This window comes from Chanos chanos, chromosome 2 (assembly GCF_902362185.1).
Source record: "Chanos chanos chromosome 2, fChaCha1.1, whole genome shotgun sequence".
In the NCBI taxonomy this organism is placed as follows: Eukaryota; Metazoa; Chordata; class Actinopteri; order Gonorynchiformes; family Chanidae; genus Chanos; species Chanos chanos.
Genome location: NC_044496.1, coordinates 39,029,342 through 39,231,394, shown reverse-complemented (window position 1 = coordinate 39,231,394; position 202,053 = coordinate 39,029,342). Strand labels below are relative to the sequence as shown.

General features: G+C 41.4%; 6 protein-coding genes across 9 annotated transcripts; 2 read left to right on the top strand and 4 right to left on the bottom strand.

Annotated features, from left to right (window-relative positions):
- Positions 1-1,683: 1,683 nt before the first annotated feature.
- hydin (HYDIN axonemal central pair apparatus protein) lies at positions 1,684-62,986 on the top strand. Its single transcript, XM_030765327.1, has 82 exons — positions 1,684-1,809; positions 2,628-2,753; positions 4,132-4,251; positions 6,283-6,417; positions 7,563-7,762; positions 8,001-8,125; positions 15,344-15,545; positions 16,383-16,563; positions 17,973-18,072; positions 18,563-18,681; positions 19,471-19,694; positions 20,264-20,331; positions 20,499-20,734; positions 22,071-22,171; positions 22,249-22,384; positions 22,505-22,669; positions 23,071-23,223; positions 26,758-26,996; positions 27,414-27,675; positions 28,619-28,762; positions 30,439-30,582; positions 30,710-31,023; positions 33,862-33,997; positions 34,269-34,478; positions 34,606-34,746; positions 35,116-35,290; positions 36,213-36,343; positions 36,473-36,609; positions 36,690-36,826; positions 36,996-37,123; positions 37,247-37,441; positions 38,235-38,384; positions 38,952-39,191; positions 39,566-39,790; positions 40,033-40,186; positions 40,589-40,762; positions 40,975-41,206; positions 41,383-41,437; positions 42,107-42,290; positions 43,158-43,289; positions 43,424-43,578; positions 44,345-44,518; positions 44,625-45,062; positions 45,269-45,469; positions 45,796-46,004; positions 46,227-46,409; positions 46,515-46,634; positions 46,722-46,881; positions 47,170-47,342; positions 47,647-47,845; positions 48,025-48,124; positions 48,248-48,347; positions 48,484-48,652; positions 48,882-49,123; positions 49,258-49,357; positions 49,486-49,690; positions 50,256-50,491; positions 50,646-50,797; positions 50,903-51,098; positions 51,257-51,365; positions 52,917-53,150; positions 53,416-53,768; positions 54,340-54,500; positions 54,631-54,725; positions 54,887-55,100; positions 55,349-55,546; positions 55,640-55,766; positions 55,864-56,029; positions 56,345-56,492; positions 56,691-56,898; positions 57,178-57,399; positions 57,563-57,732; positions 57,926-58,124; positions 58,349-58,507; positions 58,607-58,887; positions 59,062-59,281; positions 59,570-59,782; positions 60,094-60,257; positions 60,436-60,577; positions 61,538-61,768; positions 61,980-62,204; positions 62,477-62,986. The coding sequence occupies exons 1-82, from the start codon at positions 1,684-1,686 to the stop codon at positions 62,984-62,986; spliced, it is 14,817 nt and encodes a 4,938-aa protein (XP_030621187.1).
- A 2,513-nt stretch (positions 62,987-65,499) lies between these two features.
- On the top strand, positions 65,500-128,981 carry necab2 (N-terminal EF-hand calcium binding protein 2). Its single transcript, XM_030766699.1, has 13 exons — positions 65,500-65,817; positions 72,803-72,827; positions 89,554-89,662; positions 93,138-93,163; positions 93,941-94,038; positions 109,346-109,482; positions 109,634-109,758; positions 114,574-114,653; positions 118,524-118,580; positions 124,980-125,092; positions 127,662-127,739; positions 128,485-128,576; positions 128,953-128,981. The coding sequence occupies exons 1-13, from the start codon at positions 65,500-65,502 to the stop codon at positions 128,979-128,981; spliced, it is 1,287 nt and encodes a 428-aa protein (XP_030622559.1).
- Positions 128,982-132,083: 3,102 nt separating this feature from the next.
- slc38a8a (solute carrier family 38 member 8a) lies at positions 132,084-137,691 on the bottom strand. The gene is made up of 10 exons (XM_030766787.1): positions 137,503-137,691; positions 136,898-137,096; positions 136,521-136,677; positions 135,978-136,082; positions 135,438-135,495; positions 134,176-134,290; positions 133,778-133,925; positions 133,169-133,368; positions 132,607-132,658; positions 132,084-132,239 (listed from the first exon to the last, which is right to left on the bottom strand). Exons 1-10 carry the CDS (start codon positions 137,689-137,691, stop codon positions 132,137-132,139), a joined length of 1,326 nt encoding a protein of 441 aa, XP_030622647.1. The 3' UTR covers positions 132,084-132,136.
- Positions 137,692-140,445: 2,754 nt separating this feature from the next.
- On the bottom strand, positions 140,446-163,003 carry mbtps1 (membrane-bound transcription factor peptidase, site 1). 3 transcript variants are annotated; one of them, XM_030794352.1, is made up of 23 exons: positions 162,602-163,003; positions 158,309-158,890; positions 153,013-153,270; positions 150,775-150,990; positions 150,418-150,528; positions 150,114-150,223; positions 149,558-149,674; positions 149,376-149,443; positions 149,101-149,203; positions 148,672-148,823; positions 146,685-146,846; positions 146,241-146,385; positions 145,706-145,894; positions 145,062-145,234; positions 144,509-144,624; positions 144,168-144,324; positions 143,551-143,675; positions 143,134-143,211; positions 142,831-142,971; positions 142,546-142,677; positions 141,895-142,021; positions 141,644-141,774; positions 140,446-141,276 (listed from the first exon to the last, which is right to left on the bottom strand). In XM_030794352.1, the coding sequence occupies exons 2-23, from the start codon at positions 158,571-158,573 to the stop codon at positions 141,062-141,064; spliced, it is 3,291 nt and encodes a 1,096-aa protein (XP_030650212.1). In that variant the 5' UTR covers positions 158,574-158,890; positions 162,602-163,003; the 3' UTR covers positions 140,446-141,061. The 3 variants fall into 3 exon arrangements, with proteins under 3 accessions (XP_030650212.1, XP_030650213.1, XP_030650210.1); XM_030794353.1 differs by lacking the exon at positions 162,602-163,003 and adding an exon at positions 162,514-162,537; XM_030794350.1 differs by lacking the exon at positions 162,602-163,003 and adding an exon at positions 161,607-161,749.
- A 1,260-nt stretch (positions 163,004-164,263) lies between these two features.
- On the bottom strand, positions 164,264-172,092 carry pskh1 (protein serine kinase H1). 2 transcript variants are annotated; one of them, XM_030764825.1, is made up of 3 exons: positions 171,799-172,092; positions 169,780-170,926; positions 164,264-164,718 (listed from the first exon to the last, which is right to left on the bottom strand). In XM_030764825.1, the coding sequence occupies exons 2-3, from the start codon at positions 170,728-170,730 to the stop codon at positions 164,401-164,403; spliced, it is 1,269 nt and encodes a 422-aa protein (XP_030620685.1). In that variant the 5' UTR covers positions 170,731-170,926; positions 171,799-172,092; the 3' UTR covers positions 164,264-164,400. The 2 variants fall into 2 exon arrangements, with proteins under 2 accessions (XP_030620685.1, XP_030620684.1); XM_030764824.1 differs by lacking the exon at positions 171,799-172,092 and having other exon boundaries at positions 169,780-170,997.
- A 10,325-nt stretch (positions 172,093-182,417) lies between these two features.
- nrn1la (neuritin 1-like a) lies at positions 182,418-186,967 on the bottom strand. The gene is made up of 3 exons (XM_030765326.1): positions 186,964-186,967; positions 186,577-186,727; positions 182,418-182,712 (listed from the first exon to the last, which is right to left on the bottom strand). Exons 1-3 carry the CDS (start codon positions 186,965-186,967, stop codon positions 182,418-182,420), a joined length of 450 nt encoding a protein of 149 aa, XP_030621186.1.
- Positions 186,968-202,053: the final 15,086 nt, after the last annotated feature.

Genomic DNA, 202,053 nt, shown 5'->3' with positions numbered 1-202,053 from the left:
AATTAGCAGGCTTTGGCCGTTGCTCAACTCTGTCCTGAGAAGCTAAAATGGTTATCTATGGACAGCTAAGGGGTTGGTGGGAATATCAAGGCCACAGACATTTAACAAAGATAAAGTGGTTGTGTGGGAGAAAACGCTTTGCTGGCGGGAAGGTTAGATCAGTCATCAGTGATAAGATGAATTACTGGATGATGATGTCCACTGACTTAAACCATTTTGAGCTGTGTGTCCAAAATTAAAGTGAGAGCCAGTCCTGTTTCACATAGCCCAGTCATTATTTGCAACGACCTTTAAAATAATTCAGTGGTATTACTTGGGCTGCTGTAACTCACCCAATTTATCACAATTAATTTAATTCATATAAATGTTACTAATCAATCAATGATGATATATAATACGTTTAATACACTTTCTACATAGTGGGTATTGAATATTGAATGTTTAACAGTCAGCGTGTATTTCTAGATTTTTTTTTTCTTCAGTAAATTACAAGAGAATGCAATGTATAGCTATTAACAAAACGATTACTGACTGAATACTAGCATTTTTTTAAAACTAAAACTGGACTGGATAAAAATCCACTGTTTCTTTCACACACATTTAGTGCAAGTGTTCTCAGACTGGAAGGCTTTCATCCACGTTTCTGCATAACTAATTTATTGGACGTTGACCCTAAAACCCCAACAATGACTGTGATATCAGGCATTACCAAAATAAAAAGTCATATTATGCCACAACTGGACCCACAAAGTTTGTGTGTGCGTGAAGTGTTCTTCCAACGTGGATTAAACATCGTTTCAGTTAAAGTGCTTTCTTGATTCATCGTTATAGTTTCGACAAGCGGGTATGCAGAATCAATGTTCATTAATAATATACAGTCAGTGGCGATTCTCTCTCGACGCCGATTAAAAAAATAGCAAAACTGCACTGTAAAAGTTACTGTGTATGTTGTCATTGAACAGCTCTCAGGTATAGTTCTCCTCCTGTTTGTTCTTCGAACACCAGTTAAACTTTTAGCCAACCACAGAGCGCGATTTAAAATAAGAAACCAATCGCGGGATCCTTTACTCAGGGGCCGCTGGGATGGTTGTCATGACAACCACACAACGGCGAGCGTGAAGAGCTCTGAGTAATACTGTTGCCTGGTGGTTCTCACTGTGAGTTGCCAGCAACAAACATTAACTAATTTTAAACGACAACTTAACGTTCTTGCTTAACTGTAACTGTAACCTTCGCTACGACCACGAAACGGTAAGCATTTGTGAGCCTTAATGTTGGCTGGCTTTAATTGTAAACAACAAGCGAAAACATTACATTTTAAGTGCTTGCTGATATACTGGCTAAAACTAATCGTTCATTTGTTTGAGAAGCTAAGCTACACTTGTTTGATGTTCATTGTCATTAAAGGCTTTAGAATTTTACGACCAGTGAACTTAACGTTCAGTGATTAAGCCAGTTGGACAGCTGAAGCCAGTAAGCATTTTTTCCTCCCTGAAGAAAATCTTCGTAAATTTTTCAGCTTCACACCCAAAAGCACTTTGCGTTTTTAGATTAGAGATGGTTTCTTGATTTCTTTACTCATGAGTCACCATGTGGGTTTTACCACATAGAAACTTATACTTAATAGTTTTTCCAGCTACAGACCAGATGAAGACTTGAAGACAGGAGTGTCAGAGTTTCAGGATGCCAACGTATAAGACACAGGTTTTCCCTTCGGCCCCTCAAGGCCTGAGCCAGAGGATGTCAAAGGAGTTCAAAAGCAAAGAGGTTGCACCAAAACTGGTGAGAAATGAAATCAGTGCCATGAGAGTAAGTAACCTTATCAGAGTGTTTGTTAATTTCCATGGCATCTCTCCCTCTCCCTCTCCCTCTGCCTCTCTCTCTCTCTCTCTCTCTCTCCCTCTCTCTCTCTCTCTCTCTCTCCCTCTCTCTCTCACCATCTTCTTTTTTGTCTGTTCTATCCTTTTTTCCCCTCTTTTCAGCTCTTACAATTATCTTATGGTAAGCTTAAATATTCACTCACTCACTCACTCACTCAGAATAATGCATAGGTTTACAATATTTCTGTTGTCTTTGAATTATGAAGGGGGAATGTTTTGAATACACACATAACTGGCAGTCATTAAATATTCATAATGTTTCCCACTTCATTATTCATTTATATTTTGACTTAATTTTTCCTGGTTCTGGCCTTGAGATACAGTAAGTTTGATAGGCCTATTTCTTATTTGATCAATTGATGTCATTTTAACAGAAATTCATTGGCTGTAGATGGTATTACGGCAGCTTAGCCTTTGTTTTTTGGATTACATACTGCACTTTTATTGCTGTGATCTTCTGATTAATAATTTGGTGCATGAATGTGGCCATGTCTTTGTGTCTCTTTATGTATGGCTATATTATAAAATACATATTGAAATAACCTGATGTAATATATGGCTTTAGAATGTCAACTGATGTGGTACTGGGCATATACATGTAGGAAAATATAAAAATTTTACGGTGTGCAGTAAAATGTATGATTCTGTGAATATGTGGTCCTGTGGACTTGGTATGTTGTCCTGCCAAAGACTTTGCTCAGAAATGGTTATAACAGTGATGTCTAAATGTGCCCTGTTTCATGGCAGATAACTCCGTCTGTGTTTGAACAAGAGATGGTCTTGTCTACAGAGCAGCGTCTAGCTAAAACTTTTGAGATGCACCCACCTCGTATTTTGGAACTTTTAGACATGAGTATGAACACACACCACAAGGTAAGAAAAGGAGAGAACAAATATTTATCATTTACAACCAATACATTTTATTTCTAAACTCTTAGAAACTTTTCCATTCATTTATTTGATACTATTGAAGATTTTGTTTTTCATAGTACTTTTACAACATATCCATTAAACACCTTCCACCCTCTTGGGTAAGGTGTCACTGACCGAAAGAAAATGCTTGGAAACAGGAAAACAGTTTTGTAGAGGCCAGGACACTTTGGTGTCAGTGTTAACAGTCACTTGTACACATCAAATCTGCTGAATAGTTCAGTGAGATACGAACAGACAACACCAACTATGATTTCTTTTTTTTTTTTTTTCCTGGTGGACATTTTGGAACTTGAGTCATTTTCATTGATTTGATTGAACTAATCTTGCAAGTCAGATATTCAACAGACAATTCATAGTTTTCACTGGATTTGGTCTTTAAATGAGTTTGGATATATGCCTGGAAATCTAACAATGTAGTATAACAATGTAACAACGGAAATATTACATTCTGGAGATATAACAATGCAATTTTCATCAGAGGTTTTTTTTGGGGGGGGGGGGGGGGGGGGGGGGGGGGGGGCAGTCCTACACTTTACTCTTAAAGGTTACTTTCATCTTTATTGCAATTTGAAATGCATGTGTATCATAAAAACCCACTGTGAAAAGACTGGTGCGAATCTCCTCCCTGTTCCTTCAGTCACACTATTCTGTACTGGAAATGAGCTAAGTATGATTGCATTAATTATATGATGAGACTACCTCATCTTGAATACTGAGGGTGCTGCATGCACTCTTCTCATCGTACACCTCCTGGGTGTTTTTGCATCTGTGACTCTTCCTTCTCTGGCTGACTCTCCCCCTCCCCACTCGTTTACTCCGTACATATTTCTAAAAATGTTCTGTCGTTCACCCTTTCCTGTTTTTCCCGGGGGTCGTTTCTTGCTGTCTCAGTCCCTTTAAGAGTTTTTGCTTGAGAAGTGAGCTGCTGTCAGCCTTTCATTGTGGTTTCTGTTTGGCTGATGCAGTCGTATGCACCAGTAGAGTGACCACCTGGCACACCTGGATACCACTCAACAGAGCTAATTAAATCACATCTAAACAAGTGTAGGGAGAAGCTGTCTCATACACAAAATCATTAATCTGCTGCATTTATTTCTTAGTCTGTGTGTCAGTCAGTGACTCGTTTATGATGGCGATTGCTTTTCGTAAAACAAGCCAAAAAAAAAGAAAAATGTAAAAGAACAGCTAGGGAGACCAGAATTCTATGAAGTTTTGAATTGTTACGTTTTAATTGGTAAATTATGGAACTGTTCTCGTAATTTCACCCATGAATCTGACATGAAAGTGTTCTTATGCTCTTTGTTCTGACTGTCTCCAGTTCTCATCAGTGGATATGGATCAAGCCTTGTTCCAGCCATACCCATGTGAGATAGTGTTCCAGAATTACAGTCCGTCAAACACATATAATGTGCCACTGGCACTGCGTAACAATGACAAGGTAATACCAGAGTGCAGAGTTCAACACATGTCAGTACATCTTTGAGTATTTAAGTATATATTAAGTATATATGTACATGTATACATAGTATATGACATTTATTGGGTATATGTAGTATATGTCAGCATTAATGGCTTTTTTTTTTGTTTTGTAACTCAATTATAGGTGTGGTGTTACTATGATAACTGTTAGACAGAGGGACACAAACTTGAAATGCAAACTTAAAAAAAAGCTGAAAACTTAAAACCTAAAAAATACACCTATCCTTGGTCTTTAAGTACCTGTACCAAAGCAGTAAATGATGGAATTCTTCAGCAAACACTTTCCTAAAACATGTCTATGATATAATTAATGAGAAGGACGTTGTTTAATCATACCTGAATACATCATTTAAGTGATCTGGACGCCAATATTTTCTGAGAACATTTTTGAACTGAAGCCAAATTAGGGAGTCAGAAGCAGGTCAAACAGATGTGTTAAACAAGTCAATACAGATCATTCTGACTCATTTCTCATCTCCATTAGGAAAATGTCAACACCCTGCACCCTGCATCTTACGTAACAAACCATTCATGTGTTTAGATATGACTTAAACTATTTTAAATTGCTGTTAAATGCTCATCATTTCAAACAGCGAAGGTGCATCTTATCTTGACTTGTTCCAAATTCGTTACAGTTTTATGTTCACATGATTTTTTCTTGTTTTCATTGTTATGAAAGCATAGGATTTCCGCTTTTGTTCCATTAGTATTGCAAGCCAGGTCCTATGTGTAACTAATGATGTATTTTAGACCGGTTCTTGTATTATCATGTACTGCTAAGAACTTACTGGACTGGAAACATATATATATATATATATATATATATATATATATATATATACACACACACACACACACACACACATATATATATATATATATATATATATATACATATAAAATGTGACTGCAGCAAAAATGTGAGCCTAAAAGAAAAGCTTAAGTTAAACTATATATTCGTGATGTGTAATTTATTTAAGTTGCTAACCTTTATGTTGTTTTTCTGTCTGTCTCTAATGGTTTGTTTTGCAGTTGTTTGTATAACATTTCACTGTATTTTTTAAAGATGGATTTCTTATGTTAGGCATGCAGAAAATTGCTAGAAATTGCTAGCGATATTTAACAACAGACAGAGAGACAATTCTCTTCCCTAAGAGGTGCTTAATTTTTGAAATATATGTTGTTGTTTTTTTCTTTCTGAAAGATTTTCCATGATATTAGGCCTACTCATGTAAGACCTAAAAGTGACGTCTGTGCCAACAGAAAAACAATGTTATTTCAGCTTAAAGGAGTAAATGAGGCAAAAGCCCTTATGCCTGAAACAATGAAAATGGGGTGACGCATATAAAGAGTTTGTTATGAAAGGCAGAGAGATGAGGGGGCAAAACCAGTGTGTCTTTAATAACACTGCAGAGAAGATCACCATCACAAAATCAGAGTTCATAATGTATTCAGTGTTTCATCATGCCATTAACAATATATTTGCATCTGTGGTGTAAACAAGTCTAAATAATTCTCAAATTACCCTGTAGAGGAAGATTAAAGCTGTTTCCCAACAGTAAGCCCAATTTCAAAGTGCACTTAGTCACTAGAAATATGTCATATTGCTTTATATGTAATTCAGTCTGTTGTGTGACGAGAGAGAGAGAGAGAGAGAGAGAGAGGTATGTAAATCAGTCATGGCTGTTAGGTAGTTTGTTTTTCAGGGGAAGATCTGAAACTCTATCAAATACATATTGCTTTTGTGTTTTTTAAAATGCTCTGTTGAAGATTTGTGGACATGTGGAATTTCAATGCAGAAATGTTATCACTGTGCATACAACTCAGATGAAAACTGAACAATGTACATCATCCATTTTTCAGTATTTCAGACAACAAAAGACTTACAGATATTAGAGGGTAACTATATACATGCAACTATAATTGCAAGTAAGTGTCCTTATTGCTCTTTGCTCCAGGTTATTGTGGTCTTTTCTGGTAATGTTTGCAGGTTCCTCGCATGGTGAAGGTGGTAGTGGAAGAGTCCATGTACTTTCAAGTGGTCAATCCTGCCGCTGGGTGCAACAAAGTGGCCCCGGGCATGGTAGCCACGTTCACTGTGCTTTTTACACCACAGGAAAATAAGGTACAATGTATTCTTTTTTACATATACATAAGTACAAGGAATTCAACTAATAGTTAAGTACGCTGCTCTGACACAGGTAAACGTTATGCTCCATTCAGACATAAGCCGTACTGTCGTACTGTCTTCTGACACAAGCGAACACTACACACTGTTCTGGCCCAGACCAACACTGTGTGCTATTCTGACACAGGCAAACACTATGCCCTGCTCTAACACTGTTGTCTGTTCTGACACAGGCGAACAATGTGCCCTGCTCTGGCACAGGCTAACACCGTGTTCTGCTCTGAGACAGGCTAACACTGTGCCCTGTTATGACACAGGCTAACATGGTGCTTGGTTCAGACAAAGGCTAACACTATGCCCTGCTATGGCATAGGCTAACAGCGTGCTGTGCTTTGACACAAGCTTTGACACACTGTGCTCTGTTCTGACACTAGCTAACACTGTTCTCTGTTCTGGCACAGGTTAACACTATGTACTGTTCTAAAACACGTAAACCTTGTGCTATCTGGGCAAAATTTTGAAATACTCCCTGTTTGTTTCCTTTCCTGTTCACCAGTAGGAGAGACATTAAAACATTAATGCCAAAATCTTGCTGTACTTGTCAGTGCATCTTTGAACATTTTATTGGGGTACATGTGATAGAGCAGTTCCACTGACACCCACTCTGTCTCCATTAACTATGATGCTGTGTGTTATATGAGTTGCTAATCTTCATCTGCCAGGGCATTAGTGCTGATTAATACTGAGTGCAGTGTCGCTCCAGAATGAGTTATCAGAATGGCCAGAAAGTCATCAGCAATGAGCAGTAAAGGCGCTGAAGGAGAGCTCAGTCTGAGGCTTTGCCTCAACTGAAACAAGCTTTTATGCGATTAACAAGATGTTTTTGAAGAATGCAAATGTTTCAGTTATCGCTCACAGCACAGAATTTTCAACTGTGTCTTATCAGTATGTGCAAAATTTTTTAAAGACATAAATTCAGAAGGAAATAATTTCTTTTTAACATTATTGTCCTTGTGGCAGTCTGGTGATTTGCTTCATCTCAATCCTCCTCTTTTACCAACAGCTAAAACAACTTATTTTCTTGCAGTAAAGAGCTCTCTGCCCTTTATTAAATTTCATATTTCTGTTCACTTTCATCGCAGGACTATATGCATAGGCTCATATGTGTGACCGAAAGAGAGAAGTTTGAAGTGCCAATCCGCGCAATTGGGCCCAGAGCCATCCTGGACTTCCCCGACCAAGTGTACTTCCCCTTGTGTCCTGTCAAGTGCATGAATGAGAAGATCCTGTTAGTTCGCAACGTTGGCACCTGTGAGGCCAAATTTCAGCTCCGCACCTGCAGGTTAGGCCTGTCATTTCACATTCCACAGGCAGGAATCAGACTGAATGCGTCTTCAAATGGACGAGTTGGGCAAATTAATCAGTATGACTGATCTGCCGTTTTCTCATGTCATTATTTATGGGTTGTACTTTCTGCAGATATATGTTCATATGTCTGAACTTTCAAAGATTTATATCTCTTTTTATATATCGCTTTATCCGTCTTCCTTTACTGGGTTTCTTCTGTCTTCTTACGCCAGTCCCTTCTCGGTGGATCCTTCTCTGGGTACTCTTGGTCTTGGAGAGACCATGCAGATTACTGTGAACTTCCTACCCAAGACCTCAGGGGACCACTATCAAGACCTGGTGCTCCACTACCACACAGGTCTGTGTACACCCTCCCACTGAAGCCAGTCCTCCACATAGACTAGACTCTGAAAGAGCTGGGGCATTTGGTTAACTACAATGTGAGACCCCTGGAACAATGGTTTGTTGTATTCAGGTTCATGTCTCATGCCTCCTTCTATCACACAGAATTTTAAACCTTATATGTCACTACTAAAACTTTTAAGCATTATTAAGTGTGAGCATCAGCCTGTGACCTTGTAATACAGAGGGTGTTTCTGACAGAACCAAGGTTTTCCTCTGTTGGCAAATGATCAGACTCTGTTATCACTGGCATAATTAGGTTCAGTGTTCCTCTCGACCTAGCATTGTGTCTCCTTGGAGACCTAAGCAAATTCAGAACTGCCCAACACAACAGCACCTATCCTGCTTTCACTGACCATTGCAAAAAAAAGTTCTATTAACAAATTGGAATTAATCAAAAACAAGTCTGCAACTTTTTAAGAGATATTGGAACCCCTATTACTTACATATTTCAAACTGGAAGAAACTGGTGCCGGATCACCCATAGTAGCCCACCTACAGCCTCCCACCCTGCACACACACACACACACACACACACACACACACACACACACACACACACAAACAAACACACAATTTACAGTTTGGTATTTAGCAGATGCTTTTAGCCAAAGCGACTTACAATAAGTGCATCAGTCAGATCCTATTACCTCATGAACAGAGATCACAATAAGGCTGTACATTAATTACCCTTCGTATTACACTCCTGGAATTCTGTGACAGTGAATGATAAACACAAACACAAGACAAGGTTAGTATTTTTTTTTTAAATATATATATATATATATGTAAAGAAAGGGAGGTTAGGGAGTAGGGGACAGGTGGGGTCTGAAGGGGTGGGTTTTCCTGCGGAAGATGGCAAGAGATTCCGCAGTCCGAACTGAGTGAGGGAGGTCATTCCACCACCGCGGAGCAATGGCGGAGAAGAGGCGTGGTCGGGAAGAACGGCTGCTGGGTTCCCGAAGTGAGGGGACCGTCAGTTGACTAGAGGTGGTAGAGCGGAGGGTTCTGGCAGGGATATAAGGACACACACACACACACGCGCACACACACACACACACACCTTTTCTGCCTGAGTGTTGTTTTGTTTTGCAACACATTTGTTTTGTGTTGTATGTGATTGTTTCTGCTTAAAAAATGACTGCACCAAAACAACTACTGTGCTAATAACAGTATGCTACTGTAGACTAAATGCAGTTTGTTGATGATAAATGGTAAAAACAAAACAAACAGCAAAAAAGACACTGTTGTCACTTATATCATTAATATTATAGCTAGATGGTTAGAACTATTTCACAAATAGATAAAATAACCACCTGCATGTAATGATAAATCTGCTGCTTGAAACAACAGTATTTCTCTCCAACATGATCCTTCCACTAATATGGTAAAACAGCAGTAATAATCCCTGTTATTATGCCTTCCTGCTCCAGAATCTTTAATCTCCGCTCTTTCTCTAGGGTTGCAGCAGCAGGGAACAGTTCCATTAGCATATCCTATTAAGAGATTTATGAGTCTAACGTGTGGGGGTGCCTATGTTATCTAGTGCTTGTAGATGAACACTTTTCCCCAGTTTGAATTGACTTTATCTGGCCCTCAAGGTGTTTTCCTTCTCTTTTGATTTGTTTTCATGATAAGGCTTGATACAGGCTAAATTTTAATTGTACACAGTATTGGAAACCAGAATCCAGAAAGGGCACTTTTACCACAACATGTTTGTTTCTAATTTCACCTTTTCAGCTCTTTGAGTCAGCGTATGTAAAATGAGATTTCATAAATGCCAATTCACTGAAATCTTGTTGTGATTTACTGGTGAACTTCAGAATTGATGAGTGTTTAAAGGACTACTGCTTCACTGATGGGAAGCGTTGCTGTTGATGGTTTCTTTGATGATAGGAGCCATTTTCAGAATAATGCGGAGCCTCATCCTGGGGAGAGACAGAAACTCTCACTTAACCCCAGGGCATGTATGTGTGTTTGTGCGTATAAGCGCATGCACATGTCCATGTCCATGTCCATGCATGTCTGCATGTGCGCATGCATATGTGCGTGATTGTGTGTTTGTGTTTGTGTGTGTGTGTGTGTGTTTGTATGTTGCGTGTGAGTGGGTATCGTTACACGTACAGGAGAATGTGGCTGAGCTGTGCAGGTTTTCCTCCTCTGAGTTGGCTGCTGTCTTGGTGCATAAACACACAGGTCTAGTGAGGGGCAGCAGCAGCAGCATTAACATTTCATAATGTGCTCCACTCAAAAAAGACCACTTTAGGCCCATCAGGGGAGTATCATTTTTAATTTAGCACCTTTCCTTGTCTCCCCCTCATTTATGTTTCAGATTAAGCTGCTCTTGAGGCTGTCCTCATGGGTTTGGAACAGGAGCCTGTCAGAATGCAGCTCCCAACAGTTACAGCTTGCTGTCTTACAGCTCAGAACTAAACTGTGTATCTCTGAACAGTGACTGTCCCTTTACTCACATGTGGAAACTCTTCAGTAGTTACACAGTCTAATTTAACCTCCCTTTTATCTTGTCTTTTTAAAGTGTGTAAAGAAGATTTGTGGTGCCCCTCCATTCTCTTCTTTTCCTGAAGCTGCTTTTGCTGAGTTTAAATACTAATAATCATCTGACTAATATCTAACTTGATGTGCAAAGGATGAGCTGTGCAGTCTGCCTTGTGTCTCTGGATTCTCTTTTTCTGGTTTTCTCTGTAGCTCTTCTGGCTGTTTTGGTTACTGTCTGCTGCCTGATCAGAGCTGCAGTGTAGGCTTATTGATTGTGAAATATGCATGAGGCTCTGAAAAGTCCCACATGTAGCATCATTGGGGGGATTCCAGCAATGGGACGCGGAATGTATCGTCTCCTTTTACAATGAAAGCTCTTTTTCTCAGGGCTTCTCCAGGGATGCTGGGGTTTTTTCCAGAGGCTTCCCACCCTCCCTGACAACATCTAATGCACTCCTAAATGCAGGCTAAAAATAGAACTCCATACTCGGGTCTTTGTATGACAAACAGATTTTTTTGTATGTAGAATAACATTCATATTTCCGTTCCTGTAAATCCTGTTATGAATTGCTATGCATCACTTTAATGTTGAGATAGCCAATTTTCACCCCCCCTCCCCCCCTCTGTTAAAGCAGATTTCAGCAAAAACCATGTCGTTATTATGACTTGAAATGAGAGACAGAACAGAAAGTGATTGCCATGGTCTTGTAAAATGAAAAGGCTGAGCCAGGGATATGTAACAAAAATTCAGTGACACATTTTGTAATCAAAATACTTTGATGTGGTTTCATACATTAAGCCCAAAAAAATACACACGCTTTCTAACTCAGTTCATAGGTCATTTGCTACACTCAACTGAATATCTTGGTGTTTTCTCAATTCATGCTCTGCAGACATAATGGATTTTATGCAAAATGCATCATGAAAAGAAATAAGATAATTACTGAGCCATATTAAATAATTCACAAAAAAAACTGAGGCCATTCAGAAAATATGCTGTGCTGTTTTCCAGAATCTCTTTGGTGAATTGTTTACTCGGCTGTGACACATTTGTACCTAATGCATTCTAATTTATGATAATGGTTAAATGAGATGATCATTGTTTCTCTTTCTTATTTCCACTTCTTTTATGTATGTTTAAACAATGCATTTCACTGCTTAATTTGTGCAAGTCTACCCCCAGGATCATTTACACCTTCTGTTTTTCTGTTTTGATGGATAATTGCTGAAACGTAGATTTGTCAGATTTGACTCATGTGTTTTAGGGTGGTGCTAATATCACTGAGACTCCCTGTGTTTTAGGGTGATACTAATCTCACTGAGACTCCCTGTGTTTTAGGGTGGTGATAATCTCTCTGAGACTCCCTGTGTTTTCGGGTGGTAATAATCTCTCTGAGACTCCCTGTGTTTTAGGGTTGTGCTAATCTCACTGAGACTCCCTGTGTTTTAGGGTGATGCTAATCTCACTGAGACTCCCTGTGTTTTCGGGTGGTAATAATCTCTCTGAGACTCCCTGTGTTTTAGGGTTGTGCTAATCTCACTGAGACTCCCTGTGTTTTAGGGTGATGCTAATCTCACTGAGACTCCCTGTGTTTTAGGGTGGTGGTAATCTCACTGAGACTCCCTGTGTTTTAGGGTGGTGGTAATCTCACTGAGACTCTGTGTTTGGGTTTTCAGTGTTTGCTTGTCACTCTTTCATAATATTGCTAATATTCTCAGATGAGTTGCTCTAATGTTGCATATGTATTATCTGACAGCCAATGGCATGTCACACAACCATTCCACTTCCCTAGACAAAAAAAGAATTTGCTTAGAGAACTATTCACACACAGGCAAAAAATGCTTATTCGCTTCCATCATCTTGCCATTATATCCCCACAGGCAATGTATGATTTGTTCTCACTGATGGCATATCACTTACATGGTTCTTATTTGTTTAACTGGAGATGAATTACATGTTTGTTCTGTGACAGACTGGCAAACTGAGTTTGTGCAGCCTTCAGAAAGTACAGCTTACATGAGCTGATAAAGACATCACACAGAGACATGGACACACACACACACCACATACTAGTGCAGAATGAGGCACTCTCCTCCCTCTTTCTGATCCTCTTTCCATAGCAGCTCCCGCAGTCTCTCAGCCTCCTGCCAGATGCAGCATGACCCATCAAAGATACAATTCAGTGCTTTCTCCCCTCCTCCTCCCCCTTCTCCTTCCAAAAATTCACAGAGACAAGGGTTAGGACGTGCCCGGCTCATTGCTGAAACTGATGGCAGTACAGAATTAATCAGCTGAGAGAGAGAGAGAGAGAGAGAGGGGAGGGGGGAGAAGGGGGAGAGAGAGAGGGAGGGAGGAAGGATGAAAGAGTGAGTGGCATGAGCATCAGGGGACAAGAACAAGAACTGTGTGTGTGCTGCCTGTCGTCCCCCTTTTGTCAGCTCCGTAATATCAGCGATAATAATAGTTAAGCCTCATTTTCATATTTCTGCATTCTCTCTCTCTCTCTCTCCCTCTCCCCCCCCCCTCTCTCTTTCTCTCTTCTAATTTTTCCATGGCACCTCTGTCATATCATTCCATGCAGCAGTGAAAATAAGTATTAATTCTTCTGCCTGAGGCACATCAGATGTGCTGGCTTTAAATGTGCCCTCTATGTTAAAATGTGCAGTAACCAGTAACAGTGCCTCTGAATGCTTGGAGACATCATTATGTAACAGCTGCAGAAAGCAGATTCTTCAGGCCCTTGGTCATCTCTTATTCACTTTCTACTATAAAACTACAAAGAAAGAAAAAGAGGGAGACAGAGAAGCACTAGGAAAGCATTTTTTTGGATAAAAGGCACAAAGCCAATTTGCAAGTGTTGTTTCCAAGTGTAAAATTTCCTTTCATTTCCCTGTTGTTCTGCATTCATTAATTTTACTGTTTCTAGCAACTTGGTGCTGTTTCATAGCTTTCATAGCTGTATTTATTCTGGTGAGTGTTGACTGGGCATAAGTTATATGATTATATGAATTCTCTTAAAGTTAAATTAACACTGGCAATTTTGCAGCATGAACTTTCTTTCTTTCTTTCTTTCTTTCTTTCTTTCTTTCTTTCTCTCTCTGTTGTTTGTATGTGAGTGTTTCCTGGGGTAAACTTACATTCTGCCTACTCATTCCTTTTGAGGAAAAGTGTCATATCACATTTCTCTGTTCCTATGTAAATTGTTGACTTACTAGTCATAACTCAAGTTACATTTTTTAGGTTGCTTATTTGCATTTTCATCATTAGCTCTTAAGCTTTCTTAGATTAACAGCTCCCGAGATCAGAGCAAAGCTGGCATTGCTTAATTGGATGCAGATTATTAGAGGTGTGATAAACAGCAGCAGGGGGACTGAGGCACACCTGACAACAGACTCATCCCCGTGGGTCTAACAGTCATCATCATCACTGGTCCATTTTCTCTAAGTAATCCCCCAGTGACCTGGCTGTTTGTGTCCTAGAGGCAGGGTCTCAGAGGTATAGAGGTAATGATGATGTGAGGAAGCATACCTCCTAATAGTCCATGCACTGTTTGATCTCTTGGTAACAATAAGTTAAAAACAGTCAGCCAGTAACTAGGTCATATGGTACGTGGCTTGTGTAAAGTGTCTATCTATGTATCTATCTATGTATCTATCTATCTATGTATCTATCTGTCTATCTGTTTGTCTATTTATCTGTCTCTGTGTATGTAGTTTTCCGCACTGGGCAGAATGCTGTAGTTACTGGGAAGGTCTTGGTGGATTTGTTTACTTAAAGTAGGTGTTTCCTCAGTGGAATGTCGTCTCTCAGAGCTGCTTCTCCCAACTGACTGTGGCCACTCCCAAAACTGCTTTTGTTTGTCAATCAGAACAAGGGCTTCTATTGATGGGTTGGGTTCATCTTGCTCTGAGGAATATGAAAAATGGAACATGCTATGCATACATTATCACCTGCTTCAAAGCTTATGAGAAAAAGCAGTTTGAAATGTTGTTGTGCATGATCAATCTGTCTGCTGATTGTTTTCCATCATGACAAAGGGCTGACAGATCCATCTCATACTGCTCTAAACTAGGAAGTCTCGCATTTTATTTGAATATCTTTTCGTATTGTGTTCTTTTTCATGGTGCTTTCATCAGGGTGAGGTCAGGTTTAGATTACAGGCAAAGAAGAGATGTTCCTGTTTTGGGTATAGCCAAACTAGAAAGACAAACAAAAACGCCTTTGTCCTTTGCATAGTGCAAAGCCGGTTTGTACTCATGTTTTGAATTTCTTTCTTTTTAACTTTCCTTTTGTTTTTTTGTTTTTTTTTTCACCTCTGGCAATGTTTTGGGTGGAATCATGTGACCTTGGTCTCAGAAGAACTCATTTGTTACTATAGTCTGTGGTCCAGTAGCACCTCTCTGATTACCAAAAAGTAACTGCACATGAATAATGGCTTCTGCAAAGCTATCTCTCATCATTTGCTCCTAAATATAAATCATATAATCTGTTGGTGCTCAATTTCTAACATTACTTGACTTTGACACATAAAATATTTTGTGAAAACCAGTCTTGTTTGGTGAGTGTTGTTGCTGAGTATTAAAAATGTTTACATTTTTACATTTGTTGCACGGTTACATTTGAAGTATGAAAGGCATTCTGATTGAGTGAGGGAACTGATACTGTGCACTTTTTCAGGTGAAGATATTTACATCAGTTTGTATGGTGCGGCCGCAGACGTGGATGTGAAACTGGACCAGTACTCGGTTACCATGGAGAAAACCTATATCTCCCTGGCCAGCCAGCACACAGTGTCCATTCTGAACAAGAGTGACGCCATCGTGCATTACCACTGGAAGAGTTTTGCCACTGAGGAAGAGGAGCAGCAGCACAAACTCAGGTGTGACCCACACTGCCTGAGCTGGCCTGGCTGATCAACTGTTTTTTAATTTCCTGAGTTATAACTACATCACATCCACTTACCCATGTAGAAGAAATTGTATACTTTTAAGTGTGCTGGAGAGAAATGACTGTGTCATACTTAAAGTGTACTTAAGTTTAAATATGAATGCCTCTATGCTCGATCTGTAGACACATTATATTACGGTGCAGTGAGATTTATATCTGGATGAAAACCTCTCATTCATAGACACTCTATTTATCAAGGGTTAGGCTGAATCTTTCTGTCAGCTCTCAGGCTAAAGCTTTTGTACATCCAATTCCTGATGGATGCTCTGATTATCTCTCTGTCCTCAAACCCATCAATTACAGCTCATTTCACCTCCCTACAGAGTCGAAGCTTATGCCAAGGGTTAGAACCAAACTTGAGAAGACAGCGTCTTACTATCAAGTACCAAAATCTTGGAACTCCCTTAGGGATACTGTCAAATTACTATGAATTATTTTAAATGATTTGAAACAGAAGAGAACACGTTTATTGGAGATAATTGAACTGTTTCTGCTTAATTATATTGATTCTGACTCACCCCAATGATTGATTCACATGAACAGAAATGATTTTAATGTTTCTCTTTGGCTCTCTGATTGTATTGTGATACACTAGGGTACAGTGTATATATTGTTGGTACTATCTATGTTGTTTTTTCAGAGCATCCTTTCTTGGTCATGTTTCCTTTGCAAACAAGTACTACAAACCTCAGTGGGACCTTCTGGTAAAGCTAAAGAAATGATAAGAAATATATTAAAGTTGTATTGAAGTGGTGTAATCTCTTCATAGACTGAAAGGAGTTCGAGAAGAACAGGGAGATGACATGGACGAGTTTCTGAATGCTTGTAAGGTGGATCCCACTGAGCGGGAGCATTTCATGCACCTGTACCGCACCTTCCAGGCCCCGCACAGAGAACAGAGAGAGGAACGCCCAGCTTTCTGTGACCAGCACATCCTCATGGATCCTCTGGTGTGTGTCTCACACACAGGAACAGCCTTATCATATCACATGCACTGGTATTAGAGCTGCTCGGAAAAGTTTGCAGTTGATTGCTGAGATGTTGTTGTTTTTTTTTTTGTTTTGTTTTTTACCTGAAGTGTAGTATTATGCAAGAAGCAATTAATTCCAAAATTCAGGATGTCCATGCACTACATAACCATATGCCTTCGCATATGGTCTAAGTAAGGCCCAGACATTGCATTGTATCTTAGCGACTTGCGTGACATAAGAGAGTCTGTGTCTAATTAGCGGATAGAATTCACTATTTGGGGCAGTGCTGCATGTACTTTACTTTGCTAGTTGAGAACTGTTTTGGTGGAAAAAATTTTGTTTGATCACAGATAATAGAGACGGAAACTGTGTTACACCTTATTAATGTACAATTTGTTTATCAGAAATAATTTGTATTCATCTTTGGTAGTGCTCTGCAGCAGCTGGGTGCTGTCTCATTCACAGGTTCTCTCTCACTCATAGGCTGACAGTGACAGATTTATCCATACAGTTTATTCAGCCTTGGAGGAAGTCAGGCTCAGCACTTTGATGAGACATATGCCCCCCTTCTCCATAAAACACAGGCAGAGAGTGTATAAATATCTGTCTACTCGTCTGTGTCATGGAGTTTTTCAAAGACACACACACACAAATACGCATGCACGCACACCCCCACAAACACAAATTACCATGGGTCTTCCCTTTTCATGCATTTCATGCTCTCTTGTGTACATGTGTGTGTGTTTGTCTGAAGCAAAATGAGAGATTGTGTGGCACATCCAGACACACTGCCTGACACATGCTGTGCTGAGTCACAGATTTGTATTAGACTCCAACCTGATTTCACCTCCTGCTCTGACCGATGGGTAGAGTAGTCCCTCTGGAAATAGTGCCTCTCTCTCTCTCTAATCCATCATCCCAGCCCTCTGAGACTCTCCTCTTTATGCCTTAGCTGGATGTAAGGCACACCTGTCCCCTCAGGGACCAGTGCCCTCACATTACCGCTGGGGCTTGGCTGTCCTGCCATGTCTTTAGAGGGCTTGCTAAGGTAGAAACAAATCAACAAAGGCAGACAAAAATGATGAAAACATTTGCTGTAATATGCTTGAAACCTTGAACAGTCTGCACTCTGTGAGAGGTCTGCTGTCGGTCTGTTAAGCTTCAGGCAAATGTCTTCCAGCGGCCCTCAGAAACCGTTTGTGTCCCGACTGCATGGCAACCTCTGTCAAGGGTATTTAACCTGGCTGACAAACCAGTGGGCACCAGAAACACATTCTCAGAGCTACAGAAAATAGTTGAGACTTTGCAGAACAACAGTTCTTTTTTCAGAATCACTTGGAAATTCGCTGGAAAGTTTGGTGTTTACTGTGATATTGTTGTGCTCACAGGAAGGAGAAATTTGGCCCAACTGCTCTGCTGAGGTAAACATCATTTTCAAACCGCAGGAAGCCAGAACCTACCAGCAGATTATTTACTGCGATGTCACAGGTATGCCGTCTTGTCAGGGATGGCACGTCTCCGGCACTGGGTGCTGTTTGTCATGTTGTTCTGAAGTATAACTGGTTTTGGATTTGAGGTTTAACTAGCAGCGTGGGAGGGGCATTTCTGGAATTTCAAGTCCAAGCTCATAACCATCAATTTATAAATAGCCACTTAGACAGACATTCACTGCTTAGCTAGTTTTCTCTTTAGTTGTTTTTTTTTTTTTTCAGCACAGAAGGCTAATTTTATTTTTTGTTTGGACTCCCAGATTTATTTGCATTGAGCTCTTATGTAGATTTGCAGTGGTGGTCAAATTTTCATTTATTTACATGTCGGACAAAGATTAGTCTCAAACGCAGGTGTTGACCTAAATACAGTTGATAATGGTGTCAATGACAATTCCCTTGAAGGTCTGCAATTTCCTACACACCTGTTCACCAGAGCTCCTGCATCCTTTTGTCCTGTGCTTTCATTTGAATATGTGATTCTCCTCCAGGCCGTGAGACTCGTTTGCCTCTGCATGTCCAAGGTGAAGGCCTGGGCCCGAAACCGCAGTTTAACTTTGACGTATTGGACGTGGGTAACATCTTCATTGGCTCGAAGCACAGCTATGAGGTACACGCAGAGACATTTCATCACAGAGATGGCATTCATCTTCAATAGCAAGGACGGTGGTGTGCAAAATTGAAATAACTTGATCTGATTTATATAGAGTAAGGAATGATTAAGAGTGAGACTGTCCATCGGTTCTCCCACACTCCCAACAACAGGCACACTTTAGTCTAAGACCTGGGCAAGCCACTCATCATTACCAAGGCTCCATGGCAGTGCTGTAAAAGGAAATAGGCGTAATATAAGAACACTTCAAGTGATTAAATCACCATTATGCGATAGCAGACATTGGCTCTTATCAAATTTAATGCATTTATTGCTGATGAAAATCTGCAGATTACTGTTGCATGGATACTAGATTACTCCATAATTGAATAATTAAAGCTTGTTGTGTTCTTGTTTCAAGTGTCAACAAAGACTGGTATTTGGCATAGTTTAAATACCCATCAGGTTGAATTATGTAAAGGCTGGCCCGTCCAATTTAGTCCTTTTGTTGTGGGACTGGTTGCGATTCCAGTACTATAACAGTCAAGTCGAGAGTTTCTGACTTTTAATCTCATTTGTCCTTGGATGTCTGCCTTAATGAAATCCTGTGAGGGTAAAAAAGAAGGTCATGGAATGATACAAGCCAGTGTGGTGTCATGTACCAGAGCAATTAATCCGCTTTTCTGCCATCATATTACACACCAGGGACAGGCTTTAGCTACGTGTATAGACACTCGTTGATAATTAGTTATATCATATTTCCCCCTGTTTGTATGCTGTGTCATATGTGTGTTCACCACCATCCAGGTACTAGTGACCAATAAGGGCCTCATAGATGCCTGTTACCGACTTGTAGAGCCCAGTACAGCAATGGGTCTCTGCTTCTCCTTCAACCCCAGAGAGGGCAGGGTACCACCGGGGGCCTGCCACGCCCTGGAGGTGGGCTTTACTTCAAACATACTGGGGGTCTTCTCTGAGGAATTTCATTTCATTGTGGTGGGAAGTCCCCAGCCGGCCATCCTCACATTCAAGTAACTCTCACTCTCTTTCTCTTTCTCTCTCTCTTTCTCTCTCTCTCTCTCAACATGAAATCACTTATTTCAGAATTTTTGTAACCTTCAACCACACTACTCACTGATATATCCAAAATATCACCTTTTTGGGGGGGAAGTGTCATCTTTTCACCATTGTCTTAAGGTTTTTCTTTGTTCCCTTGTAAGTCTTAAGTTTTCTTAGTTTAAATCTGAATAAATGACTTCTTAAGGACAGTATATATAGTCAACTGAAAGAGCAATGCAGTATACTGATGAAATTTCCGTTGTACACTTGCCATTCTTGGCATTGGCCACTTCCTCCTGATTAAGATAGATCACCAATGAAAGTGCTGAACACAGAGACTGTAGAATTACCACACTGCATTATCATCAAAGAAATTGACTGGTTGTGCGTTCTTTTTTTTCCTCCCCTCAATTCTTCCTTCCTTTCGCCATTCCTTGTTTTTTTTTTTTTTAATTCCTTTTAATGCATCACATCCAGTGACTTTCACACCTGACAGTAAGTGTGGTAGTGACGTCTCTCTGTTTTTTTATCTCTTTCACAGAGGCTGTGTGGTGGGACCCACGTTCCACTTCAGTGTCCCAGAGCTCAACTTTGGGGAAGTGTCCTTCGGTAAACGAACTTGCAGTTTTGCACCTCATTGATCAGAATCAATGAGTCCAGTTATCTACAGCCTGATGTGTTGGTGCTTACTATTCAGTTTTAGCCCTGATACTGTATTTGTATTGAGTTGATATCAGCAAGATTTGCTTCCCTTTTTTTTTTCCCCACGACCTCAGGGTTCCCTCAGTCCCTGACCTGTTTGCTTCACAACACCTCCCTGGTACCAATGACCTTTCAGCTGCGTGTGCCTGGAGATGGTAGCTGGCAGCCCAGTGTGACCAGTGAAACTCAAATGAAAGATTTCAGTAGAACAGATTGGAGACTAGACAACACGTTAACACTTAGACCCATAGAATTCACCATCACTCCCAGGTCCGGTACCATACGAGCCATGAGCCGAGTCAGCGTTCAGGTACGAACTGTCCTCTTCACATTGCCCAGTCAAAAATCGACGTGTGTCTAAATTAACCTGCATATTCAGAGGCTGGTATTCATCCCCACACATAATTAAACAACCTCTCCAGACTGCCTTTTACCCTCATCACAGCCCTGTGTTCTCTCAAAAGAGGCAACTCTCTATCTGAGAGAGGTTTTTTTTCTTTTGAGGAACTTTTTTGTAGTCTAAAAGGGAAGGTCTTTGATTGAATGCACCTACACACCAGAATGCTTTCATCTCAGACCAGACCTTATAAACTCTAATCAGCTTAAAACTGGGTAAGACATTTAAAACATGTCTGCTGTCTTCCCTGCAATAGAAAAAGGAAAAAAAAGAAAGCCAAAAAGCTGAGGGAAGGTGACTATCTGACATTGGCTTTGTCGAGCTGTGATTATCTTGCCAGGTTTCCTTGGCTGCTCCTGGGTACTTGATGTACCTGTCATGCGCTGGTCTTTTTCCATCACAGGAAGCTGTCAACTCCAGAGAGTGCTAATCTGTCCAGCTGTCTGCAGACCTCTCTTTGTGGGGTTGTCTTCTGTTGGTTGTGCTGACTGCTTTTCTCACCTGTGCTCAGACAGATCGGTAGTTTTGTCCAGCTCTAATGAGGCCTCACACAGGAGCAGAGTGTGGATGAGGAGGTCAGGAATAAAGGGGGGAGGGGACTATCCCAAAATGCACAATACAGCTGGCAAGCTCTGGGTTATGAGCCAAGAAAGACGCAACACCTGGGCAACATTAGACAAGCATGCTGGTGCTCAGCCAAACTTCATCGTGACAGGTGTCTGGGGTCCTCTTCAGACAGAGTTTATCACAGGCTAGTCCAAATCAGAGGACAAGTTTCTCTGTGGACACATTTCTTTGGGATCAAGTCAGATCAAGTCAGCACGCCTTTTATAAACATTATACTGAGTTTTTTTTTTACCAATATTAAGACAAATGTGGCCAATCAATATTCTCTCAAATATCAAATGCCTTATCTAATCCCAAAACACACCACTTTTTTTTTTTTCTTAGTTTGCTATGACACCTTACAACTAAAGGGTGAGGTAAATTTGTGCAATGGCTTATAGAGGAAAATTGTGCTGTTTCTCTCCTAAAGGAGCAACAGAAATGTATTTTGTAAAAGTTTTTAATGTCTCTGTTTGAAAATTGTTAAATATACACAGTGTATTGAGCTATGCAAAGTGACCTTAAAGAGATTTGGTATTCACTTTAATGAAGTAACCTTTAAAGGTCTCTCAATCTCTCTGTCTCTTTGTCTCTCTCTCTCTCTCTCTCTCTCTCTCTCTCTCTCTCTGTCTCCTTAACATAGGTGACCTTATGCTCTAACACCAGGCAGGATTATAACCTGGCTCTCATTGTGGATGTAAAGGGAGTGGGAGAGGAAGTGTTGGCCCTCCCTATCAAGGCCAGGTAAGCAGTGTGGTATACAATTGCAAGCATATCAATGACTGTAAGTTCATCCAGTTACCCATCAACATGTCTCCTAGGTGTGTTGTACCTGAGGTGGTTTTAGAGAGCTCAGAACTGCAGCTCCAGCAGTGCTTTCTGGATTACAGCTACGAGCAGTCCGTCAAGCTGATTAACAACAGTGACCTTCCTGCCTGCTATGGTCTACTTCCCCAGGTTAAAAAGCCAACTCTCTTCGGTCCAATGTGATCTTTAGAACGCATTTCACAACACATCTACCCACAATGCAGTGTAAATTTGTAGTTGGCCAAAAGCCATCTGTATGTGTCTTTACAGGACGATGAAGTCCAGCCTTCGTTGGTATACTACAGTCCTCATCCACGTGGAGTTATCCAGCCACACAGCTCAGAGCAGATCCCTTTGGTAGTGCGGGCAAAGGCAGTGGGAAAACAGCAGCTCACGGCTCACGTTGCGATTTTAGGACAACAAGATCCTCCACTGGTGAGTGCGAGCATATTCTCACACACGCGTTTTTCTGACTGTGCATTAACGCGGTGTGTCACAACTCAGATCCTGGTGATGAATAAGACAACACATTTTCTCTCAATCACAGCACTATGACACCTTTTTTTTCTGGACCGTTGGCTTCTTGAGCTGCATCTGCTGATGTTGGGCATCGGCCAACATGTGCAATTTACTGGCTTTCCAGAACCAGAGTTGAGAAACCCTGTGTTAATGTACGTTTTTACTATAAACTACAGAATATCTTTGCCTCATCTTGACCCCTCTCTCTGCCTCTCTTTCCTTGTCAGCAGGTGTCTGACAGTATAAAACAGTCAGTTACAGTGATGTTACTCTGTCTTTTACCTCTGGCTTAACAAAAAGCTATACTGTTCCCACAGGAGCTCCTCCTGTCCTGCACCACGGAGGGCCCACTTGTCGACTGCACCCCCGCCAAGGTAGACTTTGGCAGAATCCCTGTGCTGACGGATGTTTCAAGGACGCTGCGGTTGTCAAACCGCTCCCCGATCCCGGGCCGTTTTCTGGCACAAATGGTGGGTCCTGTCCCCAAGGCTTAAGGTCAAAAATGCGATAAAGAGACTTTGGAACGCTTTCTCTCTCCCTGAAAATGACCTCACTCTTCATTTTTCTTCCTGTCTTCTGTTGTCTGTTCCTTTTACCTGATCTTACCTTACATACTACATTCCTCTTTTCATTAATATCTAACTTAATTGAGTGTGTAATGATTGAGTTGGTTGGCTGAATGCTTTGTTGACTTTGTAGATAATTGCCTCCCAGTACAATTATGTTACTTGGAGCAGCACATTGGAAGTCATTGTCCTGGCACTGGTTCTCTTTGACAGTGGCCCATGGTGGTGTGCTGTCTTATTAGACCTCAGCATCCTGATGGGACCAGGGCTGCTATCAATGCCCTGCTTCCACCGCTTCCACATTTCTTTTAATGAATATAATTTTCAAAACAGCGTTATTTTTCCGTTTAGTATGGGGATTTGTTTGTATTTCCCTTTCTGTTTCTGGCACTTGGGGGATGTTTCTGTGAACATTCATACATCTTTATTTACTTGCCACATTTTTACCCAATTCCCATTTTAATGTGACCTTTTCTTTTATAGAGGTGACATCCCTTGCTTTCTTTCCAGAGAGGAAATAATCTTGTATAATGCACACGCGCGCACACACACACACACACACACACACACACGCACACACACACACACACACACACACACAGAAACACACACACACAAGGACACTGCGAAGGCAAAATTAAACTATTGCTCATGGTAACACACAAACCGTGTAACTGAGTCTCACTCTAACCGTGCTTTATTTAGGCTCTCAGCTCTGAAGACCCTTTACTGAGACTTGACAAACAGATCCTTTTCTCCTCTCGTTCACACACGGGCACATTGAGCATGTCCTTGCTGATGTGATGACACTCATCCTTAAACTGCAGATCTTAAGAAACGCTCTGACCCTCTCTTCTCCTCTAACGCTTACCACTGATGTGTTGATACTGCAAAGAGTTTTTACAAAGCATTTTCAAGCATCAATCGATTGTGATTCTTCTAGAATTACTTTACAGGCGCTCGATAGCATGGCTGGGAGCCAGCCATGAGGGTGGTGGTTGTGCCAGAAGAACGCACAAGATTTTCTTAAACAGCTGCTCTATATATTTTTGCATTCATTTTTCAGTTCTTCTTTCTTTCTGACTCATTTTTAAGATGGACAAAAACTGGGTTAGATTCACAGACGGTCTCCTCAGTGTGAACGTTGGCATTTGATTTGGTTCCATTTCAAACCTCACTGTGCTTATGAAGTTCAAAGCAATCAATGGCGGTAAACCTCTCTAATGCAGGTGTGATCTGATTATTGGAATTTCAGCTCGCCTCGTTCTTCACTCACATTCTCTTCTCAAGGGGAAACCGTTCAACCCCGACTTGGCTCCCTATCGACCAGCTCAGCTTTGTCTCTCTGTCTCACTCTCTCTCTCTCTCTCCCCCTCTAACAAAGACGACACTCATATTCTCATGCCACCTCTCCATTTTCCCTCTCATAGTGCGCTCTACATATCGAGGTGAGATGTGCTTGCATTTGTTTCCTTCCGTTGTCAAGAGCTGTTTGGGCTCCTGGTTGTATCCTGGTTGATTGTGTTGTAGTACAGGCCCTTCTTCTGCTCTGACTCTAATGAGCTGACAACAGCCTTAACAAACTTTGGAGTGAGTCTGTCTGTTCATCCACCTCTGACCCAATATGCACACACCTTCTTTGTGTATATGCTCTTACTACACCCTATAGGTTGCCACAAAATGCCCTGACATGTGAGACACTTCTGATTATAAGTAGTGTCAGTGTGGGCAAACATTGTAAGGGTAGCCTTCTGGATACAGTAGTTTTTGTATGAGCATCAGCTATGCTACAACACTGTCTTTTTAGCATCTTTACAGTGCGCAAGCATTATTACCTATTGTGTCAAAAACAAGCATGTAAATGAATAGTCATATGACCTGCTGTGACCTCTGTTGGTGACAGTGGAGTGAATTCCCATCAGCTGCAGTGCTAAATCGGGAATCGTGAGCCATCTCTGTTGGTTTGACATTAATACTGCAAGCAGCAGGATCCTGTCCTCCTACCAGCTGAGTATCCCGCCAGATAAAATCTTCACCAAACACAGCAAGTCTCACTCCTACTGTAATTACACCAGGTGCATATTTGACATCAGTTTGAAAAATTTCAAATTAAAGAAAGGTAGCAACTGTCTGATGTATCCTAGTGAGTGTTTCCATAGCGATGTGTACACGTGAGTGGATAGAAGTGAGTAAAGCTTGCCTTAGACGTTGGGTCAGACATTCCCTGTGGAACAGTAATGCGTGTAGATATGATAAATATGCTGAAAGTACTACTCGGTGAGCTAGATGAGTCGTGGTTTTTAAGGATAAATAAAACACTATTAATCAGAGGAGCCACTGAAAACACCCACTTTCTTCATTCAATCTGCAAATCCCAATTAGAACTTTATGTGCAGGACATCAATCAGTACGGCACATTATGGAAATTGATTTTAGTCCTCTTTCAGCTCGTAGTTAAGACTGGCTGCGAAAGGCAGGAGTGCAAATGAAGAGGAGAGAGATGAGAGAAGACCGTCTTCTGGTGTCCACAGGGAAGATGAGGAGACGGAGAGTTGTTTTCTAGGTTGGAAATTCTCATTAAGTGAGAATGATTTTGCCCCCCCCTCAAAAAAAAGCCCAAAAAACCAAACCAAACCAGAAACGACGGATTAGGAACACTCTTTACCTCTAATCTAAATGGTGGTGAGAAAATGTGAGATCATGCGAGAGAAGACTCGGTTATGGGGTTATCCTTAGTGTCTGTACCTCAGTCTAAGCCAGTATTAACCTCAGCGTTCAGGCTTCCTGGATCTGATAAAACCCTGCTCACACTTTTATTGCCTCCATTAGCAGGTTTGCACACTTGGTGAAACTGAGAGACAGTTACTGTGCTCTCACAATGCGAAGCCCCACCCCCTTCCACAGCCTCCTGCCTTCTCCCACAGAGAACAACCCCAAGATAAAGGGAATCCTGCTGGAAAGAGAACAGAGAGACAGCACACACACACACGCACGCACACACACACGTGCATGCTGTCTCTGCTGCATGACCACTCATTAAAAAAGGATGCTCATTATAGTACAAGGCTCAGATAATTTAACGCTTGGTGAAGGAAGCCAAGTGATGGTTGTATACAGGGTCCCCTCATTTCTCTATTTTACTACTGAGCTGATGGGGATCATTACAAAAAATCCAAATCCATTTCTGCCTCTAACTGCCCTTGTGACCTTACTGCTGGAAAAATGAACAACAACAATATTTTACTGTTGAAAAGTGTCTATATAGTTATTGTTTGTGATTTTTTTATTGCTTAAAACCACTTACATTTAGGAAAACTTCAGGATTGTCCTGCCTTTCATTTTAGTTTTGTAAACGGTCAAGAGTAGTTTGTTGTTCTTTTCACTTTGGTGTGACTGCGTGGTCCATATTGTGTTGTAAAATGGGGTGTTTGGCTGCAGACCAAGGCCAGGCCCCGTTGGCGTGTGGAGCCCAGCGAGGGTATTATTCCTGCAGAAGGAGAGCTGGAGCTCAACTTGGTGGCCCATCTGGATGACACCCTGCCCTTCCAGGACGAACTGCAGTTGGTTGTTGAATTTGGTCAGACCTACACCATCCCTGTCTCTGCCACGGGCAAAGGCACCACCATTGTCAGTAACCGCCCTTTTGCTCCCAGTTTGGACCTGGGCACTCACTTCAGGTAGAACAGTATAAGGATGTGGATATGCTGTACCTTGTGTGTATGAAATTTATGCTCTCTTTTCATTTTTCAATCAATAATTTATTCAGAAAATCATTTAATTAATTGTCTCTTACAGTAAGTTGTCCTGTCATTTACTTGAGCAAACTTGTGGGTTTTTATTTCCTGATGTAAACTACCCAGAGTGACCAAGTATATTTCAGAGTGGATTCACACATATACAGTTACAGTTACTTTTGAATACAGCCCTGTTTTCAAGTGATTTCATATGTTTTGAGTGTTAACGTATATTAACACTGAAAAAGAGTTTATATATATATATATATATATATTTTATATATATATGTATATATATATATAATCCATACTTCTTGGTTCAGATCTTAATTTAACACTGTGCATGTGTTTCTTCACTAGCTCTGGCCCATGTCGCTATCACTTCAAACTGACCAACCGTGGGCGTCGCTACCACCAGCTCTACTGGAGCACAGAGGGCTTCTCCAGTTTCCGCCACAGAGCCCACTTACCTAACGACACCTCCAAGGACAAAAAAAAACGTGGCCACTTGGCACCCCCAGCTCTGGAGCCCCCAGTCTTTCACCTGTCCCCCATGCGTCTGGACCTCGCCCCAGGACACACAGCTGCCATGATACTGGAAGGCTCTTCAGACTGTGAAAGAGTAAGGTTTCACTGCAAGAGGGAGATACCATATGTGAGGACAAGAGTCATCATTCTCCAATCTTATATTCATTCATTCTGGCTCAGGTTTCTGCTAGTTAAGATAAAAAGCCTTAGTTCACGTTTAAGATAGTACAAAATAGCCACAATAAGACATTGTTTCATTTTCACAGTCTATTTTTTGATGGGTGTGTGCGTGCATTTGTTTGTGTGGGTGTGTATGTGTGTGTGTCCTGCATAGATGTGCTTACGGTTTTCGTTATAGCATGTCTCTCTACGGTCTTTGAGTCTTGTCATTCAAATTCACTCCCAACAAAAGTGCATGAGTTTGACCATTATCAATGGCCTGACAAACCAGATCTGCTTTATGTGACATGACGAATGACTGTACAGAGACGCGGACCAGCGTGTGCAAAACAGTCAGTGCATTTTCAGATGTGTGTGTGTGTGTCCCATCACAATGCAAGTGGCTCAAGGTTGAATGCAACAGAGATAAAGGCGTTCAAAGCCATCCTTAATCTTCCTTTAGTCAAGCTGTGTATTGACTTCCTCTCTTGGGTATTACTGAGAAGCACGCCTCTCTGAGTCCTTATTGATTTAATGGTGAGCAGAAAAAGAGAGAAGGTGAGAAAGTAAGATAAGCCCACCCTTCTGCAGCCCCTTTTCTTGCCTTGAATCTCAGCGCTACCATGACAGGACGATATTTCACCGAACCTCAAAGTTCAGACGTCGCACAACATGACTGTATTTCAGTGCAGTTTTGACATGTCAGGACAGAGCCGTTTTCTACAGAGATCCTTCATAAGATAGCCAATGGTATCATGAAACACTGAACACCGTGAGTGTTTCAAGGAGCTTATTTGGTATCTGTGTGTGCGTGTGTGTGTGCGTGTACGTGTGTGTGAGTTTGTAGTGATGGGCGTGTGTTTATGTGTGTTGCACAGGTCGTACAGGAGAAGCTGGTATGCCATGCCATTGTTGGACAGCAGAGTGGTAAGGAGTGCATTATGACTGTAGACGTCACCTGCCGGTTTGTCTCCCCAGTGGTGGATATCTCCCCCCGGCAGCTCAGCTTCTACATCAAGAAGGTGTGTGACTGATCCCTCCCCGCTGGAAAACTCTCCTCCTCTTTGCTCCTCACGGCTTACATAACAGAAAGAGAGCATTAAACTATTTCACAGTGTGACTGTTTCTTAACGTCATTAGACTAGGGCTCGTTGTGAAGACTAAGACAAGTTGTATTGCATAATACCTTGTATACTGGTTTCCCAGTCAGTTACCTCTTCATTGAGAGCAGTGCTCTGCATCTCATTACATGGTGTTTAGAGTTTCATTCATTAAATGTTCTCCGTTTTACTTTTTTGGTGCTTTTGACCTCTTTTGCGAACAAACGCAGCATGTTTTATGTTTTATATTTATTCTATTTATATATATATATATATATATATATATATATATATATATGTGCAGTATACACACACACACATATAGATGCATAGACAGATAGAATATAGAGTCTACAAAACAGCCAGCTGGCTCTTGTTTCTGAGTGTCTACAAAAACCTTAAAAATTGGAATCAGTGGTTCAGCATGTCAGTCTAACACACTGAGACCACACTGCAGCTCCCTGACCTGAGGATTTGGAAAACAGTCTAAGGACCCTAAAATTTGGCCAGAAAATTATCTGGTTACTCTGCATATTAATCTGCTATTTAAGTTTCATTATTCCTCAAAATTAGTATGCTAGATGTGCTTTTCACATTTACAGTGAAAATACATTATATACCGTAGCAGAATCTTCTGGAATCATTGCTCAACAGCACAGGAATGCTAACACATTTCCAGTCCTCCTCTGTTTCAACAGAATGAAGGGAGAAGCACATTCATTACAGAGGGAAAACCATCATTTTAATGAAACTGATTTTCTGTCTGCTCTATTTCACTTTTACTATCGTGTGCACGCACACACACACACACACACACACACACACAAACACACTCTCCCCCTACACCTTTCTCCTTCTTTACATCTTTATTCTCACTCCATTCTAGGACTACAGTCATCCATATTTCCAGACATCTCTCATATCCTCTGACAGCTGCTTTCAGGGCCCCCTTGCTAGCCGGCTCTCCTGAACTAAAAATGCTAATTTATTTCTGTGGCATTCTTTTATCTGATTCTCTCCCACTTGTCTGTGCATTGACAGCACTTCCTCTGGATTTACTGGCAGTCCTGCATACTGCGGCATGCAGGGATAGAGCAATTAAAGGGAGGAGTGGGGGGATGAAGGAAAGATGGGAGAGCAGAAAGAGGCAGACAGTTCAGTGATGTAATCAGGGATAAGAGAGACGGTAGTGGGGAAGATTGTATTATAGGAAAGAATGTTGACTTGCTTGCTTAAGTAGGCAAGGTCTGCTTCACTTACACTACATACATCACATTTAAATACACATGTCCAAATAAACTCTACTTCCCTTCTCTAGTCTGTCTTAATGTTCTTTACCATACATTCACAAGGAACTGTCAAAACAAGCATGAAATAAGATAGTGAAATTACAAATTATGACTTGACGAATGTTTCAGAATTTTGTCAAGCTGGAATTAGGCAAAAGCAAATCAGTTCGATTGAACTTCATAGATTTCCCATGTATATTTAGTTTTGAGTCATGTAATGTGGCTGTTTTGTTTTTTTTGTTTTTACCTTTTTGGCTTGTTTCTTGCTGGAGTATATTTGAGAATAATGTACACACCTTTGCCTTCTAGGCACCAGATGACGTTTTGGTTCCCAAGTATCAGAAGCTGGCGGTGAGGAACATTTCCTCTTTGGCGCTCTCCTTGGATTTGACTCTGAATGAGCCCTTTGGACTGTGTGACTGTTCGGATGATAACTCATTCACAACGTCAAAGGTACACTGTCTCACTTCACACACACAATGAACTAAATGAGGCATGTATTTCTGCAAGTGAACATAAACCTTTGAGATTTGCTCATCATTACTCTGTATATACGATTAATTGCCTGTTTAAATTGCAGCGTTTGTCGCTGGGTTTGGAGGAACAGAGAGAATTGTGGGTGCGTTTTGACCCCTCTTGCCACCAGGACAGCGTGAGCCGCGTGGCCGAGGAGGTGCTGGAAGTTCGTTACCAGGGCCACCCAAGGAGTGACGTGGTACCTCTAAGAGGGGAGGTCCACTTCCCTAACCTGCATTTCTCCAGCACCACTTTGGACTTTGGCTGTGTGCTCAACCTCACCGAGGCCAAGCAGCAGGTTACCATAACCAACTGCAGCCCACTGTGTGTGACTTACCGCTGGGCCTTCATACTGGACCAGCAAGACTTCCCAGTCAGGTAGGTTCAAGTCAAGTCACCGCTCTCCAATCACACAACAACACAGAATGTTAGAACTAGTCTTTTCCTACAGAAAGAAAATGACCAAACAGAAGGTGTAGGGGAAAAACCAAAAATTAGTGTTTTGATTGTCATTCGAGTCAGTAGTCCTGCACTTTCAGTGGTCAGAGGTTATTGTTCAGCTGTGTTTTGTATGTTTTGGATTAAGTTGACTGTAACTAAAATTTGAATGCTGGCAGCTCCAGAGTTGGGACAGACGGCATGGAAGCAGCTGCCAGTGTGGTGCCTAATTAATGCTACGTTTAGACAAGCTGTTTCTTTTTCCTTCACTCAAACAAGGCTACGCTACAGAATACTCAGAAAGCAGCTCCTCTGTCTCCAGAGGGAATTACACAAGCCTCTGACTTTCTTTCTTTTTTCTTTTTCTTTTCAATCAAACAAATGTGACATTGAAGATTGTTCATTAACTGAAAATGTTTGTGGTATAGCACTCTTCTTTAATCCTTTGCACGTGGGGGTTTCAATAATTTGAGCTGTTATGCACCAGCACCAAAAAAGGTAAAACATGAAAACACCCCATCTGAAGTAATGGCATAACAATCTGTCTTAAGTTGAATAAACTGTCAAGCAAAATGGCGGAAAGCACCTACTTGAATGCATTGCGGCAGCGATAATCACCTTTTTAAATGAATGCAGAATTTAGCCAGAGAATACATTTTATCCATGACAGCTATGTTCTCTAATTCAAACACTAATCTGGAAAAAACTTCTGTCAGGGGCTCTTTCTTTGTTGCTGAGCTGGTGAATAAAGTTTTGTATTGACTTAAATCTCAGAGTAGGTTTTGTTCGGCCGTGTGATTACATTTGAGACTACAGTCACACACACACACACACAGATACAACACACAGCACGTATGTCTGTACACAAAGCACATGCAAAACAGGAAACCCAGTGCTAAATCTCATCTGTCAATACCTACCCAGTTCTAGGCAGGGTAGGTTTAGTTTTTATAGTTTTTAATTGTTTTTAGCTGCTGCCATGAGCGTGGCCTTAGATAAATCAATAGTGCTGTTTGTGTGTGTGTGTGTGTGTGTGTTGGGGGGGGTGGCTAAAGTGCAGGCCAGTGAAGATTAATCACTCACCCTCATGCTCCTCACTACTCCTGCCCCATCATCCAATAAGACCACGACCTATCCTATCAATACAGGGGAGCTTTCAGCCTGCGTAGGGCTGCCTGCTAATTAAATCCCTATCAGTAATTAAACCCACAGTCAACTGCCTATGATTGCCCTGCTTTCTTCATCTGCATGGTAGTGGGTGAATATCTTGCTGACTGACACTTTAATCTGAAGTATTTGGTCACTTGTGAACAATCATGGCCTGATTAGGGTTTTACATATATATATATATATATATATATATATATATATATATATATATATTTTCATGTAGGCCATACATGTATGTTTTTTTAGAGAGATGCACTCAGTACAGGGAGGAGGCAGAGACACAGACACAAGGAAAGAGCTGTCAACACCAGGTTGCATTTGATCAAGTCTAAACCTGCTTAAAGGCCTATATGCATAACCAAGGGTCTCCAGTCTCCTTCAGTCCTCCTCAGAAGTGAATGCGGACACATGTGTAAAGTCAGTGAATCACACTGACATATCCCACCTTAGAGTATCACTTTATCTGCTCACTCGTTCCCCAAAGTAATAACAGCAGATGATAAGACAGCTCCTCACAGAATCATCACATACGTGGAATATGTGTATACAGAGGAAATGCTCTCTACAGTAGGCACATTAGCAAGAAATTGGACAAGGATGATACAGATAGTCCTTTAATAGATCTGTGTGTGTATGCATTCACCGTGGGGGGAGCTATCTCCCATGAGACTCTCGGCCTGAATGAGTGTCTTTGAAAGAGACTGCACCAGAATTCCTGGACAGCATTAGACAACATAATGAATACTCTTTTCTGTTCAGTGCTGTCAGTCTTGCTTAAATGAATTGTTTTACTCTGTTTCTGCTTTTTTTTCTTTTTTTTTTTAAGCGCTTTGGAGATGCTATGGGATTAGCGTGATAAAAATGACAGCTCACACATTTGAGCTACGTTTGCACATAAACACAGTTGCAGCAGCAGGAGCTTGAACCCTGAAAAACATGCATTTTTCGCTCTCTGATAAGTGGGGTGATTCCCCTGTCAGTGATCCTTAAGAGAGCATTCATTATCCAAGTTATAGAATCTCCCCGTGGCTCGTGTATCAAGGGAGTATCATTGACTTTCCCATACAGCTTTCAATTCTCCACACAACATTGCCCCCTGCTGTCCATCCTCAGTATAGCACACCTCTGTAGAAAGTTTAAGAAATTCATTTGAAAGGAATATGTATACGTATGGCAGTCTGTGTTGTCTATGCTGTCCTTAACATTTTTGAGGGGGGTGGAACTTATGTGATATTGCTGTAAATGATCAGTTTGTTCATTTTTGCACTCCTGTTTTGGAGGAGAGAGAGATGTTATGCAGATAACCTTGTATCTACATTTGCATATCTGTTCAGTCTTTTTCTTGTTGAGTGGCTATCTTTCATTGTCCTCTCAGTACAAGAGCACCATTCTCTGAGCGCTTTTTTGATGGATTACCCTTGTTCTCAATTATTAAAACTGTTCTCTAATTAATAACTGTCTGCACAGAGCCAGTTTAATTTCTGCTGACCCTAGAGCCATGCTGGAGATGAGGGAGACATTTAAGGGCTTAATCTGATTTGTGTGATTTATTTAGGACTCATTAAAAAAAAGGCTCATGATTTTTGTTTGTTTTGTTGGCGCTGGCAGCAAAAAGGAAAACCTAAAACTTTGGTTAAAGGAGGAGCACATGGATGAGAAGAACTCAGACTCAGAAAATGAGAACAGGGAGAGAGGAGAGAGAGCAACGAGCCACACGACCAACAAGCATCTCACCGTGCAGGAGGTACGCACCTCCAAGCGCTCGGATTCAGAGGCCTAAAGAGTTCTATCGTTGGTTTTTAGCTACTCTTACTCTTTGTTTTTGATTCAGTTCTCAAGGGTACCAATCAAGATTTTCTATGTTATTCGATGGACTTTAGTTTGTCCTTGAGCTTTTTCCTCGTTTTACTTGTTTTCTTGTCTTGTTTTCCCTCTTGGCAGCATACTCTCCAACTCACAGACAAACACTCCTCCTTTTTTCATCACTCTCTCTTTGTTTTTCTCTTCAACTGCAGGTGTTTGATATTTTGCCAACCTATGGGGTGCTGCAGCCCGACGAGAGCCAGCTGGTGTCGTTCACGTTTTTTGGTCATGTGGGCATCAGCAGCCAGGTGCTTGCACTGTGTGAGGTGGAGGGGGGGCCCGCATATGAGGTCTTACTCAGGGGAGAGGCCTCACAAGTCACCTATACCCTGGACACCACGGACATCAACTTTGGGATGCAGGTGAAAACACATCCATCACCCTCATCTCATTAGCAGAATGACTGAACAGTACTAAATGTTTATTGGAGGCTCTTTAGCCTCTAAATCTGTGAATCCTCTCTCTTTCTCTCTTTCTTGATTCCTCCAGTTGTTTGACTCTGTGGCAGAAGCAGAGATCACTTTGAGAAACACAGGGAAAGTGGGCTTTGATTTCACTGCTCTGCTTGGGGAGCAGAAAATTGACTCTGAGAGCCTTTCACCCGGTCAGCCTCTAGTCATCCCAAAGATGGTGAGTTTACCTACGAGACAGTTCTCTTGGCTTTTTAACTATGTCAGATGGCTTTTAAGAAAAAATGAGGCATCCACTGCAGCATTCTGCATTAATAGCAAGTCGTTCTCAGTGGGGGCCTTTCAAATCGTACAGCTAGGTTTTATCGAATTATGAAGGCCTTTTTTCTTAAGTTACTGGCTGCTCTCCAAAAATGCCAGAACGCCTAGACTTGAAAGACTACAGAAATCCTAAACTCCAGAAACATTCTTTAAAATGTGTTAGTTTGCTCATCCATTTTTTCCAGATTTAAAATATAACGAGACTTTATTGTGATTGATGTTTGTTGGTGAGTTTAACTCTTGTTTGTCAATTGTTTCCATGTGAAAGGGGCACATTGAGGCAAATTCAGAGATGAAACTTTCAGTCTACTATATACCTGGGGTCCCAGAGGTCTTTCAGACGACCTTTAAACTGCAAGTAGCTTACTTTGAGCCGGAGAACATTACCGTTAGAGGAAAAGGTGTTTTTCAACGGATATGCCTGGACTTGCCCCGAAACCTAGGTAAGAGCTCCCCCAGTCTAATACTGCTGATCCAGGACCTGTCTATAAACTATTGTAAATGGATAGTGTAATGAAATATGACAGATCCTCAACCAGCTAAACAGAACTGCATTTTTAAGGCAGATGGCCTGATCCAAGGACAATCCATAGCACTGGGTTATGTTTCCGACAGTCAGCCAGCAGGCATCGTCGAGAATGTTCAAAATGGCTGGAACAGTATGTGAACGGTCTTGTGCTTGGCTTTTGTGCTGTGTAATTAAATGCATCTAATTCAGGTCCAGTCTGTGGTCAGTCTGCTGTTAATCAGCACAAGAGCCAGCCCAGAGAGGGACATCATGGTAGTATTAATTAAAGACATCTGGCCCTGAACTAGACTAGAGTTCAATGGGTCAAGTCCATCTGATCTAAGACCAGCCTTAAGATCTCTGTATCTATGTAACATCAATCTCAGGGACCTACCCATAAGTGCAGTTTAACAGTAAGTGGAAGGCATAATCCTGCAGTGGGTGAACAAATCCACCTTTGTTTAGGAGAGAAAACAGTGTCTCTCTCTGATTAGCTATTGATTCGAGGTTCTGATAGGCTCTCCTTACAATCAGTGATAAAGATTGGAGAGCCTTTGTAACAGGAGTTATATTTTTACTTTACAAAGTCAATACTTAGATCTGTAAAAGCATTGGCCTGGTGAACCATGCTCTCAGAAGTCTATTCAAAGCCTCAAGTTTTGTGTCTCACTCTCGATCAGCTTACTAAGCCACAGAAATAGGGATGCCCACACGTATTCTGAGAGAGAGGGTATAAAAGCAGCCCAACTGTTGTTGAATCCACCGTTCTTTCTCTCTCTCTCTCTCTCTCTTTCTCTCTCTCTCTCTCTCTCTCTCTCTCTCTCTCTCTCTCTCTCTCTCTCTCTGTTACTGTGTAGATGACAGTAAGTATGGCTCATTGCTAAAGGAGGCAAGGGACTTAGTGGAACGTGAGAGGCAGACAGAGGATGCACTGAGCAGGCCCACTACTGGAGAGGAGGTGCAGCCCGATGAGGATTACATCCCCACTGTGAGTTTCTCTCACATTCCCCCTGTTACCTACACCTGTCATTTTCATCAAGGATAAACGACATGTATTGAGAGGACAGACTGACTTGGAGCGTGCACAGAACAGTCAGGTCACTGTGTGTTTCTGCAGTATGACGCCCTGCTTCAGATGGAAGTCGAGAGGCTGTTGGTGAAAAAAAATGCCATGGCAACTCTAGATCCCAGTAATCATCTAGATTACAGAGAAACATCAGGATCCACGATCAAGTGGCGCAAGGAGCTTAACAGGTAAGATATGTCCCTACAACAGTTACTGAGGGGCTAATGTAAAAATGGCATTATACGGGCTCATATCTTCCCTTCCCAAGGTTTCAGTTACCTGAGTACATACTGGACTTTGGATTTGTGATCCATGGCAGTGCACCCACACACATTGTCAGAGTGACCAACACTGGGCCCATGCCTGTGTCCTTCCGAGCTGACTGCCGCCCACTCGCTGGCACAGGTCTGGTTCATAAAACAACCCCCCCCAGGGGTTAAAACCTCTATAGGTTCAGTTGTTTACAACTCGTTCCGTTATTTATTTTCCATAATTGTTCAATGCTGTATTAAGTATTTGTGCTGTTAACTGAATTTGTTCTTGAAGTGTTAGCCTGAGGTTCTGCCTTCCATAGGGTTCAGCACTGAGCTGGACAGAGTGAAGAATCTGCCTCATTGTGAAACAGAGACATTTGAGGTCCGATTTGATCCACGTGGTGCCAATCTGGATCTAGGAGAGATCAGCGCTGTTCTCCCAATACAAGTAAAAATTTCCATTTTACAACATTTTGATTTTCTGTCTGACATCTAACATAGATACCGTACAGTGTACATGAGAGGGTAATCCCAACTGCTTCAGAAGGTGCCTTTTGTGTTTGATTGACAGGTGGTAAGGGGTCCTGCTGTGAAGGTCCTCCTTCGTGCCGTGGTCACCATGCCTTCTCTCACAGTGTCCACAGACACGCTGCAGTTTGACAGCGTTCAGTGTGGCATGTGTCAGGTGACCACGGTCCAGCTGTACAACCACAACACGGTCCCCTGTGAATGGACCATTAAGGAGATGGAACAGCCACAGCCTAAGGTACAGGCATCCATTAGCACAAATTCACTTCTCTTTGCAATCAGCCATTGCTCAGTGGTAAAACTGGGCAATTTAGAAACTGTTGGCCAAAACCTAGTGGGGGGTTGGTCGGGGGGGGGGGGGGGGGGGGGGGGGGGGTTAGCGCCGTATAGTCAACGGCACTTATTGATAGTTTCAATGACTGTGTTAATTTTACATAAGCTTTCATATAGTCATTTGCAAACAGCAAACCATACTGATGTTTGTTTTGTCAGCCAAGCTGTTTTCTTTTGTGCAAATTTGTTTGTAAGTTACTGTGGGCAAGAAATCTGGCAGATAGCACTTATATCAGAGTACAGTACCACGGTGGTCTGAGCTTCTGCTCCCAGGACAACGGCAAAAGAACACTGCCCGAGAGAAAGTCATTATGACAAAGAGCATTAGCTTAATTACATTTTAGTGCTATTGGTACAAATGTTCAGCAGGTGCATTCTCATTCTTTTGTGATGAATTATAGATAGATGCGGGATATTGAAGGTATTAGCCACAGGGCTGTGGTTAATTTCTCTTCATCGTTGTATTACTGCTGGATAATTTTAGATGTACTGAGCCATGAGGGACGTTAACATATCTTAATGAACTACCTTTGGACCAGACAGTAGCTCTGTTGGATTTGTAATCACACTCTTATGAACAATTATGTAAATACTTACTGGTGATTGTGGAATACACAGCTTTACGCGTTTTGTGTTCTGTCACAGCACAATTTTTAGCCTTTGGCTTTACCGTGTGTTCATGTGACTCCTGCCTTTAGATTGACAAGCATGTCCCCCTTCACCTGAGACGAAAAGCGCGGATGAAACTGCGTCCTCCTCCCGTTGTTTTTGAGGCGCAGCCAGCCGAAGGGGTTCTGTTTCCGGGTGACAGAGTCAACGTTCAGGTCAAATTCAGCCCAACAGAGAGGGTAAGAGCCAAAAGAGGCATGTCATGTCAAACTGCTGTTTTATGCAACTGCACAAGAATAATTTGTATTTAGAAATAAGATATATACATTCACTTTTTTGCTTTTCTTTTTCTGGTTTTAAGCATCTTGCTGGTTTTGAAAAAATGTGGTTAAAAGCCAGATCAAGAGACAGCACTGAAGTTCTTGTATATTAGACAATTTGATACACACACACACACACACACACACACGGACCCTTAAACATCAGCATCAGGTCTGCTGTGCAGTTGTCCAGATGCCAAATGATTCATCTGAGAGTTGAGCAACCAGAGTTAATTAATCATTATTTACCCACTTTACAGGATGAAAAACAAATATATGCACGTCTTAAATGAGCTATGTTGTAAATATAAATAAAAAGTCAACAAATTATGACTGGAAGAAAGAGGAATATGCCTGGTAACCCAAGTCATGCATATTCCAAAAGCACGACATGATAGAAGTTGTAACACAGGTTATATTGTCTGCATGTGACCTTTTGTAGGTCTGTGGGTATGATCAGCCCTGTTCTGTTTTTCTGTCCTGCAGAAGTCATACAGTCAGAGACTGGTGGTAACTGTAGCCCGGAGCACAGAGAGAATCCTGTTGCTAGCCCAGGGACAAGGTGAAGAGCCCCAGCTGGAATTCTCCTCCTTTCTGCTGGAGCTGGGACCTACCCTACCCCAGAGTGCTGGAGAGGACGCTGAGGTGCTCGTCCACAATCCCTGCCCATTCCCCGTTGAATTCTACTCCCTGGAGTTTGACACACAGTACCTTGAAGAGGAGAAAGTGAGCACACGCTTTACTCTATTCCCTCCATTCCCACTGGCTCGGTCCCTCATTCCCAGCACTACTGCTTAGATCTGTGTAACTGTTACCCTTGTGCTTGTTTGAAGGCAGCATTATTGAAATACAATAGACTGCATTTTTGTGTATATTTATAGTGTGTCATCAGAATATCAGAATGTAATAAACGTCAGAGAAGCATGTATCAAAACCATTTATCTTAAACCATATATTTTATATTTTAACTTACTTTTAACAGCAGGTGTCTCTGCAGGTCATTTTCTACCACTTCCAAAAACATGCTGCCTTATGCAGTCATACTGAGTGTAAATAAAAATCAAGCCCAATCCTGGATGTACTCCTAAATCTTCCTTTAGATTTTGAGGATGATAAAAGGCTATGATGAGCAGAACATTCTGCTGTTGCCCCCTCGTGCCCCGGGCGAGACTCTTCCTCCTGAACTCCTGGAATACTATGAAGAACATTGTTCCCCTGAGAAAGAACAAGGTAGGACTTCGCCCCATCACCCACCTGATTCTTATTCAGGTCACTACTTCTTTCATGACATGCAACCAGAAACAAATGACATATGGCCAGAAATTGCAGTTTTGTGTGTGTGTATGTGTGTGTGTGTGTTAGAATGCATCATATAAGATGTTCATGGATATAGCCCACTGATCTTTTTTTTGCAGTATTGGTCTAAAAAGGAAGCATTTAATTCTCACATGCACTCACAAGCACCGTTGTGTATCTCTGAACACTGAAAATCATCGAGCAGTGAGCTGAGTGACAGATAAGTTCTAATTTAATTCTTTGTTCAACAGATCCAGCTCAAGAGGCAGAGGAAAGCAGGGTGAGCAGTGGGGTGGGAGACCTAGAGATGGACCCAGTGTCCAGAGCTAATGCTCGATACATGGGTATAGACTTGTCTCCAGAGGGCCAGGCTGCCCGAAACCGCAGAGGCATCGCCATCATAATTCATGGTGCTCCCTTTTCAGGTATTCCCCCGTTTACGATCTGATATGATCGAACTGGGAGGGCTGACTATTCTATCATTACTCATGAATCTGTCGTCATTATGTCGTATGTTGACTATCTTCAAACGCTAATTTTAAACACTGTCATGCAATATAAAGTATCGTTATACACTCATTCATTGTAAATGCGTCAGCTTGAACATCTATGTTAATTTGCTTAACAGTATCATGAGTAAACTCGTTTTCTGTGTGCCCAAAGATTGTGATGCTTATTTGAAGACGAAATGCCTTTTCCTGATATACAGTATATAATACACACCGCACAAATGTTTGGTGTAATACAGTACGCACGCACACGCTGAGTCTGAGCGTTATTTTCCTGAGCTCTGATAGCTCAGTGAAATGCTGCGTGTCTGCGTGCAGGTAAGACGCCGACGGCCGTGGCCCTGGCTAAGCTCTACTCTGTGGCCTGCTTGAGCATCGACGCAGTGGTGTCTGAGGCTGTGTCGAGCGGGGAGAGCGCGGCCTGTCTGCAGGCCAGGGAGCTGTGTGCCAAGGCTGCCGCGGAACATGCTCAAAGGAAAGAGGAGGAGACTGGTGAGTCCTACATATCACCTCCACAGGAGAGCTCATTGCTCATAAGAACCACAGAATGATGGCTGATTAAAATAATCAGTACAGTGACCTCAGAGTCTTCCCAGACGCATTTTATAGTTTGTTATTTTTTCACAATACTTCTCTCAACTTTTTACATAAGCAGCGCTTGGTCTTATGTTGTGTTTGTGTGTATCTGTGTGTGTGCTTTGTAGCCCTGGCTGTAGCAGATGCAGTGGGTCCAGGTGCACTCAGTGTTGAAGCTCTAGCCAAACACACAACTGACAGCAGCCAAATGAAAGAGTCTAAAGCTGTACCCTCCTCTGCCTCTACCCGCAACAAGACCAACATCACAGGAAGCAGGAGGAGGGATAGTACACAGCCACCAATGGTAATCCCACCTCACTATCTACTCTCCTCTTGTCTGTTACTTTCACAGGAGATCCTGTCTTGCATCACCTGTAATGTTTTCCTCTAACCTATTAATGCTAAAACAGGTGGGTGTGGTATGGTGGTGGTAATGTGTGTGTGTGTGTGTGTGTGTGTGTGGGGTGGGCGCAGGCTATTCCATCTCTCAGGCGGCTGAGTGTGAGCGAGAGTCTTTTAGCTGAACTGGATCAGAGGAGCTGCTTGCTGCCCGATGAGCTGCTGGTGGAAATCCTATCAGAGAGGCTGCAGGTGAGGGCTACCATCTCACTCATACTAGCCCGCTTTGGAACAGGCTTTCCACCTCTAACCTCTTTCAAAGAGAGGAAACGCTGGGTTACTGTCAGCTCTGACACAAAGTAAGAGTCCATGTGATTTTGTTATGGCTTTCTTAGTGCTATAACCACACCTTCTCTGACTGTTGCTTTGTGTCATTCCACATATGGCTTTTCTCCCCCCTGTTAAAAGATAGATCTGTCACAGTAGCAGCTTCAAAGGGTACTAACATCAAAATGGAAGTGCAGTCAATCAAAGAGCTTTATTTTGACAGACAGATGAGAAGTAACCAAGTCATTATAGTATCATTGTAGTCAAGGCTTTGTTCACCAGTGGTGGTATGCAATAAAGGAACTGGATGACTCAGATTCAGAAAGAGAATCAAGCATTTGAACATGATGCATCTCTAGTGATAAATGAATGATGCAAATCAGTTTTCTCTTTGTGAAAGGGACTTAAGTGCTCCTGCATGGCAGCAAATAGAACACTTAAGCTGGGAATGATCTCTGCTGATTTTTGGATTATTGCTTCCTCCTCTCAGTGATTGGCCATTCTTTAGGACACAAATGTCCTTTTGATTCTTGTTCGTCTGTGCAAATTATGAATGTCCTTGAATGTCCTAATTGTGTTCTTAACTTCTTGTAGCTTAGCGACTGTTACCATGGTGTTGTGATTGACGGGTTAGAGACGGTGTATTGCCAGTCCATTAGTAGCACACTACAGATTATCCTCAAAGCCTTCAACAACCGGCGTCACATCTATATGGTCAACCGCTCAGACAACTATGATGATTTCAAGGCAAGGGAGAAAGCAGAAAGAGTGGCAGAAGGTGAGAACAGAAAGATATGGTACACAGAAGAGAGAGAGAAAACTGTTCACACTACCAGAGTGAATTTAATAGCAGCACATTTACTGGTTAGACAAGTGTACAATTATTATATACACACACATAATCATCACATTTGTTACCGTATACACTATGTACACTTCTGTATGAACACAAACACTTCATCAACATTAGATATATACCCAGAAATACCACATTCTCATAAACACTACATGCATGTCTATAAACTTTTGATAAATACCACATGCGCATTCATTATCAGTGCACACACATATAGAAACACTATGTACGCACACTATGTACACATCTATAAACACTGTATGCACATCTGTGCATACTCTTTAAAAGCTACATGTATGTCCATTATCACTGTATACATAAACACTACATCCACATCTATAAATACTCCATAAATGCTATGTGCATAGCCATTATCACTCTATACATATATAAACAGTATATACACACACTGTATGTATTACTGTATGCACATCTATGAATACTCTGTAAAGACTGCATGCATGTGTCTGTGCTCTGTACACACATTCATAACTGATTATGGAAACCTTTGCAAATTCCCATAACTCATGATAATAACAGATAGAAAGAGAGGTTATGCAGCTCAGTGCACCATTGACAAAAGCATTAATCAAGCTTTATGAAGTTTTGAATCAGTGCTGTGTAATAACAATGAAACTGATATTACTTTTCCTTGTCGTGTGATTATGAGGAAAAAACAAAAATTCAACAAACTGTGACACACTTAGTTCATAATGGGAAATAGGAATCAGTGGCATGCATAATTGAGCGAGTGAATAATTAGGCACTATTGATCTGTTTGTCCCTCAGAAACTAAGCGAAGACAAGAGGAAGAGAAATTGAAACTGTTCCCTCTAGAGATGGATGAGGAAGAATATGATAACCTGCCAGAGGATGAGAAAGATCGAATAGACCTCAAATATCTGGAAGAACTGAGAGAACGTAAACGCAGGTGCACAACCTACCTATTCTATACAGTTTGACCTTGTGAGAGCATCAGTGCACAGTTCATTTGTTGTTTCACTGGCCAGAATTTAATGTATCTCAGTTTCTGCTACCATGTTCTAGGGAACGAGAGAGAAAGGAAAGGGAGAAAGAGGAGAAGACACAACAGGAGGAATATGAAAAACTGAGAGAAGAAGAAGAAATGAGGAAAAGGAGCAAGAAAGGGAAGAAGGAGACATCCAAAAAGGATCTATCCGATAAGGGAAGCCAGCAGGGTCACAAAGAGGTCAGTGCTGTGGTCTGCAATATTGTTCAGGTTTTTTTTGTTTTTACCGAAGCAGAGAACTTAAAAGTGGTTAGAATAGGTTTTTAACTCAAAGTGCCTAATACTAAAGCTATGAGTTGAAAGCAATTTACTCAAGGTAAGTTGTATCACTCTTATGTTACATTAAGTCAAAATACATTACAACATATATTAAAAATGCTACTACAGACCTGGAGACTGATCAATTAATACCTTGCTGTAATGAAAGCAATACCTCTATATGATATGTTGTCTGGTGGGTAAATGATTATGACTAGAATATGTAAACGGGGTCAGTCTTAGTGATGGACTCCGCAGCATCACTTATTCATGTGTGCCAGCCCTGCCCCTCACTACACACACACACACACACACATGCACACACGCGTGCACACACACGCACGCACACACACTCACAAGCCTTTGAGCTTTGACACCCATACCTCCATACTACAGCTCCACACTGCCCTTACTGCATGAGGTATGTTAGGGGATATGTGAAGTCTAAACTAAACATGTGACCCAATCTCTAACACAAACTCTTATACTTTTTATTATATGTATAATATTTTAATATACTTTTTAATACTTTTTTTAAGTGTTACACTTTTATACTTACACTACTCCTTTTTATGATAGTGTGTATAAGGATCTGAGTTAATCCGGATGAGTTTCTGTTTACTGTTCCTGTGACAATTGCTCTGTTTGTGTGCACCGCCTCTTGTCTGACTCTAAACTGGACTGGCAGCTTAAAGAGGGCAGAAGCATGCCTTGTGGCACTGAGTCCAAAGAGGTTACAGACTCACCCACAGACGGCACGAGGGAGCCCGAGGATGGGCTCAAAAGGAAGAGAAGTAAGAGAGGCAAGCCAGAGGGGCTTGACGGTGCTCTGGTACTACCTGATGAGGAAGACAGAGAAATGGTTGGTTGGTTAGCCATTACTGGATGAGTTTATAATAGGAATACACACATATTCAATACAGTCACTAATCTGTTTTGTTTTCTTGTGTGTATTGAATTTGTTGCAGTCAAACGAAGAGGACAGACAACTGCTGTCCCGCTTCCGGCTGTACGAGCAGAGTCAGCCACAAGTCTTACATGTGCTGCAGTTCTGGGATCGTACGCAGGGCATGCTGCTCCAGGCAATCCCCTTAGAGGAACAGAGCCAAGATGTAGAGGATGCTGCAGAGCGCCAGACACCCTCTGCTAAGAACAGTAAGAAAGATCGAGAGAAAAAGAAAGCAGGGAAAGAGCGCGTGGAGAAGGACAGGTTAAAGGCGGACTTGTCTGAAGTAAAGTTGGCCTCTCCAGCGCCCAGTCAAATTCCTCTGTCTGCTGAGGGTACAGAGGAGTCAGAGAAAGAAGGGCCAGAGATCATCCCCCTCGTCAGCCTCCCTGTCAGAGGAAAGAGCCCCTTGAGTGGAGCAGAGATCCTCAACAACACACAGCTGCCTTCGCTCGAAGAGGTCGTGGTCTTTTGTTTTTTCAGTCAAAGCATTTTACCAGTCTCTCTCTGGAAACTGAATTAGACTCATACAACACAGCAGTAGTCTATAGCAGTCATTGTAGTGTATGGTACTACCTTATGATGTCAATAGAGTTTGTAATGAGTTGTTTTTAATTTGTTTTCTTTTTTCTTTCAACTCCTGTCTTCTTTATGTTCATCTGCCAGGTTTTGGATGGTTTAGGGTTGGGCCCTAAAGGCTCTCCTATCCCACCCCCTACAGTGTTCTCTGTGGTTCCATACCCTAAGGAGAGACCTTTGCCGGGTTCACAGCTCACCACTAACTGCTTCACCTTTGTAGTGCCTTCTCCTGCAGAGGACTCAACTGCAGAGAAGATAGAGGCAGACGTGGATGCACCACCTTTAAAGGTACCAAACATACGGTAAAGTGTAAACACTCTAAGCGACGTCATTCATGAATCATTACTGCATACAAGAATTTAACATGTTGTTGCCTTTACCAATGGGTTTAATTCACTAATCAAGACTAATTAAGAGATTAGAAGAAAACAAGAATTGTGTTGAAACGTCTACAAAAGTTTTCCATTCTCTGTTTTCAAGCTATATTCTTCATCTTCTGCTAAAAGCACTCTATTTGATTACATTGACCTACAATAAAATGAACTTTTAGTATCTTGTAAATGAGGATGAAGGATATATGTCTGCGTACATGTTTTTTTTTTTTATTATTTTAGGAGGAGGTGGTATCTCCAGCCAAAGGAAGAGGAAGGAAAGCCGAGACAGGTCGGGAGAGCCAGAAAGACAGGAGACGCACGCCGGCAAAGAAAGGACCCAGGAGTCCCTCTGAGTCCCTCTCCCCGTCTCTCACAAACACCGGCACCGTCTTATCTGACACAGACATGAGCACTCACACCGGGGACAATCAGCAAGAGCGGAACCAGAGGTGTGAGGGCGCATGTGCGCGCACACACACACATACACACACACACACACACACACACACACACACACTTTTAACAGAACGTCCCTCTTCACCTCTCACCCCACTCACAAATGTCGTAACAAATACAGTAACTCAGCATCTACCCACAGCTAGCTTTCTGGTTCTACTCAGCTCACAGGTGCTCGCTGGCTAATAACCAGTTGTCTTATCACTGTCATAAAGGCTGACGACTTTCCGCTGGATTGTTCCACCAAATGGAGAGGTTCCTCTTAAAATATGGTTCCAGTCCTCTGCACCTGGCAAATTCAGCCAGACATTCAACTTTGAGGTGATGGGTACCAAGAGGCGCTACCAGCTTTTGTGTAGAGGGATTTGTGCTTATCCATCCATCAACAAAGACCACAAGTAAGAGACACTGTTCCACTCTAGATCTTCTGTGGAGGAACAAAGTTGATAAGGTTATGGATCTGGTGCGTAAAAAAGCTTGTCTCTGTGCTTTGTGCATGTTAGGACTGTGTTTGCTCACTGTAAGAGGGTGTCAAAGCCTGAGAAAGACATCCAGAGGGCTTACATCATCTCCTCTGGGCTGTACGACTTTGGCCCCATTCTGTGTGGGAAGACTAGAGAGAGGTACAGCTGTCTTACCTCACACTTCCTAAACAGGCATTACTCATTTAGAACCTCTGAACAAATCTGTTTGTATCATCCTTACTGCAGGTACAAAGAAAGGAAGTATCCAGAAAACGCAGAGAGGATAGTCATGCACAACAACTCCCCATTAGATACAGAAATCAATTTCTGCTTTCAGCATGATACCAAGGCTGCCACCTTCCTTCTGGATCCTCCCAGTATGACCCTCAAACCTGATGAGAAAAAAGTAGGCAATTACCTCATTTTATATTTGTACTGTTGCGATAATCTCTTATCTATCTATTAAAATATTTTGACCCATATTTTTAAATGTCTCTAAGTGTTTCTCTCATTCATTACAGTTCATTGCCCATGACATAAATAGAAAAATGATCAAAAATTGAACATTTTTGAGTCTGAGTCTGTAATAGAATAGTAGTATAAAGTTTTGATTTTTTTCCTGTTTGACCGATTTATTGGTATATTATTAAAAATGAGCACTTGTGTAGATATTTCTCTGATATTTCTTTGACAGGATCTGACAGTGTGGGCATACCCCACTACCTTAGGGCAGATAGAGGATAGTGTGGTGTGCTGCATTAAAGAAAACCCAGAGCCCGTCATCTTCCGCTTCGCCTGCAGGGGCGTCCGGCCAGAGCTAGAGGTCAAGCAGAAACAACTGCACTTTGACAAAATCCTGCTGCTTAGGTGTGTGCTCTCAGACTGCCTTTGGCAGATCAGCTGAAATAAACACAGACTCACTCAACTACAAGAAATGTGCTGATCAACCCTAAAGGTTTAGGCTTTTGGCTGTTTTTGCCTCAAAAGGGGGGGTAGGGGAGGGTGTAATATCTTCCTTTGTCCTCTTTTTATACTACAGGCATTGTGTCTATTGTGACATTAGTACAAAAGCAGGTCACTGTACATGTTGTATTGTCATGGTGATTTTTTGTCAATCATTGTATCTCTATCCTCTGTACACTCTGATGTATTTCTCCGTCTCTGTGCTCAGACGGGACACTAAGAACCTGTGCCTGAGTAATAAGACCCCCCTCCCTGTAGCATGGAGACTGATCGGCCTTGAAGCCTTGGGTGATGAGTTTATTTGGTCCCAGCAACAAGGCATCGTCCTCCCCAACTCTGAGTTCACTCTGCAGGTTCACTTCACAGCTCTGAAGCCTATCAGTGTGAAGAGGACCATACGCATAGAGGTAAACACAGTGGGTCCCCATCGCTCACTGATGCAGTTTTCAGAGAGGACAATGTCTTGAAAAGACAAAGAAAAGACAATGTCTTGAATTTTGTATGCCTGAGATTTGCATGAATTGAAATCCCTGTAACAGATTTGTAGACGTGTTGTGTAGACTATGTGTCCTGTGCTGTTTGGCAGGTTTCAGATCCAGAGAATATCCTTGGTGCTATACACTATGAGAATATCCAGGTTATTGCAGAAGCTTACGATGTTGCTCTGAACATTACATTACCCAGAGGTAATGTTGAATTTACCATTTAATATAAATATTGATTATAGTGAATTATACTTGTTATAAATGGATTATTTAAAGAACTCGTTAGTTATCTAATAAGCCATGCTCCTTTTGTTTTTGCTGCAGGTGAAAATGGTAGGCTTGATTTTGGAAAGTTCAGAGTGTCAAAAGAAGTGAAGTTGTCCATCACCATGAAAAATAAAACCAAACATGAAGTAGCCTACAAGTGAGTTTGATGATGATTGCACAGTCTCTGTCTCTCTTCCTCTCTTTCCCATCTCTCTCTCTCTCTCTCTCTCTCTCCCTTTCTGTTTCTTCATGTACTGTCCTCCTCTCAGTTTGCTGATTGTTTCCACTCGTAGGTTTCTATTGGAGCCCACCGACCCCGGTATGCCCGATCTGAACTCAGTCTTCACCATCACGCCTGAGAAGGGTACCCTCCAGCCTGCTGATCGACCCACTGAAATCCACATTATCTTCAGTCATGATAAAGAAGTGTGCATTAGAGACAAGCAAATTCTGCGCTGCATGGTCAGCAAACACCACCCTGATTCACAATCTTTCAGCAGCACTGTGTTTCACATGCGTACGGTGTTTTATGACAGAACAAAAATGTCATTACTTCTTTTATAAGAGATCAATAAAGTTGTAGAGAAATTTCAAATGCTCTGGCATAATATAATTGCTAACAGATCAATATGCTGCATTATAGTATAAACAAATCAAAATCAGAGCCAAAACTGTTTGTTGTGTGTCACAGGTGATTGACCCAAACCATTCAAAAGACGGTGAGATCATCGCTGTCATACCCATCAGAGTGTCGGTCGAGTCCATCTTCTCCAAATACAGCATCTCTCCTCTCAGTGACATCGACTTTGGCCCGCTGGTCTACGGCTGTCGAAGGACACAAACCATTACCATCGAGAACAAGGGTGACTTTGAGTTCCGCTTCTCCATCTTTAGGACGTGCAAAGAGCCCCTGATTCCACCTAAAAGCAGAGGGTGTGTATGTCATTTCTCAGGTTCCTTTAGAGCGAGTGATTCAACACTGATCCTAATCAGTGTTCAACATTTTTTCTTTTTTCAATCAAAAAATATCTCTGTCACTCTTGATGAGAGTCTCTTTATTTTCACAGCGGTGTGGGGAAGAGAGCATCACGTGAGTGCCATTCGGGGAAGCCCCCTGTCAGTCTCAAAGCTCGACAGTCTGAGTCCATGCTGAACATGGGCACACAAGTGAGTACAGCACCTTTGTAACCAGTCCTCTAACTTCAAAGTCACAAAAAGGAGAGCAGCTCTGACAAAGACTCAGTTTATAATCCAGTTTATAATCCAGTGAAAATAACCCACCCTGTTCTTGTCAGACCCGTGTCAGCATGGGGGTTTTCACCTTATCCCCCTGCTCTGGTGTCCTGGGACCCAGAAGCAGTCAGGTTGTTACTGTCGAGTGTTTGGCGAACCAGGCAGGGAGGTGGCTGGAGTGCCTGACAGTGGACGTCACTGACCGAGACCCCTCAGATCATCCTGATGGCATCCCTTACCGACTGATCGCTGACGTCTGTGTGCCAGGTTTGTGTGAGAATTGTGTGGAGAGTTTTTGCTCAATTATTGTAACTATTTGTGTAACTTTTGACTCCCATATACATTTACAACTCGATCGCCTATTTGGACAACAAAAAAATGAGATCTTTCTCCTTGGAGCATTGTTCGCACTATATGAGTGGCCACATAAAGATCTGACCAACTGTCTTGTTTTCCCTGATCAGCTTAGATAAGATTGACCTGCTCTGTAGCTAATTCAACATAAATAGTCATTGCGCTCACATTATATTCCAATGTTCATTTTCTTGGCTGAATTACCACGTTCAACAGCTTAATCAATAGCAGTTTTTCTTCTGAAGAGACAAACATTGATTTGCTACCTGTGTACCATTCAACCAAATACAACACAAATTACTCAGAGACCAACAGTGGCATTATGTGATACAACTCGTATAGATTTAAGAGGCACTTTACCATTCACGTCTAAAAATTACCCAGAAAGATTTGAGTCCAATCTGCTTGCCTTATTCTGATTTGATTCTAACTCTATCTGACTCATTCTGTTGTTTACCATTTTTTATATCCTGTCCAGGTATTGCGTGTGAGGACATTGCTTCTATCTTTGAGGAGCATAGGCTGTGTAAGAACAGCAATATGCTGCACTGTGAGCAGTATCGTAATGCCATGGGAATTTACGTCCAGGATGAAAACAAGTTTGTGTTCAATAACGTGCTGGTGGGCGAGCAGGCTAAAGCCAGATTTCGTCTCACAAACCCTGTCAAAGTGCCCTGCAAACTGAGCCTCCATGTCAAATCTGCTCTCACTAAGGTACGTGACTCATTTCATCATTTGTGATTCACACTGAGATTGTTGTTTCAGTTCTGTACGTGGTTTACACCAGTGCAGCGTTTAATTGGATGTTGGCGCTTTGAGTGCTTTGTATTAGTTTGCTCTCACGCCTGTGTCCTGTTGGTATTTCCAGACGGCAGGACGTACCTCAGATGTGTTTGAGCTGACCCCCACCAAGATGTGCATCCCCAGTCACTCCCATGCCTTTGCCACAGTCACCTTTTCTCCTCAGGCCATGCAGACCTACCGTGCTATGTTTGAGGCTTCAGTCGAAGGAGCTGCCAGGTTACCTCATATTCAGTGACAGTGTCTATACAAGTGTCTGTGTGTGTGTGTGTATATGTGTGTTTGAGAGAGAGACATTTACATTTTTTTTCTTTTACTGTTTAGCCTAGTTCCTTCAGGTAAAGTCAAGGCACTGATGTTTGAACTGTTGGGTGAAGGAAATCTGCCCACTGTGACTGTACTCAGGCCAGCTCTGAGGAACGGCAGAGGACAGCCGGTCCTACAGTTCAAACGCCTGCTGGTTGGTAGAGGACAATGCCTTCCTCTGGTGATGAAAAACACTGGCAGTGTCCCTGCACAGGTGAGAATCACTCCCGCTCTTTGTTGAGAGACTGAATGTGGAGTGCCATGAGAGTTTGTTTGGAGTTGTGGAGACATGGAGCACAGATTTCATGTTTGAGATGCATATTCACAGTACTGGCACGTTCATTGTTTGTTTTTGTTTTCAATGACGTGCAGATGGTCATTAGTCTCACTGATAAGATGAGTACATTTAGACTGAGAGCAGCCCCAGGAACCATCTGTAGAAATCTTTCGTCTTCACACACACAGACGGACCCCGGAACAGGTGAGATGTCTTTTAAGATTTTTATTTAAGCTTGGGTGTCACATTGAGTCTCATTTCCATGTCTTTTTCAAGTGAGCAGCCAAATATAACCCATAAAGAAACAGTAAAAAGACAAACACAATAGTAACCCTATCATGTCTTTTAAAAAATTGTGTACTCATGCTCAGAAACGTTCATTAACCTTTTTTAATGAGTAAGAGAAAAGTTCCGAGTTTGAAATGCGTCTATAAACTTTTCCATGAGGAATGGAGTATTATATCTGAAAGCAACCTCGTCATAGCCCAGTTCAGCTTTAGGTATGTGAGATAAAATGAGAGCCTTCGAACAGACAGTGAGGACTGCACTTACTGTTTGATGCATCAGCTCCAACATCTCAGAAACAGCCATCCTTTCAAAGATTTTCACACACAGCAGTGTCCAGGCTTTCCTGAAACAGAAACAGACTGAGAACAAACAGTCAGAAAGAGGTCTGTGGGTGAAAACAGCCTGATGATGAGGGAGGACAAAGGAGAATTGCAACAGTTGTCCAAGCTAACTGCACGGTTCAACAGTGGCATGCAGAATAACAGTCAAGATGCACAACTTTTCTGTTCTTGGAAATGTCAGCAGACAACCACACTGGTTTTCACTCCATCCACGCCATCCACATGCTGCAATAAGCATGCAATCACTCACAGTGCGCAACTGAAGACTGGAGAAAGCTGATCACCTGACCTGATGAATCCCAGTTCACACTGTGTCATGCTGATGGCAGACTCAGGATTTGGTCTGAGCCCATGGGCCCATTCTGCATGATGTCACTAGTACAGGGTGATGGCAGTGTTGTAACAGTGTGAAGAATGTATCCTTGGTCATTGATGCCAACTGAACGATGTTTAAACGCTGTAGCAAATCGGTCACCATCAGCGGATACACCTGGTCGCCCAAAAATGTCCAGTGTATTCCCCGTCACATGGGTAATTCCTGTAGATTTATGCACTATGTCACATACATTGTCTCAGAATGGATCTGGGAGCATGACAGCATGATTTATGCAGTCCCCAGACCTCAACCCAATCGAGCATCTTTGGAATTAGATGGAACATGGTGTTTACAGCATGAATTCCCAACTGAGCATCTTTAGGATGAGATGAATGTGTTTTCAGGATTAATGTACTTCAAATTAATCTGCAAGAATGTTTCTGACACCACTGTTCTGGTGGGAAAAGCAGGGGAGGACTGTCAGATCCTGTATTAGATGGGTGTACCTGATGAAGAGGCCACTAAGTATAGACTTCTAGATGTATATTAGTCCTGGAGCCCTTGGCAATATTCCCAGAGTCAATATCTACAAAAACTCCTGTTCACATCATTTGATCTTGAATTTATCATAACTGTAGTTTGTCACAGGCAGGAAATAGAAGGAGGCAAGTAAAACATGCAGACATGGATTTGGCATAGGTCTGGCACTGGTCCTCCCAGTAATGCCCTCCTTCACAATTTCTGTCTCTACAGAGATTCATAGTTTTGACCTTTTCGCTTTTCGTTTGTTTGTTTTGTTTTTGCTTTTAGACAAGCCACTGGCTGATAGATTCATACTGGTGCTCAAGGTACAAGAGCAGGCTGAGTTTGAGGTCGAGTTCCGTCCAGAGTTGGCTCAGAGTTTTGAAGCCTCTATACAACTGGTCGTCCAGAATAACCAATTTGACCAGAGGGAAGTGCAGCTGTTGGGAGAGGGTTACCGTGACATTGTTACCTTTGACAGCATCAGCAGTAAGACCCACCAGGATGAGGACTGTGCAGATGGTAAGCAGGCTCCATCATTTCCTTATGTTTGTCTGAGGCATTTATACTCCAACATCAGATTCACTGTAAACCAGATACTCTCATTCTTGCATTTTCTCTCTCAACTGTTGTCAGCGTATAAAGAAGCAAACCTTTAATGTCTTTCTTAACATCTCACTTTTAAAAAGCATTTCATACATATTAAAGGGATTTTGATAAAACATTTTACTGTCATTAGGATCTGAGAGGAACTACTTAACTTACAGTGTAACTATTTCTCACGCAGACCTCCTGCACTTTGGAGATTGCCATGTGGGCAGGTCTTACCACGAGACATTTACCATGACCAATCAGAGCAACACCGCGGTATTGCGTTTCGAGTGGCCTACAGATGGACCGGTGTTGCATTTCTCACCACGGGTGGGACACCTTCATGCTGGCTGCACCAAAGACGTGACCGTGACCTTCTGTTCAGAGGAGCCCACAGTACTGAGTGCCCGGGCCATGAAGTGTAAACTGTGCCGTATCATCCTCCAGCAGCCTGTCGATCAGGTGCCAGACTGGGATGACCGCCTTAGAACCATCCACTGGGTGAATACCAGCCAGCAGGCTTCCCCACAGCGGCCAGCCAAGAAGAAGGTGAGAAATAAACAAAACATACATACAGACACAGTGACAGGGCTCCAAGGAGAAATTATGACAAAATGTGTCTGTGAAACATCACCAGGTCTCTGTTAATGTTATAGTGCAATCAATGACAGTTTTTTCTTTTGCAAGTGACAACAAGTTTAGAAATGAGAAACATGAGCCAATTAAATGATACAAGACTCAAGTGACTGTGGAGCGAATAGTTTATAAGCAGTACTGAATCATCTAATAATGACATTCAAATAAATCAGAAACAAAAGGGAGCCTAGCAAAAAACAAACACAAATGCATATATGTACTTTCTCAAACAATGTTACAATTATAATGAGAACAAGATGAAGAACAAGAAAAGGAAGTTGCACATGACAATGACTGTCAAATTGGTTTAGATCACAGATTATTAAGACAGAAAAATTACAACATTATTTTTTTTACATTTAACTTTGAAATACAGAAAGAGTGGAAGGCCAGCTTTTAGAGGCAAGTTTTACATGCTGCCTTAAATCCTCTAACACATTGGGACATCGGTGTAAATCTCTGTCCCCTTCTGTGCTTTTCACAGGAGATAAAGACCGACCCAGAGCCAGCCCACTCTGTGGTGGAGAACTCCTACAGAGAAATGGAGCTGATGATCAGCGCCATGTGCGATTATGCCAAGTTCACATGTAACACTGAGCCAATTCGTTTTAAAGACACCATGCTATACCAAACCAGAGTTTTCCAGTGAGTGTTTTGGGGATTCTGTACATCTTATTTGTTTTTTATTAATATCTCTAAGACCTCTCTTCAGGTTGTTCAAGAGAGGTTGTTCAAGCGTTTCGAGACATGTGTCATCCTTCTTTATTCTCTCCAGGTTCCAGATGGTGAATGAGGGTCGCATAAAGCTGGAGTTCTCTTGGCAGGTTTCGATGGAGACGTTTGGGGAGAGCATCTGCTCTGATCACGCGGGTGAATCTCATCAGATGTTTTGTGACATAATGTAAAGCGCACAACATATTAGTGTAACACCCAGACACAGGTGTTTACCCTTAGTCTGAAAATCCACAGCTTGATTAACTGTTGATTTGTGATCACTTTTTTTAAAAGTAAAACTGGTCCTGTTTTCACAGTCAAGACCCCTGGCTCTCGGCAAGGCAGCAGGGCCTCTCTGCGAACAGCTAGCTGTCTGGAGAGTTTGTCTAGACTGATGTTTGGTGATGCGGATCTGCCTCCTTTCTCAGTGGAGCCCAGCATGGGGTTCATCAGCCCAGGAGCAGAGCAGACCTTCCATGTCAGGTTCTCCCCTCGAAAGGTGGCTGAATGTGAAGCCAGGCTGCTCTGCAGGTCAGAAACACACACACACACACATTCCCAGATCATGCTCTAAAGTTTCACATTTACCTCAGAGTTCATAAAGAGCATGACACAGACAACAGAATGCAGTCACACGCACCATGATCAACCAGTTGTCCTGTCGTGGCAAAGGTCTACTGAAACTAACGCCATTTTATCCTCATCAAACATCATTTCCTTTGTGTATCTTCTTTGAAATCAGCCCCTCATTTAAAATCTCTTTGGTTTTTTTTCAATAGCATCCCTAACCTCAAAGATGGGCAGGGGCCTGTGGTGTCAGCGAGTGGCCGCAGCCTGCTACCTTACTGTCACTTTCACCTGGAGGACTCTGACTACATCACTGCAAAAAGAAATAGGCGCCTTCAAGGGGCCTCTCTGGACCCTAACACTAGGGTGATAGAGTTCACCTCTGTGGGCACTGGTGTGTCTGCCTACAGGTAAGCACTGTTTCAGTGCATGTGACCATACAATCTGACTACATTTCTGCTCTGGTCACCCATCAAGACATCTATCCTTTTGTTCTGTCACAGAGAGTTAAGTATCATGAACCCTACCAACAAACCCTATTCATTCACCTGGAGATGTGACGATCCGAGTATCTCACCCTTCACCTGTCTTACGCCAAAAAACTCCATTGAACCTGGGAAGAAAGTGGAGGTTTGCATGTTGTATTTTGGTGCTCATGACATACTGCCTTCGCTTTGTTACCAGACCCCCATACAATCTGTTTTTTTTCTCTGGGTTTTTGCTCTAGGTCTCATTTGAGTTTCAAGCTCAGGACTTTGACCTTGTAGAGTCCTTCTGGACCTTTCTAATTCCAGAGCGGAACCTGTCTCTGCCCTTCCTGCTGGTGGGCACAGTCAATGATCCAGAGGTCTATATAGATCGGGCCCATCTGAACCTTGGCAGCTTACTTGTGGGTAAGATGTGCCTCTTGTGTGTTAAAAGAGAGGTAGCCATCATCTACATTATGGTAACAATGATAGATACTTTTTAAGATGACTTTATCATGATGGGAACAAAGTGGGTATCACAGATTAGCAAAACAAATTTTTTTAGCAAGACTCCTAACATTGTACCATTTTAGAGTGCAGTGGGACCCCATCTGTGAGTAATTAGTGTGGATGGTTAAGAGGTTTCATCATTTTATATTATATGGGTTTATCACTGTGGTCTGGGTAAAACTGTTCCAGAGGTGTGTGTGTGTGTGTGTGTATGTCTGTCTATTTGTCCAGGGCAAGAAGTACACCAGACTGTGTATATAGTGAACGCAGAGGAGAAACCCTTCCAATTTACTGTCCAGGAATCCTCCTGCCACTCTGAGGCCTTCCAAAACAGCTTATTGCTGGAGCCCTTGCAGGGTTCTGTGCCACCCAAAGACAAGTGAGCTTTTCCCTCTATAACTGCACAAGACCAGCGGTATCTTCACACACAGCCAAGCGGTGCTGCTTGCCTTACTGAAGGCTAGCACAAGAATCCAATGTTAAAATGAAATAAATGTTTAGGTGATACAAAAGCAAGGACAAAAGGTGCAATGGCTGAATACATTCTCTCCTCCTGGCTTGTTTGTCCATTTGCCAGATACCCCATAGTGGTGTCCTTCAAACCCTGTCAGGAGGGCATGGTGACCTTTAATGTGGTGGTGAAAGTCAAGGGCAAGGTGGAGTCTCTCTGCTTGAATGTGAAAGCAGAGGGGTATCGTATGAATGCATATGTACTGTGTGAAAGCCCTGAAGGTGCTGTTACAGAGCTGGTACAGAGTAAAGTTCATCAGGTAGACTTCAAAATGGTGAGTACAACATGTATGCCAAGACAGTTTTCCAGTTGTCATTGAAATCTGTGTAACACAAAATAAAAGTCAACTTGAATAAACTTTAAAAAAACTGTATTCCAGTTAATTGAAAGAAGCTTGTAAGAAACATTTTCTTTTGAGAGATTTCTCACGTTGCAGAAATCCAATTTCCTGAGTTCTGTAAGGCTTTCATGTTTTCTTTCTCCTTTGAACATGTTATTAATATTCTAAGTTCCAGTTTTAGAGGCCTTTGATGTTTAGGTCTCTTTTTAACAGGTGGAGTTGGGGGATAATTCAACCTGTGTTTTCCTGGTGTCCAACTCTGGCAAGTTAAATCTTGAAGTGGAGTACGAGTTATGGGCACCCGCTTCACTGCGGCGCCACCTGCAGGTTGAGCCTCACGCAGACGTAGTGGCCGAGGGCCGACAGAGCCGTTGTACAGTCAGCTTCATTCCCCAGCAAAAATGTGTGCTGAAAGACACAGGTCTTAAGATCAAGGTGGGCATTCTTGAATCGGCTACATCTCCCCACTACTGCTCTGTGGACAGAAGCACAGCCTCTCAGTTTGTCTGCGGCTCTTTTACACAAACCTTATTGCCTTTCTTTCTTTTGTTCTTTTGACCTTTTTTTTCGTGTTGCTCTTTCTCTCACACTTTCTCAGGTCAAAAATGGACCTACTTTCAGTTGCTCCCTTCTGGGCTTTGCAGCATCCCCCGAGCTGAACTTCTCCTTCATTAAACATGACTTTGGAATAAATTTCATTTATAGTGACGGGATGATTCCAGCCTCATGTACACTGGTCATCAGCAACAAAGGAGAAAGGGGAATCAGGTAGATATGTACAGAGTACAGAGAAAGAAGTCTGCTTGAGTTGTAATCATCACCACTGTCCCACAAATGAACAAAGAGGGGTTTATTTTCTTGCTTGTACCAGATATTACAATGGAAGTTCTGTTGGTTTCAGAATGATAATTTGATATTTGCTCATTGTAAGTGATTGTTATTTAATATGCAATCCCTACAGTCTAGGTTGCCTGTACTCCAGTACACCCTTTCTGGAGGTGGATTTTATCCCGGAGGTCCTAGCTCCTGGTGCATCTAAGGAAGTGCTCTTCACTTTCTACCCCCAGAAGGCTGTGCAGTACCATGAGATAGTGGTCTTTGAGATGAACAACTGTGCTAAGCAGGCAGTGGAGATCCTTGGCTTAGGGGCTGACATGAAGGTAGATGGAATTGGAGAATCTCCCTTAATCTTCATATTTTTTTTATCCTTTGATGAGCTCGATAGCAGTACCCATCTGGTCCCTTTGTAAGAATCTGTCACATTTTTATATATTTCCCTCCTATTCTATGTGTGTGTTTGTGCGTGTGTGTGTGTGTGTGCGCGTGTGCGCGTGCATGTGTATTTGTTCTTTCCTTCCTTTCTTCCTTCTTTCCTTTCTTTCAGATTGGTGTAGAGGACACCAAACATAAGGTGGTGAATCTAGGAGTCCTTCGGGTGGGCCGAAAAAGTAGAAGAGTAATCCCAGTGGTCAACAACAGTCACTCACCGCTGACCTTCTCCCTGCGCCTCAGCCCCTCGGTGGACAAACTGCTGGACTCTCGGGTAAATCAGTCTCGCTCTCTCTCACTCACACGCACACACATGTGCGTAATCTTATATAACTCAGTGTGTGAGAGATTTTGACATGTGTTTGCATGTTAGGTGTTGTCAGTGAAACCAGAGTCGGAGGTTACACTAAAAGCACAAGGAGGACGCTGTACAGTGGACATCCTATTCTCTCCGAAACAACGAATGACTCCTTTCAGTGAGGAGCTGCTCCTAGAATGCTTAGGTACAGTGCGCCCCCTGCTGATCTTTAAGGGTTGCTGTCAGGCAGTGGAGGTCCAGCTTGACCAAGACTACCTGCCTTTTGGAGCTGTTGTCCAGCGTGGCCATGCAACCAGACGGGTCATCATGCAGAACACTGGAGACATAGGCGCAAAGTAAGATTAATATATCCACCACCCTGTATTGTAATTTAGGACCACATAAGGCAGCCACCTGAACATTTTTAATGCTTCACTATGCCAGTCATCATCAGGATGGTCCAGATGATTAGGATTTTGTCTTCTGATAGCATTGCTCGCTCTCCTTAATAATGACTCTGTTTATGATAGGTTTGAATGGGACGTCAAACGCTTTGCCCCAGACTTCAGTATCAAACCAGCCAAAGGATACATCTCCCCTGGGGCAGAGGTGCCATTCGAGGTGACCTTTACCCCTGTGGAGCTGGGTCAGGACCTCTGTTACAATGGCCTGCGCTGTAATATAGAGGGGAGTGAACCTGTTACCCTCACTCTAGCAGGCTCGTGTGTCACACCTCCCATCGTAAAGGAGGTAGGAGACACAGATTTCTCACGTTTATCAGTTTATTTCACATTTATGTATATAATAAACTTATGTAATTTACATTTATGGAATATAATGTAAAGATCTGACTGACTTAATAAGTGCAGTGCTTAAATGTATCATAATTCAAAGCTTAACAACAACAACAACAAAGATAATTATTTTCATTAGTGTTAAAGTCTGCATAAAATGAGAGTGGACTCTCTCTCTCACTGTCTCAAACTCTCATTCTCTCTCTGTCTCTCACACACACTTCTCTCCTCTTTTGTTGTGCAGGTGGTAAATTTTGTGTGTCAAGTACGTAATCAGCAAACCCAGTCTCTCATCGTGTTCAACCATACAAACCAGCGATGTGTCCTTAAGCCTGTGATAGAAGGAGAGCACTGGAGAGGGCCACACACCTGCATTCTGGAGGCAAACCAAGAGAGCAAGGCCTATGAAATCACCTACAAGCCCCTGGTTATGACACCCGAGGGAATCAAGCATGTGGTCAGTACTGCTCCTATCCCCTTCCTTATCAATAATCCTGGATTCAGCTTTTCAATCTCTGACACTCACAGGAACAAATGTGTTTTATGATCTGACCATGAACCCAGCTATCACAAGCCACCCACTGACCCCAGATACTGACATCAAACATTTCATTCTAAATGCTGTACAATTGAAGCTTGACCTTTGTGGAAGTTGTAGAAATTGGCTATCGAATGATGTGGTACCTCTCTCTCTCTCTCCCCCTCTCTCTCTCTCTCTCTCTCTCTCTCTCTCTCTCTCCTTCTCCCTCTCTCCGTCTCGCTGTACAGGGCTCAGTGTTCTTCTCATTCCCTGATGGAACAGGCGTGCTTTACACTCTGAATGGCACCGCTGAGCCGCCCAAGGCTGTCAGCACTATCACACATGAGATCCCCTGTAAGACCCTACACACACAGCTGCTGCCTGTTCACAACTGGCTGTCCAAGTCTCAAAGGTAAAGACTATCCACCATCACTCTCAGCACTTTACAGTCTTCAACATCAGTTACGTAGGATTTCATAATCATTTTTGTGCTTGATGGTTAATGTAGAAAGCAGTTGGTTTCCTTAAGTTTTCAAACCATAAAATGGTACGAAACAGCTCTGTCCTTTATATTTCCTCATTTGTTACAGGTTTCGTGCCATTATTAAGCTAGAGCGTCCAGACAACACAGTCACGCTAAAGGGGCTGGACTATGTGGATGTACCAGCGTTGGCTAAGAGGGACTACCAGATCTCTTTCTTTGCTTACAAAGAGGGCCAGTACAATGCCAAAGTCAGTGTCCTGCAGGCACCTGTACCTAAAGGCCAATTATACTTCTGCGTTGAATCTGCGCCGTAGGTACGGCGTAGGCTCTGCGTAGCTGGTAACCTACGCTGTAGTCTACACCATAGCCTGATGCGCACCCCCCCAGAAATGTAACTATACGTCCTGGCGACGTGCATCGAAGCAGACCACAACAACTGTGACTGGTCCACTTGGTAGCATCACCCTCCTTGTGTTTCAGTCGGTTCAATGGTCACACACACCATCTCCTCCGATGTCTTCTCTCTTTTCTGCGTTGCAGTAATTTCAGTTGAACATTTATTAGCTCCAACTCCAACATGATCCCCTCAGTTTCAGTCTCCATTGAAAATTTTCGGCAAAATGGTGAACTAAGCACTTGTTATTTTGAGAGCTCCATTTGTCTGTCCCCCAACGTTTAGAAACTAGTCCTTCTTTTAAACGCAAAACTTGTACAGATACTGACATGCAAAGACTGAATTCTGACTTTTTATTTAACATTATTCTAGCCATCATTTGTTATGCACCAAGAAAATCAACACAGTGACATAGAGATCCCACCGCAAACTAGCGTTTTGGCGATGTAATTACAGAGCGACGCACCAACGCAGAAGTATAAATGCTCACAACGGCGTAGGCTGCGCATAGAGCCTACACAGAAGTATAAATCAGCCTTAATAGTGTTCATTCTACTACTGTCATCCCAGAGGATACACTCTAATGAAAGCTGTGATTATGTTCTTTAACAGATTTTAAAACATTTTTACAACTATTGTGACTCCTATTATGTCAATAGGAATAGAAAAATAGAAAAGTTGTTTCACGAGTATCTATGCATCAGGTGTCTTCGTCATCCTGAGCTGTGTGTTTAGCTATTATGATTGGATGGTAAAATTGGTTTGCTAAAGCATATGTTGAAAGTTGCCTTTTGTTGGCTCTCTTCTTTCTTAGGCGACATTCCTGAACGAAGTGACAGGTGAATACTTGTTCTACTACCTAAACTTCAAAGCAACATCACCAGAAGTGATCAGCACCATTACGATGGAGACGACCGTGCGGCAGACTGCCTCCGCCTCAGTGAAAGTGGAGAACCCTCTTCCCAACATCCTAGTCTTCAATGTAGACTGTCGCTGTGCTGACATCAGTGTTCCTCCTCAGCTTTCTGTGAATGGACAATCAAAGGTATCACGGTTCTGCTACGCCGCCCACTGGCTACGTTAGGACCAAAAATACCAAAGCTTCATTTTCATACAACATAACATGATTTAATTAAAAATGTAATACAATCTTATATTTTGCTTTTCATTATTTGTTTGATCACTATTTCAGTTTCAGCGTAATGGGTGCTATTACAGGTTGATGAAACTTTGGCTCTAAATTTGCTGTTTCTAAGGGCACTCTTAAATTTGACTACCAACCCCTGATTGTTGGAGAATCGACTGCACGTCTCCTGCTGCATAACAGTGAGTTGGGCAGTTTCCACTATAAGCTGCTGTTGAAGGCCTTGCCCGCTCCACCAGAGAAACCAGTTTACTTTTCGGCCCCACTGGGCAGCAGCCAACACCTCTCTGTCAACTTCACCAATTACTCCCGAGTCGAGGTTGAGTATACCTGCAAGGTAATGACCGTTCATTCTCTTACCAATCGAAACTGAGCAATGATCATTCTCAGAACCTGAATTCATTCTGTTCTATTATTGTCTACTTTATTTTATTCTGGTATGGTCCATATGATCCTGCTGTGTGATTTGCTCTATCCAGTACACTGTACAGTGATTAAGATTTGCACAGACCAGAGGAGTCATGCAACATTGCTCTATAATCAAATACAGAAGACATGTGGTGTCCATTATAAAATTCTGTGAGCAGTAACGGCATCTTTCTGCCTTAGACGGACAATGCAGATTTCACTGTAGATAAGAGTGTGACCGTGGCAGCCGGGTCTCACGAGGGCACAGAGGTGAGTGTGAACGTGGGCTTTGAACCCTCACAGCTTGGAGAGATTCGGGGCACCCTCACTCTCTACTCAAGTTTGGGAGGAGAATACACCTTCCCTCTGTGTGGTACCTGCACCCCTCCCAAAGCACAGGGCCCCTTTTCCATCCGCTCTGGCACCAGCATCTCCATCCCCTTTAGGAACATCTTCCAGCAGGCCACCTCATTCTCCCTCCAAGTAAGCAACCCAGCTTTTACTGTGCACGGTGTGGAGCTCATGCGGCCAAAGAAGACCCATAAAATTGTGGTAGCATTTGAGGGGTTACCTGCAGGATCTACAGGCACCTCCATTGGGACTCTTACTATCTCCAGCCCTCGAATAGAGGGCCACGGGCAGGTTGTCTCTTGGGTGTACTATCTGAAGGGTTACAGCCCAGAATTGATCCAGAGGGAAAAGACCTCATAAAGAAATGTTCCCAGAACAGGAAATTAACTTATCCTATTGCACTTTAATGCACAAAGTTCAGCTTTAGAACTAATGTTTGGCTTTAGAAATGTCAGATGGGAAGTAAAATGAATGTTCTTGGTCTTCTTTTAATGTCAGAAATGGCAATTAAAATTGATAAAACTTTTTATGCTGATGTATCTTTCATAAATAAATAAGATTTCATAAATAAAACATACCCTAATTTTAGTTTCATATTTCTTTCTGATACAACAGTTTAACTTGTTTTGGAAGTGTAATTTTTAGAGGGAGCAACGCATGAAGTTATGGACTGCACCCACATGACTGTTTTTCTTTTCAGCGTTTATGAATAAATGTGGCATTCGTGGCGTTTAAATGTTTTAACGTCTTAAGTATTAGCAGCTATGCACATGTCTTGGAGGTTGACGGTTCAAATTGTAAAGCCTAAAATGTTCTCAGATCCACTAGGAGGTGCCCTTGCTGCTCCTGTATCACCGCCTAATCTGCCCGGACATACTTAGACGCTTTCTCGGAAAAGCAAATACAGTGTGAAGTTACATTTATGCATGCGTTATGCAGTTCAGCGTTTCTGCTTGTGCGCTCCTCACCAAAGATGGTTACCTCCTCGAGAACCATATTAACTATGTGGCACAGCACATAGAAAAGAAAGGCCACCTTTCCTCTTCCTTTACGCATTTTTCATATTTAAACATACATTGTTTCACCTGCTTTGCAGAAATTTGGGATTTGAGTTGTGGGAATGTCTTAATGAGAGAGTGGGGTAGAAGAGTTTATGCAGGACACACGGCTCCCAAGTCCTGGTCCTCATAACACAGATTTTCAAATTGCTTTGAGATTGTTTACAGAGTGGTGATTCAACATTTTTACAAGCGTACTTCAAACCACAACCGTAAAGTGCACGCTTGAAACCACTGAGTTAATGCTGAGCAGCTAATTGTTCTTATTGGTCAGGGCAATTACAAATACCTCTCTCTCCCTTCAACATCATATCTTCATTATCTTCACGAGTAGACCCTCACTGGTCATGTGTTGGAAGAGAAAGCACTCAAAGAGACAAACGATCCAAGTGGTCAATTTTATACAGTCGAAATATAACGGAGACAAAAAGCCTAGAGCTATGGCACGTGCTCCAACAGCTCAACTGGACGTGAGAGACAGCCCACTCATCTGTGAGGAACGTCAGGAGGGGGACCACAGTTTGCCTGATGCCTTTTGCCTTACGAGGTTGGTCGGACTGCTGTAGCTGAGGTAACCGGAGCAACGCGCTCGCTCACTTGGACTCAGTACCTATTTAGCCCTATGTTGATGTGCTTACTGGGCAGGGGGCATCAGGTTCATACACTAGCTATTCATACGTAACCAGCAGGCACTGACGTGAAATTATGGCTTGTTGCAGCCTAATGACTCCAAGACAGTCTTAAGAGGTGGAACTGAAAGACACAGAGGTCGCTAAGAGTTGCCCCCACATAAAGTGTGGTGCATTTCCATTTCTCTCTCAGAAGCTTAACGCCCAGCGCACTTTAACTCTACAGAACGGCAGGTGGTTCTGCTCTTGGTCCAATTAAATAAATGGTCCTTCAGTTGTTGCGATTTAATCACCACCACTGAAAGGGCAGGAGTGGGGAGTCTTTCTCCCAGCCTTTCAACTCGCAAAGGTCATAGCAGACTTACAGAGGTACTGAGGTAATGAGGAGCTTTACTGAACTGTGAAAGCGCACCTAGTGAAACAGCTAGGATGGTGTTTTTAGGCCGATAAAGATGCCCACAGGGTCTCTGATTCTCAACATCAAGTCTTTTCATCCAAGAGATGCTCTGCGTTCATGTTCAGCAAGCCGCTGGAAAGCTTAATGAACCCGCTGCAGTATAGAGTGAAATCTCCTAATAATTCCAACATGACACATTGCTCACGACTGACGTTTAGTCCGTGTCACAATCTTAGGCACGAAAATTATTTTTACTCTTTTACACTGAACAATTAATTTACGATTTCACTATCCTGAAAGCTGTAGTTTTACTGATCTTTCAGTTTGTACATCCGGAGTTTAAAAAATGTCAGTAAAATTATGCCACTGTCCATCTTGAATTATTCATCTCTGAAAACAGCAGTGGGAAGGACAAAACGTTCAAGTAATTCCGTCGTCCTGTGAAAAATAAAACATTATTTCAAACGACATTATTTCATTATTTCAAACGACAAACATTATTTCACTTATCATAAGTGCCCTCAAACTTTGCATATGTCTGATTGCTTAGCATCGGTAGTAATATCAGAGGCTGTCTTCATCTTAATAAAAAAAGTGCTGCTTCTGTTTCAACGCTGTCTTACTGGTCGTCTTATTCTTCAAGAACTTTACAGGGAGTAAGGGCATTTGTGCGCTGCGCGCGCCTGTGTGTGTGTGTGTGTGTGTGTGTAAAGGGTGGATAAGGTGACGTAGGAGCGGAGGGAGGGATTGCCCCCATAGCGCGCAGCATGAACGCTCCGCGGCAAAAGGATGTGTGAGCAAGCAGCGCGCTACTGCAGGGACGGCGTCCACAAACTGCTCCACAAAGAACAACCCAAACTCCGGGCACAAGACAGTAAAGACCAGCCCAAAGTCGGGGCTCAGGACAGCGAGACAGCGACGGCTGCACAGTCCGGAAACAGCGGTACCCAGCCCGGTGGAATAGACGGGCTTGTCCGCTGGATAGTCACCAAGATGAGCGACAACAAAAGCATCTCTACCCGGGAATATGTGAAGGAGGAGGCGGCGGTTGCCCAGGAGCAGTTCTTCGCACCGGAGCCACGTAAAGGCATCTCTGTGATACTTGATGTATGTATGTTTTGTTATTGGGGATAATGAGTTTATGATCTGAATTGTTTGTAGTCTAAAGCCAACCACACTGTCGAATTCAAAAAGTTTACGTCGGCCTTTTAGTCGATTTCTCCACACTGATCGCTTGTGATTAATTATACATAATAGACCTGATCACCAGTGTTTTACAGTGTGGACGACAGTATAATTAGCTTTGGAAGTTAGGATTCCTTCCCACTGAAGTCTCCTGTTTCATATCGCGAACTCCAAACTGGATTAATAACAGCGAAGTCTGAGATGTATATCACCGTAAACTTTGCCATTTTAAACAACAGAAACTTGGCCGTTGTTGTTTTTGTATTATTATTATCATTATTATCATTATTATTATTATTATTATTATTATTATTATTATTAAATCACATTGAAGTAGTTTCTGATCGCTGGTGACCACTGCAGCATTCAAACACGTTTGCACTTTTATAACGGGTAAAAAAGCTGAAAGATGAAGGATTGAACAATATTTCAAACAACACATAATTATACTATCTGCACACATGAAACATGCGCGTTTCAGTTCCAATAGGAAAAGATAGTATTGTGACGTTAATACCTTTCCTTCCCCAGATTTTCCCCTCGTGCATCCATTATTTTACAAGACTAGGTCATTGACAAGCATACACTCTAACTCAATAATTTATGAAGCTTTTCCACTGCGCCCAGCAATTAAGCTTTGTGGTTGGCTGCTGAAGCAAGGTCTCAGCAGTATTGATTTAGTAGGTCAAAGTGTTGCCTCAGAATTTTTCTATCGGTGCTTGATAATTATGTGAAGCCGATGTTCTTTTCTCGAGAGATCTGCGTATTGCTTTTAGGGGCAAAAGTTAAATCGGTAAAATGAGAAAAAAAGTAGGCAAGATCATCTACAGACTCAAATAGATCACCAGTTAGTCCACCCAGACACTGAAGTAGGTAGTGAATTAAAAAAGGAAAACCTCGACAGATCCTTAATAATTTCATTTTAGTAGCTTAAATACGGAATTTAGGACATTAACAGCATCGGACTGGAAGAGTGGGACTAGAGAGTCTGGAGAAAGAGAGAGAGAATACGACGATTACTTTTCGAAAAACCCAAAGAAAACATACAGCCGGAAGCGGCGATTTTCGGGATCCAAGCAGACTGGGTCAGTTCAGCAATTTTCCGTTGTGGCGCCACAAACTGATTGAAATGTACACATATTTACGAGCCTCATCAGAACCATGCACACTAGAATCAGTATGGAAAATCGCAACTAAAATTTACATAAGGAAAAAGCATTCGAGTTATAAGCATTTTACCTTCATTACAGTAACAGACTTAGATAACATTCTGCAGACTGCTTTACAGTCTCCAGGTATAGGTACCAAGTTTGCTCGCAGTCTGAAATAATCCAAATGAGTGCTGTTATTTGATTACCTGATGGTAGACATGGTTTTAAAGATATTGCTTCATCTTTGCAGCACCAGTCAGGAACTTGACTGTGGCATGAGGTATAACATCAGGGGCCTTTTCTTTCTTGTCCCGCCATTGGACAGTGTATTAATAGAGGACAGCCTATAGACATGAATCACATGTGTGATCCAAGTTTTGGTGGGGATCTGATGAAATGTTTCATCTTTCATCCTTTCAACTAATTTGTTTAGAATTCCAACACCAATAGCCTTTTAATGTCTGTTGGAAACATCAGTTTTTAAGTTTGGGACTCCACAGATCCTTTCAAGTCCATTTTATCTATTGTTGTGTCATGGGCTTTAGTCTATTCATGACACTGGGGTGGGGGTAAGGGGTGGGGGGGTCTGCAGACATGTGCAGTTAATGGCTGAGCGCAATAAATTCAGCTCCACTTTATTTTAAGTTATCAAACAAATATTATCCAGCCTAAAGAGGAATGGGACCAAAAACAATCTGTATTCAGCATATTAATGTCTCATAACAATGCCAAAGGGCTAATTTACTCACAATGTTTACGTTGTCATCACACTGTCCTATACATACATCTGTGCTCCTCAGTTCCATAAAGAGCAATGGTTATCTTGAGGCAGCATGAAAATGAGAGACAGAGAGACAGACAGACAGAGAGACAGACAGACAGACAGACAGACAAAGTGGAGACTAGCTCAGGAGCGGAGGTGCTCGTCAGGAGATTGATTTCTGTCTTCATCCTGTGGGTGGATTCTATTGCCCGTTTTGTTCCCCTCCACCAAATGAGACATTCCTCTCTGAGCCTGGCCCACTGGTACTGGAATGAGACATCCTTCTCTGTCCCTGGTCCACTGGTACTGGAATGAGACATCCTTCTCTGTCCCTGGTCCACTGGTATTGGAATGAGACATCCTTCTCTGTCCCTGGTCCACTGGTATTGCGATGAGACATCCTTCTCTGTCCCTGGTCCACTGGTATTGCGATGAGACATCCTTCTCTGTCCCTGGTCCACTGGTGTTGCGACGAAACATCCTTCTCTGTCCCTGGTACACTGGTGTTGCAATGAGACATTCTTTTCTGAGCCTGGTCCCGTGGTAGTGGCAGATCCACTGACCTGCAGAAGAGATCAAAGGCAGCCCTGCCCATACTTCAAATCTGTCCATACTTTAAAGAGGATGTGAAAAGACACATTTTATGGCTATGAGCGCTTGTTTCAATTGATTACCCAAATTTCCATTATTATTCGGATTATCCATTATCCAAAGCCATGAGAGAACAATGATCATTAAGAATAAATTCACATGAGTCAGCTATTGAAGATTTTTGTTAACTTCCAAACCATTTGAAATTAGTTCATCACAAGCATGTTTAAATGATAGATATGCTGGTCCATATCCATTGTAAAAAATTTCTCTAGTGACCACAGATGGACAGATCTGGGGTAGTCACTCATATGAGAGAGAGACACTACCTGAAAATCCAGCATTTTAGGCTTTTGAGTGGATTGGCAGTTTCTGTACTTGAAAAAATGAGTAAGTATATACTACATAACAGCAATACCAGTACTTTTATGGTAACTGCAGTGAACCATAACGTCATAATTGGTTGAGCAAAAAGTAAGCCATCATGGCTGTAGTTGTTACAATAGCCACCTGTGGGCAGCAGAGGTGGTTCTAACTTGTTCAACATCAAATTGTACGATTGGAAGGACAGATGAGATCAGAGAGGCTTGGATTAATTCCTTCTCTGTATTCTCTCAGTATAGAGTATAACTCAAATTGGATATTCATGCATATTTTATCTGTCATTGTAATATTTACCAATGATGATAATGTAAGCCAGCTAGCTAGCTAACCCAGTGAAGCATTTAACTATGCTTGTATTCCATTAAAAACTGCTTGCAAAAATTTTGCATGATTTTTATATAACAATTAGACTATGTTTCATCTGTTGCATCTCGTTGACAGTTGTAATGATAGCTGAAGAGTTAGGTATGTTGCATTATTGCTCATTTTACTTTAGTACAATTTTAAAGTTGGACATTATCAGTGAAAAAATGACAAGGACATTATGGGTTTATTTTCTTTAAACTGCTTCATACTTTCTGAATAAATTAAATTTATTTATTCCCCATTGCACTATGAATAAGCTACCAGTCTTCCTTTTATCCTCCTTGATAATGTTCCTTGCTGTTTTTTACTGATAAAACTCTTTTAAAATTAAATTACCCAACTCTTTAAAGGTTGTCTCCATGTCATGTACTCTACTTGTGATTCACAGCCAAGCTGATGTCACAGAATCGTGCTGAAAGCAAAGTTTGTCAATCTCACAACAATAGAAAGATTTTAAAACAGAAAAACTGTACAAAGGGTTGTTTATTTATTTATTTATTTTTGACCACAGATGTTTATTTTATGTTTCACTCTAATCTACTTAAACTGGTGCATTGTTTCTTGTCTCCTACACAGCAACAGATAAATCTAATACATTGTCACACTTAGCTGAGAATTTTCAGAATCCCTATTATGTGTAACAGTGGGGCTACTCTGTAAACACTAGTTTCCCAAGATGAATCAGATTGTTTTAAAAAACATGACTGGCTATTGCAGGTCCATCATCTCAGAACCATAACATGAATGGAATGCACAGAGATGACCAAAAACAAAGCAGTTAGCAAGTTAACTAACCTACCTAATGTGCTCTTGATGTAGCAATGATAGTGCAATTGATCTGACTTGCTGTTTTGCCAGAGTTTAGTCAACTAAGTCTTAGTCCAAAGAAACCACAAAATAACAGTCTATAGCCTTCAATAAGAGTATAGTGTTTAAAAGAAGAGCCTTTCAGGTGCTTTTGAAAACCAACTCAAAGGTCTTCTGTCCTGGGCTGGCCGTATGTCAAGTCACACCATAATTTTTTCAAACCAAACAGCATACATAACAATAAGATAAAAATTAACTGCAACTCTTCTTTCTGTCTTTAGTTAAATGGCATTTATAAAGTTGTTAAAGTATATTTACAGCGACTTTCAGTGCATATACACTAACTGCTGACTGACCTGATGGAGCCTACATCATCAATGTGTACAGTTCTATTTCTGTAACAGGAATGAATCATTTGCAGAATGCTGCTTTGGCATACCTACATTAATGATCCGTCGTTTAGGATTATTTCGGCCCAATGTGTATTCAAGCCAACAGCCGTGTTTGAGTTATGACAGCTCGCCTGGTGCTCATCAGGTTGGATCAGCTGCTGGCTTTACATGACATTTACTGAGCAATTTAACAGCCTGTATATTGGCTTGGCATATAAAAAAAAATAAATAAAGATGTTTGCTGTCAGAGTGGAGGCTTAGTCTGCTGTGATGGCTATAGAGAACAGATCAAACTGAGGATTTTTAAGATTATGGTTGTCATATGTCTACATCAGACCAGTACGTAGAAAGCAGAAACTGTCATACATGTATTGTATTTCACCGTATCCAGAGTTAAGTCCTCTCTTATTTTTTTCTTCCTTTTCATCCTTTTCTCTCCTGCCAGTCTATCTCAGTATTTTTTTTTCTCTGGATTTTTGTCATCCTTTATCTTTTTCTCCACCCTCTGCCTCTTTTCATCTTCCTCTATCCCTCCTCTAATCACACTCATTCTCTTCCTCACGCTGTCTTTGCCTCTTTCTTCTTTCGCCTTGTTCTGTCTCTTTCTCACTCTGTATTCTCGTCCACTGTAGCATGCTTTGAGTCACTGTCGATTAGGCTGTGTCTGTAAGTGTTTGGCTCTGAATTGCAGGGTTGAGTGGAGAGTTCCTGTATTAGCAGAACTCTCTGCGGTATTACAGCGCAGTGTTATCTTTATAGCCTTTCCTTCTCGAAGAAAGAACAAATGCAGGTTCATTCATGTAGGAGTTTAATTTTGAAGACTAGACCTTTTTGTTTTCTCCCTCTCTCTCTCTCTCTCTCTCTCTCTCTCTTTCTTTTATCTCTCTCTCTTTCTTTTATCTCTCTTTCTTTTATTCTTTCTTTCTGTATAACTCCAAGATGACATCTCCGCCAGTAACGTAACAGATATGAACTGTTTTTATTATTTGTCTGAAGTAGCACAGATACTGATTTTAGAACAGACTTTGTAATACTCAAACAATTAGAACATAATACCTGACCTCAAGTGTTGAAAATAAATAGGGGAGCGGGTGGGGGCTTAACTGCTGTAGTTGTCAGTGCTTTTCATTGTCAGTGACACTCTTTGATATTATGCTCATAGTCCTTGTAGTTCAGATTAGCTCTTTGTGATTCTGGGTCTTTGCTCCCCTCTTTTTTGTCAAAGAAATCTCTCCCATGAAGCGTAAGTAAATTGGGTCACCTTTATCATCTGACTTAACTGAATCAGGCCTGACAAATGGCAGATCAGAAAAGCCCCCCCATCCCCCACACTCAAGACCAATTTGTGGACCAATTTGATGCCCACACACACACACACACACACACACACACACACACACACATACACATACACACACACACACACACACACACACCCCTTCAGCTTGGGCCTTTTATTATAATGCACTGGGTCAGCTCTTCTAAATGCATGTGGCATCTCTTCTCGTGATGGGAATGAGATGCTGTAGTGTAGACCCCATCAGGCACGTTTTGGGCGTTGGGCTCTTTGGCCCATATTTTAGTTGAGAAATGGTCTCCTGGCTCAGTTTTCCTTTGAAAGCACCTGTCCTTTTTTTGTTCAATATGTGTAAATTTTATTGTGGTAAACCTCAGGGTTTTCTTTTTCTGAAACGACACATAACAGGAGTGTAGGGAATTCTTTAACACACACAAAATGCTCCTCCACCTTCTAGTGTTATCATGTGCTTCCTAAATTCACTAGGTACATTTCTTCTTTTCAGTCTTTGCATTCTCTTGTTCATCTCTTCCTGTTCCTTTTACCCATGCACGTGGATTTGATAGCAAGGTGAAGATGCGGAGGACTAAGCTAAGCAAACACTTCTTCCTTGGAAATCGTTTGAAAAAGATAGTAGTTTTCAGGTGGTTTGTAAGACAGGACGCTGCACTGATGAGAAATCATTCAACACACAACACAAGTATTCAGGGAGTATTCAGTTCACGTTCACTGTCTCTCTACTGGTGGCAAGGAAAAACATGGCCAGTCGGCACAGAATCATGACAGGAGTAGCTATCATATGTTACTGTTTTAGTACAAGGCTTTTGTTCTGTACTTTATCTCTGTGTCTTCCTCTATGAGTCTGTACAGTGTGAGTGAAGAGCCCCTCTAAATATCTCATAACCTCAAATCTAGAAAACAAAACAAACAAAAAAACTCATGTCAGCCTCAGTTAATTCATTTAACTCAGAAATTAAATACATGCTCATTGGAATGCAACAGGATGACTGTCTGTGTTTTACCTTTTTGTATTTTATTGGACGGTCCTTACGTTTTACTACCTAATTAACTGGTGTTACTTTGAAAAAGTTACTATATTATACATTGATACATATGTAATGACCAATTATATATATCTCTTTTGTTTCCATCTCAGATCTTCCGGAGAGCAGATAAGGATGGTGAGTGTGAAATGTCTACATTGCCTGTTTTATTCTTTTCCTTTTGACTTTATTGCGTTTTAAAAGTGATGTTGAGTGAGACGGAGTGTGTATGTGTGTGTATGTGTGTTGGGGGATGCGTATTTGCTATGCAAGCATGAGGCTTATTTGTTTAATTGTGTTTTTTTACATGAGTGTTTGTTCCCGTTTTTGTGCAGCTCTGTGCCAGGTTTCTAGAATTTTGTGAAAGAGTGTTTGTGGTTGTCCTGGAGACTTGAATAAGAATTATACTTATGTTAATTATATTGCATAAGAAACTGGAAATGTATTTGCTAATTGATTTTAGCTACGTCTAATTATGCAAATAACATCCTCTTTTCTTCATGCATATTCCCTGTGCCCTTTTCTACCGGTCATTAAGTAGAGCCAGTGCATAATGGAAGGTGCAAAAACCAAAATAATTTTTCATTCTTGACAAAAAGAAATCATTTCATTGTTAACAATTGTAGTGCAAAAATCTATTGTTGCAGTTTGATTGTTGTATGAACCCGTCACCCACGGTTTGCTCCCTAGCTGATTTGCGTCACCATTTTTCGCCTCAAACAACAGGGGAATTTTTAGTGTTTGTGCAGCAATCATTAGAGTACGATTAAAATCTTCTTTTTGTCTTTCTCTCTCTCAGAAACATCAGAGAGCTTCCTAGCAGTGAAAATGAACGTGTCTGCAACAATTAAGAGAGCATTTTCGATACTAACGGCTGAAAATAAAATACTTTCCCATACATTACCTTCTTAAAGGCAGCGGTCGGTATTTTGATGCGTGGAACTAGCCCAGTTTGTGTTATTTTTAAAGCCCTCTCTTGGGAGGAGCTTTATGGATGTTTTTAATGAGGGACGGAGTGAGCGACTCGGAGAGCTCGGCTGCTGGAGAGAGATGGGCGCCTGGTCTTGCTGCCTTGCTTCGCTTTCCAATCACTCCTTTGCTATGAGTGCCAGGCTCAGCAATTTTATTGGTCTCCAACCACGAGCAATAAACCCACCCAATCTTATTCATCAAAACATCCTCCGGACTGCGGTCAGTCAAAAATTTAGCTACTGGTTTAGTTGACTGTTACGCAGAGCCAACAGAATCTTTTAATAGTTAAATTGAAAAACTGTAAATTGTATCAGTGCTCAAACGCAAATACAGACTAACCACGTTCCCTTGTAACGCTGATATTTTACAGAAATCTACAGGGTTCAATGGACAGAGACCGCATTAAGTAGTGGCTGCAGGAATCATTAGCGTGTGTGTTTTGTATCGGAGAAAGACATGCTCGTTTGACCTGCGAGCTTTTATCCGGGCTCGCTCAGACGGACAGTGTGTGTGTCACACTCTGATTACGGGGGTTAAAACCCATACATCTACCAAGAGCCTGTTTGACGCAAAGGGCACAATAGCCGTGCCCCCTAACAACACATCGCCGCTCCACACAGCGTGTCCTTTTAAATATTTAACTCCTTTAAAAGGAGCTCTTGCGTGAGAGAGAGAGGTAACTGTAATTATGGACAAGTGGGTGGTAATGGAAGTTTAATTGGCTTCTTTCTATCCACTTTGAATTCAGCACATGGCCCCCACTACAATGTTCCTCTGAGCGAAAAACTCCATACATAGAGGAGGAATGACTCTCACCATGAATTAAAACGTATGGCTACGTGTGTGTGTGTGTGTGTTATACAGTAGTGCACTGTTATCGTACGCAGATTTGAGTGGAACATATAATCCCATGGTTTTCAGAGCACAGGGGTGCTCAAGTTTAAGCCCTTTCCTCTTTATGCATCTTTTAGTATTCATGAAACTCTCTGGCTCCGAATGAGACTGCACTCATGGCACACTCACTGACAACAATAGCTCACTCACTGACAGCGCACTCACACTCACTGACAGAGCAAAGCATTCACATTAACACAACTTCTTTCACTGCAGTGTCTTTGCAGCATGGGAAATTGTAAGAAATTGTAATTATTCCGTGAGTCCGTAGTATTGAGGTTGAGTATAGACAGAAATATCTGTCCAACACTGAATTGGTCTTTGTTTTAAGAACAGTGGCTTGCATGCTGGAGTGAATGAGGCAATGCTGGGGGTCTCAAGCAAAATGAGCATGTTTTTTTCCCCTTGTATTTAAATGACATTATAATACATGAAAATCAAGATATTTAATGTTGAGACTGACAACTTATCAAGCATATCATATAATATTAGTTGGTCGTAGTCTTAAGTATTGCAAACATTGTTTTTGTGGTGAGAGGCCTGTAACTAAGAGTGAACTAGAGGACCCTCACCACAAAAACAATGATCCTTGCCATAAAAATCTTCGGGAACTTGTACTGTAGAGAACGAAGCATTTGAAATCAATGTTATTTGACAATTTTAACGCATCTTGCAGGCTTTGGGCTGATCGTTCATTTATCCTATAGTGTAAACATAGAGATAAATGCAACACTTTTCAGTAGCGATACGGATCCTGGAGAGCTAGTGCTGGACACTTAATTGGTGTGTTCAGCAGACATATGATACTGGACTTCTTTAAGCGTTCTCTGGCCAGAGAGACTACAGCATTTAGCCATCATGTCCACAATGTCAGCATGAGAGCGATTCATTACTGTACATGGTGAAGGAGGCGTGTAGTCTATCTTTTAGACAGAGAGAGAGAGAGAGAGAGAGAGAGAGAGCAGCTATATTCATAGCTTTCTGTGCCTTGATCTTTTTTTTTTTTTTTTTGTAAATACACCAGCACTTGTTTCTTTGATTCAGGGGATTGGTGTCCATTTGATGAGTGAAACTAGGCGTTCAGGTGCTAAACTGGATCCTGTGGGCACAAATTGAGAAACACCAGAGAGTACTCAATTGAAATAGCTTTTCTCCTCTTTTCCTCTTGATTTTATCAGCACCAAATCCATCTCCATTTCCCTATGGGTGCATGAGAGTGCGTAGAATGAATGTTGAAGAAGTGTTGAGTTTTTTTTTTTTTCCAAATCACTAACATTCCTCATGAGAATGAAGCTCAGAACAGTGACATTTGCTTTCCAAGTGCAAATGAGTCGCTCAGCAACATGACAAATCCAGTTATTCTGACCTGGTCAATGTTCTCAGCCCTTAAAGCGTTGATGTTAGGGTCTGTAACATCTGTTTATCACCCCTGCACCCTGAAACACAAAAGAGAGAGAGAAAAAAAAGCTTCTTTTCTCATCCACTGTATTTAGAAGTGTCTTTCTCTCCTGTCACTATGCTGAGATAATAGGAGTTGAGGGGGTCCCTTCTGGTCATCAAAACGTTTGTTTGTTTTGTTGCTGACTGTTAATTCTCTGAGAGACAAGCTTACACAGAGAGTCTGACATGGAGTCTGAGCTGCCAACTGGCTTCCTCTACTTGCTGCGAGTGTGGTTGGGCAGTGTGACGTGGGTGCACAGATGTTTGTGTCCGCTGTTTCCACGTGCCCTACCTTCTCTTTCCTATACCCCGTCTCTGTGACTGGCCACCCCCGGGGTTTGTTACTGACGCATGAACACACACTGTGTGGTGGTCTGCTCTGCTCAGTCCATGTCTCAGTGTGTAAATTCAGGTACCTATGTGGTTGGCATTTTTTCATATTCTGCTGAAAGCAGAGATGTCACCCTATACCAACGCTTTCCATTTGGGGGGGGGGGGGGGGGGGGCTTTCAGAGCCCTACAGCCCTCCTGAGAGAGAGATAGAGACAGAGAGAGAGAGAGAGAGAGAGAGAGACTGAAAGTTAAAAGCCTGGCAGGAGCGCACTCACGCACACACACACACACATAGAAAAAGTAAATGCTGTGTATAAATGTTACATACTATGTTTCCTACATATAGAAGCATTCATCTTTTTCTGTCAGTTCAGTGTTGTTCTATCACATAGAAACACACACACACACACACACACACACACACACACACACATTTATCTTATCATGGTAAACAGCTGTCAGGCATTACTCTGTAAAGCACATTAACTACCTGTCTGTGTGCTGACATATTCCCTGGTTCTTTTTTTTAAGCATAATTATTGTTTTTGGTGCTCTGTAGATTTCTGCCTCATTAGGTTTGAGATAATTATTGTCACTCACACAGACTGGGAGACAACAGGCATTTAGTGCTGTTTGTTTACTCAGGATGTGTCTGTTCTAACATGTAGTTTCGTTTAAAGAAAAGAGGGGGGGGGGGATTTCATTTCTCCAAAACAGAATATAGAGATCCTCAATGCAACATTCTGCTCCCTCATTTATCTCTATTGTGCTTCTGTCTCAGATATGTGAAGCTTTCTTTATTGAAGCCATAGATTAAAACTTCTGGACAAAGATAGCAAGTTTAGACAGAGAGCAAAAACAAATCATAACTTTTTTAAAAATAAATATTTATTGACTTTGTTGTGCTACGGTTTAAAATGGTTCTTATTAGCTTGTAAAACGTTCAGTCTCAGAGACACCCTGATAAGCCAGAACCTAAGTCGGGGGCTTTACAGAGTGACAGGAGAACTAAAGGTGCTGGATGAATTACCTGATATATGTAAAGAGATTTTCCTTTCCCAGTGGCTTCTCAGAGATTTTCCTTTCCCAGTCGTTTCCAGACCTGGTCTCTCTGTCTGTCTGTCTGTTTGTCTGTCTGTTTCAGCCTGCCGCAATTATTAACTTCACGTGCATAATTCATTATGAGTTCTGCTTGCTGAAACCTGGTCAGAGGCATCGACAGCACTGCAGATCCATTCTTCACATTAAAGACGGTTGGCAGGTCCTATAGAGAAAATCTTTTTTCTTTATCCTAGCTATGTGTTTTTTAGCTGCAAACAATGCTTGACCCCCCCCCCCCCCCCCCCCCCCCCCAAAAAAAACAAACACTCTTAGCACTTTGAAGTTAAAAGTGAACTGACGAAAAAGGAACATGTTCTGGTGTCTGCACTCACTGTGCTAGTTCATCTGTAGACCAGACTCAGACCAAGGGTAACAGAGAGTAGTTGGAAAAAGCCTCATTAAAGCTGAGAAATTTAGAAAAATACAACGTTAGAATCCTCTTATTAGTGTTATTGTTTGGGAGGTTTTTTGTGCCAAAAGATTCACACATGAACATGGAGTTCATTACTCAAAAAAAGTTTTTTTAGTTATACTTCAAATACAGATGGTACTGAAGTGAATTTTTAGACTGCTCATTTAAAATGAAATGATATTTTCAATATTAAGAGTGGAACTGAGGAGAATATTCACCTTAAAATATTTTGTCTATGCAACCAGGTACTGGTCACTACTGACGTTGTATACTGAACATGTGACTTGGTGACATTGTCCTCCCACACTTATCATACTCTCTTTATCTAGAAATGTTTTTGTGGGAATATATGTCAAAACTGTACAGTCTGTGTGTATTTTGGAGAAAGCTATGGGCGTTTGGCATTAAACATGAAGAATTGTACGTCATGGCAGAATTAATGCAGACACCAAAGCACAACAGCAAGTGAAACATCAAAAGTCAGCAGGGAATCTTTTAAAAAGTGTTTGAAAATGCTTTTGGCACCCGCAGGTCTGTTCAAGTCGTGCTGCTTGGTCCCAGGAGTCCTTGCCTAATTAAAACACACTTTGGGTCTCCAGCAAAGAGATTTGAGCTTGTTCCCATTTTACTTACTATTGTGTCCTCTCTCCCTCTCTCTCTCTCTCTCTCTCTCTTACTCTCTCTCTCTCTCTCTCCCCACTGTCTTTAGTACTAAAACCAAATTAATTAGGTCTGGGTTATTAAAAAAACACATTAAAATACATAAAAATAAACTGGATTCATTTTTGCCACTCGTGAGGAAGATGAAACAGAAATGTGTGATATTTGTTGTTTTTGATTTTTTTTTTTTAATTTGAGGTATCAAAAGAGGGCAGGCACATATGTTTGGTTTGGTGATAAGCTCTGTGTTAAATAGAGGAGGTGCCTGCTGTGAGGAGGCATGTGGAGCATTTCTGACTCCCTTGATTCACCCCACAGTGTCCTTCCATCTCAAAGCTCAACGCTGCCAAGCCGCTGGGCTCCAGCACACCGCACAACCAGACAAGGCCTTCAATCAATTCTGAGATGGACAGGAGGCCCTGGGGGCATTCTGTAGCTACAGGAGAGGAAGATTCCTGACTTTGTGTATGATGAGTTGATTTGCTTGTGTTACCAAGGACCTGTGGGAAAGCGCCTCTAAGACACAGACACCCACACTCTCTCAGTCTGAAAATCAGCAGGAAGCCTGGATGACTGCCCAGTGCTAAGAGATGACTGAATCGAGATGGATGAGAAGATCGGCCAGTCACGAGGTCTGAGAGTGTCGGGTCACAATGTCAATTGGCTTTGTGGTGACTGTCACGGAGTGCATGTGAACCATAGCAGTTTCTCAGCTACAAAACATGAAAATTACAGGTTGTGTGTTAGTTTTACAGCAGCATGTCCACATGCAGCTAAGCCTCCCCTAAGTGTAGCCTACAGGAACCGCCCACCCCTTCAAAGTCAACAATGTTTCCCTAAGAAAACTTAACCCAAAGATCCATAACGCTGTCTGCAAATAGGGTAAATGATTGATTGATGATGCTGGTGGTAGGACTGAGATTCGGATAAGGGAACGAGGGAGAGACAGAGAAGCAAGGGGGAGGCAAGGGGAGAAGGGAGAAGCAGGAGTTAGACCTTTTCATTAAATGCCTTGGTCTTATAGATTTTTGGATCAAAGCCTGCACGTTAAGAGGCCCTTTGAACATTTTTTTTTCCAGCTCTTTTTTTAAAGGTGCAGAAAATGTGCTCCTTCAGTTGAGAGCTTTGCCACCTAATCCTGTGAACTCACAGTGCTCAGAGATTTCCACAGAGTAATACATCACTGGTTCAGAACCCTCCACTGCAGCCCTGCAGTCTAGATTAGATACCGCTGCGTTATATAGCATTGCCATGTGCTTTGTGATTGTTGAATTCACTTTAAAAGGTCTTACATTCGTCTTGGCTTGAGGACGAGGAATATTTACTATATGCATGTGGTGTGGCACGGCTGGGAATAAGACAAGATGGACAGGGAGTCAGTGCTGGACTTTGAAGAAGTGGCTTGACTCGCCTGTTGTTCAGGACTCCTTTACCTTGCGTAGTTTTGAAATCTTTGGAGCACAGTTGCTGCGGTTTGAGAGCAGTGTGTCAGCATGTGCTATATGGTGTGTGGCAACTGTAATTGCCAGCTGCTGCTTTTCAGTAGCGACGCTGGCGCCAACGCTGTGGGTAGTCTCGCTAAGGGGACGTGAACAAGCTGACGACAGCCCACGAGGCGTCGACAGATTTTTACTTTTTTTTTTTTTTAACCAATACACCGTCTCACAACAGGATATGGATACACTCAGAGACAATGGCATCTCCTCCTCCCAGCAGAGAATTTTCATCGGTGTTCGTCTCAGCAGTTAACGACAGAAACCATGTAAATCTTCCATATTGCCGTTATCAACCTACTGAAATGGACCCGACAGTTTTTATCGGGAGGAAAAAAAAACGATGGCGTTATATTAGTGGTGTTGCCTGGGTGACATCCAAAAGCTGTGGAAGCTTCCCGTGTGGAGGTTAATCTGTATACTTTAGCGAAATGATACTGAGAATGTGATCTCGCACTCGCTCCAGAGAAGGTTTTATCACGTTAGAAATGCTCTCGATCGCCGCGTAAAATACAGTAGCTGTATCGTTTCCTAATCCTTATCTTTATCCCCAGAGAGCTGTCTGTCTTACGTTTTAAAAGAGATCTTATTTTGTGCATTAGAGCCTCTCTCAAATGTTTTGCTCTGAGCAGATTCAGTTGCAGGTTCAGCTGGGCACTGATCTCTGGGCACTAATGTGAGGCTGTCATTCATGCCTGAGCCTTGAGCAGTCCAGCTCCCCTCTCTGCAGAGCTGGAATAATATGACGAATGAAGGGCCTTTTTAACTTTTTCTCTCTTCTCTTCTCTTCTCTTCTCTTCTCTTCTCTTCTCTTCTCTTCTCTTCTCTTCTCTTCTCTTCTCTTCTCTTCTCTTCTCCCAAACTTTACTCTGGTCAAGTAAATTGTCACCTCTCTTTGTGCATCTCCCTTCTTGTTCTTCTTCTTCTTCTTCTTCTTCTAGGTCTTCTTCTTCTTCTCCTCCTCCTTACCCTCCTCTCTCTTTTTCCTCTGCAGTGTGTTTGGGGATGGGGGGAGAGGGGGGTTGAAATTCTGCAGGCTGGCATTGCAGTATACAGATCGGGTGGCAGCACGCTGGCAGTGCCACAGTACTTGGCACGGTGTGAAGTTTATTGCTCATAGGCCTGTGGGGATCTGTAGGCGGGGTCCACCCCCTGCCCCACAGCAAGGATCACCATTCTCAGTTACACTCTATGATTCAGTGATGTGAGACAGGTCTGCTACCAGCACGGAGCTTAAGATATATTTTTCGTTAAATACCCTGAGCTATATACACCCTGAGACTTATACAGCTGGAAGCCCACATAAAAGCACAGCAAAGCTTTTACCATATGTACATGACAAATGCCTGTGCCCATGTGTCTGTATGTTCTGTCATATTGGATTCATATCCCAAAAACCTGTCATCTGGTGACACTCACCTCAGTAGAAAAGGGAAAATAAGAGAGTGAATCATTGATGTGACCTTTGAGCTAAAAGCTTCCCTCTCTTCACACACGCGCGCGCGCGCACGCACACACACACACACACACACACACACACACACACACACACACACACACACACACACACACACACACACAGCCTCCTTGACCTTCATCTTAATGAAGCAAACAACTCAATACAGTGGAAACATGGTGCCATGTCTGGATTCAAGGGTGACATTACAGTCCCAGCCAGTCAGAAAACAGGAGTGGGGAGACTGGGGTAAAGGAGAACAAAGATGTGAAGGTGGAAATAAGAGAGCCAAGGTAGAAAGTCTGGAATGCTGCATTGAATTGCTATTGAATTCTTGCCCTGTGTAAATCCAAAGGTTTATGCCAGACAGCCTTGGATGTTTCGTATAAAACCCAGGCTATTTAGCTCCTACCAAGACTAAAAAACACTTTTTGAAAGTAGTGCTAGACAGATTTTAACATTGTGTTACACACTGTGCAACACATGTAAATTCCCTTATGGGAAACAAGGGTATTGCAGTGTCTGGAAAAAAAAACAACAGCAAAAACCCCAAACAAACAAAAAAACAAAATGAATAAACAAAAAACAATTGAGTATGGTGATCAGACTCACGGTGACCAATCAGTTGCCTTTTGCTGGAACTTCTTTTGTACATGTCAACAACCAAAAGAAATCAAAATTGAATTGATGTAGTTTTTCTCTGATCATGCTGTATGATTGATCATTGCTACACATGTAAAACAGTAATGTGGTAAAAATTTGTTTATGTAGCAGTCTAGCCACTATAAGGAGAATAAAAGATTGGAAGGAAGTGTTGACCTATGGCTGTATATGTGTGTGTGTGTGTATTCATATATATATATATATATATATATATATATATATATATATATATATATATATATATATATATATATATATGTATATATATGCATATGTTGTTTTTTGGTGCCTATATTGATTAAGTTAATAGCTGGAGGTGGTTGGCATGAGGAATGTATTGTGTGAAAAGACAATGATGACAGCTTTCCTTGGATCCTCAGGCTAATGTGAGCACACCGATAAATGTCAGCAGCGTGTTCTCTGCTCTCGCTAATGAAAGATGCTCGTGTTTTTGTCATCAACACTGATTGCACGGCCGTGTTACTGTAAACTGCCTCTCGCTCTCTCTGGGGTCCCTGTCCAAATAACATTTAACTGTTGTTACATGTGTATTGTGTGTGTGTGTAATGTGTGTGTGTGTGTGTGTGTGCGCGTGCGCGTATGCTTGAATTTATTGGCTTGTTTACAGAACTGTCACCAGACAGACGTTATTTGTCCCCTGGTGCTTTATCATTTCCCCTCCTCAATGTGCGGCCATCTATTGATGGGCTTTTGTTGTTCTTCAGGGCAGAAGCTATTGGTGTTTGATTAATCCAGTCAGGGAAGTCAAGTCCTTATACATGCTTATCTCTAGCAAATGAGCCTTGGATTTAAAAACCACGTAGCACAAGTAATGCACAAGGACAGGTACTGCAGACTGATATTGCAGATGCTAGTGCTCTAGCAGCAACTTTCAATGAGCGCACAGTCAATAATTGGACTCCAGCAAGTAGCCCTCCTCCTAGTACTGTGTCTCACGCATGCTAAATAGACTGTGACAGCTGATATATTCCACCCAAAAAAACACTGTCCCCCAACCGTCTCCTCAAAGAGATCTCTCCTGAAGAGCTGTAGCCTTAATCTAACACACCTGGTTTCAAAAAAAGTCTTTATTAGCTGAATCAGGTGTGGACAGGCATGGCTGGAAAAAAACATTCTGTCATTAGCGAACTGGTTACCACTGAGATACCACTGAAGAGCACTGAGGATGTTTTAAGTGTGTTTGTGCGTGTTGAATATCTGTCCCATATTTGAAATGTACTGCCTTTTCTGTTAAATATCTTTCCTTTAGGATCACTTGACTTGTACAACTTTAAAAATTTAAATATTTAATGATGAAAGATTATATGGGAGTAGAGTAGTATGAAATCTTAGAAAATATCTCAGTGGAAATGAATGAAAACCAATGAAAAATGATGTCCAATGTCATGCGGTTTTGCCATATTGCTCCCACATCTGGCTTTGTGTCACTGAAGTAATGATCAATTGTGAATTGCTCATACCTGTCCCTAACTGTTCTACCTGTTGTTCCTACTGAATATTTTTTTTATGAAAATCAATGACATTATCTTCTCTTGAGTTAACCTTCAATTGCCCCCCTAATCATGGTTTTGTGTTTTTCAGTTTTTAAGCATGTGTTTATGCTGACAAGATAAAACATGAGGAAGGAAACTCTTCATTGTCTGTCACTAACAATACCTGGTACCTTAAGCTCCTTATGTAATATACAACACTTGTCATCAACACTCCTCCAGGTACCCAGTTACCCCTGGATACAGCGCACTAGGCTTCTTATCTCCCATAGGGGCACTGACTGTCTCCGTTTCCATGGTGCCGTGATAATCTTCATAAGATCGTGAAGGCTCCAGGCGGCCCGATGGCTTTAATCAAATGAAAATTCAATCTTGGGTCAGATTCATCCCTACATTTCTGTCATTTCTCATAGGTCTCCTGAGGTTTGGTTCTCCCTGAATTTTTTTCCCCTCTCTCTCTTTCTCTTGCTTTCTGGAAGCTTTCTGGAAACTTCCATGAATTACAGTTTACTGTCTTGTCACCTCGGCTGTGGGAATTACGGTCATTTGTATCCTGGAATAAAAGGGAGAGATTAAATGAACCCTTTTACCTTTGGCAGTCCTTCTCCTTGCTTTTAACAGTAGTTGTCCCAATACTCATGGGGCAAAACAACCCTCCCCTCACTGCCCACAGATTTTCACCTTCAATTCCACACACCATTAGAGGAAAGAATTAATTGGGAATTTTTAATCCTGTCTGAAAATGAAAGGAAATTGCTGTGCAGGGCGGTGAACTGAGTACAGAGAGTCAAAGTTTGTAGCTACAAAACTGCTACAGCCTACGGTCTGAGTTTTCACTAGAAATCCATTCTTTTTTTTTAAGTTTGAAAATGTGCAATGTGTTTTTTCATGCTTTGTAGATGCTTTATATTTAGCATCACATTCCCCATTTTTACAGTATGTGTATATTCAATGAAGGAAATGAACACTTTGTTGAGGAATTTATTTCAAATAACAGAGTTTATAATATGCATATGACCATTGGCCTTTGTTCTGTTTGTCTGATATGAGTGTAGAGAAATTCTGGCAGCTAGTTCTGGGAAGGCTATGGATGTAGTCGCTGGCAGAACAAAGAGTGAAAATGGCATTTGGTGGCTCAGAAAATTCTGTTTAAATACGTAAGATCTGTTGTAACAAGTCAATTTCATCGATTCCATCTACAATTCCATGAAAACGTAATCTTATGAGTCAGTTCCCCTCTCTTCTCTTCTCTTCTCTTCTCTTCTCTTCTCTTTTCTCTTCTCTTCTCTTCTCTTCTCTTCTCTTCTCTTCTCTTCTCTTCTCTTCTCTTCTCTTCTCTTCTCATTTTTGTCCATTATTTCCATATCAACCTCTCTTCCTCTCTCCTCTCTTCTTCCTTTGTTCTTTTTTATGTATTTCTGAACACTCTTTGTATCTCAAAGGCCACACATGTTCAGTGTATCAAATTACAAAATGATTACCAGTCGTTATAATGGAGGCCCTGGACATTACACATCACAGCCTGCCAACTGCATATATTTATCAGTGCCTGTTTTGCAGACGTTCATTTCACTGAATCTTCACTACTAAAGACTGGTATACAATAACTATCACATAGCAGCAATTCATCTCAGTTTACACTCAGAAAACTGCAAGTGTGCATTAGCAATGGGATACTGAGACTCTATTGATCACAGGGCAGGCTAAACCTGCATTAGTCGTCTGGCAGGCTCATTTTCCTTTACGCCAAGATGGTATTGCTTTGAATAGTTTTCAGTAGTGCTTAAAACATCCTTTCAGTTCTTTCTTTCTCTCTCTCTCTCTCTCTTCCTCTCTCTGTCTTGCTCTCTAAAGGAGAGAAAATGATGACCAGCTCTGTCCTGTCGTACTGAAAACTCTCTAACTGCGCAGTAGAGTACAGCAATAAAGCCTGATTAGACTCAAATTACCCTTTCTCAGATGGCCTTGATTTTCTCCCTCATGCCAGAGAAAAGTTCAGTTTTCTTTTCTATCTTTCTCTTTTCTATGACTTTCTTTCACAACTAGAAAACCAATGGGGAGCAATTATTCTTCAGCAATAGTAGACTAACTAAAAGTCACTTAAGTATATGTGGTTTCCATTACATGGCTAGACTTATGGATGTCACTAACCCGGCCTTATGCTTGAGCAACCTGTACAGAGAGTTTGAAATTTGACTCTAATTTAATCAGGTTTGTTTTAGAGATGCACTGACTGGTAGTCACAATCAGTGACAGTGATTGTGCTGATGATGAGGAAGATGACGACGACGATGATGATGATGATGATGATGATGAAAACAATGATGTATCATTATGGTTAATCTTGGCTACACTCTGGGGGCTAGTGTGCACTTCTTTTCTCTCCCTCACAGAGCTGGCATTATTACAGCATGTTGTTATACACAGTATATCTTCATGTTAATTCATGATGTCGGGGGAATGGAGACACATTTAGTATGATCATGTATGACACATAATTAAAGGCTTATGAATGAAGGAATGTTTATTTGCACAGATGATGGATGGTAATGTGTGTATGTCTGAGGGACATTATTCAATGTGTGTTTGTGTCTCTGTGAATATGTGTGTGTGCTCATGTGAGACAGCGTGCGCATTCATTAATGCTGAGCCACAGGCCAGAAGCTCAGAGGTGTGTGGGTGTATGTGTGTGTGTGTGCGCCGTGCGACAGAACATGCTCCTTCATTACTGTTGAAGCCACAGGTCAAAAGCTGGGAGGTGTGTGTGTGTGTGTGCGTGTGTATGTGCAGGAGCATGTTGTCTGTGTGTAACACTTTGGGGGTGTAATGGAATTACAGTTGAATCAAAGGAATCACAAAGAACACAAATTGATGAACTCTTCTCCTCCTCTTTTCGGGACATGTTGGGTCATTTGTAATGAGTCGGGAGGAGGAGAAATCGATGTGGATAGCTCAAAAAGATGGAGAGCGAGAAAGAGAAACGGAGATCGTGTGAAATAGAGAGAAAGACAGGAGGGGCGTGGGGGTAAGGAAAGACACCATAGAAGACGAGAGCACAGAGCTGGAGATTGAGACATCCCAAAAGCGGCCGGCTCCTAGTTCTTTTGGTTACCATGGCAACCAAACACCCAAGACGACCCCCCGAACACACAGGAAAAAATCCTAATAATGTGAAGCCAGGCAGAGGAGGTGAAGAGAGAAGACTGTCTGTGTTATTAGTGCGTAGAGAAACAGAGAGATGTGAGAGAGCCGCTCGAAGTGAAAAGTGCTAATTGCATCCCTTTCTAACACAGCAGCTAGGTTTGTGTCAACGCTTCGTCCCTACGCTCCCTTGCCCACACGCATGCACACGTACACACACACACACATACAGAGTAGCTCTTTGTCATCTCTTGTGTTGTGGCAATATGTCAGAGAAGCCCCCCGATCAGAGCTGATCCAAAGTACCGCAAAGACTACACTCTGGAATAACATCAGCAAATATCTGCCATTAGTGGGTAACTGAATGCATTCTATGCTTATTTTGAATACCCAATTATCTGTAATTTCACATGTATCCCCCTCACATAGGACTCATGTGGTTACACCTCCATCACATGCAGGGCCGATCACTCATTTCTCCTAACATTTCTAACTGAACTAACAGTTCTTCGTGACATAGAGCTTCATACATTATCAGATACGTGGCATAGGGACTGTGGTCAATGTTAATGCAATGGCACCATGCATTTGCTGTAGATTAGAAGGCAGGACATTGATGCTGCAGATAGTTCGTTCCATCTCCTCTCGAAGATCCTGTAAGGACTGCTACAGCCCCAAATGAAAGTGGACACTCACTGCCCCTGTTCCTCGAACCATTCTGAGAGGATGCATGTCCTGTGAAGTAGTACATGAACATGATGAATGGGGTAAAATTACAGCCATGGAAGGATGCGGTCGGTCAGTAACGATGTCCAGTTATGCTGTGGTATTCATGCGCTGCAGAGTTGATGTTGAGGAACCTGATGTTTGTCAGGGAAACAGTCCTCACACTCTTATACCTCTGCCTGTCCCACGGGCAGAATGGATCCATGCACTTATGCCGCTTACACCAAATCCTGCCGCTGCCATCAGCATGATGCAACAGGAGCCTGGATTTGTCAGACTAGACGCTGTCTTTCCACGCTGTAATAGCCCGTTATTTGTGGTCACGTGCCCATTGGAGTTACTTGTTGTTTTCAGCTGACAATAGCCTATTTGTGCCAAGCGCTGACAGCTTGTGCGTTTTCAGATGACGCTCTGCACACCAGCGTTATGCTGCCACATTGTTTGCCTGTTTACGGTTCACCTGTTTCACAGCTTTCACAGTTCGTCCCATTCTGCGATGACCTCTGTCAGAAGCAAGCTCTTTTTAGCCAGCTCTGTTTCCCAGAAACAAGAGCGGGCACGCCTGGCACTGATCGTCATGCCATGATCAAAGTTGCTTGGGTCACTTGTTTGTGTTCAGTTGATGTGTGTGTTCCAGCTTTATATAGAAAGCCACGGTCATGTGACATGTTATCTGTAGCAGCGTTCCATTAGAATATTCCTAATGAACTGGCCACTCTATAGAACATTACTGAGACTTCTCACATTGCACATGCTAATACAAATCAAGTTCTTCTTTACCAGGGCCGTGACAGATGTTAGGATATTTTCGTCAGTGGAACACATCCAAAAGAAAAGGTCAATATTCATCCTTTTCTTTATTCCCAGAGAAAAAACACAATAAAGATTGCAAACTTGTCCTGTTTGTCTTGCTTTCTGCCTAGCTGAATAGATGAAGTGACTGCAGAAAGCGAGGTGGGATTTGTGTGTGAGGAGTTTAAATTTAGGGAGCAGGAGGAGGTGAGGTCGGAGCCAGCAGCTCTCTTATGTTCTGTGTCTGCAGCCTCTCCATGGAGAGCAGCAGAGTAAAGTAGGTCACATTTACTGAATCACTGGCTCTCCCCGTGTTCCCCATTCCTGCATGAAAACTGGGTGAGACATGGGCGACCAGTGCGTGTGTGTGTGTGAGAGGGAGAGAGGGAGAGAAACCGTTTACCTAGTCAGAATACTCTCCTGCTATCTGAATCCTTTGGTGTCTGCAGTGTTTGTCAGTTAATGTGATCGAGTAAGGAGAGGGTGAAGGAAAGAGATGCTTTAAATGTGGATGGGTGAGAAAAGGAGAAAAAAAGTGGAGGGGGGAGGTGGTAAGAAAGGGAAGTTGGGAAAGAGAGATAGAAGGATAATCTGCTGCCTTGGCCAAGAATGACAGCATCAAAGTTGTCATTATGTTTTGGAGTTGGATTTGTCCCATCAGATTCTGTGAGTGCCAGTGACTAAGATGTTCTCCTCCAAAAAAGCCATTCAATTAGTCCCCTAAGCTCAAGTCCAGTGTAAGGAGTTTCAAGGACAAGCCTAGAGTGATGAATATTTCATTGCTCTGTCAGGCAGCACTAGCGCAAGGCTAGCAGGTCTCTAACTTTCTGGTCTCCTTTCCAATCCTGCTGGCTGGGTTTTGTACACGTGTGTGTGTGTGTGTGTGTGTGTGTACGTGAGTGTGTATGTGTATGTCTGATATGTTTACTGCAGATAATTGCCTCACACATTGCTTGTTAGAACTGCTCATCTCTCTCTCTCTCTCTCTCTCTCTCTCTCTCTTCCCCTTTTCCCCTCTGTCATTTTTGACACACGTGATTGCCTGTCCTCGTAGAAGAAGATGTTCCCCCAGTGAATATTGTCTTGAGTCTGACTCTTTAAACATTGACATTTGTGTTATTGATGACAGTGATAACGCTGTTGTAATGACAGCTCTACATCACTGTGATCCTCAGCGCATGATTGTTATGAAAGTTAATAATGATTACATAGCTCTTCTTCGTGAGCGTATGATATGAATCGAGATTTTTGCTCTGTTTCTTCCTTACAGACGACGGGAAACTCTCTCTGGATGAATTTCAGGCGTTCTTCTCTGACGGTACTCTGAATGAAGAAGAGCTGGAGAAACTGTTTCACACCATTGACTCTGATAACACCAGGTAAGCCATGACCACAGAGCAGGAAACATGACGGAAACACCGAACAGGCGACAAAGGCTGTCAGTGTCACATTAAAAAGGATGATTTGTCACTGGTGAAAAAGAGTGTGGTTAGGAGGAATAGATAAGAAGAGATTAAACAAAGCATAGGAGAATTACAGAGAAGACAGCAGGGAGGAAGAATGACAGAGAGAGAGAAAACAACAGGAGGGCTGTGTTTGCTGACAGTTTAAGTCTCTTTCTTATATCAGTGTAAGACACCACAGCCCAGCAGTGTACTGAGCAAGTGGATGACAGGGAAAAGAGAGAGGGAGAGAGAGGGAGGCTTACTTATTTACTTTTAATATGATGTTGACTTACCTCAGCTTCTTCCTTTCGCTCTCTCTCTCTCTCTAACAACAACAAAAGTGTGTGCGTATGTGAGCGTGTTTGTGTGTATCTGTGACAGAGAAACAGAGAGCGAGAGAGAGAGAAAGAGAAAAGAAGAGAAAGAGAGAAGGAGATAGGGCAAATGCATGCATTTGCATGCGTGTGCGAGTTGTGTGAGCTCTATTCTAAGCTGTGCTTGCACAGAGAGATGTAGGTTACCACGTCTCAGCCTGAGCGTGTGTCAGCGGGTCTCCAGAGGTAATGCAGCTCCTCTGTGTGTGCATTGTCTTTAATCACATTTCAGAATGAATTATGGAAATCAGGGAAGAGAGGGGGAGAAGAAAAAGAAGAAGAGAAGAGAAGAGTGCTGCTGCAGTCCCTCTTCTCCACGTCCACTGCATCCCCTTTTAAATAATGAACCACCAGAGAGGAGAGGAGAGGAGAGGAGAGAAACAGGAGAGAGGAGAAAGAGAGGAAACAGAAAGACAGAAGGAGGTTGTAACTGCAGTGAGAGAGGAGAAGAACAGAGAGAGGTCCGTGCTTGATGGGAGGAAGAACAGTGCTTACAGAGAAGACAGAGAAAAGCTAGATTGAAAAGAGAGCAGGAGGGAAAGTGAGGTGAATGCTGGCCAAAGGATAGGGGCTAGAGAGAGAGAGAAAGAGAGAGAGAGAGAGAAAGAGGATTTAGAGAAAGGATCACGTATGGAGACACAATGTCTTTTTAAATCCCTCGTTTTGTATTTCTCTGCACTGTATCTGTCTCTCTGAAGAAACGTCCAGTTGTTACACTGTATTTTGCTATGCACATTTCTGTTGGCAGTTACTAAGTTTGGATATTTCTTTCCCTCCTTTTCCTTACATGTCGTTTCTTTACCTTTTCTCTCTTCCTGGTGTGCCTGTCCTCTAGCCCCTCACCATGTTCTTACCAGTTCTGACTCTAATATGCATCCTAGGGTATGCACTGGATCTCCCACTCCTCTGTCCTGTGCATCCCACAGCAAATGAGCAAAGTGTCAGGTCAACTCAACTCAGAGTGTTAAATTAAACATTGTTTTAGTATTCATATGGGTCACACACACACTGGAATAAATATCATTCTGAGACCACTCAAGAGTTGTGTCCTCTGGCAAGAGATAGTGACATTGTAAGTGTTAATGGAATTAAAAAATAACTCTGAAGTGGTGAAACTTCAAGACATTTTATGTGGATGTCTGAAATTTAAACCCTTGTAAAAAATTTTGTGTTGAAGTTTATCTGTTTTGGCTCTTGGAAGTGTTGTTTAGGGAGTGTTTTTTATTAGGCTGGAACAGAACCTTTAGAGGTCAGTCTACAGAAGGGAGAGAGAGAGGGGGGGGGGGGGGGGGGTCGTGTGGTTTGTTAGTTTGGGATCAGTTTGAGTTGATTCTTAAATGTCATTTATTTTTTGATGATTTTTTTTTTGCTGTGCTGAAGAGGAGGCTTCACTCCCCTTTGGTGATGCAACCTCTATTTTGAAGTTGAGAGCAAAAGAAGAGAGAATGGAGAGATAAAAAAGCAAGGTGAAAAAGAGAGAGAGTGGGAGAGCAGAAAGGAGAGAGAGAGAAGGGGGCTATGATCAAAGAGCTCCAGGGAGGAGGGGCTGGCGACAGGACAGGTGATCTTGCTCTCTCCGAAACCTCTCGTTACCTGGGGTCTCTTCTTTCATGTTCTCTCTCTTTCCTTCCCTCCCTCTCTTCACACTGTTGTTCACACCAGCCTCGTTATACAAGACGTTTTGTTGCATTTAATAATGGAATGAAAGGACAGCAAATTATCGTGCCCCAAATAGCCTGGCCCGTGCCCACAAAAATAATTTTTCTTTGATAAAATGCCGACGGATTTCAATTCTGCTTATAACTGAAACCTATTCAAACCTGAAAGACCAAAAAGCTATAACCTGAGATAGACATCGCATTTATATTTGGTTTTGTGTCTAGGATTTGCATGCAAGTCACTGTCTAGTATCTATTACAGCCTGGGACTCTTCCCTGTAAGACAATTAATTTGCATGCTAAATTCTTTCATTTAGAGCTGAAGATGCTGATCTATAAAAGCTGAGCTGATTTATTAACTGCCCACTCTATTGCATGCAGGGATAATTCTGTCCTCTTTCTGCCTCTTTCTCATCAATCTGCATCTTACCAGTGGGACATTTAGTCAAAAATTCTCAGAGCTGCAGAAAGCATGTGCTGGGCTTTATTTCCAAAGTGTTATCCGCAATCCAAATCACAAACGGTACAGCACTAACAGTCCGGGGCCCTGTTTCAGAGAGCGGGTTTAGTGAAAACTCAGAGTTAGTTAACTCAGAGTATGCAGTAAACCTCTTAACAGAAGAGCCCTATGGCTTTGTTTTGCTAATAGAATGAAGCCATGGGGCTCTGAGTTTTCACTAAACCCACTTTCTGGAATACCCCCCAATACAGGGATGTCAGAAAACAGGAGGCAAAACAGGAAGTCAAAAACAAAGAAACAGAGAAACAAGGAAAAATGCACAGAGCCAAGAATATGAGCAGTGATAACATGACTTAGATTCAAAGGCACAAACAGAAGTGAGAGCTATACGTGCTAGTGTGTAAATGAGTCAATGAAGAGGGAACAGGTGTGCTTGATGATTAGGCAGTGAGCTGCATAGCAGATGAGGAGCCAAACAGAGCTGTGATTGGCCAGAGGAGGGTGTGGTAGAGATGGAGGTGTGTTTTAGTTTAAGTCAGTTTAAGTCATTTTATCCTGTTTTCGTTCCCAAAACACACGCTGAAGTCACTGCTACTCGCTGGCACAATCCAATCAAATGTGAATGACCAAATATCAAATATGATCAGACACGAATAGCCAAATGTTCATGAATATTTATGAATGGCCAAATATTTCTGAATATTTATGATTTGTCAATTATTTATGAATATTTATGAATGGCCAAATATTTATGAATGTGTGCAGAGGACTTTAGTGAGGAGCGTTGTGTTTAGTGCTGCCCCCTCTCCGTCGTGTGAATGTTTACATGTTTGGCTTTTTCTGTATCTTATCCCTTTTTTCCTTTACTCCTCCTTCTCTATCCCTCCATATGCTGCCCTCCTCCTGTGATGTCATAGTAATGTTGACACCAAGGAACTCTGTGGTGAGTATCAAAAGATAGCAGAGGGTACGAGTGTGTGTGTGTGTGTGTGTGTGAGAGAGAGAGAGAGAGAGAGAGAGGAGAGAGAGAATACGACTACACACATAGCCTTGTGTGTATGTGTGTGAGGGTGGATCTGAGAGAGAGAGAGAGAGAGAGAGAGAGAGAGAGAGAGAGTAGAGAGAGCTTAGTAAAAGAGTGTGCGGCCAACCTTTGGTGTGTGTGTGTGTGTGTGTGTGAGAGAGATGAATTACCTAATAGTACACCAGTACTGTTGTAATAATATAGCTGATGAAGCCATTCTGCTGGCTCTGTCATCTACTAGATTTCACTCTGTTTATGAGTGCACCAGTGTTTGACAGACCATGACACAGTCAAGCACAGGCTGATGTGTAATCAATACGCTGTTTAATTCAGTTCATCGCCAAATGAAAAACCAGCCATGTAAAGCATCTCCTCCATTGTGCTTGCTTAGGTTGATTGCTGGTACAAAGAGTAAACAAAACAACGGAACACCTTGCTCTCCCGGAGACAAGGCATAAAGACAGAGGACAGAATTAGTTTGTGTGTGTGTGTATGTTTGACATTTGTGTGTACATTTGACTGTGTCTATGTATATCTTTGACCATGCACCTGAGTCTGTGTGTATCTTTGACCATGTGTATATATGTTTGACTGGATGCAAGGCTGTGTCTAAACATATATATTGTGTGTGTGTGTGTGTGTGTGTTTGCCCCTTAGGTATGTTTTTAACAAGGTCCTCTCTGCTCTGTTTTCCAGACTACTTTGCCAAGCACATGGGTGATTATGAGGGAGTGCTGGCCTCACTGGAGACTCTGAACCTGTCTATTCTGAAAGCAATGGACTTCACCAAGCGGGTGAGTGTGTGTCAGGGAACATACGATGTGTGTGTCAGGATCAGTTTTCTTCACACAGAACTTCTTCACACAAGGCACCCAGGCCATACAAACGAATACATGTTTACGAACTGACAGATAAAGAGCTTTATATGCGATGGATAGTTTTATGTGTGTGTGTGTGTGTGTGTGTGTGTGTGTGTGTGTGTGTGTGTGTGTGTGTGTGTGTGTGTGCATGCACATGTGTGAGTGTATAAGTTTTGTTATATCAGGTAAAACTAGTTAAATGATTGTGGTTTTTAAATTTATACGTCCTCTCTTTCTTGGCTAGTTCAATTTAAATTCAGCTCTTATATGAACATTTGAATCTCTGTTATACTGTGATAAACCTCAATATTAGATGTCTCACAGTACTGAAACATTATCCATTTGAGAGTGTACTAAGCACACTAGACTATAATGGAGTACAGGAGTGAAATGCAAGTCTGGAGTGTGTGTGTGTGTTTCTGTGTTTTGTGTGTGTGTGTGTGTTTGTGGTGTCTGTGTGTGTGTGTGTGTGTGTGTGTGTGTGCATCTGTGTGTGTGTGTGTCTGTGTGTCTTTGGTGTGTGTGTGTGTGTGTGTGGGTGCATGGAAGCGGTACCACTGCAGTTGCTCTCGCTTGGCTAAATATAGCTCCTTGTCTCAAAAGCTTTACTTGCATATTCTGTTTGTGTTTTGTTCCTCATTAGTGTGAGTATGGTTTTCACTCTGACGGCACTGCTCCTCTCTCCGCCAGAGCCACTGTGATTTTTTCCCCCCTTCACTCTTTACTGGAGTGTGATGTGTAAATCTTTTTCTATTTCCCCTCTCCCTTCTCGCTTTCTTTCTCTCTTTCTCTCTCTCTTCCCTCTGTCCCCCCGCCCATTCTTCTGTTTCTTTTCTCTCTCTCTTGTTCTGTCTCACTCTCAATCTCCCATTCACCCTTTCTCTCTTGTAATGTTCGTGTAATGTTCTTCCTGTTTATCCCTCTGTGTGTGTGCGTGTGTGTGTGTGTGTGTGTAATAGTTGATGTAAGGGGCTGGGTGCTTTAGTTGCAGGTTAGAGTTCTAGAGACCTAGGATGAGCAAAGGTTGAATAATATCCAGGCGAATGCAAGCTGAGTTTACCCTTTAAATATTTATGGCCCATTTAGGGTGCAGGTCTTTTACCGTATGTGTGTGTGTGGGTGTGTGTGTGAGTGTGTGCATGCGTGTGTGTGTGTGTGTCTGTGCGTGTGTGTGTGTGTGCGTGCGTGTGTGTAGTTTATTGCGCTGCAGTGGCTTCAGGGACCTTCGGAGAGGAAAAAGACACAGGAATACTGATGAAAAACCACTTCTGCTAAAATGCATTTGATCCAGTGCAAACAAGCAATGACTGTGGAAAGCAATCTTTTCCCTCCCTTGTTTGTGGTCTCCTGATTTCCCTCACCCTCTCTCTCTCTCTCTCACTCTCGCTCTCTCTTTCCCTCTCTGATTTTCTGTCTGTATCGTCACCATTCCTCCTTTCTTGTCTCTCTTACTGTCTTCCTCTCTCTTTTACCTCTTTATCTTCTCATTCTGTCAATCACTCTTCCTTCTCCCCCTGTAGCAGTTATTCTTGTTCACTGCTCAACTCTCCCAAAGACGCCGGTGTTCCACGCCTGGTCCACTCTGATGGGTGCTCCCTACAAATTCTTACAGAATGCAAAACTTACAGAATGCAAGCTAATCATGTGTGTGTGTGTGTGTGTGTGTGTGTGTGTGAGAGAGAGAGAGAGAGAGAGAGAGAAAGAAAGCGTTAGACAGATAGATCACAATACCACTCCAAAACACTCTCTCTGCAGCGTATTATTCCAACAGCATTTCCAGCGTTTGATTCAGTCTAGAGCTGTTGTCTCCCATTCACACACTGCCTCTGCTCTACTGAGAGGAGCTTACGGCAGGGTTGCACTACAGCACAAACATCAGATCACAGTCACTCTCCTCACTGCAAATGTACATATTACACATAAATATGCACAGAGTGCAAACTTGATATTATACAGAGACATTTCACCTGTATACATACATATATACATACAATGCGTAACATCTGTAGGACAGTCAATTAAACCTGAATTCAAAGGCAGTGGCATCTGCATGGAAACATCACGATTGATTCTTAAGTCCATCACTCCCTCTGACTCCTTCTCTAAACACCATCGTTTTCTCCATGGCATGTTTGTCTCTTGTAGATGCAATTGATAGATTCTCAACCCACCTCTTACCTAACTGTGACTTCCTTTGTGACTTTTACAAGCTTGTCTGTCCATATGTACAATGTATAAACATTGTTTCATCAACATTTGTGCTCCTAATTATAGCTGACCACTCTCAGAGTTTGGTCTACCCCCTCACCATTGGCTGGGAAGAAAGGCCATGACATTGACGTCAGTCTTGTGTTGCTTCATTGAACAAACATGACTGAAAAGGTGTTTATGCCAGTGATTTAGTGGTTTACTTGCTAAAAGGTATCAATAGTCTCTCTGTTCTTTTTTTTTTTTTCCACAATCTATCGCCGACCGTTTCCCTGGGGAGGGGCACAGGAAGGCTGCAAAGTAATTATTAATGTAAATGTGATATTTTCATATGACTCATGAAATATTCATCTGCAGTCAGTCGAGTGTCAATTAGCATTTCGTTTGTGTCCCTTTTTGCCGCCATTTAATAGTGAGTTAGGGCCATATATCTTGATGCGCTAGCCTTGATTAATTTACAGAGAAAATAACTAATTATGAATTTATACATGCGTGGAAGAGCTTGCATGATGTTGATTGCTGAAAAATTTCATATGCAAAGTTGTTTTGCCATCGCTCCCTTGAGGATTCGTGCCTTTTGTCCTCTTTGCTTATTGTATCCAGATCTTCTGCCTTGATAACATGCCTCTGTCATCAGGAATGTATGTGAGTGTTGGTCAAGGTCTCCTCGGCATTCTCAAGTCTATGTGTGGAATTCCCAAAGCTTCATCTCCTCATTATCTCACTCGGCCGCTGTCTCTGACAACTTGCTGAACAAATGAGCTTAGAAAGAGAGAGAGCATCCCGTCAGAGTGGCAGAGAGCTCTCGCTCTCTCTCAGTCAGACCTCCACCTGTCTAAGAAGGAAGATAAGAGTCACAGAGAGACAGGAGAAAGGAGGAGGGAGAGGGAGAGAGAGAGAGAGAGAGAGAGAGAGAAAAATAAGAACACCAGTTCATACTGTCACACCCAGCCCCTATCACTCTTATCACATCATCAAGGTTCGATGCACTTTTTCATTTTTCTGGGTTTTTTTTTCCTGTGGTCCCATGACACTGTGGTGATGCTCTACTCTGAGGTGGAGAGTAGACGGCCTTCTGAGAGGATGTGCTTTCCTCCTGATGAGAAGGGATGTGTTTCTTGCATATGTTGGGTAAAGATGCCTGATATTAGCTAGTTTGACACGTTGGGGAGGCTTCCTGTTTTGGGGTTTCACTCTGTTTTCCACTATGGGAAGGTGTTTGTTCTGGAAGCTTCAGTGTTTCTCACAGCCTACAACAACGTTTGAAAAACATCTATTAGCTGATATTTGCTGATGATGCAAGGCTGTAGAGAAGCAAACCTCTTTTTTCTGAACCTCACTTAATCAGCCAGGCCAGACTGCCCACATTGCTCGCTAAGTAAGCAAACTGACAAATTCTGTGTGTACACACATGGACGTTTTGGATGGGCACATGTTAATGCCCAAATACAAGACCCAACATAAAGTGTCATTATGTTAATAGTGAAGTCTGAAAATGTTTCCAGAACATGTTTTAATTGGCCCTTTAGCGGATGGAGTCGCTAATGGAGGATCCCATGGGAGGGTTGGGGGAGAGAGAAAGGAGAGAGAAGAAAGAATTCATTAAACACAGCTCAACTTCCCTCTGTCCATCCTGAACACACACACACACGCGCGCGCACATGCACACTCACACACATCCCAATTTAATGAGCTCTTCTCATTATGTTCCTCTTCTTAGCTTAGCAGCCTGAACTAGACACAACACACACACACACACACACACACATACACACTCTGTGTTTTTTCTAACACTTCAAACAGAGAACATTCACCATTTATTACACCCTTTTTATTGGATTTTTTTTCCACGGGTGAAAAAGCTTTTTTTTATTATTATTATTATTTTTATTTTATTCAAAAGTTTCTTGACTGTTTCAGATAGCCATAAAAATCATTTACTCTCATCCCCTCTTCCCTTTTTCCTCCTCTCTCTTACTCCATCCATCATGTTCTGCTACTGGAAATAGTCATATGTTTTATTTTAACTTTTGTCTGAATCACATTATGTATTGCAAAAAGCTGAAAAAACTACCATAAACCACACAGACTCACCCAAAGTTGTGAAGAAACTCTAGAGGCTTTTGGAACATTAACTGAAAATACAACAAGAACCTACCTTCTGTAACTTACTTTTAATGCATGCCAACAAGGGGTCACTGTGGTCAATATTTTTAACAATCTATTGAACTGTTGCCTCATTGCACTCCTTCAATCATTGAGATCGTTGATTAGGCTGTGTCATTGTTACTAATCAAGCATGGACAATTTCCACACAGGTGTGTGTGCACAGTGCACCGCATTCAGTTTGGTCTGATTATGTGGTGCCACGGGCAGTGTTGATGTATGGACCGTGTTAATGTTGGACTGTGTTAGCGTTTTTTCATCATGTGATGATTAGTGAGAAAATGAATCACACTTCAGCTTGTCTTTTATTGCATAATTTAGCCAGGTTTCTCCACAGATCACATGTCTGGGGGAAATATTGGGTATTCGTCACATAATAAAATAGTAATATCTTTAAGGGCATGTGCCATTTTATTCTGATGTGTTCATGAGTTAGTCATAATTAAATGATCTCAGATACCTCAAAAAAAAAAAGAAATAAAATAATAATTTCAGAAATGTCATAAAAAAAGAAGCTGAAATAGACTCAAGATGAAAAGCTGATGTGGGTGCTGCTATTGTTTCGAATGGATATACAGAAACTCATTATTAGGGAGAGAGTAAAAGCTGGAATCTTTTGAACAGGTTGACTGCACGACACACCACACTCTGAAGTTGTCTCTTTGATGCTGGGGGGTGGTGGGGGTGGAGGGGAGGTGTTATATTCCTGATATGGCCAGTAACTAACTCATATCCAGGGATATGGAAGGATTTCAGAGACCATTGCTGGACAAGTTAGGATTTCTTTCAAAGTCATGTTGCCTATTGCTCCTTCTCTATATGTGACGATTGACAGGATTAGATTGACTGAAGTAGGGGCGGGGGGTGGTACAGGGTAGGGACTCTGAGGCCCTAAAGCAGTGATACCTGTCAGCCATGATCCGCTGTAATCCACTGTGTGCTGTCAGCCGGCGAAAAAAGATGAGGTTCCCCAGGAGACCTGACAGCTGTGTGACGCGTGGTTAGTGCCAAAGCCTAAGCTGTGGTGTTGGCCATTATGATATCATTTGCCTGTTGTGGAAATGTTTGTGAAGAGAGTTCAAACCAACCCCTAGGATATACCATGTTATTGTACCAATTAAGAAGAAATAAAGTCATTTACGAACTGGTATGGCCTGTCATAAATGACTGCAGGCATGAGCACACTGGTGCCAATATAGTGTTGTTTGGACAGAGCTGAAGTGTTGTTTGTTCAAATGCTAGTCCTGGGGCGAAGGAGAGAATTTAATCCACCAAACTCTCTCCGTCTCCTGTGTTCAGTCTAGTTACAGCTGTATTCCCCACCAAGCAGCTGCGTGGACTCCTTAATAGGAATCAAGCAGTTTTTTTTTAAGATACTTTTTTTTCAGCACTCCTTTACTAGAGACCTTTCCCCAATTTTGTGTTTACTCAAGAAAGGACTTGTATTTGTCCTTCATGATATTAGAGTAATATTATACATGAACCACACACTGAACTGCCACCACTTTCCATTTACGCTGCCTCTGGAGGAGGCTGGTCACCGCGGATACTTAGTTTCCCTGGTAACCATGTGCTACTGCAGCAGCAGACTAGAGTTATTTTGGGAGAGAGAGCATATGGACCAAATTCAGTATACAATAATTGTTTGTCCTTAGTATTAGATTGAATTGCTTGTCAGGGGATATTTGCATCAGAGCCACTGAACTCTGTACATTGGAGTTCTACTCAATGAGAGGATAATGAACTTCACAATGAAAAAAGGAGAGAGAGAGGGAAACAGAAAGAGAGACTGAAATGGAGGGCAGTGTGTGTCTCTCTGTAGAAGGCTATCTTGAAGATGGATCTGTTATTATAAACAGACTCTCATCCAGATTTCTCCGGAACCTACTGAGGCTCTTCTCATTCACAGAGCGGCAGTAGCAGTGATCTAATTGGGCCTCATTTGAATTTCTTGGCTGATAATAGGGTTAGTAGGGAGGGTTATATCGCAGCATGTCTGTTGATGGAATAGTATTGCCATTTCAAAATGTAAGAGGGAATGAATGTAATTCTGAACATTTCCGACCTATTTGTTTCTGTTTGTGTGTTTGTATTTATGTGTGTGCGTGTGTGTGTGTGTGTGTGTGTGTGTGTGCGTGTGCTTGTGTGAGTTTGTCTATTGTGAAAAATAATCCATTTGGGAAATAACTCATTCGTTGTATGTGTCTATTTTGTTGGAAGACATCAGTGGTTTGTTCATTGTGCTGTACCTTAGATGTCCTTGTTTCTTATTGTCTCTATGTATGATAATGGAACACTAGAGCTGCCAAGCACAGAGGCAGTTATAAAGCAGCCTGTTAGTGGAGTCAAATCCTCAGTGTAGGGGATTACATCAAAAACACCCCATAAACACATAAACAATAACCTGATGCATTACCATCCATTCTCTGCCCCCCCCATCTCTCTCTCTCTCTCTCTCTCTCTGATCTTATGAATATGTATGAGAACAGGCAAATCTGGAATTCTGAGGATGCACGTTGCCATAGCGTTGGACAGGAAATGCGAATCTTTAGTGCTAACAAACTTGGCAAAGAATCTCAAACGTCCATATGCTATAAAGTTACTTTAGAAATGTTGTGCTGTAGGTTATCATAACAACATACTTACAGTATGTTGTCATGTATTCAGTGCCATTTTTAAACGTTATTTGGATTAGAAATCTGTTGGTTTTTTTTTAATTATTTGCATCTTCAGTTTTTCTATCTGCCGCAAGATTAAGCAGCTAAAACAAGGAATTCTTTTTTTTTTTTTAATTTTTTTGATGCATCATATTTATGAGCATATGACAGCACAAATGCTTTCTATATGCATCAATGAAAGGGACAGTGTCTGTCTTGCAGACAGGAAAATCAAACTTAAACCTCATAATTTGGTATGTACAGTGGCTTATTCAACAAGGACTCTGAGGCCTTTGGTCATCTCTTTTATTCATTTAATATTATCTGAATCAGTTGTTTCCTTCCTGACTTAGAGTAATACTATTTATCTGAAACTACACTCAGCACTTCTGAATCAAGTGCACTGTATCTTAATTGGTTGTTGTAATTCTGAATCAGCTATTCAAATGCCAATACTGAATACACAAGCAAAAGACCTGGCTGTCCATGAAGTCTAAATTGATGATACCTTGATTCATCTACAGAGGATGTTAACGCATCCTAAGTTTCAGAGGCGTTTGATGATTGATAGGTCTGGAATCTGGAGGGGAAGGATGTATGGCCATCAGGTACTGAGTCACGGACATATACTTTAAAAACCAACACCCTAATAGTGGAAAAAAGGAAGAAAAGTGAAATTGAGTTATTTACTGAGAGTTTACTCCTCAGGTTCTCAGAATGTTATCTGAGAAGTGCAAAAGGTTTGAATGTATGTCTAGTGTTGCCATAGCACCCATATACAGTATTTGATTGGTAAAACCCTACACTTATCATCTCTCTCACAGTTACAACAGAAGCTAGTCAAACTGATGTCTGCCATCCTGCGAAGGCTTGGCTCACCGTTGGGAGCAAATATGAAGCTTATTAGTTCCTGTAATTTATAATTCATGGAGATGAGGTGCTTCTATAAAGTGGCCAAACATTCTCCTCTATCTCTCTCTCTGTATTCTGTTAACACTGCGGTCCAGAGCTCACACCACTGCTGTAGTCAAGACTGCTTAGTTTGAGTCTGAGTCCACTGCGAGACCACAGGGGGGTCAGGTCCAAGACAAGACACTGCGAGACCAGAGAGGGTTGGGTCTGAGAAAAGACCAAGTCTGGGTGGGGGAGAGTTGGGGGAAGTCCAAGAAAAAAGCAAGACCTAAGCCAAGACTAATAAACCAAGACTCATATGATGATCCATGCTGCATTGAGTGGGTTTTCCCACCGCTTAAAAAAAAAACAAGCTACATGAGCTCTTTCACAAAAAATTCTTGAAATGTTATTATTATGCTAAATGGATTATGTGAATAATCACCACCACCACCCATGTGAGAAAAGCATCTAAGTGCCAATTTCCATGTGGAACCATGAAAACAATGCAGCAAGCGTATATTGTTTCGCCGTGCTGTCATGATTGCGGGTGCTTGGGTGCTAGCTAGCATCATTTATGTAACATTAGATTACATTGCAGTTGACAGACTGTCTTTCTCCAGTCAATAAAAATAAAAGTCTCAGCTTGCATACATGTTGACTTTTTCAGGAATTGAGGTTTAGGTTATTTCATGTAAGCACAACTTCATAACCATACCAAACCAAAACTACTGCAATCACTGCAAAACTACTGCAGTTTGATGAGTGAGACCATCTTAACCCACATGGCATTTGGGAAATTGCACAGGGCAAAACATCGCTCAGATCTCAGACACTGTTCCTGTCTGAAACGGTGACAAGACGGAATTCAGTTGTGCCATATGTCCATGACAAGACCAAGACCATAAAAATGTGGTCTTGAGACCAAGACCAGTTTTGAATACTACAGCTGGTAATAACTGGTAATGTTATTGTACGGTACTGTTATTACTCTACTGCAGTATAATTTACTCTCTCTTTCATCCTCTTTCTCTCTCCATCTCTCGCTCTCATTCGCATTACAGTATGCATCTACCCACTGCATTCTTTATGCAATGCAGCACAAAGATACCCTCACCTTCCTGTAATTACTGCATTTAACTTAGAAACAGATGACTTAATTGGCCTCTTTAAGTAATTACCACATGTCTCACTTGGCTCTCTCTCAGTGAAAGTGAAAGGACACTGTAAAATTCTCTATGTACAAATATGCATGTAGAGCATTTCACAGTGTCCTCTGAATTCTGTGAAATTCTATGCAGAAAGATGAGGGATATCCATTTTTTGAAGTTCTTTGTTAGAGCATTGTTTTGTGTTTCATCACATTTACATCACTCCAAAAGTGGTTACAAGCTTAAGTTTTCTCCAAATTGTTTTGTCTTGGTCTCACTCACTCTGTCCCATTCACTTTTGGTCTTTCCTCCATATCTGGGACATGAAGTTACTTATTCTCCAGTGGTTGTTTGGCCATAGGCATTGCTTTAGAATTCCTGTCTTCTCTTCATTGTTGTCCAGAGATTCATCTCTAAGCCGCCTGTCAAGCAGACAGACTCTGGCTGGGCTTCAGGGCAGGGCTGGCTGCGTGGAGCACCGCAGTAATCTGCGAATCGAGCCAGTCATGGGTAATAGAGGGGTAAAAATGCTGCCACAGCGCTTGTCTTCACTCATTCATTAAACCACTGAGGCTCCAACTCTAAATCTATCCTCTTTCTTTTCCTTTTTTTTCTTTTTTTTTTATGAATGGCTCGAGCCCAGAGTTGGAGCGGGCCTATCTCGGCTGTGTTTTATACCTCAGTGCACTGGGCAGAAGGCCATGTAGTGGGTTTGCATTTGACTGCTTGACATTCAGATGGTGATTCATTAAGCACTCCTATGCCTAAAACTCACAGCCTGTGTGAAGGAGGTTGTCAAAGGCTCATAACCCACCCCACATCTTCCAGAAGCGTCTTTTTTTTTGGGGGGGGGGGGGGGGGGGGGGGTTGCGTCTGGCTACAAAACTGCAATGGAAGTTTCTCTCTTTTTCTGCGTGTGTTTGTTTCTGACATGGCCTTGTGTCTTTCCTTTTGAAGACACAGGTGGTCAGTTGACAACAAGTTTAATGAGAGACATTAACGTCATTTCATCCTGTCATTTGTGACACTAAATGAAAAGAGTGGGAAACTACAGTGTTTTTTTTTCTGTTGGTTTTGAATGTGTAGGAGATGCTTCCATCACCATCATCATCAGCGTCATCATCATCATCATCATCCTCATCATCATCATCATCCCCAGAGGGGGTGAATTCCGGAAAATTTCTGCATTGCTTGATCCGTCAATTCCAGGGACCGCTGTCTCAATCAAGGGCCATTTGCAAATCGGTCCCACACACAAAAAAAGCAGATTTGTCATCCTGTATTCTCTATCACCGTCTAAACAAATGCCTTTCACTGTTATAAAAATCCGTGGCCTTTGTGATGCTAATTTCCCCACATCATCCTGCCTGGAAATTGCCTGGAAAATGTGGTCAGAGGTGATTATAATTAGAGCCTTGTTCTTGTTTGGTGGCAGTGGCGTTTACTCAGCAGTGCTGTTGTTTCCAGGCACCGCCCACTGTCCATGTGGTGCAGATACAGATTCTGAGCCCTGGTTATATTTATCAGTGACAAACTAACATTGACTGTCATGTTCATGCTGGTCTTCTCTCCCTGTCTCTACTGATTCCAAAGCACCCTTTGCACCTATTAATCCATTTGCAATTATAGGAACTTCGTATTAAAATTAAAAGGGACTCATTTATTGGGTATGGGAATGAGACCAAGCTTTATGTTTTTGCCTTATTTTTTCAAAGATACATAGTGTACTACTTGGCTGTCAAAAGTCTGATTTAGCTTCTTTAAAGCAATGCAGTCAAGCATGAGCATACACTTTAACCAATTATTTACAAGACTTATGTTTTTTTAAAAGTGATTTTTGCAACATAAACAAGATTTAGTCTTGAGTTTTAGTTTTCAGTATGACTTTTTTGCCTTTATTCATATAAGCCTCTCTCAGCTGCAATGTGACAAGGTTAATTCTTTGCTGAAACTGAGTCAGTGGACAATGTGTGAAACTGAGGCGAGAGTAGGGGGTGAGCATGTCCCAAAGGTTTGTCGCTGGGAGCTAAAAAACTCAATGAGGCTTGAGCTAACTCCACACTCAAGGTTAGACTGACCTACAATACAAATTTAAGAAAAAGAAAAAAAAAAGAAAAGAAAAAGCACACTCCCACTGCGCAAAAAAAGCACAAAACATTCACTTCTCTGTTCTGTGTGCCTCTCCTCACACGCACTCACACTCTCTCACACACACGCACACCCACACACACGTCCAGACACACAGGTTAAGGAAGACACAACTCAATCATCTCTCTCTCACAAAAGGAAGCCCCTCTTCCATTCCCTTCCTTTTTCTCCCTGGCTGTGGATTTAATCCGGGTCTTGTGAAGCCTTGGTAGCAGGGATCCCGGGCTGTGAATGGATGTACCCCTGACTGAATAACAGCATTATGCTCTGTTTTCAGCCCAGGATAATGCGATTGTGATTGAATCTTTCCCCTCAGTTTCTCGGAACCTTTGTCTAACTGGCTCGGGTGACAGATTCAGACTGGGCTGTATTGCACAATACCTTCCAGTGTAGCCCCTGCATGGTTTAGACTTGTCTACCTCCACATACTTTTGTACCTTTCTCTCTGAAATAATTAATCCTTATGGCCATGTACTTGCGAGGAGAGAAATTGCTGAAATGGAATGTTAATATGAGCTATAATAGCAGCTGATGCGACCTAGGATAATATATGTTTTAAAATCTGTAGCTAAAGCTATACTTCAAGGGAATTCTGAAGATTGTGTCACTTAACGTCAGTGAAAGCACCTATTTAGGTAATTAATCAAGCACCCTCCTGTGTTCAGTTCTAAACAAATGTACTTCAGTTGCCAGTTAATCTTTTCTAATATGAGGTGGATGTTGGGAATATTCACCTGGAAAAGTGACCATCCAGGTACAGTTGTTAAACATTCATTTTTCTAAAATCATTAATTTAGGTGTAGGCTTTGTAATGTGTACCACCATTGTGGCCAAATGTAGGCATCTAATATATCATATATCAAATATCGTACCATATGCAGTATCAGTTTTCATGTGGCAGTAACTTACATTGAAGGTTATTCATATTGCTTTGTAGAACATAACAAAATCAAAGGTATAAGCTTATTTTGAAATACATTTGCCAACTTAACTTGTGTGCTTCATCTATTTTGAGACACTAAACATTTCTAGTTCTAGACACCACAGTGCTGCTCAGACTTGAACTAATTAATTGTATCCTAGCAACAGGAGTCAATATGTTACTTAGCAACACCATTTGGTAATATGCAAAAAATGTATTTGAGGAAGCTGGGACAAAACTCATATTCCAATAGTAAAAAATGTTATCATAATGTATTAATCACTTTGAAAATTGCTGTTTGAACATGGGTCCTCCAACAAGCCTGAACCCTCCCCCCTTTGTTTTGGTTTTTTTTGGTTTCTGAAATCGCTTTTGAATTATTAAATATCTGATTACTGTAAGAGCCTCAGTCACATGTATGTGCTGTGAAGCCAGTCTGAAACGGCAGCCAGAAATGATTTCTCTGGATCACTGCAATGAATGCACCATTTTGATATCTGATTAGTATTTTATTCTTTGAAATGACTTACTGAATTTTATACACTCTGGAGGTAGAAGAGAATAAATGAATATGAATACTCTCTTGTTTAGTGGCAATTTCCTTTGGTTTGAGATGCTAAAATGCAGCCGGGTTACTCTAAGGCCGGAGCATTCCTGTATCGACACAGTAGAGAATCCCCAGTAATAAGATAAGACTCTTGTCATCTAAACCATTAGAGCCTAATTGTCTCTCCTGATCAGCAATTGTCAGGACTGTACCACAAATAGCTTTTGCTGATAACTATCAGCCTGTCTGTGCACAAAAAAAACAACGCACGCTCTCGTCCCAGGCATAACCTGGGCACACCTGTTTCTTGGCAGGGTTTGTTATCGTTCAGCGACACACTCTCTCGGTAACAATCCCCTGACTCATTCTCTTTGTAATCCTCGGACTGCTACTCACATGAGCCTGCCTGTGTTTCTAGAGGACTTTGTTAACTCTCCATCACTTTGGGATTTGGACTTGTGTCCTTGCATATAGGATATGTCACTGGTATATCTTGTATATCCAGTAATGACAGTGGCCCAGCATTGAGTCCTCTATTAAGTCCCCCACCCCTCAACATTGTTTCTGTATATTATACATGTCTAATGATCCTCCCTTTTGGCAGCTGGTTAGAGAACCTCTTTTTTTAATATCATGCTAATTAGTTTTTAATTGTCTGCACACAGTTGCACTGCAATTCTAACTGCCAAATGCCATCTGTGCATTCCACTTGTATGCACAGTAGTTTAATGCTGTGACTTGGTTTAGCTGATGGTATTGGCACCTGCTAGTATATTTTACCTATTTTCTGCTCCTCATGTTGTGGTAAAGAACCTCCTGCTTTTTTTCGCATTTTGACTTGTCTCCTTTTCATTCTCCTTAAGCTGTAGAAAAGAACCTCTTGCTGTAGGGAAAATGTTGCTATAAGTATTGTTTTATTGCTGTTTCGATGCTTGCTGATGTGCACTGAGGCTCTGAGTGGCTCTAAAACACATTGCATTTGTGCTGAGCCAGAGCCGGAGTTGGAATGAATCCTAGCAGGTCCCCCAGTCGCTTCTTTACCGAGCCAACCAGGCACACCAAACCCCGGTGTGACAGAGGAGTAAAATGATAGAGGGATGACCCTTTACTCCTCTGCTCCTGTCCTGGCCTCTCTATCTGTCTCTCTCTATCTCACTTTTTTGCTGACAGAGAGGCAGATTGGTGCCCACTTCATGGTGTTCTGCTCTCTGTGGGTTTAGCAGGAATACCCATAATATGGAAGAATAAATTTTAAGATTTTTCAGAATTCAATCCAATTAAACCTTTCTTATCTGTCAGTGCTGCATTATGTAATTGACAGAAATGTAATAGTTTTTTCCTTAGTCTCATGGTCCTTAACGTGAGGTGAGCTGTCTCTGAGTTTTATAGAGTAGTTTATGTTCTGCGTGTTGATGTCTACTCTAGAAAATGCCTGACTGACTGTCTGTGTGTAATGAGAGAGAGACAGGTGGGCTCAGAGAATGGTCAGTTTTCACATCAGTCCCATAATATATGCCACACAGATCTTTACAGTGAGCACTCCTGAAAATACTATGGTTAGCCTCTCAGTCATGACTGGCTCTGTATTTTATCTGTTTAAAACATCAGGCTGTTTTTCTTAAGTCTTCACTGATGCCAGAACACTAACACTTCAGTTCCCCTTTTATTAAAAAAAACTCACTGGAGTTGACTGAAGCCTTGTTCATAAAACAGTTTTTTTTTTTTTTCATTTGAAGACAGCAGCTGGAAATGATGTGGACAGCAGAGTAGCTGCTGTCATAAATGGTCTCATTAATCACACAGTCAAAGCATACAGATAATGTCTGTGTGTGGTGATTTTATTAACCATTTAAAAATATAATAGCAAGAAGAAGTTGGTCATTTCTAGTCTTCACTTCCTTGAAGGTGTTATCGTTTCAGTCTCATTTAAAAACCTTTCTTTAACACATGATGTTCACACTGGGCAATGGCATTTCAAGGTTATATCTAGATGGAGACGCAGCAGAAAAGGTTATTAGATCAGTTTTCATGGGATTTGAAAGACCAGTGTGTGACATGACGTTTTGGTCTAAGAGAACTTTGGTTTTTGACCCTACCACTCTTCAAAATGGCTTGTTTACCTTAGAGGCCTTGTGTATAAGTGTATGTGTGTCTATAAGTGTGTGTGTGTGTCTATAAGTGTGTTCCTCAGCATATTTATCTTACTCTGTTATTTTCCTGTAATGTCTGTATACCATAGCAAGAGTTTTTTTTTTCATTTAACCTTGAACACTTCTGAGCACTAGGAAAACCTGACATTTGCATTAACTTAACTCAGCTGGAGTGAAGCTAACACTGGAATAGAAAGGCCTGGATAAGACCTCATCAGATATTCATGAGTAAGATTTTTAAAAATGTGCTGACATGGTTTTTATCACATCCTCACCTCTTCTTTCTCTCTTCCTCTCCTGCTCTTTCTCTCCCCCTTTCCTTCCCTACCTCATTATTGTCTCTCACTCTCACTCTCTCTCTCTCTCTCTCTCTCTCTCTCTGTCCATCTTTCTCTTTACAGGTATATGAGAGGGGAACCAATATTGAACAGTTTGTGACGCGTTTCCTTTTGAAGGAATCAGCCAATCAGATCCAGTCTCTTCTTAACTCTGTGGAAAGTGCAGTCGACGCCATAGATGAGCAGCATAACCAAACGGGGTGCACTGCAATTTGAGTTTGTTTTTTTTTGTTTGTTTTTTAATTTAACTGTGTAACTGTTTGATAAATAACTAACATCACTTCCTACTGCATAATCAACATGATGACATCTCTTTTTTTTTAAAAAAAGAAACTTTCTTTTTTGAACTAGATCCTACCAGAGTAAGACCAGTCCACGTGTGGCGGAGAAGTGCTATGAGAGTCCAGTACCGGATTATCCACCCAACAACAGAGTCAGTGCCAAAGACGCCGTGAAGAACATCAGTGCAGGGGCAGGTGAGGTTACGGACATGCTCCACTCACATCTGTTCTTATCTTTCACTCCTTTTTTCCCCCCCCTCACCATTCTGCACAGACTGCACAGAGTCTGGGTTCTCTCACAGATCTGATGAACAGCTTTTATGCATCAAACAGAATTTTTCTGTCAGGCAAGTTATAAGGAGTAACAGTGGAGGTTCCAAAGATTTTCATGATGTTTATGACCGGGACTCTGAATGCCCTTCCCATCGGGGCCGAGGTCTTACTCATATATATGTGTCAGCAGACCTCAGTTCAGCCCCAGGACAACTGCTCAATCTGACTCTTGTTTTTTTTTTTTATTTTAATACAATACAGTTCATTCTCTCCTTTTAACCTCAGTCAATCAAAGCCCAGGAAAACTGAACATTTGCATAATTACCCAAACATTCCATAAGAAGAGAGCCTCTGAGGAACAGGTGGTATTATTTTGACAGTGGCTCTACTTAGACCGTGGGCTGGACAAATCTACTCTTATGGAACCGCAGTGTATGCAGTTTCAAGTTTCAAGTTTATTTAGAGCCCAATATCACTGTTTGCAGTCTCAAAGGGCTTTACATGCCACAACAATCAAAATCAAAACAGGACGGCACCCCCTGACTTGATCCTCATGCCGGGCAAGAAAAAACTCCCCAATAACCCAAAAGGGAAATGGGAAAATGGGAGAAATCTTGAGAAGGACCACAGAGAGAGGAGACCCCCTCTTGGCCAGACAGGTGTGCAATAGGTGCCGACCACGCGGGCAATTACAATTTCAAGTTGCAGTCTTTTGCTCCAGACTCTAGCCTGGCACGCCTGATTCAGCAGTGCTGCCTGTCATTGGGACCTTGATTAGGTAAATCAGGGCTGTATGAGTGTGGGTTGTTGTGCACAGCAGGCGTTCTGTCTGATAAGCAGACTTGAAACTATAATAATCAACCAATTACAGAGAAAAATGTAAATATTAAGTCAATTTCTTTATTGTAGCCCAGCTGCAAGAGTGTAGTCTGAGAAAACTTAGATTAGCCGTGGTTCTGTGTCTGTGCTGAAATGGCCCAGAGACAATTTAACTACAACAGTACAGCAAGTTCCTAGATCTATAATTCAGTGAAAGTCTTGTGACAGCATAAACACCATATACATACACTAACATACTCTGCATCTTGTAAAGCTCATTATTTTCTGTAGTAATTCAATACAAACATGGTCCAGCAGGTGTCCTGTGATCAATAAACACGCTTTTCCTCCTTCCTGTCTGGTTTAGACCCTGTATAAGGGATTATGTAATAAATATTTAAAAAATTAACTGTTTTGTTCATGCAAAGTTGCCACACACTGGGACTTTGGTCTATGTCTTATGTGTTAAAATGTGTTGAAACACAAAATTATTTCCAGTGAGTTGGGAAAAAAACCTCCCCCTAGCTTCCTTTAGACCATTGCTGAATTTCAATCAGAGCACAGTACCACAGAACATATGGAGCTTTTGGCTATGGCTTCACAAATTAATTCAAATGTTTTTTTATGGAGAATATGTGTGACAGAGATAGAGTAGCAACAAACGTCTTTGAAGTTCTGCTGTACACGCGCCCCCCCCCCCCAACCTTCTTCTCCCAGCCTCCTTCTCCAGTTCTCTCTGATTCCCCTCCCCCTCTCTCTATCCCTCTCTCCCTCTGTCTCTCCCTCTCTCTCTCTCTCTCTCCCTCTGTCTCTCTCTCCCCGTCTCTCGCTTTAACAGAACAGCCAGGCAGTTGATATGAGTACCTGACACGTATATAGGAGACTCTTATTGGCTGTTAGTGTCAGTTCCCATATAACAGTCTAATAAATGTTGCTGGGTGATTTATTGGTTCATTTGTTGACACTGTATAATCATGGACTAATGCCGTGCCTCCCAATGTATGGTATTAATCTACCACTCAACCATTCTCAACATTATCACCCCCAGAGCAAATGGTGCAGAGTTACAGCTATAGAAACAGCCTATTGCCATGTAAGCAAAACAGCACTAGAAATGCGCTGATTGATGATCCTCAATCAGCACAATCTTTATTGGTCGTAGTTCACTGAGATCTCAATCATTTTGTCGTTGCAGAGTCGCCTTGTTCGATAAAGCCATGTCTGTGGAGTGATATTGCAGAAGTGTATTGAAAGGGTCTGTTTTAAGGTTGCAGCTTACAGCCTGATACAGGTCCTTAATCTTCCCCCAGAGACACATAAAGATGACTTTCTACATGATAAAAGCAGCTATTTGGGCTTTCAGCTTTTCCAGACAGAGCCTTGATTGGAGAAAGCTTTGTTCAGGCTGTCCTTTATGAGCTGCAGGAAGAAATATATTGATCAATGCCTTACTGAAAAGAACTCTCCCCTCCTGTCACGCTCTGCTCTCTCCCCACTCCCTGCCCCAACTGCCCCCTTCCCTTGCACACATACAATCACACACTTTTGCTTCTGTTTGTATCTCTCTCTCAGACACACACACACACACACACACACACACACACTTACACGTTTGTCCTCTTTCTCCCTGTTTTTCCATGATTCTTTCTTCTTCTGTGCTTTCTTCTCTCCTTCTACCTTATACACATGCACTCCCTTCTCTCTCTCTCTCTCTCTCTCTCTCTCGCTCTCTCTCTCTCACACACACTCACATACACATTACCACACACATCTCACTCACACATATACACACTCCAGTTCCATTTCTTAGTATCTGTTTCCTTGAGTCGCCTGTCTTGGACATGGCAGACTGCATATTTCCTTTGTGTTTTCTGTCTCCGCTCCTTATTGATCAGAAAACATTTTTCCAGACAAGAAGCTAAATTTAAACGTTCTCTCAGTTCTCTCAGTTCTCTCAGACACACTGAGAAGCTCCTTTACAGTGCGCTTGAAGAAAAGAGGTATATCTCTCGGAAAGAAAGTGTGAGAGTCTGTGGTGTTGAGCTAACAATGGTAGTTAGCGTTAGAGTAGGGTGAAGAACGTTGAAGAGGAAGAGACTGAATTCTTCTGCAAGCTGTTACTCCTCTCTCATTGGACAGTGTGCATAATTATCAGCTACAGAGAGCTGCAGGCACAATCTCCATGTGCTCTGGAGTAAGAAACTGATCAATATTGGATTAGACTCAAAAGAGACAAACAAATTCGCCAATATTAAATTAACTGGGGATTAGGGGAACATTTAAAGTGATTATATAACTCACACTCACCAGAGTACATGCATTATCGGAGAGTAAACATAACACTGTGAGAGTTCTGTGAATGTGAATGAATACTGAAATGAACGCTTTGGATATTTTAGACTGGAAAATCAGCACCTACAAGCTTGATGTGTAAAAAACACTCTGCATGCAGTACTTGGCCTGGTCTAGCTGTAGAGGCAGGTCACTGATGTAGGTTGCTCCAGTTCTGAGTAAAGGGAGGGCGGGGGGGGTGCGGCAGGAAGACAGGTGAGCGTAATGATTGGCTGCTAAAGGGGAAGGCAGTGTTGGGAATGGTAGTTGACTCCAGTGACGTGTTCGAGTACAGAGTTATTGGTCCAAGACTCAGCTGATGACTCTTTTAGCTCTGTTAATCATATCTTTTGCAGATGTGCTTATTGCTGTGCAGCCTAAATGTTTCCGTGACAATTTCACATGCGTCAGCACAAGGCACAGGACTTCAAAAATAAGATTTTTTTTTTTTTTTAAAAAAATGGAATTTCTCTTCAGTTTAGATGATGTGAGCTGCAGTCATTATATCATAGAAAACTGTTTGTGTCAGAAACTGATATGTGGAAATTTTTGAAGTTTCAGCTTATGCAAATAATATAAATAGTTCAGTTTACTCTGGCTCACTGGTTTCACTGTAAACTTTTTCCAGTCTGATGTTAAAATTCTACACATTTACTAATTAGGTATCTCTTCTCAAAAGTGTGTGTGTGTGCAGCTTCTCACAGAAAAATTGTTTCGTCCATGCGCCCTACACCGTGCCTGTGTGTGTGTGTGTTTGTGCGTTAGAGAATAAGTTATGAGTTGCCCAGAGCCATGTGTCTGACAGTACACTGTAACATGCCCCTCCTCTCTCCCCACCACCACCCGGTATGTCATTACCATGACTGCCTTAGACTAACAGGACCAGGAGTGTGTGAAAGCCATGGAGACAGTTAAGGCTAAGCTGAGCACAGAGCCCACCCTACAAAGGCAAAAAAAAAAGATCCCTGTGTCTGTTCCCAACATCGCTATGGTTACGGCTGATGTCTTCCAAAGTGCCCTCTCCCTTCCCGTTTAACTTGGCTCATAAACACAGGAGAAGTGTCACTGCCTAATTGGCTTGACGCGTCAAATGGTGATGATTTTAAAGATAGAAAAATCTTTTTCTTCTCCCATTAATTGGATATGTCATTGTGAGAGAGAGAGAGAGAGAGAGAGAGAGAGAGAGAGAGAGAGAAAAGATGTGTGGAAATAGTATTATTCCCCTTCATTTAAAAAAAAAAATCTGCGAAGGACTTTCTGTTGTACTTTCATGTGCACTCTAGTATGTGCTGTTTTTGAAGCTGAACAATTAGTGACAATGGATGAAGCTCCAGCTCGTTCTACAGAGGCTGCAGAATTTCTGTACTCGGTTCTGGAGTTTGCATATTTGATATCCACAGATTTATTGCCGTGGCATACCAGCCACCTCAAGCACAGACAGAGATATTAGCATTTTCTGTGGTGAATTCATTCACACTCTTTTAGATATCTCTAAATGTTTGCCTATTGCGTAGTCAGGCTAATACACAGAAAGAGTGATGAAAAATGCTAATGTCCATCCTTCCCTCTCTGTCTCTTTTTGCACAGGCGCTGTGGAGGGAAGGAAAGAGGGCCTCGAAGCGCAGATCAACCGACTGGCCGAACTGATTGGACGCCTGGAAAACAAGGTAGGAGTTCTTCTTTTCATGTATTACAGCCACAGTCCCTCACTACATTTCTTGAAACGTGAATGAAGTTTGTTGTTGAACAACAAAAAATTGAGAAACACACCTCCTCATTCTGGACTCTGTTCGGCCATGTTCCCATCCCACAGAAGTGCGTATAACACAGTTTTCATCCGCCCGTGGTATCAGCCTTAATGGAGCACACGTAAATAGACTCTTATTGAGATCAGTCTGTTCACGTCTGTCCCAGACTCATCAGCATATAGAGCAATTTCAGTCCGCCTTTCTCATCCCCATAGTACTTGTGGAAAACAAGCCCTTTGCATTGGCCCTGCTCTTAGACACACTCCCAGGAAATCATGTTGGACCACATTCATAGACCTGGGATGAGAATCTGATTGTGTTGTTCAGAGTCAGGGGCCAAATCCAGTAATCTTATTTTTGTTTCCATTTATTTACTGCCAAAGTCTAGTGTGGAGAGAGATAGAGGAGGAAAGGGGAGAGAGATAGACAGAGAGAGAGAGAGAGAGAGAGAGAGAGAGAGAGAGAAGAGGGGAAGCAGGGTAAAGAGTAACAGAGGAAGCAATAACAGAAGACTGACATCCAAACTACTGCAATTTATAAGTTTATTGCTGTCTTCCTTTCTCTCTCCTCTCTCTCCCTGCTTCTACCTCCTTTCGCTCTCAGCTTCTCTCTGCCTCACTTCCTCTTCCCTGCTCACCGTTCATCTTTCTCTCTCTCTTTTCTTCTCTCTTTTCTCCGTTCATTTCCTATGTCTCATAGACTGTGAGAATGGTAGATTTAATGGAGTCCCCAGCTGATTGTGCTGTTTCTGGCAGGCAGGTTTCTTATTGGAGGAGCTAAAAATAGCTGAGGCAGGTTGATTCCACGCTCAGTGAAGCACTCTGTGAGTACAGGGAAGGTTCCGTCACTTCCCAAAGAGGATGAAAGAATGAATTGAGTGTATCTGTGGCTCTCCAAGCACACCCCAAGGCCCAGAGTGCGTCTCTTTGTGTGCTGATCCAGAGATGGATTACGAGAGATCAACCCTCTGTCCTGTCTTTACGCACCAGGTGCATATTTTAAAGTGAGAGTAATGAAAAGGAAAAAGAAAGTGCTTTTTCATAATTAGAAGACTGCATCCCGGATGAATTTAAAAGAACAATTACATCTGTATCTCAGGGGGGTTTCTTCCTAAAGTTACTTGGAATTCTCCATTTAGACTACGAAAGGCTTACTTTAAATAGTTTAAATAAATACAGATAGTGTATTTGTACTTAGAATTAGCTTAGGTAATAAATTCCACTTGTCTCATGTTTCATGTCCCTCAATGCAGGAGACTGTTTTTTTTTTTTACCAGAATCAACTCATTTAAAAAGGTGATTCAAACCTTTCCTAGTGGTCATTATGCGGTTGTCACTCTTGTTCTCAAGTTTAACGATGTAATGTATTATTATGTTAGGGTAAAAAAAAGAAATAATAAAAATGCCACAGTCTTGTTGCCACATGTGATGAAGGCGAACTCATTATAATTGCTATACACTTTTATAAAAGCAATGACAAGTCCTCTGTGAAAGACAGCTTGTAATTACACACTCAGTGGTAAGACTGCTCAAATCATCAAAAAAGAAACCAGAGTGTTCAAACTATTTCTCAGTGGAACTATCCGACAAGCACTCCTCTTTTGGAGTTCTTGAATTTTTTTTTCCTTTTTTTCTTTTTTTTAGGAATCTGTTGTAGTTGACATGCTCAGTGGTTATACTCAGAGCTTCTTTAATTTCATCATCAGAGTGTGTTTTCATGATTCCATGAGCGACTACACAAACTTCTTTCATCTCATCTTTTACTTTTCAGTCGTTTTCTCTGTGATGTCCTACCTCTTTTTTCCCCCTCCACATTGTGTCTCTTTACTTTTAGGGGAAATGTTCCGTCTTATGTGAGTACATCTGTTCCGAACACTGACTGTGACTGTCTCCCTCTCTCTCTCTCCCTCTCTCTCTCCCTCTCTCTCTCTCTCTTTCTGTCTCTCTCTCCCTCCCTCTCTCTCTCTCTCTCCCCCTCCCTCTCTCTCTCTCTCTCTCTCTCTCTCTCTCTCTCCCTCTCTCTCTCTCTCTCTCCCCTTCACAAACATTGGAGCAGGGGCAGTCTGACCCAGGGTCACCTGGGCCCTGCTCGCAGCATGACAGAAGAGAACAGTCCTCATCAGAGCTCTCTTGTTGTTTGCATAATGTGCCCCCCACCCCCATCCCCATTATGCTCTTCATGAGAGGATGGAGAAGGCATCATTTCCTTTCCCTCCTGTTGTGTCATTATAAAGGCCCCCAGCTCTATGGTGACCCCCCCCCCCCCAAAAAAAAAAACCCAGCAGAGAGGTTCCTGCCATCATGACTCCACTCACTGTATGACAGTTAATCCACCATCCAGAGCCCATGATAAGAGAGAGACATCTGCGAGTGTACCATCATTACCAATCATTATGTACTTTGCTATTCATTTGAAGGAAGGATGCAGCCACCAGTTGTCTTCCCCCATCAACCACACAAAGACATCATGCAGTCATCATGTCCTGCCTCATTTGTCAGTTGTGGTAGCAGGTCAGGTCACACAGGTCTATTCTAAATCTATTCTAAAACATTCAAACCATGTGCACAAACTCAAGGACACGTGTAATGTCTCTGCCCTTTGGTCCTGTCTACTGTCCCTGTGCTGTGGCAGAACGTCTTTTCAGAACATATTGAGTTTCCTTGAGAAGATCTTGTGATGCTTCATGACAGAATATCGCTCACACTTTCACTCTGTCCTTTTTTCCTTTTTTCTTTTTTTTAAACATTTGTTTGCGGCATAAAACTTAGATGAGAAAAACTCTTGGCCTCCACTGGGAAGAGAGATGAAATGTTACCTGCAGGCGTTTTCTCTGTGCCAAATGAGATAGAGGCTTTGGAGTGACATCAGACAATACAGATGTGGCTCTCTTGGCAGAATGTCACTTCATCTGGTGAAACATAAGCCACTTCTGTGCTCAGATCAAGTCTCTGTCTCTCTTTCACCCTGTGGGGATCTTTTGTGCCCCATGTGAATCTGCATAACACATTTACCAAAGCCTTTTTTTTTTGTCACTGAGTGGTGAAATGAACCTTTGAGTGGTAATGAAGCTGTGATGAGGAGGGACTAATAGAGATGAACTCACCTCAGGTTTGGGGAAGAAAATGTATGCTTTGTGAACACTTGTAAAGTGGGTATATCTGGCACTAATGGCAAATACACTTGTTTCAGATTTGATCTCAGAGCAGTTATTTATTTTGATTTTCTTTGATAAGAAAGAGATCTGTTTTTGTTCTACTTACATTTTTGGTATGACTACTGGTAGTGGAGTCTTTCAGACTTGTCTAATGATTTGTCACTTCAGCATAGGCTCAAACACAAATGCATAAACACTGAAATATATACCAGATCTTCACATACTTTATTCTTGCTGAGCTTATTTTTTCTGAAATTTTCCTCTCCATTTCATTTTCTTCATTCCCATTGTGCTGACAGTCCTTCATATGTCACCGTTGAGACTTGAATCAGAAGCTTTACATTCTTTTTTCTGATAAACCCCTTTAGCACTATTGCATATGAATAGTGCACACTGCATTTGAAGATGCACCAATAGTTCTCTCAAGATTGTGGGTTTGTAACCCTCTTGAGAGACAGTTAGCTTTGTTTTCTTATCTCATATCTAATGTATGTGGGCACTGACTGGTGAGAACTACACCAGCAATCTGTGAGGGAGGGCGTGGCCTCTCGACCGTGATTGGCAAACACCAGTGTGGTGTTGCCAAGAGACAGTGGATTGACGAGTGGCTCTTCTGTTTTGGTTTCTTGTTACAGACAGTATGGTTTGACCTGCATCAGCGGCTAACAGACACTGATGGGACGACCAGTGCCGTAAGTACCGTAGCATCTCTGGTGCACAAAAAGCATGCTCGCCAATAAATAAGTAAACAAACAAACAAATAATCAAATAAGTAAAGACATCCAAATGAACTGTTCATCCTTCAGGGTACCTTTGTACCTAACTCAGAAAAGGAGTTGGACCCTTAAAAAGGTGGCCGTTGTGTTTTGGGTACAATCACAAGGAATATTTGGGAAATTTCAGAGGCTTTGGACTGTAATTTGGAAGTACACCTTCAAATTATTCTCTTGTTGCTGGTGATGGTCCCACATTTTTCCAAGATGCCACCAGAACTGCCACTTGTCGGAAACACTTCCGACATCGGCAAGGGATCGCCCCCATGATCTCCCAGCATGCACAGGGAATCACATGCTCAGCTTCTTAATCACTTGATTAGCTCACTCATAATTAGCTGGGCTTGGCATGTGCTGCTTTGCCTAAATGATACACAGCAGTGCATGGATGGATAAATGCATGATCTTTTTTTGTCTTCTGCACTTTTTCTCTGAGCTACTTGTGTCTCTGACATTTCCAGAGGCTACTGATATGTTGAAGTACACTGCCTGGCCAAAAAAAAAAGTCGTGTACTCTACTATTTTGCTGGACCGTCTTTAGCTTTGATTACGGTGTTCATTTGCCGTAGTATTGTTTCGACAAACTTATGCAGTGTCACAACATTTATTTCCACCCAGAGTTGCATTAATTTTTGGCTGAGACTTTGTTGACGACAGGAGAGTTGAACCACTCTGTAGTCTTCTCCAACACATCCCAAAGACTTTCAACGGGGTTAAGGTCAGGACTCTGTGGTGGCCAATTCATGTGTGAACACGATTCCTCGTGCTCCCTGAACCACTCTTTCACAGTTTGAGCCCGATGAATCTTGGCATTGTCGTCCTGGAATACACCCATGCCATCAGGGAAGAAAAAAACCATTGATGGGATGACCTGGTCATTCAATACATTCTAGTACTCACCCGACTTCATTTTATTGCCACATAACGTTGCTGAGCCTAGACCTGACCAACTGAAGCAGCCCCAGATCATAACACTGCCTCCAGAGGCTCCAAATCGACTTTTTTGTTGGCCAGGCAGTGTACCTGCCTTATGACACGTTGTGAAAATTGACATCAACACCTTAAGGCAACATGAAAACATAGATGGTTCATAATGTAGCTGTGCGCTATTACATAATTTTGTCATCTTGGAATTCTGGTGCTATGTTCAGTGCTCTAAAGCAATGAACACAGAGTCATTTAATTCTCAGTCACACATGATCGTGGTGTGGGTTCAGTAAGCTACTGGGAACCTGCCCAACCGTTTTTTCCAGTAAGGAGACAATCTGATTATTTGCTCTCCTTTCAACTCTGTATCCATGGGCATGACAAGTTGCATGTTTTATTTAAGACTAGACAGATAATTGATAAATTGATATGACATTTCCCTTACTTGAGCATATATATACATTATGTCTATCTATCTATCTATCTATCTATCTATCTATCTATCTATCTATCTATCTATCTATCTATCTATCTATCTATCTATCTATCTATCTATCTATCTATCTATATCTGTATCTGTATCTATATCTACAGACACATACAAATATATATATATATAGTTATATGTCTATATGTTATATGTCTACATAGCCTCTGCTGTGAGTCGACTAGGTGTGTGAACGTGGAGAGGACTGTGGAGACGGATTTGTGTCCGAGTCTGTGAGATGGATTTTTAACATTTGCAGCAGGGACACTGAGACTTGGATTTGATGGACCTCATGTCTTTATCAAAACATCACTATCACTGCTTTTCCCTGATTTCCCTCTCCACATTCTCTCTCTCTCTGTCTCTCTCTCTGTCTCTCTCTCTCTTTGTCTCACTGTCTGTCCTCCTCCACCTCTGAGAGGCTGAGGTCACTTGCTCCACGGCTGAGTGTCACGCATCCGGCCCACAGATTTACGCCGGGCTTATTGATGCTTGAGGGATCAGAGCAAATTGAATCATTGCCTTTCTCCCATTAATCCTCGTCAGCTTTTAAAGTTGTCATTTGCTCCCTACAAACAGGATTAGAATTGGCTTCACCTGACAGCACTGAACGATATGATAGACACTTGCTTTGGTGTGTGTTCACTTATGCCCACACCGAGCAATAAGGCTCTATTGGAAAGGCCAGAAGATAATGCTGAAGTGAGAGTGACCAGTCAAACACACTGCAGGATTCAATGAGAAACACTGTACACACAGAGACCAAGCTGTTTGTCTGACCCTGCACTGAGGGAAATAGCAAAGGGGAGGGTGTTTTAAAGCAGTGGTTTTTCATATCATAGTTAATAACAAATTAGATGATTTTTTTTCATACACACAGAGATGAATATTAATTGTCTTGTAATACTTTAACAGCCTCATAACGCTCGCTGTGGTGGAAAAAGTGTCTTGTTCACCAGCATTAAAGCCCACTCATAACGTTAGGCAGTTTGCTTTCAGACTGATCGATCACTCTGGGGTCAAAATGTGTTTGATTTTTTTTTGCCCTGATAATTATGGTAATGTTGCCGCTTAGCTCAGAATCACGTCGTAGAAATTACTCCTCTTCTTCTCCAAAGGAACATTAGGATATTTTTGCATGTTGATTGAAGGATGTTGCTATCTGTTGATATGAATATTGAGACACATGCCATGTTTGGTTTGTGTTTGTTCTCAATGCAGGCATATGGAGGACAGATGGGGTATTGACAGTCTGTGTTGGAGAGAGGTTGGGCAAAGAGATTTTCTCGCTCAGCTTTTTCTTCATCTTGTTTCAAGTTTAACAGAGTTTAACAGTAAACTCACTAAACACAGCTTCAGTGTGAGACCCTGCCAACTCTTGAAAATATTTTTTGAGAAGACTTTGGAGATAATATCACCAAAAATATGTGGCTTTCTTTGGCAGTGTGATCACATTTTTCAATTACTTGGTCAACATTTTGACAAATCCATATTTGGAAGAGGAATAAATATGTATGTGCTGTATGTGAATGCCTGATCCTGTCCCAGCACTCTTTAGCCTTTCTTTGTAATCTTTTCCTGACCACCGGCCTTGACTTGTTACCATTAGAAAGTCTCTATAAGGCATTCATATGACATTTGTTTGATATTGTTCCAGCATATTTAGTCCTGACAGAATTTCAATAGCTTTAGTTGAAAAGGGCACAGGACAGAGGAGCCTTGTATTAGGACAGAGCTGAACTGTTCAAATACAACTACATTTTCAAACAGGTCTGGTCATTAATAATTAAACATTACCCATACTGCATTTTGTAAATTAGAGAGATAGATGTGAGTATAAAATGCTTTGCTGGTCACTGACGATTGGTCCCACTGCTCTAGAATGCTTATTAAACGTAAGGAAAGTGTTACAATGTAATGGCTCACTAAACAAGCAATCGGTTGGACTGTTGGATTGCAGAATTCTAATTGGACAGCAGGTCAATGCTGACCCCTGAAACGATGTGATAACAGGACAGTTACCTCTTATCTCTTCCTCATTCTCCTTCCAGAAAGCTCTACTCAGGCTTTCCAGTCAAGTTAGGGGGAGACTTGCAAAGGAATGCTTCATCAGTCTTGCGTTACACAGCTGTTGTGCATATCTGTTGCCTCAGCACATTTTTAAAGACTTTTTTTTTAAGAAAGAGAGTATTCCATGTTCTGTCAATTTAAATTTTCCTTCTTGGACCACACACAGTATTTCTCCAGATTGGCAAACTGCAATATAAATCAGAAGCTCTGTCGATAAAGCCACAAAGCGAGCAATAGAAGGAGAGAGAGAGAGTCAGTGTCAGTCTTTAGAGGGACATGTGTAAATGTGAATGTGGAAGCTGCTCTTGTTCATTTGGCAGGCATTAACATGTGGATGGTTGCAGAAAGAGAACAGTCCCTTTTGGAGATGAGCCTATTCTTGGCCCAGGACAGAGCGCTCTAATCCCATTGACGATAAGCTGCATATGTAAATAAATGCAAATGAGTATGAAGGAATACTGTACAATTTAGTTAGTGTGTTGGGGAGATATTTAGGGCAAGAGGACAGAGGGAGACTGAAATGAAAGGCAGAAATGAGGTGGTACTCCCCTGTTTCCATGGAGATGACAATTTTCATTACACCACTTTGAAGCTTCTCCCTGTTTGACACTATTGAGGCTATACACTTTCTTTGTACTCTTCTGTTGGCATGTACACACACTCATTTATTAATATGAGGTTACGCAGTGCCACAATCATGTTTAAGGTTATGCAGTGCCACAATCATTTGTTTGAATGTGTGTGTGTGTGAAGTGTGTGTGTGTGTGCGTGTGTGGTGTTGGATTGTGCTGTCTTTTGTGTTTCCGTAAAGCTCAGCAAGAGATCAAGACTAATGAACCCCAAAGAGTTTCAAGCAGAGTTGAATTGTCCTACCTATATATAATGCATCAGAGCAGGACATTCACACCAACACACACACACATACATGCAGAAATGTGTAACCCCATATTTACACACGTACACATGCTACCAGTGCTTCGCGAAATTCACAAATTCTCTGCACATGAGAGGTTGTGAAACTAGGTCTATGAATACCAAGTACAGAGTGGTTGAGTCGATATGAAATTGTTAACTGAAAGTAATATGTGCTTGAAGAACCTTGTGACATAATGAGATTTTTCCTCTGTGTTTCTGGTGACTTTTGGGGCAGCGCTTTATCGCCTGAAGCCCTCACACTGTGAATTAAACCCAGAGCAATTCTAACATACTCAAAAGACAAATGACAGACCCAAATTTGGCTTGTTAGGAACCGAATCAGTGTTGAATAAAATGACTGGCTCAGAAGCCCTGTGTGCCTCTGTTATTATTCAGTTATTCCACCAGTTGAACCAGAGGCGGTGTGTAATGATTCTGATTAAGTATTGGGGTGGGATGGGTAATGCGGTGTTTCTGATTGTGTTAAAGGGTGCATTGGTCAATGGATTCCTCTTGATAAAGTGTGGAGTTTATTATCAGGGCAACAGCACAATTATTGCCCTGGCCTTGGGGGAGGAGTGAAGCTGTTTTGTAATGGTGCTGTCAGACAAAAGTTCCTAATAGTTTCAATTAATTTTTATGGCTCCCACCTGCTAGTGAAAGGAGAGGAAGGAGCAGTATAAATACGCGTGTACCAGTTCAAAATATGCGTGTACCAGTTCAGTACAACCAATGAGCATTTTAAGTAGATTGGCAATACTAAGCAGCTGGTCATGTAGAAACATGGAGGGGTTAATCTTACGTATATAGGAGATGTGCTCGTGAGTTATTATTTCAGGACACATTAAGACGTACCCCACCCTCCTCAGGAAAATGACATTCACGTTGTAATCAGCTCTGATATTTCACTGCTCTATAAGCACCCTGAAACAATCGAGCTATGCCCCATGTAACCATAGGTTAACTTGGAGAAGATCTTTAGTCTTAATAACTCAACCTATAATTTCCAGTGATGTATTTTTAGGGCATATAGATTATTTGATCAAACAAAACCATCTCGCTGCAGATCCACACAATGGGCACTGGATGACAGCATGTACCAGTTTAGAAAAGGAGTAGGAGTTCTGTGTGATAGTCCATATGACAAAGATATAATTAAATGAAATGCATATAACTCATGAAGATTGTTCTGTAAAATGGATGAGGTTTCAGATGAATAGGCTGGAAGAGGCTTCTGTTTTTTCTGTTGAATAGGGCACTTTCATTACCTTTTCACTTCTTTGGCAGTAATCAAGTTTCTTTTGTGCACTGTATGTTTGTCAGAAGCAAGAGGCTGGATTTTAGTCACGCAAGAGACAATACAACCCCTCATTCTGAATAAAACAGGCGTAACTACAATTTGGGTTATCGTCCTCAAATACGCTGCGAGAGGCACTTCAGTTTAAAGTGAAACTCAATGAATAACTTTAAGATTGGGTGTTGCAAATGGCTTCTTAAATTCAAAAAGATTGTGTGGTATTGATTTTCTCATCTAATGTGCATACCCCTCACTTGTTTTTGGCTGCAGTTACAGAGTTCTATGAGGTAACACATCAGTGAGAAGGCACGCTAAGGCGCTACTTCCTCTCAGTGTAAAATAAAGAAAACTCTTGTGTTATGTTGAACACTGGACATGAAGTGTGAAAGACACACTGATTAATGCATTCTGTGGATGTACTCGCCCTCCAAAAAAGTGTAGACTGAATCCATCCCCCTTCAAACAACAACAGTTCACATCCCTACTTAATGTTAGTAACCTCCACAGATCCACATGGCTTGACTCAATTCAGAGAACAAAGCATCCAATCTAATCTAATCAACTCTATTTCTCTCTGTTTCTCTCTTTCTTTCTCTGTCTCTGTTTCTGTATCTCTCTACAGTCACTCTACCTGATTCGCCAGGAGATGACTGTATCCCAGAAGCATCTTGGAGAGTTCTGTGAAGCCCTAAAACAGTACCTGAAAAATGTCTCTGCCCAGAGAGACTGCTTCCAGTGAGTGTCTGTGTGTGTGCTTGTCTGTGTGTGTGTGTGTGTGTGTGTGTGTGTGTGCACGTGCGCGCATGTGTGTCCAGTGAATCTGTTTACATTGAGCTTATCCTTCTTAAGTCTTTCTGATGCTGTCTTTAGTTACCTTCTGTTTATCTGCATCCATCAGGGAATCGATCAGACTCCTTTCAATGGCTACATGCATCCATCTCTCTCACTTTCCTAGCCCCTATACTGTGCCATTGATCAATCTGTGTGTTTAATATTACTCTATAGGCTTATCTGCGACTGGCTGCACAAATGCTTAAAAACATGTCTTTGATTGGGTGGTGTGATATGCTTTCCTTTTCCTTCTCAAAGAGCTATGAACTGCGGTCTTTTTTTTATCTCTGGTGAATAAAGATGGCAGGTAGGTATGCTTAAGCTCATGAATAATACATAAAAATAGGACGAATAGCACAAATAAGAGATATTATGGTAATCTTGGTGAGTTAGGAAGGAGAGTGTTAGCATAATACAAGACATGACATTCACTCCCTGCTGAATAAACGTGTTAGACACATCCTCTTGTTGTCCACTTGAGCAGCAGTATTGATAGATGAATGCTTCTGATAAAGTATGTATGATAAAAAACCTCCACAATGACATGTGTTGCAGATGCTAAAATGATGTGGAATGAAAGCAGCAGAAAAGGGATAGAAACAGATATCTGTCTGTCTGTCTATCTATCTATCTATCTATCTATCTATCTATCTATCTATCTATCTATCTATCTATCTATCTATCTATCTGTCTGTCTATCTGTCTATTTATTTAATTGTGTAACCCGTGAATTTTAGGAACACACAGGACACAATACTTTCTTCGGGGTTCTTTATTTTGGTTCAGATGTGGCAATGGCAAAACCTTTGAGCTTTGGTTTGGGTTTTACTTCAGAAAACGAAGGCCATTATCTATCAGGGTAACTGAGTAAAATAAAAAACTTCAACAACCAAAATAGGGCGGCACGGTGGCCTGGTGGGTAGCACTGTCGCCTCACAGCAGGAGGGTCTCGGGTTCGATTTGCATGTGCTCCCCGTGTCTGCCCTGTCCAGGGTGTTTCCCTGCCTTTCACCCTATGAGCGCTGAGATAGGCTCCAGCACTCCTCACGACCCTGATTAGGATAAGCGGCATTAGATAATGAGTGAGTGAGTGAACCAAAATACAGCAGTGGGCTTTATACGTACAGATAAAAGAAAATCATGGTAAGTGTGCTAATTTCTAAAGCCCACAGAAATTTCCCCGAAACTTACATCATTCCCCACACACATCCATCTAACATCAATACTACATTTATACACATTTACACACTCAAACAGCTGCTGTTATAAAGATTCGTGACACTTACATATCGAACCTGGGAAACTCTAGCTTTCCGTTCACACTCGATGAACCCCCGAACTGCACACGGCTTCGCAACTAATACAATCCACAAAAAACAACTTCTACTAGGCATGCCTGTATCTAAATACGCTACACTGCCCCTAGTGACCAAAACACACAACAAAAACTTTGCCCCTTGGAATACAATAACAGAAATCTAAATATTCTGTGGTAATTATTATACAGAATTACCACTCGGCCACATTTATTTAAAGAATAAACTCTCAGGGTTTATGCTCTCAAAGTGCCTTTGGAGTTCGGCACAGCATTTTTTTAATGCTGCAGAGAACTGATTAATTATTAATTAGTCAGACTTTGAGGTCTTGGAGTCGTCCCATTGCTGCTGAATTGGGACGTCCATCCTCTCAGTCTTTCTCATTGTTTTTCTGTCTTCAGGCCTTTCCCCAATCAATCTTCCTCTGCTTCTTTCTTTCTTTCTTTCTTTGCACAATACTGGGACATCTTCAAAAAAGACCTCTGTAGTTTTTCATTGCATTAAACAAATTGATAATCAAATAGTGCAGTTAAATGACAGGTATGATGTGTTTGGAATAGCATGGTGGATAGACACTGTCTTTTGAGAGGGGGACAGATTTTGCCTGATAAAGGTCATTTAGAGGGTCTTACTATTGATTGACCAATAAAACACAGCAGGTCAATGATGAAGCTATAACTGCCCCTGCAGGGTTTACTAGCCATAATGAAACCACTGAGAAGGTCAGTGGACAATGTAAGAACCATCGCCACTCATTAGTTCAACACTAGTAATAAGGCTTAAACACATTCTGTGAATTATTTACTTTGACTTACTATAACACTACTTTACTGCTTAAATACTCCCTGTGTTTACAGAATTTCAGTTGCCTGAGGAGCTACTGCCATCCAGTGGAACATGACAATGGTTTTAGTTCTGAGTCTCGCACATTTGTCACCGCTGATGTGACTGCGAAAGTACAGCTCTCTCACACAAGGCTGCACAGAACAACTCCAGTTAGAATAGTGAATCTGTCATTTTCAAGAGAACAAGTTGTATGTTTAAACTTTGACTCAAAAGTCACTCTGTGTTAAAGAGAGAGAGGAAAGCAGTTATTGCAGAGCTGTCTTTTTTCATTCTTTTTTTTTCTTTTTTGCTCTGTTCATCCCCCTCTCCAGTGTTACTGCAGTGCGACTGCCGGATGGGCTGTCCTTCGTTGTGTATGAATTTTGGGACGGGGAGGAAGAGTGGAAAAGGTAACTGCCACATTACTGTGGGCTTTAGCAAGTAAAACACTGTTGTGACTGCCAAAACAGGACATGTTTGTCCAGTGTTGTTGTTGTTGTCCCTTTTTTCATTGTTCCACTGTCTTATGTGATCTGAACAAATGGATATCTACAGGATATCTGTTTTTGTATAAATATGCACCAGCCCCAAATCCCAAACCCTTCCCTTCCGTTAGACTGATGCTTACTGGAATTCTGTGGAATTTCCTTGTCATATTAAGAGCTGTATGTATTGATGGTGCAGGGGATGTGGAGAGGCAGTAATGACTCCCTTTCTTGCTGCGAGTGGTTTATTAATATTTTAGTCGGATGTGGTTTTAGTAGAATCAGTTGGTGGGAGGCTTTGAAGTCAGTATAGTATGAATGTGGGGGTTTTAATGTATTGGAGTTAATATCTTTTAAAATATGTGCACTCCCAAACATGATTTTTAAAGTAATTCTTTGTGTTTTGAAGAAACCCTAGGCAAAGGGTCACAGCATTTTTCATTAAGGCAGTTATTTCAAGTTGTCATGTCAAAACAGTGGTACTGTATATACACTTTCATAGTCTACTCATATGTCATCTAAATTACCCTCGTAATTGTAGATGTAGTAAAAGCACTTTTGTAATACCTAAATTTATATTTAATTTTAGATGTAGTAAAAGCATTTTTGTAATACCTAAATTTATATTTTGTCGCTGTCCTCACTCTGCCTAACCCTACTTTTCTGGCAGGCATCTCCAGACCAGTGCCTGCAAGGCCTTCCAACATGTGAAGGTGGACACCCTGAGCCAGCCTGAAGCCGTGTCCACTGTGGCTGTCCCAGGTCTGTCTCTGTTAGACTGCTCCCCTGCTGTCTGGGGATGCTGCAAAAGCGTTGGGATGATATTTGATGATTTGTGGGCTTGTTCAGTGTGGTATATTTTGAGTAGAAAATGGCATACAAATAGAACCGTACAAAAAGCATCTGAATTTATTGTGTAAGTGCATCCAAACAATCAATCTGAGTGTTCTTCCACTGACTTGAGCTTTTCATGTTGAGCAGTGTTTGTTCCTGTGCTGAGAAGAAATGCTTAACACAACGCTTCATATTTTAGATGAAGAAGCTAGTCCTGTCAGTGTTGATAACTGTCATTCTGGGCCTATATGCCGACGGAGTAATCTGCTTTTTGCTCTCTCTCACATTCTCTCTCTCTCCGTAGCCGCCTGGTGCAGCCTGAGCAGAGACTGACGGGAATTAAGCCTTGCTGCGGGTGGAAAGGCCCCGCCTTACGCCTAAATACCCACAATCCTCCTCCAACTCCTCTGCCACTCCCACTTTTCTATCCCTCAACCACCCCCCCCCGCCCTCCCTCTCTCTCTCTCTCTCTTTTTCCCCTCTCTCAACGTTTCCCCACACCTTCTTCCTGCTCTTTCTCCCTCTATTTTGTAATTACTTGTTTACACAGTGTCTGTTTGATATCGAGGCAAAATGCAAGGTATTAATTACAGAGAACGTCGAATGTTGCACTGGTTCCTTCCACTGTTTGGGTCACTCGGCAACGCAAAAACAGATTTGCATAGAGCATTTTATCTGCCTGTGACGCTTATTCAGTTGCCAACTTTTTAAAACAAACACCGCACAGCTCCCATTTACCGCACAAATTTCAAGTTACATAAAATAGCCTATTTTACTGAGAGACTGGATTCATATTTAATAAATACTGATAAAGTAGAGCAAATACAAATACAGTACTAACAATCTGTGTAACAGCTGGTGAAACCTCATGGTGAAAAGCCATTGCAATAGCATCAATGCATAACCTCTCTCCACAATTTAGGACACACTACAGCGTGCTTGCAAATGTGGAGTACCATCTTCACTACAGTTTTGCCAGGAAAACTGAACAATGCATCATTTTTCTCTCAAATTACAAGTACTGAGAAATATAACAGGGAGTCATTGTCAGACGTCAACCAAAAAAAACATACAGGACCTCTCAATGCCCATATTTGGGCCTGTGTGGTCCACTCCCATGTCATCAATTTGAGGGCTCACTTCTTCATATCTTTATCATATTTTCCAAACCTTAAAACAGTTCTGTAGATTATGGTTTGATGAATTCTACTGGCTGTGATGTTTCAGTTTGAAGATACTAACTTGTATTAACGTTGTTAATACTGGAAACAATACAGGCCAGAGGAGGCTAACAAAAAGGTGTGAGATTTTAAGTCAGATCTCGGGCTTGTGTCCCTCAAAGAAAGTAACCTTGATGGAAGCTAATGTTTAAACGTCACACCCTGGTCTACACATGTTTTAGGGAAAGAACACACTGATTACAAGATGAAGAATGTAAACCAAATCCATCAGAGACCTGAGCAAAAAGCACAATATAGATGAAGAATGATTATCTATAAAATAAACAGGTATTATATATTATTTGAGTGTAATACAAAGACTAGAGAGTATCTCAAAAAAGTAACTATATGAAAAATGCATTATCTTAAATATTTTATGATAAAACAAATACATAAATAATTTATTGAAAAGGTATATTATGAATTACAGACAGTTTGCTTTTACTGTGGGTAAAATGTATTGAGAACTTGAAATATCTAGTTTATTAAGCATCAAACTATCATAACTTACCAGTTTTTCTTCATCCACATCCTGTATTCAGACTTAAGGAAACAGCAGCCAAGTCATTCAGATGCTTAGGCAATTCAAAGTTAATTTACTCAACAAAATGAGTTTCCATTACAAAAGGTCAGTTGTAGACTAAGGGTCACTAATAATGTTATACTGAAACTGAAAATGCCTTGCGTTTGTAGTTTTAGACTATTGAGTATTTGTGAATGGAAAAAACGTAGAGGAAAGTTCTTGTTGGCCCCTTGTATGTGCAAGTCGATTCATAGCAAGCAAAAGGTCTCTCAAAAAATGTTCGTGACATTTCCTGGATGTTTGCTTAACTGGCTTTTTAAGGAGGTTTTTCATTTTGTTTCCTACCCCACCCCACCCAACCACCCACCTAACCATCCCTCACTTGAGTGCATGTTTCAATGAATGTCCAGTAACTTATTTGCTGTAGTATTTAGCTATGCTACTTTCAATGGATTTTGTGCATTTCCTGTTTTTTTCTTTTTTCAATCCTCCAAATAAATGATCAGATGATTCTTCAGTACATAACCAGAGTAGCTACAGTAAGAGCGTTCCCTTTTTTTTTGGCATTAATTCTTATTAACTATGTATGTTTCAGTCAAACAGCTTTCTCTCTTGAAGTCAGTATAGAGACTTATTGTTGCAGGGATGCAAGTACAATATTCGTCTTAACTTTGTTTAAATGATTAAGTAGAGATTATGTTGAGTGATGCAAATCAATAAAATTAAAGGACAAAAAATTTTAAAAAGTGGACTTGTCATTTTCCTTTCACATTTAGTCTGTTCGGTTATGAATGATTTGACAACCATGCAGTTTCAGCGGAAAAAAAGTAAGTGTTTTTGAAGTGTTTTTTGAATACATTTTCAGAGGTCAGGCAATATACAAAAAAGGGTTCAAAAAAACATGCATAAGAACATGCGCACAGGTCAGCACACATGTACACAGGAGACACCTTTAAGCATACAAACGTAAGCAAACGCTGCATTCTTTACACTTTAACACAACCATTTCACTTTCATAATACTGAGTAACACTGCTTCCTTTCTCAGTGCTGATTATCATTCATTTTTCATTTGTGATTATGGGCTATTGAAATTTGACGTAAACACATCATAAGAGTGCTGTCTTTTTCTTTTCTCTGACTTTTAAGTATGACTGTATCGCTGGCAGCAGTGACGCACAACCTCAGCCAAAGCATCTTTTCATCTCTAAGCACTGTCCTTCAATGCCATGTTTGTAAGCGAAAAGACACAAGCGCAGGAAGATGTGCAAGGATCTTTTTTTAGCACACTATTAGTAGTACTGAAGTAGAGATGAAATAAGTGTAAGGGAAGATCTAAGTGGAGGGGGAAATACAAAAAGGATGAAAAATAAATCAGTCATTTTTTTTCTCCTTTTAAGCTTTTCAACACACGTTACTAGAATGTGGGCATTACAAACCAATTACAACTGAATTTTTCTTTACACAGAAAAACATAAAGGTGATCTAAACACACTGAGCATGTCTTAAAACTTTAAGAATCCTTCACATCAATCTCATCAAGACAATTCTGTTTATATGAGTAAGTGTGAAAAAAAAAACCAAGGGCTCACACCCCCTGACAGAAGTGGCATCCCATTAAATTGTCTAAACGACTGTGAGGGTGATGATAAACTCAAGCTTAAAGGTCTGGGGTGGGGAAGGCACTGCAGATGAAGCCATATGTTTTAGGAAGAGCTGCGGAATGTTCCAGAAGAGAAGTGAAAACTAGAGCTTATGTAAGAGCTGCATAATGGCAATCGAGGTGCTCTGGCCAAAGATGAACACTCCACAAAGAAGTGTGACCATACCCCATGCTGACAGGAGCACTCTGAGGAGAGGGGGAGGGGAGGAGAAGGGGGGAGGGAGAAAGAAAGAAAGAACATGTAATGTTTTACTGAAAAGAAAAATAAATAATGGCATGATTTCAAACAGCTAAATCCACAAGGGAGTGCACATAGCAAAGACAATGTTTTTCTACTCTGCCGATTAAAACCTTTTTTTCTATTTAAAATACCAATCTACCCTCTCTGGAAGAGAAAGATTATGATTTAACTAAACACAAACTGAGACAAACTCTCAGACCATTCTCACTGCAGGAATCTTAACCGACAACTGAAAGAACAACGGTTTGGTAAACAAGAAGCATCGTGTCTCAACACCATCATGCCTGAACAGCAAAAACACTGACTCCTTACCTGAGCTTGGGAGACACAGGCTCTGACTGCATGGCAAAAATTAAGCAGAGTCCTGTCAAACAAACAAACATAGCAGAAAGTGACTAATGCAACAAGACAATAAGACTATAGACCTTTTATGATTAAATATAGTGCAATTGTAGTGCTTCTACAATTAAGGACTGAAAGCCTGACTGGATTTTTCTAGCTGGTTCAAAATAAATACTGTCATTTTACACAGGTATTTTCATACAGTTTAGTACCAGTAAACACAAACATTAAGTCTGATTAAACAAACGCACCAAAGACAGTTGGAAATGGGCAATCTCTGATTACTAGTCCAGGGCCTATCTGAGAAAAGGGGGTTACGCCTGTGTCATTTGTCACCCAGAAGCGTTATATCTGACATTGGCACATCATGATAAATGACAGGTCTGGTGGAACTGGGACGCACTGGTTTGTTTCCATTGTGAAACTGCAGAACAATGAATAATTCACTACTGACTGATGTGGCACACCTAGGGAGGAGAGGGGAGCAAACTGCCATTTTCAACACAGCATCCTAATGACAGAGAGCTCCAACCTGGGAAAATGAATATGAAGAATGCACTGATTCCCCCGATGACACTGATGACTTTGCTGATGTCTGGTACAAACACGGCGATGAGGAGTGTGATGGAGATCCAGGCTGTCGTCAGAGCAACGCGAGTGCGGCTCTCAAAGGAGTCGGTCACCACGGTGCGTTTGTAGCACAGCTGTAGCAGAGGGTCCTGAATCACTGACCTGGAGAAGACACTCAGGTTCAGACTCAGTGCAGCATTAATATCATCCAATCAAACACAGCTGCACAATTCCACTGTGGTCCCATTCCAGCCCAAAGCAATGACAACCACTCGCTGCCACATCTACTTTAATGAAACCCATTTTGCAGGTGTACGTAACTGTATTGTCACAAAAAATGCACCTACTGCTCTCTGATCATATGTTTCCATCGCGGTTCCATTCTGACGGGCAATGCCATCTAGGTGAACTTACATTACATTAGAAGACTAGTCCATCCTATTGCTCTTAAAAGTCAGATGTGTAGACATCTGCAGCATGGTTTCACCAAACAGAACTGATAAGGAGAGGTGCAAAAGGGCAAAACTTTCACTGAACCGAATCAAAGAATTTGAGGCGAGAGTATTTGTACCTTCCAAGCAGGAGGATGATGGGATATATGGTGATGATGGAGATTCCGAAGAGCAGCCTGGCGATGATCATAAGCACGTCGTCTCCGTTATATGACATCAGAATGTCAGCAGCAACATGTCTCCCGAAGGTGAGGTAGCCATAAATGCCTGAGACAACGAGGAGGGGAAAGATCTGCTTCACTGGCTAAACATTCATCAAAATCCTGGGGTTTCTCCCAAGAAAAAAAAGTGTATGTCAAGAAGTTTGCCTGAACATTGTGTCTAAATTCATCATGACCCCCAGAACTGTGACACAATATGACATTGTTGTTCTCCAAGAGCAACTGGAAATGATACAAAGCCCTGAACGCATAGGGTTTGAGAAGAACTTAGTGTAGTGTATGTGTGATGACCTCACCAGTGAGAGAATAAATGACCAGACAGAAGAACATGGAAACCACGGAGATGAACACCCAATGGGACAGTCTCTTATTCTCCATGCTGCTGTAGATGGCTATGCAAGCCTCATGACACTGTGACACAGGAGATGGATCAGATTCTGCACACACTCATTAGGGCAATAACATTTTACACTGATCTTGCTCAAGGCAAAACACATTTAGCTGCAGAGCATGGTCAGACTAGGAGGAGAACAAGTACAAAAGTGTTTCACTTGCATTTCCTTCACACTGCTTATTAATTAAGCACTGAAGAAGGGCCCCTGGGCAGCTTTGTAAATGTCACAGATTGGTTCATTTGGAACAAGAGAGCTGAAATAATGTTCTGATATGGTTAAAGCATCAGAGTATAAACTCAATCCATGCATGAGTGTGTACAACATGCAGTGCGCTTAAGACCAGGACAAGGACACACATACAAGACACAGATTTCAGGCTACCTCCAAAACACAGAGACAGTTTCCTATTCACAGCAACAATATAACTCACAATCTGTGATGCTAAAACAGATCTGAAGCATTATGATCAAAGAGTATACACATAACGCATACTTTAGCATCTAACAAATAAAAACAAAGAAATGTGTTCTATGCTCTCCCTAACCTACAGCCTAAATCAGCTGCCAATACAACTACATAAAAAAGTAAATAAATAAATAGATCACTCACTAATATAAATATCAACCAATGGCATTTCTCTGAGGAGAAAAAAGGCGGAAACAAACTATAGCTCCAGCTTATTATCCCATCCCCCTAGCCCCCTAACACCTAACTGTTTTAATATTTCCGTCTCTCTCTCTCTCTCTCTCCGTTCCTGCTCTGCAATCAGTAAGCCCAAGGCCATAGGAACCCAGGGATCCTGTGCTTTCGTTTGCCTCTCCACTACCCTTTTTATTACATTTCTCAGAATCCCCCCTATGTTGCCTTGGTTACTCAAAGGATAACATATGAAAAAAAAAAACCCATCTCTTAAATATATCATTTTTTCCAACCTTCCCATCTCACCTGACCAAATATTAAAGGATAGAGGAGAAAAAAAATAGCAAGCTTACTCCAACTTGAAAGAATATGGCCTCAAGGCCTGTCTATGAAAGATGACATTCTGTGAGAGAAATTCAATGTGTGACTTTTCTGCAGTGAAATGCCGCTCTGTTTAGACACCGCCATTGAAAACCTTCCACCTGGAAGCACTGAAAACCAACAGTGATACTGCCTTGACTCACCTGAAAGCCAAAGCAGATGGTTGGAATGACACTGAACATGGAAGCCCATGAACTTATTCTGGAAAGAGAATAAAGAATTGACAACAGAGGAATAAAAAAGCAGTAAAAGAGGAGGTTATGTAGAGGTTTCTGGAAGAGGGGAGGGGGGAAAAAAGCTTATTTCACGACTCGATGCCCTGATCTTTACAGGGCAATTACATCCTTTCAGAGCTTAGCTGCCACTCTCAGGTTAATACAGACGCCGTACCGACACTAGCTCCTGACAGTAAAAGAGCAGCTGACAAGATTGAAAGGAGAGATATCAAAAGTACTCTGAAGTGAAGAGCAGCTTGGACCCTGTTTTCAAAACACTGCTGGATCCCTGTGCACTACAGGTTCTGTGTCCCCCTTTAGAAATAAGCACCGCTCAAGTTTAATAAAACATTTTAAAAGATGTATGAAAGATCAGGCGAGTAAGCAAAATCTTCAGTCATTTTAAAGCGAGCACACAAACACATACAAATTGGATCAGGAGTGAAAAAAAAAGATTTGCATACTTACCCACTGCTATATAATGGTGCTATCTGGACTGCCTGGACCTCTCTAGTGTGGTATTTTACAATGATAGCTACAGTCAAGTATGTTGCAGCCAAAGTACCAAGAACACTACAAAAGACAAAAAAAAAAGAAAGAAAAAAGAATGAATGATATTAAATCCAAGACACTAAAACAAAGCCAGCAGATGTCAAAGATCAAAACAAGAATGTTGTAGATAAACATTGATTATTTTATTTATTATCCAAAAGAAAGACGTTAATGTGGAGAAATTAACGTTAAAATGGATCACATTCATACTCAGTCTCTCCCAATGGGAATATTGTGCCTACAGCGACCTTTACTTTGTTATTTCACAGAATAAGTGCCTGCACTGTTGGTCTCCATGGAGAGGGGTGTTTGCTGTATGAAAAACACAGTAATCATCCCACTCCGCGTCTTTTTCACCTTCATCTGTACCTACATCCCTCATCATAATACCACAAAATCCCTCTCTCTCTTGACCTTCCCAGTCCCTCCCTTTAATATGAACTGGATGGAGAAACTCACCTTGTGTATTTCTGTATGCCAATCTCTTTGGGGATAGATAGAGGAAGGATGAGGAAGAGGCAGAGGATGAAGAGGGTGAAACGCTGGTCTATGTACCAGTGGTGAGGCATCTCTGCCTCCGGTGATCCCGTGATTAATTCATATAATGAAACACTTACTGGAGAAAAAAAAAAAGAGAGGAGACAAGCTTAAGCCAACTCAAACAGGGTCATTCAGCTGGTGTATGTTCCCTCTGAAAAGTCAAAGTCTTTTGAGAAATGTTACTGCTGGTTCATTTCTTGTATGGTGGGTGACAGAAGACTATTAAAATAATAGGTTAACTACCTGTGTGTGTTAAAAGTTGAACAGACGGCGAACGTAACTAAACTACTACTCACGTTTTTGCAGTTGATCTGCCACTATTACCAAGAAAGCTATTGATATCATGAAGAGATTGAAGACGTAGCAGATCTCGCATAGCTTCCCAAAGGCTGGTCCACACATGTCTCGCACCACTGCCTGGTACGTACTTTGACCACTGATGGAAGAGGAGTAGCCAAGGATGACCAGTCCACTAATGAGGAAGACTAGTGATACCTGCTCAGGAAAATGAAGATCAGTCATGACAGGTACGCTACTCATTTATGAACAGAGGGTAAAATATCGCTACCTCCGACTTACTCGACAGGAAACTGTGAAGGAATATGATGATGTGCCGAGCTTCATTTTGTCTACAAAGTACCACAACACACTAAACGGAGAATGTTCTCCAAAAAAAAAAAAAAAACAACAACAAAAAAAAAACCACGAGGTTAAGATACATGAGCTACTGAGAAACTGGAAATTCCACAATAATAAATTTCCCGTCCTAATTTCACGGTCGTTGAAGATAACATGACATGAATGAGGAACACAGCTACATCCACTGAGAAAAGTCTTCAATTAAGTTCCCAGTCTTAAACCTTGTCCATCGTGGAACGTTAACTTGTAGAGTTCTACTAACCAGCTCCACGGCCACAGCAGTATGGATTCCTCCAGCCCTCTCGAAAGCCCAAGGAAAGTTCAGAAGTCCGGCACCCAGCGCAGATTTCAACATGATGACAATTGCACCGAAGGAGCCTAGCCTTGGGCCGTCCGTGTTTGCCGTGGGCTTGGCCAGTAAGCTGATGCTTTCTCTCGCCAACTCTTCCATGCCTCATCGGACTTGTTTCAAAAGTCTAACCACTGAACTTCCCGTGCCAGGCGTCGCTCCTATGACAAGCACTTTCAAACTCGGGGGTGAATTGGTGATAGGAGGAGGAGGGGGAGAGAGAGGTGTAATTGGAGGTGTTTCCCAACTTTGCAACCCAATCGCATCATCTCTCTGCTTTTTTTTTTGACAGCTGGGACTTTTGTCGCCTATGATTTAAGGAAACCTGTCAGCAATCCTTTGCAGACTAAAGTAATCTGAACTGTGACGTTAGGTCAGTTAACAAGGTTACGGGTCTGCTCGGTAAAGACCTGTGCATGTGCGTCAATTTCATTGCAACAGAAGAAATTTGAAAACGAGGATCACTTTCGCACATCTCATAAACTGTAATGGCAAGGAGCGCAACATCAAGTAATTAAGTTCCCGTGAGAGACATCGAATACTGGAGGGGGAAACAAAAACAAAAACAACTTGTGGCTATGACTATCACAAATAAATAACTTGTTTAACTTCTGAAAACAGAATTCCGTTTAAACAAAATGAGGTCATAAAAAGACATGAACTTCCTGGCTCCAAAGACCATGGGCAGGATGGATGGAGAGTGAGACCAGCATGCGACCCTTTGACGCTCGAGGGTGTGAAATCATGTGTGTCTCCTCTGCATAGAACCATCAGAAAGGTCATGTGTGGTGTTAGTCTTTTTTTCTGCCTCTCTGGAGCAGGCAGCCAGCAGCCAGAGGGTGGGGCATGGGGTCCAGGCTGAGCGGTGCCGGAGTCTGGCAGTGTGGACTTGCTGTCGTTTCTGAGGATGTGATGGTAGGATTGTTTCGCCAGTTCCCTTTTCCAGGACTTACTCATTGGCAGAGGAATTTTTTTGAGAAGTGCTGGGAACCATCCAGGAAAAGGGGCATGTGACCTCATTTAGGACAAGATTTTTAAAATCCATTTAACCACAGATAACTGGTCACAGGGTCAGTTCCCATGTTCCTCGGGTAATTAGCGTCCTTTGTGGACCTTCATCCGAAAGAGACCGGGGACATTTTCACCCCCATTAAAGGTGGATCAGGCAGAGGTTTAGAGGGACCGCCTGGTCCCCATCACTTTTAATGGAATTAGTTTACTTCACACTGCCCTGGCCTGGCAGCATGGGCGGCTTCCAGACTGAGGCGGGGGTAAATCAGATTGGATTGAGAATGATTACGGCATGAGGAAAAGCAGGCTGAGGAGTCGAACTGTCGTAGTCTAAGTCCATTCAAAAATTCATCTGAGCTGTTCAAAAGAGGTTACATGTAGAAGGGCCCAGAGAGAAGCCAGATTCTACAGACACTGAGCCAACATCAGAAGATATTTAACAGTTGACTTGGTAAAAAGGGCTACAGCTCTGTGACAAAGTCAGAATACTTAAATTTCCATTGCATCCGTGGATATTTAACTCAGTTTATATCCTGGAACGGCACTTATTCAGTTGTTTGCAGGTCGATAAAATTAGTTTGGTCATTCAGCACAGAAAGAGTGCTTTTTCTTCATGGCTTTAGTGAGCACTTTGTCTCACTTTAACTAATCCATTATTGATATCTTAAAGCAAAATAGAATCATAGATTTCAATAACCTAAAATTATTTCCAGCCAGTTCAATGCTTTCTCAAAATAGCTTGAATGAATTAAATGAAAAGTGGCCAATTTAAGCCATGTTGAGATTGCTAGTGTTTCAGTGACATTTAGGCTATTCGTATTGTAACTGAATCTGACAGCTCCATCAATCAGCAGTTTTAAATTGCAAAAGATATAACTGCTGACCAAGATTCAGGCAATGTAATTAGATGAAGTTTAGCTCTTATGTCTGAGCTCAGAATGGCTAATCACAAGGCCTTATAAAACCCAGAACCTGTGAGCAGTCAAATATATATATACACAGTATATACAATACATCAGTCATTCTCAACTCTAGTCCCAGGGGCCCACTGTCCTGCATGTCTTTGTTTTAACTCAGGACCGACACACCTGATTCCACTGATCGATTCATCATCAAGCCCTTGATTAGCTCAGTTAACTTTGATAATGAAAAAGTAAAATAAATACATGCAGGACAGTGGGCCCCCAGGACTGGAGTTGAGGATCACTGCTATATATAGTATGTATATATACACTACACACACACACACACGTATAAATGCATGCTGGGTATAGCTCGGCTACATTATGACCTGCATCTCATTTCCACATACTAACTCTCTTGGTAAGCCAGGGAAGTCCTAAGGAGTTGTTATATTTCATATCAGACCAATGTGTCATACAACCCTACGAGGGCCCACTGCTATGCTTTCAGCCTGACTGTTCCTTTGTGCTAACCCATTTGCTGGAATGTTTCAATGGCAAGGTAACTGCAATCAGGAAACAAAAATAGAGACAAAGAAATCTCAGTTGTTTTGTGAATGATACTACAGTGGCTTAAAGCTCTATAAAGATTTGAGGTTTGGAGTGGGACTGGCTGTGAAACTATGATGTGTGACAGAAATGTGAAATAAAAAAGCCATCAGTCTTGCTACTGGAGCTGATGACAGAGAGACAGAAGTGCAACCTGACTCTTACTGCAGTTTTGGCTTGGCCTGCCATGATGACAGGTGTAAACATCAAGACATTTGGGGATATTCATAATCGAATGGAGAGTGGTTGTCAATGATGGATAAACAACCAATGTATTCTAAGCCTATAATCTCTCCATAACATTTGTGAGTAAAGAAAAGGACAAAAGCCAGTATTGCCGCTTAATAACAGATGAGCTATATTTAAAATATTGATGATGCAACTGCACCAGCAAAGGTGAAGTAAAATGGATATTATTTACAAAATGTTAACACAGCCCATTTTATAAAAACAGAAAACAGGACAAAATGACAGTGAATCACCAAAAAAATTGTCTTGCAATATAAAAATGGAGAGATATGAGAGACTGAGAGAAAGGAAATGTCCCAAATTGTAGTTCAGCAGAAATCAGAGCATTTCTGTCATTTTCCATTTTGTTTGACCTCCATTAAACTACACAAGTCAAACCAGACAATCATCAAATACACATTATCATCAATAAATTAAAAAAAAGAAAGACAGGAGGAATGCAACCAAACTCCTCCTTTTGGTCGCTGAAATGAAAGACTCTTTAGAAGAGAGCAAGGGGGGGGGGGGGGCACTTGTCCTTTAGGCTTGGCCTTCGTCTGGTTTAGTGGGTGGCAGTTTTGACTGGTTTCATCGCGGGGGGTGGGGTGAGGGGGGGCAGTTTGTCAGACACAACCCCTCCCGATGGTCAGCAAATGACCACCCTGTCCACACACATGTACATGATTCTGGTGTGTTGAGTCTTTGGTGTGCAGTGTGGCTGCTCACACTGTGGGGTTTTTTCCCGTGTGGAGAACCTGCTGTTGTTGCTGCTGTTGGAGGTAGAGAGGACGTTTGACCCGAGGTTTCCTGCGTTTGGGCTTGCTCTTCGCCTTAGTAAGCTGTACCACAAAAAAGGACAACACTACCATGGCCCCCAGGAAAGCAAACATCGGGATGGTCTGCCCCACCTCCTGATTATAGCGGCCTGGCATGATACCTAAGAGCACAGAGAGGAAGAGTCATGAGTCACTGGCACAGTTTCTAAGCTCCAGAAAAATCACTCCTCAACACTGACACAGATTAAAGAAGACTAAAGAATCTACTCACGCTTCACTTAAATCTGCATCAGACTTCACTTGCTTTACACTGCCCCCCCCCCCCAATAAAAAAAAAACATTTCTTTGACACCAAACAAGAAAAAGGGAAAAAAAGGCAGTATAGAGTAAACGGGGTAGATGGAATCCCACTGTGGCTGTGCTGGTGGAGTGCACTCAGACACTGAGCTATAAATCATTGTGACTGGTGCAGTAACTGTGATTAAGCACAGTTCACAGTGGTGCAGGTTAAGCCTCTCCTCTACTCACCTCCAGGGATGTCCCAGGCTCCGCTCTCCCCGGGGGACAGGGGTCGAACCTGGGGCCGATATGGCCTGACGTTGGGCAGCACAACCTTGTCCATGTCCACTGATAGAAGCTTCTGGTGCTTCCAAAGGTTACTACATGAGAACAGCACAGGGAACAAATGAGAAAGAGCAATTTGGAAAAAGAAAAACATTTTATTCTATGCCATAGAAGACTCGGTGTCAGCTACGGTTTGTAAGAGGTAATCTACAGACCTGGGAGCAGTCTCATTCAGAGGTTGTGGTTTAGCCCAGGACAGATGAGGACAAGCAGGGAGGGGTCGGGGTTTGGGGTCACCCAGGTGAGCCTCCAGTACTTTAGAGTAGCGGTAGAGGTGATTGCCTGGAAAGAAAATCAAAACCTTTAGGTGATTAACCTCTCAGGTCACGCTGAATGCACATCCAGGAAAATCAATGATCCAACAGTGTGTCCTTAACGGACACGTTTGTGTTTGATCTTTTTCTGTTGCGCTGCAAAGCGACTACTGCTAGGGCTGTCACATATTCAGTAAAATGAGGACTTATGGGATCATTTCAAGACAGAGTATCATTCTGTGGTATATAAAATCTTTCCAGAATGTTCAGTGATGAGTAAAATATAGTGGTCTACAAACAGAAGGATTTCATACTTTACAGGATGATTAATCAGCACCTAAAGCGCTACGCTTAAGACGGTGTGCTGTGAATAAAGCTGTTTTTCTTTTTACATATTAATTTCTGTTCATATCAAAACAGAGATGATAGGACAGGTTGATCTACTGTTGAGACTGCAGACTTTCTATGCATATTTCCCTCATTTTAGAGTGAGGCCATAAACAAAAGCTGATGTCTTTGATTTAATTTATAAAGCAAAGGTGGTAATATTACCCTCCAGTCTCTCTGGCAGAGGCCTGTCCGTGCCTGTCGGGGGAGCCACTCTGTTTTTAGAGTGGGTAAGACTTGGAGGCGTCATGCCGTACGACGTGTACTGCAGCAAAGCATCGAGCAGCCAGAAACAGTCTGTGGTGGAGAAGTCAAGTTATCAGGTAAGTTCAAACCTTTAGTCCATTCTCAATTTCCATTTTCCCTACATGAAAAACCAGACCAGTCACTATGAACACATTATCCTATTTTATGTTCTTTATTCACATAATGACCCATGGTATATTATACCTTTCTGCCTATGACTGTCATCTATGCAGTTGGAGTCTCCATAGAGGGCAATGCGACCTCCACCCTCTGAAGGTGTTTGATACAATCCTAGCACAGGGATGTTGTCAACAACCGCGGTCTCTTGCTTCAAGACCTCCAGCCCTAAAGATTTGACAATAAGCGAGGCAACGAGGTGCGAGTGAGAAATCAAGTCGGGGGGAAAGAAAGCGAGAGTGAGAAACACATTAAGCAAATGATCTGTCTCCATGGAAACAGCAGTCGGGCAGGGGGGAGGGGAGAGAGGGGTTTGTGAGAGCTATGTACCTTGATCCTTTAGGGTCTGAGCGATAACAATCCCGTCCTCAGGAAAGCGAGCGATGCTGCAGCCCGAGGCGTAGTACACTGTGGGTGAGGGGAGAGGACGGGGGGAGGGGGGAGGAGGAGAGCAGAGGATGAATGACGGTATGTATCAGCCATCCTATCAGATTTTCTTCAAACTTGACAGGTGAACCAAACCAGCACACCGAGTTCCATGAGCTCTTGGCATGACATTTTCTTTGAACTTTTCTAGTGTTACTGGCTCCTTTCCACACTTTTTTTCTACTGTAAATACCCAAAGAACGTGCAATAACAAAAAGCTTGTTTCAAACTTTAATATTTAAAAAAAAAAAACCATAACATTCAGAAAGGTATGTCATTACATATCCTGTGTCCTGCATGTGTGTATTAGCACACACTTACTGTCATGATCTGCCATGGTGAAATCTCCTTCATACAGGCCATCACTGAAGGCCATTCCCCACACAGAAATAAGCTCGTTCAGGGCTGGCACATTAGCGCCCCCTGTGTCTGGCATCCACCACTGCCTACAAACATCAATACATACACACATATTCACATGCACGCACGCACAAACACACACACACACCCCTCAAGTTAAAAGCCAAACTTCCAAACCTCAACAACATTCATAAAACATTCATAAAACTGGTTTGATCCAGGCGTATTTCTGCTGACAAAGTGAAAAACACTGATAGATTTAAGAAACAACTGTTGGATTACCATCAAAATGGGTCACTTGTTCCCTGCAGTGACTAAATGGGTGAACAAATTCATTTAGAACTATAGGAAGTTCATTCATGAGTTGATTTATGCCTTTTCATCGCTAATTTTGTGCTTGACGAAAACAAGTTTGATTAAATGTATTTAAACGGATAATCAGCTCTCGGGTGATTTATGAATACCCTAAATCCCCCTAAAGTGACTGTAGAACTGTGTAATAAAGAGTTCTAATAAAACCTTGATTAATGACACTGCCAGGTGACTGAGGGAGCGGCCAGGGAATAATGAAACACTACCTGGTGTTCTCATCGTAGAACTTGACCTTCCTCATTACTGAAGTGTTGTACCAGTCACTGAAGATGATGAGTGACAGGCCGTTGTCAATGTCTCGCCTCAGTTTGGTGATCTCCTCCGGAAAATACTCTTCCTCACTGTCTACCATTAACAATGTCCCTACAAAACACACACACACACACACACACAGACACAGACAGGTTGAGACAGGTCCACAGAAAAAGCTTATCCAGCATTTACAGACAAGAGGAATCCCTTAAAACACCCATGATGAGAGTTTTAAAACATATGTAGACATGCCCCGGCTAAATTAACAGGGAGGGACACACTGACTGAGACTTACCATACTGACTAGCATCAAAGCAGGTGATGGGTGCACCCAGAACCTCCACAAAGTATCCCATACTCCTGAGATGCTGGTACATGTCTCTGAAGTTAGTGTGGATATGATCCCCGTTCCTTTTTCCACACAAACAGAATGACATTATGCGATATTTGTATCACATTCACTACCAGACAAAGATTCAGCAAAGGCCGCTAGTCAAGAGACTTCTTATGAAATAGCACCCTCTGCTGGTGTCTCATGTCAATGCATCCAAATTCAGTCACCGAGATACAAATCACTCTTGTGCAGCCAAAGTTGAAAGAGTTAAAAGAGCCTAATAGCTAATTTGGGAGGGGCATTAATCCTGTTTTTAATTTAGCCTTCAGAATCAATTCTTCAGAAAATTAATTCTGATAAAAACCAAAGTGCAATATCATCATCTAAAGAGAAAAATTCTGGTTTTGATTTTCCAAAATACAATATCATTGTCTTAAGATAAAAAACTGAGTTAATGTTTATTTAGCTGATAGTAATTTAGGGGTGCACAGGACCAAATCTTGAGAGGACTCACCAGTCGAGCGGGTCATTTTTCATGCGCAGATTGTCTCGGGGGAAGTAGCCAGGTGGGTAACGCAGGTTATGGTACTGGTCCCATAACACTCTCTTACTGCGGGGGGGTGTGGGAATGATCTTCACCTTTATGGGCAGTTTAACAGTGGACGTCATCTCTCCGCCCACGGCCGACTGTACACACACAAACGGCTTATATGAACACAAGTGCACATACATTACACTGCTCAGGGCCAAAGGCCCAAACAGAAACCAAATATTCATACAGGGCAAGGCAGTCTGTGTACATACATTTGTCTGAAAACCTACACCTATGCTGTGATTTCCAAACATAAGTGACCTTTGACGTTCCACTATAATGGACACCCCCCCCCCCCCCCCCCCACTGGAGCACTGGAATTTGCTCCAGTCCTAATCTTGTCTGGTTTTAGTCTAACACATAAGACTCTCCATTTCTATTCCAAACAAACAAACAGGCCTTCAAACTCTGCACACCCTGCAGCTTCTCAGACCGGGTAAGACTGACTGTCCCCCAGGTCAGTGGAAAGAACCAAGTACAGCCGCCCTCAGAAAACAGATGTGAAACTGAAGCTTGGTTTTGGGGGGGGGGGGGGGGGTCAGAGATAAATCTCTAGTTCTACTCACGTCATTTTCAGCTGGTGAGGCCACAGTGACCATGATGTGGCCCTGGGCAATACCTTCCCAAGACGCTGCTTTCTTGGCCACGGAGATGGACACAGCCAGGTAGCCTGCCCAGGGCCAGAGGACAGGGGAGTAGGAAACGGCCACATCTATGTGGTCTCCATTCTGGGGTAAGTAGGGCTGCCAGATGGGCTGGGGAGGTGAATAGATGATTTAGTCAACAAACAACGCATGTCTAAAATCAGGAAAGAAACAGGAGGTACCAAAACAGAACTGACGGCAGAAATGTTAAAATCGACATTTAACTTCTCACACGTTTCAACCTGTGACATGAGAAACAGTCCAAAACAGACGCCGTCCTTATTTTTCCCCACAGTTCGCAGCCACAAAAACAACGATGGCAGCAGTCTTAAAAATCAGCTACCACGGCCAGTGGAATCCATCAATCACCATCAAACTGATGAACTTGACCTTTGGTTTTGTTATAATTATACCTGGATAGATTCCCTGGGCACACTTCACATATGCTGCTGCTCACCTTGTCGACGATTCTGCCCGTCACGCCCATGCCGTTGAGGATGGTGACATTGACGATGGTTGGCATGCCTCCGTAGTAGATGGGCTGGGAGCAGTAGGGCCACATGTACGGGCACTCAGTCAGGTCTATGTAGCTGGGACTCAGGCTGAAGCAGGGAGACAAGCCATGCGAGACAGTGAGAAACTCAGGCACTGATGCTCAGACACAGGCAAATGATCTTTTCGTATGTGAATTCACAGGGCAAGGTTAATGAATGAGTGAGAGGAGAAGCATTATTAAAATGCTAATTGAAAACACATCCAAGATGCTAAAAGAATTCAAATGTACAAGTTAGCAAAGACAAACCACACACTGAGACTGAAGTTAGTGTGTGTGTGCGTGTGTGTGTGAGATGTGAGCTGTGCAGGAACTGTTTTTAGTGAGTGTGTGTTAGGTAAGACACACCTGGCTTGGGGCCGGTAGCTGTTGAGAATTTGGTAAGCTCGGAGCAGATCTAGTTTACCATGACCCTGTTCAAACATGTTGACACCAGGCAACCTTCGGGCAGATGCTATCAAAGCTTGCTTCATACTGGCAGGATTTACCAGCTCTCTATTCAACACAGTACTGAGAGAGAAAGAGAGAGAGAGAGAGAGAGAGAGAGAGAGAGAGAGAGAGAGAGAGAGAGAGAAATTAAGATAGCAAAAATAACTGTGAGGAAAGGGATAGATCATTTAATGGCAGAAAAATGGATTATCAGGAACATCCATCATTGACAGTCAATGCAGACGTAAAACAAAAGTGCATTAAATTTCCCTAAAGAACAAGAAGCTTGAGGTGGCTTCAGTCCAGTCAACTTCCTCTTTTAAAGAGACTGAGGTGAATGGGGTCAAGTACCAGAGAGGAAATAAAACATGTGAGTAAGTGAAAGATAGAGAGAACGGACACACAGAGAGGCAGCAAAAAAAAAAAAAAAAAAAAAAGATAGGTGAAGGGCCATCTGATTAAAGCAGTGTATCATTCTAAAAGGTGCAGCCTGCACAGAGAAGTGCAGAGGGAGAGACAGCCAAAGAGAATGTGTCAGTCTGTTCCCAGAGGGAGAAGGGATTGATTCTCTTAATTCACTCCTCCCTTGTCCTTTTGACTTGTGCAGCAGTCGCGAGTCAGCAGAGAAAATCTATCAATGCTCCATTTATCTCTCCAGAGCCTCCAGGAACCAACCTGGGGCCATCAAGCCACTTACACAGAGACAACGTGTCTGCCTCTTCTCTCTTTCATCCTCTGGCACTCCACTTTTTCAACTTGGCCAGCGCCCCCTGGCCCCAGCCATACTGCCCAGTGATAAAGATCAGTGATAAAGTCCCTCCCTCTCCAAATGGCCTTTTTACAGGTTCCTTCTCTTTGATTGATACACTACTGCTCTCAAGGCATTTCGTCTGAACCTATGCCTTTGTGAAATACCACGGTTACCTCAGGTGCATTTATTTGTTTATTTAATAACAAGCAGATAAGAGATGCGAGTTTTCAAATGATCTCCGGTCAAGCTCTCTGCTTTCTTAGGCCACAAGTCTTTGCTGATCGGCTCCACGACCCTCTGACACCTTTTGTGCTTCTGTGACTTAAAACCACTTTGTGGGTTAAATGCACTACACTGATGCAAAGAAACGCTGAATGGTGAAGTGGAGCAGAGACTGCACACTGCAGACCTGACATTTGATAAGAGTTGTTAAACTGGCAGAGGATAAAAATGCAGAAACAAGAACGAGCAGCTTATCTTTTCACAAGAGACCACAAAAACACAGACGTTAAACAAATGACGCTAGCGTGATGAACTCCAGACTCTGCATGCAGAACAAGACAAATACAAAAGAAAAATTCACCAAAACTGCTCGTTGAGAAAGACTGTTATCCATTTTAGGACAGTTGAATAAACACTTTGGAAATGAGGTGAAGGGGAAAAAGGTGTAGTACTTTGGACTATGAAAAAACTGCATATTTCCCTATAGGAGTGCGACATCTCTTTAAATCTAGCAGGTGTGTGTGTTGACTCCATTCAGGTTAAAACATGACCATGTTTCTCAGAGAAAGACTCTGTACCTGTCCTGTGGGCACTTATCCTCAGACTGTGGGTGTAATGGAGCTGCTATGTTTAGTTTTTGCACTGAAGCACTGATAAAACACAGTGGTGGTGGGGGGAGGGGAACAAACCCAGTCTGAACAGCACTTTTCTCAAAAGGCACGCATCCGTTCACGTCCTATCAACTTAACGCCCACATGTCTGAGAGCAAAGAAGGCCTGTATATCTGACTCCGCATGGCTATCGCATTGTGGCCCATTTGTACATATTATAATTCAACACTGCATAAAATGCTTGAAAATAAATGTGAATGTACGAAATACACCAAAAAGTACACAGAATAAGTTTCAGTGTGTGTGCGTGTGTGTGTCTCACCTGGCTAGCAGTGTGACGGCCCCAGCCACCACAGGGGAAGCGACACTGGTGCCTGAGAGTGAGCGACATCCCTCCTTCATCCCAGAGCCACGGACACCCGAGCCATAGGTAACAATGTCTGGTTTAACCCTGCCATAGCCACCGGGCAACTCCTGTCAGAGAGAGATGAGGAAATCACGAGACAGAAAGGGAGTGCGCGAGTGAGCCAACACAAGGGAGACTTCCTAAAGGTTTCTAAAAAGAACGGTAATCTTTTGTTGTTATCTCAGCGTGACATTGTGATGGATAAGCTAAGTTCAGATCTTGGGGCTGGATGTCTGATGTCTGGTGCAAAATAGGTCAGATAACTGTGAGATACGTTTGAACCTAAAACAGCTAAGACATGTCGGAGAAAGCGTGCAGCTCTTGTCGTCCTCAGGCGAGACGTACCCATGTGGTCATGCCTCGGGAGGAGAAACGAGCAATGTTGTCCTCAAAATCGATTCCTCCAACTCCAATCACGTCCATTTGATCGGCTGGGTTATTCAAAGTACTGTGATACACAATGCAAGGCACATAAATATTAACTGTGTCACTTCTTCTTCACAAACACACACGCACACACACACACACACACACACACACACACACACACACACACACACACACACCTTTAAGTCTGTTTATCATTAAAATGACCATTGTGCTGGTGTGGTTTAACTCACCCGTACAGAGGTCCATCATTTCCAATGGCAGAGACCATGATCACTCTGTTGGCAGTGAGCTCCCATACCTGCACACAAAAACACATTCACACTGATGGGCAGATGAAAAACATATGGGCTGAAAATAAAAGGCATCCTTGAGCAAGAAAATGAGAAAGAATTCATGCAGTGTTTCCACTCACCTTGTCTACAAACGGGTGGTCCATAAAGTCTGGCCCACCAATACTGAGGTTTAACACATCAATCTTCTTCAGGATGGCATAGTTAAAGGCATCCAGGAACCAAGAGGTATAGGACACCTGTTAAGAACATTTAAAAGGTCACCTCTCTGTATGTGTGTGTGTGTTATGCAAAGCTACACTGCATAGCGCTCTTTTTTCTGCCAATAACAGATGGGATATTTTGAATTAGCCAAAACTCCCATAAATATTTTTTTATATTTCAATCCGACCACTCTCCAATGGTTTGAATCTGACCGCTCTCCAGCACCGGAGGGCTTAAATCCTGCAGTTTGTCGCCCTCTGCGCATAATGATTGATTTTTACATAGGAAACAGGTTTGATTCAACCAATCACAGACCAAGGTGTTTGACTGATAGGAAAGCTAGCAGGTCTCTGGACCTCCTGGACTGGACTGGACTGGGGCAGCTGCAGTAAGCGCTGGACAAGCTGAACTGCCTTTGGTCTCCAGTGGGAGGACCCTAAAACACAGACTAAAGGTGAAGTGTGAGGAAAGTACCTGGTTGTTGGTGAACACTCTGAATATATGCAGCTCGGAGTCAGGAGCAAAACCCTGACACTCCCTCATGCTAGCAATGACTCCAGCAACAAATGTGCCATGTCCCAACCCTGTGGAGAAAGGACGATCCACTGTAATAGCAACAACTGGTCTCGGTTCAAAAACGCATTTTTTTAATAGAAACTCTTATGGAGAACAACGTGTGAAAGGAGTTATTTGGTGAAAAATGTAAGTATAAGTTCCTGATAGTCCACAGTTTATGGCAAATGCAGATACGCTTTGGACGAAGAGAGAAAAGTCTTACCGTCATCCAGTGTTTTCTCATTGGTCCAGTTTGTCCTCTCCTTCACGTTCTTAAAGTGTGGATGTTTCTCACTGAGTCCTGTGTCAAATACTGCAACTTTCACCCCAGAACCTGCGACACATCACACACACAGTTACAGCAGTCCTTAACAACACTGAACTACAAACAACGTTTAATCTCTCATTTTTGAGACAACAAACAAAAACCCAAACAAAAAAAAAATCCAGACTCTTCTCTCATATGTAATCAAAGAAAAAAAGTACAAAAAAAAAATACATACAGACATTTGCATGTCACACATTTTTGCCAAAAACCCTCCACGCACAGACACACACTCTGAGACAATGGTCAGCGTACCAGTATGACCCATCTGCCAGAGAACGTCGGCCTGCAGTATCTGGGCCACGTGTCTGGGGATGGCTCTGAGGAGCCTGCGGCTGGAGTGGCGTCCCGTGGCGTGCCAGAAGCCCGAGCCCAGAGACAGACTGGTCCTCCGCAGCGGCCGAGAGGACTGCCAGGACTGCCACTTCTGCGTCCACCGCGTGTCGTTACAGTCTGTCCCCGACTCACCCGCTGACACGGAGAAAACCAGAGAGAGGAGATGAAAGGGAGAAAGTGATAGACATACAAACCCCCCCCCCCCCCCACAAATCAATGGATGAAACTTTGAACTGAACAGAGCAAATTAAACAAAAAATAAACATGCAAATACAGTCGCATCAGTCACAGTGAGTGTGAAAAACTTTTTGTACACTTGAGCTTTTTAGTTTGAGCCACAGTTTCTGCCAGACTCCTCTTCTTTTAGTCAGTATAAACAAACTTAGAGAAGACGTAAACAAGAATCTCATTAAAATGCCCACAGAAATTTTATTAATAATTTTAATAACACTCTGGAGGATGCAAGTAACAAATCAAAACGCCCCCTTCATTGCAATCAGAATTGTTTAAAATTCCATTGAGAAATGAAAGAATGATTATCAATGGCTTATGTGAAAAAATTTGATTATCGTATCACAAAGAATTTTCCTCCTTCTCATATACTGGAGCTTACTGCAATCACTGCCCATGTGGTTTATGAATGGATCAAAAACAATAACAGTCAGCTCATAAATTTTAATTCCATTATCATGTTCATTCCCTGATTAGTTGGTTCTGGCAAAGCCTTTCTGAAAGCATCAAGAAATGAACAGATTAATAGCGTTCCAACTCTAATAAGGGATCCATGCAGCTACACCAAGTGCAGCACAGCCCTTGTGCAGTCTCTAATAGAACTAAGGGAGAGGAAGAGGCAGAGGGGGAGAAAAACAGTGGATGTTTAAAAAAAAAACACTACTTCTCACCCCTGAGTGTCCCTGCCGAACCAGGCACCCTCCACTGCACTGAGGGGCTATGCCACATTGCGAAGGCCGCTCTACTGAGCCTTCCCCTCCAAGACCGTAATTACATTACATGTGACTCGCCCACGCTGGCTCTCTCTATGAGCCGTCTCTATCGCAGCTCAGCGATAATTACGCTCGTGTTTGTGCTGACCCACCACCCTAACTGCCCCTGACCTGAGGGATGTCTTTCTGTACTCGCCTCTATTATCAGGGAGGAATGATATCACTGCGGGCGATTAAATGCTTCATTTCCTTTCGAGAGCTTCAAGTAAGCCCAGAGAGAGCAGTGTACATTTCTGGACGGAGTTTGTTTTGTATGGCCTCGCTGGGGTGGGCCTGGGAGAGCCGTCAGCTGGGGGCTGGCTCTACTTTGTGGTAAGCTGTAGAGATGTTGTGTGTGCGTGTGTGTATGTTGGGGGGATGCTGAGGCAGCATTCAAGAGCGGTAATTATGCAAAGGACTTTTAATGCATTGGTTGTAGATTTACAGGGTGGTGTAGTATTTGAGGGGGGGGGGGTATAGAAGAGGTTGGAAAACACAGCACTCTTTCATCCAAAACTTCCTGAAGGGTGGAGGGGGCATCTTTCAGGCGGCAAGCCACTAAACACACAGCTCCTTTCTATCCCAATCCCATGCTGATCTCTCCCATGTGGCTACCGAAAACTGGTATCAGGGGTTAGAATCTATCCCCTCCCACCAGATCTTTCCAAACACTGCATTTAACTTGCTTCATTTTCAAATGATGGGTGGCTTCTGCCTGGCAGAGGAGAATAGGCTTGTCTTTATCACTAGCCGTATACAACTTGTTCTGTGTGTGCTGGAACATTCACTGGTGCGGCTTCCGCAGAGGAAGGGTGTCTTAGCTCTATTCAAAACAAACCAATAAATGGCTCCGGGACTACACTAGGGTGGTGAACCACTGTTGTATATTTTCCTGTGTGTTTCAGTACGGCAGCTGATACGGGACTACAGAACGACCCGCTGGTGCTCTATGTCACTCGTGCTGATAAGAGGCTAAAGCCCAAAAGAGGTGGTGGCAGTAATAATTATGAATGATTGAATACTCTGTGAACTATAGGGGTAAATATGTGCACTGAGTGGAGATGCAGAGAAAGGCAAGTGAGAGAGAGACAGTATGCATGTGGCATGTGTGTGAGAGAGTGTGAGACATTGTGAGAGAGACAAACAGTGTCTGGAGAGACGGTTCTGAACTCACAATCGATGAGTTTGAGGCTGCGGAAAACCTTGCGCTGCGGCGTGACTCTCTTGATGTACGGATGGTCCTGTAACGTGAGCAGACTGCTGTGGGCGTCCTGCCGGATCTGAACCACCTCAAAGTCACTGGGGTAGTCGCTGGCTGGGTTCTCCCGGGGCACGATCCGCCAGTTCAGCGCCTCCGAGCTCCGCAGGGCACTGCTGATAAAATGGCTGCGAGCCTTGGCCGTGAAGTAGCCATTAAATGCCACTATGTACTCTGAAGGGTTAGGAGATGGTAAGTAAAGACAGAAGGAAAGGGAGGGAGAGAGAGAGAAAGATAAAATGTAAGGGTAGAGTGAAAGGACCACAGATTCAGAGGAATTGTGAGGAGGAGAGGAGAAGGAGAGAAGGCAAAAAAAGGATAGGGGGGACAGAGAAAGAAAGCAAGACAGACAGAAAGACACGGTGACAATAATTAAACACAGCACTGAGCATTCTGTTTAGTTCACATTTCCATTTGAATTTAAGTAAGAAAACCAAAGTCATCAGAGTTGGGACCAATCCGATCCAATATCAGTATTGGGTGCCGATACAGACATAATTCACTCATCGGATATCGGACTCACGCTACCAATCCACATACCGATCCAGATTCCATAGTCTGACATTTTTATGAATTATAAATATGTAATAATCCCATTTGAAGCCCATAGCCAAAATGTTATAGCACTAATTAATTAATTAATCAATTAATTAATTAATTAGTAATTAAACAGTCCTACAAAGATATCCAGTAGTCCCCATATTTTTTTTGTCTCCCAGAATTCTGTGTGTGAGACGCACAGGTGGGCGCTAGACCATTAGTCAGCAACCGAGTGAGCTAGTAACGTTACAGTTATAGTTGGCTATCAACTCAATATGTCCTTAGTGGAGATACTTTAGTGTCGAAACACAGAAAAGCAAGACAGCACCTTATAATGTATGTAAAGCCAACAATCCAAGAGGTGGAAGTTGTGCCGCCGCGTATTACACCACCAAGTTAATTAAGCATCTGCAAAAGTATCATGTGAAAGAACACCGGGAGTTCATGCTAGCCAGCAACCAAAAAGAAAACTCCAGGCAGCAGACACTCACTGGGTCACTCCAGAGGCACGGTAAGCTTCCAGCAGAGAACACGAAGGCTATAAGGATTACAGAGAAGTTGCTCAATTTCATCATATTCGATCGCTATCTGTCGTGGAAAATGTCGGATTTTGCCGCTGTTCTTGCACTTTTATTTCAAATATTCACTTTGAAAATCTTATGAAGGAGTTGTCAGTTTGCTACAATGGAGTATTAGGGCCACATTGAGGCAAAAGAAATTCTGAGATTTCGAGAATATGGTCATGATATTTCGAGAATAAAGACATAATTTTGCGAGAATAAAGGCGCAATTTTAGGCCACATGTTATTTTAGAGGGGAAATGTCAGAAGAGCAAAATAAGAATAAGAAACTTAGATCATCCTGTGAAGTTAAACTTTAGTATAGGTTTCACAAATAACGAAATACTTAATCTTCTGGCACATCAGCACCATATTATCGTAAGAATCAGGACTTTGAAAAGATTGTGCAAGAAACTGTCTGTTGCCACTGACTGTCCTCTCGTCCGTTTTGTTGGTTGCTGGTAGTATATTTTCCTAAAAATGATGTTTTTTCCCTGAAATGTTATGATATTATTCTCGGAGTATTAGGCTATGATTTGTTCTCGTAATATTACGAATTTATTCTCATAATATTACAACATTATTCTTGACATCTCAGAATTTTTTTCCCCTCAATGTGGTCCTAATACTCCATCACAATTTGCCATTGCACTCTTTGAAATTCTTTTGTTACTTTTGAACTCATGTATAGAAATCTACTTACTAGTAGTTGATAATGCATTGCCGTGCACTTGATTTGTCCAAGTTTTTCAAAATGTTAAAGGAGTTGCCATAGTAATTTGCACTCCTACACCTGTTTGTATGTGAAACCTACAAAAACTACAGTTCTAATAAATTGCTTTGGAATACATTTAAATGTAACACATTTTCGCATATTTTAGTAAACCACACAGCCTCATGTAACCTTACACATAATCCCTACAACAATAATAATGATAATAATAATACTCAAGAAAAAAGAGGTCTGGTATTCGCAAACATCCAAATCCAGGTATCGGAATCGGATCGGAACTGAAAAAAGCGGATCTGTGCATCTCTAAAAGTCTTAATCATCAAACACCACTCAAAACACATGCAGAGCATTTGAAATCTCACTCTATTCATATAAAACAGTTTAATATAAAACAGGTTAAACAGCCTAGGTTATTATCATTACTGCTGCTTTTAATGTCAGCCAGCTGCAACTGTCATTAAAAACACTATTACATTTTTCACTTTGACTGATGCTCTTTACCAAATGGGTAAAAGAGGCAGACCAGATAAAACCTGTATAACACCTTTTGTTAATGTACCAGTCAATGAAAGCAAAACCTGTACATCATATCGTCTGATACAGATAGCAGACATGAAGAAGAATGTCGTTCAAGGCAACCATGCATCATAACCATCAACTACACTTAGTGAGTGAGAGAGAGAGAGAGATGGAGAGACAGACAGACAGGAGATGTCAAGAAGTCATCCTCTAAAATCCTTTTTCTTGTTACAGCAAACATGTTAAAAGCTGTGACATGTATTCCAACACAGAAGTTGACAAGAGAGAGCTGGTAAAAGCTTGGGTGGCGTTTGAAAACGCCCAAATCCTTTCACTGGCTGTGTTTATGTAATTCATTACACCACGTTTTTGAAAAGAGGCATTGTTAGAAACGCCCTGGAGAGAGATGTGCCTCTTGGTCTGTGTATGAGAGCGCCTTGAAACCAGAACTTTTTTCTCCGCTACATCTCTTAGTAATTGAGTACAGTAGGAGCTGATCAAATTCACAGGAAAACAGTAAAAAAGACTGCGTGACACAGATTGGTGAGATGTGGGCTAGTACAATGTTGCCTTTGAAGCCATTTTCTCAGACCCTCTACCGACGGCAAATACCACAGTGTGAAACCTAACTCCGTTCACATCCGCTTCATTTAGAGGTTTAGACCTGGATGCATCCGGATTAGCTCCAAATGGTCCATATGACTGAATTTATACGCATTAGTAGCACTCTTATTCAGAAAAATATGCTTCTTATTGTAAGGTGCTTAATACTCAAGATCCAAAATCGGGAGCACAAGGAAAACTGCACATCTTCCAATGAAATAGTGCCATGCAGTAACTGAAACTCCTAAACTCCTCACCATAATCCACATTTCCATAGGTCACAAGTTAAAGGCCTCCCTACAGTTGTAAAACCTTTAACAAAAAAAAAAGTTCAAAATGAAACAGTGACCTTCTACCCCAACATCTTATACATTTTTCAGTGAAGAGGAAGCATGGGTCTGTGGCACAGAGAGTACATTCACAAGCCAGTAATCAGGTCACTATAAATATCACGTCATGTTCGGGCATAGTGCATACGGGCCTGTCCAAGACACCAAACCTTGGAGCTGCCCAAGACAACTGTGGACTTCTCACAGGCCGAAAGAATGCAAACGTTCTTCACTAGAGACCAAAGAACAAATATGCCATTGGGGGAGCTCCAAATCTGTAGCCAATCAAGAAGCAGCTTTCTGGGTATTAATGTAGGTCGCACAGTCAAAGTTCTGCCCCAGCTTCTCAAGGTGCATCTGTCCTCACTCACACAGGAAAACTAACCAGTTGCTCTTATCCAACAAAAACATCATAAAACAACATAACAGCTTCTAAACTTATGCCATGATACGTTATCATCATAACCCACACTATAAACACTACACTATAATCTCTGTGAGAACGTTATGGTTTGCATGATTCGGCTCAGCGCTCCACTAGTGGTTCCACTCTCCACCAGCATGGGCCTCCAGGGGAACAGCTCCATCAGGTAAGACCATCTAATTTGGCAGAAACCCATAAATGCCAAATAAATTGCTTACAGGTAGGAGACAGGCATCTTTTTTAGTGAGTGAGTCTAATGAAGTGTAGAACAGCTTAAATGAATGAACAGGAGTAAATGCCCCCTTAAATGACCATCCTGACAAAATGCAGGACTGTTCAAAGTATGAAAAGATTAATGTTATTCTCTCTGGTATACTCCTAACTGACAATCTTGGTGTTCAGCAAAGTTGCCTGGCAAGCTGAGAAATCATTTTTTCTTGAAAAATCCATGCCCCTAGAAAAGTCATGCATTAAATTACATTAGGGCTGCCGTGATTAGTCGACATCAATATTTTAAACCGACGCATGTTTTTTTTTTTTTAATGGATTTACCTTTTTGATTTCTAAAATGCTTCAATTCACTGTAACAAATGTTTTTCTTCAATATCACTATGCATGTGCCGCATGCATAACGTCAACAATTTTTGGGTCCCGTCACTGGTCGGCTCCAGTCAACACTACAGTTTTAAAAAATCATGGCGGCTACAGCAGAGTCGAACTCGGCTGCAAAAGAGGTTCAGTGTAAAAGTTTCCAAAGACCCAAAGCTTCGAATGCAATGAAATACTTCAAATTATCACAAAAACACAAAGGTGGTTTGTACACTGTGCAAAGTTTTGATGGCATACCACAACAGAACTAGCACTATGCACGAGCACCTGAAGAGAAAACACACAGGCGCTACTGTGGATGATGGACCGCCAGAAAAGGCAAAACCACCACAATGACATACAGTTTGTTGTTGTCAAAATAAAATGAATTTAAATGAAATGGTCAATTTGAGTTTTTGGAGGAAAACTGATCATTTAGATTAATCGTCTAATTGGTAAGATAGCTGACATATTAACTGATTAAAAAAATTGTGGCAGCCCTAAATTACACTGAACAGTACAGCAATATCTAAAGCATTCAGTGTGAACTAAGACCACAATGTGGACTGAGGACCAACTGCTGATTCACTGGTCAAAACCATCTTACCGATGAGAGTATGAAGCATGTGGACACAGGTCTGGACAGGGCCAAACCACCTCCCCTTCCCCAAAGCTCTTCCAAGTGAAGACAGAGGCCAGTTTTACAACTGTACTATAAAAGCCTTTTTGCCAGAGGTCTCAATACAACCCATACTATTCTACACACTGACAGACAGCGCCTAAATTTAGCCTTTTGGAAGAATTTATGTTTTTGTGCCTGCAGGAGTTTTGTTTTGGGTGGGTTTTTTGTTTTGTTTTTTGTGTTTTTGAGAGAGAGACAGTGGTAGTACCGATGGAGTCTTGGGAAGTCCCTTACCGTGTTCTACTACTTCAGAGGAAAAGTCCAGTTTCAGAGTGAGCCGAGAACAGTTTGAGCTCACAGGTTCCTCTGCTGTTGACAGAGAGGAAGGGGAGGGGGAGGAGGAGGAGGAAGCCCCACCCTCTCTCTCTGTGCCAACCAATGGAAACCTGCCAATGAGCAGGATAACGACCATCGAAAGCCAGACAGCTGATAGAGTCATGGTCCCTGCAGTCCTTTTTGATATGCAATCCATCCAAGAAGGTCTGAGTCCACTATTCATGAGGCCCTCAGCAGGCTATAATGTCCATTAACTCATCATGTATGGGGAAAAAAAAGCTGAACATAAGCATAAACTCTACAAAACATCGAATTATTGGGGGGTTTTCATGTCCAGAACCACGAGAAGCCGAAATAAGACATGGCTTGAGTTTTCATTTCTTTCTGCGCTTCTTCTCCATTTTGAGGTCTTGTTTGAAGCTATGACTCCTGCAGCCAGATGAGGATGAGGGGGGCCATTTTCCCATACAGATAAAACTCCACTCAGGATGACAGGGAAGTATTCAGCTACAAGATGCCGAAGCAGTTAGGCTCCTCGACCTGTAAAATTAACATGAAATGAGAGGTCCACTCAGTTATACCCAAGTAGTCTTTGACACACTTATGATAAAACAAATGATGGGCAGTTTTCAACTGAGCAGTCAGAATGGATAAACCATAAACCCTGTCCTTTTGTACCCATTAATAAAAGAACTATAAAAAGATAATGCAACAGAGAAACCACAAACTTATCAAGTGAAATGACTTCTGATGATCCCTTTTTTAAAGAAATATTTTGCACAAATTTAAGTCTTTGACATATCTGGCTAAGAGTTAATTATACATTGTACCACGCCCAAATGTAAAACAACGAATTAAATCTTTGATAAATTATGCAACAGAAGGCATTTAACTTATTAAATATGGAGGAATTTAGTGTTTCATCATCAACAGTAAGCAATAACAAGACATGAGTATCTCTTAAAGCCAATCTGAGACTCAATGGTACTTAACGCTGAAAAAATCAGTTAGTTATTTTTAAGTCAAAGGCTGCAGAACTGAAGAAACAACTCCACTGGTACCTACAAATGAAAGATCACCCAACCTTAACATCTTAACATCATGTGCTGTAGCTGAAAAAGTGAGTGGTTGAAACCACCTGTTTGAACGGCACAGATGTTGAGTTCTGAAAAGACTGTATTTAAGATGTGCATACTGAAAAGCCAGTCTACACTGACAGCACAAACTGTCTCATCTTTTACTGGCCATCAAGCTTCACGTCTGTCACATCGTCGCAGGAAACCTCTCAATAAACATCAAAATATCACCTCCAGGTGAACATTTCATCCACTAACAGACCAGAGTTGCCTGGTTTCTTGAAGCTGTAAAAAGACATTTGAAACAAATACTACCCACAGGACATGATCAAGACTATTACAGGATCTCAGGCCCCACACCCAGAGAGTTTGGGGGGGGAGGGGGGGGGGGGTAATTTCCCACTGGCCTGAGGCTTTGAGAGCCCCCTTGTAAAAAAAACATGAGGTGGTTAACTCAGAGAGCAACCCAGTGGCAGTTATGTAAGACTGTCTAACATCCTGGAGTAAAAGTCCAGCCCCCAAATGTGCAAACCAGATGGGCCTTAACGAAGGATCAAATCTAGGCTAAATTTCTGCACCCAGCTGCACGCAGGGTGTAACTGCAGTAAAAGACCATAAATACTGCAAATATCCGCTTGTGTCAACACGATGACAACATGACGGTAACATGATAAGCGTGATACCAAACCAAAAAGACATGGTATATCTTGCCAAAATGCCCACGACTGTGTTAGAACTATTCTTCAAATAACCATCAACTGCCTGATGTGTACGTCGCTAGCAAACAGTGCTTTGTTAATTCCTCCAAGTTTCATTTTAATAACCTTTTCGAACATTTCGAACGAAAGTTTAGTACTAAGCAAATACTTCCACAAGACTACAAAGATAAGTCTCAAATTTTGCTGTATGAAATTAGAATTTAGCGAATAGACTAAGAGGATTTTCTAGGAAACACTAATGCCGATGTGTTTTAAAGCAACAACAGTAATTCTACTGCGAACTTATCTTTCACTCCCAACTGAAAATTGTGTAACTATTTAGCGTATAATCAAGCGCTTGCGAAAGTGAGAGGGTTTAACGGAGTGTGGTTAAACTGGGATGCAGCAATTCTGGTCGACCGTTTGGCCATGTGTTGGCAATAGTCACCAACAATCAAACTTTAACGTTCAATTACCTTGTGTCAGTCACATAACACGACAGATATTTGTTTTTTGTTCTCCAACTACTGTAACCACAGACGAACTAGCGGGCAAAAATCAAATCTTTCAGTCTAAAAACAAGAGCTTGCATCACATTTTGACTCCTTTATCAAAATCCCAGCCCATCGTCTGAGCCTACGTTTACTCTGTCAACAACGAAAATATTTCCCAAATGTGTGATTGACAGCTCGATCTGCGGCTGTCAGAGGAAGTAATGTATTCGATTCGTCCAATTAGCACACCAATACATGTGGTTAACTCTAAAATATGAAAGTCAAATGCCATTAGATGCTTACGCTAGCCAGTAACTGTCCGTAATGGTTTGCATGGACAGCCCATGGTACTGTACATTAACTAACCCAGCAAGCTGGAGATAAGATGTACAAAACAAATGGTGGTATTCACACTGAAGAAACTGTGACTATGGAGCTTAAATAATTTTCATATTACTGCAAATCACTCGCCACTTATATTAGCCACCAATTAAGATCACTAGAAGCCAGTTTACCAAGTGACCCTTGTCACTAGTTGTGCTGAAATTCGGAGCCACAGCGCTCATTTCCTGGAATGGGTAACAAAGAATAGAGCAAAACTACAATCTAACCATACGTAAAATACATTACATAGTACTACAAACAGATTATTCATAAAGACAACACATACCATGCCCGATATCACTTGCTTGCAAACAATAATGCTAACCTCGGCAAACAGGACAAATGTAGACAACACTCTTGAAAGGGATCTTGCCTAAATAGTAAATTGTCCAGCATAATAAGTAACTTCAACTGGGACTATCTGGTTTCTCCGACTTTACGGTCCATGTTAACCAAGACCTGCTACGCTAAAAGCTTGCGTTTGGTAAAATAGTGAGGTTAGCTTAGCCGTCTCAGCATATGATGCTAACATTATCCTGTTACGCTAGCTTAGCTAGGTTAAACAAGTCTTCACACGCGTATAGATAAATGGAGCCATACTCACTTGCTTAGACTATTATCACCATCAGTTGTGAAGAGATGTCACGCAACATATCCATATTCATCCCTGTAATGTGGTATTAAATCTATAGCGAGTTACGATAACACCAGTCAACTGCAATCGCTGTGCGGAGCACACCAGCACGACTAGCCATAAGGTTCTGTTAGTAATTGTAACATGAGAGGCTAGATTGTCCCGCCTACCTAAGTCAAACAAATACTCTTTAGCCAATCATCAATGTATACGCGGAGAAGTTTTGTTACTGAGGTAGCGCTACACGAATGGGTGATGCATTAACCCACCGGAGAGCCGAATAACAATAGTGTTATCCAATGAAACGAATTTTGGATGTACCATTTCTTTATATAAACAGCTGTGATACAACATGCGTAGATATCCGAAAGTGTGGCTCGTGTCTTTCGATGCTTATCACGAACGCCATGAAATACATTCTGTCGTAAATACATAAATTCTGTTCCTGTTATTTACTAACCTGAACAGCCATTATTTGGGAGCAAGGCAAAGAAATGATCAGAAAATTTGATTTTAGATCCTTTAATTGAAACATTTTATATACACACATAGAAATTGAACAGATTCAAAGTTAATGATTCGAATCTGCATCTTCATCCTTCAGCTGACACAGTAACATAAAAAACATGTCATAAACACATAAATATATTTCCCCTCAAGAGACAGTGTTGTTTAATCAATTGGAAGACATTTTTGCACAATCTGGAAAACAGCTTTTGTCCACAAGGTTTGGTGATACGTTTACTGATCTATATTTAAAAAAACAAACAAACAAACAACCAAAAAAAAACATCTTCTATACGTTAGAGAGAAGGCTTCAGTCTCTTCATAGACTGAACAGAAGTCACATATTGAACTATAAGGAACATGCAATTACCTTAAAATTTGAAACCATGTATTCGGTGTGTGTGTGTGTGTGTGTACATATATATCCAAAATTACTGACTAATGGGTAAGGATTTCACCTGCATGTCGATCATCCGATAATGCGATGCTAATCCTATCCACCTAGTTCACGCCATCGCTCAGACAGATCCAGTAAATCAAAGTTCTGAGATTTCAAAGGAAACCTTTGCATTGGGAGGAAAGGCACATGGTAGTGCATGACGTTTACAGAGAGACTGTATTTATTTTGAGGCAGACTGAGATTAACCGTTCATCATTTCCAAGTATTTCCTGGTTAAATACACCTACGCTAAAACAAACAGCAAAGGACACCACGCAAAATAACACAATCCAAAAGCGTGATCAGTTTGTCAAAGGGAGGTCAAAGTAACCGTGGAGAGAAACAGAAATAGCTCATGTACTGTATGAAGACAGGTTACCAGAAGATGTATAACTCATAAAGGGAAAAACAACCATAAATCGATGACCCCACCCCCACTCCCCCATCCCACACACACACACACACACACACACACACAAATTTTGCATTTAATCAGTCCAAGGAAGAAACAAACCATCCTCAACTGAAGTGCTACGCATGAGTCAAATCATAAACATCTGTCCCATCCATTTACAACAAATTAAAGAAAAGACTTACTAGCCAAGGATTCTAAGACACTGAACTATCATTAAGATATGCAGTAATTCTGTTAAACAATACAAGAATAAGTTTCAGACCTTCAAGAGGTTGTACTTAATGTACAAGGACCATATCCAGAAAATAAAAACAGGAAATGAAGTTCAAAAAAGTGAATTAATCTCTATAAGGGACCAAGGCAATTACTGAAAATTATGACAATCCTATTTGTACAACAAATAAAACAGGATATAACAAAAAGTTAAACTGTGTGCTGTGTTGGGTTGCCAATCTAAAGAAAATGTATTTGGTTCATTAACAATCTCACAACATTGTAGAAAACAATTACTACCAATTCCTCCTTCACTTTGCTACATTCCTCAGAACAATTATTACCTTCACTTTTATCACTATTTAGTTAGAATACAAAATTTGACACATTTACTGAGTGGAGCTGGAATGGCTCCTAAATGTTTTCTTTCAGTCGGCTGTTGACCGACCACATAAGAAACCACAGCATTAACATACACTTTAAAAAAAATCTCAAGAGATCCATAGTTCCCATGTAGCCATTCCAGCTCACAGTATAGCCAAATACCAAGAGTCTGATAATTTCATCCGAGTGGTTTCCTTCAAAGCTTAGAGATAAAGCCTGGCAAAGCCTAACGTCTCACTTGGCAATTGTACAAAAAAATAATATATATATATATTTGGCAAAATGTACTGGAATTACACAATATATGTAGTTGCCAAAACACAATTAAAAGTCCCTTTCCCACCCACTGTACTGGTATCACAATAGCTAATTCACAGCAAATAACAAGAAGGAGCACAGAACAGCCTACACATATTTAGTAGTCCTTCCAGTAACTTCATTACCAAAATTCTGTTCAACAGATACAATCAGATTAAAGGTTTAATGAGAATTCATAAATTCAGAAACAAAATAATAATGACAAAAAACAACAATAAATAAATAAGGAAAAACAAAAACACATACACGAGAGAGAGAGGGAGAGAGAGAGAGAGAGAAGAAGTAGAGAAGGAGTGAAAAGATCTGAATGAGATTTTTTCTTTTCTTTTTTTTTTTTTGTTGTTGGCTCTGTAGTGCTGGGGTAGAGTGTTTGTGTGTGTTGTTAATCACTCTTTCTCCTGTTCCAGGTGAATCCATTTCCTCTCTGCCAGGTAAGCCACACAGTGTCTCTGTGAGTCTGGTCTGCGTCTGCGGCCTGCCACGCCCACTCAGCCGTTATACTGCTGCTGGTAGCGACGGTTTAGCTCTCTCAGTTCTTTCTCGCGGGCGCGGCGTGCCTTGCTGGACTTGGTGGAGCGGCTGGACCGGGTAGACTGGGCAGACTTTGTGCTGTGGCAGCGCGATGACGCCCTCTTCAGGAGGTTCTGAGAAATGGAACGCTGTAGGTTCTTCATGGAGGAAGAGGCAGCCATGCTAACGATCCAAGGGTGTTTCAGCGCCTGACCAGCTGTCAGGCGCTCGCTTGGGTCCACAGTGAGGATGCGGTCGATGAAGTCCTTCGCCAGGTTGGACACACTAGGCCAGGGCTGGAACAAAGAACAAGGAGACAAAGGATTTAAACTCAACTCTAAACATATGACAATTTTCATATTTCTGCACTTTTACCAAATGAGGATGGATGAAGGAAAATAAACTACATAAGAGAAATTCATGATTGCACAGTAAGATGCCAAAAGTGGTCAACATTTCTTTAAACTCCTGAATATGCTGGGCTTAAATCCAGGACTAAAGTTCACTTATTGTTTGGGGAGGAGATTTTATCAAATCCTGTGTGTACAGTTTGTTTACACTAGAGGGCAGTAGAGGAGAATGTAACAAAGTGAAAGTGTGCCTTTTCATTGTCTTGCTCTGAACTAATAAAACAGAGCCAAATACACAGGTTCACTTATATTTAAGCTTTTTTTGTTTGGTTTGATTATCTTTGTTATTTCTGTGGCTGATGCCTTTGCTGCAGGCCAAAGGGAGAGCTGGCAAGGTGGTTAATTTTTACCCAGTTGGTCATATGTCAGAACTGGCTCTAGTACCACACTTAAGTGAAACACCAAGCTTCAGATTTATCAGATCTCAGTCTTATGCAAGTTGTTTTGTGTTTGTTTGTTTGTTTCTCATTTTGTTTTTTATAAGTAGATACCATTATGTTTTTCAGATCCACCCTTTCATCAAAATGCCTCAGTCATCTCATCAAGGACTAGAGGATTTCTTGACAAGACTGTGCAACCAAATGGATATAATGTTGCTATGGTTCCGATACAGTTGATTCAACAAAAGCTATCAAGACTGTTCTCTGTTTAGGTAATGCTGTGTAACTAAACTGTGATTCCGAGTAGAAATATTGCCCTGACTCACACACTCTCTGCCAGGAACCCTTCAGTCTTACATCACACACTCACGCAGGGGGTCAGTGTGGGATAAAAAGTGACGACAGGAGAGCGTTGGTCACAGTCCAGTCAAAACACACATAACCACACACACACACACACACACACACACACACACGCACACACACACACACACACACACACACACGCTTTTCATTATGAACACTAAAGACAACCAAAGAGAACAAAACAGCTTGATATGAATTGATGTGAAACGTTCTGTAATAAGAAACCATGAGAGACTGAAACAGTCTACAGCCAAGAGAGAAGGCAGCCAGTGAGACAGACAGTCAATGAAGCCAGCTTATCACGAGCTGTTGTGTTCAGGTTTCACTGATGGCTACTTTACGGGAGGATTTCAGTGGAGGAATGCAGTTTTGAACAGACTGGATGCATGCCCAACATCCCACATGTTGTTCTGCTACAGTATAAATCCTTTACGTCAGAGACTCCTCAAACCCTCTGCCTTCAGAGCAGACAGACAGGGGTCTCAGCAAACTACAATGGCCTTACAGTAAGAGAATCCATTGTCCAATTATTAGGAAAGTATAAAAGCAAATCAAATGACATATAAGTAAAGCGTAAATTACAGCTAATGAGCTAAGCTCTTAATAAAGTTAACACAAATACACATTTGCAAGCTGCTGCTACTTTAAATTACAAGTCTCTCTCCGTGGAGCATTTGAAGGATCCACAAGGACCGCAGTTGGGCAATGTTAGGAAATTCAGCCATAAATCTTTCCCTAATATACAGTGCAAGAAATTCAGAAATACATTCTAGGGAATAGTGTTTAGTTAAAACAATAATCAAAATAATTATATGAAAAAAAAATATAATTGACTTGTATCATCACCTCGCAGCCACAGACCCAAATTCAGCAAGAGTGAGTCACACAAATGAAGCCACAAAATTGCATGCAAAATGCACTAGAGCTTGACAACAATGACTTCAGTGAGGCAGATATGCGACACTGCAAAACCCCCTGCAAAGGCTTCAGATATTTCAACATTAGCAAGTGAAATGATTTCTGTGCTTTACTCTAAACAGCTCTGTTTCCATGTTTATCTCAGCCTTTGCCTAGCACAGCTATGATATGTGTGAACTATAAAAATGAACGTCCTATCAGCTTAACATACATGAGACATATATAACCCAAGCTGCTATACATCTCCACACACTCAGGAAAGGGAAAGGTGATTACTTTTTAGGATGGGACAGTAAATCTGCGGAGGCATATTATAAATACATATAGCCAGCGCCTAAAGCACAAATCTAGCGGGGAGTTTGTGTATATAAGTTCAACGTCAAGTATTGTCCCCAGGTAAGTCCAGTAAACAACAAAAAAAAAAAGTATTAACTGCAACACTGAGATAAGCCAGTGTGTCGTTATGGGAGGCTGTACAATGTACAGAAAGGGCTGACATGTTAAACTGTGATCTTTTCTGAGCTTAGGTTAAAAATGGGGTTCTTTTCATTAAGACATCTCAGAGTGGACATACTTAAACCAACTCAAAGTGGGATTTCATCCATAACAAGACACATACAGTTGGGAGAGTGTGAGCTACAGGGGCCTGAGGACATGGGGCTATTCCATCAGAAACATTTTTCTCTGCTTTGGTCTCACAAAGTCTTCATAATATTTTCTTATCGTCCTCACCTCTTCTTGAGAACAAAGCCGCAATTTGCTCAGGATTTCTGTATCTTTTTTTTTTTTTCTTTTATCAAAGAGGAAAAGCACCCGAAAAATCCATTATGGGGGCCACGTTTGCAGGCAATATAGGCCTACTAATGAAAAGGCCAGTGTCTCAGTTACTATAACATAAAAGCATAAGAGGAATGATAGATATCTTGCAAAACTACCACACAGAGAGAAAAAGGTCAAGATACCAAAAACGTAACTGTTCGTGGACTAAGGCCAACCAAAAAATGATTTGTGATGAATTCTCAGTGAGGGGAAAACACGTCCTTGCTCAGAAGATAACAGTTTATTATGGCTGATAGAATGTAGTTAGTGTGTAAGTACAAAAAACAGTCATTGTAAGATCCCTCTGAAATTATTTCTATAATCCATGTTTTTAAGAATATCTAATGCAATAAAAACTTGGGATAATATTGTGGACACGCCCCTTTCAACGTTTATATTATATTATCTTCAAACAAGGTAACTTAGTTAATCATGAAACAGTTACTAGGCAACTGAAACAGTCCCTGTGTGAACTTTCCATTAAAAATATTTTATTTGATCTCCATTGGCTTTCCTTTAACCAGTTACATTCAGTTCCCATTACATACTACCCAGTCTCTATTATTATATTCCCAAAGCTTTACGCTTCGTTTGATTTTATGGCTTTTTATTCAGTCTGATGGTCTCTGGATTTCACTGTTGCTCATGTTATCACACTTTCCTTTAGCTACTATATACATTTATGACCGCTGTTTTTTAATTTGTTTTATGTTATTGTTCCACGTGTGAAGCACTTTGAGTTGTGTAATACTCATGAAAATATGCTATACAAATCATAATTTTTATTATTCTACGTCTTGATGACTGTTTACATTGTTATATAGACTGAAATATATCAAATAGCCCGATAATATGAGTACATACAGCTCTAAAAGTTAAGTGTTGCCATTAAAGTCTCAAACGTGGCTATATTTCCTATCACAAAAAGACCAACATCAATTCATGGTAATTACCTCCTGAAAAACCTATAACATTGTAACAAGTTCATTCATGACATACTTACTGAATGCGACATGAAAAACTCGATTCTGAGACACAGCGCAGCAAGCACTGTATGATTTAGAGTAGAACACCCAACCGAGCTGATTCACACATGTAAACACACTGACCAATCCAGCAACATGACATTAGGAACTTGTGCATAAAAAAAAAGAAAGAAAAAAAAAAGAAACCTAAAATCAAGACGTAATCATTATTATACTGTGATCACAACTGGGTTTCACATCCTACTTTTAATTTACAATATGTTATTGTTGAGTGACAGGGCACGCAATCCCCTAGAGCAAAATTCCTCAAATCCAGCCCTGGAGGTCCTGCTGGTTTTCACATCAACTAGACTCTGCGGTCTCTGATTGGCCAAAGAGTTACACACCTGTTTCTAGGGTAAAAATCATTTAGAAAAAAAAAAGTCATTTTTAATATGATATGATGACATAAACCAGTAGGGCTCTTTACCTCATGGAGTGGATCTGAGGAACCCTTTCTAAGAGAAACACAATTTTAACAATAATAACGACAAGCTCAAGACACCTGAGAAAATACCCATATTTCTTAACCAGTCTCCAAAAGCAAAAGCAAAAAAAACAACAACAAAAAAAAACTGAACACAAAACCATAAAAAAATTGTGCAGTGACATAAATGCCACTCAAGATTTTAAACTGGAGAGCAAAACAATCCAAGTGGTGTATTATGCAGGCAGGCAACAAGAGATGCAAGTTTACATCATTCCAAAAAAGACAACTGCCTTATACCCAGACACACACACACACACACACCCCCACCGTGAAAGAAACGATACATTTTGCTGTGGTGCGATACAGTCCTTTTCATACAGTGCACTGCTGGTTTACAAGAGGACAACACTCCCCATAGAGTACAAATGTTTAGCGCTATCCAGGTCACTCCATCGATCACAAAAACATTCCCGTCAAAACACTCAAAAAAAAAAATCTTCCAGGCATAATTTCTCAACTTCCAGGAATTAACTTCTCAAACACGCAACTCTGTAGCCAGGCTGATTAGACCAAACCATGCAGACAACAGAGTCCTAATAGATGACACATTTCAACATACTCTTTTTCAATGATCTGGACATGTGGATATGAATGAATAAGCACAGTGTCTTGTTATCTCTGTGGAGATCAGACATAACATCACTGATTTATAAATTACGAGAAAAATGGAATACAATAAATCAAAATACAACTCCAGTCCTCAAGGGCCACAATGTTTGCAGGTATTTGTTCAAACAACAGACCACATCACTTCATCTACTCGTGACTTAACTTCCAGAACTAAGGAGGATAACCAATTAGTTGTTATTAACTGATGCAGGGTATATTTTAACGAAGTACCAACAGACAACTTGTCTATCAAGGACCGGAGTTTGACACCTGTGTCCACACATATGAGACAGAAGTTTTTAAAAGTTAAAAACAGGGCCAGTGTATGCAAGGGCCTTACCTCCCCTGAGAAGCTGTACTTTCCCTTGAGGATCTGGCGATAGAGGCGCATGCGGTTGTCGTCTTCGAAAGGCATGGTGCCACTGAGAAGGATGTACGATATCACCCCCAAGGCCCACATGTCCACAGCATTTGTATAGGGTTTCCGCACCAGGATCTCAGGGGCAATGTACTCTGGCGTCCCACACGTAGTCTTCATGAGGCACTCATCGCCCTTTTTCCGGGTGCTGGCCAGACCAAAGTCTGTGATCATGATCTTGGAGTCGGCGCCAGGGTGGTAGTAGAGCAGGTTCTCGGGTTTGAGGTCTCTGTGCGTGATGCCCAGTGTATGGAGGTACTTCACCCCTTCCAGAACCATCTGCAGGACGCGCGTGGCATCCCGTTCTGTGAAGGAGCCGCGAGCTATGATGCGGTCAAACAGCTCCCCACCCGTGGCCAACTCCATCACCATGTACACCCGCTCTGCAGTCTCAAACACCTCCATCAGTTGGATGATGTTGGTGTGACGCACACGGCGCAAAACGCACAGCTCCGACTCACACACCTCACGACCTTCCTTGTAACGCGTCTCGATCATCTTAATGGCGTAGGGCTGTCGCGTGCTCTTGTGTTCCACCCTCACCACCCGGCTGAAGCTGCCACGCCCGATGAGGGCCTTTATATCGTATTTGGCAGTCACCCGCGGGTCAAACTTGGCTCGGTACTTGGCCACTTTGTTTCGGCGTGGGTCAACAGGGTTCGATTGGCTGTTTGTGGGTGGGGGGGATTGGGCAACCAGGGGACTGGCTTGCGCCTGCCCTTGCAGTGAGGGCGAACCCGTTTTCTCCACGCCGCTCTCGCTCCTGATGAAGTTTTTATAGACATCGGTCTGGTGAGGCTCCACTTTTTTGACTAAATCGAGTTGGACATCTGCGGGTGGCTCTGGGAGGACCTTGCTTGTCCTGCACCCCATTACGTCACAATCCTTCCCCCCTGGAGCCAACGGCTCATCCTCATCGCCCAGCAAACATCTAATCACTTCATGGCACTGAGCCGCATCAGCCAATGCCTCAAACAAAACCGTCTGAATATTCCACAGCTGAACAACTGTCAGACACTTTACCAAATAACAATAGTGTCCTTTTTGCCTGTGCAGCACAACTGTGTGTCTGAAAAAAATGAAATTGATCATTAAGTTAATTGAATATGGTAAAGATAATGTCTTGTCTACTGACAGATGTAAGCCAACAGTTTCACCAAAGAGCCTTAAGTAAGTGTTGGAAATGAAGGTGTATCTACGACGTCATCTTCAGCAGCTGCTCAATAAAGTACTGATATTAGATAAAACGGTTATAACTGGAACACTTTAACACAAATAAAATAGGTCATATGTAGTGTGGAGCAAACAAAAAAGCATATGATAACATAAAAGTACACCAATTACACGGCACATTAACAAATGAATGCTCAATTAGCAATTATATCAAGTAATTAATTATGCATTAATGTTTAATTAATTACTGGTAAATCATCGGGGGAGGAGTCTACACAAAACAGTGAGCGTAACAACTAGATAAAAAAGTTTGTGTTTCTGTGTTGTACAAGTAAATGCCAACAGAATACTCGTGCTTACTGTCGACCATAAGCCTGAGAAAACCTATTTTTCCGTGAACTGGAACCTAAATCCCAAATTTTACTCATTTTATGTTAGTAAATCTACAACACCATTACATCGAAGCTTAGCGCATGAAGGTGGCAACAAGAGTAGTCAAACAGGATAAATCGATCTTAGCGACATTAATATAATATTATCTTTGCTGCCATAATGCATTTGATTATAAACTTAAGACTAACTTCACAACTTTCAGCGAACATTAACGGGTGCCGAACATCACAATTGTTTTCATGAGGCCTTACCAGAAAAAAACAAGTAAGAAAATCTTGATTAATTATAGCACTTTGAATATCACTTATTTTAGCATAAACATAATCTCCAGTAAAGCACTTCAAAGAGGGGTTTTAAAATAAATTCAAACATTACCTTATAACGGATTTAGTTACACACAATAAGGGAGTAATAAGGCAAGATTCCACAACTTGCCAGCGCCAACCTCCTCACCCCACTCTCAGCTGTTCTCTCCATTTTTTTTCTTTCTTTTTTCAGATTTCTCCAAGTTAAATCCAGTAAGACAGTTCGTCTCCGCGTGTGGTATCTGATGATACTGACATCATGAATAAAAGTGCTGTCTGTACACTTTTTACCTGAAGAAATACCTTAAAACCATGAGTTTTTTCAACCTCAACTTCGAAACGGTGTTTTCGGAGTGGGACCACCTTTTTTCCTGTATAGTTTTTCTTTTTTCTCCTTGGTAAAGGAAGACCTCGGCTTGTTTCGACCCCAGAAACAAATAGGAGTGCAAAAAGTGAAGTCAGACACGGCAAAGAATTATCCCAAAATGGCCGCCTTGGAATTTTTTTTTTTTTTTGATACATTCCAACAACACGCTCAACTACTCATTATTGCCGATTTAATTATGAAGAACTCATCGACCATGAAAAAACCAGTATCCTAATAAAGAATACACCAATGCAATGAGCTAATCTATTTTACTGAAATATTTTTTTACTGCCTTTAAAATGGAATGCAATGACTGATGCTCAGCTCTGTTCAGTTGGTCTAAATTAAACGGACAATTACTAATATAAATACAAAAGAAAGAGAAAAATCGCAGAGTTTGTAACAAATCCGACCATCTACAGTTCTTCGAGACATTCTGTGTTTCTTGCAGTATTATAACAGACTTGCTTGCATTTCATGAGCGCAAAACAGCGTAACTGGAAAACATGTTTGTAACTCTTCGTTGTTGAGATTCAGATTTAGCCTGCCCCTTATAACACCAGTTATCTGCCCCTCTGGTGCTGATAACTGGTGTTATACACTAATAACGTTTAAAATAGAAATACTCAGCAAGTATTCGTTTCTTTTTTTAATGAGCGGCAAATTATTTAGACTAATGAGGATAGATAGTTGTAATCGAAATGCCTTTAGTTATAAAGACTTTTATTTTGCATCACATCTGGAGTCGAGAAACTTTTGGCGCTTTTGATGCTTATTGTTTCTGGTTTCTAAAAGCTTATACAGATCTGAATTATCTGTGAGCTCACATCCTGGATACGAAAGAAGGGAGTTTCGCGAACTTAAATTCATTTGTCGTTGCAGTTTAGCCCGTGCTTCGACGTAGTGTGACCTTAAAAAATTATCTATTTCAAGCGGTTTTTTCCTCTTGTAACAGGATGGAAACTTCGTCTTTACATGGATAGTTTCGATCAGAAGTTTCATTAAAGGATGCATGCTCTGAGTAAAAGTCTGCGCATCACTAAAGTGCCACGAAAATTTCATGAATTTTCAGCCTAAGAGTTCATATGGCCACTCCGTCTGGAATAGCCGTAGGCATAACCTAAAATGACCCTAAATGTTCTGGCAGAAAAGTTCTTAAATAGGCTTCGCGGATTAAAATTAGCCACACTCATAGTGAATTTAGATATGTAATTGATGTGATACCATAACAAAAGCGAATGATTTAAAAAAAAAAGCTTAAATAATAAGAGTCTTTTAGATGCATGTCAGATACCTTCACTGATTATGATGGTCAGTGTGGAATAGCAAATTTGATTAATGCTTTGGTATGATGGATTTGATCGATGATATTTTGATATTTTAATTTTATTTTTAATTATGAAGATCTTGTCAAGCAGATAACTCTTGAAGGTGCTGGGCCAAGTTGCAGCATCTTTATTAAGGCTTAAAAAAAAATCTAAATCAGTCCATTCTCTCAGTAAGAAAGAGACAGAGAGAAAGAGAGACTGAGGAAGAGATAATAAGAGAGAGATGAGTGAAGGCCGTGAGGCACAGAAAAAACAAAATTGGTTCACTGATTATAAATTACAGCCTGCAGGTGGCAGTAGTGTTCAGTAGGCTGCAGGTTCAAATACACGATGGCTCACCCGCCTCTCTTCTTTCACAGTGACAATTTGCCATTTCATCACTTCAAAAGAAAATTGACATGGTTACTCTGTGATCTATGTCAGAGCTCTCTCATAACAATCTACAAATTAAATAAACAATATCGCCATGATGGATTAGATGGCCTTCAAACTGTCTTTCCGTCTGTCTACTTTTTTTTCTCCCCCACACGCATTTTTTCATATCTCTCTCATTTCACGTCTGCCCCACCCCCCTCTGCACAAAAAGGTCAATACCATCTGTTAAATCCAAATATGCCCACTGCTGTGCATTATTTATCAGTGTGAAGATAGAAATGGCCCTATTAAAAGCAGATCTGACTCTTCCTTGCTCTCAATTATTCTCACTGCAATCATTCTTCCTCTGCCAGTCTGTCTGTGCTGCTGGACCAGACTGAGGATTGGGGGTCATCTGGAGATCTACAGCCACCGCTCAAATTTGATTGTCTGTCTTTCTAATTGTGTTATGGATAAACTAAGTTTGGATTTGGCTGGAGTTGTCTGGGACATCTCTCTGCCTGCGCTCTAAGCTTTTACTTTTTTTTTTCTTGTTCGTGTCGTTGTTTTTCAATGAGAAATAGCCTTTACCCTCTATGATTGCTTAATTATGCGCTATCTTTACCAGCCAGCATATGAAGTTGGGGACAATGCTACATATAAAATTTTAATGATATCAGACTTGCTCCTAGGATCATGCCCTGTCATTGTTATTGTTTTTTCAGTTTGAGAAGAGGGATCGAAAGGTCTAAGGACAGAGCTGCTCAAATTTCTCTTATGTCCTCATTTGACCTTTTCATCCAAATATGGTCAGTGCGGTAAGTTATTACACAGTCAGTACAGTGTGTTTGGTACATCCTATCCTTTCGGATAGTCTTAGATTCTGGAAACTCGTTGCACTGTTTCTATTTCAACTGTTCTGCAACATTCCCTGGCTTCTCGGGTGGCCCTTGTGGCTTTTCTGAGGTAGACAAACAAAGAACTGTGGACTGGGTCTGAACAAGGGCACTTTCTTTTTCAACCCAAGGAGATATTTCTCTGTCAGACTTTTGACTACAAAACAGAATTTGAAAGAATCATGATAGTTTTTCCTAGTAGAGTCAGAGTGATTTTACTCCCATAACCACCTAATGCTGCTGTGGAAGCCAGCCGGGACAGAGTGACTGCTCTGTAAATGGAACACACTGTACAGTTTAAGGTTACAGGGAGAGTTATGTAATAACAGGCCGAGTAGGGACTGAATTAGTGCCGTTCTGTTAAAAAAAAAAAAAAAAAGGGAATGGAGTGATGTATTGTTTTCATGGAGTGCTCTGTCAAAGAATCAGCAAAAACATCAAAATGCACACAGGCATAAAAACTCAAAGAGCAACATAAAATGTAAGAGGAAAGATGTATGTGAATGATTTTAGGTATTTTCTTTACTTCATCTTTTTTTTTCATCTTCATGTTTTGTACTCTCTCCAGCACTTAATTTGGTTTAACACTCAATTCATACATAGACAAGAATTACTTAACAAATACAGAGTAATATACTGCAAGCATTATTTTGGGGCTGGTCACATTCTCACTGGTTTTTCAGTGTATTAAAGGTAAATGGATGTCTCTACGAAAGGCAGGTTATTACACATGAAGAATCTGTCAGCCATATATGGCCAAATACATCCATTCAAAGACCCAACGTCTGACGTTTTCGGGTTATTTTTAGACTCAGAGTTAGTTTCATCTGAGACTCCTGTCTCTGCAGATTAATATATATGTGCCCGAATCAAAGATTAATGTTAGAGCATACCGGAATCTCTCCCGCCGTCATTTAGTCTCATACTGTGCAATTATGAATGGAGATATCACATTAGGTCCCATATCAGAAAGATCCGAGTTCTGGATACTACATTCTCTCGTCATGCAGTACAGCCTAGTAATTTGAGGGTTTTCTTTCAACAATGAACTATGAAGATAAGGCACACTGGAGGAAAGTGGGATGTATCTCCTAATGACTTTGAAATGTAACTCATCAAACTATGAAGTAAATCTGTGTTAAGTGACAGCAGCACTGTTTAACATTATAAATACATTAGATTGTGCCATAACTCAATAGACAAAACCCAGAAACTGAGCAGAAAGAGAAGTAAAACGCTGAAATGAGATAATCATAACATATTTTCAGAAGATATTTAAATGTCTAGATCATCGGCATCTATTACCCCCCAGTGCTGTACCCCCCATCCCTCCACATAATGGTTTATTCATCACTGTTTCTCTGAATGTGGAGCCATAGCTAGCTCACTCCTGCACTCTTGCCTCCTTTGATTTCCACAGGGACTCTTTGAGAGACCATTCCCATCTCAACAGGGAATTAGAATATGGTGGCAGAGAAAAATTAATCAAGGCTTTCTACATGTAGTGTCACTCGTGTGCTTGCACGCACACACACTTACACAAACCCATACACACACAGCACAGAGAGACAGAGAGAAAGTGAAACACAGTCAGTGACATGAATACTGTAAAGTGTACGATAACCCCTGGTGAGTTCCAGATGATTGCTGTTTTATGGGATCCATTAAAGTACAATACTATAAACTTCTTACTCAAGTGAGCTACAGATTAGAATTTGGCACATATATAGATCTGCAAGCATTCTACTATCAAATATCGCAGAAAACTACCAGAAGAAAACTATCACTAAATGGCTGTCAGATATTGAATAATCCACTCACGTTTTTCCTTAGAGGCAGACTGCCCTGCTAAGTCTGTCAGTCATTTCCATCATTTAATCGCTTTTTGGGTTCTAAACCAAATCACACAGAACAATTAAAGTCTAAACTGCTCATCTCCGTATACAAACAATGCAGTCACTTTCAACAGACAAAATCAAGCAGTCAATTATAATTGTATGGAGATAATTAGAGAAGAACAAAGATGGTAATGAAGGTAAGAAAAAATACAAATTGGACATTCACCACAGCCAAGGAAAACCAAAATCAAGGCGAAAAAACGTTTCTGTGACTATAAATAGACTCAATACCATTATACAGGCACATGTATCTCTTCAGTATGATCCTTTGCTGTGTAATCTATAAAATAATCTCATTAATGATCTCACCAGTGTACAGGTTTGAAACAAATGATCTCTATTCAGAACAATTGGAAAAAAGACCTCCCAGCTGAAGGGTTTCGAAATAACTGATATGTGTCGAATACTGCACGTCCATCATTACAAGTTGAAAAAAAATGTAGTTTCCTGCATTGCTTCTGTATACTTACACAAACATCATAATGATGAGAGGAAATGTAAGAGTAGGGGGGAGGCTTGGGGGGAGGGCGCACTCCATCTTATAGAGTGACTCCAGCTGAGAGAGCACCCCCCCCCCTCCCCCAGGAGGGGCAAGCAGGGCTGTAGGGCAGGGGAGTATTGATCTGGTATGGAGTGGCCCCCTGCAAGTCAACCGGAGGTGGGGGAATGTCACTAGCTGAACTCTGTTTCTCTGATCGAAACCCAAAGCTAAGGGATGTCAATGCTAGGACGCAGTATAGGTCAGGACGTGACACATACAGCGGGATAGTCAGATACTCCATATTGACCACGCTGATGGAGTAAGTAAAGAGTTGGAATGTTTTTAAAACATTTTTTTTTCTTGTTTGTCTGTTTTTCATCTACATTTGATTCAGAAATGGTGTCAAAGAAATGATGAACGTTTTAGTCATGACTCAGGTCAGAGAGTGAGTAAGGTTAAAGTGTGCAGCTTCTAAAATATAAATAGACAAGGATAGATTTCTCCATATTTTTTGGTTTTACTCTTCACTACCAACTCACACACACACACACACACACACACACACACACAAACATATACACACAGTTTGTTCACATTCTTTCATTTACTCAGCAGATCAATACACCCTCAAATGTACCCTTACCCAAGTGACAATTCCTTTCCTATTCACCAGCCCTATGTGAAGAGGAGAGGAGAGGAGAGGAGAGGAGAGGAGAGGAGAGGAGAGGAGAGGAGAGGAGAGGAGAGGAGAGGAGAGGAGAGGCAGAGGCATATTCAGTATCAGTGTCTATTGTCTAGTGGCTAGCTGTGGATGAATAACACTCTTACAACAGTATGGAACAAAACAATCATGCTACCTGAGGGCCATTATTGCCCCCAATCCAACTCTCTGGCTATGATGACATATGTGTATGGAGTGTTTTTGTGTTTCTACATCCCAGTCTTTCATCATTTTCCCTACCATGGTCACTCCTGTGCTAATATAAGCCTGTGCCACTTTTCTATTACCAAGATCCATCTTGTGTGTTTCTGTGGTCCCATGGTCCCTCTTGCCATCTAAATTCCCTCTCCATATTCCACATTTCAGGTCCTCTCTCTCTATCATATTTTTCATCTTTCTTTCCTCCTCCTGTTCTCATCCTGTCTTTCTCCGCACACCAGCTTGGACCCGCAGCCCATTTCTGATGAGAAGAGGACTGACAAAGGGAAAAAAAGAAGAAGAGGAAGAAAAAAAGCTAATCTACATTTCCTCTGTAGCATGCAGCTTTATAGGTCTCTGAAACGAGAGGGATATACAGAGAGTAAACTAGATTCAGCCCCTTGGGCTGAGTTTTAATAAGCGAATGTGAGCTCGTTTTGTAAGGAGCTAGTAAGGCCAATATCAGGGTTTCCTGTATGATAAATCACCTTTTGTCTTCCTGAATTTAATGAGTGAAAACGGAGGGGGGGGGGGGGGGGGGGGGGGGGGGGGGGGGGGTAGGGCCAGTATCCAAAATGACGCATTTGTTTCACAGGAAGCTCACCGCTAAATAACAAGGCCAGTTCCACATGAAGCTGGAAAGACTCAAATGGGCAGAAACCTATACCAAATTGCAGGTAAACAACTAAGGAGAAACAGATAAATTGTGCGGTTTAGATTTCACTTCTGTGAAAGTGTACCAAAGCACATACATACACACACACATATACACACACGCACATACATTTATGAAGCAAAAGAGTGTTGTTGTCTGGGTGAATCTCAACAACAGGCACACAATATGTTGAATAAATGTGTAAAAAGAGATTGATTACAACACTTTTTTATTTAGCTTTAAAAAATCTGTATAAAGTACTGCAATCCAAGAAACTGCTATTTTTGCATTTTTTCTATTGTTTGTGACTTCAAAATAAAGTACTTTTAATAGAATTTGGAATGTTTCAGTTCCCAGGCACTCAACCATAACTTGAATGACATGGAATTCATTAGATTTAATTGAAAATAACACACACCCCCCAAGTTCACTCGTTTTAATATATTAAAAACCTTCCCCGCTTCCGCAAACTATTTGTACTCGTTTACACTCATAAAATAATCCGGACTGTATTATTCGGACACTTTTTGCAGTTTCATAAAACATAAGCACGTTGAAATCGTTTTCTCATGAGTGAGATAATCTCGTGAGCGCGAGATGGTGCCAAGAGCCAACAGCGGGGGAGGACTGATCTAACACTCCTGGCTTTCTTGATCAATCAGAGCGTGTTACGGCGGTCTCATGCAGTGTTTAGGTTTTGGATATGAGAAGACACGCCTGGCAGAGAAACCAAGCATCTGCAGGAGACCCCAGCTCTGGAGACCCCACGGGAGACCCCACGGGACCGAGCTCTGTTAAACCGTTATAAAACAGCTGGACTGACAACTCAGGACTCAACACAGGCTACAGTGTCACAAAAATGTTTATCAAAGTGCCTAGTTTAACTCCTCACCTAACCCTTTTCTTAGTGATAATATGCTTCTGTAACGGTAAATCTAATCGTATAAAAAGTTGTTCGAAACAGGGCTTTATTCATAATTTGATTCTGGAAGCAAAATGTAGCCTAAACTAAATCGTTGATCCTTTTTCGGTAAATCTGTAACGGTACATTAATTGAGTAGACTATGACAACCGTTTCTATGTTGACCAAGGATTTAGGCTACAACATTTAAATTACGTTGCTGCAGGTAATTATCTTTCAACCGTGTGTTCAAAATCGTACGCTGTTGGGATGCTACACGAGGGTTTAACAACTCAATACTGAGTGCGTGTCTGCAATAAATAGAAAGGTGTGAGGGGGAAAAAACATTCGTTTCAGTATGGTAATAATTGTTCTTTTCAAAAAAAGAAGAAGAAGAAGAAGAAGAAAAAAACACGTATTTTGTGTTCAAGTGTTTATTTGTGTGTGTTTGGTCGAAATGAGGTGCACTGGGACGTAATCTCCATTCTGCTAACTCTGTATTTACAGAGGCAGCTGGGACACATGAAATATTAATAACTAAGAAAATATGTCGGTAGAGGAATAAAAAAATGCTATCTGAAGAAGGGGGGAAAGAGTCATGCAATCTGTCACTGCATTAACACCTAGCGCAGGCTCAAGTCCCGCAATAGGAGTGTTTTCCTTCATCCAGAAGATTTCTCTCATACAGATGAAATTTAAGTGGAACCTGGAGCGGAGCATTAAAACTCCGCGGCTAGCATCCGCATCAAAACCCGGGGAGATACTTTTGGCAAAGTTGTAAATTCTCCAGTATAGTAATGTTCAGAGAGTTCCTCAGTTGGATCAGCCCCGTTTTATTTGTTTTCTTTAAATGTGGCATATATGTCCTCGTATACACAAAGACACATAATAAAGAAAAAGCAATTAAACTGTTCGCTTGACCTTATTGGGCAACTCTTCATCCTCATTTTTTTCTTTTTTTTTTTTGGTTTGCTGATGCTGTTATAAACTTCCAGCAACATGACAGCAGAGTCCAGAGATATGAAGATGATATCCAATGGAGATTATGAGTGAAGGCAGGACAATAAACAGCAGCGTCTAATCTCATCTCTGGGGTGTATCTTTGCGGCCATTCAACTGACTGTCCCGTTCGGAAATCCCCGGACAGACCATCAGAAAGCCGCCTTTATCCAGGGACTCCCAAAAATAGATGTTTCCAGGGGGAGAAAGACCCAGAATTGTGGTAAATTCTATCCATTTTAATCACTTCAAGAAAACTTGATTTTTTGCATGCGGGGAGTATAGGCCTATTTTACAAGTGTAAAGCAATTGGAAATTATTCTTCGATTAGATGACACGCATTCGGACCAGAGAGACTTTGGTCCTTGTCTCAAGACAGTTATGAAACATTTTTGATCACATACTAGTTAGCCCTTTGTGTAATGTAATAACTAGTATCTACCCCCATTAACAGGTACATAAATTAAAATATGCAAACTCAGATTAAGAAATAAACACCTAATTAAAAGAGAATGGCATTAAATGAAAGAATGGAGTGGAATTATGGCTTACTCCTTCAACTGTGTCAGAGAACTTTTTATAAATTCATTTTGATCTAAATATTCTGATAATATACAATCCAACAGGGTGAAAATGGTGAATTAGTCTATAAGCAGACTTTGAGACACAAGTGGAAGTATTTCCTCCTAGTTGCAGACACAATTTGAATGTTCTTAACAATCTTATGACATTAATGAACATGATTAATTGCCAGCTGAAAATTAAGTGTAAACAAAATTGACTGAAAATGTTACTGAGGGTAGCAGTGCCAGGGAAATATATAAACTGAAACAAGAGGCAAAGCAGACTTGGCCACAAGCCTGCTTCAAACTTAAAATCTGCATGTTAACAGAAATGCATTATTTATTATACTGAACAGAATTACTACTGTATATATTTGCGTAAAACAATACAAAGCCCCAGCCCAAAAACAACTATTTTGCCTGACAAACAATTTGTGATAGTGATATGAAATAATTCTCTTATTTACAGTATGCAGGTCATGTACAGCATCATCAAATGGTTAAGATCATTACATTATTTGGCTGTCATTCTGTATGTTTACATATATGTATATCTGAACAAAAGGAAAAGGTACTTTTTCCATACAGTGTTCATGAAACAATAATCAAACACCTGCTGCTCCATACTGACATAAACTACTGTCGTATTGTGATGTAAGAAAATGTTCATGTATTTAGTCGAGTGCCACAATAACATGGGTGAATTGCCTGTCCATATCTGTGAGAGAGCGCTGTTGCTGTGTGTTAGTTTTATTTTGAATGACCTCTCTTCTTCATCTTCTCCATTAAAAATGAAATAAAGCAAGAAGAGGGAGAAAGACACATCTGCACCAGAGTCTTTTGTGCTCTTCAGCAATCTAGGGTCCATACTGAGCGGTTGCTGTTTAATTTCATCTTCAGAGGGTTTTAACTTTTCTCACAGATCTGCCAAAATTGTTTTGCATTTTAAATGGACCTGATCAGTTTTCTAGCTTTGAAACAGGTGAAACTGTGACTCCACTGCCAGTGCTCATCTGTAAGGTTTCCGATGTTCTCTGTTGTGTTTTTACATATCAGGAATGACCTTTGAGAAACTTGAATGAAATATACCATGAGTGTGTGTGTGTGTGTGTGTGTGTGTGTGTGTGTGTGTATGTGTAAGCATGCATGCTCACATAACAAAAAATTTGAGCTGAACTTGGCATAGGGGTAACAATCTCATCACACCAACAATGCAGTCGTAACAGAAACGTTTTGCGGAAATGAACACATCAGTCTATTTTCTCTGTCCCTTTCACATATTGCGCTCCTTTGTTTGCCAGTCTGAATGCATATATGATGGTGCATCATTAGATCCTCAGTATCAACAGCAGCACTAACAAACAAGAGAGAAGTGTGAAACAGCCAAGATGAATGTGATCGGCGTGTCCTTTCAATGACTCCTGATTGGACCGGTCTGAATTGGGCGGGCTCTGGGTGTCAGTGGTGGCTGCTTGTTGGGCACGGTTGGAGCACATCTCATACAGGTTCCCAGAAAACTGCATTTTTTTGGACTCTTGTCTCAGAGACTCCCACACAGCAGCAGCCTCGTCGGGACAGCCTGCCATGGCCACATTCGCACAGTCATGAAAATCATCCCATGATCTGCAACAGCAGGTGGAACAGATAGAGACTCAGCTTTAAAACACGGAGCAATAAATTATAGACCTAAAAGTCTGGTTAGTATGTAATATTTCTGCGTAATGTAATGTGTGAATGTATAATGGAAAGACTCAGATCTGCGGAAGATATTGAACGTGATGGGTGGTAGTGATGGTATTATCATTTTCATTGAGTGTGACAAACTGAGAACATTCCCGTAGTCTGTGCCCCAGCTCTGTTTCTAGAGATTCACCTCACAGCCTGTTTTCATTATTATTCAAGGGTTTGGTGATTAATGGATAAGTTCAACCAGGTGTGTTGATGCTGTTCAGCTTGAAGAAACACACCTGATCATGTTGCTCTCCACAGTTATACTAAAGTATTTATATGAGAAAACACTATCCCAGTAATTTAAAGGAACTTTGTAAATAGGATTAATAGGACAAATAGCTGTGCTGATTAAGAATCTGTAAGATATTCATGTAATGTTTGGTACAGATTTAATGCATTCAGTCTTCTTAGAAATGTAGCACTTTAAGTAGAGCACAACATGAAGGAGTCATTTAAGTATTAGAACTCAGTCATTAAAAGTCCATGTTATTTGACTTGAGTCTGTAGGAAACACTGCTTTGAATTTTGAATTTTGAACAGGGTGGAATTTAGAATGTGGTTAAAGTTGTGTAGACAAAATATCTGTGGAAACTGGTCTGAGTGTCAGGCCTAAACAATATAATATCATTGTCAAGAATAAAAATATGAATCATGCTAATGATTCAAAAATGTAATACAGTGGTATTGAATGGAAGCCTATTTTAGCCCTTTAATTTAGCACAAAAGAGTAGCACAGAATACAAGATAATGTAGAGACCTGATTAACATACACTCATGGAGCCTTTAAGAGCATTTGGTAAAATTCTATAAAGAAAATGGTAATTAAAAAAAAATGAAAAAACAGCAATCTGTAACAGTAAATAAACAATTATTATGCTGATCCGCTTCTTGAAAAAGCTTCTTAAATGGCATATTTGAATGAGAAGTTGTAGGTCAAGACTGCCTTTATTCATTAGCATACACAGGTCACTGCAGACATGGGCAATCCATCATCTTTTAACAATAGAGCTCACATTATTTTCATTCTATGCTTCATTCTTTCTCCTTTAGTCCCCTTAGAATGCTGACAAAGAGGCAGCCTTGGCCTACATGGAAATCTGAGACTATTTACTCCAGAGGGAGACTGGTTATCTTTTCCAGAATTTTCCCTGAAAGGTCTACTATCCAAAGTTCTGTAGAGTAACAAGACCACACTGACTCTATGCAGGGGTGGACAGTAACGAAGTGCATTTCCTTGAGTACTGTACCTAAGTACATTTTTTCGAGTATCTGTACTTGAGTGTTATTTTTCTGGAAACTTATGACTAACTCTACTACATTTGAAAGACAAATATTGTACTTTTCACTCCACTACATTTCTATGAAGGTTCTCGTTACTCAGTACTTTGAAGCATAGCTTTGAAGTCAGCGGATGAATTTTCTTTTCTAAAATGCAATAGGCCATATTGTGTTCGTCACAGGAGAAAAAACAATCACAGTTAACTACTCCAGTGCTGTCAGTGAAGGGCGTGCTTAATTTTTTTAACAATTGAACTTGGCGGTTTTACTGATGGATGCTTTTATGGCAGATAAAGATGATAGAGATAAAAGGTTCCTCATCAGAGCACACACGGCCATACCTTAAGTCCATGTTTGAGATTTTTGAAATCAACTGGTTTTGAAGCTAACTGCTAACTGTGTTCACCTTTTTTCGTGGGTGGCTTTGATGTAGTGCTCACCACTCACCTACAATCATATTCGCCGCAGTAGATATGACTTGCGACTGGAAAATCGTGATTAATATGTTTGTGAATGCGTAACGAATCTGGTGACAGAGGCAGACCACTGCTACTGTTAACACGCCGTGTGAACAGGTACGGAAACCAGTTGGCTTGGAAACCATTTGGGACATAACACCGGGTCCTGTGTGAATCCACTGCTGACGCATGCTAATAGTTGGCCAGCAAGATGCCGAGTCAACATTACTGACAAAAGTCCTTTCAGAAATATATGTTTTAATCTTGTCAGATAAACACAGTACTATTAGTAAGGTCACGCGAAGGCAGTGGATTCACGTGGTTCCCGATCCCAATAAGACAAGGGGTGGGGAGGCGGGAATCAAGCGGTGATGAGGGTCATCCAGCTGTTTTACATTTCAGGCAGTGCTATGTAGTAGAAGTAAAATTAACCTAGCCTACAACATTATGTCGTGTTTATCCTTTTAAAACCAGTCCGAGTTAATCTAGGGCCTGTTTAACTGAAGGTATACACTGGCTTTTATAGAGGAAACATTCGATTCAATTGTTTTTTATAGGCTTTGTAGCATATTCCACAAGCTTTTTATTCTACAAGTTCTACAAGCAAGTCAGTGCATTCAGTAGGTTGTCTCAGAGTCATTAGGCTCTGTAAATGCATTGTGGCAACAATACAACAATGTGTTGACATTAAAAAGAAAATGTACTTTTGAATACCTAAGTATTTTTAAAAGCAAGTACTCCAGCACTTGGACTCAAGTAAAAATTTAAGTGAACAACTTTGACTTGTATTGGAGTAATATTTGACCAGGAGTATCTATATTTTGACTCAAGTAATGACGTTGTGAAATTTTCCTCCTCTGACTGTATGGAAGTCTGTGTGTTTGTGTGTGTGTGTGTGTGTGTGTGTGTGTGTGTGTGTGTGTGTGTGTGTGTGAGTGTGAGAGAGAGAGAGAGAGAGAGAGAGAGCATGAGTGTGTGTGTAATGTGCTAGTGTGTCTGTGCGTAATGTGTGTGTGTGTTTGTATTTCACTGTAAGCTCAGAGGCAGGATTAACACCATAATTGGGACCTCTAGGAATAACACTGAGGTAACTATATAAATGGAAATGCTGCTGTGTCCCCATAGGTTCCCTGTGTGCTCACTGAACACAGGCTCTCTTAATGCAGCAGTCAGGAGAGCTTTTCACTCAATCAGTAGCCCAATGCTGTTGCATGGAACACTTTACAGGTTAAAGCTCTGTGCATGACAGACATGCATTTGAACAATGCTATACAATGCCATACAGACATGCAATGAATACTTAACCAACTCAAGCAGATAAGGATATGACAAAAAATGATGGATTACAGTTGCATGATAGTGAGAGAGGGAGAGAGCAAGAACGGGTGACAGTTAGGGAGAAAGAGACAGACAGACAGACAGACAGACAGAAAGACTCTTAATCTTTAATTGTACAATGTACCTAGGTACATGAGAAGGGCTGTTTGGATGTTGTGGATTACAAAGAAATGCATAGAAAGGGAGTAGTAAAGGAGAGAGAGAGAGAGAGATTCTAATAGATATAGTGAGAAGCAAAGGCATGAATGAGAGATATGTCAGATCAGTGAATGGTGATTTATCCTAGATGAACGTGTTGATGACAACAGCATCAGTTATATTTTCTTTCTGAGAGGGGAGCTACTGTGTGCTTCTGCGCATGTATGTGTGTGTGTGTGTATGTGCGCATGCATGCATGCACTTAAGTATATGTTCACATGGCATGAGGTATTGATCTCTTTGCTGCCTCCCTGTGTCTGAACTGTCCCACAGTGTGTGTGTGTGTGTGTTTGTGTGTTTAATTACATAGTGACACATATGTGAGAGGGGAGCTACTGTGCAGTTCTGCCTATGTGTGTGTGTGCGTGTGTGCGTGTGTGCACTTAAGTATATGTTCACATGGCATGAGATATTGATCTCTTTGCTGCCTCCCTGTGTCTGAATTGTCCCACAGTGTGTGTATGTGTGGGTGTGTCGTGCTAACCTGCAGATAGAGTCAATCTCCTGGTTGTCCTCATCTTTCTGTGTGCTAACAGACAGGCTGTCTCCAAGGGCCATTAGGCACTGGGCAAAGCCCTTATAGATGGAACCACACCTCCATGTGGCAGCTGCCGAACTGGAACTGGAGCACAGCACTACAAACACACATACAGACAGATATCAGCCAAAGATATTTTACTTGTTGTTCACACTGCCTTGTGATTGGAATGCTCAGGGAGAAAAACAAAGGCAGAGTCAATGTGAAACAGCATTACAAAAACTGGACCTGTGTGAGGTACAACTGGCATCTGTGTAAATCCAGTAGTTTTAATAAGTTTAGTCAAGCTCTTGAGCAACATGAAGGTTATTGTACAGCACCCCGTTCCTCTACCCATAATACAAAAAACTTGGTTTGAGAAAAATACACTCTCACACACACACACACACACACACACACAAATAGTAGTGTGTACCCACTATGTTCATGGACAGGAGCTTCTTTCTAACTTGTACTTATTCTGAAATGAACCTGCACAGAGAACCTTGCAACAGTGTTGGTGAACATAACACAAGGCAGCTTTGACCTTGAGAGAATGCGGAATTGCATTGAATAGATTTCTGAGACTCCTTTATGTGTGTGTGTGTGTGTGTGTGTGTGGCAGGGGGGTGGGGGTGGGGGGGGGGGGGGGGTGGAGTCTGGACAGAAGTGTAAGAGATGGACAAAGCACCCAGTTTCTCTCTCAGCTCACAATTCAATCATTAAAGCTACAAAGACTTTAAAATACAACAATTAACAACAGTTAGTCTGTGAGGAAGTAAATTAATCATGTGTTAGAAATCTCAAACAATTTCATCCAAGCTTTCTCTGAAACATGTTTTTATTCTCTCATTCACTCTTTTTTTCTCTTTCTCTTGCTCTTTCTTTGCGCCTTTCTCCTGATAACTGGTATGTATTGATGGTTAAACTACACTGGATGGTTATAGGCTGCTGGTTATACTGGCACTAAGTGATGCATACCGACGGCTCTTAATTGGGTCAGACAGCGATTCCCTAGCATTCTCCTCTACCCCCTCAGGGAATGCTTGATTAATATTTGATAAGAGAGACTTTTTTTTAACCCCCACTTGCTTTTGCCCTCCCCCCTCTTCCACCTCTCTCTAAACCTATCGATTCCTGGCAATGTTTTTGCGGTGAGGTCTGAGGATTATCGGTCTCACTCATTCTCATCAACATTTAATGAAGACCAAGAGAAAAGAAGAGAAAAAAAACAAGGAGTGGGAGGAACAGAGATGAAATGGAGGAAAAACCTAAAAAAAAAGAGAGAGAGAGATATGTCAGGGAAGCATCAAAGAGAGAGAGAGAGAGAGAGAGGCAAGTGAATGGGGTGACAGTTACAGAAATCAGTGATTATGTGAAAATGCAAATTTGAACCAAAGTCCATCTCCTGGCATTATAAATCGCGTATATCAACTAACACAAACAACAATAACAGCAACAAATGAACAAACAACCCACACAAATAATAAATGGACCATTCCAGCTTAATTTGATCTCTTGCCATTTCACTGAAATTCTCCGGCCAGCTTATCTGAAAAGTCTTTTTTTTTTTTCTTATTGTTTTGCTCATAAATATATTTCACGCATAGCACAAGAGACTCCAAGCATTTGAAAATCGGTATCTGTTGTCATTTCTTTTGCTGTGTACTGCATCATGAAACACAGGAATGTGGAACCTCACATCATGGAACATGGAACACTTTGCTTCCTTTCCAGCATTGATTGTATTAATATTGATGTTGTGTAATTATGCATCCCTGATAAGTCTTAGTGTAGTCCGCCCACAGTTCTGGGCCAGGACTGGACCGTCCGGCTCAGTTGGCATTCATGTCCAAAGCAGGAGACACAAGGTTCTCTTGAACCACAGTGTAAATATTTAATGGGTGGGACCACAGACCCAGAGGGAATTTATGAAGTGTTCTTTTACAAAAGCAGAGATACTTGCATGAGGAAAGAAGAAAGGGGGATGGAAAGTGAGAGAGAAAAAAAGAGAGAGAGAGAGGGAGAAGAGAGAGAGAGAAGAGAGAGAGAGCTCTGATGAGGAAAATAATATTGACATACTGATAAACAAACACAGGGTATTTTGATCATGTTAGTGGTATGCGTGTTTGTTTCTCAGAGTGACTGTGCTTTCATGCTGTGATGAGCTCTTTGATGATATATTCATAGCAGGGACATCCACCAATGAAAACTCACCAACTGATGTTCAGTACTGACCATGCAGCTTGCATTGGTCAATTTGCAATCACATTTATTCACTTGGACACAATAAGGTTAACACAACCCAATTTCCCATCAGTTCACAGCTCCCACATTCAACTTTTTTTTTTCCCAGTGTAAATATTTACTATTTAAGTCACCACTGAGAGGAAGTATTTTGATTATAAATTCAAGAGGCATCAGCATAACTGTTAATGCAAGCTGTGTGTGTCTGCGTGTCTGTGTGTGCGTAAAACCAGCCATGTTATGGCTAAACCTCTGTCTCTCTTCCCACTTACAAGGCGGAGAACTGAGAGAAAGTGCTGTTGTGTAACCAGCTGGTGTTCTTTCTCTGTGGCAGCGCGTGAGGTTCTGTGCAATATTGTGCTACATTGGTGTCTTGAGGCTGGAGTCTTTACTTTCTCTGTCGACTTGTCCCCAGCACTTAAACCCTTGGTAATGACCTGCCCAGTGAGCCAGGGTAGATAGCTCCAGGCTGTCGCTGAGAAGTGGCCAGATGAAGGCAGGTGGTTCGGGGAAATAGGGAGATCAGGTGGAGACTGCACTCTGCCTTCAGGCCTGCTTAACACAACTATCTTCCCAATGCTTGTGGAACCTTTTCCCCCACCTGCTTTACAAGTACTGGTCAGGAAGGAGTATCCAAGACTGCTTCTGAAAGCAAGAGCCAAGTGAATCCAACGTTCATTTCAAATTCTCGTTAAAGAAATATAGAAACACTGGAAGCTACTAGAACCCAGTTAGACTGAATGATTTCCTGTTATTGTTCAATCCGGTATTAAAGATGGCCATTGGAAGCAACTAAAGCCCTTAAATAATGCCACTAGTGAAACCTCAGAGAAAAGAAATATCAGAAATAGGGAGATGTTTCTGACTGTTTCAAGCTTTGTTACACTGCTTTATGTGTCTGCCCTGATACTTTGCTCATTGCTTAAATGACTGTAACCATATGACAAATGTTATGAAGAATGCTTTTGGTGTAAACCTTGTTGCTGCTTACAAAGTGTTCAATAACAGCTGGTAGCATGCCAGCCAAGACAACACATGAGGAAAGTGTTTTCACAAAAGGTTTTCCTTTCTAATTCTGTGAACTTCATTTAAAATCAGCTGTAAGCCAGGAAAAGAACAAAAGTAAACCAAGACCTGACACTACCTCATCATTAACGTTTGCGCGTTTACCTGCTAAGTCAGCAGCACATCTTTCAAGCAGCCTTCACTTTGCAGTCCGTATTCCAGTAACTAGGTAGATTCTACTTACTTCCCTGAAAAATGACTCCTCAAAACATACACAGACTATTTTTTATGCAATCATGTATTTTATCCTTTGTTGCACAAATTGCAAAATAGCAATCTATTTTTTGTCTTCCCATTTAGCAAATCAATACTCCGGGCACTCAAGTTGCACTTAACATGGCATTATAGAAAACAAAAAATGAAAATATATGGCTTGCTCAAATGAATTACGTGAAATATCTTAGACTGAGGGGAAAAACAAAATTTCAAGCCAAAAATGCTCTTTGAAAGGTTGGCCACATATGACCCCTGCAGAGCAGGAGGTAATTATGGAGAGAGAGTCATAAATGAGACATGCATGTGAATCTCTATTCATGAGGTGAAAAATTCAGGCCTTAGTGAGAGACCTGCTGAGCAAGCAGATTTGCTGCTGATGTGTGCTGTATGTGGGCTTCTCAACTCCCCACTGGAGAGCATGTCAAAATAAATTAAAGCCATTCCTTCTCATGTGTCAATCTGTGAAGGCATTTCAATCAATGATATTTTCTTTTTTTAAAAAAAACAAAAACCAAAAGAAAACTAACAACTAAAACACACCAAAACAGTGAGACATACATACAGGCAGCTTTTAACATTAAAAATTCACATCATTCATTCATTCATTCATTCATTTATTCGTTTGCTCATTCATTCTGTCTATATCTCTCTCCTTCTCTCTCATGTCTAATCTTTCATGTTTGATCGAATACACATCCTATATGAGGGGTAGCATTGGTTGCCAGATGCTCCCTGAATCTACTTGGAAACCCAGAGGTATCAGCTTTTGCTGGGGGAAAAAAAGCGATGGCATCTGTTTATCATGTCTCCCACATCAGCAAATTTCTACATTCTATTTCAACTCATTATTGTACAGTAAAGGTTGCAGTACTGCCTCAACTTGAATGGAGGCCTCCCTCACCTCATTCGATTACTGATGGCCTTGGCCAGAAATAGATCCTGAGCAATCAATTATTGAGTACATTTTCCTGACATATTATCCCTATGAAGATGTATTGAAGACTGGTTCAGGAGATGGATGAAATACCCTTTGATCGGTTGGGTTTGGGAGAATGTCAGATAGATCAGCGATACACTAAATGTGTCTCATTATCCACAATAAGTGCTAAGAGCCCTGAGTGGACCACAGCTTTAATGAAAATGGTACTTCCCGTGTCTCTGGGTGTTTGCTGAGACATCTATCAAACGCTGGCATAATCTAGAAGAAGATGAAGAAGAACAAAGGGGTTTTGCTGAAAGCCCTGGATGACGGATGTTGTTAATACTGTCTGCGACGTAACATAATACAGTGGACAGAGCTCATTAAGTCATTAACTCCATGCCTGCTGGGAACATGGGGCGGAGCACCAGAGACCAACTTCATTTGAGCACTTATTACACTGTTATATTTCACAGACTGGTCCTGAGACGCTCTATGGGTGACAAGGAGCTTTGGTTGTTCCCTCATTTTTTTAACCCATGGAAACCATGTAGGCCCATGGATAAGTGTGACCGAAGCTGAAAGAGTGCATGAAACTGCATATATGGTATATGAGTATAAAACTGTTGGGTGTATGTATGTGTACATCTCGTGGTGTGTGAATGTAGTTTTATACATATGAGGATCAGCATTATTGAGCTGTTCTACTTTCATGCTCTACTGAGATTTAGTTTGTGCTTCTCCACTAATTATTGCTCATTTATAGTGTGTGTGTGTGTGTGTGTGTGTGTGTGTGTGTGTGTGTGTGTCTGTGTGTGTGTGTGTGTGTGTGTGTGTGCACGTGCATGCATGTGCGTGTTGTTGTTGTAGAGAGAAGGATTAACAATATCCATGTGTCTGACATAAAATGGACAGTACATCTGAGAATTACTGATCGCTGGGTTGGATAAGCTTATGGCGGCTATGCAACACTATGACAAATAAACAGAAAAATGGAAAATGTCAGAATTGTCCAGGTAGACCTGTAATATGTCAGTGTTTTTGGAGTCCACAGTTGGCAGATACATTGCAGCAGAGGTTTATTCCAGCACTATGGTAACTCTTACTATGGTAACTACAGACCTGCTTTTGTTGCATCGTTAAGGGCGACTGGCTAATGAACCTTGTGGTGACAGCATAGCGTGCAAAAGGTAGACAGACTCAATTCCCCAAGCAATCTCCAAATAAAACTTTGTGTGTGTTTGTAAGAGAGAGAGAGAGGGAGAGAGACACACACGCGCACACACAGAGAGAGAGAGAGTATGCATGGGATGGACAACATAAAAACAACACCTGATAATTAGATCTTGCCACCCAAACTCCCATTTCCAAATGATTGGCTAACCTTTCTGATTTTTCCATTCTCACTTGAGCTCCCAGAACACCACTGGGGAGGACAATCACCACCAAGCTCATTCACCAACTGTTAATTCCAAAGGAAAAGAGGGGAGAATAGGGGTATAGATAGAAATAAAGGAATGAAAAATATTCCACATAAACCATTCTGGGTTTTAAATAGTCAGCTATGAATCATTACCAGAGAAGAAAGAAGGGAAAGCTCAAAGCAACGTTAATATGCTTTAATGGCGGTGTAAAAAATGAGGATCACACTCAGAACAGGCATCATCACGTTAATTAAGATTCTGGTCTGGTCACAGTGGCCGTCCAGTAGGTGAGTGAAAATAATTGGAAGAAAATACGGAACAAGAGCCCGATTGTGAGCCTGCTAACACCGACTTGCCTTTTTTCCTCATTGTTCACAGACGTTTATTCATTCACCTGCAGACCACCACCCTGCCCCTTAACTTCATTCTGCTTCACTGTCTGTACCAAAAGAGTAAAAATACCGCAGACTGGAACAGACATAAAAGGTCTTTTCCCCTTTACATGCAATTTCTCTAATATTCACTTATTTATTTTGTTAGCTATTAAGCCCATAGAGTATATTGTCTATGTAGGTATCTATTGAAACTACAGCAGATCACAGTAACAGGCCGTTTTTGGTTTTATGTTGAAAACATGTGTCTAACAGTTTTTAAATATATAGTGTGTTAGTTCTGCAATCACAAGTTACAAGTTTTTGGGAAAATGTCTGATAAGTTGGTAGAAAAACTTCTTTCACTGTGAATAAATTTTCCCAAAGAAAAATATTCATCTTGAATGTTGAGCTACTTTCATATTTCTTAGATGAAAAAGCTGCTTTACACACACACACACACACACACACACACACAGAAAAAACTTTTAAACACTGATGACTTCATGGACACACTCATTTCCCAAGACAGCTCCTCAAATTTGGAGCTCCCAGTGTGGCTGTGTGCCTATGGAGACCAGGCAAAACACAGGGGAGGTGGGGGAACGGAGCTCCTCTCCCCCAACTTGTTTTCCACCATCAGCTTTGATGAAAGGGAGATGAGACAAGGCCTCTCCAATACCACTCACAGGCACGTAAACATGGGACCATGTTTTTACTCCAAAAACGGATAGGCGGAAAAAAGGAAAAAAAAGCCATTGAGCCAATGAGATGGGACTTGCTTTTGATTGTGTCCACTCGTTATCTCTCACATGGGACAGCAAAGACACAACGGCTGGGTAATTTTATCTGACAGAAACAAAAGACGCTTAGATGTTGTGGAAAAAAAAATGGCCCGGATAAGAGATCTCAAAGTCCTGTGGGTATTAGTCTGACAACATTCAGCAGTAAGATGCAAGGACACAGTTAAAAGTCTACAGAGCGTGGAGCTGCGCTGCTTTACCTTAGCAGCAGCAAAACACAACCAGATTCAGCCATGGAATTACACAGAAAAGCTAAGTCAAAAAGACCTTATCACAACAACGACCATATAACACTTTTGTCCACAGAAAGAGAACGCCATATAAGCATTTTTGGCAAAAATAGACAGAATTAGCCCATTTCCCTCTGTCCTACCAATGAGGGAAAAAGTGTCTGTGTACCTTTTGTCCACTGTTTGAGCATATTTCCATTCAGTAATTGTAGATTAAAGTAACAGGTGTACAGTTCTAAGTCTAGTGGTTTAAAAGCTATCTTGACCCAGGACTCTGTACTGCTTTCACACTCCTCACCAAGCCTGTTTGATAAGCATGTCCTCCAGCTGAAATGAACTCATCGTTATTCTGTGTGCAGAGTGCAACTGGACAGACAGACTGTTTCTATCTTTTGTGAAACTTATGAATGAGTCCTTTCAAACTAATAAGAACTTTCTCTAAGGAGATCATCACACAATGCTGAAAATCTGGAGTCTTTCTCACGAAACAGAGAGTGATTGATGAGAATACAGAGAGAGAGAGAGAGAGAGAGACGGAGGGAGCGCAGAAAAGAGGGGCAGGAGAGAGGAGAGAGAGCATGTTTTTGCGAGTGACTGGTTGCAGTGATTCACTTACATAAACAATCTGTAGGACTGACATGCTGGGATTTCCAAGGCTGAGCAGCAGAAGCTGAATTGAAAGCTATGAATGTGAGAGTATTTTAAGATGAAAGAACACTGAAACTTAAGCCACCTCCTGCTTTGGAATTCAAGATTTAAATCGTTTTTGACAGAAATCTTATAAAAGAGAGAAAGCTTTTAAACTATCCTCTATTATTTTCCAGCTCTGTCTGAGTGACCAACACCAAAACAAATGATAACAAGAAAACAGAACTAAACGGCTAATAAACATGATATGTGTTTCTACATTTCATGACTCATAACATTTTAAAAAATATATTCTTTGTACAATCCTGCTCTGTACAATATCAAGTTAAATGAATAAGAATTTATTATAAATATAAGTAGGAAAATGTGACAATAAACCATAAGAGGTTGCAATAAACTATAACAGAATTATGGCACTGAAAACCCTCAGACCAAAATTATGGCACCAAAAGCCAAAAACAAAAGTTTTATGTGATGAAAAAATCCACTTTGAATATTAACGCCAAGATTCACAGGGATTCAAAGATGCCAAGAATCAAAAAGGAAATACCCATGAAGTCAAGTCTTTAAAAAAAAAAAAAAGTAAATATTGCATTCTGTTATGTTTTTTATTTTCACTTTAGATTTATCCACTTAAATGAAAAACACTTTCATATAAATCTGAGTATAGAGATGATCCATTCTGAATATTTATCAGTTAACACAAACTCTCATGTACTTTATTAGGAATGGAGTGCACATAGCTCAAAATTAAACCGCACAGCAAATTTACTCTCCAAAAAAAAAGGGAAGAAAGAAAAAAAAATTATAATTTCTATCAGAACATTACATAAGATCGTGATCAGAGAGCTTAACTCAGTAATGTAGTGTAATTACACACAGAAATGAGCAAAAGAAAAATTAAAATTACATAATGACAGGCGAAAGGATCAGAAACAGGGTCTGAACATAAAAAAGTAGCCTCCCCAGGCTCTCGTTTACACTTGTCTTAAGACTGAACTACAAAGATTAGAACTATCCGCTCATGTCATATTTACTTCAACATTCAGATCTCTTCTTCTGCCGCAGTGTAAACTGGCAAACTGAAGAGCCATACTTCCAGACCCTTGGCTCTAAGGCTTCAGCTCTCCAGCCATAACCCTTCAGGAAAGTAGCTGTAAGGCTAAATGCTATTTCTGTTCCAATATCTGCATTGCAGGAAATATAAGGTATGAAACTATAGAGACAAAGGGTTTAAAATAGATTGCAATGTACAACGCTAAGTGTCTGTACCTCTGTACCTTTTTTTTTTCTTCTTTTTTTAGCTCAAGGCAGTAGGAGTCTATACCAAATACACACTTGGTGTTGTGTTGTGTGTGGCTCTGAGCCCTCCACACAAACAGCCTATGCCTTATTTTCATAGAAATAACTGTGTGGTTTGAGCGCCTCTTTTCAATATCTACTCTGGAGAACTGTGTATTCTTTGCCGTAAACCTCTCGAACAAATATCGTTCTTTTCAGACAGGGAACAGAATAATTCCAACAGCTTCTTGGCATTGACCTCTGTTTGACCCCGTATCATTATTAACATACTTGAGCAGCAAGCCTAAAAGATGGCACGACTGAGACTCCATTCTGTGTGTAGTTTGTTGCCGTTTCTGGCAAATTCCTTTTCTACATTAAATCTGTGTGCCAATTTTCACGAAAGCTGAGCAAAGCTAATTATATGTGTTGATAGATAACACCTAACAATTGTAGGATGTACTGTAGATTTCTTGCTGTATGTGCCTTAGATGTTTCCAGAAGTGGTGTAAGGTAGCTCAGAATTTCTGTTAAGAGACCAGTGTGGCAGTCACAGGAGATAATCTTCAAACAACTGGTTGCTAGATGTTTCTAAATATGTGAGTATGGTCACCAATGTTTTATGACACTATCAAAATCAAAAGGTTGGTTAGGTGACAGAAAGACTAAAGGCTGTAAACCACAGTGGTAATTACATCAACATTTCCAAATAAACAAATCTAAAATGACACAATCACAACAATTTACATAACAAGACTCATCGTATCGTAGATTTTTCTTTGAATCTGATAAACTGGCGTTAAATATTTCGGGTGCCATTCGAGGGGAAAGTAAAATGAAAAGATTGAAAGACCAAACAGTTTGCGTATGCAGCGTTTTTTGAGACAGGAGACCTCTCTTGTGTGCTCGGCAAGACAGCTGTACTAACACTGTAGCATCCGGCTGGCCAACTTTACATTATTTAAGATGAAAACTTCACAGGAGAATTTACAGTGTAACACAATTAAAGATTCATACCACGAAACCGTTTACCTTTAGAGTGTTATGTAAGGTGATGGCCAAAAAAAAAGGTTTTTAAGCAAAAGAGAGAATGTTCAGATGTATAATAAATTTAATGAGCTTTGCCCCTGGGTTTTTTTTTCTGTCTCTCGTGTTCCGTGATTGTAAGTGGTACACGTGTTTGCTGAAGTCCCCACTGGACTGTCCAAGTGCAAATTTGACCCAGAGGTTCAACACAGGCAGATGTTCCAAAGTCTAAAGCAGCATTTTATTTATTAATTTAGGTATTTATTAATTTATTTTTTGACTGACTGACAGGGCTCTAGATGATCACATCTACTTCACCCTGTGGGGAAGAGAAAATCAAAGAACATCCAAAAGGTTTTCATCTAACTGACTTTTTCTCATATCAGTCTTTTAGTTCTCTTTTTGTGTGTGTGTGCAAGTGAGAAAAAGAGAGAGAGAGAGAGAGAGAGCGAGAGAGAGTCTGTGTGTGTGTGTGTGTGTGTGTGTGTGTGTGTGTGTGTGTTTCTTGTGGAGCTCAGTCCTCCTGAACTGGTCTTTACAACTGAGATTAGGAAATCTGGGAGGTGTTGTTGGGGGTAGGGCAGTGAACTAAAGGTGATGGATATGCTATTTTGAGCTAAGGACACTTGTTCTACAAACATGTGCTGTCAGAGGAGCAAGACTTGCTGAAGATAGGTAATGCTCCACTCCACTCTGACAGAATGAGAGCTGAGAGACCAAATATGTTTGACTCGGGTCCTAAAAATACAACAAAACCCTATCAAAACTGAAGACCATTTGGCTGATACTCACAAGTTTCAGACTTTAACTGCAGCGCCTCATGTGAAAAACATTAACCAAACACACATAACATTTCAGTTTATGACTGAATGACAAAACTGTGTGGCAGGAACTGTATCTTCATGAAAAGAAAAAAAAAATTTGTCCTTTCTTTCCCCCCTCCCTCCCTCTTTCTTTCTCTTTCTCTTTCTCTCTCTCTCTCTCTCTCTCTCTCTCTCTGTTTGTTTTATATTATTCCTTTTTTTATTTTGTATCTTTGGCCCTAACATAGGTGCAGGTTAAGGCCACTGGAGGCCATTCTCCATCAGCCAAATAAATGAGCTTCCTGGGTGAATCGATGGAGCTCCTTCTTATCCTCTCTGATGGAGAGTAAGTGAGAGACTCATTGTAGTGGACATTCACACACCCGTGACCCGTGTGCACTCTAATGAGCTTTTATTGACTGCTACAGCCACTTTCCAAGCTGTAACTTATCAGGGTTAGCAAACGCTTTCCAGAAAATGCAGGGCGATACTCTACTACCTGTCCACTTTCTCCACAGCCTTCCACTTTTTCCATTTCTCTTCCTTTTCTGTCCCTCTCCAGATCCCTTTTTTTTTTTATTTCCCAGCTTTTTAAGTCTCAATCTTCTTTTTCATTATACTGAATTCTCCCCTCTTGGTTGTTCAGTTATCTCTGCCAAATTGGCAGAGCCTGGACGAATTTGTAAAGAGCATATCAGCGTTGCAGTCTCTTTCTCTGTATATCTATCAGCAATCCAGTGAGCATTCAGCCGGCAGTGAGCTTCACGAGCAGACAACCGAATTGTATCATGTGCACTCCTTCACAATACCCTTAAAATTAGAAACAGCAAAACTGATTTTTGGGTCTCTCAGAACGGGCATGGGTATCACCCCCACGAAGGACAGAAAGAACTGTTCAACATGGCACATGGGCAGCTATCATCATGTCCACTCCTCATCGTCCAGGCTCGTGATGAAACAAGATGATGGCTAATAACACCAAAACACTGCAGATTATCATGAAACTCAGGGACCAAGGCTTTGCAGTATGAAATCAGTCATGATACTGAGGAAACAGATGCTTGAAAGCCTAAGACGACAGACTTGAACATTTTCTGTTGGGTACATGTTTTCCATGTTTAACACTCTCAGCTTTAACGGGTCTTTACAGAGGAGAGTCCTTGTTAAAGACTGTTGAGGACCAAAAAGGTCGAAAGTGTGGTCGACTTTACATTGACCCTCTGCTTGCCCTGCGGGATTCTGGGTGTCCATTATTATTGGTTGAATCCGCAGCCTGCACAGCACAGAGACGCCTGGGAAATGAGCTGCAGTGACCTTGGGTGTACATTCAAAAATGCCAGTGTTCCCAATGCACACTGCAGTGTACACGTCCAGTTCTTTTCCTCTTTAATTACTCTGAACTCATACACACACACACACACACACAGACGAATATCCTTTCGACCCCTAAAGAACCTTATACACACTCTCCCTTTCAGGTTGTTCAGTTATCCACAAGCCTTTGGAGACAAATGAGGGTATATACAAGCACATATACACACACTCTCTGACAGCTATTCGGTGTATACTCGCTCATGCACAGGCAGAAGCACCACAACAAAATCACACAGGATTCATTAGCAGTACAGGATACACGCTTCTGCAACCCTACACAGTGGTAAATCATTCCTCTTAAAGAATCTTCACACGCTGTCTTGGATGAGAGTGGGAGGAAGGGTGCCACGGTTCTGCTGCTGTTTCATTTCATGTTTGTTTGGGGGGAGTCTCCACGAAGAAAAAGACCCGACAGAAGGAAATCGCTAGGAGAAGGCTAAGTCAAGAGTGATTTTACACACATAGTGTCCAATGACTCAAACTTGCTGGCATAGAGATATTAGATCCCTCTCAATGCCAGTTCCAAAGTCTGGGAACCAAACACAGGATCCATCATAAACTCTTTCATCAGGAGGGAGGCCCATGGCATAACTCTCTCTCTCTCTCTCTCTCTCTCTCAAAAAAAAAAAAAAAATGCACAGCATCTTCTCCTTGGTAGCTCAAACATGGCTGCCATTTCAATTTGCATAAATACCTCATTAATGGTACTGCTGAGTCCTTAATAAACTGACAGAACCCCTTGAGGATCACACAGAACCACAGGGACAAAAATATACTCTGATGCTCTGGATACTGTAGCTTACACACACACACAAAGTTTAGACTTATACTTAAGTTATACATTTAAAAAAAACACATTCAGAATCCCAAAGGTTCATTTCCTACATGGCCTGAAAAATTACAGTTCCAACCAGCCAAATGACCAACACCATGTGCACAGAACATGCACACACCATATAGTTAAGGAATTCAATGTAGATAGCAGTAATAATGACTCTTATCAAAGTGAAACATGTTAAACATGCATCAAGTCAAGCAAAAACATATTAAAGAGTAAAACATGCCATGTGTAGAACACTCAACTGATTGAAAATTAAATGGGTTTGTGAAAGCACTACAGGTGCTGGCTTCAATATATGAGCTGCCAAAATGTACTACAGGTCTAATCAAACCAACCACTTCACAAATATATTAAGCAAACTTGTTGTAATGTGTGTGTAAATTATTCTGCATCTACTGACAACAGATTACTGTAAATATTTTCCAAGTGTAATTTTTGAAAAGGAAAAACTTGTAGATTAATGCATGGTGTATGCTATATGTTAGGTTTAAGAGGGCAGTAGAAAGATAAAAATAGATTCTGTAGATCCTACTGATAGCTTCCAGAGAAGGAACACTACCATGACTTTCAAAAGGAAACCACTGTGTTTAAAAAAAAATTCCTATGAAGCATTTATATATGGTTTTATGACACAGATGTTGTTGGATGAAGTCAGGACACATTCTTGGAAGGTATGTTACATGAACTTTGTTTCTTCATTAGCCCTGACAAGATGTATGATTTTATAAAGGACAACAGTTGGCTTTTGCCTGTCAAATCACAGCTCTTTACATATTTCTGTTTTTATTCCCCGTTTTTGGGTGGACAATCTATCCTTGAAGATAAGCTTTGGAGCCCCCCACAAGACACAAACAAGCAAGCAAACAAATAAATAAATAAATGGACAATTTTAAAATTCATATTTGATATGGAAATCATTTTCGGTTGGCATGTATCAAAGATGAGTATAAATCGGGGATAGAAAGAAAATTTGGCGTCTCAAAGAGATTTCATCAGTCATATTGCAATAATCCCAGTGGAAACTGAACAATCCTTTTTTCATTTCCCGCAAACAATTTCATTGTATAACTTTTTGAAATACTTTATATATATAAATAGCCATTAATAGCAGCTAGGGCAATTCGATTACGCTTCATAAAGTCCTCCAGTCATATCAGACTTGGACAATAACGTGTGCTTTTCTAAGAGCGGAGCACTTGAGCTATGCGGTCACATTGTGGCGCTCTACCTGACGAATAAATCACAGCTGCTTAATTATCCGCATCTCACCTCGGGAAATGAGCTGTGTGTTCATAATTTGACTTTATGCGACGTTTCCATTTGATAAACAAGTGCATTCAAAGTGCGATCGCGAAGTGAAGAGTTCTAAACCTCTCACAACTACTACAACAAATGCCTTTTCTTTTTCTGAACCAGTGTTGAATTTCTTGAGTGGTTCAAGTAACTCTCTGGAGAAACAAACCGTAAGGGAAGAACAGATGCGCTCCATTCATGATTTATTTCCATAGGCATATTTTCAACCCACTTAATTCCCAAGGGAGCTATGGTACATCAACATCAGCCTTGGAGATGAACCGTTACGATAACATTGCCGGTTACGCGGTTTGCAGCAAGTGCTACCCAGAACTGGATTGAAGTTATTCAGAACACGTGTATGAGGTCGTATCACTCGCAAGAAACACTCAACAGAGCCAGAGTGCTCATGTCATTGCATTCATAAAATTTTGCATCTCGGTGATGTGAAACCGGCGCTGAGCTGAAATCACACTGAAGAATTCCGTCATTTTACTCAGTAGCTGTAATTGCAAACGTTCACGCGTATTAGATTTTGAAAATTTTCACGTAAATCAAAATGGGAACTAAAACCCGTTCTCACACCACGACAAGCATATCCAAATCCTCTTCGTGAACTGAATATTTCTCTTACATTATTTTTCTCTGTGAGGGTATGTTTAAAGAAGGTATATTTACTGTTTTAATAAGTAATGTTACTGAGATTTAGTTCTCATCGCGGTTACTCTGACAGACCACTCATCTCTCCTTTGATATTAAGTCTAAACACCGAACATCCACATCAAAGGTCACAGACAGCGTTTTGTTACACTGACATTGGTTACACATAATAGGCTGGTGTCTGTACTACAGTCTCTTCTAGTTTTATTCATATGCATATACACAGGATAATATTAAGAATTA

Coding starts and splice junctions, on each gene's coding strand:
- hydin (XM_030765327.1), top strand. CDS start 1,684: ATGCCAACGTATAAGACACAGGTTTTCCCTTCGGCCCCTCAAGGCCTG. Junction 57,733..57,925: donor AAAGGAGAAAGGGGAATCAG/GTAGATATGTAC, acceptor CAATCCCTACAG/TCTAGGTTGCCTGTACTCCA. Junction 58,125..58,348: donor GCTTAGGGGCTGACATGAAG/GTAGATGGAATT, acceptor CCTTTCTTTCAG/ATTGGTGTAGAGGACACCAA.
- mbtps1 (XM_030794352.1), bottom strand. CDS start 158,573: ATGAATAGTGGACTCAGACCTTCTTGGATGGATTGCATATCAAAAAGG. Junction 150,224..150,417: donor TGAGAAAACACTGGATGACG/GTAAGACTTTTC, acceptor CTTTCTCCACAG/GGTTGGGACATGGCACATTT. Junction 149,675..150,113: donor GAGTGTTCACCAACAACCAG/GTACTTTCCTCA, acceptor TGTTCTTAACAG/GTGTCCTATACCTCTTGGTT.
- nrn1la (XM_030765326.1), bottom strand. Junction 182,713..186,576: donor GAGATTGACTCTATCTGCAG/GTTAGCACGACA, acceptor CTGCTGTTGCAG/ATCATGGGATGATTTTCATG.
- slc38a8a (XM_030766787.1), bottom strand. CDS start 137,691: ATGGAAGAGTTGGCGAGAGAAAGCATCAGCTTACTGGCCAAGCCCACG. Junction 134,291..135,437: donor CCATCTGCTTTGGCTTTCAG/GTGAGTCAAGGC, acceptor CCTGTGTCACAG/TGTCATGAGGCTTGCATAGC. Junction 132,240..132,606: donor CCTGTGTCTCCCAAGCTCAG/GTAAGGAGTCAG, acceptor CCCTCTCCTCAG/AGTGCTCCTGTCAGCATGGG.
- pskh1 (XM_030764824.1), bottom strand. CDS start 170,949: ATGATCAATTTCATTTTTTTCAGACACACAGTTGTGCTGCACAGGCAA. Junction 164,719..169,779: donor AGTACAGCTTCTCAGGGGAG/GTAAGGCCCTTG, acceptor TCTTTGTTCCAG/CCCTGGCCTAGTGTGTCCAA.
- necab2 (XM_030766699.1), top strand. CDS start 65,500: ATGTGTGAGCAAGCAGCGCGCTACTGCAGGGACGGCGTCCACAAACTG. Junction 89,663..93,137: donor ATTGACTCTGATAACACCAG/GTAAGCCATGAC, acceptor GTGATGTCATAG/TAATGTTGACACCAAGGAAC. Junction 94,039..109,345: donor CAATGGACTTCACCAAGCGG/GTGAGTGTGTGT, acceptor TTCTCTTTACAG/GTATATGAGAGGGGAACCAA.